The sequence below is a fragment of the Microplitis mediator genome, chromosome 1 (assembly GCF_029852145.1).
Source record: "Microplitis mediator isolate UGA2020A chromosome 1, iyMicMedi2.1, whole genome shotgun sequence".
Classification (NCBI taxonomy): domain Eukaryota; kingdom Metazoa; phylum Arthropoda; class Insecta; order Hymenoptera; family Braconidae; genus Microplitis; species Microplitis mediator.
The window spans coordinates 28,409,787-28,676,215 of NC_079969.1; the positions used below are offsets into that span (position 1 = coordinate 28,409,787).

The 266,429-nt window shown below is 33.1% G+C and overlaps 7 protein-coding genes and 1 long non-coding RNA gene across 10 annotated transcripts; 4 read left to right on the plus strand and 4 right to left on the minus strand.

Annotated features, from left to right (window-relative positions):
• Window positions 1-551: 551 nt before the first annotated feature.
• LOC130669853 (probable G-protein coupled receptor 158) lies at window positions 552-88,413 on the minus strand. The gene is made up of 12 exons (XM_057472984.1): window positions 86,264-88,413; window positions 51,592-51,775; window positions 39,146-39,269; window positions 37,391-37,534; window positions 29,327-29,527; window positions 18,191-18,259; window positions 16,730-16,839; window positions 10,811-11,025; window positions 8,925-9,063; window positions 7,298-7,403; window positions 6,954-7,121; window positions 552-4,738 (listed from the first exon to the last, which is right to left on the minus strand). The coding sequence occupies exons 1-12, from the start codon at window positions 87,801-87,803 to the stop codon at window positions 4,103-4,105; spliced, it is 3,636 nt and encodes a 1,211-aa protein (XP_057328967.1). The 5' UTR covers window positions 87,804-88,413; the 3' UTR covers window positions 552-4,102.
• Window positions 88,414-94,280: 5,867 nt separating this feature from the next.
• LOC130669901 (unconventional prefoldin RPB5 interactor-like protein) lies at window positions 94,281-99,065 on the minus strand. The gene is made up of 6 exons (XM_057473054.1): window positions 98,732-99,065; window positions 97,365-97,614; window positions 97,140-97,289; window positions 96,345-96,489; window positions 95,464-96,250; window positions 94,281-95,390 (listed from the first exon to the last, which is right to left on the minus strand). Exons 1-6 carry the CDS (start codon window positions 98,789-98,791, stop codon window positions 95,253-95,255), a joined length of 1,530 nt encoding a protein of 509 aa, XP_057329037.1. The 5' UTR covers window positions 98,792-99,065; the 3' UTR covers window positions 94,281-95,252.
• Window positions 99,066-101,192: 2,127 nt separating this feature from the next.
• Window positions 101,193-106,609, minus strand: LOC130669919 (uncharacterized). 3 transcript variants are annotated; one of them, XR_008990287.1, is made up of 4 exons: window positions 105,971-106,609; window positions 102,321-102,668; window positions 102,015-102,230; window positions 101,193-101,348 (listed from the first exon to the last, which is right to left on the minus strand). It is a non-coding gene; the product is annotated as an uncharacterized LOC130669919 (long non-coding RNA). The 3 variants fall into 3 exon arrangements; XR_008990289.1 differs by having other exon boundaries at window positions 101,194-101,348; window positions 102,321-102,494; window positions 105,971-105,985; XR_008990286.1 differs by lacking the exon at window positions 105,971-106,609 and having other exon boundaries at window positions 101,196-101,348; window positions 102,321-103,465.
• A 948-nt stretch (window positions 106,610-107,557) lies between these two features.
• On the plus strand, window positions 107,558-116,010 carry LOC130669910 (chondroadherin-like protein). The gene is made up of 8 exons (XM_057473062.1): window positions 107,558-108,232; window positions 109,642-109,810; window positions 110,345-110,478; window positions 111,758-112,019; window positions 112,254-112,526; window positions 112,590-112,835; window positions 113,127-113,328; window positions 114,247-116,010. Exons 1-8 carry the CDS (start codon window positions 107,730-107,732, stop codon window positions 114,474-114,476), a joined length of 2,019 nt encoding a protein of 672 aa, XP_057329045.1. The 5' UTR covers window positions 107,558-107,729; the 3' UTR covers window positions 114,477-116,010.
• Window positions 116,011-118,509: 2,499 nt separating this feature from the next.
• On the minus strand, window positions 118,510-120,537 carry LOC130666882 (uncharacterized). Its single transcript, XM_057468207.1, has 4 exons — window positions 120,256-120,537; window positions 119,970-120,191; window positions 118,869-119,078; window positions 118,510-118,782 (listed from the first exon to the last, which is right to left on the minus strand). The coding sequence occupies exons 1-4, from the start codon at window positions 120,407-120,409 to the stop codon at window positions 118,640-118,642; spliced, it is 729 nt and encodes a 242-aa protein (XP_057324190.1). The 5' UTR covers window positions 120,410-120,537; the 3' UTR covers window positions 118,510-118,639.
• Window positions 120,538-121,909: 1,372 nt separating this feature from the next.
• LOC130665203 (uncharacterized) lies at window positions 121,910-124,099 on the plus strand. The gene is made up of 4 exons (XM_057465511.1): window positions 121,910-122,065; window positions 122,160-122,213; window positions 122,296-122,382; window positions 123,742-124,099. Exons 1-4 carry the CDS (start codon window positions 122,012-122,014, stop codon window positions 123,946-123,948), a joined length of 402 nt encoding a protein of 133 aa, XP_057321494.1. The 5' UTR covers window positions 121,910-122,011; the 3' UTR covers window positions 123,949-124,099.
• Window positions 124,100-134,047: 9,948 nt separating this feature from the next.
• Window positions 134,048-141,956, plus strand: LOC130666970 (large proline-rich protein BAG6). Its single transcript, XM_057468321.1, has 10 exons — window positions 134,048-134,534; window positions 134,661-134,778; window positions 136,174-136,386; window positions 136,461-138,171; window positions 138,258-138,390; window positions 138,455-138,755; window positions 139,789-139,910; window positions 140,879-141,079; window positions 141,152-141,253; window positions 141,332-141,956. Exons 1-10 carry the CDS (start codon window positions 134,472-134,474, stop codon window positions 141,752-141,754), a joined length of 3,387 nt encoding a protein of 1,128 aa, XP_057324304.1. The 5' UTR covers window positions 134,048-134,471; the 3' UTR covers window positions 141,755-141,956.
• An 8,444-nt stretch (window positions 141,957-150,400) lies between these two features.
• Window positions 150,401-177,336, plus strand: LOC130676382 (protein groucho-like). Its single transcript, XM_057482537.1, has 11 exons — window positions 150,401-150,836; window positions 159,989-160,086; window positions 161,781-161,844; window positions 163,191-163,235; window positions 165,626-165,763; window positions 170,500-170,779; window positions 172,120-172,145; window positions 173,820-173,960; window positions 174,054-174,592; window positions 174,782-175,664; window positions 177,126-177,336. Exons 1-11 carry the CDS (start codon window positions 150,774-150,776, stop codon window positions 177,231-177,233), a joined length of 2,385 nt encoding a protein of 794 aa, XP_057338520.1. The 5' UTR covers window positions 150,401-150,773; the 3' UTR covers window positions 177,234-177,336.
• Window positions 177,337-266,429: the final 89,093 nt, after the last annotated feature.

The window sequence follows — 266,429 nt, forward strand, 5'->3', positions numbered from 1 at the left end:
GTAGGAAATTTAATTTTACAAAAAAAATGTATCTTATGATTTTTTTATACAATCAATATTTTCACCGTAATTCAAAAATTAAGATTTATAGTGAATGATTCAAATTTTTGATAACTATGAAAATCTTAATTTTGAAATTACGGTGAAGATATTGGTCGTATAAAAAAATCATAAGATACCTTTTTTCTAGAAAATTGAATCTCCTACAACTTTTGTTTGAAAAATTTTTTTATAAGACCAATATTTTCACCGCAGTTCCAAAATTAAGATTCATAATGAATTATTCAAATTTTTGATAATTATAAAAATCTTAATTTTGATATTACGGGGAAAATATCGGTCTTATAAAAAAAGTTTTCAAACAAAAGTTGTAGGAAATTGAATTTTACAAAAAAAATGTATCCTATGATTTTTTTATACAATCAATATTTTCGCCGTAATTCCAAAATTAAGATTCATAATGAATGATTCAAATTTTTGATAACTATAAAAATCTTAATTTTGAAATTACGGCTTTTTTATTAGTCCTAAGAAAAAATTATAAGAGACATTTTTTTTAGAAAATTATATTTCCTACAAATTTTGTTTGAAAACTTTTTTCATAAGACCAATATTTTCCCCGTAATATAAAAAATTTCACACCACTAATTATTAATTATTTTTGAATTAACGCAAAAATCCGGGCCCTATATATAATTATAACTATTTATATTAATTACATATTAAATAATAAACGTCGAGTGAGCACGACCAAACTAGACAGTGAAATTTTATTCTCAACGTGTTGCCACATATACGAAACCGAAATATAGAAAGCTAGTATGGCTGTCATAAATTGTCTATAGATTTGGCAACACTGTAAGAAAATTAACATGACGGCGATTTTTCGCGACGCGACCAACGAAGGGTTAATTGCTTATTAAAATTAATAATTATTAAATGTAAGCATAAAAAAATTATCAGAGGAAGCAATTAATTAATTTAAAAATATGAAACTATTTACAAATGAAATAAAAACTTAATTGTTTACAAAAAATAATCATGAAAATTTTTGGGGCTCAGTTTATTTTTCATGATTATTTTAAAAATTTATTTTGAATTCGAGGGCTGGAGGCGGGAAAACTTTGGCACAGCCGTTTTTTTTTACATTATCTCAATTCTCTAGTCATTGTTTTGTCAATACAGAATAACGGCTTATATATTTTTTTATCACAAAAAAAAAAGAATCAATCTTGAGGTTTTTTTAATCCCGAATTTTTTTCATAAATTTTCAAACAACGAGAATAATAATGTGGCAAGAAATTTTCTTCGGTAATAAATATATACTTGATCTAAAGTGAAAAATAAATTTTTATGAAGATTACAAGCCCTGTATATATTTTACATAAATTTATTTTTTTATAAATTCACCGTAAAGAAGAACGAGCTAAAAATAAAATTACTATTTTTTCATACTTTTTTTTTTAAATATTCAGAGCCTTGATTCCGTGCTTTCCTTCATTTAAAAAAAAAATCTACCAAAGTTACTTATTACCAAAATTTACAGTTTACCATTAAATTTTTTTTTTCTTTATTAGAATATTTATCGCAGTCAATTTAAAAAAATTAAATTTTTTGTCCTGATCTTGCCCGCCCTTTACCCAACAGATCGAAATAAAAAAAAATTTCATCTAAATTAATTATTAATTTGAAGCCTCTATAGTTTTATTGATAAGCGATGACATGTAATTGTCTAGTTGGCCAAATACGAAGAAGAACAAAGTTGCACTAGGTCAGACACTGTAACATACTTTTTCTCTATCTGTCTCTTTCTCTTTCTCTTTCTCTCTTTCTATATATATCTATATGTATATATAGAACTTATATACAAGCTTACACTCTGTTAGAAAACAATGTCATCATTTCATTTAGAGTTTTGGTAAATAAACAAACTCCAAACAACCCTTGTGTCTGACTGACCAAATAAACTTTACTCTACTCTTCATATTTTTTATTTTAACCCTCATATTTATTTTAGTCTCATTTTTATTTTCCAACTACATTTTTATTTATTTTAAGCACAGACTTTAATACAACTTGAAATATTATATAAATATGTATGTATGTATGTATGTACATAATATACAATAAATTCCACTTAATGCTGATACATTCGCGAGCAACTAAATTTGTTTATTTTAAATTATCGAGCTGTTGCTGATATTTTTTTACAAAATTTCTCGTAAATATTTACATAAAATATCATTTTTAACTCATATATATTTATGTACATTTTGTTTTTAATAATCAAGTGAGCAGATTGCGATTTCCTTTAATAATAATAACGTTAATATATTATCGGTAATAAATTATTTAATTAAATTATGCCAACGTGTTAATTAAAATTTATTAATGATTTAAAACGATATTTTGATCCCGCATAAATTAATTTATTAATGATATTTACGTTTCGTGACAATAACTAGTGAATTATTAATTAAATTGTCCTGATCACGTGAAACATTTGTTAATTAATTAGAGTATAGATTATTTTAATTGATAAGCCAAACATAATTAATTACGTCGGATTTGTTATTACGATTTTTTTTATTTTATTTCAAATTTAAATTGGCAACAGTACCGACTAGTGACCACGTGCATCTAATTTTATTTGATCATAAAATTGATATTTGTAATTTAAATCAGAGAGGCGACATGTCGGGTTGCATACTAATATGATAATGTAATTGCGTACGTGAGATTTTTATGAGCAGAAAAAATATATTTTTTTTTTTTATATAAAATTGTTGAGTTTTAAGGTTGCGGTCATTTGGTGGTTGATCTATAAATTTTATTACAAGACATCGACAATCGGGACACAATGGGCTGGACAAAATTTTTATAAACTAATATCGATAAATTTTTTTTATCGCGACTGACTACCGATTTTACTTATAATTGAATAGATTTTTTTGATTTAGAGATTCTTTTAAAAAAATATTTAATACAAAAAAACTGAGTCTCACTTTTGGAATGTCTGTGAAATTTTGAATAAAATGTAAAGTTACGTGCGTTAATATCCCCCGACAAAATATCCCAGGACCAATATATCTCTGTAACGAAATATAAAAAAAAAATATTTTTATTATTAGATTCGGTCCATTGTCTTTTAGGTCCAAGATAGGAAATTTCAGGAATGGCCTACAAGGTCTATTGCTTTCTGTTTGCCTATTAAAGCATATAAATAAAAAATTTTCAATTAATTAAAAAACATTAGTAGAGAACATTAATTAGCTTATTATCGTGCTGTGCCCTTTTTTCACGGATTTTGTGAGTGTTAATTCTAAAATAGGCCAACACATAAGCTTGTTATGACAAATTCTAACAATAATATATTTACATTGAAACTTATTTATTAACATGACCCGGGTCAAAAATAAAACTTGATTCAGGCTCGCTTCGCCTTATTTTCTTTGAAGTTATCGATTTGCCGACGATTTTTTGATAAGATCTCGACTTTTTTGACTTAAATTAAATTTTTTTAAACTTTTTGAACTTTTTTCATCTTAGTTTCAACTTATTCGTCTTTACTTTGAGCACGATAGTCATTCACATTACTTTTGACTTGCTAAACCAAGTCGAAAAAAAGTCATTTATTCGCCTTACTTTCGCCTTAATATATAAAAATTATTTCACCTTAGTTCTGACTTTTTCGACTTATAATTTAAGTCGAATAAGTCTAAACCAAGTCAATTTCGACTTGATTTCAACTTTTTCGTCTTAAATCGTGACTAAGTAAGCCAGTTAAGTCTAAACCAAGGCGAAAACTTAATATATTTCATAGCTCCGTAAAAAAAGTCGAGTTTGTCTTGTGAAAAACGGCTCCAAATTTCGACTTGGTCAACCAAGTCTAAATCAACTTTTATTTTTGACCCGGGGATTTTTAATAGAAATTTTGAACTATTCCGACATTTTCTCGGGGGATATTTTGTCCGGGATACTAACGCGTGTCACCAAAATATAAAACCTGAGAAAAAAAAATTTACCATAAGTAATTTTACAGTAAAAAATATATCAAGACCCACTTGTAGACCATTAGCAAAATTTATAGTTAATTAATAATTTACACAGTAACTTCATCAGAACATCTGCTCTTATCATCCAAATTAATGACAATCGCGTGAGTGCGGGCATGACCAGATTTATTTTTATTTCTGTCTCTATCTTTAGCTTTACTTTCATTAGCTTCACTATTATCTGTAACCGAGTTTGAACTCATGACATTATCGTCCTCATCATCATCATCATTATCACCAGCCCCACCCCCATTTTCGTCACAAATATTTACACAGTTTTCAGGCATTTTACCATTTTTAAAATACCCCGAAGTCGAAGGATTCTCGTTACCCAGTTCCTCTTCCTTATCAGCTCGTGAATTTGCCAACTCGCCATTATCGTCCGACGACTTTTTACTTTTTGTCTTTGCGTTATCACTGGCGCTGTCCTGATAAACATCCGCGTTTAATTTACTTACATTGGTTTCTTCGACTGTCGTCGAGGTCGTTGTTGACGTGGTCGTTATGTTCAAATTGCTTAATTTAAGCGTCGCCGAGATCCCTTGAACACTCGGCACTGGTGTTATCGAACGATTTGACGCCTCCTGCATCGCAAGTATTTTAGCCGCCAAATGACGGTTACCCAAACGCATATTTTTTTCTCTCAGCATCTCGAGCTGGGTATAGAGACGTCGGAATTCTTCCTAAAATTTATATTAAAAAATTTTTATTAACTACGGCAAGTAATGAGTAAATTTTTTTAATTTACGTTCATAAATTTTTTGAGCGATAATACCCAAGAATACTTGAGAAAATTATTTAAATTCCAAAAATATAAACTTGTGAATAAGTATTTTGATAATTCGTTCGGTATCTTTGTAATTTAAAATTATGAGAACGCAGAGTAAAATTTATTTAAGGATCAAAACTCAGGTAATTAAATATTTATCCTGTTCAGTATCTCAACTTATTATTCATTAGTAATTAAAATAAATATCACTTGATTTTACTGCGTGGAAATGTTACGATTGCGTAAATATTCGCGGTTAAATATTTAATAACCCGTTCGGTCTGGAGATAAATGATAAGAGCGTCAAGCAAAACTTATTTTAACTATTGCGGTGAATCAATTGGAAATTTATTTTAAAGGAATATTTCCATGGTTGGTAAGCAGAAATAATTCACTACCTCGCTTTGTAGACTTGAAGTAAATTTAGTTGCTATTTTCATTCAAAATTATGGAATGCGGGTTGATTTTATTTAAATGCGAGAAGTTAATTATTTGATAAGTTATTTTTCTTGGAAGTTTGTACTTCAAGTACTGATCATTAGTGAAGAAAAATATTACATTACTATTGTACGGAAGCACAATAACTTTATAAATATTAATAGCAGTACGTTGGTGAATAAATATCTAGTAATTTGCGAGGCATTGTTATGAATTTAATTAGCATTTAAAATTATTACAGTATGAACCAAATTTATTATATTTTGTTCCTCGTCAAGTAAACAAAAAAATAATTTTTTTTTGTAAAAAATTATAAAAACTGCATGAAAATTTTTTAAATTTTATTAAAAGAAGAGGACAGAGAAATTGGAAAATTTATTTCAGTAATGATTTTTTTTTCAAATTGAGCCCGGGAATTTTTCTATTTCAAAATTTCGTCTTAGAAATTATTGACAGATAAATTTTATTAAATTTATTTACACATAAAAAATTAATTTATAAATTTTGACAAACGTATGAAATAATTTTCCTCAGACTCAAAATTTTGAGTGTGAATGTAGCAGACATCAGACAAATTTAAAACTATAAACAAACAGTTTGTTTAATGAAACCAGGTCTTTTTAGTGAGCAGCTTATATTAAGACAGAACATTGCATCGCGTCGTGACTATGATCAGACTGATACATTACAAGTGCCATTTGCGTACACAACGACGTATCAAAAATCATTCATAGTAACGGGATGCAGTTTTTGGAATTCATTACCTTTTGAAATTACATCTTCAGAGACATTAGATGAATTTAGAAATCATGCATACGTTTACTTATTAGAGATTGAGGAACATGAACGGCTATGAGATTGCGCTACTTATTAATGCTTATTAATACTTATAAATTTTTGTAGTTTATGAAAGAGTCTGTATGAGAGAGTGTTCGTATGTTCATGTGTAATTTTATTTATACATGTATGGACGTCGGTTAAGAGATTATATATAATTTATATACGTATGTAATCACAGTGAGCGACTGCTCCATGATTAATAAAAACAAAAAAAAACAGAGTAAAGAATTAAAAAAAAATATTTATAAAAAATGCACTTATTAATTTCAAAATTTTTTAAATGCGCATTTTTTTTATTAATTATTTACTCGACTTATTAATAATTTCACCTTTGTCTGATGTCTGCTACATTCATACTCATCAAATTTTGTCTGTAAATAAAAATTTTTTTAAAGATGATGTAGACATTTAAAATTTTTTTGTTAAAAAAAAGTCATTATTTAACTTTCCCTTGAATGAAAAATTAACTATTCAGCAAAAACTTTGGTTCAGTAAAAACAAAAGGCGGTTATGGTAAATCATTTACAGTGACACCATTGTTTGGTATCAAGTAATTGATGATTAAGTTAAATAAAATAAAATAGAGTAACAGTACAAAAACATTTAGAAAATTAGTATGTGGCAGTACGCCAAGCATTTGTATGATAATTAATCATCGAGTCAACGAGGCGTGGTTCGTTACCTCTTGCTTGTGGTTTACAAATACATTGTATTCCAACAACTACTGTGTCATGTCATGTTATATATATACATATACCTCTACCAAATTGCTGAAAGTTTTAAGTACACATATATATGCATCGTAACAAAAAGAGTGAGAGAATGAACAAGTAGCGTTAAAGGTTTCTTACCATAACTCCGTCACCTTCCTCAGTAAAATTGGCCTGTTGCAGCGAAATAGAGTTGGTCTGGTTGCTGGATGCTTGTGCACGACACGTCTTTCCAATAAATTTACCCGTTGCACCAGGAAGCTTTCCAATTGCGTCTTCTTTGCCGCCGCCACGAAATACGACGTACGCCTTTCAGACAAATGCCAACAAATATATAAATTTGCTTAATCAGCACACCAGCAAATAAAATATAAACAAACTACACAGTAGTAGTAGTAGAAGGTTATTTACTCAATAAATTATCATCATTTTTTAACGCAAAAAGAAAGTAACTTTGATCTAAAAGTCAACATTTTTTGCTGTACCTTGCTCCCGAAAATAAGGCCCAGAAGTGGCGTCACGGTGAGTTGAGTGTGACAGAAGAAAATTATGTACATCAAGTCGGGATTCGCTGGTGACTGGAGGAATAACCTGTTGTTTTAAATTAATTATAGCTGGCTATTAATATCTCGTGGACAAGATCGCTGCCCGAGTCAAAAAACAAATTCGGATTTAAGTCTCAAAGTTCTCAATGAGGTTTTTGAGGATTGATTTAGAATTTTAAGATTGACAACAGTACCCTCATTAAAAGAAGCGATTTAAAACGATTAGAAAAAAAAATTTTAATACTTTTTAATGCTTTTGAATACTTTGAGTACTTTTGAATCGCTCTTCTTATGAGGATTTAACATTGCAAACCGCTTCTTATGATAAGGGTATAGAAAGTTATCGTAGTTAAGTCTTCAAAGTAGTAGTTACGACCAATTTTACCACTTTGAGGACTACTGGAAGAACATAATCTGGATTAGAGCCTCAAAATACTCAAAACGTACAGGAATAATTTAATCCGCATTTGAACCTCGGTCTCATTCGACGAATTCTCTCCCCTCCTTTTTTTATCTAAAATTTTTCAAAGTCCGAAGTATAACTTTTCATTCAAGGATTTTGAGGTCTGTTATAATTTAAAATCGGTAAATTATTCGCATTTAGACCTCATAGTTCTCATTAAGGATTTTGAGTACTAGATATACTTTTTGGGCGGCAAATAAAACATCAAAAGAATTGAGGCTTTTGAGCGCTAAACTAAAATTGGAGCTAAATACCGTTCGGTCTACGGTATAGAGACACGGCAGGCTCGCGCCATGACACTTCACATATATACATGTGTTTAAACGTGTACAGTCGACTCTGTCTAAAGGTTCCACGTCGGGACAGGACCATTGCCTAAAGGTTCCCTCCCCACCATCAGCACTTACCCTACAATATTTTCCCCTCGAGCGCCGAGGCGCACGCTAAAACGAACACATTGCGCAGTAAACATAACCTCAAAAAAACGTGCATTTAAAGTTAGCGCTCGAAAACTGAATTTTGATTCGTCACTCGAGAAAGCGGGTGGGGGAACATCCGGGAACCTTTAAGCAATGTGTCCTGGAACCTATAGACAGCGGGAACCTTTAGGCAGAGAACCTTTAGACAGAGTCGACTGTACTTGGCGCGAGACACTACCGTGTCTCCTGATTTGTTTTTTGACACGGGCATGTCCATTTTGAATTTTTATTTTATCGAGTATACATATAGTTGTGATGGTTCAAATTTTATATATAAACATATGTGTATAGATCGGTGATTCAATTAACTCCCAATGGTGATATATAATGGGCAATGAACCCATGACATTTGGCATCGAGGAACATAAAATTTAATTGCTAGTAATTTTGTTAATTAAATTGAGTCAATTTGTATTTTAAAATAACTTTAATTGGTCAATGAGAATTAATTGCTTGCAAGTATAGTCGTCACTAAAATTACACTTTTATTTCGAGGTAATTTCATTGCCACTTGTTAGTTAATACTATCACTTATTTTCAATGAAGAATATTTCCGTTTCTTTTTTTTATAAATTTTACATTCCTCATTATTATTGTTATTAATTAAAAATAACAAATTACTTACATCGAAACGTTCAAAAATACTGATAACAAAAATTCATTATAAATAGCCATCGAAATAAATCTGCTCTCATTGAATTCAGACGGGGCTTTTCGTACGACGATACACAGCCTTATTCCCCATACTAGAAACATAACTTCCACTGTAGAAAAAAGGAAAAAAAAAAAATTAATAAAACCTGAAGTAGTAAAAGCAATTAATCGAAAATATGGTTAAAAGTTGACACAATAAATAACTTTTAAAAGTTTTAATATTACAAATTAAATCATAATCAAGGAGCAAGTAACGGCTTTTCGAACCGGGTATGAGATGGAAGCTTATGAAAAACTTACAACTACTGGTTTTTAAAAACTCCTCGAAAAGTTACTTAATCTGATAATATCCCAAAGAATTAAATATATAACAAAACTTTGGCTCTCGGGAATAAACCGCCGTAAAAGTTTATCAATGATAAGTATTTAGAAAAATTTCAGTCCCGCTAACGACCTCGAATTTATGTTAGGGTAATTTCAGAAAATACAGATTTTAATAAAACAGTTGATTGCGACAAAGTTAAATTTTTTATTCGTAAAAAGTATCAACAGTTTCCGCTTAGAAAATTGCAGTTAATATTCATGTAAGAAATAATAATTTATACTGCAATTCTAACAATAGACAGTAAAAAATATTGTGTATCTGTGATAAAAACGGTCCGTGTTAAATTTTTTGTGTTGATTATTTTCTGTCAAATCAACAAAATTCTTTGTGTTACTTTAACATTTTCAATCGATCTTCTATTCAACACTTTAAAAGTGTTACCTAGTACAAAAATCGATATTATCAACATTTATTAAGTGTTACTTTACAATCAACACAAAAAAAGTGTTGAAACGACAGTTGAATTGTGTTAAAAAAAATGTCTTCCTTCTATTCACGCATGAAAAAATTCAGTTGACAAAGTTCATGATTCGTATAGTTAAAAAAAAAAAAAATATTTAAAAAATTGCATCTGTAGCTTTTTTATTTTTCTACATGCGCATATTTTTATTTTTTTTTCGTAATTGATTTGTTGATAAAAAAATTCAAAAATTGTTAACTGTCTGCTAACTTTAGGATCATGTTTACTATCACAAAATATTTCAATGTTAAATAATAATTGTTGACACTTTTGATAACCTAAAAATAATCCATGGTACAAATATAAAAGTTAACATTTTTTTTGTGTCACCATTTAAAAAGTGTTGAAGTTACTTCTTATATTCCTCGAATTTTGTGTTGAAATTTTAACACAATATTTTTTACTGTGTATTGATTTAAATTTATGGAGTTATAATATACTCTTTCATAGAAAAGTAATGGCAGGCAATGGTCAAAGACTTTCGACTATTACCCAGAGAATAAAATAAATATAAACTTAAATTTAAGAGCAGAAATTAAAAATAAATGTTGCCATAAAAATAATAGCACTTTAAAGTAATGACTATTATTAAACTGCAATGCTTTTTTTTTTACAGTCTCTTGTTACACGATGAAATCAGCAAACGATTTTATGGCCGGCACTTGTTGCACGACACAGTTTAGTGAGTATCCATTTTATTACGGACTTTGTTGCAGATTAATTATTTCATTTTACTCGATATTTCATAAATTCTGATGTATATTAAATAGTGACTTTTTTTTTTTACTCTAAAAAATTATCAGAGTAAACGCGGATTAAATCCGGCATAGAGCGAAGCGGATTATTATTTTTCATTTACTTAATCCCCTCAAAGTGAAATTAACTCCAGGAGAGTGTATTTTAACATCAAAACCCGGATCTGAGCGGCTACGGTTTGAAATGATATCCATATTTGCTCCTGATTTTCGGCAGTGAATAAACAAAAGGTTTCATTATCTAATAAATTACTTACGGGTTGTGAAACTATGGTCCCACCAGTCCGTTTTGCATAAATAAGCCTTGAGATCGTCGGCTGTTCTCCCAACGATAACCACTGGCGGTGCAACAATTGTACGAATTCCAAGAAATACCGTGAAAATCGTCACTATTATTCCCAGACGCTTCAACAAATTCATGTCCGTTATTTTTACTGCTTTTGCTGACTTAACCCGGAATATTACGGATATTCTGCAATCAAATTTTGTGAGAAAATATTATTTTTAGTCGTTGTTACGATGTCCGACTTTAAAATCAGATAGAAGTTTGATCAATTTTTTTGAATATTTAACGGACTGAAAAATTTTTTATATTTTTCGACGTCATTAATTACACCGGTTCACAAAAAAAGAAGTGGTCTGTACTTTTGACCGGACCTACCTATCTATGTATTTTGATGCGCTGAATTCAAATATGAAGTCAGTTTTGCCCGTACAACCTCCATATTTTGAGTAAATTGCAAAAAACCATAAAAATCGCCAAAAATTAGCAGTATTGGTAAGAAAAAAATTTATGGAACTATAAACCAAGTATGATTTTTATGTATTTTGATCCGCTAAATCCAAATCTGAAGTTTATTCAACCATAAGCCTTTTGAAATTTAAGTAAATTGCAAAATTGCAAAATAATAATTATTAAAAAAATTCATTAATGCTTGAAGTTTTTTTTTCTAATGCCGCGATTTTAAAAAATGTTACAGCAGTATTCAATTTTTTTTCCGACTCCCCTATTGTTGAAAAAAAAAAAAATGATTGAATTTAAATTTCCATATAGTTTTCATAAAATGAATTTTTTCGCTAACTAAAAAATTTGTGCAGTAAAAAAAACAATTGAAACTGAATACAGGCAAGATTCAATATTTTCAATCGATTGTATTGGAAATTTAATAACACATTTATTATAAAAAGTAAAAATTTTTAATTAACGCAGGTATTTTTAGAATGAGTGGCAACATATATTTTAAAATAAACGAAATTCCTTCATTAAAATATTAAACTTCATTGTTTTTAATGAACAAAATCAATGTCGGAATATTGCATTTCGTGCAGGAAATGCATCAGTGATGATTTCGGTATAATTAATATACATTTTTACCTCATAAACAGTAAACAATGAAATGAGTATTTGAACGGGAATAAGATAAATATGAACGTGAAAATATTTCAGCATTTATCTGTCATTAAACGGAGTTGCGGTAAATCCCTCAGGCTATTATAAAACAAGATAATATTTTGTATTCATTTATTATTTACCTTTCAGAAGCGAGGATAAAAATAAACACTGGGTAGCTTCACTTTTTTTTATCATTAAAAGTTGATAAATAATATAATTGTTGGAGTTTGACGGCAAATTTTTAATTAAAAAATAAATAAACAATTTTTTTTTATGGCAGAGGACAAGGGCGGGGGCGATGTTGAAAGATGTTAAATCGGGATAAATATGTAGGGTAGAGAATGAAATGAAAATTAGTTAAGTCTACGACACGAGAAGTATAACCAGCGATACGTGTGACGCGATTATCACCAGTAATGTAGTTACTGTCAGTTAATTGATTACCAGTGCCGGCGGGTAAAATGGCTTTAAGGATATGACCCCTCTAACTTTCACTGAAATTCGATTTACTTTAGTAATAAATTAACGTCAGTACTACCCACTAACTTCATAAATCATCAACTATTAATTTTTCATCTTACTTATATTCAATTTTACTAAATTCATTATTTTTTAGTAATTACAAAACACTTTCAGCCAATTAACAAGACTGCTACCTTTTATCATTATCAGTTAATCATTTTTTACACGGAGAAAAAAGTATAGTAAAAATTACAATACTATAGTAAAATTTACTAGCAGATATGAAAAAATACATTCTGTATATAATTATTACTAAACGTTTAGTAAAATTTACTAGTTAGTAATAATTACATAATAAAATATTAAAAATTACTATACGTAATGGATTTTTTGCTAAGACGATTATATTTTTTTACTATCTGTATAGTAAATTCTACTATGTATAGACAAAATTAAAAGTTGGTGGGGATAGCATATACAAAGATGTATTACAAGTTCTGAAGCTTTTGTTCGAAGGACACATCGGGTCGTCAGACATTGGAAAGGACTCGCGCGCGGGAGATCAGGGTTCGAATCTCGGTTGAGTCAAGTGATTTTTTAAAAAACAAAAATCCACACCAACACCAATACAGATGACAGAAATAATAATAATAATAATCAATAATAATAAAAAGTTGAAAAACTATTAAAAATTTAATGGTCACAGAAATTAAGGGATAGAAAAAAAATCCGAAATTTTTAGGTGATTTTCAACATGCTGTAACTCGGTGAAAAATGGTCGTATAAAAAAACTAAAAAAAGCAAATTGTAGCCTCAAGTTTCTAGTTTTCAGATCTGGACCTCAAAATTTTTTATCATGTACGATTCCGGAGTAATCATAAGAAAACCAACGAAAAAAAATTTTTCAAAATTTCTGCTGGTCTTTCAATACCTCTATGGGCGACAATAAATTTTTTTTAATAATCCGACTGTCTGACTAATTGGGATAGTAAAATTTACTAAACGACTTGTAAAATATGTTTATATGTTTATGAATTTTTCATATAAATCATAAGCGTTTCAAGATTACTATCCAAATTTAGTAATTATTCTCATGTTTTTTAGTAAAATTTACTATATTTTTTTCTCCGTGTACTTTTTTTTTATTACCCTAGTAAATTTTATCCTAATATTTGAATGTTAATTAAATATTTTTTTTAAACAAAATATTTTTTTCGCGAAAATCCGCTTAGAAATAAATTTCTTTAAAAAAAAAAATTTCAATTCAATTTTCCTGACTCGATAGTCAGCAGATCCAGTGAAAAATAAAAAATAGACCGTCGAACCTGCTGTCAATCGATCTTCGTCGGCAGATAACTATCATACTGATTTTAATTTTTATCTCCGTCACTCCCCGAGAGTTATTATCGTGACGGGAGTGCTGATACGCACTAGATACATCGAAAACCTTAAAGACATCAGCCATCAAATCTAGCCTATTTTCCCCTTTGCTACGCTGTCTTCCGTTTTACCCAAAAAATTCCAATAAAATATCCAATGAATGTTTTTTTTTTCTTTTGACAAACCCACATATAAATGTTATTACAGCAGTAATTTATATTCACATCTATCGCTCACTGCAATCAGAACCTCCCATGAATTTAAATGTCCTCATAAAATTATCGAGTTTAGTTTTTTCCTTTTAATTTTAATTTTAATTCAAACAGACTTTAAATGCAAAAATTACAATTCCCCTCTACTCATTTGGTAGCATTGTGACGCATCGACTTTGTCAAGTAATTTAAATTACTACGGTAATTTAATATTAAATAAAAAGGTATTTACAGTTTTATTTGAACACGAAAAAAATAATAATTAAATTTTTTTTTACTTTTACATTTAAATTGAAATTTAAAAAAAAATTATTCGACATTAAATCGTTGTCTGACGTAATAAAAAAAATTTAACTCCATTTCCTAGCAGTCAAAACGTTAAAAATAATTTATCTTTATGCTTCTGATGTGACTTTTATATTTTTCGGTAACGTTTTTCTTATCAGATTTACCATAAAACTCAATAATTTATATTTATCCTCATTTCAATGTTTTATAGCCAAGCAAATAAAAACCAGAGCATTGAAATATAAATTTAAAGTGGATAAAAAATTATAAATTAAATAACTTTTTTCAATAGACAAAAAAATATGAGGATGAAAAAAAATTTGAATAGATAAATTTTATCTAAAAAAATAATTTAAAATAATTATTTTTAAATGAAAATTTAATGATACTGTATAATAAAGTAAATTAAATATGCGACAAGCTGCATAGAGAATTATGAATTTTCTTTAGACCCCGAGTGAATATATCTTGACTATGTGGCAAGACTCAAAGAGAAGTTAATGAATAATTATAAAGTTGCCGTGTGCTTTTGGGAAAATGTCTTGGTTTCTTTGCTATTTTTGTTATTATTATTATTATTATTATTATTTTATTTTATTTAACCTGGGTTTCAGCTTACACTTGACTCGGAATAAGATAGTTTGCTAACTAGCTCGCAAAGGAAACTCGGTTCAAAATGTGCCAGTTCACTTAAATTCAACTGTTTTGATACCTATTGCACTCTGCATACATCTTCTCATAATATATAAGGTTACATTGCTTTAGTGTGACGAACTTCGCTTTAGTGCGACTTGAATTTACAAGCTCGTTCTTTATCTACGAGTTTCTGCACTATTGCGTCCATTTCTTCACCGAGAAATTCGTTACTCTTGCCTAATTTAAAATCTTTATTTATTTTCAACTCACTCACCTTTCAACCCGATTAAATGTAGTCTTCGTTTAAGAAATTATATCATTAGTTCGCCCGAAAAATCGGTAATTGTGTGAATTAGTCAAGTATTCAGAAATAGGAAGCTTTAGAAATTAGTGTATTTGTAATCCGGAATTTGAATGTCAAGATAGGGAATTTTAACATTACCCAGGTTAAAATATTTGGCCGAAAATAGTCCGACACAGCTTAATTTGGCCGAGATCACGCCGAAACTGTAAAATTTTATTGAAAGAGGCCGAAAAATTTTTATTCTTCTTAAAGAAGCCGAAAATCGGCCGATATTTAGCAGACATACCCGTGTAAAAAAAAATGTTTGAAAAAAGGTTAAGAAACTGTTGACTATTCTAAACTTCAAAACGTGACACAACGACGAACTTTTTTTAATTGATTTTTAAACTTCTGAAAAAACAGAAAAAAAGGGTTGACTTATTACTACGAATTAACATTTTTCAGTGCAAAATACGTTCAGAAAAAACTGATTTTAGGATATTTATTGATTTTTCTCCTGAATTTTTAAAAGTTTAAAAAACGTTGAAAAAAAGTTCATCGTGTCACGTTTGGAAGTTTAGAATAGTCGACACTTTTTCAACAATTTTTTTTTTTCACGGACATGAATCGGCCTTTTTTCGGCTAGAATATTTTTATTTTTTCAATAAAATTATCGCGAGTAAAAAACTTTGGCCAAAAAATTTTTATTCTTCTTAAATAGGCCAAAATTTGGCCGACAGTTGAATACAAACAAGAAATTCTATAATACGCGTGATAAATTTTTTGAGTTTAAGTTACGATTTTTGAAGTTCGAATATTAATTTTTCCCGCATGAACAATAAATTTTAATATTTATCCCATAATTTTTTACATTTTAATTATAAATGAAAGAATTACTGATTAGAATGATAGCATTTGCAGATCACTTTATCATTGTGTTACATGTCTTTTCTCAATTTACATAGTTCATTTTTTGCCGTGATATGGCTCCATACTTTTTTTTCTAACAAACATTTAATTTCAGTAGAAAAGATTCGCATTTAAATTTTTAATAAAAATACTCAATGCATTAGTTTTTCATTTAAAATATTCCAGCTCTGATAATTTATGAATTGAAAACCTTCCATGTACCATAAATTAACATTCCGCTGTGGCGATTTACATTTTCCACCCTTGCGACTGAAAAACCGATTGAAAAACAAAATCCTCTGTATTTTTATACACCAAACCCAGAGCGGTATCTCTGCATAATTTCCGCTATTCTCATTACAAGCTCCTCTTATTTTATATAAATTATTCAGATTATTGTTTTCAAATATAATTTTCCCTCTGCTCGTATCATGTATGCCGCAGTTTTATATTTTTTATCCAGCAGCTTCTACGCAAAAAAATAACGATGGACAAAAGCTCACGTGATTGTGTTTACTCGGGCGAAATATTAAAAAGTATCTTTTTAGATTTTTTATTTCTACAATAAAAAATTTAAATTCAAATGTATATTTGTATATTAATGCATATATACCTCCATGTTTTCAGCATCAAAGCTCCATACGTAAGAGAAAATCCGATTTCCCGTAGCCAAACTCGTACAGTACAAGTCACTACATTAGGACGTGGATACATAACGATGGTCTGAAAATTTATATTAATTATGTATAAACAACTTCATATATATTAATTGCAGCAGTTTTGTTTTGTATATGAAAATTTAATTAAACATCATACGGAATTTATTAATGAACTCTATTATCTAAACTCATTCCATCTTTTCCGTTCTGATAAATAAATTTACTAGTCAATTTACTTCTATATGATTTAAAAAAAATATTCTCATTTTATGCTGATATTTGATCTCGGTTATTGAAATCTAATATACATATTTTTTAATTTCATACTCCGTGATTGTCAACAAAGACCTCGGGGCTTAAATTTTAAAGCCGAAGGTTCATCGAATATTATTACTGGAGCTTGTAAATGGGAGTATTTCAAATATTTTAAATTAAATCATCCATCAGCTCGGTAATTTTCAAGGGTATTTACAGAGATTTTAAATTACATTTTTATATATAAATATTAGGGTGGCGCAAAAAAACCGACTATTTTTTTTTTTTGATCTCTTATCAAAATTTGTAGGTTTACGATGTTTTGAGAAGCCTCTCCAAAAATCAGCTCGATAAAAAATTTTCAAGAGGTCGCTCACGAATTTTGAAAATATCAAAAATAATGGAAATTCGGATTTTTATTTCTAAATTGTTTTCTTTCTCGTGGCAGCAATAGTTTATATGTGTAAAATCATGACTATGCTGAAAATTTAAGCCCAAAATTTAAATATTTAAACGGCGCTCAAGAATTTTGAATATTAACTGATAATATGTAAATAATAGTTTGAATTAGTTTTTATATTTTTTTATAACTCAATTATTGTCATTTCACTTAAATATAACTTTTGCATAACCAAAAATATACAGGACAGTCTTAAATAAAATTTGGTAAGTTTTGAATAAGCGAAAAAACCTACAAATTGAATTAAAAATAAAAAAGTATGTAAAAAACTTATTATTTCTATTTCTCGGGTTATATTTTCATTCATTGTCATGTAAATTGATGGTGAAAAAATCGAGAAGCTTTATTATTAATATTTAAGGGTCGCTCAAAAACGTCCAAAAGACAGCACTCGGAAACATTCAAAATTCTTGAGCGAGGTTTGAATATTTGAATTTCGGGCTGAAATTCTCAGCGTAGTCATGATTTCACAAATGTAAACTACTCCTGCCACGAGAAAGAAAAAAATTTGAAAATAAAAATCCGAATTTCGATTATTTTTTATATTTTCAAAATTCGTGAGCGACCTCTTGAAAATTTTTAATTTTCGTAAACCAACAAATTTTCATAAGAGATCGAAAAAAAAAAAATAGTCGGTTTTTTTGCGCCACCCTAATACATATATATTTAACTTACTAAATAAATTACAATGCATACTTACAGTGCAATAAATGAATAGCGCGCCAAGAACAATAACGCGGAGTAAAACCGGACTCGCGGCTTTCACGACCTGCAATCACAATAAAGTTTGTAAAGACAATAGAAAACTTTGGCTGTACAATAATATATCAGCAATAATAATTAATAAAAACAACAATGATGACAATAACACACTTTACTTAAGTGTCCGATGAAATTTATGGGAAAAGATCATCGGTTTGTTTTACAAAGTAAGTTTTCTAAAAGATAAATTGCTCGGTCTGTTGATTTATTTATTAGTCGGGTATTTCAATAGTTTTTTCTTAAAATTACCGACGGTCAAATGTTGATGCAGACGTGTATGTATACGTATATATATGACGGGAATCGATTCGGTCGACGGTATGGTAAATAATTGAGGGGAACTGACTAGTACGGCGGTGTGGTCAACAAGTAGAGCTTGCAGAGTATATACTATTCCGAGTTACCTGACAGAGTTTGCTGTCGTCGTTCGATACTACTGTGTATATACGGTATAGAATGACGTCTCCGGTTCGTTCTGTTGACCCTTATAACAAAACCCTACTACTAATTTAAAATTTTTTATAAATTATTTCACCAAAATTTGCAAACGAAATTCAAATTTGGATAACTTGTGAAATACTGAATCTACAAAAAATTTTACTGATTTCTTTTTTGTAGAAAATTTTATCCTCTACAAGTTTATTTCCATACAATTTTATCGTATCTCTGATAAATGAGTCACAATTTTAATTTAAACGATCGAATTTTTTGAACAATCAAAAATTTGATTCCATTAGTACCCTGGTGTCTTTGCACTCAAATTCTGACTAAAATATTGAAAATATGACAAATATATATCAATACAATTTTTTAGGAAATTTAATTTCCTACAAAAAAGTATTCAACAACTTTTCCCGTAAATGCGATAGTTTGAACACAATTTCGATTCAAAGTCGAGTATAATTTTTTTTTAGTAAAAACTTTACTTGACGTAAATTGAATTATTACAATTGTTGGAGTAAAAATAAAAAACGACATAAGTCTGAAAAATGAATAAATTTAAAACTTGTTATTCAGTACATTGCACAAAACATAACGCCTGAGAAATTGTTACAACCATAATCTGGACGAAAGTAACAAATAGTACAACAGGATGTACGGAGGTTTGAATTTATGCTCTGGGGATTTGTGATAACTTACACGTGCAAACGTGGATTTAACGTCAAATAAATTTAAAAAAGAACAAAGATTTAAATGCATTCCATTAAATAACACATTTTTGACCAAGAATAGTGCTGGCCAGCGAGGTTGTAACTGGCCACGAGTAATTGGGCGATAAATTTTGCCGCAGTAACTCATAGATGAGTAGGCCATGTAATATTTTGATAATTAATACTAGATAATGCATAGTTTATAATAACAATGTATTAATAAACGCTGCGAGATTGCTAACATATGACGTCTGTTGTCATGCATTATACTAAGCGGCGGTAAATTCACTGAAAATCGTGATTGATAGCAAAATAATCTACCCCAGAGTATAGCTGACAAGTGAGTGTACTCGACAGTAGTCAAACAATAATTTTGTCAATGCCAAGCAGACGTGCGTCAAATTCATATTAACTTGACTAATGTTCATTACACTACAAACATTGTCGAAGTTTAATTTATTTTAACCGTCATATACTTTTACATACGCGGGAGTTTCGTTTCAAAATTACCGCCATCAATTTAAGGGAGCGGAGGGCAAAGTCGAAGACTAAGAAAAAAATTCACTTTTTTTCTGAGCATGGGAAATTTTTTACTTTTCACTGATCCCGAGTCGAAAAGTTTCAGCATTAATTCAGACTCAATAAACTGCTAACAGTAGAAAAAAATAAAAAGTGGCTGTTTGAAATACACTGGTCACAGAAATTAAGGGATAGAAAAAAAATCCGAAATTTTTAGGTGATTTTCAACATGCTGTAACTCGGTGAAAAATGGTCGTATAAAAAAACTAAAAAAAGCAAATTGTAGCCTCAAGTTTCTAGTTTTCAGATCTGGACCTCAAAATTTTTTATCATGTACGGTTCCGGAGTAATCATAAGAAAACCAACGAAAAAAAATTTTCAAAATTTTTGCTGGTCTTTCAATACCTCTATGGGCGACAATAAATTTTTTTGAATAATAGGTATTGAAAGACCAGCAAAAATTTTGAAAATTTTTTTTCGTTGGTTTTCTTATGATTACTCCGGAACCGTACATGATAAAAAATTTTGAGGTCCAGATCTGAAAACTAGAAACTTGAGGCTACAATTTGCTTTTTTTAGTTTTTTTATACGACCATTTTTCACCGAGTTACAGCATGTTGAAAATCACCTAAAAATTTCGGATTTTTTTTCTATCCCTTAATTTCTGTGACCAGTATACATTAAAAAATGAGTTTGAACTCAGACTGAAAGCTCGTCATATTTCACTTTTCAGGACCATCAGGCTGAAATTAAGCTTGAAAATAAAATCAATTAGTCAGGCTATTCAGTTTGACAAAAGCGTCAAATCAGGCTCTTCAGGTTAAAAATATGTTTAATTGTAGCAGTGTGATCAGCTTCAAATAAGTGCAGAATTGAGGTTCTTCAGGTCGAAATTTTGCTCTATAATGACAGTGTGGCAGTTTCAATTCAAGTCTAAATTTTGTTAAATAGCAGTTTATTCAGTTCGAAAATAAGCTCAAAAGTTAAGCTAGTTTTACCGACAGGTTATTCAGCTTGAATTCAGTGTCTTTTCAATTATATAGTAGGCTGTTCAGTTTTAAAACAGCCTGAAAATTTCACGTCAGTTTGATGCTTAAGCTTATTCAGGTTGAATCCAGGTTTAACTTAATTCCACTAGCAGGCTGATCAGTTTGAAATAATTTTAACTGAAAGGCTGAACAGTTTAATTTAAGGCTCAATTAAGCGTAGTCAGTTTCAAGTAAGGTTCAGTTCAGTGCAGTCAGCTTCATTTAAGGTTTAGTTAAGCCTAATCAGTTTGAAATAATGCTGAAACTTTTCGACTCGGGATGTTTCAAAAAAATATTAAAGAAAAAAATTAAATTCAAATGACAAATACCGCGAAATTCAGGTGATTATTTGAAATTTTTTTCTCATAAAAAAAAATGTTTCATATAAAATTTAATCCACTGTTAAATTTACTATTATTATTTTCCGAGCTTAAATTTATCGTGAATTCTAAAGCGTCTATGAAAGTAGAAGAGGTTCAATATTACATGATATGAAAAAAAAGTATATAGAAAATAAAAGTACAAGAGAATCTCATTGATGCACAGAGCAGCTATCACAGTTCAAAGATCACTCAGATGTTGCTGGAGCTCACTTATATCCCAAGTGAGTTTCTCGAAAGCCGCAATACGAAATAAAAGAGGAAAAAAAAGTTTAAAACCGAGCGAGGAGGAAAAAAAACGGTGCGGTTGTGTGTGAAAGAAAGTAAATATATGAGGGTTGGGGAGGGAAGTGAGAAAGTGAGGGTAAAAAGGAAGAGTACGGCAACCGGAAGCTATCCGAGACTGTGGAGCCAGTCGGGAGCAGGTGGCTTCCGACTGAACTTATTAGCTGGAGTAGAGTAGTGACGAACGATGAGAGTCCTCTTTACACAATGGGATGCCATCAGCGATGTAAAACGATTTTCCTGCAAGTTCATTGTCCAACTCGCGATGAATTTTACCCACAAGAGACTTAACATTTTTCACTTCTTATTCATTTTTTTAAATTTCACTTTATTTTCTCGTTTTATTGTTTTTTTTATCCATCGAGAAGATTTGCTATTACGTTGCTTAAAAAACTCACTACAGCCCGCCGTCTCTTAATGCCTTCAACTTTAAACCAGTATTTTTTTTTCGTGTAACAATAACTTGTTTATAAGTATGAATTATTATAATCCTTGACATTTAACTAGATTTCCCTAGAGACTATACACCACATTATCTTTTATTATACTCTATGTGTCATTTATTTTTATTACTTATTGTTTTTATAATATCACGACGCATAGGCGCGATTAAAATCTTTCTTAATAGCCCACGACTAAATGAGACAACATTTTTCGAGGGAAACTTATTTTTTTTGCGATTAAATATTTATATAACACTTGGAATAATACAGTGGGGCAAAATTACCAACTTGAAGATTTTATTAAAAAAAAAAATTTCACGTGTAATTTTTGATGCTGAGGACTTATTTTTAGAGAAAAAACCCATTCTGCTTGACGTATTTACCCACATGAAAATATCATACATGGTAAATATATACTAAAAAATATATGTTACAGATATAAATATATATGTGACAATACATAAAAGCATATAGAACTATATATAGATTTTGGCCGATTTTATTATATTTCTATATATGTTTTCTCTTATATGATTTCATATATTTCCGTATAACTTCAATATATTATTTATATATGGAAACAAATAAGAATACATATATAATTCATCATTATATGGCGCGATATATGTACCATGTATTTAACTTTATAAATTTTTGTATATTTTTCGATATATAGAACCATATATGTCTCCCCATATATGTAAGAATATATAAAATCTATTCTTTTCTGTCTTCCTCTCTCTGTTATAAAATTCAAACATTGTGTTCAAAATATATAAATATAAGTGTGCTAGCTTACAAATTTACATATATAATTATTAATATATGTAATACATATATGTGCTAACATAAGTTTACATATATGATTATAAATATATATAATACATATATTAACTTATAAACTACGTATATAATTAATTATATTAAAACTTATTTATTTATTTATTTATTAAAATTTTTAGGCCCTGAAGCCTTAGCTCCCTAAGGGCCTTACAATAAATACAAAATGATAAATATATATATATATATAGAGAGGTGCAAAAATAAATTTCATAATAATAATAATAATAATAATAATAATAATAATAATAATAATAATAATAATAATAATAATAATAATAATAATAATAATAATAATAATAATAATAATAATAATAATAATAATAATATTGCCAAAACTTACTATATTATATATAAGAAAATATATATCGTTTTTGGCCACTTATATAGTCCCATATTGATTATATATTTTTCCATATATATTTATCATATATGGTATTTTCATGCGGGATAAGCCGACTGTCCCTAATTTTTCTAAAAATTTAAATAACAAATAAATAAATTGTAAAATAAAAACATGACCTGAGTTTAATAAAATATCTGATTTAGCCCGCGGGCAACTCTTAATAACTTAATATTCCATCGAAAAAGTTAAGGCCGCAGATTCAATTTTTAAAAATAATTTAAAGTTATATTAAAAATATTTAACTATAAATAAAGTATTTTAAATTTAAATAACTTTGTATCGATTATTTGCACGATTACATTTTTTTTTTTATATAAAAAGAAGGCAAGAAACTGAGAAAGAATTAGGGCAAGAAACTTGGACAGTTTTTTTCCTTTTTTTTAAACAACAAATAATACGAGATTAACAACAAATTCAATAAAGAAAGGATAATTAGAAACGTGATTAATTGTCGACGGAAACTTTTTAATTTCCAGAGGTAACCTTTTCTTTCCAACTGTTTCTTTCATTAAATTCTCCGCTATCTAAATATATTCTTAAATAATAGATTAAAAAAAATATTTAAACTGTTTACAGTTCAACAAAGACTCGATTCGATTGAGAGACTGAGAAAGTGAGACAGATATACGAGTTTGTATTTTTATTAAATGCAATTAAAACGTCAACGACATGCGGATGCATGTGGAGATTAAATGTCGGTTGTTTCTCGACTTACAGTCTAACTAAACCGAGTACACAGTTCTGTGTTTTATGGTATGGAGACAAACCTTTCGTGTCGGCTTTTGAATTTCAAGAAGCGCGAGCCGGCATTAATTGTCCCGACACCATGCTTGTAAAATAAACTTTTACATAACGCCGGCTATGTATACACAACATGTCTCAAACTTTACGTATGATTTGTTGTCTCGATGCTAATTTATGTTTCCCAACAAACTTAATTAAACTTAGTATACATTCTTTAGCTTCCGCTCTGTCCAAATTGAAACACTCGTAAGATAATTTCAAATATTCTACCAAATTAAAATATTTAAATTTGACATTTAAATAAAATATGACAGTTGGAAAATCCCCGGGATCAAAATTTTTATAAAGGAAAAAATTTTAACGTGAAAATTGAGAAGGCGGCTCAGTTTTAACGATGAAAATAATTAATGGTTCAGTTTACTAGATGATTTAGGGAAAGGGGGGCAAAAGGGGGTAGGGTAGGCAAAACGGGGTACCCCCAAAATTTGATAAAAAAAAATTTAATATTTTAAATGGTTTTTAAACATTCCAAAATCACTTCTGTAAATATAATTAAGCGTTACTTTGAATTTTTTTTGATAAACTTTTTCAAAAATCAATTGTTAGTTGAAAAATATTAATGACGTTTGTTTTATCATAAAAACTATTAAAAATTTTTTTTCTTCTTTTGTATCCGATTAAATATGTAAAATATAATTTTTCTTCATGTAAATTACTAAAAAAAAAAATTCAACTTAATCAAATTCGTTTAAAATCCAGAAATTTTTTTTTTTTACCTTTTTTAGGGGGTACCCCACTTTGCCCGCAGAAATGAAAAATTTTTTTTTTCAACGGTAACTGAAAATTTCTTCTATTTACTTTGAATATCATTAAAAAAAAAAAAATTTAGCGTATTTGAGTCCTCGAAAACTTGGTATTTCCTTCAGTACCCCCTTTTGCCCCTCCCTCCCCTAAATTTGGCATTTAAATAAAATATGACAGTTGGAAAATCCCCGGGATCAAAATTTTTATAAAGGAAAAAATTTTAACGGGAAAATTGAGAAGGCGGCTCAGTTTTAACGATGACAATAATTAATGGTTCAGTTTACTACATGATTTAATTGGACGGTTTTTGATGTCCATTGTCATTTGACGTCATATTTTTGGCTGTAAAAAATTTTTTCGTTGCTTTGAAAAGTTTATAATTCCATGGATTATGAATCAAAAAAAAATATTCAGTTTCTCACATATTGTGGGAGTATGAAAAAAGTATAACAATAGATATTTACTTATTTTGGCTAGTGAAAATATATATATTTTTTTTTTTTTGCTTAGACGGGTTTATCTTTTAATCACCGATTTGAATATTTTTTTTGCTTCATTAATCCGCAGAGTAAAAGTAACGTTGAAAAAAAAATTGAGCTCTCAAAGCTACGAGGAATTTTCCTATCTGTCAAATATTTCTGGTTTAGGTTGAAAAAAAATTGAAAATAATAATAATAAATTCTAGTTTTTGAACGACGATGTATTATTTCATTTATTATTTATGACAATATTGACGGATGTGATCGTTACTCGTTACTTTGAAACAGCGACGCGGAAAAATTTGAATTTTTGAATTTACATAAGACTTTTTATATTTTTAAACTTGTTTATAATTTTGCTAGAAACGAATATTTACACTGTGCGCATGAGTAAATATAACATTTGTTGGCTCATAATTTTAAAAAACTTTTCCATGCAGTGTTCAGTTGCATCATTTTTTAAAGCTTAACGAATAATTAGTATATTTCTATGACGTAGGATTTGTAAAAATTGAACTAATATTGATATTAATAAATAATCTAACAACTTTATGAAACCACGAAATATTCGAGGGATGAAATGATTTATTTTCGAAGCGACTGAGGGTTTAGAAATTCGAAATCCTTAAAAAAGTTTATATTGAGAATCATGATTAAGAAAATGAGTTTTTTAATTTATCGTTACATCTCGCAGAGTTAGTCATCACATTAATTTAACATTTTTTATTTTACTAGTCGCGTTTTCCGTTGCAGAGTGAGGGTGGTGGCAATTATTCGAAGTCAGTCAGTAAACCCAGAGTGTAAAGTGTGACAAAAGAAAATATAATAACTAAGAAAACCCCTCTATTGTTTTTCATTGGCTTTACACTTGACATCCGCCTAGTCTATTTTTCAATGCCGTCAAAGTTCCGCGTTATTGTTACGACTCATCTACTTTTTTATTTATTTTTTATATACCGTAATTAAGAAAAGTAGCACAGAATTACTGTTTTTAATTTACTGAAACATCCTTCATAAAAACAAATCCCGGGCATCTAGATGTCATATCAATGTCCATCTCCATCATGTGTCAATCGCATATATTATTTGTTTTCCTTCTGGTTCCCGAGTCCAAATATTAGACGTAAGTTGAACGTTCTTAACGTTTTAAACGTGAATTGAACGTTTTGAAAGTAAATTGATCGATTTTTTTGCATTTTGGTTCGTAAAAAATTGTTAATTTCATGAGTTATGATTTTGGTTTAATGATAACATTAATTAATTTATTTCAATATTTGTAATCACAATTTTCATAACCTTGATATAATAATATATGAAAAGATATAATAGTGTTAGATAAAAGTATGAACTGAAAAATTTTTTTTTTTTTTCAAAATACGAATTTTTTATTTAAGAGCCAGAAAGGCGGACGACAAAATTTTAGAGAATTGACGTGATTATAATCCAGGAGTACAAAATTCTTGAAAAAAATTTTTTGGTATGCTTATGTTTTCTTACTGTAAGTCTAAATAGGTTTTAGTTACGTTTTCGATTTATGATACTCCAATACACGTTTTGAATAAGTTAAAAGCTGTCAAATTGAGTTTTTTATGTCCAAAACGTTTAATTTACGTTCAAAATGTTCAATTTACGTTCAAAACGTTTAATTTACGTTCAAAACGTTTAATTTACGTTCAAAACCTTTAATTTACGTTCAAAATGTTCAATTTACGTTCAAAACCTTCAATTTACGTTCAAAACGTTTAATTTACGTTCAAAATGTTCAATTTACGTTCAAAACCTTCAATTTACGTTCAAAACGTTTAATTTACGTTCAAAACGTTTATTTTACGTTCAAAACGTTTAATTTACGTTCAAAACCTTCATTTACGTTCAAAACGTTTAATTTACGTTCAATTTACGTTCAAAACCTTCAATTTACGTTCTAAACGTTTAATTTACGTTCAAAATGTTCAATTTACGTTCAAAACCTTCAATTTACGTTCAAAACGTTTAATTTACGTTCAAAACCTTCATTTACGTTTAAAACGTTGAAAACGTCCAATTTACGTTTAATATTTCGACTCGGGTTATCATACTATAAAATTTTTCACGTTACGAATAGTTTAGCGTCATATATTTCTCATGTCTTCAACATTATAGAAAATGAGATTGTTTAGGTGGGTAACGGAAAAAAATCAAAAGGAATTTCATTCATTTTTGTAAAGCTAAATTCTGAAAGAGAAAAAAAACAGTCACCGAGCTACAGTAAGCCAGCGTTAAAAACACTCTGGAATAATTTTCCTCATGTATATTTCAAATAAATTATTCAACCCACTGAGCACGAAAAAATACCCCAATAAGACAATGTACTTGTCCAGTGGACTGTTACTGTTTATAAACCAGCGGTATCCTTAAATTCGTAGTTTCTTTCTTTCAATCCAACCTAGTCACATAATTCTCGAGAAAGCATCCAACCCAACTGTATTTATTTTTCAACACTAGCAACAAGAGCTTCTTTTCTGTTTCTGACATACGAGAAGGTCGCTTCAGTGTGTCGCAGAGTGTGAATTACCGGAATTAATTTAACAAATCCACATACATATAGACGAGAGGCGAGTACCTGCTGCGACTCACACTCACATGTCGGCTTCTATTTTACAATTCCCATTGTAACAAATATATCTCGGACTCGACGTGAATGCATACTAGAATTTACTCTAATGTGCCATTCATTTTAATAGTAACCATTGCTACGCCCAAAAAAAATCTGAATAAAAAAACTTAAAAATTCCATTAAATCTCACGTTTCCATTATCCTATTTCACGTGACTTTGATTCCGCTGGATTTTTCCTCGTGAATAAAAAAAATTACAAAAAGACGTATGCTAATTGGAGAATTTATTTAATAGGCGGAAATTGCCAGTTTAAAACAAATAAAAGAGCCAAATTAAATGATTAATTTGTAATGAAAAATATAAAGTTTAGGCAAGCACTTTCAGAACAATCGCGTGGTATCGGGGTCGCGAATCTAAACTCGGCAAGGTTAACAAGCTAACCTTGACTCGCTTAATAATCAAATAAAATTCATCGGCCCATCAGCTCCTAACTCTACATGCATTAGATTACATTTAATTATTGATGTACATTCCAGTAGGGGTGACTCTGCCAAGGGGGCGCTTCGCTACATGAAAAATTAATTTTTTTTCTAAACCACCCTCGAAAATTTCCAAGTGTCCCATTTTGCTCACCTACACAGAAAAGAAGGATTTCTTAGGGCAAGAAAAATTTTGCATTATCAAATGAAAACGAAAATTTTCTTGGGGCTAAAAATATTTTCTTGCCCTAAAAGTTTTTTTCTTGACTCAAGGAAATTTTTTCTCGCCCCAAGAAAATTTTCGTTTTCAATTCATAATGCGAAAAATTTCTTAGGACAAGTAAAAATTTTCTTGACGTGAGTAAAAGTTTTTTGCGCCAAGAAATCCTTTTTTTCTGTGTAGTTATTAAATATTTAAAAAAATAACGCACTAGAGATCATCAATTTCATCGAGTGCCTGTAAAAATATGTATTTTTTTTTTATGAAATATGTCGAGTTCAAAATTTGATTAAAAAAAAATTTTCAGCTGCAATGGGTGAAATTTTTTTTTCTGCACATCTGTAGATATTTTGGCGGGTAACCGTGAGTCGAATTAAATAAAAAGAAAAGGGGCATGTAGGAATTTTAAAAATATATATTTTATACTGAGTTCGGTCATTAAATCATAAAGTTGATAGCATATGCATGCATATTTGGCATTTGTCAACAAAGTAGGTCTAATTAAGCAACCGGACACTGGGTAAATGTATACTAAAATAATAATAATAATAATAATAATAATAATAATAATAATAATAATAATAATAGTAAAGAGCTGCGAGAGTGAGTATTTGATAAGAGGAAACATCGTAGTTAGCGAGGATTAAAAATAAGATATATATGTATATGTATATATATGCAAGTAGTGAACATACTGACCTTAACATTTCCATATTTCCACGTGAAAAGGATAACAACTGGGAGGCACGCTATGACACAGCATACCAGAATAAGCAGCGCCGTCCTCATAAGCCAATTTAGTGATACGACACACGGAGACCCGTTTTCGCAGTACTCACAGCCCTCGGCGCACGGAAGACACTCGAAAACTCCGTCCATCGCGTACTGGCTGTGCTCGCCCTGTTGGAAACAATTTTAATAATTAATTATTTGTCAAATAACGTTTGTTCAAAGTCTTTGCTTCTTTTACCCCCGTTTACGGATAGGATTGAATTTAATTTATTCCAGGATAAGATGAATATGTTTGAGTAAATTACCGTGACTTGCATGAGTGAGAACGGATAAGACCCGAGTAATAAATATTTTTGAATATTAAACCACCGCTTGAGATTTATAAATTATAACTCAATTGACCTGTGCCCCTTTAGTACTACGTCCGCTAGGATACCCACGTACGTAACCCTCTTAATACCCAACTACAACAACTACTACGCAGTGCCGGATACTGTAATTATTTTACCTCAAGTACTATTTTTTTTTTACACTAAATATCTTTGACTATGGTCTGGTGATTTATTACTATTCAAATAACTTGTAAAGTGTTGAGTTTACAGAAAAATTCATAGAATCCTTTTTTGTAGCAAATTTCATTCTCTACAAATTTGTTTATATACAATTTTGTCGTATCTTCTACGTACAACTCGTAATTTTAATTTAAAGTACTCGGTTTATTGATGAGCTGAAAATTTTACTCCATTGGTATCCTGGGATCTTTAAACTCGAATTCTGACTAAACTATTGAAAATATGAAAAATATATATGAATACAATTTTGTAGCAAATTTCATTCTCTACAAATTTGTTCATATACAATTTTGTCGTATCTTTTCTGTACAACTCATAACTTCAATTTAAAGTACTCAGTTTATTGGTAAGCTGAAAATTTAACTCCATTGGTATCCTAGGGTCTTTGAACTCGAATTCTGACCAAAATATTGAAAATATGAAAAATATATATGAATACAATTTTGTAGCAAATTTCATTCTCTACAAATTTGTTCATATACAATTTTGTCGTATCTTCTACGTACAACTCGTAATTTTAATTTAAAGTACTCGGTTTATTGATGAGCTGAAAATTTTACTCCATTGGTATCCTGGGATCTTTAAACTCGAATTCTGACTAAACTATTGAAAATATAAAAAATATATATGAATACAATTTTGTAGCAAATTTCGTTCTCTACAAATTTGTTTATATACAATTTTGTCGTATCTTTTATGTACAACTCATAACTTCAATTTAAAGTACTCGGTTTATTGATGAGTTGAAAATTTTACTCCATTGGTATCCTGGGATCTTTAAACTCGAATTCTGAGTAAACTATTGAAAATATGACAAATATATATGAATATAATTTTATAGGAAATTTAATTTTCTACAAAAAAGTATTCAGTAATTTTTACCGTAAATGCGATAGTTTGGGTACAAAAATGAATAAATAAATAATTAAAATTTATTGAATTTCTTCGTCAATTAAATATTCGATTTTTTATATCAGTCGTTATATCAAACTCATACATTTATATTTGATTATTAATTGAATAAATATTAAGTAAGATAAATTTTTATAAAAATATAAAAAGTCATTAAGCCCGAAGATTATCTAGCTAAAATCGCATCCCTGAATATCTGAGCAGTCTCTATATATATTCAGACCGAGAAAAAGTTTTATTTTATTTCGAACAAGTTTCGTGAATATCAGAAAAGTAATATAGAAAAAAAGTAATAATAAGTAACGTTAATAATAAATAATATATAAAATCTTGTATAAGTTTTATGTGAGTAATCCACGGGAGATTTCTTCAGCCAATGAAATCGCAAAAGTTTACTCCGTATCTGTCCGGATATATGTTCCAATGAAGTAGAAAGTTGAGAGTGTAACACACTTGAGGTCGGGATTCCAACCGGACTAAGGGATTAGTCTTTATTGCTTTGGGAATTTCATAATCACTGAGTACTCTCTCACATCTTAGTGTCTCTATATTTGAATTCACTCGACGCTCTATACGTATGTCTTTCAACTCTGAACTTTCAACTCTGGACTTTGGCTCTCAATTTAATTTTCGACGAGTCAATTCGTGATGTACAGAAATTACGACAAATTTTTTGACACGACCGTCAATTTACACAGGGAATAAATTATTTAAAATTAATTGTAAAATTTTGAATCGATTAAAAAAAAAAAAAGTTTTTTTAATTCGCTATTTCCCGCGGCTCTTTTCTGCTTCGATTGACCTGAAAAGTACTATATTACTTCGATTTTCATTGACAAGTTGAAATATCGTTTTAAATGTCACCGTATAATTTGAAAATGTATGACCGTCTGGTGGCGATGAAATAAATGTCAAAAATAAACGTGGACAGCACAAGAATATCATGTCAATTTTATTATTCTTTTTTACTTTGAGGGTATAGAGAGCAAAAGAGATTTAAATTCCCTTAGGGCCTTTTTTGAAATGTAAAAAATTACTTGAGGCGACTTGGCAGATTTATATTATACGACTCAGCAATCTTACCGGCTAAGAATGAACTTTCTGACGTCTGACAGCTGTTTTATATGTACTACTTCCTCTGACTCGTACTCTTATTATTATCATTATTATTATTATTATTATTATTATTATTATTATTATTATTATTATTATTATTATTATTATTATTATTATTATTATTATTATTATTATTATTATTATTATTATTATTATTATTATTATTATTATTATTATTATTATTATTATTATTATTATTATTATTATTATTATTATTATTATTATTATTATTATTATTATTATTATTATTATTATTATTATTATTAGTATTATGATTGTTATTATTATTATTATTATAATTGTTGTTATTATTAATATTATTAATATAAGTAAAGTTAATCTTTTATGTAGGCTTCGATTTACTGTGAGTAATTATATTAAAAGTTTTATTTATAAAACTATAGTTCTTCCTCATATAAACTACTGTAATACCTTAATGTTGAACTATACTGATAAAAAATTATGTACACTACAAAAAATACAGAATAACGCAATGCGAGCAATACTAGGAGTAAATAAGTACACTAGCATTGTAATAATGTTAGAGACATTGAGTTGGCTATCGATCCGACAAATGATATTTTACAATACTTGTATATTCGTTTTTAAAATGAAATATAGACTCCTACCTGATTATCTAAATGAAAGAGTTATATATAATAATAATATTTATAATACCAGAAACCAAAATTTGTTAAAAATTGCGCATACTAGAACTTACACCGCAGAAAAATCATTAGATTATAGAGGATTTCAATGTTATAATTCTCTACCGGACGAATTATTAAAAGAAAATCGGTTAAAAATATTTGAAATGAAATTAAAACTATATATTAAGGATAAAATTGATTATTTATATAAATTATAATTTTATACCAAAATATGACATGTATATTTGTGAAATTGCTGTAAATAGCTGATGCTAAATAATAAATCATTCATTCATTCATTAATATCATTATTATTATTATTATTATTATTATTATTATTATTATTATTATTATTATTATTATTATTATTATCATTATTATTATTATTATTATTATTATTATTATTATTATTATTATTATTATTAGTATTATTAGTATTATTATTGTTATTATTATTATTATTATAATTGTTGTTATTATTAATATTATTAATATCATTATTATTATTATTATTATTATTATTATTATTATTATTATTATTATTATTATTATTATTATTATTGTTATTATCACGAGTATTATATATTTTTTAACCGAGGTTAAAATTTATTGATAGCAATATTTGTTGTTCGGTTTCAAAGGAGCATAAAATAAAATATTAAAAATAGATTTTTCGAAAATCGAAAAGTTAAATTTGAATTTCAATACTTGGCGTGAATTATTTTTTTTATTTAACTTTAGTCGAGTTGAGAAAATCGGAAACAGACGACGTAGACGGAGTAAAAATAAGAATAATGATAAGTTTGGCAAGCTGAAGCGGAAGTTAAGTGAGAATCGAGAACATTGCATGCGGCGTTGAAATATTATATACATATATATATATATCAGCTCGTAAACTTTCTGTCACCGTGAATACGCGAATGCGAGACTAGTTGACAGCAGTTGAGTGTAACAACTAAAGTACTTAAACAATTATCATGGTAATTATTATTATAAATTATTTATTAGAGATTTTAATCGGCTCTATTAATATTTATGTCTATTAAATTCATTGTGAAATTTAAATGTATGAGTTTAATTTAACGATTCGAAATTTCGAGCGGTAGTTTTGGTATAAAAAGAAATTAAATATCCGCTGATGGATAAAGTAGGTCAAGTTAGTCAAAATCAAGTCAAAAATGGATGAAAATCACATTTTATTTTGACTAACCTGATCTACTTGGTATCCATTTAGGAGAAGTGGGGGCAAATCGGGTCACTTAAGAAAATATTAAGGTTTCGAAGACTCAAATACGCGAAATCTTTTTTTTTTTAATGATATTTAAAGTAAATAAACAAAAATTTCAGTTGCCGTTGAAACAAAAAAATTTTTACTTTTGCGGGCAAAATGGGGCACCCCCTAAAAATGGTGAAAAAAAAAAAATTTCTGCATATTAAATAAAATTGATTACTTTCTAAACATGAATAAGTGACAATAAGTGAATATCCACTAATTCCAAGTGCAAACCGAACCACTAATTTCAAAAAGTGGTTCGGTTGGCACTCAGAATTAGTGAATATTCACTTATTTCACTTAGTCATGTTTAGAGAGTAAATTAAATTTTTTTGTGAGTAATTTACATGAAGAAAAATTACATTTCACACAATTATTGGATGCAAAAGAAAAAAAAAATTTTATTGGTTTTTATCATAAAACAAGAGCCATTAACATTTTTCGACTGACACTCGATTTTTGAAAAAGTTTAACAAAAAATATTCAAAATAATGCTCAATTATATTTACAAAAGTGATTTTGAAATGTTTAAAAAACATTTAAAAATAAAATTTTGCTGGTACCCCCTTTTGCCCCCCTTCCCCTAAGTCAAAAAAGTCAAACTTTAGTCATTTTTGGGACCAGGAAATTTAATTATTTATTTATATGTTCTGTCTAAAGTAATTGGATATCCTGATATAATTCTTGAATATGTAATACTTGTTAGTCTATATTTTGATGTTTATTAACTTTGTTGGGGCAACAGAAATTGATATGACGGGATGAATAATATATTAGGAAAGTTATTTTGTTATAAATAACAAATAATATGCGGTCTGTTGTCGGAGTTAATTTAACTAAATACTATTTCTACTGAGTATGTAACGAATATTCAAATAAAACGAAATGGAATATTAAATTAGCATCTCATTAATTGAATAAATATCAACATACATCTCTTTGAGAACACAGCATGTATTTATTTATCATCTCACAATTATGTGACTCCATTTGTGTGTTACTAATATTTGTATAATTAAATATAAATTAATTAATTACTTTGTCATGATTTATAATACATGTCATACCGACAAAATTATTAATATTCATGTGAATTTAATTAAATAAATGAACAAGTGCTCAACATATGTTTCATTTGTTCAAAATTGTTCAATTAATATAAGAATGTCCCAATGAATTTTAAAAAATGCATAATTATTTTTACCAAATAATATTTATAGCTCTCGCTCATAAAAATTTACGATTCAAAAATTTAAAAAAAGTAAAAAATTTGCCCCAAAGAATTTTTAGTTTCGGTTCAAAATACAAAAAATTTCTTGCGCCAACTTTTCCATTTTCAAATTCTTCACAATTTATGTCAGTTTAATTAAACAATCACACGAGTGTTCTACACATGTTATATAATTGAATATAATCTATATAATTTATCAAAATTACTCTACATCAGAGTAAAATAAAATAAAATATTTGATTATTGACAATATGATCAAACAAGTATTAATTATACATATCCCTGAGTTCTGCGTATAATGTTATATTTTAACAAATTGAGTACTTGGATTTACTCATCAAATACTGTCAGATAATTTAAATGATTAAATATGAATGATACTCGTTAATTATCAGAACTCCATTTGCATTCATATTAATAAATCAAAAATTTTCCCTATACGCAATCTAAATATTATCTGATAAAACATCATTTATTTTCCAATAGTATCAATATTAATATTGAAATGTCAACACATTGATCATTAAATTATTATTACGCACATCATTGAATTGAATGCATATAAAATTTATTAAAAAAATTTTTTAATTACGATAAAGTTAAAAGTGAATATATACACTGTAAAAAATTCGCGGAGTGAATGCGGATTAAATCCGGAGTGAATGCGGAGTGAATGAATTTTTAATTATTCACTCCCCTCGGAGTGAAATTCACTCCGCAGGGGAGTTTTCGCGGAGTAGATAATTTTTTATTAATTTAATCCCTCCGGAGTGAAATTCACTCCGGAGCGGAGTTTTGTAAATATTATTAATAAAAAATAACTCCACTCAATAAAATAGTAGTAAAAACTCGCGTATTACATAATTGATCAGTTGATACGCACACACATATTTAGACACACACGCGCACTCGCACACACACACATTTGCACACATTTGCACACACGCACACATTTGCACACACACACACACACACACATTTGCACACACGCACACATTTGCACACACACACACACATTTGCACACACGCATACATTCGCACGCATGCACACATTTGCATACTCGCGGACACACGCAGGGATTTGCACACATTTGCATACATGCGGACACACGCAGAGATTTGCACACATCCGATCACACACAAGCACACATTCTCACACACGCACACAAACACTTGCACACACCCAAACACACACACACGCACATTGTTTAGCAATTCAATATAAATTTATTTAAGTATTAAAACTCCGGACCGGAGTGAATTGGGAGTGAAATAAAATCCGCGTCACTCCGCAATCACTCCGCTAAAAAAAACTCCCACTTCACTCCGCATGCGGAGTGATTTTTTTTAAAACTCCGTAACTCCGAGTGGCGGAGTGAATGCGGAGTGAATTCGGATTTAATTTCACTCCGAATTCACTCCGGATTTTTTACAGTGTATGTATAGGAGGGGGCATAATGGGTACCTTTGCATTTAATCAAATTTATTTAACTTCCAGAAATTTTCTTTGCCCCTTTTTAGGGGTCCCTATTTTTCCCGCAAAAACTGAAAATTTTTTCTATTCACTTTGAATATTAAAAAAAAAATATTTAATGTATTTGAGTTCCTGAAATCTTAATATTTCCTTAGTATCCTACCCCCTAATCCTCCATAAAATTTATCGATTACATTTTACATTAAAAGTTAAGTTTTATACATAACGAGTTATAAGTTTATCGACCTTATAAACTTTTTATTTCTTGCTACCATTTAAACTCGAGATTTTAAATCCAGGCTATTATATAATCACTAAATTATTTTAAAATTATATAACACAATACAAACTGAGTAAGAATAAAAAGTCTTTACCGGAAAGTAGAGCCCTGTATAAACGAAAAAAAAAGAATTTTTTTAAAGTGAAGGAAAATTAAGCAAGAAATTTTATGGAAAGTTGGTTGAAATAAAAGCAAGCGAATAACATCAGTAGCTCGAACCTTTACTTGGATACATAAAAATAAAAGGCTATAGACTGATATAATTTATTCAGCCGTTAATTGCAACCAAGGAATTGAATTAACGTCAGTATAATTAAAACTTTTTGATTTTGCGTCATTGGGTAAATTAATTAGACTAACGACGTCCGGCATCTTTTTTATTACAACTTAGTTATTTTTCGTTATTAAATTGAGCTTAAACTGTACTCGAGAAATAAAATGTTTCGTTGTTTTCGAGCACTCAGTATATTTGATGTTGACTTAAGCTTCTTATAATATTTCTGAAATGCATAAGTATACTTACCAGCATAAGCTTTTCAAATTCCTCTTCAACAACGGTACCATTATAATAACGTTCTGTAGACTTTATATCTGGATAATAAAAACCGCGTTTACAAACACAACGATAACTTCCGCGGCGAAATCCCAGCCCTGGTATTGCAACGCACTGTTCAGAACAAACAAATTGTCAAATATTAGCCATTTTCATTAATTTTATCTCGATCTAATTTTGAGTTTTTCATTTCAACTCAAAGAATTTTGTGGTAAATATGCACAATATATCAGGGGTAATCAGACTATTTTTTTTACACAGTAAAAAGTATTGTGTATCTGTGTTAAAAACGGTCCGTGTTAAATTTTTTGTGTTGATTATTTTGTGTCAAATCAACACAATTCTTTGTGTTACTTTAAAATTTTCAATCGATCTCCTATTTAACACTTTAAAAGTGTTACCTAGTACAAAAATCGATATTATCAACATTTATTAAGTGTTACTTTAAAATCAACACAAAAAAAGTGTTGAAACGACAGTTGAATTGTGTTAAAAAAAATGTCTTCCTTCTATTCACGCGGGAAGCGCCATTAAGCATCAGTTTTGCTTGGTTAGATTATTTTTGGGACATTTATTTTCAATTGGACATGAAAAAATTAAGTTGACAAAGTTCATGATTCGTATAGTTTAAAAAAAAAACTACATAAAAAATTGCATCTGTAGCATTTTTATTTTTCTACATGCGCATATTTTTATTTTTTTTTCGTAATTGATTTGTTGATTTAAAATTTCAAAAATTGTTGACTGTCTGCTAACTCTAGGATCATGTTTACTATCACAAAATAGTTGAATGTTAAATAATAATTGTTAACACTTTTGATAACCTAAAAATAATCCATGGTACAAATATAAAAGTTAACATTTTTTTTGTATCACCATTAACATTTAAAAAGTGTTGAAGTTACTTCTTATATTACTCGAATTTTGTGTTTAAATTTTAACACAAATTTTGTGTTTAAATTCAACACAAATAGTCTGTGTTGAAAAATAACACAAATATTGTGTGGACCGTTTCTAACACACAAATTGTGTTGATTTTAACACAATATTTTTTACTGTGTACCCATAATTTACTACTTTTACAATTATTTCTGAGTAGTGTCGGATGCCTGGAACATACTTCTGATTTTTTTTTTTTTTAACTAGCGCCCGTCAAAAATTAGTCTTATTTTCATGATCTTGAAGTTAGCAGACATTTAAAATTTTTTGAATTTTTGTTTCTCAACAAATCAAGTGCAAAAAAAATAAAATAAAAATATGCACATGTAGAAAATTTATAAACTACAGGTGCAATTTTTTCAAATATTTTTTTTTTTATAGTTTATCCTCTAAAAAAAAATCCAAAAATTATTAGACGTCTGCTAACTTCAGGATCATTTATTTTCTCTGAGTAAAACAGTTGAGTTGATGCATATTTATCAGTACTTTTTTTTTATTTTAAAAAACTAAAAATTACCCTCTTTTTTGCTCTCGCGTCTTCAAACCTCAAGGAATAAAACCAATGATAAAATATTATGATAGATGTATGATATTCATGTTATCTAAAATTTTACTCATTCATTTAAATTTATGCTACAATTAATGCAAAACTAACAAATTTATTATGCAGAAATTCAGTTATAAATGACTTAATAATTTAGATAAAATATTTCGAGAAAGTTGTATAACTATCAGTCTAATAAAAAATTTGAATTAATTCAACCGACAAAAAAATCAAAAACTTACCTCAGTCGTTCGCTTTTTGCATTTATCACTGGCTGCAAAAATGTTTAGCTGAAGAGAACCAGGGGGCAACGGACACTGATCGATGTCCACTCTCCTAAGGTCAATATCGATTCCGCTGGTGCCTCTGCAACGTCATACATTACAAAAAAGTGTTAATTACTTGCTCATTACGTCATCTCTACTCTATAAAATATATAAATCTTTTTTGTGTTCTAACATGAACTCATTGGGTTATCAATTATATATTTTTTCCAATTAAAAATCTATACAATGCACAAAGTTGTCTTATGGAACCCATATTTTTTATATTGAAAAAAAAATTCAAAATATTTATAACTACTCTGCATCTCCATGTATACATATATATATATATATTTTTTATTAATATAAATAAATTTGTAAAGAGTTTTTTTCTGTATTGTTGCAATGGCCTTTGAATATAAATTCAATTTCAAATATTTTTATAAAAAAAAAAGTAAAATATATTTTTTTACTGCTAACAGAGGCCATAGAAATGCGTCAGTATTTTAATAACAATAAACACGTAACTAAATATATTTTAATTTAATTAAAAACCGCGCGGTATTCAAATAAAAGAGATCTATAGACAATACTCGAATTTCAGGCAATAGTCTACTGGATATTTTTCGCTAAAAATAATTTTCGCATACCAGTCTATTGGAATGTAATTTATTTGAGAGTAATAACAGTACAGTTCAGTATAAATATATATTGTTAAATATGGTAATACCGAACTTCATTTTTATTTCGCATTGGAAAATTTCAATAGTTAATTCTGAAGTTATTTTTTTATTCAAAAATTTTTTCCATTTTATTGATACATATGATCAAAGTGAAACTGAATAACATGGGGATAAATTGGGGCGTCTTCATTATTTTCATAGTTAATAATTAATAATTAAAACCCGTGCAAAAAAAAATTTGCTTCATTATGAATTTCATTATGAATTTGATTATCAAATTCAGATTTTGAAACAAATCTGAATTTGATAATGAATTAGCTATAAAAATCCTCTAATTTTCTACTACAGTTGAACCTAACAGGTAACCAACAGCTGAAATCTAATAACTTAATCGGTAATTTTTAAAAACTTACCTTTCGCTTTAAACAAGTGATAAGTACTTTATAAAAATGGTATATTCCTAGCTTTGAAGAAGATTCAAAATTTTTTAATCGAAAGAAAATAAGTCAACGAAGAGGAGTTATTCATAATGAATTTGATAATAATTATTATCAATTCAATACGGGATTCATATTAAATTAATTACAAGAAAAATGTGTTTTATTTCATAATTGTATTTTTTGTTCTTACACCCGAAATTTAAAAAAAAAATAAAGAACTATTTTATTTAACTTAGATGACATTTATTACTAATTTGATTAAATTTAACAGTATAAAATTAATACTTGATTCATAATAAGTTGATTATAAAAGTGTTACACAGTAAAAAATATTGTGTTAAAATCAACACAATTTGTGTGTTAGAAACGGTCCACACAATATTTGTGTTATTTTTCAACACAGACTATTTGTGTTGAATTTCAACACAAAATTCGAGTAATATAAGAAGTAACTTCAACACTTTTTAAATGTTAATGGTGATACAAAAAAAATGTTAACTTTTATATTTGTACCATGGATTATTTTTAGGTTATCAAAAGTGTTAACAATTATTATTTAACATTCAACTATTTTGTGATAGTAAACATGATTCTAGAGTTAGCAGACAGTCAACAATTTTTGAAATTTTAAATCAACAAATCAATTACGAAAAAAAAATAAAAATATGCGCATGTAGAAAAATAAAAAAGCTACAGATGCAATTTTTTATGTATTTTTTTTTTAAACTATACGAATCATAAACTTTGTCAACTTAATTTTTTCATGTCCAATTGAAAATAAATAAAATCAATGTCCCAAAAATAATCTAACCAAGCAAAACTGATGCTTAATGGCGCTTCCCGCGTGAATAGAAGGAAGACATTTTTTTTTAACACAATTCAACTGTCGTTTCAACACTTTTTTTGTGTTGATTTTAAAGTAACACTTAATAAATGTTGATAATATCGATTTTTGTACTAGGTAACACTTTTAAAGTGTTGAATAGGAGATCGATTGAAAATTTCAAAGTAACACAAAGAATTGTGTTGATTTGACACAAAATAATCAACACAAAAAATTTAACACGGACCGTTTTTAACACAGATACACAATATTTTTTACTGTGTACAAAGTTGATATTAATTTGATCGTATGTTACATATGATAATGAACAAATTTTATATAACAATAACTGTCAAGTTATAGTTTCTAACAAATATAGCTATAAAATTAGAAAAATATATTATAAATGTAGATTAGTTTAATAAAATCAATTTAATAATGCAGAGTAAAATATATTTTTTGGTTTATTTATTTTTCAACCCATTCAATAAACAAAATTTTTTTTTGTAATAGCACAAACAATAGCTCGTTAACGATAGCTAATTCATTATCAAAGTCAGATTTGTTTCAAAATCTGAATTTGATTATCAAATTCATAATGAAATTCATAATGAAGCAAATTTTTTTTTGCGTGGGAATGAATAACTCTAAATTTTTGTTATTTTATTCTTTAGTCTCATATTAATTATAAAGAACTTTCTCTCTTTTAATACCAAAGCTTCTCTTCATTATCCCGCTCATCCCATTGGAGGATGCTCAAACAAACTTTCTCACCAGTCCCTGTTCTAGGCAATATATTACATTGGTTTATATATTACTCAAGCCTCTTGCCCATCTCTAATTCCCGAAAAAACGAAAATGTACAAGCAGACTATTTTTTAAAAACATTTATACCTCTCGTATTTACTCCTCATTTACTAGTCTGTTATAAATAATTTTCGTGTTCCGAGCTGAAGAATACTCTGGCATTGTAAATATTTAATTACACTTAAAATAAAAAAAACAAAAAACAGAAAAGAAAGCATGCATTAAAAATTACATCATCGGTATTTAAAAAAAAATGAAAAATGTTATTTAAATTTCGCGGTGGAAAATAAGGAGTAGAAAGTTTCATAAACTAGAGAAAAAAGTAATCTTTGATGCTGTACGGTTAAGAAAATAATAACGAGGGTAAAAAATTTCAAACATTAATTACCTTGTAAATCTTTAAAAAGATTAAAATAAAAATTAATAAAGTTTTATAATATTTAACATCCCGAGTTTATCTCATTACTCATGTAAGTTTTTTTAATAAAAATTACACTCACTTAAATATTTTTATTATGTTTACATTAATTGCCCCAGTTTACTTAGAAAAATAAATTGTTCGCTATTAAAATATTCATAATTTTAAATTCATGTTACATTGATCACTAGGACGAGCGAAATCTCTGATGGTCAAAAGGAAATATACAAAGAGAAAAGTTAATGATGTCGAAGATTTTTTTTTTAGTATTAAAAAGCAAACTTCGCGGTGAATTTGTAAAAGCAGCTTTGGTAGTTCAAAGCTAATTCTCGTTGGGAATAAGTATAGGTCTGATCAAAAGATTTTACAAAACAGAATATGGAATACAGGACCTATTGAGTATATTAATTCCGTCCATGGAATTTTAATAATAATAATGTCTATTCATGACTAAGCATTAAAAGCTCGGTAAATATCAGCCGACCCAAAGTGTCATCGTATTAATTTTTCATTCATTCATTTTTAATAATAATAATTTTTTTATCGGATTATTAAAAAATATATTTAATTTTTATGAAAAATGACCCGAGTCGAAATATTGAACTTACATTTAACTTATAGAACTTACATAAGCTTAATGAACTTACATCTAACTTAAATAACTTATTGGGCTTAATTACACTGTAAAAAATCACCGGGGTAAGTCCAAGCGGTGTAGGTGTTAAAATTATCGGTGTTAAATTTACCCCCGAAAGCGGTGTGAAAATAATGCCTCCACCGGTGTAAATATTCTGTACCGGTGTTAAAATAACGCCGCCACCGGTGTAAATATTCTGTACCGGTGTTAAAATATTTTACATTGTGAATATTTTTATCTACTCGATCACTATACTTGTTAATAAATGATATATTTTATTAATTTTCATAAAGAACTGACATTTTTTGTGTTTTATAATCTTCAAAGTTAATACTGCAAGCGGACGCAATTTACCCCGATTTTACACTGGTTACCCCGCTTTAACACCATTATTTTTAACACCGGTGTATTACTCCTCCTACACCGGTGTAATTTCATTTTTACACCGGGCGGAGTTAAAACGAGTCCATTTTTAACACCGCTCTTTTTACAGTGTATAACTTGAATCGACTTATATAAAAATACTGACTTAATTATAACTTACCTGGAATAAAATTAACCCAAAGTGAACTTGAATGTACTCCCAAGTCGAAATTTGAATCGTAAGTTGGAAGTATTGAACGTTGAAATCGTCATCTACATATTCAATGTTAAAAAAGATGGACAAAATCAATTCCCTTGAGCCGTTCCGTGAGGGATTTCGTCAGTTGAACAATAAAAATACTCCCGTTTTTGAATTATTTGACTTATAGGCATGAACTTTGGCACAAATATTCCCAACAATCTCGCAAATCCCCCACCATCGAAGTTTTCGAAAAAAATACCGATCGCTTTGGGTTAATTTTATTCCCGGTAAGTTATAATTAAGTCAGTATTTTTATTTAAGTCGATTCAAGTTATAATCAAGCCTAATAAGTTATTTAAGTTAGATGTAAGTTCTATAAGTTAACATAAGTTAAATGTAAGTTCAATATTTCGACTCGGGTCGAAACACTAAAGAATTAAACTATTACTGATAAATAAATAAGACAAAATTTTTTGGTAAAAAAAAAAATTTTATACTACGCAATGAAAATAAATGTCACAAATAATCTTTACAGCGAAAATGTGGACATCTGGTGAGAAAACTATTTTTCACTTTCCGACTTGTCGCAATAACTTTTCTTTTCCTGGTTATCTCAAATTTACAACCTTAGAAATTGAAAACCTTTTTTATTAGCTCTCTGCCCAAGTCCAAGGATATTTTCTTCCACATACTTATGTGTATATATATTTCTATATTCTTTCTCTGTCAATCGATTAAACTCTTATCAAACTCTAATAACTTATTAGAGGTGACAGTAGAAAAGTAATTAAAGAATATACCGAATAAATCGCTAATTTAACCTGAGGTCCTTAGAAAATTGTGACAATCGAAGGACGTGTGAAAATAGAGTAATGAAATTGATGCTCAAAATCTTAAGCATGGATTTAATTACTTCAGACAAGTTATAATTTTGACGGGTGGTTTAGTGGAAGTGAATTTTCATCTAAAACTTAATTGCTCATACTAAAATTATACTGTTATATTTTAGGGCACTTCGGGACATTCATCCCTCTTATAATTTACTGTCCAAGTACCACCCGACCAATCAGAGTCTAGTTGATGCTCCGACTAAGTGACATTAAGATTTATCCAGAACTATCAGAACAGCTTAACAAGAAACTAAATCTAACTCGAGCAATCAGTAGGTAAGCCAACGCAGATTAACATGTACATTTCATAGCTTACTAATGTCTTTTCAGAGACAGCTAAAAATTCTGTAAATATTTTCTCTTATTGAATTCCCAAAAATTACTTTCCAAAATTTATTTCCATAAACTTTTCCTTTGTCTTTAAAAGGATTTTTTTTGTTCTTGAAATAAAAAATAGGTTCGTTTTTTCTTGTAAAATGAACGTGAGAAAGAGCAGATAAGAGATCAAGTGTCTTGAAATTCACACAAATGCTTTATTTCGGCTCCCTTTTTTACCCGAGCCTCCTCTGTAGTCTTAAAAAATGGCCACTTTGGTCCCCGGAAGGTTAAGTCCAAAGTAGGCCAGGAATCCGTTGATTAAAAAATTAGCAAGTGGGAACTTAATGTGATACTTTTTCTTTGTTTGCAAGGGAAAAATTTAACAAACAGGAAATTAAATAATAATAATAATAATGAGCATTTCAAGCCGGATAACGATTGAAGGACATTGTAATTAATTACACGTCAAACACACTTATATACAATGTTCACTCTCAAGTCGTAGCTACAAATGAGGTCCTTTGAATCTGTCGGGCGTCTATGTCTACCGAGTGGAAAAGAAGTTTTAAAATAAGCTAAGAGCGAAAAGTAACAGAAGCTCGTTAATCCAATGTTAAACCAAGCCAATCAGAGCGTGACTTTAAAGGATAAAAAATACTTTCAGTGTCTCGTCTTGTAGATATCATACATATATATAAAAGTATACTCTAGACACTAACTGTAAAAGAATAGCTTGCGATTTTATCTCGATAAGCTGGCATGTATGAGATTGACATTTGAATATAGATTGAGGTCATCAGACGTAACCAGTGACCTGGTAGATTTAAATAAATTGAATGTATTTTAAATGTCGATTTAATACTCCCTAAAATCTTTAAATCAATCTGTCTCGTATCGGCTCTAATAAATTACAAATCTTCGGTATACATCCTATGCAAATCCCCTAAGCATCTTATCGCAGGCTTGTTTCAAAATAAAACTAACCGATCTATCGCTCCCCTATACCCGTACCTATTGTATGTGTATTAGGGTGTTTCAGAAAAAACTAATTTTTTTTTGGTATGCTAAAATTGAAAGTATACCTGAGAATAAAAATTTTGGTGCCAATCCGAGCTCTTAATAAAAATATTAAGGTTTGCCTCAATCCATTTTTCTATTTTCCGTTTAAATAACATAGGAAAAATTTTTTTTTTTTTTTAGAATTTTCTAGCTTACAGACCACTCAACGGATTTTTATGCGAGATGAAACTTTGTGTAGGAAATTGAACGCTCTACAAAAAAAGTCTCTTATCATTTTTCGATAAATCCCACTGTTCAAAAGTTATTTAAGCTTCAAGTCAAATTTATAGTAAATTTTGAGATCTTTTTACTTTTCCGGCGAAACTATCAGTCTTATTACAAAATGTCATGGAAACTTTTTTGTAGGTAATTTTATTCCTTACAAATTATTACCAATAAAATTTTTCGAAATTCCGCATTCTTTTCAATTTATTTTCATTTCAATATCAAGTTCTCAAAATTAATCAGAAATCTATTTTTTTAAGAGCCTGACATTGAAATGGAAATAACTTGAAAATAACACAGAATTTCGAAAAATTTTATTCGTAAGAATTTGTAAAGAATAAAATTATCTACAAAAAAGTTCCTATGATATTTTTTGATAAGACTGATAGTTTCGCCGGAAAAGTAAAAAAATCTCAAAATTTACCATAAATTTGACTTGAAGCTTAAATAACTTTTGAACAGTGGGATTTATCAAAAAATGATAAGAGACTTTTTTTATAGAGCGTTCAATTTCCTACAAAAACATTTGTTGTGCATAAAAATCCGTTGATTGGTTCCGTGTTATTTAAATGGAAAATAAAAAAATGGATTGAGGCAAACCTCAATATCATTATTAAGAGCTCGGAATGGTACCAAAATTTTTATTTTTAGTTATACTTTCAATTTTTGGATACCATAAAAAAAAAAATGTTTTTTTTTTTTGAAACACCCTAATGTGTATACATAGCAACAGCCATTGTTATTATAAATATGTAAGCAAAAGCTAGTAGTTTATAATAAAATTTATCAGACCCGGATTTGTTAACACGAGCAGCAGATCCGCCTCTGCTGTGTCAGCGTCTCAGCCAATCTCACATTAATTACAGTTGAATTAAAACTGACACCAACAGATCTTTTTATTCTTTAGTTAATTAACTTAAATTTTAAAAAATTCCAAACTGACAGAATAATTATAAATTTATTTTTTTCACTAAAATTACAATTCCGGCTTGGAAAAAATTAATTTCATTTTTACGACAGGTTCAATGCCCCCTGAAGATTTATAAAAATATATAATACTTACTCATAATATAAAGCGGACAGTGATTATTTATGTACATATTTTTCTTTAACCGACTGAAGCAGACAGATTAATTAAAATTCTGTCGATATCAGATATTGTGTAGGAAATATCGATTTTTTTTATTCAATACGTTCCATAATTTTTAATGCATTCATGGATATTGATCCGAGTGCTTTAAATATTAAGTTCCAGTCTGTCGATAAAGTTATCCCATTAAATGTCTATTAATAATTTACTATTAAACTAACATCAACTTCTACGGGGAGCTAGGTCTGTTGGATCTTGATGTCTATTATACATATATATAAATATATATACACTAGTTCAAAATTGTCAAATGTAACAAAGGAAGCAGCACGAAGACAAACATCTCAGTTGTTGAATTATTACGCTCTAATACTGCTTTGAGAATCTTAGTGTATATATTTATATACATATATATAGAGAGCACAATAACAATAGACCAACACACGTCTCTATTAATTTGGCTTTGGGTAAATAAACTTCATGCTGTTACATTGTAGTCTGTCTTAAAACTAAAGCTTAATTCAAACCCGTAAGTTAATTCTTTATAATTATTTTAAAATTACGTCACGGAATTTCTCAACTGTCTCGTCTCTTAATCCTATCAGGCGGTAACGAATTTCATTAATCCATTAAGTGAATCAAAAATATTTCAACTGAAAAAATATCCGTGTTGTCTTATCCGATTTTTGATTACAACTTTTCCGTAGTTTACTTATCATCTGTTTGCTCCTGTACTTGTAGTGGGCATTTTAATTAAAAACTACGAGAGTTACGATTGTAAATATTTTTTTTCAATGAGAACTGACAGGCGAAGTGCTGCTTTATATAATTTTTTAGCGAAACACTAGTGTAATATTTAACTTAGCCTGGGAAAATATTTAGTTTCAGTGAAGGCGAGTACTGTTATCAGCATCGCGAGATAATGAACACGTTAATTAACGCATTGAAGTTATTTTTTTATACGCAACCACCTGTGGGTTTTAATATTTTTCACCTTCAGTTAAAAATTTTATTTTGTTGGGCTTTAATTACGAAATCGAGAGATTTATTACTTCAACAGTTAAAATGAAAGTCATTTTTCGGTCATTAGCAATTGGCACGTGGTCGAGTTGCCAGAGGAAAAACTAATTTCGATTGAACGGCCATTAATTTTATTAAAAAAAATGCTTCCAGTGTCCGAATTAATTTTATTTCTTCTACTGACTCACTTGTCAATGACATGAAAATTCCCTGATTAAACAACTGAATTCGAGCGAATTAAAAATTTTAATTCTGTTATATTCTGTCGAAATCCGAAAAACAGAATTCAACTGAATTGAAAATTTGAATTTGAATTAAACAGAATAAAACCGATTTAAAAATTTCAAATTCGTTTTGATTCAGTTCAATTCGGATTCAGAACCAGAAATTGGAGAATTATTTTCGAATTAATCAGAATTAAACTAAATATAATTATTGGAATTCGTATTAATTTGGAGAAATTCTGTTTTTCCTGCCGAATTAGACAGAATTCATTTCTAAGTTAGGTACCGAATTAACAGAATTCATCTGAATTAAATAGAATTAAAAATTTTAATTCTATTATATTCTGTCGAATTCCGCAAAACAGAATTCAACTGAATTAAAATTTGAATTTGAATTAAACAGAATAAAACCGATTTAAAAATTTAAAATTCGTTTTAATTCAGTTCAATTCGGATTCAGAACCAGAAATTGGAGAATTATTTTTGAATTAAACCGAATAGAATTATTTAAATTCGTTTTAATATTGACAAATTCTGGTTTTCCTGCCGAATTAGACAGAATTAATTTTTAAGTTAGGTACCGAATTAACAGAATTGATCTGAATTAAATAGAATTAAAAATTTTAATTCGGTTATATTCTGTCGAATTCCGCAAAACAGAATTCAACTGAATTGAAAAATTGAATTTGAATTAAACAGAATAAAACCGATTTAAAAATTTCAAATTCGTTTTAATTCAGTTCAATTCGGATTCAGAACCAGAAATTGGAGAATTATTTTTGAATTAATCAGAATTAAACCGAATAGAATTATTTAAATTCGTTTTAATTTGGAGAAATTCTGGTTTACCTGCCGAATTAGACAGAATTCATTTTTAAGTTAGGCACCGAATTAACAGAATTCATTTGAATTAAAGAGAATTAAAAATTTTAATTCTATTAGATTCTGTCGAATTCCACAAAACAGAATTCAACTGAATTGAAAATTTGAATTTGAATTAAACAGAATAAAACCGATTTAAAAATTTCAAATTCGTTTTAATTCAGTTCATTTCGGATTCAGAACCAGAGATTGGAGAATTATTTTCGAATTAATCAAAATTAAACCGAATAGAATTATTTAAATTCGTTTTAATTTTGACAAATTCTGGTTTTTCTGCCGAATTAGACAGAATTCATTTTTAAGTTACGTACCGAATTAACAGAATTTATCGGAATTAAATAGAATTAAAAATTTAATTCTGTTTGATTCGATCGAATTCAGTTGTTTAATCAGGGAATGTAATTGAAAAATAATGTTAGCGATTGTAATAAACAGATAAAATTAAAAAGATAGACAACAGTAACCGAAGTGTTTTTGCTCGTAAGTGGGAACAATTCCTCATACTCATCAGCTGTGAATTTAATTGAAAAATCTACTTAGCATTAAAGTTAGTCTCGTCGTGTTTCCCAGCTAAAACTCCTGAGTGGATAATGCAATAAAGACTTGAGCTGATCTCGTTTTCTATTCATCAGCTCTAAAACTTTTACACCAAAATAATATCAATTTTTTTTTCTTCATCATTCATTATTATTATTATTATTATTTTTTAATTATCCACTCGTAAATAATATTTTTAATATTTTATCCCGGCTAATCGCAGCCGTTAATAATCTCAGAGACTTTGCGGAAAAAAATTATACCAATAAACCCAGAGATTAACTTTATCAGACGAGAGTACAAACCCGGTATGAGAAATAATCTTCGTTTTTTTATGTTACTCATAGACTTGTCTCAAATAAATTAATTGCCTGCGTTTAATTATTTTGAGTATTATGACGAGACTTTAAAGTTCATTATTTATTTCCGAAAGTTGGCTTACACTTGAAAATTTACTTTTTATTATACTGTCTTATACTGATTTAACAAACTTTTAACCAAGGGATGATGTTCAATTTAATAAGCTCTAAATTATTGAGATTAATAAACGACGACTTGATTCTGGTCTATTGAACTTTTCTCGAGAGTGATTAAAACTCTTTAAAATTATAAGTACCGCCAGCAAAGTTTGTTTATACTCAAAAAACAACTTCAACACTTCCATAGTTGGATTTAAAATAAAATTATTTTGTTGTGCAACCCATAAAAAAAGAATCGGCCCATTACTTGGTCCTGAATGGCTGCCAATTTTCAAGCATCGGCCGAAGATCGGCTAAATATCGGATGATAACGGTATGCCAAGCATGGCAATCAATCATCGGCCAAAGCACTCGATCAAACCGTTGGCCAACGAACGGCAGTCAATTGTGCGCCGATTTTATAAGAAAAAGGCTGCCAATGATTCACCATGCACGGGCCAGTATAGTTAGCCATTTATTGGCCAATCATTGCAAACCAGGCATCGGCCGATCGATGGAAAAATTTCGAAGCTCGGCGACTTTGTATGGGAACCGCTCAAAAATATTTACGCATGTAAAAATAATTGTTTTATCACTTTGCCCCACATTTTTGCACATCAATGAGTGTTCTGCTAACGCTTACTCGGTCCCAGCTGATTCACTCGCGTAAAAATCATATTTACATTTATTTAAAATTTAAATATTATAAACTAGAACAGTACTCGTACCATTTCAAACTTTTTTTTGATATACTTTCAACAGCGCGGTAGTGGTTAATCAAATAAACCAAAACTTTTTGATGTCAATTTATAATTTAACCCATTTTCGACTCATTAAATTTTTTTCAAGCACTACTAAATTAATTAACACACTTGTAAATTACATTTGCTGCGGGCACAGTTGATTTTTGAGTACAAAAAATTCAACACACGCGTTCACGGAGAGAAATGTCAAGTAAATATGCCTATGCAGCATAGTAATAATTACATTACTCTATAGTTTGTGTCACGTCGCTCTTATGTGACTGCTTATACAAACTATAGAGTAATGTAATTATTACCATGCTGCATAGGCATATTTACTTGACATTTCTCTCCGTGTAGTTTAACTCAATGTATTAATTTTTTATGCAACTGATGAAAAATTTTTTTCTGAGTTATGTAAATTTCAACTCATCTAATTAAAAAAAAAATTACTCAAAGTGTTCTTCTCTTAACAAACATTAAATGCAAAATTAACTTTACTTACTCGGTAAACATTTGATTTTTTAATGAGCATAATTTAATAAAACTTCGTTTCTAGAGAAGTTAAATTTCAAAACGTTTAGTCAAGAAATTAAAACAACTTACTTGAAAAAATATGTATTATTAGCATAGCCGAAGAACGGGACCGTGTAAGTGAGCATCCAGATGTTGCCGCCACCGCAATCATAATAAGGTTTTGACCAACGACCGTCCTCATATCTTACTGTTAGAATTTCGTCTTCAATGCGATCTGTGTGGGTGCTCTCATTTAATGTGTAACTGTGGTAGCCTGTAAAATAAAATTTAAAAAATTTTAATTAAAAAATACCCAGGAATAATTAAATTCGAAAAATAAATTCTCTATGTTCTTAAAAACAAACAAGTGTTTTTTTTTAATTTTATTCACTTCTAGACAAGTGTAGTGCGCTCTTTACGCTGCGACACACTTTTTATGACATGTACCTTTAATGAACTGCTTTTGTTGTCCCTCCGAATGCCAGAGGTTTTTTCTTTTCAAAGGGCTGACGAAAAATAAAATATAAAATAAGTCGAATAAAAAATTCCTTTCTCATTTCAAAGTCAACTGTGTGACTAAAAATAAATATAAATAGAATCAAACAATACAAGTGTTACAGCAATACAGGGGTATCGAAATTTGAATTCTCTTAATATCGCGGGAAATTGTCCTTCGCATGAGCAACACTTGAGGAAAATAAATAAACAAAATGGAAGTAGGAATAAAAAAATAGCTGAGATAATGTCACACAGCCGTGAAATGAAACTTTTAATGGTTTTGCAAGAAGTTTCTCTAAGTAAATATAAACAACTCGATATGAGAATTTTTCACAAATACAAGCTAGAAAACAAGCTTTAATCTCATTTTACTTTTTCTTTTTTTTCAACATTATTATATTTTTTCCAGCCATTTTCTCTTAATCGTCTCAAACATTTATTTCAATCTCTGTAAGTTTCAGTCATAAATACAGAGATTCCTCTTTACTTCTTATTAAGTATAATAAAAAAATATTTATATCTTGAACACCCGGAAAAAATAACAAAAGTAAATATAGAAGTAACAGGAATAAATGATATCTGATGATTTACCAGGTGAACAAATTTCGAGCCAAAAATAATGAAATTTTTTCTCCGCCGAAATTTGACCTAAAAATAAAATAGATAATTTTTAAAATTGCTTCCGATCCTGACAATTTTTAACTCCAAACCATACTCTGCTCTCTAAACATGAATTAGTGGAAATTTCATTAATTACGTTAGTGAAGCACTATTCACTTCATAATCAGTGTATTTAAATAACAAATTAGTGAATTCTCACTAATAAATTTAGTACTATAATTTTCACTAGCAAATTAGTGATTTTCACTACTGAACTACCGATATTTTCATAATTTCTACAAGTCAAACTGTTATTCACTTCTTAATTTATCAATTTCACAATTTCACTAGTAACTTTAACTAGCAAATAATTAAATATTTTACTAGATATAAATATAATTAATAATTATGGTACTATTTTTTAAAATTTTAATAGAAAACTTTCAAAATAAAAAAAAATAGAAGTACAGAACAATAATATATTTATATGAAGAGTACGTCAATCATAACATCACAGATTTTTTATTTCTTTATCAGTTATTGTTTGGTATCATAACGAATATACTATTTACACTCACGCGATCACATGCGTAGGCCAGCGCAGTGGATAGCATCAAAGACTATGAATCGGAAGGATGCAGGTTCGAGCCCAGCAGTCGCCGGGATTTTTTCATCAATCAAAATCATGTATACTTCCTCTAAGTAATGATTCTAATACATTAATCACATTTCGGATCTAATTACAAGTGTCTTATATTTTTTTTCGCAATATAATATTTTTTTTCACTGATGAAATCAGTGGATTCTCATATTCACTTTTCAATTTAGTGGATTCTCATATTCACTTATTAAATCAGTGAATTCCAATATTCACATATTCATTTAGTGAATATTCACTAATTCTGCGTGGTACGATTGTAGCATTGACAATTAGTGAATATTCACTTGAAATTTGTGAAAAATCACTAATTTATAATTAGAGAGTGAGGACTTAAGATCGTAAATAAGTTGATATTTAATTACTATTTAGCGCATATGTTTTGAAAGATAAAATGGCTGATTGTTGATACTCTCTAAAAATGAATTAGTGAAATTCTCGCGAATCAGTGGATAGTCACTATTTCTACAGCTATAAGTATGCCACTAATTCAACCAGTGGTATACTGATAGCTGGTTCCCAGTGAATATTCACTAATTTAAAGTGAATTTCACTGATTCATTTTTAGAGAATACTGATCTGGCAGGTAGCTGTTGTTTTTTGGAGCTAGTTTAATAATTCAAGAATTTTCATATATTTTGACTAAATCAGTAGACTAGTATGGGAACAACAAAGCAAACACTATATTTTGAAATGGTCGATACGTTTTATATCTATAGTATGTGTTATTGAACTGTTAAAATCAAACGTATTGTTTTCTTTACTTTCATTTGTATTGTTTCCACAGACGCCTGACGAAGGAATAATAAATTCCGAAACGTTGCGCTAAATAGTAATTAAATATCAACTTATTTATGATCCTATGTCCTCAGAGCATGGTTTGGAGTTAAAAATAGATAATAATAATTATGACCGACTCAGGTGCACTTTTGAATCTTCCGCTTTCTTAAAAATGTTAATTAGTGGCATCGAAACCCTAATGGTAGCATTAATTAACCAAATTCTCAACAAAAGCTTACTGAGAGTTAGTTCGATTAACTCGCAGTGGCATATCACATTTGCGGGCTGTGTTCACAACTAAACGGACGGATTTGCATCTACATGATTCTGGTTTATTGTAAACCGATCACAATACTCGGGACATAATCTCTTTGGTTTACTATTTTTTGCTTCTCTGTATAGAACTACTGCATATTTTATCCAGATTACAAATTATTTATGCTCCGATGATGAGCGAATTCGTTAGTACATACATTACTATAATCTTCAAAGGGTAACATGTTCATCATATTCTGCAAAGCATAAGTTGATATAAAATTTATGTTTGCTTAATTTATAACAATGCTTATTAATTGAATACCTGGTTTATAAGCGCAGCTTAAATACTTATTAAGTTGTAACAATTTTAATCACGGCGGGTTTCAAATTAATCATTTAATCCAATTAAAAAAGGGCAGAGCACCGATAAGGTAAAATTTAATACCATTACAATTCTGTGCGATTTCCATGTCAGCAAATTATTTAAAAAAAATTTTCCGCTTTCTTCTCTTCAATTGGAAAAAAAATTGTGGTTTTTTTTTATTCATTTTTTTGGTAAAATAAACCCCAATTTGCCCTAGAGAAAAAAAATGATTAAATACCGTGTAGTTGAGAGGAAGAAATAAAATAACGAGAACAAATTATTTTAAATTGCAATTGAACTTTTCAATATCGAAGTTGGATGGAAATAAAAATATATGAGAACTGATGTTAGATGAAAATTTACAAGACAATAACAATGACAGCAATGCAACAGTGTCCTATAAATAAAATCCCGGTGAACATAAATTTATACCTTTTATTTTCGTCCGTTAATCTTTTTTCGCTGATAATATATACCCGTTTATATATCTATATATACACTTCTTCGCGTCGATAAAATTAGAGTAAAGCTATATCAGTAGACTATAAAGCGGTCAGGAAGCGCTAAAAATCAATCGGAGCCCGGGAATAAAACACAAAAACTCAATTGGTATGACGACTATTACAATAAAAGTCGAATCGATAGTAAAGACTGCGAGGATACTGAAAAAAAATAAAATACGTGACGCGAGAACTAGAAATCAATTTCAGTGTGAAAATAAACTAAAAAGGTATTTGAGTCGTGGCTATTGTTTTACTTTAATTAATGGCCACCGTAATTGGATCGAAATATCGATAAAAAAAATTAACAAATTTATTTTTTCGCTCCGGCGAACAAACATTTTTAAATTCATCGCTCATGCAATGAGTACTCTATCGCATTTGCACTTGGCGGTGAATCTATATGTAATCTGTACACACACATACATATAAATACTGTACCTAAAGCGGAAATAGTACACAAGAGAAAATAACAAGCTTTAAAAGGTATTTATATAATATATACCGAGATATCTCGTTGAATAGTACATGAATGGGAAAATGGTTTTTCTATATCTTTTATTGAATTGCGGCAAGTATCTGCCCGAAATCTAAAAGTGACGTTTTCAGGGGCTTTCGTTATCATCCCAGTGATCGTTGTACCATAGAAATCTTTTTATCTTTGTCAATCTTACCTTACTCGAGTAGGAAACCGAATACATATCTATGAATCCGTTCATATATATGTATATATTTTTTTTTTACTTTTCTTGTGCTTCTCAGTATTCAGATTTATCATCATATTACATATTATAGTTTTCTTTATACTTGTATTTTATTTATATAAGCCGACTGCTCCATGAAAATGATAAAAATGTCATAATAAATGATAACGTGATATTTATTGATCGACGTATTCGATAGTATCGGGAGAAAAATATAATTTATGTGTATTCTCTTTCACGTAAGTTTATAAGTTCAAATTATTATATATAAGTATCAATTTTACACGGAAAGAAAATTATGGCAGCGGTTCCCATAATTTTGTGAAATTTTTTCCTATACCATAATAGGAATTACGACCATAAATTATGGAAGCGGTTCCTATAATTATAGGAATGTTTCCCATAATTATAGGAATAGTTCCTATAATTATGGGAATGATACCCATAACACTATAGGAATAGTTCCTATAATTATAGGAATGGTTCCTATAATTTATAGGAATACTTTCTATAATATTATGGGAACCATTTCCATAATATTATGGGAATGGTTCCTATAATAGTATGGGAACTATTCCCATAATATTATGGGAATGATTCCCATAATGCAATTGGAATGGTTCCTATACCATTATGGGAATGATTCCCATAATGCAATTGGAATGGTTCCTATACCATTATGGGAATCATTCCCATAATATTATGGGAATAGTTCCCATACTATTATAGGAACCATTCTTATAATATTATGGGAATGGTTCCCATATTATCATGAAAAAATTAATTTAAAGAAGTGTGGTAATCACTTTTACAATACACAGAAATATTATTAAACATAAAAACAAAAATTCAAACATTGAAAAAAAAAATCGTATTTGGCAAAAAAACAATAAAATTTTTAACAAGAATTTTTTGTCAGCACAAAACATTCAAGAAAATTCAAATTTTGGGAAATTTCTACACTATTGTGCAAAAAAAAAAATTTAGTGATATTATAGGGATGGTTCCCATAACATTATGGGAATAGTTCCCATAATATTATAGGAATAGTTCCTATACCACTATGGGAACCATTCCCATAATAGTATGGGAATGATTCCTATACCATTATGGGAATGGTTCCCATAATGTTATGGAAACTATTCTCATACTATTATGGGGATGGTTCCCATAATATATGGGAACCATCCCTATAGTAGTATAGGTACTATTCCCATACCATTATGGGAACCATTCCCATAATGCATAGCAAAACTTCCCATAATTTTCTTTCCGTGTACTTGTATTTTATTTATATAAGCCGACTGCTCCATGAAAATGATAAAAATGTCATAATAAATGATAACGTGATATTTATTGATCGACGTATTCGATAGTATCTGGAGTAAAATATAATTTATGTGTATTCTCTTTCACGTGAGTTTATAAGTTCAAATTATTATATATTAGTATCAATTTTAGTATTTATACGACGGGAAGAAGAAAAGTGGACTAAGAAAATGGAGAAAAGTTTTTGGGCACCGGAAAAGTGAAATAATAAATCTTAAAAAATAATAATAGTATTCATAAGTCTTTGAATTGAGAGTATTTAGTGTGTTTTTTTTGTCTGATACATAAATCTTTCGGCGTAGGAATGAGTTAACGAATGAACGGTCGAGCAGACAGATAAAAATTCGATTTATCAATAGCTCAGAACTATAAACATTTAAATCCGTCTGGATCGTATTAAATAATACTTTTTCTCTTAGCGTGACAATGCGTCAATCGCGCTTCCACTTGATAAAAAACTCTAAATATATTCACCAATAGCGTATTATCTGGCAATAAATTACTCGATAAAAAATTCACGATATTATTCACGAGCTCCACAAACCTCTTATCGACTTTCAATTGTTTCAGACATTACCTTAACTGATTTCACCATCAAGCTCTTTGCTATCTGATAGGTTCTGATAAACATTAGGGGCGCGCTCTTCTGAAATCGATTATCTCAAGTGATTTTTCAGTTTTTCTTTTCATCATAAATTTTAAGCACTTGCGGAAAAAATATAACAATTTTCGGAAGTGCCCGAGTCAAAATATTAGACGTAAGTTTAACGTTCTTAACGTTTTAAACGTGAATTGAACGTTTTTAACGTTTTGAAAGTAAATTGAAGGATTTTTTTGTATTTTGGTTCGTAAAAAATTGGTAATTTCATGAGTTATGATTTTAGTTTAATGATAACATTAATTGATTTATTTCAATATTTGTAATCACAATTTTCATAACCTTGATATCATAATATGGTGTCACTACCAAATATTTGACCCTAAATATCTAACGTCAAAATATCTAAGAAATTAGATATGATCCAAAAATATCTTGTACCATAATAGAAGTAAAACCTGATCTAAAACCAAAAACGATGATCGTTGATTAATAGTAGTTTATCTATCGAGTGCGAGCGTCTTAGACTCGATTGTACTAGATAAATACATTAGTTTTTGTGACAGATATTTGAAATTTACTACATTTAGTGCCTATAAATGGCAGGTTATAAATCCGCGTTTATTTATTTGGTAAGATTGTTTTGAGTATTTGTTGAAAATTAGAGAGAAGTTGGTAAGTGGACGAATCAAAATGATGATAAATTTTGTCACAAGATGGCTCGTTAAGTTACTTCGATATTTTTTGGTCGTTTGCTATCGCACATGTGACTAAAAAATATTTTTTGATCCGATGATGATGTCACTATTAGAACGATTAGGTATCTTTTTTGCCAGCTGTATCTTATCTAATATTTTTAGCTGCCGGCTATAGGCGCTAAATGTCGTAGATTTCAAGTGTCTGTCACAAAAAATATTTTGTCATTAGATCTTTTGTCGTCAGATATTTTGAATTAGTTATTTAGTCATGTAACCCATAATATATGAAAAGAAGGATATAATAGTGTTAGATAGAAGTATGAACTGAAAAAATTTTTTTTTCAAAATACGAATTTTTTATTTAAGAGCCAGAAAGGCGGACGACAAAATTTTAGGGAATTGACGTGATTATAATCCAGGAGTACAAAATCGATGAAAAAAAATTTTTGGAATGCTTGTTTTCTTATTGTAAGTCTAAAAAGGTTTTAGTTACGTTTTCGATTTATGATACTCCAATACACGTTTTGAATAAGTTAAAAGCTGTCAATTTACGTTCAAAACGTTCAACTTACGTTTAAAACGTTAATAACGTTCAATTTACGTCTAATATTTCGACTCGGGTGAAGACTAATTTTTCAACAGCGACTGTAATATTTCCTTAAGTTAAATAGAAGATTTAAGTCTTCAGAGTAAATTTTGTTTTCCGATCCTAAAATTCGAGTTCTAAATAAAAAAACTTTACGAGATAACTTCTTAGCCAAAGGCACTATGCTGACACGACTTCAATAACACGATATTTGCATCGAAAACAGAAAGCTATAAACAAGTTTATTGCAAACCACCCTGTCATAAAATAATTTCCGTGAACATAAACAATGGTTCATACTCGGCCTGATTTCGAGCTCTCAAGAACAATATCCTCTGTGCATGACATCATAAAATCATCATCATAACAGCAAACTCATAAATGCGGATATAACTTTGAGATCTTAAATCTGTATCTTACATTTTCTAATAATTCGCACATTCCTTCCTTCGCAAAACCGCGTATTTACTTATCGTGAAAATAAAATAAATAAATATGCATGAGTCATGTACACACATATACTTCACCCACATTCTGACTTAAATGACCGCACAGTATATTTACTGCCCAAGTACTTTTTATCTCTATTTCCATAGTTCCGAGGCATGGGTAAATAAAAATCTATACGGGTAAGAGATAAATTATGTCAAAGGTCACATCGCTAAAATATTGAATGAAAAATGATGTATGAAAATTCAAGATTGATGGCCGTGCTTAAAAAATTTTATGGGCTGCTATGTATATCTACATACATAAAATATATGTACATATTTAGGACATTATTGGTATGTGTTTTAAGTGTGATTTATTAAACATATGGCTGTCCAAGCTGTTACTTTAGAGGATAATAAACATTTTCTGCTGATTTAAACCCTTTTCATTACTTTTTTTTTTTTTAATTACATTTCCAAAAAAAAAAAACTGAGCGATTAATCTAGTAGTTGGGCGTTACAATAACTAAGGCAATTTATATAGCAATTGAGGAATAGATATTGAAATAATAATCGATAATTATGATTATTAAGTGGAATGATTATCACTCGAGTAATTTTAATGAACATGTGTAATTTACTAATAACAATAACTGTAATGACAGGTTAATAATAATGTAGGTAAAGTATACGCATAATGAAAGGCGTATTATTACAACCGAAAATCCATCTAACTACCATTAAGTGCTACAGTGTAGGGCCATTATCGCGTGCGGGTACAATACACTGTTGGTTATCCCAACACGAGAGTACATTGTAACTACAATCTGCAGTAACTTTAATAGGTTTCAGCGTACATCCCCCGCTAAGAGAAACAATGCGCTGAAATTTGAATTTTGGTCTGTGAGAAATTACATTGAACATACGGACGCTACCAATGGATGCGGAAAATGAAATAAAAAATTTCAATGGAGTCTAAATTTTTTTGTGTGAAAATAAACATACGCGAAAAACCTCTTTACGCTTTGAATTCAAGCTGGCGAAATGTTCAACAAGCGAACATCAAATGAAACTTTTTATTGCTTAAGTGTTTATGTAAATTGAGGAAAAATGTTTTCAAGTTTTTACAAAATATTAATGAAACAAAGGCATAGTTTAAACAGATACTTATCGTTCGTAAAGTGACTTTTAATATATATAGAGAGCAAAATACCAGCTGCCTGCAAAACTTGTTTGAAAAAAAAAAAAAAAAAGTGTATAAATATACATTTCCTCTTATTTTAGTATCATTGAAGTTTATTCTCATGCCCTCTTGATTTTCCACTGAGATAATTACTCATTTTTCAAGTGAAAAAAGAATTTTTTAACTGTTTTTTAGTTTAAAAATCTATATAATTGATTCAAAAACTGCTAGTTTACTTATTCATAAGTGTTTCATTTTTACGCTGAATAAAGAAAATTACTAAGATCGAGATCAAGTATCTGAAACCATATCAATTTTTTTTTTAACGTCAAAACTAGTGAAAATTTATGTATAATGACCAAAAATAAATTTTTGAGACTCATCATAATTCCGCATGTCGAATATTCGTTCAAATAAAAAATATTTATACAAGTTGGTCTTTACAGACAACAAATTTCAGTTTGTCGATAAAAATTAGCATTTTGCTTAACTTCTTATAAGTTTGAAACTTGTGAAGAGATATGAAAAATTCGTAAAAGTAAAATACACGAAACGTGAATAATAATGACCAAAACAACATTCATCAAGTAAAGTTATGTTTATTGGAGTGTATGAATATTTATGCAAGACAAAGTGTGGTTTTGACGAACAACAAGTCTTAGTTGGTTGATGAACATTACCATCGGATGTTAGAGGTCAGAAGATCATTGACTTAATTAATTCAAGAAGGAACGGGTCGAACGAGTTGATCAGAATAGACATGTACATGTTGAGTAAGAACAAGAACGTCTAAGTGACTTGCTCTCAAGAGAAACTTTGTCGACGTCTTTGAGTATTGAACCTGTCATTCAATAGCTTTATCCCCTGATCTTTCTCTTCATCATCTATACTTTAACTTTATATACATTCTCGTTTGAATCAAACGCTTTTATAAAATTCTCCCTTTCACAAAATTCCAATTCCATTCAAGATCAACAATTATTTAATTTATATAGTTTTAAACTTTCAAATTTATTTTACTTTTGTACTTAACTTTTTTAATCTTTTCAAATTTTTTAGTCCCGTTATTGTCCGAACTCTAACTTGATTTCAATTTGATTTCTCTGAATTAAACTAAATTAGATTAAAATACTCACGAGCTTACGCTGACCGTTAACAATAATAACAAACTGCAACCAAACTCGAGCATATAGTTCACGTGAATGAACACAAACAAAGTGTTTTTGAATAATTCGTTGGGTTACACAAACAGTTTTTTGTCAATAAAATCCATTGTCGATATCTCTGTAGTAAAATGCGGATTTAAATAATTTCTACTTTTTAATAAACTTCACAAACGCTTAAAATATTATATAAAATGCCTTTCAACAAGAAATAAGTCTCTTGCAAGTTTGCTTTGATCTAAGTGACAAGACATGAACAATATAATATCGCAGTTGTCATATCCATCTGACTTTGAAATGCATTTCATTTTTCTTTGTCCAAATGGCTTGACAATTTACACCTCGCTGACTTTCATACTTTTTTTCTTATATTAAAAGACTTTTGATAAAATAAAAATTTATTAAAACTATGATTGAATTCTATTTGTAAGAGGAAATGTTGCTCACGGAATATTTTTATCGATTTCATTTTTACTTCTACGACAAAAAAATTCAGTTTTCAAAGGCACAAAAAATTTTCATTATTTTCATTAAAAAATGATAAAAGTTCTGGTTGGTTGCAAAATTTGGGGGTTCAAAGTAAAACTTTTAATTATTGGACAAAGAACGAATAAAGGAATTTCAAAATTAGTAGTCGCTTTATAAAACATATATTTGAAACTGCTTTCGAAATAAAATCCGGAACAGAGCTATCGAATGGATCAAAAGAAACAACATTCGATTTTAAAAAGTCAATGGAAGCTTGTTTGTGAGTATAAATAAATTTGTGTCGCAAATGAGGATCGAAATTAAATCAATTATCAAAACTTTCGTAAACATAGAATTTAATCATAGGTCAAGTATTGTTTGTACAATGTTTGATAGCATTATATCGTACAGATAATCTGGGATTTTGCTTGTTCGAGTTCCTCGTATATATTCAATAGAACAGAGTCTAGTTGTCATTGCTGGCACATCGCCAACTTCCTTCGTTGCATCTATTTGTTTTCAGTTTACTCAATATCTTGCGATTAATAACAATAAATTTAACACAAATTAACTTTGTTTCGTTTCGATTCCGAGTTTCTTATCTCGCTTATCCGGATCTCAACTTTTAATCGTTTTTGCATTAATTTATATCCGTTTATCGTAATGCAAATCAGCAAGAAACTACACCGTAAAAAATTTGAGAAGTGAATGCGAAGTCGATGAGTTCTTACGGATTCACTTTGAAGGAGAGTTTTGGGAAAGTAATTACAAAAAACTTTGCAGAATGAAGTCGTAGAAAGAATTTGCAGAGTACATTACCAATACTGAAATAAAATCTTCTTCACTCCGAAATTACTATGCTCAAAAAAAAATCACAACTTTACTCTGAATACTCTCTAAACATGAATTAGTGGAAATTTCATTAATCCCGTTAGTGAAGCAATATTCACTTCATAATCAGTGTATTTAAATAACAAATTAGTGAATTCTCACTAATAAATTTAGTTCTATAATTTTCACTAGCAAATTAGTGATTTTCACTAGTGAACTAGCGATGTTTTCATAATTTCTACAAGTCAAACTGTTATTCACTTCTTAATTTATGAATTTCACAATTTCACTAGTAACTTTAACTAGCAAATAATTAAACATTTTACTAGATATAAATATAATTAATAATTATGGTACTATTTTTTAAAATTTTAATAAAAAACTTTCAAAATAAAAAAAAATAGAAGTACAGAACAATAATATATTTATATGAAGAGTACGTCAATCATAACATCACGGATTTTTTATTTCTTCATCAGTTATTGTTTGGTATCATAACGAATATACTATTTACACTCTCGCGATCACATGCGTAGGTCAGCGCAGTGGATAGCATTAAAGACTTTGAATCGGAAGGATGCAGGTTCGAGCCCAGCAGTCGCCGGGATTTTTTCATCAATCAAAATCATGTATACTTCCTCTAAGTAATGATTCTAATACATTAATCACATTTCGGATCTAATTACAAGTGTCTTATATTTTTTTTCGCAATATAATATTTTTTTTCACTGATGAAATCAGTGGATTCTCATATTCACTTTTCAATTTAGTGGATTCTCATATTCACTTATCAAATAAGTGAATTCCAATATTCACATATTTATTTAGTGAATATTCACTAATTCTGCGTGGTACGATTGTAGCATTGACAATTAGTGAATATTTACTTAAAATTAGTGAAAAATCACTAATTCATATTTAGAGTACGGAGTGATTTTTTTTTAAACTGTGAAACTCCAAGTGAATTAGGATTTAAATAAAATACGTATTCACTCTGGATTCGCTCCCAATTTTTTATAAAGTATTATTTCAATTAAATATTAACTTTGCTAATTATTGGAATGCAAGCATTAATTTTAATTATTGGTTCAATTTTACTCAATCACTAGCTTTGTGTAATTTATTAACAGCAGTGACTATTATAATTATTATCGAGTGTACTCATTAATGTTGTTTTATTTTAACGGACGACGAATTACTTTTGGAATTCAAATAAAATATATCAGTAATATAATTAATGAGTAAAGTATGACTGTAATTTATGTCGGTCAAATATTAGAAATCCTGATAAATTGTCATTTGGCGAATGACAGCTCTGATCACTTGATTAAAAAAAATATTTAAAAATTACTCGAAGGTTAAATTTTGTAAAGCCGAGTAGTTTATTAGGTAAAAAATAAGAAATAAAACAAACGATTTAACTTATTTATTTTATCTGCGTGTGAAAATACTTTAAATGGAAATATCATAGAAAACCCTCGGAATCCGTAACAAATTTATGGGACCGGGGTTCCGGTGATTTATCTCCGGATATAAGACAATCAACTTTCAACAAAGAAAAGTCTAAAGGAGAAACAAAAAAATAACAGAGGAAAAGGATAAAATGCAAGACCCTTTCAAAAAGATATCAGCGCAGATGGCGCAGATTTGAATCACTCGGTTTTATAGACTGCTTTATTGAAACTCATCTACATTATTTAATTATCACTATTCTTTATTCCTTCACTCCTTTCACTTGACTCATATATATTTAAATACAAATAATAATAACAATATACCCAAAGATTTCATAATTTGTATAAATCAACTCTTTTTCCAGAGTGGAATAAAGTTTGAGCCAAGAGAAAATTTTACAATTCATCAATTACATGATAAATTTCAGCGGATTAGGAAAAATGAATTTATTTTAATTAAAATTTTCTGATGCCCCATTTTACTCAACTCCTTTATTGGTAAATTTTTGGAAACTATATATAGTTATCATAAAGTCAACGTTAAATTGAAAATAAAATTCTAATTTGCTGTAAAAAAAATTGAATAAAATTTTTTTTATTTATTTATAGTGGAATGAATTTTTTTTGTTCTTGATAAAGTAAAATAAAATTTCTCTACGCAGCAGTAATGTCGAATATATATATATTTTTTCATCCTGAATCAAGTTGAATGGATCTCTTTTGTAGAGAAATTCAAATAGAATATCGATTTTACATTGTAAAGGCATTAAATATTTTATTTGAATTGTAAGTTCAGTAACATCGAAATTTATAGTAAGAACGTAAATAATTTTTTGAAATTAAATAAAATAATAAATTATTCTATATATATTTGTATGAATAATTGCCTCGAAAATTTATGAGTGTCAAGTGTGACGGCAAGTTTTATTTTGTGTATATTTATGTACAGTAAGATTATTTACTTAAAACTTAGCGGGAAAATCCTCTGGGAGGAATAGAAATCTTATCTGTAACTTGTGTGGAGAAGGTTTTATTTGCGAATTGACTTTCCGTTCTATTGGATGAGGGCACATGCCACTGTGATAATGATAGCGAACACGCGCAGCTGAGGCTTATGTACTTTGGTCAGCAACTTTTTTACGATAATGTACTCGAGGGAATTCTTTTCTAGGGCTTTAGTCTTTGGACCATTTTTGTTTTTACTTTTTTTTGGGGGTTTAGCTGGACGGATTATCATCCATTATCCATCCATTAGTGGATATTTCATGCTACTTAATTTTATAAAATAATTAATGGACGTATACTGATTTTTGTCAGTGGCGTGTGTTTATAATTTTCAAATATTTTTTTTGGTACATTTCAAATAATTACAGTTCAAATCTTGTGCAATTTATTTGGACGTCAATTAATAAACTGCATTCTAATATAATTCATGCCCGTAATCTATATTTTGGATTTTGTAAAAACGAAAAGTCTATTCGAAGAACTCTTATACAAAGAAGTGAAGGAAAAACATTTTTTTTCCCAGCTCTGAGGGCAGATTTCTATGTCTACTCAGAACCTAACTACCTCATACCAACTTTATTCAAAAATCGTTAGCCCTCACGGAAAAAAGAGCAGTTGAAAAATTACAGTTTCGTATAGTTGTAAAGCGCTCCGAGTCTGAAACTGTAAAAATCACATTTTTGATCAGTAAATTTTACAGAAATAACAAATATTACAGTTTCAAACTCAATATTGTCGATTTAAACTGTAAAATTTGCTGCTTAAAATTATATTAATTTTATTACTATAACAAATTTCTAAAATTACAGTTTAAGCTTTAATATTTAAAGATTTTTACCCCGAAAACCTTTTTTACTGTAGAAACTGTAATTTTTCAACTGCTCTTTTTTCCGTGCTAATAGCTCAGCTCAAAAATTTCTTGATTCTAAGATTTCTTTACTCCTTTACAGCATTATTCCAAGACAACTCTACCCAAATTTCTGAGAAAAAGTAAACAACTTAGTAAGCAGGAAAATGCTTTCTTTTTCTCAGAAATTTGGGTAGAGTTGTCTTGAAATAATGTTGTAAAGGAGTAAAGAAATCTTAGAATCAAGAAATTTATGAGCTGAGCTATTAGCACGGAAAAAAGAGCAGTTGAAAAATTACAGTTTCTACAGTAAAAAAGGCTTTCGGGGCAAAAATCTTTAAATATTAAAGTTTAAACTGTAATTTTAGAAATTTGTTATAGTAATAAAATTAATACACTTTTAAGCAGCAAATTTTACAGTTTAAATCGACAATATCGAGTTTGAAACTGTAATATTTGTTATTTCTGTAAAATTTACTGATAAAAAATGTGATTTTTATAGTTTCAGACTCGGAGCGCTTTACTACTATACGAAACTGTAATTTTTCAACTGCTCTTTTTTCCGTGAGGGCTAACGATTTTTGAATAAAGTTGGTACGAGGTAATTAGGTTTTGAGTATACGGCAATCTGCCGCACGGAGCCTCTGGTCTAGATTTTCTATGAGATTTCTCTAAGATTTTTACTTCGTTTTTTTTTCTCTATCCAGATATTTTTTTGTGGAAATGTAATTTATGAAAATTATAGAAAAATTTTCTTCATCAGTAAAGACCAAACAAGTAATCAATATCATAAAGTGAATCAAAAATAAGAAAACGCTCATGTGATACATGGAGTGATGGTGAGTGATAACAATCAGAGATTGGACTCTAGTATAATTGTATAATTGAACGTGACACATAGAGATCAATTGGCGTGAGGCGTTAAATTAGCAGTGTGTTTGTGTGTACTTTGTGTCCATGTCGATGTACAGCCATAGATAAAATAGGTGGCGAAATGTCGCGCACAGCTAATAAGCGTAACTACATACGCTCAGTCCATTCCCAGCCCCTGCTCTGCACCCACACACAATAGAGTATCGTGATTGTGTGCACACGCTTACGTTCGGAAATGTACCATGTGTTGAAAATTATTTATTTAAGCCCGTAGGATTGAGGCCGCCGCGATTAGACTGACAATCCACGGCATTTAAACAGAGATAAATGCGGAACAGCCAATCGATAAGACTTGATTTGAAAAACACAAAGGAGTCGGCAAAATTATTTGTTGGACTGCTGATAAATATCGAGCCTCAAATAACACATGGTGGTTATTATTGTCATTATTATTATTATGATATATTATATGTGATGACTAGGGTGATTCAAAAAACAAACAAATTTGTTTTTTTTCTTCCAAACAGGTTCAAAAGTTTCGTTAAGATAAAAAAAGACACCTGTGAAAATTAGAGCTCTTAATATTAATATTAACATTGTCCGCATTGCACTTTTCTATTTCCCATAAGAATAACATGGGAAAAATTTTTTTTATGTCTTCTGATTTTTATAAGTAGCTAACGATGCGTCATAGGAATAATTGGCAGGCATGTTTTTGTAGGGAATTGAATGCTCTACAAAAAAAGATTCTTATCATTTTTTGCGGAATCTATTTGTTCAAAAGTTATTTGAGGTTGAAGTCGAATTCATATTAAATTTTGAGTTTTTCTTACTTTTCCGGCGAAACTATCAGACCTATTACAAAATACCATGGGACCTTTTTTGTAGACAATTTTATTCCCTAGAAGTTGTACTGAATACAATTTTTTCGAATTCCGCATTATTTTCTAGTTATTTTAATTTTAATGTCATGCTCATAAAAAAAATAGTCTTCTGATCGATTTTAAGAGCTTGACATTAAAATTAAAATAACTAGAAAGCAATGCGGAATTCGAAAAAACTTTATTCGGTATAACTTCTAGGGAATAAAATTGTCTACAAAAAAGGTTCAATGATATTTTGTAGTTGATCTGATAGTTTCGCCGGAAAAGTAAGAAAAACTCAAAATTTAATATGAATTCGACTTCAACCTCAAATAACTTTTGAACAAATAGATTCCGCAAAAAATGATAAGAATCTTTTTTTGTAGAGCATTCAATTCCCTACAAAAACATGCCTGCCAATTATTCCTATGACGCATCGTTAGCTACTTATAAAAATCAGAAGACAAAAAAAATTTTTCCCATGTTATTCTTATGGGAAATAGAAAAGTGCAATGCGGACAATGTTAATATTAATATTAAGAGCTCTAATTTTCACAGGCGTCTTTTTTTATCTAAACGAAACTTTTGAACCTGTTTGGAAGAAAAAAAAAAATTTGTTTGTTTTTTGAATCACCCTAGTGATGACTAAGATCCCCACTCAAAGTTATTATTTTTTTACGAGAAAGTTGTTGTGATACTTGATGCACGGAATCGGATAAAAAGGTATCAAGCTCTACTGGAGCCAGATATAAATTTCGGCGTATAGAAATCCGGCTTATCTGTGTACATACACTCGTTGACCCAAATGTGCAATAGAAAAAGTCCTGTTGAATCTTTTTATAAGTCCACTCGCGAGCATAGTATTGCATTTGTGCATAAAATTCTCTAGCTTCGAACTACAATGGTAAGCCGATGTTCCGTAAGATTGGAATCGGGTATAGCAAAAATAAGAAACTTTATTACTTATATTCTCTTCTCAATGACTTTTCTGTCGATACATTTTTTTCATATCATCCGGGCAAAGTCGATTCTAATATACTGCAGACTACTTTTTCATATTTTTTATTTAAATGTCAACATGTCTGCATGTGGATGACTATTAATAACGCATCGGTTAATGCAACCTTTTTCTTTTTATTTATTTTGTTAAAAATTTATTATTTGAAATTTTTATATATTTTATACATTGAAAAAAAATTTATATTGAAGCTTTGGAATCTCCAGCTTCGAAAAAATTTATCATATTTAAATACCAATGTAATACGGCGATAACTTTTTGCTAAAAAAGTTCTCCTGAACGAGACTAAAAATTGAAATTAAAAAAAAATCCATTGTTTGATTTTAATTTCCGAATATTAAATAAAAAATAAAAGTACGCGACAACTTTAATTTAAAGTTCATTTGGCTTTCAAGTTAATTTTTTTGCAACTCCCTCAATATTAAAAGTTAGTTTTGTTGGAAACAAAAATATATGCCGCTAATTAAATTAAAAATGAATTTAATTCCTCGCGGAATGTAAATTTGTTTCCAGTACAAAGTACGAAAATAATTATACGGCTCAATAGCGAGTCAAAATCTCGCGTTTTAATATACCAGAGTAATTTTTTTCATTAGTTTAAAATTTTTATCCATGCCTCTGTTCTTTGACATTTTGATCTGATGGTTGTCAAAAACATTTTAACCCTCCACAAAAAAATAAAATAAGATAATTTTCAGTAACAAATCTTTTGAATCAAATGTATACTTTCCCATTGTACATGACTTTAAAGTATTTTTATGCTACACAAGATTCTTTTCTATAGTACCCAAGATCTAACGGCTCTGAGTATTTTTCTTGAGTGAACAAAACCCCCACGATTTCAAAAGTAAATGAATTATAAAAAAAAGAAACGTAAATAAATAAGAAACCGGAAAGTAGAGGCAAAAAAAGAATAAAAAACTGAGACAAAGTAGAATACGAAGAAGATAAATACTGAAAACCCGCCAATCTTTTCATGCTAGGGCGGGAAATCCTTGGGGTATGCTTGGTGTTGGCTGCGTTTGCCAACTCTACACTCCATTTCTTAAGTTAGCCATCTCTTCTAACAATTTACCATCATTTTCTTCACTATTTTAATTCCCATTCCCTCCCTCAATTTTTCTGCTATCACACTGAATAGATCCGGGATTTTAAATACCGAGACCAACACCAACACGCATTTAATTCAACTCTTTTTCTTGCACTTACCCCAAACTTAAGCTTTAATAACTCAGAGGTTTTATTTTTTCAATTCTTAAACTGCCACTCCACTTGATTTTCACCTCAAGTATTAGCGCCGCGAGTAAAACGACTCGAATTATGAAAAAAAAAAATTTTCCAAAGCTCAATTCAGGTGAAAGTTAAATCTTTTAATTTATTTATACGCTGTAAAAAATCACCGGGGTAAGTCTAAGTGGTGTAGGTGTTAAAATTATCGGTGTTAAATTTACCCTCGAAAGCGGTGTGAAAATAACGCCGCCACCGGTGTAAATATTCTGTACCGGTGTTAAAATAACGCCGCCACCGGTGTAAATATTCTGTACCGGTGTTAAAATAACGCCGCTACCGGTGTAAATATTCTAGGCGGGTGTTAAAATAACGCCGCTACCAGTGTTAATATTCTAGACGGGTGTTAAAATAACGCCGCCACCGGTGTAAATATTCTGTACCGGTGTTAAAATAACGCCGCTACCGGTGTAAATATTCTAGACGGGTGTTAAAATAACGCCGCTACCGGTGTAAATATTCTAGACGGGTGTTAAAATAACGCCGCCACCGGTGTAAATATTCTGTACCGGTGTTAAAATAACGCCGCTACCGGTGTAAATATTCTAGACGGGTGTTAAAATAACGCCGCTACCGGTGTAAATATTCTAGACGGGTGTTAAAATAACGCCGCCACCGGTGTAAATATTCTGTACCGGTGTTAAAATAACGCCGCTACCGGTGTAAACATTCTTTACCGGTGTTAAAATATTCTATACACCGATTTTACTCCGCTTTTACACCGGTATTTTTAACACCGGTGTATTACTCCTCCTACACCGGTGTAATTTCATTTTTACAACGGACGGAGTTAAGACGAGTCCATTTTTAACACCGCTCTTTTTACAGTGTATAAAATGGTCACTTAACTTCTTACAGTGAACGTATTTTTTTAATTATCCCAGTGGATCAAATTTTATTTTTGGTTCCGAGCAAAAAAGTTACATAAATTGGACAATAAGTACAAGCAAGAATAAACAGTATTTTACTTTATTTTATTTTATCATCTTTTTTTCCTTCTTTTTTCGGCATTTCGAGCGAAATGAAGCGAAGTAAAATATAAATTGGCTTGCCCGATGAGATCGTTTATTGTTCACGTGGAAAGTACTGAGACTATTGGAGAAAATTTTCACTACCCTCTGCTCTCTGCTGTATTTGAAACTCGAGAGAAATGATATTGGGACATTTGCTGCTTTACTTGTACTCTCCATATATATATGAGGCTGTTTGTTCGAATGAAAGTATTCGTGGATATGGGAGTAGAAAGAAGAGCTCCAGAGATAACAAATATCACCGGATATCCCCCGGTGGCTTGCCAACTAAACTTTACTTTTTTTACGTTAAAAAAGACATTTGGTCATTAGCATACACATGCTTGACATTTTTAATTACCTTTTAAAATCCTCATTTCGATGAACTAATTAATAAAGTTGTTGATTTTTTTTTTCACCAAAAAATAGTTTATAAATTTTCTACATCAACATTTGAAATTTCCCGGGTCTCTAGTTCTCTACTCGGTTGTTAATTAGATAAGTCAGTGATAATTAATTATAAGCTTTAATTCGATACTTACAAATGTAAAAATTTAGTAAAAGAAAAAAAAAAATTTTTTCCAAAAATTTGCATTTCCGGGTTTGGAAAAATGTGAGTTCCATTATGGACACACTTGAGATTACTTGCATTTGCATAATGATACACTGTAAAAAATCACCGGGATAAGTCCAAGCGGTGTAGGTGTTAAAATCGGCGGTGTTAAATTTCAACACCGAAAGTGGTGTGAAAATAACACCACCGCCAGTGTAAATATTCTGTACCGATGTTAAATAAAACTCTCCGGTGTTAAAATAGCACCGCTGCCGGTGTAAATATTCTAGACTGGTGTTAAAATAACGCCGCCGCCGGTGTAGATATTCTTTACCGGTGTTAAAATATTTAACTTTGTGAATATTTTTACTTACTCGATCACTATACTTGTTAATAAATGATATTTTTTATTAATTTTCATAAAGAACTAACATATTTTCTGTTTTATAATCTTCAAAGTTAATAATCCAAGTGGACGCAGTTTACTCTGCTTTTACACCGGTTACCTCGCTTTTACACCGATTTTACTCCGATTTTACACTGGTTACCCCGCTTTTACGCCGGTTACCTCGCTTTTACACCGATTTTACACCGGTTACCCCGCTTTTACACCAGTTACCTCGCTTTTACACCGGTTACCTCGATTTTACACCGATTTTACTCCGATTTTACACTGGTTACCCCGTTTTTACACCGATTTTACTCCGATTTAACACCGGTTACCCCGCTTTTACACCAGTTACCTCGCTTTTACACCTATTACCTCGCTTTTACACCTATTACCTCGCTTTTACACCGATTTTACACCGGTTACCCCGCTTTTACACCAGTTACCTCGCTTTTACACCGGTTACCTCGATTTTACACCGATATTACTCCGTTTTTACACCGGTTACCCCGCTTTTACACCGATTTTACTCCGATTTTACACCGGTTACCCCGATTTAACACCGGTATTTTTAACACCGGTGAATTACTCCTCCTACACCGGTGTAATTTTATTTTAACACAGGGCGGAGTTAAAATGAGTCCATTTTTAACACCGATTTTTTTACAGTGTATGAAAAAAAACGGACTTTTCATATTTATTTAATCAAACAAATGAAATTTGAAAACATTTGATGTTTAAATAGAGCTTAACATTCTCTAAATAACTTTGTAAAAAGTTTTTATAAATAAAAAATCAATAGAAGATACCTTTGAAATAGTCGAATTACAAGTAAATCTATTTTACTATAAGCAAATATATTTGAATAAATAGAATAAAATATCAACTGAAAATCGGGGCTCCGCAGAGTGTTTGCATTTATTGACACGAATAACCTATCGCTTTCAATCCTACCTTGTATGCATAACCTATTTGAAAACAAGTTATAAAAAATACCGGAACTACCCGAAATAAAAAACATTCTAACACACAAATTACTAAGGTATAAAAATATTCGATATAAAAAAGCATGGAAATTTGAATTTAAATGAAATTTATTTGTTTTGTCGGAAATTTTAAATTGATTTACAACTTTAATTAACTCCCATTGTTCATGTTGTCCTCAGGTCTATTCACATACAAATTATATCTAATTGGCATGAAGGTTCTGATTTATTTCGATTAAAATTGTAATTATTATTATAATTACAAACACAAATTAATGGTTTATTTTTGGACTTAAGAATCAATTTTAATGTAAGGAGCCCGGTATGGAAAAAGTATGAGGAGTAAAATCTACTCAACGAATGACCCCGTTAAGACTTTCCCTTTTCAGGGGCAAGTGTATAAGGTATCCTACGGGGCACCGTACGAATGCATTGTATGCATACAATAGATCTATATACATATGTATGATATGTATATAGGTACATAATATATACTCTACGGCGTCTTTAGATGATAAATATATATGAAGTATGTCTGACATACTATATATATATTTATCATCGATTCTACATCAAATTTCCTTTAATTTAATATAATTTTTTTTTTTTTTATAAACTTTATAATATTTTTACAAGCGAATGGGTAATTAAATATTTTTGGAAAATTTTTGTTCACTATATTTCTTACAACACCGAAAGCTGGGTCTATATTTTCTATGGGATGTCTCGGGGATTTCCAGACAATTTAACTGGCGAAAATTCTTTTTTTTTTACCGGAGGAATAAAAATATTAGAGGGGTTGGACTCTTTGGGTCCATCCGATATTTTTTTTCTCATATTTCCTTCTGGTTGTTATTTGACACGATTTCTGAGGCCCTTTCAATCGAAAATAATAGAAAATGCCGGAGGAATAAAAATATTAGACTCCTAGACTCTCGACAGAACCATGTCGAGGGGTATGTAGAGGGGTTGGACTCTTTGGGTCCATCCGAAATTTTTTTTTTTTCATATTTCTTGATCCACTAATTTTGATGAAAATATTCTACTGATAAATTTTCGCGTAATAACGCTCGAGTACCAGTAAATTGTGCATTTAAAAAAAGTGAATAAGAATAATTGTTTAATAAATATTCATTGTAATTTGCAAAAGTCCTGCGCCTTTAAAAAATGATAGGAGATATAAATATAACTAGATGATTATACGTGTGGGTTTGAAAATTAATATCGAACGAGAGCGCTGGAGATTACTTGGAAATTACGAGAGCAGCAATTTCCATTGAATTTTCCAACCGGTACTGACAGCATTTCCAGATAAATTAATATTATATTTTTGCATATTGTTTCAATAAGCATCATAAATTTTATTCGCTTATGCTCTATTCGAATTTAAAGTTATTAAATATACATGCGTTGTTGATAAATTTTTTCCAAATATGTCAATTTGTAATCATGGAAGTAAATTTAGTACATAAAAGAAGTACTTTACCTAATGTACTGAAAGTTCACCTGTGTTACTCCCTATTTCAAGTGCTTACCATTTTTTAAAGACGTTGCACTGCACGTGAGTTGAATGAAAATCTCCTTTTCACTATTTTTTTAATTTAGTTTTCAAAAAATTTATTTCTCTGCGTTGGAAAGAATGAACCGTAAAAATTTAAAATCCCGCCGACGCCTGCGAAAACAGCTGGTCCATTTTAGAACTCACACAGAAAAAATTTTTTATGCCCAGAAATTTTCTTTAGTTCTGAGAAAAAATTTCTTAGGGCCAAAATTAGGAGTAAAATTTTTTTGCGCCAAAAAATCTTTTTTTTCGGGCAGTAACACCGAAATTTGTTCTTTTTTTTGATGAAATAAATGAATAGGTTTTGAAAAAAAGTGTTTCAATTTTTTTTACATTCGTTTCATTGATAGGAAAGTTTGAATTCGATGCATCTATTGGTCGTGATTATTTGAGCCAAATATGTGTAACTCCCTATTTTAAGTGCTTGCCATTTTTTAAAGACTTTGCACTGCACGTGAGTTGAATGAAGATCTCTTTTCACTATTTTTTAAATTTAGTTTTCAAAAAATTTATTTCTACGCGTGGGAAAGAATGAACCGTAAAAATTTTAAATCCCGCCGACGCCTGCGAAAACAACTGATCCATTTTAAAACTCACACAGAAAAAATTTTTTATGCCCAGAAATTTTTTTTAGTTCTGAGAAAAAATTTCTTCGGGCCAAAATTAGGAGTAAAATTTTTTTGCGCGAAAAAATCTTTTTTTCTGGGCAGTAACACCGAAATTTGTTCTTTTTTTTGTTGAAATAAATGAATAGGTTTTGAAAAAAAGTGTTGCAATTTTTTTTACATCCGTTTCATTGATAGGAGACTTTGAATTCGATGGATCTATTGGTCGTGATTATTTGGGCCAAATAAAAAAGTAATCGTATTTACGAGTGGCTGGAAACTAAATCCAATTAATAGTTAAAAATTATCGATACACGTCAATTTTAATTAATGGTTTTATTTGTCAACTACACATATATTGGTGAACCGTCGTGCAAATTTGACACACAAAGACCGACAAAAGCGCCAGCGGTATGACTAAAATCGAATTCAACGATCGTCAGATTAGAATAGGTAGTAATGGTTCGGTGGAGCCCGACCACATCCGATGTGCATATGTCCGAATGCCTTAACCACATTTATCAAGTACCAGCTTTTACGTTGTTTCGTAATAAACGTTACACAATATTTATTTTATTATTCATTCATACTAAACAAATATAAACCAAGTCAATAAATATTCAACTGAAAATTTGTTTCATGTGAAATTTCTACACCAAATATTACAACAAACTAAAAAAATTTGAATATTTACATAAAAAACGAGCAAATATGAAATAATGTATAAAAAAACATGTCACACATAAATAAAAATGATTAAAATAAATACGGAAAATTTTTTTTTTTAATTCCTCATGACAAATGTTTATTTGCTTATTTATTTTTAACTGTTTTTATGTCACAGATATGTTTTTATATCATTTATTTACATATTTATGTCCTCGGTAAATAAATAAAAAAAAGTAAATTTTATAATTTTCATACTCGCCCATTTTAATTAAAAATATTTTATTCACTCGACTAAATTACACGATACAACTCACTCAAGATAAATTACTGTCTTATTTATAATCTCGACAATCTAATTTATCATATTTTAATACCATATTATTCATTTTGCTAATGCATTGTGTTAATTATTTTTCCATTTCTCGACATTTTTACAAATTAAACATAAATATTTTCCTCCATAATCTTAATTAATTTCACTCATATTTACCACCGAGACATAAAACCCCAGGTTTTATGCGTATTGCTAAATATTCTTATTCTTATTCAACGCGAGTCGATATTCTCGGTCGAAAAAAATGTCCTTGTATCACGAATTCCCACAATATAACCATTAAACAAAGCAAGACAAGAAAAACATCGCAAACGAGCAGTAATTACTTGTCAGATGGAAAAAAAAAACCAACTATTGATGTAACTTAATGACGTGGTCATCGATTCGTGAATTATCGACATTCTTCTCTGAGCTTTACAATTTTTCCATTTCCCGGGACCAGGTGGAGACAAAAAAAAACTAGCACATGCCTGATCGATCTCAAATTCACCGTAATAAATACTTTATGCCGTGGGGAAATTACTTTGTTCCTTTCTCCCCCGCGGTTTATTATATATTTTACTAAGATTTTGTTAATCTTTTTTTTTTTTAGAAAATAATATATAAATTTTTAAATCTACTGTAAAAATCGGGAGTGAATTTGGAGTGATTACAGGTTTTTTAAAAATCCGAATTAACTCCACTACTCGGAATTTCGGAATTTCAGAAAAAATCACTCCGCATATGGAGTAAAGGGGGAGTTTGTTTTTTCAGCGGAGTGATTTCGAAGTGATCTGAATTTTCTTTAAATTCGCATTTAAGGTAAAAGACCCTATACCCGCTCAGTACTATTAGTCGCTCACTTTAACTGTTTAAGGCGTTTTTTTATAATTTTTCTAGAAAAAAATTACAACCAAAAATATTATTATTGATAAATAATTATTTGTGAATCTAAATATATTAAAATATGATGCATCAAATTATTTTATAATAGATTATAAATTTAAATTAAATGACTGTTTTCAAAATCGCGCTCAGCCGGACATTTTTTACTTTAACGTTCATTCGTCAGATTAAATTTAGGTTACGTCAAATTTTTTAAAAATTTTTATAACTATATCTTATTAAATACATTTTTAAAATTCATGAAATTTTATATTATGAAAGAATAAAGTTGTATAATTTATAAATTATTTGTCCAAATCAATAAACTTGTCATAGTTTAATTGATACTGTCTTTGAGCGACTATAGGGCCATGTGTTGATCGAGTAATGGTACATCAAAACTTTTAGTGAGCGACTATGGGTACACTCAAGGACCTTATTTTAAAAATTAATAATAATTAATTATTAACATTATTCTTCAAACTTAAATTTTATTCTAATACTCGAAACTTCAAAAATAACTATAAAAAAAAATTATGGTTTTTCATTTTATTTATTAATTTATATTGAGTGATTTAATCTCACATCAATGAAAAGTGAGCGAGTATAGGGGATTTTACCTTACTCCGATTGTGTTTTGATATTAAAATAAAATCCCCTTCGGAGTGTTTTTTACTTGAAGGAGATAAATCACTACACAGTCATCCGCTCCTCATTACTCCGGATTCAATCTGCGTCCACTCCGAATTTTTTTACAGTATAAGATAAGGCAAAATTCTGTTAAAATTTAACCACAGAGACCAATAGACGAGTTAGATTTCTCGAAATTCTACTAAAAAAACCACAGTCGTACCATAAAACTTTTAATTCCAGGCCGCCAGCGGTTGGCTGTCGTTGATATTAACGGATTGCATAACGCTACATATTCGCAATTGTATCCCAGTTACCTCATGCTTCGCATATTTACAGTCGCTCATTCACTCTGTGGGGTAATATTACGAACAATAAATTCCCTCGAATGCACCAAGTGGCTTTATGTTGCTCTAGCTGGTTCGCTGACTAGCTCCCCATCCCTCATACACGTCCATGTACGGTTTACGCCAAGTAAACATAATAATTTTCTCGGATTATCAAAGTTAGAGTATTAATTAAAATATTTAAAGTCAGCAGTGAGAGCTGATTAGGATTTAAAAGTAATTCGGAAATCGATGCATTAATTGGCGGGGAATTCCTCGACCGAGTGATGGATTAATGGAACAAATACGATATGGAAAAAGCTCTGGATTAAATGTAATATTAAGTTCGCGAGCTGTACGACAAGCCGATTCATATTTTCCGATAATCTCTTGGCTCATATTCATCCGGGCGTTGATTGTTTTTCACCGAAAGCCCGCAGAGACTGCTAGCATTCAAGGTATCACTATTTTTCCCGATATTAATATCGAAATATAATTATTGTATATTTTACATTTCACACGTTACTCCAGTTATAACCTATAAACTCTTCACCTTTCGACCTCTCGCAACTTCGACACAATACTCATGAGGATTAATTTCAACTGACGTCAATAATATTTAACCCCATCGACTGTTTTTCACCTATTTCATTGCGTTATATTTTGTTGGTTTTATTTTTTCCCGCCATCGAGAACAATAAACTTAAATTTTATTTTCAAGACGTATCGATTACTGATAAATTATTTTTAACACGACTTCCTGCTTGTTATTGGTTAGCAACTAAAAATCCAATGTTTATTTTTATTGTTACTGTTACTGCTATTATTATCAATATTTAATTAATTGTTTCTACTCAATCGAAAAAAACCCTGACCTGGTATCGAAATTACTTTGAAATTTAATTATTATTAGCTTCTAAAAAAAATCAATAAATAATTATCAAAAAATCAATTACAAATTTTAAAATTTAAACGTTATCCTGATTAAACAACTGAATTCGACCGAATTGAAAATTTTAATTCTGTTATCCCTGATTAAACAACTGAATTCGATCGAATTAAACAGAATTGAATTTTTAATTCTATTTAATTCAGATAAATTCTAGTAATTCGGTACCTAACTTAAAAATGAATTCTGTCTAATTCGGCAGGAAAACCAGAATTTGTCCAAATTAAAATGAATTTAAATAATTCTATTCGGTTTAATTCTGATTAATTCGGAAATAATTCTCGAATTTTTGGTTCTGAATCCGAATCAAACTGAATTAAAACAAATTTGAAATTTTTAAATCGGCTTTATTCTGTTTAATTTAAATTCAAATTTTCAATTCAGTTAAATTTTGTTTTGCGGAATTCGACAGAATATAACAGAATTGAATTTTCAATTCTATATGATTCAGATAAATTCTGTTAATTCGGTGCCTAACTTAAAAATGAATTCTGTCTAATTCGGCAGGAAAACCAGAATTTGTCAAAATTGAAACGAATTTAAATAATTCTATTTCGTTTAATTCTGATTAATTCGAAAATAATTCTCGAATTTTTGGTTCTGAATCCGAATTAAACTGAATTAAAACAAATTTGAAATTTTTAAATCGATTTTATTCTATTTAATTCAAATTCAAATTTTCAATTCAGTTGAATTCTGTTTTGCAGAATTCAACAGAATATCCCTGATTAAACAACTGAATTTGACCGAATTAAAAATTTTAATTCTGTTATATTTTGTTGAATTCGGCAAAACAGAATTCAACTGAATTGAAAATTTGAATTTGAATTAAATAGAATAAAATCGATTTAAAAATTTCAAATTTGTTTTAATTCAGTTTAATTCGGATTCAGAACCAAAAATTCGAGAATTATTTTCGAATTAATCAGAATTAAACCGAATAGAATTATTTAAATTCGTTTTAATTTGGACAAATTCTGGTTTTCCTGCCGAATTAGACAGAATTCATTTTTAAGTTAGGCACCGAATTAACAGAATTTATCTGAATTAAAAATTTAATTCTGTTTAATTCGATCGAATCCAATTGTTTAATCAGGGTAATTCACAGAAAAAAAAAATGACCAAAGATATATTTTTTATCTGGATATTAATAAAATGATTATTAAAAACCCATGAATTGTCTGGGCGTCAATTGTAATCGTCAGAAATAACTTTGCGTCATAAATTTTATCGTCTGTAAAATTAAATTTGAATAATTAGTTATTAAGCATATATGAGGTACCCGTTGCAGCTCGAGATAAAACTTTTAAAACAGTTATAATTATATCCATATCCTGAAGTCATGCTGAGTATTAAATACGTTTCAGCGAACCTTTTGTTAATTAATAACGGATTTCGAAAATACCTCTGCACTCTGGCTGCTGTCACGAGAGACGAAATATACGAGCATTAAGCGCTTTACCACAAATCGATGACGTCGCGTAAATATAGACTTCCGCTGATATTTTGTGTTTGCTAAAATTAGTTGAGATATGTCGCTCTATTAAATACACCGTTACCAAAAAGATTATTTCATGTACGTTTATTTATTTGCTTAATCATACAACTGAGCTGCTTTTGATCATCGTCATCATCATCATCATCAGTGGTCTTAATGTCCCAATAATTGACGAATAAATCAACAGTCTATTTAATGTGGATACCATTGAGTTATTTGAATCCAATTGCGCGGCTATTAAACGAAAACTCTTAATCCTAGACCGGTTAATTTTTTGAGAATTAAATTCGAACAGAGTCAAGTGCCTTTTTAATTACATGTTCATAAAAGTTTATGTCTACTACGTGTTATAGCAGCGATAATGTTAGCAACTGTACAATTAAAACAGCTTTTAATACTTTTTATTAAATTATTCGCGTATGTGGATGTTGGATTAATTAATTTATTTTTACTTCTCGAAGTAACGTTGTTATGTTTTATTTAACAATGCAATCTACGTAATTTTAACTTCTCGTTTTACTAATTAGCTAACAAGCTTTAAGCTTTTTACTTTAATTCATTTACACGACAATTTTGCTTTTATTTTATTTTATTTTATTTTTTTTTTTTTAATAAGGGTCAAAAGAAGTAACCGTAAATTTTAATTAAAATAATTATTTAATAGTAATAAATTTATTTACGAGCGAGTTTATGTGCCCGGGAAAATCTTATTTTGAAATTGTGTTTAAGTTGATATTTTTTACTTGAAAAAACACGTCGTCATATGTGGGCAATAATTATAAATTTTTTGCGACCAGTCCGCTTTAGCCGGAAAAGGAAAAAAAAAAATTGAAAACTTATCTTATCTTCTTTGGATTTGAAGGGAAGTAAAAAATTCAGCGGACTCAGGATAAAAAGTAAATTTTTTCCTCAGAATCCCCGTTTTTTGCTTGACCCTTTTCTCTGGCCCGGACATTTTTAAATTCATACTTAAACAGTTTTATTATTTATTTTCATTTAATTTCATTAATAAATAATCTTTTTGGGTTTCCTCGGAAAAAGTAGAGCAGTCAGAGTTACATCGGACATATTGAAAGTGTGGATGGACAAAAAGTAAGACCGAAATTAAAAGATAATAAATCTTAGTTCCTACGGACATGAAGAAAAAAATTTTCTTTGTGGCAAAATTGAGGTATTGGAAAAAGCTAAAGAAATATTTTTTTTATCAGCTTGAAATTGAAGATATTTATTTTTTTTTTTGTGTCAATATTCTATTTTTGATAAATAAAATATTTTTATTGGCAAAATAATAAAATCATTGAATATCTGCTGGGAATATTGAAAATTAAAAGATCTCGGAAAACAGACTGGAAAAAAAATTATAAAATTGGAATGTATGGGCTTGTTGAATCACTTGAAATATTTTTTATCTTGACCTGGATTAAGGAAAAAATAATTCATAATTCCTGGGGTTTAAAAAAATTTATAATCCAAGACGTAATGGCACTTTGAGTAAATTGAAAAAATAATAAATATGTTTTTCTGGTATTTCTCAACAATTAAGGTCAATTTAAATAAATTTACCTCAAGTTTGCTCATTGACAATTTAAATAAAATGAAATTTTTTAAAAATTTTAACTCAGCTTTCCCTGCATTTTATTTTACTCTCTTCGCAATTGCATAAGACATTAACTCACGATTCATCTGATAAAAGCAATAATCATAATTACAATATAAATAACACTGGTAGCCTAATAAGAATGTTATTATGCAAATGAGAAAATGTATTAAGTGTAAGATTGCATGAAATGAGAATAAGAACTTTACACTAGATGCGAAACTTAAGTAATCAACATCCAAAACCAGATAGCAATAGAGAAGGAGATTAGTATTAGTGTTAGTAGAAACTACTGCTAAATTGCACTGCGGAATTGCGCAAACAAATATTTCACTTATTTTCAAAATCATTCCTTATATTTTTACCATAATTTACTTATTTTATTTATACTTCAAAAATATATGATCTACTTATGAAAAAAAATGTTTTCCGTTAAAAATGGTGTCTCATTTTGCCCCAGGCTCTCCTATATTTATTTTTTTTCTCACATTATTATCATCCTACACTGAGAAAATTATACAACGGGAATTACTAATGTACCTGAAGATCGGAACGTTTTTCGTGGATCGAAAACAAGAAAAAAGAAATGAAAAGTAAAAAATCTACTGGATCTAGATTTCGGAAATGGTTCGCATGTCACCCGAAAATGACAGGTCACTTCCAACTACCCCTAAATTCGCCTTTAGACACAAATTTTTTACCATCAATCCGATAGTAGTGAATACTATCCAGATGATTATATAAATCATCTAGATTTTAACAATTATTATAAATATGGTGAATATTTATCTTATTAATCTTGAGAAGAACTCATTAGTTTGATTGAATTCGTATTTTGTACTTGAACTTATTATTTTTTTTCTTTTTATATACAGCCTCATTTTTATTTTTATATTTCCTCAAGAAATAATGTAACGGGAGACCGAATATTTGAATATTTGAACAACTTATGTAATTATACGCTGTTATCATAATGTACATTTTGTATTTAGTATTTTATACTTATACTTCCTTATGATCATTAGAGGACTTTGTCCTATGACCAGTTAAATAAATAAATAAATCTAAATAGTATTCACTACTCAGAAAAAAAAAAATTCTCGATTGAAGGTAAATATTCTTGATTCAAGAAAATTTTTTTGGAGACCTAAATTTTCTCAGATAAAGTAGAAATCTTCTCCAACCAAGACGAATTCTCTTGGCTCAAGAAAATCTTGACTTGGTTCCCGAAAACGTTTGTCTTCAAAAATATTTTCTTGACTCAAGATATCTGTTTTTTCTGTGTACACGGAAAGAAATTTTCATTAAAAATTACCGTTAAATTCACTGTAATCATGGGACGAATGACATGACCTAATCATTTGTCGATAAGTGAGACAATTTTTAACTTTTTTTCAACAAATTTTACTGTAGTCTACTGTAAATTTCATTCGGTTTTCGGTAAATTTTATGAATTCTAACCTCAAAATAAATAAATTTTTCCGTAATTTTTAATTTGAAAATGGTAATAAATAAAAGCGCCGCATTATGTCCCACGATTACCGTGAATTTAACGGTAATTTTTAACGAAAATTTCTTTCCGTGTACTATCGGATTGATGGCAGAAAATTTTACCATAACTAGATAGTAATTCCTATTATATTTAATTTCCTCAGTGTACATGATTTCTATTATTCTATTGAACTCGAACCGATGTCTGTATTATAATTATCAATACAATATCATTATCGATGATATTAATTTCTCCTTTGGACCTCAATGTTATTATTAACATTATTGTGTTCTTATTTTTATCGGTCTATTGTAAGAAAATTTAATATCGATGCCATCATATAACGCAAATATTGATATCCATATGCTGAAATATTTTTGTGTCTATCTGTCTATGTATAAATTTAATAATAAATCGAATGTCTTTCATAGTTTGGTACACAATGAAAATCTACGTACCTACGAATTCAATATCCCGATTCAATAAAGTTATTGCCCAGAACTCTGATAAAAGAAATAATAATTATTATTATTATGGAATATATGAAGTTTATCATTTGTCGTTTCATTTCATTGAATTCAATAACTTTACACAGTAGACTACTTTGGATTATATTATCTATTATTCGCGGACTTAGCGTATATATATATTCACAATTACCATTATCATTCCAGTATACAACTATTCTCGGAATTACATATACTGCATATCTGATTGTGCTTACGGCCTTGATAACATTGATTAACCACGTGAAAAAGCACAGGTCACTAAAGGCTTAATTATCTTTTTCCAATACTCCCTTTGGCATATATACATGACTGTGTTACTTTGTATCATTTTTTTGTTCACTATTCGAAATTTGGTTGTTCGAAATTTGGTTATTCGAAATTTGGTTATTCGAAATTTGGTTGACGTTATTCGAAATTTGGTTGTTCGAAATTTGGTTATTCGAAATTTGGTTATTCGAAATTTGGTTGACGTTATTCGAAATTTGGTTGTTCGAAATTTGGTTATTCGAAATTTGGTTATTCGAAATTTGGTTGACGTTATTCGAAATTTGGTTATTCGAAATTTGGTTATTCGAAATTTGGTTGACGTTATTCGAAATTTGGTTGTTCGAAATTTGGTTATTCGAAATTTGGTTGACGTTATTCGAAATTTGGTTGTTCGAAATTTGGTTATTCGAAATTTGGTTGACGTTATTCGAAATTTGGTTATTCGAAATTTGGTTGACGTTATTCGAAATTTGGTTGTTCGAAATTTGGTTATTCGAAATTTGGTTGAAGTTATTCGAAATTTGGTTGTTCGAAATTTGGTTATTCGAAATTTGGTTGACGTTAAAGTCCGCAAAGTATCGAGCCCTTATTCATAATTTCGAAGGATTGAAGAAATTTCAGTATGACGAAATTTTTAATAAAAACATGGAAATGAATACGTCCGCGGGTGAAATTTAAACCTCATAAAAAATTCAAAAGACAATTTCCTAGCAAATTTGACGGGTTTTACAAAAGGTCAGAGGCAAGAAATCGATAAATCCAAAACTTTGTTTCACACTTTAGAGGCAAATATTTAAAATCAACGAGCTCTAAAGTCCCGATTAAGGGATGTAACGAGGAAAGTTTTTATAAATGCTAAATAACCTTTAGAAAGTAGCATAAGAAAATGTTTCGGTTAAATGACGTGTTAATAAATTTTCAATTTAATAGCAATAAGGCCCTTAATAACAAACGATAAAATCGCTGAAAAGCTTATAAAATTTTGAAAACACGATAAATTTAAAAGATCATCTCGTTTGTTCTGTAAGAAAAGTTTACAGTGAAAGAATCTTCTAAAGCTATTTTATCTTCACGGAACTTCGAACATTCATTTTAACTGTCAACCCATCAAAGTTACAATTAGTTGACGTGGACTTTTTTTCTCCAGAGGAAAATTCTATTTTTTACTTCCAGCTCTTAAATTTTGCTTTAAAAATGCATTTTTTTTTTTCACCTCAGAATGGCTGAATTTTATTGATCATAAAAAATAGTAGGCAGAGATATGTAAAAATTTATCGATTAAACATAACAATTTTAATTGACCCCTGAACAGAAAAAAAAATTTTATAGTTGGTATCACGGTGCTTGCAATAAAGCCCATCCAGTTATAGATTCTCTTTTTTCGTATGAAAGCTATGAAAGCTTATCCATAATTTTCAAAATACATCGACGGATCAAACAAAAGCAGGCATTGAAGGGATCGGCATTTTAAAAATCCTCCGCCAATTATCGCACGGGCATTCATTAAAAAAAATAAAAATAAACTCACCATGGCTAAATTGGTTGTTGCTGGCAATAACTCTCTCGGCATTCTTCCTGGCGATGAAAAACCACTCACTGCTATTGCTCAAATACTTGTACTCAATAGCCAAATCCTTAACAAGAACGCCGTCGTGATCGGGCAATCGATGCGCGAAAGGACAATAGAGCCAATGATCCTTGTACTGCATTTTGTCGTAGCAATTGCCAGCCGCAAAAATGTCCTCGTCGAATTCCACCATTGACAGGACGCTTGCATGCAACAAATACTCAGAAGACAGCATAACTTCTGGGGCATATTTCCACAACCGCGTCAGCATATTCGCTCGATTAACTGCAAAATTGGCTTCCAATCTGAATCTCTCTTGCGCGTACTGATCTACGACACCCTCGCCCAAATTTAGATCCGTTCCCGCAGTGCAGTTTTCACCCAACAAGTGTTGGTTTTCAATTATTCGCAAAAATCGCGTGACAATGTCATCTTGCACACTGGGCTTATCGACTTTCCTCTTGACATCGTCGACGCCTACGTCGAAAACTTTTCTCTCTGAATCGGCATCAGTTAAATTTTTACTAAACTCCTCGTAAGCGTAATCCATCTCGGCATTTCGCTCGACAAACTCGTCAAAAGTCTTTATTTCCGTCGGATGATGAACCAAGACACCGTAAACATCGTGCTTTCGCGTGCTGCTCTCAAAAGTTATATTTCTACTGGCTATTTCAACGAATTTAGGTTTCGCATCTCTGTCGGATAGTTTATCAATTTTTTTAAACAAGTCACTTCGACGCACTTCACGTTCCTTATCCCCGTTTCCAAACTTTTTAAGAATATTTTGTGACTTTGAAATTAGATCGCGCGTTGTTGTATTTCCGTAAACCGAGTCCTTAAAATCCAGGTCAATATCCACGTAGAGGGTGTCGTTTGGTCCAACCAATTTCGAGTAGATCGGATCGACACTCTGGTCTATTTCGTAGCTCTCACTGTCAATAAAATCCTCCTCGAGATTAAGGTACGTCTTGAATTTATCTTGAGGCGAAAAGGTTGTCTTGATTTCAGGTACTTGTTCGATTTTCTTGGACCTGCCATAGTGCCCGCGTGACCTTCCATGTCTTATCTGAAGCTTCTCGACATTCGTTTCCGGTTTAGGAAAGTGTCCTCCATCACTCGGGGTTTCCACCTTGACCACTTTACTACTAACCGACTCCACATACAGCTTTTGTTTCTGTCTAAACTCTTCCTCTGGCCGGGGCGGTTTTGTTTTATCTCTCCCTCGTAGATTACCGAAGTCGGGCTGATCCAGTGTTTCGGACACTCGGTTGTTTAAATCCCCAGTGAACCAGGACCCGGGTATCTTGATGTCGTGAATCAGACGGCGATCAATGAACAGCGGACGGTGTGTCTGCTGATGACGAAGTATCTCTCGAGGCTTCTCAATCGGTGGATGAGACTCTTCGGTTCCGACCAACGACAGTGTGAGGATACTTGATAGCAACGTCGTGGTCGTAAGAAGTATTACAACACCCGAGTACCGAAACCCACAGACACTCATTGTTTGTTGTTATTATTATTATTATAATTAATATTATTATTATTATTATTATTATTATAAAATGACATTTAATGATTTTTCATTATTAATATTCAAGGTCAATTGTGACCTTGAATAATTTATAAACGTACCATGTGGTAGATTCATTTCATTCCTTCGCCACTTATCTGCTCAATATATATTATATATACAGAAATAAACTATTTGTACACTTGTGTCAAATGAAATTCCGTACTTCCTAGCGATCACAAATCACCGTGACTAATGTTACACTTTTAATTTATTTACCCACACTCATTTTACTATTCAATAATCATAATAATAATAATAACAATAATAACAATAATAATAATAACAACAATAATAGACTATTATTTTATACTTTTACTTAAAATAAATTTTTTGACCATAATTACATTACTCCATTACTAAAAGTCGACTTGACTATTTCGATCATTGTCTAGTAGCGAATTAAAAAAATTAACCCATAAAAAATCGGTGAGATAAACAAACGGTTTGGCGAATAAATCGAGCGATTTCGGGAGACAGAGCAACGGAGTCCGAGCTCGTACGAGGTTCGCACGCGGCGCCAGACTGAGAAGGGATGAATATAACCACCCTCGGTGGCGAATACTACGCAAAGACATACAGTAGATAAAGCGCAGGTCTTCATAGCATTATCCGGTATATTTTATTAGGACAAACAGCTGCCAGTTTTTACGTGCAATGCAAACACATTATTCTATCGAGTGTGTGTACACATACTTTTATTCTTATTATCACTATTACTGTTATGTTTTCGCCGTAAACATCTGTACTTGATAGACATCGAGCACAACTCGTACATGTGATGAAGAAACTTTGGGAATCTTTCCGTTCGAAAATAGTCGTCAAGTATACGATTCCGTCTTCATATTTATAAATTACTTCTCTGCTATTCTTATCAAAATTTTGACACTCGTAAAAAATAAAAATTAATGTAACGGGACCGAAGTCCACCTTCGTTTGACGGGAGGCCGACACTTCGCCTTTTTGAGCATACTCGCGTTGCGTAGCATCCCCATCTTCCACCCAGACGAAACTCTTAGTCAAAAAATATAATCAAGTGACGACCCGAGTCGAAAAGTTTCAGCATTAATTCAGACTGAATAAACTGATAACCAACAGTAGAAAAAAATAAAAAGTGGCTATTTAAAATACATTAAAAAATGAGTCTGAACTCAGACTGAAAGGTCGTCATATTTCACTTTTCAGGACCATCAGGCTAAAATTAAGCTTGAAAATAAAATCAATTAGTCAGGCTATTCAGTTTGACAAAAGCGTCAAATCAGGCTCTTCAGGTTAAAAATATGTTTAATTGTGGCAGTGTGATCAGCTTCAAATCAGTGCAGAATTAAGGTTCTTCAGGTCGAAATTGTGTTTTATAATGACAGTGTGGCAGTTTCAATTCAAGTCTAAATTTTGTTAAATAGCAGTTTATTTAGTTCAAAAATAAGCTCAAAAGTTAAGCTAGTTTTACCGACAGGTTATTCAGCTTGAATTCAGTGTCTTTTCAATTATATAGTAGGCTGTTCAGTTTTAAAACAGCCTGAAAATTTTACGTCAGTTTGAAGCTTAAGCTTATTCAGGTTGAATCCAGCTTTAACTTAATTCCACCAGCAGGCTGATCAGTTTGAAATAAATTTAACTGAAAGGCTAAACAGTTTAATTTAAGGCTCAATTAAGCGTAGTCAGTTTCAAGTAAGGTTCAGTTCAGCGCAGTCAGCTTCATTTAAGGTTTAGTTAAGCCTAATCAGTTTGAAATAATGCTGAAACTTTTCGACTCGGGGACTAAGGTAGACATTAACCGGAGGTATAATCAAAAATTCTCATTGCGCGTGGTATCTAACCACAGCCATCACGAGCCCTACCTCTCTAGGACCAAACACTACTCCCATCTCAGGAAATAAAGAGACTTTGGTCGCAGTGGGCTTGGAAAGGCCCCCGTGGTATCAGACTCCCAGCTCTGGTTAAGCCATTATCCGCTTGTTCATCCCCTGACAGATTTTCTACTTTCCCGAGCCGAGAGATACTCTAATTATTCAAGCCAAATCAAAGATGGGAGACAGCTCGGGGAACACTTTCGTAAAAATGAAAACAAAATTACGTTTCGTTAGGAGTGGTACAATGGTTGGATAAATTACTGATGCCATCAAAAGATTATTCCAAAAGTTCGCCAAAGCAGACTCGTACTACTCAGAGCCTCATGCATTATATAGATTTTTAAATCCTCTTAACATTAGAGTTACAATAATTATCAGTTAGTATAACAAGCTAATATTGTTATCACTTTTAGTTTTGACTTTCATGGTTTCCTATTGGTGGTAAAATATATGTAGCGGTCAATATTTGATGCACAAGCCGGATAAAGGGAGTAATTAATAATTATGAAATTTCTAATGGAGCCCAAAGCTTTATGGTTTCTTTCAATTATTAACTCATTAGGATTATTTATGAAATATAGAAGGACTTGCGTTTCAAAGTTATCCATTATCTCTATCATCTTCTTTACTTTAAGATTTTTTTGTACTAGCATCCAAGCTTTTGGTATCAGCGCGAGAGTGCTATCAGCTGTTTTAGTATCAATCTCTTTGCTATTGATCGTTTCTTCATTATCACAGTTCGTAGTTTTTTACAAATAACTAAATTTCGTTTGCTTTGGATTCACCACCGGGTTTCCGTTTTCTTGCTTGAGTTTATATATTTTAGCCTTGTTGAGATTTTACTTAGTGATAAACCAGCGCGATTTACTATCAGTAACATCGCGAACTGAAATGTGAAATTTACTCGGACGTAAAAATTTCGTTTGTTATTTTAAAAGTAAAAAAAATTTATTTATTTTCCGAGAGCGTAATTTAATTTAAAAATGATTTAAATTTTGTTTAAAACTTTTGAATAAATTAAAGTAAAAAAATAAAAGTGAATTAAATAAGTTTTAATGAAGATATTGAGTACAAAGTTAACTTTCCTGTAACAAACTTTAATATAATACGATAATTGAAATATTTGTTCCAACGAAATATATAGAACATTAAATAAATAAATGAGAAACAATGGAATTTAATACATTTCTGTATTACGGCAGTAAAATATGCACTTTTATTCCCCATGGTTGCGCGCGGTTTTGTAAAACTCAGGAACTCGCCGGTAGGCGATAAGTCCGTAGGTTTGTCACCCGCTCATGGAGAATATAGGAAGTGCATATGTTCTAGCCATTGGCCCTCGATAAATTTCCACTGATTACTCGGCGTCCACCCACGACAAATATCATAAATAATAGTCCATGTCTGGATCTTGATTGGTTATCTCCGCTCAAAAGAAGATTATACTTCTTGGGTTGTTTATATTACGGTATCCTGTTGTTAAATAAAAACCAGATGCTAAAATAATTTATAAGATTAAACCATAATATAGCAAGGATCGAAACAAAAATAGAACTGAAGCCCCAATTGCGCCTATTCTACGTATCAATGTATCACGAGTCTTTCCAAATATTAGGCACTAACTTTTTGAATTCACTGCCACCAGCAATTTCAACGGCTACTTCTTTGGATGGTTTTAAAAAATTATGCTATAATAACCTCATACAAATTACACTGTAATCCACATGGAACAAGCAGCTATTGCAGCAGACTATGTTTCATACTGTCTATATCTAAATTTTGCACATTAAAATAAACTAACTTTGTGTTTAATTTGACAGCGTGCAAGCGAAGTTATTAACAAATTTAAGCAATTGTATTGATTTTGATTAAAACCAAATCTGAGATTTAAAATTCATACACTTTTGCATCTGATTTTATTTGTTCGGATGAAATTCTATGCTTATAATTATATTTACAAGAACAATCCGTATATTTTTTTGTATTATAGCCATCAGAGAACATAAGTCTTATGGCCAAATAAAATTAATAAAGGAAAATAAATATCTGTATACAGATATCTTGATATCTATCGCATACCTAAGTAAGTAAAAAAAATACCCAGGCTAAATGAAACTTTACCGTTAATGATGAAATTCGCACACACATAGATAGCGAATGTTTGAAGGAAACAACAAATCAAAAAATGTTTTTTCAGTTTAAATAGTATATTCAACATCGAATAGTACATTGTAGGTTCTTACAATTTACAACAGTAATATAACAATTGGGTTCCCGTTTATCGAAAACATTACCCAGTATAAGGTCTTTTTACAATTTATATAATAGTATGACTAGATAAATGATGTCGAATTTTCAGGGAAAAAATTTTTAACAAAAACCCTATGCAATACATAATACTTAAGACTACAAAAATTTACATTAAGCTATACATAATTGTTGTGGGAGATTATATTTAAGGGAAGGATGGGATTTCCTTATTTTACATACATTGTTTAAAATATTATGAGTATTAAGTTTAAAGTCATAAAATTGTATAGCTATTTGTTTGACATGTTCTGTTAGCAGAGTCATATTGCACACATTATGTGCATCAGTAACTATAGAATTAAATGATAAAAAAATGTCCATTTGAATGGCTGTTAAAAGGTTGATGACATCTGTCTAAAGAGGAAAAGTCTGTGCGCTCATACGCCGCTTAGCGGTGACTCCTGAAACTATGCCCTTCTCTCAACGCCCCTTGAGCCAACCTCAATGGAGTTTTATTTCAGAAATAAATTTAAACGCAATAATTGTGTAATTCAATACCGGCCGGTAATATTTCGATCTGTACGAGGTCATGTTACATTTGAATAATAGATTGATGGCGTTTTAATGAAAAACGAAACTCGCAGTAAAAAGAGTTTTTTCTGTCTAGTTGGAAACGAGTAAAGTCAAGCAAAAGCTTCCTACAATTTCCTTAGTTTTTTAAAAAAAAGAGCCAAAAGTATTAAATTTGTCGGTACTTATTTTCTGTATAAAATATGCAACAAACATGTTGTCTATTCGTGCGGGTACCGTCATCTCTGGTTTCGCTGGTCAAATATTATAGCTGCGTTTATCTTCTGGCCACAGGGAACATTCCTGGATAGCTCGTGTGGATGTGGAGCACTGATATGTATCTTTGTCAAAGGTTTTAATATCAAAGAGCACTTTCAGAAAGCGAACTTCAAAGTCCAGAGCTCGTATTTTTGTTCGAAATTTAGTGTTTACTTTGACGCATTGCTCAACCGGTTCGGGAATTTTTCAATATTAATATATAATGTTACGGTTCCTAGTTTAAGAATTTCATTCAGATTGTAATTTAATGGGTCAAAGTTTCATTTTAGACTTTCGTATTAAATTTATTTATGAAATTGTTATCCGAGTATGGAGTTAAGCTTTTGAATCTGTCACTCGATTCTATTTTAAATACGATGTCAACGTCTGTATTAGCAATAAATCATATACATTGACATATCTATAATAATCTTAATTGACATATTCGAACACGAAAATCTCATTACTCTGACTGTATATTAATAGATTGATTTTAAATTATTTTAGCGGATGTATTTCTGCACTGAAAAATCGAGGGAGAGAACGCGGATTAAATCCGGAGTGAATGTCGAGTAGATGAGTGTGTATTTATTTAATTCCTTTGGAGTTAAATTCACTCCGGGGAGTTTTTAACCCTTTCCAGTCGACCTTGAATCCCTACTTTTCATTTGAATCGTACGTCTTATTTTTAAAATTAGAGAGCTATAGTCTGTTTTCTAGAGGGGGTCGGAAAAATGGTAGGGGGCGCTTGTCTACACTACCACAATTAAACATTCACTCATACAGCCTTACAACGGACTTTAATTGGCTCTATCCCCACATGACTCACATCTAGACTCACCGATACTCCGAGCCGGGAAAGGGTTAATATTAAAACTCTGGATCGGAGTGAATGCGGATTTAAATAAAATCCAGATCACTCCGAAATTACTCCTGGAAAAACAAACTCTCTATTGACTCCGTATACGAAGTAATTTTTTTTTACTCCAGAAATCCGAGTGACGAAGGAAATCCTCCCAATTTTTTGTATTGTAAATAAAAATAAAATGGCAGTAAATAATTTTTATTTAAAAATTAAATCTAAGTCGCAAAAAAAAATAAATTATAAATTTTATTTGATAAAAATTATATCTAAAAAAATATGAATGATTTATTTTCCACAAAACCTCAAGATGAAATTTTTTTTTTATCTGAGTTAACGCTAATAAATTAAAAAAAAAAAGTCCTTGGTTTGGTTGGAGCCAAAAAATAAGTTGATGTAACTCTGGGGAGTCCTTAAACTTTTTGAAGAGACTTAAATAAAAGTTAGAATGAGTGATACGGAAGTTGAAAGGAAAGTAAGTTGCAGTAATGCCGCTTAGTTAAAACACTAAAGTTGTACTTATGTTTTAACTATCAACCTTTTTCTTTGACCGGCCACTTAAATTATTCATTTCCTACGGAGGTAAAATAAAAAAATACCTTCGACTCAATATTTTTTATCAACATTTTATTTTATATTTAAAAGTTGCTGTAATAAAAATATAATTATCTTAAATAATAAAGAAGAAAAAAAATAAAATATACAATCTCATAAATGTAGTCAATAAATTCAATTTATTTATATAATGAGGAGTTTCGAATCTGTCAGAAGCGATTTTACTGAAAATCTCTATCAATAACAAGGCAGTGTTGGATTAATAAACTTTAAACGTTTTCTTTTGCGGTACAATCGTATTCCAACTATTGAGTTTTGAAAATCCCAGTTAATTCACTACGCTAACTTGGTAATCTCCTCAAATACTGGGCTTCAAACAACGCCAGTTAACAAAATAAATGAGTATTCAAGTAAAGAGCCAATATTTAACAAGTGGGCTAAGCAAATACTTTAGTATGCCCAAGAAAAATTTAATTACTCTGATAAAAAAAAATTTCTTTAGCTTATTAATTAATATATGTAACAGTCAGCATAATTATTCATTTAAATTCGGACTTATAAATATTTTTTTCCGTCTTTATAATTTAATCACTGGTCAAAAATTTTTCTATATCGCTTAATTTTTGAAAAAAATTCGATTTTTTATCAAAAAAATTTCATAGATTTTGACACCTTTAATTTTTTTAATATTTTTATTCAGAAAGTCGATTCAAAGAGGAAAATTTTGAAAAAAAAAAACGTCTGAATTAGTCAATTTTTGAAGAAGTTACAGCTATTTGAAAAAAAGTCATTTCGTCGAGTTCGACAAGAATTCGCAATCATTTAGCGGCGCCAAGGAAACTGTAGACTTCCCTGCAAACTCTGATTGCACTCAGAAATAGAAAATTTGATTTACCACAAATGTGATGGCATTCAGACAAAAAAAAAATTAATTTTTAAAAAATTCTGAAACAGTCGGGAAAAAAAGTCTGTTTATTTTCAGTAAAATCGATAGAGAAACAGATCCAATACCCGTAATTAAAATGATGATCATTATTTCCTGAGTCCAGCTCTTTCCAATTTGAATTTGCTAACTGGTTTTGTCTGCCTTGGCTCTTCAACAGGTTTAACAGCGACCTCCTCAACTTTAACTACTTCATCTGGCACATGTTCTTTAATCTCTTTAACAACCTGCAACCACACAAGACATTAACATACAAAGCAATTAAACTGATTATTTAATTAATTAATTTAAAAAAATTACATTATTATAAACGGAGCCGTGCTCGAGGTCTTCGTCGCTCTCCCCAAGATCATTTGTCAGCCGAGTTTGCTTATCATTAATACTATTCTTATCACAACTATTCTTATTAAAATCAGGCGTCTTTTTCAGAATAGATTTAGGCCCAGGAATCGTCTTGTAAATATCTCGGGGAGTCACGATTTCGTCCCCTTCGGACACTGGTATACTGGGCAGACTATCAGAGTGTTTGAAATAAATTCTGATGGTATCGTCTTCATCGCTCTCGTCCTCGGAGTCATCGTCCTCTTTAGAGTATTCGTACAGTCTTTGTTCGATAACCGAAATCCGTCTCTTGTCCGTGCTCACCTCCATCTCTTCTTCGTTGCTGAAATATTTAACCTGGGGCTCCGCGAACGCGACTTTCTTCTCCTTAACCTTGACCTTGTCTGGCTTTTTAGCATCTTCAGCATCTACGCTTTTTGATTCCGCTAATAAATTTAAATCTTTACTTGTACTACTTATTTCCTGAGCATCAGTCGCCATGTGATTTTCTTCCGAGCGAGCATCTGACCGACAGTCGTTACTGCGGCTCTCCTGTTCTTTGTCCTCAGTACCATAAGTATTTAATTTACCCGTATTTACATTATTTAATACTTGCAACCGATAATTTACTTTAGATGATTTTTTTTCGTGGATTTCATTTGTCGCTTCCTCTGAATAATCTGAAGAATAAGATTCTGAATCAACTTCTGATTCATCGTAATACTCATCGTCTTCTAATGCGTTACCGTCATCTTCTTCTTCTAATCTAATAAATAAATACATTTTTTTTTAATTAATAAAAAATTCATGTTCAATCCCTAGACCAGTCATTAAAAAAAAAATCTAAGGAAAATGAATACCTATTCAGTTCATCTTCTAGTTCTTCCTGAAGTTCTAAGGCATCAAGTCTCTTGAATAAGTCATCCTCTGTTTTTATTTCAACTTTATCTTTCTTCGACTCGCGTAATTTTTGTCTGAAGTCTTTCTCACGTTGTCTGTGTTCGCCTAAAAAAATTAAAAAATTAAACCACTGAGCTCTAGATGGAGGAAAACGGACTTAAATAATCAACGAATTTTTACTGTACTGTCAAATAAACTTTAAACAAGAAATCGACCCGCCAAAAAAATATTATGCTGGACTACTAAAATATTCCTGATAGCACGAGTTGCTCGTAAAAAAATTGGTATTCATTATTTTACGACCAACTTGACGTCAACTTTAGCTTCTGCAACTTTTGGCTACAAGTTACCGCCAACTTTTTGAGAAAGTTGACATCAGGGAAGAGTCGCAATTCGAAAGCAGGTTTCTGAGAAAATTCAAGGCAACTTTTGCCATCAACTTTCGAAGAAAGTGTCTTTTGTGACCAACTTGGCATCTAGTTGCGGCTGTTAGTTTGATGCCAGTTTCTCGCCAACTATCAGAGATTTAACACTCAAAGCTTATTGATAAATTGTAATAAAAATTATGTGTGAAAAACAAAAAATACAGTAGAAAATATATAAGTTTTAGAAGCTCAGAATAATAATTATAGTACAGTATAATAATTTTTTGATGACACTTCCTGTTTAAAGTTTCGACCGCAAAATTAAAATTCGTACATTTTTAATCCCCATTTTTCTCCGAGTAGAATAATTTTAAAAAATCACAAACTTACGCCTCCACTCGTCAAGTTTCTTATCGTCCCAATGCTCATTAAACTCTCGCTTATCGTCATTATTAAATATATCAAAGCAATCGGGAATCATTTTACGCATTTCATACAAATTACGCTCTTTGTTCAAATTCTCCAGCATTTCATCGGCTTCTGTATCAACAAAAGTAAAAAATTTCAAATTATAAATTAATTTCATGAAAAAATAAATGATAAAATAATAATTACTTTTAATTCTACGATTGCACAGAGCGATTGCTTGAGCGGAAGTGTACTTGGCGAAGTAACCATCGCCAAGACAAACCATTATTTCATTGGTGTGAGTTAATTTTCCCTGCATCAGTGCCCGTTTCCCGATTGGTACCATACAATTCGGTGATAATTCTCCGGGTAAAATTTCCAATCCTTCGATTACTTTTTCGTGACGTTTCTTGTAATCGTTCCATGTTTTTATTTGCTCGTTATTTATTTTCAATCTCTGTTAATAATAAAAAAAATTATGACCCTGAAGTTTACAGACAATTAAAAATTTTCGTATTTTTTTTTTAACAAATCATTTACAAAAAAACAAAAACCAAAAATATGCACATGTAGAAAATTTAAAAAACTACAGGTGGAATTTTTTCAAATATTAATTTTTTTACAATTTATTATTTAAAAAAAAATCCAAAAATTATTATACGTCGGCTAACTTCAGTATCATAAAAAATTACGATCCTGAAGTTAGCAGACAATTAAAAATTTTTGGATTTTTTTTTTGACAGTGACATTTGAAGAAAAAAAAAAAACTAAAAATATACACATGTAGAAAATTTAAAAAACTACAAGTGCAATTTTTTAAAATATTTTTTTTTTTATAATTTATCATTTTTAAAAAAATCCAAAAATTATTAGACGTCGGCTAATTTCAGTATCATAAAAAATTAATGAGTGGGAATGATCCAGAAGTTAACAGACAATCGGAAATTTTCGGATTTTTTTTTTTTTACCAATTAGAAAAAAAAAAAACTAAAAAACGCACATGTAGCAAATTTAAAAAACTATAGATGCAATTTAAAAAAATTTTTTTTTTTTACAGTTTACTGTCTAAATCATGGTACTGAAGTTAGCAGACGTCTAATAATTTTTGGATTTTTTTTTTAGACGAGAGAAGATAAAAAAAAAAATATTTGAAAAAATTGCACCCGTAGTTTTTGAAATTTTCTACATGTGTATATTTTTATTTTTTTTTTTACAATTGATTTTTTGAAATACGAAAATCCAAAAATTTTTGAATGTCTGCTAACTTCAGGATCATCTAAAATAAAATCCAAAAATTATTAGACGTCTGCTAACTTCAGTATCATTGAGTGGGAATGTAGCAGACATGAGACAATTTATAAATTTGAATTAAATAATCAATTAATTCAAAATGAAATTTTTTAAAAATGCGCATATGGATTTTCAATTTATCAAAATATGAATTTTTTTATTTTTACTCCTTAAATTTGATTAATTTATTTTAAAATTTGAAAAATTGACGTCTGCTCCATTCACCCTCATAAAAATAAAACAATTGAATAAATTAATAATTGAATGACCATAAGAATAATTACCTCTGAAAGAACTTTATTGAACAATTGTTGGGGACTGAATTCTGACAGTACATTTTCCATAATTATTTAAAAATTTAAATAACAAATTTGTTTATTATTTTAATTACAAAACTACAAAATCGAATTTTAAAAAATATTATTTACCGGCTAACCCTCAGCTCAACACTTTATTTATTTTTTTATAAAACATTATTTAGTTAATTTCTATAGTTTATATATTTATTATTATTGTAAGAAAATATTTTATTTATAATTTACAAGGTACGTATTTATTTTATTTATTTATTGTAATTATTTTTGGGAGGTAATTTAGATTTTTAGGTTACATATAAAAAATAACTGTTTCATTTTTAATATACTATATATTTATATATACTATATATATTGGTATATGTCGTTTATTGATAAAATAGATGTCACTGTTACCAGTGCCCGGTAATTTCTAGAAATTATTTCAATTATAAATTTCATAGCTCAAATAAATCAAAATATTTTTCAAATTTTCTGACAGCTGTCACTTTCAATTTGAATTATCAAAATTTTACATATTTTAGTAATTTGAATAATGACATAGCAGTTAATTAATTATTCTTGTTGATTCCTCTCAAAATAAAAAAAAATTAATTGTTTATTTTTGAAATTAATGAGTGTGAATGTAGCAGACGTCAGACAAATTCAAAATTATTAATAAATAAAGTAAATAATGAATAAAATAAAATTTTTAAAAAATGCACATATTAATTTCAAAATTTTTTAACTGCGCATTTATTAAAAATTTTATTTTAATAATTATCTACTCTATTTATTAATAATTTTAAATTTATCTGATGTCTGCTACATTCACAATCATTGAGTCAAATTTAAAATTATAAATAAATAGAGTAAATAATTAAAAAAATAAAATTTAAAAAAAATGCACATTAATTTAAAAATTTTTCAAATGCGCATTTTTTTTGAAATTTTATTTATTGAATTATTTACTCTAATTATTAATAATTTTGAATTTGTCTGATGTCTGCTACATTCACCTCCATTCAAATTACCGCAATTTTTTGAATTTTCAATTGCTCTCTTACAAGATAATCTGGATACTGTGTAAACTTTTACAAATTTGGTTCATAAAAATAATTATTCCATTTCCTCAATATCTCTCCTCAGCTTTTTATTTTTATTTTCATTAAATCAATGCACATTTTTACTACGTAATTAGAAAAACAATTTTTTCTATAAGGAAACCCCAAAAATTACGTATAAGATCTAGGATCTACGTGAAATAAATTATATTAAAGTAAACTATTTATTAATTTACCTACACATGGCTCCATATCTTTGCCGAAAAGTTTTTTCGGCAAAGAGCATTCGTCACAAACGCGACTCATCAGCCCAAAAATACTTGGATGCATCGGTTGTTTACAATCACGTGTACCGTGATGATGAAAACATGTTAATTATTTGCTCGCCGTATTGCCAAAAAATAAATATCAATGACATTAAAGTTATCAATAAAAACAAACAAAAAGTCGAATTTTGAACTTCATGTCAATACTTCAGTCCATAAAGTAAAAGTCTAAATAAATAATTAATGTATATAAAATTCAAATCTCTTATAGATATTTATTTTAATAAAAATAACGACTGCAAAATTTTTTTTGAATCCCTGGTGGAAATTTTTCGAATTTTTCTCTGCAAAACTCAATTCTAAAGTTCTAAAGAGTTTTTCAGAGAAAAATCCGAAAAATTTCCACCAGGGATGATTTTGAATTAGAAAATAACGGTTTTAATTCTAAGAAATACATGAAAAATAATTTGAATACTTAAAATATCTATAGTATTAAGTAATTATTATATATATAAGCCATTAAATAATTCCCGCCCGAAATTTCTCCCCTCTATTTTTCTAATTCTGCATTTAAGATAAGACTCAAATCACTTGGGTCAAGGTCAAGGTCAATGTAATTCCTCTTCTTGTATGTACTCATTCCTACTTTATCGTTATAATTTTAAATAATAAAATCAGTTGCGGCAAAATTTCTACTCCTGTAAGTTTTCAAAATTTATCCATATATTTATATATTTATTAATAATTATAAAATAATTTATAATACAATCAAATATCCATAGTTTGTTAAAAATATAAAAAAAAAAAACAAATTTACAGGTTAGGATTCAAAAATAAGCATATATTTTATTTTAGACTTAACATGGGGATCAAATTTTCAAAAGTCATTAAAATTGTTGTTGCTGCGAAAATAGGAATCATTTGTGGGCTCGGATTGTTTAAATTGCAGCGAACAAATAACGAAATGAGCAATGATGTAAATCCTAGGAAATCTTATTAGTTCAATTGGCCATGGAAAATTATGGCGGGAATTTTAAACAGTTTAATTTGTATTTAATAATTAAAGTAAATTTGTAATAAAATAAAAAACAATGTTGATTTTTAAATAAAATATTGAGTGATATATTTATTTATAATTTTTATAAAAAATAATAAGAGTATTATTCGTAACCTTGTAATCGTTTACTCATTATTTTGAAAGCGCTTATCTCGGTTTTAGTGTGTGAGGTCAATGTTTCTAGACAGTCTCGAAAATATTCTGTTGTAAAACAATCGTTTCTGTAATAGAACAAACAAACAATTAGTGAGTTACTATTTTCATACAAAAAAAAGTTACTTCCAAAATATTTTTCATAATGAATTTAAAAATTTGAGAAAAGTCGAACTATAAATTGAAATTTTCAAAAATTTTAGGAACGAATAAAAACCAAAATTTTGTGTTACCCGGGTGAAAATATTCTAAAAGAAATTTTTATTCTCGGCCGAAAATTGGCCGATTCAACTGTCGGCCAAATATCGGCCAAATTTCGGCCTGTTTTCGGCCAAAGATTCTTACTTGCGATAATTTTATTGAAAAACAAATATATTCTGGCCGAAAAAATGCCGATACATTTGTCGGCCAAATATCGGCCGATTTTCGGCCTCTTTATAAAGAATAAAAATTTTTCGGCCGATTTAATAACATGAAAAATTTTTCGGCCAAATTTCGGCCTTTTGCAATAAAATTTTATAGTTTCGGCCAAATTTCGGCCAAATTAAGCTGTTTCGGCCTATTTTCGGCCAAATATTTTCACCCGGGTAGAGTCAAAATATCAGAATATTTTGTTAGAAATTTTAAAAAAACTCGAAATTCTTTAAAATGTCAAAGTCTACGTCAACGAACGCTTCTAGGACATTTTGAAAAATTGTTTTTGTACACGTGGAATAATATCGATAAATATTTACCTGCACGTATTATAAACGATTGATTCCTGATATAAACTATGACACTCTTGACAAACGTTGTCTAGACTCTCAAACATTTTCTTATCATAAAATCCCTTGCAGCCGATTTCTTCGAATGACCACTGCGACAGTTTGTCATTCTCGATTGCTTCGAAAGGTGATACTGCGATCCACATTATCATCAATAATTTAATCATCTCAATAATAAATATATTTCTTTGAGAAAAAAAAAAAAAAAACCAAATTAGCCACTTGAAATCTTGTTTTTTGTTAAAAAAAAGTCTAAATAAGTGGATGAATACTCACGTCTGTCTGATCAGGTTTAAAGATTTTCGAGACTGTAGAGACAAAATGTTACTGTTCAGAACAACTCCCTCCAAGTGAAACTCGTTTCAATATTATTATTATTATCATGATCGTTAAAACGACTTTTAAATAATTTATAACATTTTAAATTTTAAAATAAAACTCGACAAAAATCTATAAGGAAACTTGTAAAAAAAAAACATCGAAATAACTGACGAGGACTAAAAACGAGTCCTTTAACGATAGTTGTTAAAAAAACAGGTATTGCAAATGAAAAAAATGCGGTAATCCATAAACTCAAGGCCCACTAATTGTTTCTTGAGGATCCGACTGCTCCCTAATTGCCGGCTGAGGAATTTAAAAAAAAAAAGTAAAAAATACTCTAGCCTTGTAAAAAAATAAATCATTATAATTATCCTAGTCCAGTAATGCCCAACACAAAAATAACTAGTGTTTATTTTTAGTCACGGTCCATTTAAAAAAACCCAACCAATCGTTATCTCGATCTTGAGTTATTGACTGAACTTTTGTCGAAAAGGGAAGAATTTGTTTGTCAACCGAAAAAAACCAAGAAAATATATATAAGTCATCATCTCCGAGAGATATTTACTGACAAGATATAGATATAGAATGCGACTTGTCGGCGCCAATAGCTTGTATCGCTAGATTTAATTGAACTGCTCTTGTTTTACGTCCATTGTCTATTTCCTGGGCTCTGGGTTACGGGGAGAACTCAATATAGAGATCGGTTGTTTTCATTATTAATTTTATTTTAAAATCAGTGGTCAATTGTGTCGTCATCAGGTACCGAGCCAAGTAAAAGTTTACTTAGGCCTTGTAAAAAGTGTTAATACGCGTATCGCGTTTTGTATGCAGGAAGTATCGCGTCTCCTGTAGATCGGCGCCTGACGCCTCGATGCAGATTCAATATTTATTACCGAGACAAAAACCTAACTTTCAATCTTATATATTTTTTTTTCTACCTGCCCGGGTCAAAAATAAAACTTGATTTAGACTTTGTTTAACAAGTCGAAATTTGGAGCCGTTTTTCACAAGACAAACTCGACTTTTTTTACGGAGGTATGAAATATATTAAGTTTTCGCCTTGGTTTAGACTTAAATGGCTTACTTAGTCACGATTTAAGACGAAAAAGTTTAAATCAAGTCGAAATTGACTTGGTTTAAATTTATTCGACTTAAATTTTAAGACGAAAAAGTCAAGATCAAATCGAAATTGACTTGATTTAGACTTATTCGACTTAAAATGTAATGCGAAAAAGTCTAAATCAAGTCGAAACTGACTTGATGTAGACTTATTCGACTTAAATTATAAGTCGAAAAGTCAGAACTAAGGTGAAATAATTTTTATATATTAAGGCGAAATTAAGGCGAATAAATGATTTTTTTTCGACTTGGTTTAGCAAGTAAAAAGTAATGTGAATGACTATAGTGCTCAAAGTAAAGACGAATAAGTTAAAACTAAGATGAAAAAAGTTCAAAAAGTTTAAAAAAATTAAATTCAAGTCGAAAAAGTCGAGATTTTATCAAAAAATCGTCGGCAAATCGATAACTTCAAAAGAAAATAAGCCGAAGCGGGCCTGAATCAAGTTTTATTTTTGACCCGGGTGCATAATGTCTCTAAGGTACAGACTATCGTTTTTTTTCAAAATTTTGGGTATTGCTACAAAGCAGAAGTCAAAATTATTAACAGATCAAAAAATTGTTTTTTTTTTAAATATTTTGGGAAAGAAGTCATTTAGTTGTTGTCACAAACACAAATTTTCTGAACATAAATAGATAAATTTGGTATCTAAAAAATTTGGGCGCCATGGTCAGGCCGTAGGTTTACATAATTCGCGGTAACTTTTTGAGATTTCAAAGAAATTACATGAGAAATTTTATCGGAACCAGTAAATTAAAATAATTCAAAGGTAACGTAATGATAAGAAATAGATTGGTGTTTCTCAAAAGGAATTCATGGAATGTATAATATTCTGTCGTAATAAAACATAAAATAAAAAAACAACAAAACAAGCTACCGATACAGTAGCAGAAAAAACCGGCATCGAGGCGCCAGGGATAAGAAATTGTAATAAAAAGGCGTATAAACGAATAACGATAATATCAGTAAAAAATAATAAAAATAAAAATAAATTTGCCGGGAGTTACGTCTCATATATATTTGTCTCGATTAATAAAGAGCATTTTAGAGATTAAGTTTTTCTCATATGTACCACCACAGCCCGACAATCCGAGTCTGTCTGAACTGTAATAAATATAAAAATACAAATAGTTGGCTCGAAACTTGGGTTCGTGGGCAGTGCCAGTGCCAGTGAGTGGTGAGGGTTGGGTTGATATATTTATATATGTATTATTAATCGTAATATAAGTGTGTAAAGTAGTAAAACCGTAATGTAAGTTGCTCAGTATCGGAGTGTAGTCGCCGATGGACTTATACTTTTAATTTATTTTATAAACCCGTTATTTATCACAACTTTTTGCTGCGTAACTCCGAGTAGCGGTTAAGTGAAGAGGGTGGGCGCGTGTCATGACGGTCTACGTTCGTTACGCGCGATCGTCCGCGAGGCGCCCAGTTTACATGATAGTGTGCGTTGGCGCCAGGCTGCATTCTCCCATTTGTCCTCTTAAACATCAGCTCACAAACTCTTTATTCTTACTCTCACTCTTGTACTGCTACTTAAATTATCAATGCAGAATTCAATTCGCCACTGACACTCATCCCATTATTTATCGCCATTCATTTTTAATTCAAATTATTCTTACCGTCATCGCTACACAGTAAAAAATATTGTGTTAAAATCAACACAATTTGTGTGTTAGAAACGGTCCACACAATATTTGTGTTATTTTTCAACACAGACTATTTGTGTTTAATTTAAACACAAAATTTGTGTTAAAATTTAAACACAAAATTCGAGTAATATAAGAAGTAACTTCAACACTTTTTAAATGTTAATGGTGACACAAAAAAAATGTTAACTTTTATATTTGTACCATGGATTATTTTTTTAGGTTATCAAAAGTGTTAACAATTATTATTTAACATTAAACTATTTTGTGATAGTAAACATGATCCTAGAGTTAGCAGATAGTCAACAATTTTTGAAATTTTAAATCAACAAATCAATTACGAAAAAAAAATAAAAATATGCGCATGTAGAAAAATAAAAAAGCTACAGATGCAATTTTTTATGTATTTTTTTTTTTAAACTATACGAATCATGAACTTTGTCAACTTAATTTTTTCATGTCCAATTGAAAATAAATGTCCCAAAAATAATCTAACCAAGCAAAACTGATGCTTAATGGCGCTTCCCGCGTGAATAGAAGGAAGACATTTTTTTTAACACAATTCAACTGTCGTTTCAACACTTTTTTTGTGTTGATTTTAAAGTAACACTTAATAAATGTTGATAATATCGATTTTTGTACTAGGTAACACTTTTAAAGTGTTGAATAGGAGATCGATTGAAAATTTTTAAGTAACACAAAGAATTGTGTTGATTTGACACAAAATAATCAACACAAAAAATTTAACACGGACCGTTTTTAACACAGATACACAATATTTTTTACTGTGTATTATTTATAAAAAATCTGTCAATTGTAATTATAATTACAATGAGTACCTTCCTCGTTGAGGTAGACGAACCATCGGGCGTCCCTGGAATGCAGCATCCACTCTCTGTACCAAGGAATGCAGCACTCTCAAACATTTGTCTTATTTTATTTTTATTTTTATTTTTATTTATTTTTCACTTGTCCCCTAATTCTTATTTATCTTCAGACATTTGTTTTGTTTTTACGCACGTGGTTTAAATCAAACTGAACCATCCCCGATCTCTCAAGTAAAATTTAGAAATCTAAAATACATTTTTTTATTTTTTTATCCCGCTAAAAATTTTCTAAATACCTCAACAGTCTGACGATTCGCTCGGGACCGTTCTCTCAGGAATTTTTTCTAAAAGTGAAAAGCTCAAGAAAACAGAGTAAGGTATAAAATAAAAAATATATATAAAAAAAATAAGTCAACTGAATTTAATTGAACTAAATTAAATTAAATTTAATTACTTTTTGTTATTTGTCAGAGGTGGACGACACGACAAACGTCCCTGGAATGTTGCTTCGACGGCTCTGTGACGCCGTCGTGATCTTGCACATCGACTCTTATAAGTCTATATACATATATATTTATTGTTGAATAAATAAACAAACAATATATCCGTGGACTCGATAATTAATTTTTAACTGTCCGTCAATAATTTGCATTTAAATTTGAAAAAAAAAAAAAATACAAATCGGATTACCATTAGATAAATCAGATAAACTCAATTATAGAAGCCTTGCATTACTCGTCACTGCGACTTAAATTACTCGTCACTTAATGTAATGAGATTACTCGATTTAAATTTATTTACTCGTACTAGTACTCGTAATTAATTTAGTTATCTTAGTTGATTGTGGTGGTTAATTTATAAACTAATTAATAACGATCGTTATGAATATGATGATTTATTATCGTCGATGTGAAAGAAACTCATAGAGTCCGTGTAGGGGGAACATGCGTTACGTTCCGAGTATAAAATCACGCGTAAGAGTCTTCGGGAATTAATAAACCCGTGAGTTCCGTTACGTTAAGATTAACTTTTGGTGACAGTAAATTCAAAAATTCAAATTTTAATCATTAGATAAAAATTTATGCAAAATTACATGCAGTAAAAAATAAAAAAGTTGACATATATTTAAAGCAAGCCAATGAAATGTAACTTAAAGTGACAGTTGATGCGTAATCTGAGTACGGAGATTTAAAATCTCATTTAAATCCACGTGCAGAGTGTCAGTTTTAATAAATTTATAATTATTATTATTATTTGAATATTGTTAAATAAAAGTATTGTGAGATTAGGATTTGTATTGGGTCTTTTAAAATAGTGTGGAGTATAGCGGGGGAGGGGCGATTGATTATGACAGTCGGAGTTGAGGGGGGAGTACGAAGGACGTTTTCCGTCGTTGTTACAAGACGACACAAGTTAAGTTAATATAATAAGTTGATAGCAGTAGAGTCGGTATAGTACGAGTGTTGTCGCTGTTGCACATTGTTGTCGGGAGGGGGGGAGGAGTAAATGAATATAAGCATAAGCACAAGTACGCAAGTGGACGTATAAGTATAAGAAGTAAAGAAGTAAAAGAAGTGGAAGTAGAAGTAGAAGTGTAAGAAGAAGAATAAGAAAAAGATAAGTGAGAATAAGAAGGCGAAGAGGAGAATAAGAGTAAGAGTAAGAGTAAGAGTACGCGCATGGTCTGTCCCGGATCGGATTGCCGAGTGGGGTATTTGGATGGTGATTAGAAGAGTCGGCGCGTTCCTGGTTGCTGGTCAATCGCAACACAATGTCGGGACTACTATACACACTGCTCGGTCTTGCAGCGAGCGCGAGTCTTCATTGTGCGGTCAGGCGCGAAATAAGTCCGTGCACTTGTAGACAGGAAAAGTATTCACCGCCAGCGGGTGTTGTCACTTCGTCGTCCAGTGTATCGGAATCCCCGACGATTATTCCTGGAGGTGTTGCCATATTAACTAGTCTTCCCACTCGTACTGCGGGAGATGGGGGAGGTGGAGGTGGGGGTGGTGGAGGTGGTGTTATTGGTGATTCTGGTATTGGTGGTAGTGGTGGTATTACAAAACCTCCCAAGTATGGGGAAAAAATATCGGTTATGTGTGAAAAAATGGAGTCTTTCGGACAGGTCGCAGATGCACTACGCGGTAAATTTACTCCTGGACAGCAGATTATCCTCAAGATATCCCACTCCCAGCTCAAGGATATCTCGAGGCACGACTTCAAGGAGCTGCAGATGTCCATTTCCAGGCTCGAGCTCAACCACGATCACTTGAGGTAACAATCGTCCGCCGACCAGACACCCTAAGACCTAAACTTTTTCACTCCCAAAGACCACTAAGGTTTTACTCAATAATCAAACTTTACTATCGTCTAAGACTTAATAATAATAATAATAACAACTGGACATAAATACTGATCCGGTCGTTGCTTTCAGTATTATCGTGTTATAAAAAATTCCACGACCCAGGTCAACAGTTCCTCGACGAATGTACTCGCTCGCACATACATGCTCACTGGCATTTAAAACGTCTACGCGATTACTAAATAATAGATATACATTTATGTATATTTATATCCATACACACTTACATCCCTGTATATAAATATATAAATATATACATTCATATATATTGAATAGTAATTAATATAATGCGTGATTTATGGTGAGCACGTGGTTTAGTTATTGTCTGACTAAATCACTGCGTAACTACTTGTCACGCGATCCGATAACTTATTTTATTAAATTTCATTTATTTATAATTTTTTTTTTTTTTGTAACTCATGTTTCTACGCTGTGAGAAAACAAGACGCACAAATAACAATAAAAAAAAAAAAAAAACGATGAAATGCACATGGCGGGTGACCCGTGATAGCTTTTAATGCCACACCAGAGTAAGAGATTGATCGATAATTTCTTACATTATATACATATCAACAGTGTGTACAAGTGGGAATTCATGAGGGAGATAACAACAAAGGCGCCAGAAATGTCGAAACCTTGTTGATTTTTACCATAACTATTTTTTTAAAAATATTTTATTGTTAATAAATATCAATTTTTTTTTAAATTATTCACTTATTGTCTGTTAATTATTAATTATTGCAAATGGAGGCGGGTAAATAAAATGATCGGGCGTTTGTCGTAATAATAAATTAATAAATAAATAAATAAATAAATAATGATAAGGATGATAGTTGTATTGACCTCTTTGACAGAGCAATGTGAAATATTTAATCGTCTTGTGTGCTCGTGTGCGCTACACATTTATCACTGTAAGAGTAATTAAATAATAAGTCACAACGACCTGGTATTATTAACTTAATAATTAATAATCATTTGATAATTAAAGCTAAAAAAAACGTCAATTATATTTTTTTTATATTTTTTTTCCTCATTAAATTATTAATTATCTCATAAATTAAATCCATTTTAAAATATCTTTTATAAATATGATTCAAATAATCAGGAATTTATATTTTTGTCTAAATTTAAATTTGTGCGGTGATAGAGAATAGAATCAGTATTTTTATAACTTGAATTAAAAATAGAAAATATCGTCACGTTTTTATAGATCGGAAGGTCGTACGGTTTTAAATATAAGGAATTGATTCATCGGGTGGATAAATTTAAAAAAAATAAAATAAAAAAAAAAAAGATATATAATTAAAATTTTAAATTTCAGTACCGTAGATGGGGAAGTATTTGCTGGACTGAGTAGAACGATGTATTTAAATTTAGCGGACAATGAAATACCCTCGATACCGCGACATATTTTGTCACATTTACCCCTGCTGATAACACTAGAGCTCAGTAGAAATCGGATAACTCGGATCGATGTCAATGACTTCAAGGTATATATATATATATATATTATTATATCATATCGCTTACAAATATTTAACAATACCTATAGGCTGTAGCTAAATAAATAAGAGCAGCTTGACTTTATTTTTTTTCGATACGAGCAATCGGAGCTGAGGAAAATGATAAACATATTTTTCTTGGTTTAAAGAATAATAATAATAACGAGTTACTCATGTTATTATTATTGAAATTAATTACTCTTTGAATCTATTACATTATGCATAAACAATACACCGAGTGTGTCAATGAGTAATTATTTTAATTAAAGCTAATGATGAATGTAGTTGTTTGTAATAATATTTCCACGTGACCAAACATCATCACGCGTTAACCATGTGCTCAATAGTATTATCTTATATTTGTTATTTTTATTAACTTTATCGGTAGATTTTTTATTTTTATTATTATTATTTATGCTGCATTTATTTGTTTAGTTATTTTATTAACTTTTTTTTTGTTTGCTGAAGCTTTAGATATTAGTATATTATAATAAATAAATAAATAAATATATAAATTTACAGTATAATCCATCATTGCAACAATTATTGTTAGCTGGTAATCCAATAACTGAAATGATACCCGGATCATTGCCGCCGAGAATAAATAAATTACATGTTGGTAGAAATCACTTGCGTACATTAAACCGCACACTTTGGTAAGTTATCATTATTATTATGATACTGAAGTTAGCAGACGTCTAATAATTTTTGGATCTTTTTTTAGATGATAAATCAGAAGAAAAAAAATATTTGAAAAAATTGCACCTGTAGTTTTTTAAATTTTCTACATGTGCATATTTTTAGTTTTTTTTTTTTCCAAATTTAATTGTTCAAAAAAAAAATCAAAAATTTTGAATTGTCTGCTAACTTCAGGATCATTTATTATTATTGTTTTTTTAAATTTCCCGCGAAAATTATTATTGTGATTTTAATCAAATTTAACACCGAGTTTTGAATTTCGAATTCTTTTTTATGATCATATTTTTGTTTTTCAGTATTTGATAATTTTTTGAAATGCTACTGACTTTAACATGACTGTGAGTGTAGCAGACATCAGACAAATTTAAAATTATAAATAAATAGAGTAAATAATTAAAAAAATAAAATTTAAAAAAAATGCACTTATTAATTTTTCAATTTTTCAAATGTGCATTTTTTTGAATTTTTTTTAAAATTATTTACTCTATTTATTTATAATTTTAAATTTGTCTGGTCTGCTACATTCACACTCACAAGTTATGATCCTGAAGTTAGCCGACGTCTAATAATTTTTGGATTTTATTTTAGACAGTAAATTATAAAAAAAAAAAATTTGAAAAAATTGCACCTGTAGTTTTTTGAATTTTCTACATGTGCATTTTTTGATTTTTTTCTTTTTTGAAATTTAAATGTTCAAAATAAAATCCAAAAATTTTTTTAATTGTCTGCTAACTTCAGGATCGTTCACAAGTTAGCTGACGTCTAAAAATCTTTGGATTTTTTAAAAAACGATAAATTATAAAAAAAAAATATTTGAAAAAATTGCACCTCTAGCTTTTTTAATTTTCTACACATGCATTTTTTATTTTATTTTTTTTTGCCATTGATTCGTAAAAAAATAAATCCGAAAATTGTTAATTGTCTAATTTTAGTGATATTTTTGAAACCACTTTTTCAAAATTACTCTTGCAATTATTTTTGAAAAAAAAAAATCTGACCTTGTAAAATAATGAATAAACCGGAAGTAATATTAATTTGGCCATAAGCTTAATAATATAATTGTTAAGTAACGTAATTAAATAAGTGACAATTAATCATTTGTCTCAATTTGATCTCGTACACAACAAAATTGAATTAACGTCATCGTATTTTGTATAAAAAAAATATAAAAAAAAATGATTAATAAATTTAGATTAGTGAATTAAGTTAAATATAAACTAAAGGTTATTTTTCTAGTGACTTGAATCAATTGGAATGGCTGTTTATAAATTCCAACGAACTAACGTCTCTCGACGGGGAATTACCCACGTCAGGTCATAATTTACGAATGTTACACGCTATGGACAATAAATTAACTCATCTACCGCCCGAATTTCGTCAACTACATCGGCTAGAAATGTTATTTCTCCAGCACAACAAAATACGTAGTCTCGACGGTACCCTACAAAAAGCCTCAAATCTTAAATACTTGGAATTGTCTTACAACGAACTGCAAGAAGTGAGTTATTAAAATATTTACTTATAACTCATTACAAATTAGGATGCCATTAATTTGTTGAATAAACGTTTACTTGTTAAATAAATTATTTAAATTTTAAATATTCATTTAGACCAATCTACTGACATTATTCTGACAATTTGTTTCCGGTTTCTAAATTATAAATTATACTTTTAATACTCATACTTAAACCGAGTGACTGACAAAAGCTGACTACGTTTCTTTTTTTTCCAGCTGACGGCCGAGGATTTCGTGGAGGCCGAGCTGCTGGAAGACCTCGAGCTGGGCCACAACTCGCTCAAGTCATTGGGAGGTGACACCAACGGCAACGGGGACGGAAACGGCAGCAAAAGCGCTCTATGGCCGCTGAGATCCCTAAAGTGTCTCAATTTAACGCACAATGAATTGAGCGAATTTTCATTCGTGTCTTTACGCGGACTTAAGGAATTGCGTCTCATTGATTTGTCAAGCAATCAAATCGCTCGCGTTTTTCGAGGCCCTATTGAAGTATGTCCGGAAAAAAATTACTGATACATTTATTGTTATATTTAATATTGATTTTTTTTTTAGAATCTTGTTGATGAAGACGGCGAAGAAATACCTGGTGCGAGTATACAAGAATTACGATTACAAAATAATAAATTACAGACACTCGAAGATTCACTATTTGTGGGTATGCGCGAATTGCAAAGATTAAATCTGAGCCACAACGCACTTGGTCCCACAATAGGCTCGCAGAAATTTCGTGGTCTTGAAAACTTACGTAATCTAGATTTGTCACACAATAAATTGACAACTCTTGAAGATATTTCAGAAGTGAGTTTCCCGTTATTATCAATTAAATTTATAGTAAAATTTTAAATGATCATGAAGTTAGCTGACAGTTAAAAATTTTCGGAGTTTATTTTCAACAAATAAATGACAAAAATGGAAAATATAAAAAAATACACATGTAGGAAATTAAAAAAACTATAGGTGCAATTTTTAAAAATATTATTTTTTTTATAGTTTATCATTTTAAAGAAAATCCAAAGACTTTTAGCCGTCGGTTAACTTCAGTATCATAAATTTTCATCGGAATTATAATGATATTTTGTAATTTATCAGGCAAGATTACCAGCACTTGAAGAATTGATAGCCTCCCACAATAGATTAGTGACATTATCAGACCGTGATTTTCGTGGTTTTCCAATTTTATGTTCTGCTGATTTAACGATGAACGAAATACGTTCACTTACTGCTGAATTAGTTGCCAATACGCGTTGTACAGTTCACGGTGTTCCTGATATATTACGAATATATTTACAAGGTAACATTTTATATTTTTTTTATTTAATTCCACACCTCGGACGCAAAAGTAATTACTAGGGACAAGATTTTTGCCTTATTTTTGAAATGAATAGTTTAAATTTTTGATATTACGGGGAAAATATTGGTCTTATAAAAAAACTTTTCAAACAAAAGTTGTAGAAAATTTAATTTTCGAACAAAAATGTCTCTTAAGATTTTTTTATACGACCAATATTTTCACCGTAATTCTAAAAGTGAGGTTCATAATGAACTATTCAAATTTTTGTTAATTATGAAAATCTTAATTTTGAAATTACGGTGAAAATATTGGTCGTATAAAAAAATCATGAGAGACATTTTCTCTAGAAAATAAAATTTCCTACAACTTTTATTTGAAAAATTTTTTTATACGGCCAATATTTCCACTGTAATTCCAAAATTTGGCACATTAATTATTAATGGTTATTTTTAAATAAACAAAAATCCTGGTCCTAGTAATAAATATTTGATAATCTGATTAATAGTCCAAGTGGTTGACCAAATTACACTGCTTACTATTTTTTAAATTTCATCTGCTGCACTAGTAACCTTATTAAGTGAAGCTTCCAAGTTTATTATTATTATTACTGATAAAATAATATTTATTTATCTATCTAGTAAAATTATGCATAGTAAATAAACATCGAGATAAAAATAAAAAAACTGAATATTATAAAATGATAAAATAGAAGTTGATAAATTACATTATAATCTGTTTATTAACTTGAAACATTGTTTGTGTGAAAGAGATATCTTGGCGCCCGTCGATTCATTAGTTTAATTCGTCTACATGTTTTTTTTATTTTTGTTTAGTCTATCATTAAATATTCGTCTGTCGAAACTGTATCGTAATTTAAATAACATGAAGCTTAATTTATTTATTTGTTTGTTCAAACAGATAATCCTGTGTTGTGCGACGCAGCGCTGGTAGATCTAACAGTCGCATTAGAAGTCAACCACGCAAAGGTTTATGGTACTGCCAAACAATGTCCTGCAGTGGAAAGTCCCGCTACCGAGGCGACATCTTTTGTACCGATTCAGCCCTCCTCGGATTTGTTCTACGCGCCGGCGGTCGCCGCTGCCGATACCTCTGCTAATATATCATTCGCTGCGACACTCGAGCAATAATTTCATTGTTGTTAATTATAGTTATAAATATAAACAATTTATAAATATATATATACTTATATATATATAACAATAATTGATTAACTATTACGTTAACAGATGATAAGTGTCCCGTGATAAAAAATAGATTAGAGGTATAAAATTATATAAAAAATTTTTTTTAATTCTCAGTAAAATGAAATCCGTCGGTTGCTTTCATGACAATTAATGCCGGTTAGAATTATAATTTTAAATTCAATTTTATTTTATATTACTTGCATTGAAGCTCGTGTTTTAGTGCAGGTAATTGGGGTAAGTAAATTGTGCGGCGGAACAGAAAACGGTTTCATAGTTCGTGCGGTGGCAGCGCTTGCCTTCGGCTCGAGTCAACCTCGTCCTCGTCTGAAATCGTCTTGTTTTATCTCCCGCCGTAAAATTTAATATTTTAAATTCAATTTTATTTTATATTACTTGCATTGAAACTCGTGTTTTAGTGCAGGTAATTGGGGTAAGTAAATTTCGCGGTGAATCAGAAAATGGTTTCATAGTTCGTGCGGTGGCAGCGCTTGCCTTCGGCTCGAGTCAACCTCGCTCTGTCTAAAATCGTCTTGTTTTATCACCCGCCGTAAAATTTAATATTTTAAATTCAATTTTATTCTATATTACTTGCATTGAAACTCGTGTTTTAGTGCAGGTAATTGGGGTAAGTAAATTGTGCGGCGGAACAGAAAACGGTTTCATAGTTCGTGCGGTGGCAGCGCTTGCCTTCGGCTCGATTCAACCTCGTCCTCGTCTGAAATCGTCTTTTTTTATCTCCCGCCATAAAATTTAATATTTTAAATTCAATTTTATTTTATATTACTTGCATTGAAACTCGTGTTTTAGTGCAGGTAATTGCGGTAAGTAAAGTGTGCGGCGGTACAGAAAACGGTTTCATAGTTCGTGCGGTGGCAGCGCTTGCCTTCGGCTCGAGAAAACCTCGCCCTGTCTGAAATCGTCTTGTTTTATCTCCCGCGGTAAAATTAAATATTTAAAATTCGAATGAACTAAAAGTAAATAAATATTTTGTCCGAAACAATTGCCTATAAATTCGTATTACTAATATTTAGAGGTTATTAATATTTAATAAACTAATTTTGCTTTAGTTACTGAGTAAAATAATAACAATTTACATTATTATGACTATTGAGATTAATAGTTGATCATGAATAGTAATATATAATTGTTAAAAAATATAAAAAATAAAGAACACACACACGTAATGTCTTAAGACTTTAGATTATAACTAATAAATAAATTATTATCATTAATTATTATTATCATTAATTATTGTCATTAATTATTATAATTATCATCATTTAATTGTAGGCATTGTATGCATTGTAAATAGTTTTCATTAATAATTTTTCGTTAACTACGAGACCAAACATTTTAAATTAGCTGCCATTTTAATAACTAAAGAATTTTAAAACAACAATTACCCGCATTAATTAAAATTAGTTATTATAAACGGTTAATTAATTTAGTTTGTTATCAATCAGTATGTTATTTTGTCAATGATTATAATTATAATTGTAATGAAATTTAAATAAATGTAATATTTTTTGACTTACAAATTGTTATAATAAAATGAAATTTAATAAATAAATTTATTATTATTATCATTTAATTATTTTATAATTTCAACGGAAGTTATTGCGGAGACTAATAATTGAATAACCAAATGATGGTATTGGTAAAAAATTTTCAGTTAATTGAGTCTTTAAGTAGACTCATAAATATATATTATTAAATCTAACCGATGATTGTTATTATTATTATGTGGAGGGGTCAATAAAGCGAATAAAATTTGTTAAATTGTACTGCTCACTTATGGCATTTACAAATGACTAATTCAATGTGGGCGACTGATTGACCCATCATTTGACTTTTGCCAATCGACAATTGTTATTGACGCATATATTAACATTTATATCTATATATATGTAGACATACATCATTATTTATCTTGGAAAGATCAGGGTAGAATATTCAAGTGGAAAATTAACCAAAGTCCCGATTCAAATTTATTTTTTACTTCCCACTACGAAAATTTTCAAAAATGGAAAGACTTAGAACTGATTAGATTTTTTTTTTTAACAACAGAGAGCCAAGTCCTGATTCAAATTTATTTTCCTGATACCAGCATCGAAACTACGCCTGAGGCTCGGGCAGCCAACTTCACCCTAGTCTGAAATCGTCTTATTTCATTCCTTGTCACACAATACCCTGGAAGAAATTTTTCGGACTTTTCTCTTAAAAAGTCTTTAGAATTTTAGAACTGAGTTTTTCAGAGAAAATTCCGAAAAATTTCCACCAGGGTATACTATTTTTATATCATTTTTTACTTCCCACTATGAAAATTTTCAAAAATGGAAAGACTTAGAACTGATAATATTTTTTTTTTGAACAGAGAGTCAAGTCCTGATTCAAATTTATTTTCATGATACCGGCATCGAAACTACGCCTGTGGCTCGGGCAGCCAACTTCACCCTAGTCTGAAATCGTCTTATTTCATCCCTTGTCACACAATATACTATTTTTACTTCCCACTATGAAAAGTTTTAAAAAAGGAAAGACTTGGAACTGATTACATTTTTTTTTTTTTTTGAACAACAAAATATAAAATCATCAATGGATTGATTAATTCACCTGATACTAGGAAGCTTTGGTATAGTCTGTAATAAACCATGTCTCAGAAGCAATCGAATAATTAACACGCTAAGATCTAACAAAAACTACGTAATTAACCCTATCCAAAAATTCCCATAGAATCATGTACCTGAAGATCGAAACGTTTCTCGCGATACTGAAATAAAAAAACACAATGATAATTAAAAAATCTACTGGATCTAGATTTCTGAAATGTTTCGCACAGGCGCTAGTATGTCAGCCGAAAATTTGAGACATCCCTAATTACCTCTGAAGCAGTCAAATCACAAGTTTTTTTCATTTCGTTGCGCGAAAAACGTTCCGATCTTCAGGTAAATATAGAATCCACTCAACTGCGACAAAAACCGCATAGAATCCTATTGACCGTATTGGTTTCTATGCGGTTTTTGTCGCAGTTGAGTGGATTCTATGATCTTTCCCAGACAGCATTCAAGTCAGAATGACTGCTTTACGACGTATTTTTGAAGGAGTCTTCAAGAAGTCTTATAATGACTTCTCAAAGGCGTCATTTTTAAGAACTCTTAATTAAGAGTTCTTGAAGACTCCATAAATAAGACGTCAGTTTTGTGACGTCTTAATGTATTCTTTTTTTAACTTTTTTGAAGTCAAAATGAAGTCAAAATTAGGAACTCCTTAAGACGTCATAGTAAGTTCATTCTGAAGTCTTATTTGCGGAGTCAAAAAAAAAAGAACTCTTTGAGAACTCTTTTTAAAGACGTCTTACTGAGTTCGTTAGGTGGCGCATTCGACATCTTGAGAACTTCTTAAAGACTTCTTTAACACGTTTTTAAGACGTCCAAATCATAAATAGGAACTCATTCAGAACTCATCAAGACGTCATTTTGCTATCTGGGTTATCAGTTTTTCACTCAAATATTAAAAATCTCTTAAATAACTAGTCAAGTTTTTTCTTTCCTCAGTCAAAAAGTCAAAATTGAATTATAATTGAATTTGTTTTGCCTTTTAAATCATAGATTTCCTTATATTTATTACTGTATATTTTGTAACTCGTTGTATATAGCCGATTGGCGTTTGATAATAATAAAAAAATAAATAAACAAAATAACTGTTTTTCGATCACGAAGAGCTAAAAAATTTACAAATAGTAACGATTTCAAGTTTTCTGAGCTCGAAAACAGCGAGAAGTTTTAGGGTTGGGCCCAGAGGGCCAATTTTTTTTTTTTTAACTATAGATCGAATAAAAATTTCGACTTGAACTAAAGACTGATCATTCGATTGAAAACAAAAAGTGATATTTTAAAAATAAACTGATTATTTGACATCTAATTGGAAGTGGATTTGAATTGGACGTAAAGGTTCATCTTGCAAATAAACACGTCTCTTATATGAAAAATTTTTAATTAGAAAAAATAATTTTTTAATAATAACAGCCGTTAATTATGAAAATATACTCAATTACTTACAATAAGCGTAGATCTTGTATAATACATGTTTTTTATTAAATATAATAATTAAGGACTGAAAAACTGATGGATAAACATAGCTCGTATTTTAGGAATGAAGTTTATAATATCCTGGATAGTGTAGTCTTTAGATAGATCAATGTTTAAACTTTTTAATTGATCGCTGTCTAATTCTGGCACTATTAATTCAACTGAAGGAAAAACATAATTAATAATTAATAAAAATGGAAATAAAGCAAAGTAAGTAAATAAATAAATGAACAAGTTATATAACTACCTTTCCAAACAGCATTATTATAATTTGAAAGATGCACATAATAATATTCTTTGCTTGGATTTTGATCGAAGAAAAACGTTATTTTTATACGATCATAATCCTCTAGTACTTTAAGATCTAAATGAATATTTAATTTTTCTTTGTATACTGTCGCCGCTTTTTTCAATGCATTCCATTCTTTTATTTTTTGTTCTTTTGCTTTTTCGTGACCTTAATTAAAAAAAAAATAAAACTATTTAATACACGAAACTAAAGTTAACCGACGTCTAATAATTTTTTGATTTTTTTTTCAAACAATAAATTATAAAAAAAAAATTATTTGAAAAAATTGCAGCTGTAGTTTTTAAAATTTTCTACATGCGCATGTATTTATTTTTTATTTTTTTAATAATTAATTTGTTGAAATAAAAATCTGAAAATTTTTAATTGTCTGCTAACTTCAGGATCATTTTAATACGTAAATAATAATAATACTAAATTTTAATCAATAGAAACTTATACGATAATATTAAATAACAACACGATTGGAGATAAGTAGAATTAATTTTAAGCCTGAATTTGAACTAAAACTCAGGGGATTAATTAATTTACATTATACGATTTTCAAGCAGTAGCCACAAGTGGTATTCCTACTGTATATCGACGTTCTAATTCGAAAATTGTCTAACTTAATTTTTTTTAGCAGTTGTTTCCGTGCAATCCTCAGATAGTAATAGTCCAAAAAAATTATTCGAGTAACCCAGACAAAAATATTATACATATACTAGATATGGAATTAATTTTTATATGAAAAAAAAATTTTCTTACATGAATGGAGGATTTTCTGAAATGGATTTAGACAATTTGCTAATTAGAACGCCGATATGCAGTTTTGCACTGAAAATATTCGATGGATTCATCGTAACATTTCTGTTGATAAAATTTACTATCGCAGATGTGATACGTGATCACCAAAAAAAATTAATAACGTCTCTAATTATTAATGATGATCATAACTATTTTTTAATTAATTAATCATAACAACTATGAGAATTTATGAGAATCTATCGGATTTTATGAGACTTTTTATGCAGTGAAAATTAATAAAACGATTGAAATTACCAGCTTCCAAATCAACCATTTCAAGAGTCAATTCTTCCTTTTTATTTTTTTCGTGCTCAATTTCTTCTCGCAATTGTTCGATTTGTTGTTTATTATTTTGGATTTTTTTACTGACAACTTTTTGAGAGAGAATAATATTTTGTATTTGATGATCTAATTCTTTATTTGCATTGTGTAATTGGCTTATGGTGTCTTTGTTAACTTTTATTTTATTCTGTACCTCTGAAAAAAAAATAATTAATAAATAATTCAAAAAATGACATTAAATAATTTATTGTCAATTTACCGGTTTGTTTAGCAGTAAAAGTATCAATTAAATTCGAAGCTTTAGTTTTAGTCTCAACAACGAACGCAGATAACCTCTGAAAAAAGGCTTCTTCATTTTCACGATTCATTAAAATGTCTTCGATATTCTTGACCTCTAAGTCGCTGGGATCCATTTTTTATTTATTTTAAAATTAATAATTAAATAAAAAATGTTTATTTTAAATTAGTTGTAATGTAATTTACAGAACACCGATACTACATCTCTTGAAAAGAGTAAACAATAAAACAATAACGGATTTATTTGAATTCCATCGAAGCTGAGCCTTCGGAAATTAAAATTTTCCTAGATTATAAGTCTAGATATATTTTGAATTTCACTATAGGGAACAGAAAGTGACCGCAGCGCTACGAAGCGACAGCGGGTTTTTTAAAATTGTTTCAATAATTTGCCGCTACGATTTTAAAATTTTTTCATTTATAAAAGAATACTCCTGATTAAAAAATCTAACCCAAGCGGCACAAAAAAAAATGTTGACTGTATGTTAAATTTAAAACGACAATTTGTTATCATGAATTTAAGTTAACCAATTGTTAACTTAAATTCAACAAAAACTCAACAATTTTTTTTGGTTCCATGCGTTTTGAGCATTTTTGGCTTTTTTCATTATTTTTGCTTTCTTTTCATGGGGATATTTATGGGGACAAAATATCCCCCATAATATTATTATGAAATAATTGCCACTTTCACTATTTTTGCTTTCTTTTCATGGGGATATTTATGGGGACAAAATATCCCCCATAATATTATTATGAAATAGTTGCCACTTTCACTATTTTTGCTTTCTTTTCATGGGGATATTTATGGGGACAAAATATCCCCCATAATATTATTATGAAATAGTTGCCACTTTCACTATTTTTGCTTTCTTGTCATGGGGATATTTTGTCAGGTGCTCAAAACGCCTGATACCTTTTTTTTTTGTGCCGCTTGGGAATTTGAAATAATTTGAAAAATCTCAATTATCTCATACTGTATCATACCATTAAATTATAGTTTGAAGTAATTCAAATTAATTAACAATTCTCAACTTTGAATTATTTTAAATTATACCAGAAATTGCAATATTATTTTCTCATTCAAATTAATTAAAAATGATTCGAAAGTTCAAGTCATTTCAAATTATTTTAAATTTGCCAACGAACCAGAAATTCCAAATTATTTTATCACTTAGATCAGTTCAAAATAATTCGACAATTTAAATAATTTCAGATAAAAAATAATATTTCGTTACTTTTTAATTCAATATGACTTAAAATGATTCGTTTCAAAATTTATGCTCGAAAGCAAAATAATTCAGAGAATTTGGAACTATTCAAAATTATTCAGAGTTACGTCATCTCAAATCATTCGAAATTAAATTTCTTGATCAGGGACGAAAATGAATTTATAAAAAATTTTCCATTTGTTGATACATAAATTAATATGTAAATTGACATTTTAACTGTCAACAAGATGACGTTCCGCACAATAATATGCAAACAATAAAAATGTCATTTATAAACATGCGCCGCGAACAAAAGATCGCAAGAAAATGAAAAATGGGTTTGACGCGAGCGCGTAAACAAGTGCGTCCTGAATTCGCTAATGTTTGCACTAGACTAGAATTTATAGAACCTGATACGTATATAAGCTGGCGCGAAACTTGCAATTCAGTACAAGTGTCCAGTTTCTCTATACTTTACTTTTTCAATAATAATCGGCTGTAAATAATAAGATGGCTTTCCAAATAATTTGTCTCTTCGTACTTTTGACCACCGGGTTATCTCAGGTGACGACAATTTCATTAGTCAAAACTAATTTTTGATAGTAATTCGAAAAAAAAAATTACGATTGTGGTAATAAAATTTTTCAAATTTTTATAGGGACAATTCTTCCCTGATTTTGATCAATTTAATCCGATGGGGGAAAATTCCGAGGTAAAGGAATATTTTATTTTTAATTTTTACAGGAATAATTTTTGAGTTTATTCTTAATAATTATTTATAACATTATCAATAGATACCAAATTCAGAAACTGAAACAACCACTGCTGTTAATGAAAACGAGAATACTACAGAAGGTTCAGGAAATGTCGACAATCAACAGGTAAATGTAAATTTATTTTATTAATTACATAGAGAAGAAAAAGATAAAATGGACATACTATAGAGAAAATTAATTTTTAAACCTTTTATTCATTGTTCTAATAAATTCCAATAAGTATAACGATTTAAAGATAACTTTCAATTATAAATATTGTTTTCACCATACCTGCGCCGAAATATTACATTTCTGCCCTGATTAGAGGGGAGAAAGTAGCCCTGATTAAAAAAGTGAATTGAAAAGTATTGAAAAAGATGAGAAATGAATCCTTTCGAATACTTTCTATACCCCAAGGTTTTCATTTTGACATAAAATGAATACTTTTCAATCCCAAAATAATAAAAGAATTTCTGAACTTCCGAGGAATTGAAAAAGATTCAAATGAATTGATATTTTTAATCTTTCTGAATCCTTCTCAATACCTAAATAATCTGACATTTCGGATCGAGTGTGGGATTGAAAAAGATTGAAATGAATTGAAATTTTTGAATCTTTCCGAATCCTTCTCAATACCTAAATAATCCGACATTTCGAATCAAGTGTGGGATTGAAAAAGATTGAAATGAATTGAAATTTTTGAATCTTTCCGAATCCTTCTCAATACCTAAATAATCCGACATTTCGGATCAAATGTGGGATTGAAAAAGATTGAAATGAATTGAAATTTTTGAATCTTTCTGAATCCTTCTCAATACCAAAATAATTCCATATTGGAAGGTATTGAAATGATGAAAGATTGAATTCTTTTCAATACTTTCGAATTCCACTTTGGAATTGGAAAGTATTTAAACGATTGAAATTTCAATTCCATTCAATACTTTCCAAAACCGCCGAGGGATTGAAAAGAATTGAAATAATTTTCAATTCACTTTTTTAATCAGGGAGTTCCCTTCTTTTATGAGAAAACAAATGATAAAAATTAGCGCATGTGCCATTCTTCCCTCGAATAGAGGCCAAAATTAAAACGTTCAGGTGCAGATCTAGTGAAAAATCGTATACACGCCATGGAGGAAGCCTTCGACTCGAGTAGGCAATTTTACACGCGGGTTGGAATGTCCTTTTCCTTCCTTCGTGTGTAAGATACTATGGTTAAAAAATTTCAGAGAAAAAACTGTTTTTTAGAATAAGTTCCAGGTCCCAGGCATCACGAATTGCTGAATAATCGATTACAGAAGCTATTTTAAAAAAAAATGTTTTGATATCTCGTTTTGCCGGTGCGACTTTTATGTACATTTCATTAAAATGTAAATTTTCATTAAATTCTGTGAAGTTTTTCTAAGTTAAAACTTTGGACAAAGTTTAATTAAGCTCGGCCGGCAACGTATAACTGAAAACCGCTTTTAAAAATAATTTTGTTGTCAGGATGGAGATAATCCAGCAAATATGATCACTAAAGCAATCGATGCAGCAAAAGAAACAATTGAAGAAAATAATGACGCAAAAAAGGATGTTGTACAATCATTGGCGGACGTCGGTAAAGCTCATCTTGATAACGCTAAGACTGTGGCTCAATCAGGAATAACAATTGGTACTTCATTACCGCGTTTTGGTGCCAAACTTATGGGATAAAATAATAATAAACCTTTAAAAAAAGGATCTAATCTGGGTGGATTTTCCTTTTTTAGATAATAAACAAATATATTATATGTTTATTTTAACTATATGATGACTAATGTACTTCTTAAAGTAATAAAATGATATTAAACATGATTAAAAATAATTTTTAATTACTCATTATAAATTAAAATTTCTTATTGTTAATAATTATTAACATCCGTTAATTGTTTTTCTTGATTAAAAAATACATTTATTTTTAAATTTATGTCGATTGGACTATGGACTATTGCTCAACCACGCGGTCAATAAAAAAACTTGAAAAACAGTTTATAAATATCTCGAAGCATCAATTAAAAGTCGATCAAATTTTTAGTGGTTTTTTTCATAAAATTCTATTTAAAAATTTAATTACAAGTGCTTTCGATCACTAAACATTAATGATAACTTATGAACTCATTGACCGACGAAAAAGTTATTAATAAACAAAAAAATAAAATTTCCTAGGAAACATTAACAATTTAAGTGTCTAACAGTAGTATAAAAAGACTGGGACTCAATAATTGGTTACAGTAGAAGTTTTTCAGAAAACTTGAAACTTCAACTAGAGCAGCTATGGCTACTACTCGTGTTCTTGCCATTTTATTGGCAATAACAACTTATGAGGTAAGCTTGTTTCAGTTTTTATTTAAGTTTTTATCAACTCAGGCAATAACATTGATTTTGATATTATAATCCATGAACAAGGACCATATGCGATCATCCAGAAAATGGTCATACTTAACGCCACAATTTGTAAACAATCAAAAACTAGAATTATAAATAGAATGTAAATTGCATTTAATAGCTTAGAAAGGGGTCGGAATCTATCGCGAACGGGTGTAAACTAGTAGATTTCAAAAAGAAGGTAATTTTCTTAACAATGTATTTATTATATGTGTAGGTGCAGTCAACTGGCTTCGGGTTGAACCTATTTCCTAGCGGTGGTATTAGTTTGAAAAAAGGAGGGGGAATAGGATTTAAGATTGAGACTCCCGGATTATTTGGCACGAAAAAAAAAAGTTTCGAATTTGGTGTCAAAGGAAATGTTCAAGGATCAATAGGAAGTAAAAGTGGACATACGGAATATGAAAATGGAGCTGTTTCAGGGCAAGGACAAAATTATTTGGAACATAATTCAGGAGATGAAACCAATGTTAATAGTTACAAGAACAACAATGAATATGAAAGGCGATACACTGGTGCTGGTGTCGATTTCCAAAAACATGGAGAACTAACTGCGACTTCAGGCGGTTTTGGATTGGGTGTAACGGGTGAGAAACATTTTTCGGTTAGTGGCGGTACGGGAACTTATAGAACATCAGAAACAGTCGTCGGACAGACCCAGGGTTCAGTCGAAGCTACTAAACAACATACTCCGGGAAATGGACATGGCATTGATAGTCAACATACAAAGAGATACGAAGTACATTACAATAGCCAGGATAACATCGGGCCTCAAACGGAACGCGATGTGGTTATGATCAATGGAAACGGTCCAACAATCTCAGTAAGCGATGGTGCTGGTGTGACTGTGCATAAAGAAGGAATCCTAGAAGGGGGTTTAGGCGGTTTTAAAGTCAGTGGAAAGGGTGAGAAACATTTTTCGATTGGCGGCGGTTCGTGGACTCATGGAACATCAGGAACAGTCGTCGGACAGACCCAGGGTTCAGTCGAAGCTACTAAACAACATACTCTAGGAAATGGTCATGGCATTGATAGTCAACAAACAACGAGATACGAAGTACATTACAATGGCCAGGAAAACAACGGGCCTCAAACGGAACGCGATCTGGTTATGATCAATGGAAACGGTCCAACAAGCTCAGTAAGCGATGGTGCTGGTGTGACTGTGCATAAAGAAGGAATCCTAGAAGGAGATTTAGGTGGTTTTAAAGTCAGTGGAATGGGTGAGAAACATTTTTCGATTGGCGGCGGTTCGTGGACTCATGGAACATCAGGAACAGTCGTCGGACAGACCCAGGGTTCAGTTGAAGCTACTAAACAACATACTCCGGGAAATGGACATGGCATTGATAGTCAACATTCAACGAGATACGAAGTACATTATAATGGCCAGGAAAACAATGGGCCTCAAACAGAACGCGATGTGGGTATGATCAATGGAAACGGTCCAACAATCTCAGTAAGCGATGGTGCTGGTGTGACTGTGCATAAAGAAGGAATCCTAGAAGGGGGTTTAGGCGGTTTTAAAGTCAGTGGAAAGGGTGAGAAACATTTTTCGATTGGCGGCGGTTCGTGGACTCATGGAACATCAGGAACAGTCGTCGGACAGACCCAGGGTTCAGTTGAAACTACTAAACAACATACTCCGGGAAATGGACATGGCATTGATAGTCAACATTCAACGAGATACGAAGTACATTATAATGGCCAGGAAAACAATGGGCCTCAAACGGAACGCGATGTGGGTATGATCAATGGAAACGGTCCAACAATCTCAGTAAGCGATGGTGCTGGTCTGACTGTGCATAAAGAAGGAATCCTAGAAGGGGGTTTAGGCGGTTTTAAAGTCAGTGGAAAGGGTGAGAAACATTTTTCGATTGGCGGCGGTTCGTGGACTCATGGAACATCAGGAACAGTCGTCGGACAGACCCAGGGTTCAGTTGAAACTACTAAACAACATACTCCGGGAAATGGACATGGCATTGATAGTCAACATTCAACGAGATACGAAGTACATTATAATGGCCAGGAAAACAATGGGCCTCAAACGGAACGCGATGTGGGTATGATCAATGGAAACGGTCCAACAATCTCAGTAAGCGATGGTGCTGGTCTGACTGTGCATAAAGAAGGAATCCTAGAAGGGGGTTTAGGCGGTTTTAAAGTCAGTGGAAAGGGTGAGAAACATTTTTCGATTGGCGGCGGTTCGTGGACTCATGGAACATCAGGAACAGTCGTCGGACAGACCCAGGGTTCAGTTGAAACTACTAAACAACATACTCCGGGAAATGGACATGGCATTGATAGTCAACATTCAACGAGATACGAAGTACATTATAATGGCCAGGAAAACAATGGGCCTCAAACGGAACGCGATGTGGGTATGATCAATGGAAACGGTCCAACAATCTCAGTAAGCGATGGTGCTGGTCTGACTGTGCATAAAGAAGGAATCCTAGAAGGGGGTTTAGGCGGTTTTAAAGTCAGTGGAAAGGGTGAGAAACATTTTTCGATTGGCGGCGGTTCGTGGACTCATGGAACATCAGGAACAGTCGTCGGACAGACCCAGGGTTCAGTTGAAACTACTAAACAACATACTCCGGGAAATGGACATGGCATTGATAGTCAACATTCAACGAGATACGAAGTACATTATAATGGCCAGGAAAACAATGGGCCTCAAACGGAACGCGATGTGGGTATGATCAATGGAAACGGTCCAACAATCTCAGTAAGCGATGGTGCTGGTGTGACTCTGCATAAAGAAGGAATCCTAGAAGGGGGTTTAGGCGGTTTTAAAGTCAGTGGAAAGGGTGAGAAACATTTTTCGATTGGCGGCGGTTCGTGGACTCATGGAACATCAGGAACAGTCGTCGGACAGACCCAAGGTTCAGTCGAAGCTACTAAACAACATACTCCGGGAAATGGACATGGCATTGATAGTCAACATTCAACGAGATACGAAGTAAATTACAATGGCCAGGAAAACATCGGGCCTCAAACGGAACGCGATCTGGTTATGATCAATGGAAACGGTCCAACAATCTCAGTAAGCGATGGTGCTGGTGTGACTGTGCATAAAGAAGGAATCCTAGAAGGGGGTTTAGGCGGTTTTAAAGTCAGTGGAAAGGGTGAGAAACATTTTTCGATTGGCGGCGGTTCGTGGACTCATGGAACATCAGGAACAGTCGTCGGACAGACCCAGGGTTCAGTTGAAGCTACTAAACAACATACTCCGGGAAATGGACATGGCATTGATAGTCAACATACAAAGAGATACGAAGTACATTACAATAGCCAGGATAACATCGGGCCTCAAACGGAACGCGATGTGGGTATGATCAATGGAAACGGTCCAACAATCTCAGTAAGCGATGGTGCTGGTCTGACTGTGCATAAAGAAGGAATCCGAGAAGGGGGTTTAGGCGGTTTTAAAGTCAGTGGAAAGGGTGAGAAAAATTTTTCGATTGGCGGCGGTTCGTGGGCTCATGGAACATCAGGAACAGTCGTCGGACAGACCCAGGGTTCAGTTGAAGCTACTAAACAACATACTCTAGGAAATGGTCATGGCATTGATAGTCAACAAACAACGAGATACGAAGTACATTACAATGGCCAGGAAAACAACGGGCCTCAAACGGAACGCGATCTGGTTATGATCAATGGAAACGGTCCAACAAGCTCAGTAAGCGATGGTGCTGGTGTGACTGTGCATAAAGAAGGAATCCTAGAAGGAGATTTAGGTGGTTTTAAAGTCAGTGGAATGGGTGAGAAACATTTTTCGATTGGCGGCGGTTCGTGGACTCATGGAACATCAGGAACAGTCGTCGGACAGACCCAGGGTTCAGTTGAAGCTACTAAACAACATACTCCGGGAAATGGACATGGCATTGATAGTCAACATTCAACGAGATACGAAGTACATTATAATGGCCAGGAAAACAATGGGCCTCAAACAGAACGCGATGTGGGTATGATCAATGGAAACGGTCCAACAATCTCAGTAAGCGATGGTGCTGGTGTGACTGTGCATAAAGAAGGAATCCTAGAAGGGGGTTTAGGCGGTTTTAAAGTCAGTGGAAAGGGTGAGAAACATTTTTCGATTGGCGGCGGTTCGTGGACTCATGGAACATCAGGAACAGTCGTCGGACAGACCCAGGGTTCAGTTGAAACTACTAAACAACATACTCCGGGAAATGGACATGGCATTGATAGTCAACATTCAACGAGATACGAAGTACATTATAATGGCCAGGAAAACAATGGGCCTCAAACGGAACGCGATGTGGGTATGATCAATGGAAACGGTCCAACAATCTCAGTAAGCGATGGTGCTGGTCTGACTGTGCATAAAGAAGGAATCCTAGAAAGGGGTTTAGGCGGTTTTAAAGTCAGTGGAAAGGGTGAGAAACATTTTTCGATTGGCGGCGGTTCGTGGACTCATGGAACATCAGGAACAGTCGTCGGACAGACCCAGGGTTCAGTTGAAACTACTAAACAACATACTCCGGGAAATGGACATGGCATTGATAGTCAACATTCAACGAGATACGAAGTACATTATAATGGCCAGGAAAACAATGGGCCTCAAACGGAACGCGATGTGGGTATGATCAATGGAAACGGTCCAACAATCTCAGTAAGCGATGGTGCTGGTCTGACTGTGCATAAAGAAGGAATCCTAGAAGGGGGTTTAGGCGGTTTTAAAGTCAGTGGAAAGGGTGAGAAACATTTTTCGATTGGCGGCGGTTCGTGGACTCATGGAACATCAGGAACAGTCGTCGGACAGACCCAGGGTTCAGTTGAAACTACTAAACAACATACTCCGGGAAATGGACATGGCATTGATAGTCAACATTCAACGAGATACGAAGTACATTATAATGGCCAGGAAAACAATGGGCCTCAAACGGAACGCGATGTGGGTATGATCAATGGAAACGGTCCAACAATCTCAGTAAGCGATGGTGCTGGTGTGACTCTGCATAAAGAAGGAATCCTAGAAGGGGGTTTAGGCGGTTTTAAAGTCAGTGGAAAGGGTGAGAAACATTTTTCGATTGGCGGCGGTTCGTGGACTCATGGAACATCAGGAACAGTCGTCGGACAGACCCAAGGTTCAGTCGAAGCTACTAAACAACATACTCCGGGAAATGGACATGGCATTGATAGTCAACATTCAACGAGATACGAAGTAAATTACAATGGCCAGGAAAACATCGGGCCTCAAACGGAACGCGATCTGGTTATGATCAATGGAAACGGTCCAACAATCTCAGTAAGCGATGGTGCTGGTGTGACTGTGCATAAAGAAGGAATCCTAGAAGGGGGTTTAGGCGGTTTTAAAGTCAGTGGAAAGGGTGAGAAACATTTTTCGATTGGCGGCGGTTCGTGGACTCATGGAACATCAGGAACAGTCGTCGGACAGACCCAGGGTTCAGTCGAAGCTACTAAACAACATACTCCGGGAAATGGACATGGCATTGATAGTCAACATTCAACGAGATACGAAGTACATTATAATGGCCAGGAAAACAATGGGCCTCAAACAGAACGCGATGTGGGTATGATCGATGGAAACGGTCCAACAATCTCAGTAAGCGATGGTGCTGGTGTGACTGTGCATAAAGAAGGAATCCTAGAAGGGGGTTTAGGCGGTTTTAAAGTCAGTGGAAAGGGTGAGAAACATTTTTCGATTGGCGGCGGTTCGTGGACTCATGGAACATCAGGAACAGTCGTCGGACAGACCCAAGGTTCAGTCGAAGCTACTAAACAACATACTCCGGGAAATGGACATGGCATTGATAGTCAACATACAACGAGATACGAAGTACATTACAATGGCCAGGAAAACATCGGGCCTCAAACGGAACGCGATCTGGTTATGATCAATGGAAACGGTCCAACAATCTCAGTAAGCGATGGTGCTGGTGTGACTGTGCATAAAGAAGGAATCCTAGAAGGGGGTTTAGGCGGTTTTAAAGTCAGTGGAAAGGGTGAGAAACATTTTTCGATTGGCGGCGGTTCGTGGACTCATGGAACATCAGGAACAGTCGTCGGACAGACCCAGGGTTCAGTCGAAGCTACTAAACAACATACTCCGGGAAATGGACATGGCATTGATAGTCAACATTCAACGAGATACGAAGTACATTATAATGGCCAGGAAAACAATGGGCCTCAAACAGAACGCGATGTGGGTATGATCGATGGAAACGGTCCAACAATCTCAGTAAGCGATGGTGCTGGTGTGACTGTGCATAAAGAAGGAATCCTAGAAGGGGGTTTAGGCGGTTTTAAAGTCAGTGGAAAGGGTGAGAAACATTTTTCGATTGGCGGCGGTTCGTGGACTCATGGAACATCAGGAACAGTCGTCGGACAGACCCAAGGTTCAGTCGAAGCTACTAAACAACATACTCCGGGAAATGGACATGGCATTGATAGTCAACATACAACGAGATACGAAGTACATTACAATGGCCAGGAAAACATCGGGCCTCAAACGGAACGCGATCTGGTTATGATCAATGGAAACGGTCCAACAATCTCAGTAAGCGATGGTGCTGGTGTGACTGTGCATAAAGAAGGAATCCTAGAAGGGGGTTTAGGCGGTTTTAAAGTCAGTGGAAAGGGTGAGAAACATTTTTCGATTGGCGGCGGTTCGTGGACTCATGGAACATCAGGAACAGTCGTCGGACAGACCCAGGGTTCAGTCGAAGCTACTAAACAACATACTCCGGGAAATGGACATGGCATTGATAGTCAACATTCAACGAGATACGAAGTACATTATAATGGCCAGGAAAACAATGGGCCTCAAACAGAACGCGATGTGGGTATGATCGATGGAAACGGTCCAACAATCTCAGTAAGCGATGGTGCTGGTGTGACTGTGCATAAAGAAGGAATCCTAGAAGGGGGTTTAGGCGGTTTTAAAGTCAGTGGAAAGGGTGAGAAACATTTTTCGATTGGCGGCGGTTCGTGGACTCATGGAACATCAGGAACAGTCGTCGGACAGACCCAGGGTTCAGTCGAAGCTACTAAACAACATACTCCGGGAAATGGACATGGCATTGATAGTCAACATACAACGAGATACGAAGTACATTACAATGGCCAGGAAAACATCGGGCCTCAAACGGAACGCGATCTGGTTATGATCAATGGAAACGGTCCAACAATCTCAGTAAGCGATGGTGCTGGTGTGACTGTGCATAAAGAAGGAATCCTAGAAGGGGGTTTAGGCGGTTTTAAAGTCAGTGGAAAGGGTGAGAAACATTTTTCGATTGGTGGCAGTACGTGGACTCATGGATCGTCAGGAATACGCGTTGGGCAAATTCAGGGTTCTGGGGAAGCTCTTGTAAGACAGAATCTTGAATATGGTCAGGATCGCATTGTTAACGGAAATAAAAATAAATTTGAACTAGGATATTCTCGCTTTGGAAATTTTCCCACTCAAACAGAACATAATATGGGTGGTCCCATCATAAAGGGTTTGACAAGCTCAGGTGGCAGTGGTGCTGGAACGAGTTTAGCTAATGATGATAAAGTAATTTGGGGCATTGGCGACCATGGTATAAATATTAATGATAAAATACTAGTATCTTCTACCGAAAACAAAAACGATCAAATATCAGGAGTGGAAGTACAGCATAGCGGTTTTGGACAAATTCAAAAACATGACCACGGTCGTATTGAAGTTGGTACAGGAGGTGATATTGAACGAAGTTTTGAAGCAACAATCTATAGAAATGAAAATGGACACACTGGTTGTGTAAATGGCCATCACCAAGGCCAAATTCAAGATCATTCTCGATATCATGGAAATATTGGATACGGAATCGGTAGTCAAACAACCAACAATGGGTACAGACAAATTCTGAATCAAGGAAAAATCAATAGTGAACAAGAGCATGGATATACTAAGCATATTACCTTATCCTCTGGAGATCAAAATAAAAATCAAAGAGTCAGACCAGGCCAAGATGCCGCACATCATGGTTCTAGTTTTGAATTTCATTCTGAAAAGCCGGGAGGAGTAGGATTTCACCAAGGAGAACATAAACAAGGTTATTCTGTTGTTTACGTAGAACACAAAGGTCAAGATGGGTCAGGAGCACGTGTATGGAGAGAAGGTGATAGGACAACTGGATCTAATGTTGAGATAGAAGGCAAATATATTGGGCATCTAGAGACACAGAACCATGGAGAATCTCATCCCGGACACAACCTATTGAATTTTCTCAACAAACCAGGTGTAGTAGTTTATGAACAAAGTACCAACACAGATAACTTAATCTCTGGACAAGGATTATTTAACGGTAGACCGTCTTTGAGTGGAACCGATAGCACACAGGGTTCTTTGAACTGGGGAATAGAACCCAGTAAATTGATTAACCACGGCTCAAATGGTGAATTACACCATTTTTCCGAACATAGATACGGATACCACCGCGGCAACAAGAACGAGCACCAATCTAAATCCGAAGTCAAGCATTTTTCTAGCTCCGCAACGGGTTCTGGTCGCGGAGGATTCTCCTTAGAACCTTCTGTGAGCCACACAACATCTACTGACGACAGGAGTGCTTTGCAACCCCAATCTTATCCTTCCGGAAATTCTCTTCATGGACAAAGCAGCGTCGAGACAAGCGGAGCCGGTTTATTGGACATCAGAATGAAAGTTTAAAATTCCGTTGACATTAAAACTGGACGCAGTACTTAATTTAATGACCCAAGGTTAGAAATATTTAAAATCAGCGACCCACAAATTTTTTATAAATACCAACAATTTTAAAACTCATTTTATCTTTTTCAGGCGGAAAAATGTTGGCAGTTTCAACGAGAGAGAAATCCATTAAAATTATTATTAATCAAGACTTTTATCAAAATTTATCGATTATATGTCAATATATTGAATAAATATTACACATGAGCAATATAAATACTTCTTTTCATTTAAAATCCCACAAAACATTTTTATGATCCTGAAGTTAGCAGACATTTAAAAATTTTTGAATTTTTGTTTTTCAATAAATCAATTGCAAAAAAATAATATAAAAATATGCGCATGTAGAAAATTTAAAAAACTACAGGTGCAATTTTTTCAAATATTTTTGTTTTAATGTTTTATCGTATAAAAAAAAATCCAAAAATTATTAGACATCTGCTAACTTCAGTATCTTACATTTTTCCTAAAAATTCCCATTCAAAAATTTAAATTTTAAATTTAAAACCCGCCAAAAAATGGATTCGCTCTTTTTTACCGACCGTCACCTCGTCAGGCAAAAAAGTAATTTTCTGTACCATACAACTCACTTGTCCTCTCAAAACAAAAAAACTAGTCGTCTAGTGACTTTTCCCGGGTCAGTTGGTCAGAACGTCGACGCCATTATAGAATATTTTCTCTTACAAAAAAAAAAATGAATTCTGGGTAACAAAAAACTGTGTGTCGTTAATTTGTGGTGATTAATTTGTCCATTTATAATACATACGTGAGCAATCAGTTATCAGCAACACTATTTACGTGCACTTAATACCGTAACCAATAAAACCCTTAGTATTCGTTTAATATATTATTATTTAAGTTACTAAATCTTCGTCACTTAATTTACGTTACAATATCGATTTCTCGAGTTATAAAAAACTAAAACTACATATATATATGTACCCACATATATGTGTAACGATACCAATATCAATATATTTATATATATTTAAGTAGTCTCGTACAACGTAGTTTAATCTAGAGCCAGACATAGTAAATAATTATAAATTAATTAATTAATTGTTTTGCACACTACTGTGTAATTACCGACATGATTGACCTAACAGTCAAGACTTTAGATTCACAGAATCACACATTTTCAGTTAATGATGATGTAAGTTCATTTAATTTAATTAACTACTAATTAATTATTTATATTTTATAAATTTACAGTGCGCGGGTATTTTTGAATATATTTTTTAAAATAATAATTGCTAATTATTTATTTTTAAATCTACAGATAACAGTGAGGCAGTTCAAGGAACATATTGCTGAGACTGTAAACATTCCTGATAATTTACAAAGACTTATTTACTGCGGGCGAGTTCTTCAGGATGAAAAATTGCTCACAGAATACGGTAATTCAAATTTTAAATAAACTGTATGAGTGTGAATCTAGATGATAGTAAAGTTAGCAGACATTTGAAATTAATAAAAATTTTTTTTAACAGATAAATAATGAAAAAAAAATTTTTCGAAAAAAATGCACATGTCGGAAATTTCATAAACTATACGCGCAATTTTCCAAAATATTTTTTTTAATGTTTATTTTTTTGTTGAAAAAAAATCAAAAAATTTTTAAATGTCTGCCAACTTTATTATCATTGAATCTAGCAGACATCAGAAAAATTTAAAATTATAAATAAATAGAGTAAACAATTTAAAAAATTATATTTATAAAAAATGCACTTATTAATTTTTATATTTTTTAAATGCGCATTTTTTTAAAATTTTATTTTATTAATTATTTACTCTATTTATTTATAATTTTAAATTTTACTGATGTCTGCTACATTCACACTCATAGAAACTGTCAGGTTGATGATTCAGAAGTTAGCCGACATCTAATAATTTTTGGAATTTTTCAAAACCATAAATTATAAAAAAAAAAGTATTTAAAAAAATTGCACTTATGGTTTTTTAAATTTTCTACAAGTGCAAATTTTTAATTTTTTTAATTTTTGTAATTAACTAGTTGAAAATAGCATCAAAAAATTTTTAATTGTCTGTTAAATTCAGGATCATATGTAGCAGACATAAGACAATTCTTTAATTAGATATAAAAAAATTAAATAATTAAAACAATAAAATTAAAAAAAATCCATGTACTGAATTTTGAATTTTCTAGACATGCATTTTTTACGATCCTGAAGTTAGCAGACAATCAAAAATTTTTAGATTTTTTTTTTTAACAATTAAATTTGAAAAAAAAAAAATAAACTAAAAAAATGCACATGTAGAAAATTTAAAAAACTATAAGTGCAATTTTTCAAAATATTTTTTTTTTTATAATTTATTGCTTTAAAAAAAATTCAAAAACTATTGGACGTCGGTTAACTTCAATATCATGCATTTTTTTATTTTTATTTTAATTTATTATTTCAAAGTTTTAAAAATTGTCAGATGTCCGCTAACTTTATGATACTGAAGATAACCAACGTCTCATAATTTTTTGATGTTTTTTAAACGATCAATTATAAAAAAAAAAAACAATTCAAAAAATTGCACCTGTAGTTTTTTAAATTCTCTACCGGTGCATATTTTTATTTTTTATTTTTTCGTAATTGATTCGTTAGAGAAAAATCCGAAAATTGTTAATTGTCTGTTAATTTCAGGATCCTGCTAATTTTACTATCATGTCAGGATGAGTGTAAATGTAGCAGACATAAGACAATTTTTTAGTTACATAAAAAAGGTCAAGTTATATTTAAGATTTTTGTTTAGAAGCTAATTAATAATAATTTGAAACTTAGATGTCAATGGAAAAGTCATCCACTTGGTGCAACGAGCACCGCCGTCACTTACCCAGCGCAGTAGCAACAGTAACCAAAACCAGACCCAGAATTCATCGTCGAATGGTGACTGGACATCGATGCCCCGGATACATTACCGGCAGACTGAATTCCGTGGGAATCCGATGTACGTTGGCTCGGTTTCATTTCCCGCAGACGTTCTCGAAGGATACGGTAAGTTATTGGACACCGAGTCGGAAAAATATAATAAATTTAAATTTAAATAAAATAATTAATTTTATTTGTAGAACTACCGATTCCACAATTGAATAATTCACTGACCAACGGACATGTGTCAGTGATACGTCGAATGCTGGACCAAGCGAACCGCATAATAGATCGTCTGGACAATCCAGGAACGACAGACTCAACTAGCTCTGAAAGCGCTTCGTCAACATCACAAACTCCCACGCAAACTCAGTCGGAGCCGGCGACAGAGACTGAAGCATCTTCATCAGAGTCAGCTCCCGCTTCTCAATCAAAGCCCTCGACACCAACTCCGAGTGCATCGACATCGACTCCAGCATCGACAGATTCAAATTCAGCTGAGAGCAGTCAGTCTGAAGCTCTAGTTCCTCGTGAGTTGGCTGAGTTACTTGACAAGCTGCTGACAACTCAGGACCGTCTGCGTCCTTACATTCGTGATCGTCTTCTCCATACCCCTGAAGCCGGCGCATCTCCAACTCCATCGACTCCCGAAGAGAACCAGCGCATCCTAGACAGCGTGACCGAGTGTTTCCACTTTTTATCCCACGCTCAGCATGCCCTCAGTAACCTGAATGTCAACATGCAGCAGCCTTCGCCGCGTGTACTGCGCTGCAGACCGATAACTATTCAGCCGTCTGCGATCCTGCAAGCTGGGTTACCGATCCAGGTCGAGGCCCACATAAATCTCCACGGCCAGGATGCAAATTCTGACAGCGACACCGCCAGCACCACCAGTACCACCAACGTCACCGCAACTACCAACTCATCAACAAATTCTGGTAATCGTCGAGAGCCGACCGCCACCACCGAAACATCAACGCCTCCACCATCGGCTGATCGCTCCACTGAAAATAATCCCGCCGCAGCAGTCGCAGCTGCAGCTGCTGACTCTCTGAGCTCCATGTTCAACTTTTCGAATAACGTCGAAGTTGTGATGGAAATGGGGCCGCAGGCGCCGCGGGTCTGGACATTTTCAACTGGAGATCAAAACCAAAACAGCAGCAACAATAATAATAATAACAACAACAACAACACCAATGCCAACAACAACAACACAAACAACAACACCAATAGCACCAACAACATGACCAATGGAAGCAACACAACTGGAGGCACTCCTGGCAATGGAACCGGTCCTGGAGCATTCCCATGGGGAAATACCAACCCACCTTTGCCTGACATAATTCGCAACGTGATGCAAGCGGTTGCAGGCTACATGACACAGACCAACGTCTCTCCCTCCTCGATTCCTGTCACCCAATCGATGGGCAATCAATCAACGCCAACAACGACAGCTACTCCCGGCACTGGAACTCCAGGCTGCACTCGTCACCGATCAGCAGCCGTAACTGTCGGAGAAAATGCTCCGACAACTGGTCAGAGCTCCCAGACACGTGGAAGCACAGAAACGCATCCTACAACTTCAACCCAAACTCGCACAACTCCCCGTACTCACGTGATCCATCAGCACGCTCAGGCCCTCGGTCTAGGTGTCGGGTTGGCTTCCAGCATCGACTTTGATCCTTTCCTGCCCTGCAAGTCTTATCACTTAAGACGCGCCCAGGCCTCGACCACCAGCACTGCGGCTTCTACCCAAACCGGACAAGGAATGACTGACAGCAATCAGCCGTCAAATCAATCTCCTGCTGGTTCATCCGCGCGCTCCAGATTGACAACTATCGCAGGAGTTCTCAATGCTGATAATATTTTCAATAACACTCCCTTGAGTGATAGTCTCAATAATGCCGCCAGGTAATTGATTTATCATTAATTAATTAATTAATTAATTTATTTATTTATTATTCGATTACTAATTTTATTTATTTTTATTACTGCAGAGTCAGTTGTGACAGTCGGCCGTTGTCATTCAACTCAGTGTTGCTGAATCGTGGCATCAATATCATGCCTGAGAATATGTCATCAACTGCCCGAAGATCTCAAAGAATATTTTACATTATTTATAGTGTCTTGGTAATTATTATTATTATTTTATTGGTAATAGTGACCATTGAATATTAATTTAAATAATTAACAGGGAAAAATACCCATGCACTCGTGGATAAACATCGTCAACGGTGACACTAGTCCACTGAGAAGTGTCATGCAAGAACTGCGAGAGAAACTACGCAGCCGTTACCAGAACCTCGAGGAATCTGAAATACCTGAGGCAGTCGTCGACGACGTCTTCGCTGAAATCAGCACTATTCTCGACGACGTTTTTCGCCAGCCCCGTGTCAACGATCACAACAATGGCAGAGTTATCGAGCTCCGTCAGACTGTCGACAATTTGATCCGCAGACACGTGAAAGCTCTGATTCAAACAATTTTCAGTGACGGTAATTATTGAATTTTTAATTCGGGTGTTTCGAAGTGGGGTCAACCACATTTTTGGCCATAAAAAATCGAAAAATCAATATTTTCGAGTCGGTTTTTTTTTTTAATTGTTCTATTTCACGGCTGATTTATGAAAAAAAATATGTCGATTTTAAAAAATGAAAATAAAAATATTTTTTATACAATTAAAAGTTCAAAAAAATCGCGTGCCAAATGCCAAAAGGGCGTATAAAAGTTATACGCCCTTTTGGCTTTGAAGAACCAAAAGGGCGTATAATTTTTTTGTTTTTGGTGCCAATCGTTTTGTAAACATGTTCTAAGCCTCAAAATAAAAAAAAAATTTCCAAAGCCAAAAGGGCGTATATCTTCAAATACGCCCTTTTGGCGTTAGTACGTCAAAAATTTTTTTTCTGCAGATCTTTACGTTTCGAGCGATTCTAAAAAGAATGGCAAAAAAAAAATTTTTTATACGCCCTTTTGGTTCTTCAAAGCCAAAAGGGCGTATAATTTTTTTTTTTGGTTCCAATCGTTTTGTAAACATGTTCTAAGCCTCAAAATAAAAAAAAAATTTCCAAAGCCAAAAGGGCGTATATCTTCAGATACGCCCTTTTGGCGTTAGTACTTCAAAAATTTTTTTTCTGCAGATCTTTACGTTTCGAGCGATTCTAAAAAAAATGGCAAAAAAAAAATTTTTTATACGCCCTTTTGGCATTTGGCACGCGAAATGTTATATCACTAGTTTTTCATTGAAATTTAATTAATATTTATGTTTTCGAAGAATGCAGTAATTTTTTTCAAAAAGTACATAAAAAAAAGGCCATTTGGCAGCCGAAATGGAAGGTAGATTTTCCAATTAATCTATATATAAAAAGTTTCATACATACATATCTTGTGATACATGTTAGTGTATAGTCATGATATGAAATTAGGCTTGTTTTCTAAGAGTGAGAGTAAAAAAAGACAACGACTATTTTACCTTAATTCGCTTATTCAAATTTATAATTAATTAATCCATTGATTTTCGTTTACTTTTAGCTGACGACAAAGTTGATCAAGTCCTCTCGCAATTAAACAATTTCTGTAGTGATTTAGGCTCCGTATTATGTTACTCATTACGTAATGATATCGATTTAATGAGAGTTAAAGCTCGTTTCTCTGTAAGTATTCTCTTATATATAAATAGTTATCATAATTTGGGGGACCCGCCGTAGCTGCAAGTGCTCAAGTCCTTGGAGACTTGAGGCACGTGCGCAGAGAGCGGGTTGGGAAGTAGATGAGGAGAAATTTTCGAACAGAAGAGACGGGAAAATTGGCGAATGGGAAAAGGGAGGACGGGGAGAGGATTTTAAAAACTTGAGGTAAAAGGCGTACCGCTATACCCAGGGGAAAAAATGATAACTACGTAATCATTAGAGTGTCTCAAAAAATCGACTATTTTTTTTTTTCTTGAAGAACATTGAAAAATCGACAGAGTATCTCTAGACAAAGACCCTGTTAAAATATGAGACCTTAATATTAATATTTAAAGGTGGCGATTCACGATTTAAAATCGATCAGAACACTACTTTTTTAGGAGCTTGGCATTAAAATGGAAACAACTAGAAAACAATGCAGAATTTGAAAAAAATTTATCAATGATAATTTGTAGGAAATGAAATTGTCTACAAAAAAGATCTCATGACATTTTATGATAAAGCCGATAGTTTCGCCGGAAAAGTAAAAAGATCTCGAAATTTACTCTAACTTGACTTCGAGCTCCAATAACTTTTGAACAGATGGATTTATCAAAAAATGATAAGAGACTTTTTTTGTAGAGCGTTCAATTCCCTACAAAAATATATCCTGAACTTATCTGTTCAATAAACCATCGCCGAGGTATAAAATTCAAAAATTAAAATTTTTTTTTCCCATGTTATTTAAATGGAAAATAGAAAATCGTGAATCGCCACCTTTAAATATTAATATTAAGGTCTCATATTTTAACGGGGTCTTTGTCTAGAGATACTCTGTCAATTTTTCAATGTTCTTCAAGAAAAAAAAAAAAGTCGATTTTTTGAGACACTCTAGTAATCATAATTATTGAGAAATTGTATATTTGTTACCTAATAACATATTATTTTTTTAGAGTATGATAACATTAAGTTTTCCACGATTGTTGCGTGAATTTGTTTATCAAACAATAGATAATTTATTTACGAAATATTCACGTCAGTCAGCGCTGCCGTCGCAATCAGATATTATTTCAATGATTGTTTACAAAGATACCGCTAATTTAAGTGCAGCAACGTCATCTACACTTAATAATGAAGTACAGTCATCATCGGAGGTACGTTAATACAATTATAATTATTTTATAAATTTAATCAGTAGTTAATTAATTTATTAATTAATTTTACAGCCGATGGATATCGATGTTTCCTCAAACGATCAATCTTCAGATGCTCTTCTAGACAACGAAGAAGTTCCTTCAACATTCCCGGGTCATACTAATCTATTACCTGTAAGCAATCGTCTAATTCAATGATTAACGGATAGTAATTATCGATTTATTAATTTTTCATAAATAAATTATTTGCAGGATTGGGTACCGATAATTGCACGCGATGGCGTCAGACAACGCAGACAATTGGCGTTGGGTTTATCTGATAGCAACGTAACGACGTTAAGTGACGCGTATCTGGCGACGATGCCAAGCAAACGCCGGAAAATTGTTGAGCAGCAGAAACCCTCGCTGCTGGTCAGCCCATCGGCCAACAGCAATTCCGTGGTAGCGGCATCGATGGAGCGATTAGTCAGAGAGAGTATCGGCCGCGCTGGCTCCGAAGAAGTTGACGGCGCAATCACGGCACTTGTTGGTGAACCGACAGTCAGACGCGCGTTTGGTCAGGCCATTCGCGAAAGTTTGAATCCCTGCAGATACGAGACGCCCGATTTTCCAGACCCTCTGCGTTTCCCCAATGCCACTAAATTTTTCACTGATCCAAATATACCACCGAAGTAATTGAATTTATTTAAATGATTGTCTCTAATATTAATTGATAAGGATACATAACTTGCTTGTAACATGGTTATGGATTGATTTATATAATTATTTACTTTTTGTTAATTAATTAATTGATTAATAAACTTTACACGTTTGTACACGTGTTTATTACATTAAATGTATGTTGCTAAAATTTAATAAAAATCTCTAGTAAATTAAATTTTTACTTTATTTTAACAAAATATTTCTAGTACTGATAGCAAAACTTTCTGGTCAGATAGTTGGTGTCAATTAGTTGCGATCAAGTTGACGACAACTTCCGTTTTTGTAACTGTTGACTACAATTTGTTACCAACTTTCTCCGTAAGTTGACGACAATTAACTGCCGCAACCTGTCGTCAACTTTCTGAGGAAATTGAAGACAATTTTCCGTCAACTAATGGAATGCTAACTTTTGCCACCAACTTTCTCAGCAAGTTGGCGTCAACTTGGCTATCAGGAACAGCAAAATTTTGATCAATTCTAGGGCAAGTCGACAACTTACTACATAGATATCTTATGATAAAAAGGAAATATATGGGACCATTGTTCCGAACATCTAATTGGCTAAAGACCGCAACCAAGCATACAATTCACACAAAAAATGTATGAAAAGTAACTCGTGCGCGAAATACGAATCCTGGTGCTAATAAAATTTCTGTAATTTAAAAAATTTAGGACGGAAAAAATAATTCAAGATAATGCAGATAAACTCAGTCGGTAGCTCTGCGGGAATTCTAAGAATTCTGATGTCAACTGCAGTGTGTTCTCATAGAACGATAAATTAAACTTAAAAATTTCCACTTGACAACTGCGAGTACTAATACTTTTATCTTCGAGTACTTGACCAAATAATTTAAAAATAACTAAATAAATAACCGGCGTATATTATCTTCACATTATTTGTCATTAGTAATTGTCTTAACCGGTAAAAATTAATGCGTAATTAATTTAATAGAATTTGTTTATCACTTTGACAAAATGGCATTTTTAATGATGATGACGACAATAATAATAATGAAAAATAAAATTTTTAAAATAACAACGTTATATATAAAGTTTTTTTTTTTTTTTTTTATTATATATTTAAATTACAATCTGTTATATGATAACAATAAATAATTTTTGTGATTCTATGTACATAACGGGTATTTAGGACAATGTCCACTATTATTGAAAACGATTTTTTAGATCAATTGTTTTGAACCGTTTTAGTCTTCTAGTTGTCTCTTTGTTTAGTAGTTCTGATGCCATGGGATTTGGATGGTTTTCTAGTCTGCCTTCGTATTTCACGCTCAGTCTCATAATTTCTTCCTTGATAGTCGGAATGCTCAGGTCTCTACTTATTATTGCGTTGGATACATACCAGGGGGCATTAACAATGTTTCTAATTGTTTTGTTTTGAAATCTTTGTAATATTTCTAGATTTGAGTTGCTGGCCGTTCCCCATAGTTGTATGCCGTACGTCCAGATGGGTTTTAGGATAATTTTATAGATGTTTAATTTGTTATTCAGCGAGAGCTTGGATTTTTTTACCAAGTAGCCAGTATAGTCGTCTTGTTTTTAGTTCCATTTCCTTCCTCTTGGTTTTTATGTGCTTAGCCCAGGTTAATATATAAAGTAATTTACAAAAATACTTTTCGGCACTTTGCCTAAATATTTTGTTAACCGGAAGTAACATATGGAGACTATTAGCAGAAGAATATTAATGTGTCAACTCAAATATACCAAGACACACTTTGTGTAAAGTAGTATGCGATGTAAAAAGTAAATAAAAATAAATAAAATAAAATAAAAAGAGGCGTTAAATGAATTTCCGAGAAGATTCACGACATATTATAGTCGAGCGTTGTCAAGCATACGATAATTGCCACCTGACGTTGAACTCAGTCTTTCTCAAAGAGAATATAAAGCCCAACAACCGCAGCTTTATATTACATTACAGTATACATATAGAAGCTAATGTAAGAAACATTCAACTACACCATTTACTCGCCAAGCCTTCATACGTTTTTTTTTTTTCGTCAGGCTTCATGTGCTGTCACTACCCGGTGAGTCATCAACATTTTAATTATCCGTTGTAAGCTCTCCCATGTCTTGGCCTGTCTAGGAGACGGCAGAGTGCCTGTCTTATTATTACTGGCCAAGCGGGAGGTAAAACGAACCCATATAGATTAGGAATTATAATTATAAATAGAAGTATATAGATCTCAAGATAAAAAATGGATTTTTCCGTCTAATGAGAAGCAAAAAGAATTCAAGACTTGAGATTAAAGACTCGAGATATGAGACTCTAGATTAAACATCGAGTTTACACATGTGATTTCGATTTAAATCTTAAATGGACATTTAAAAAGCATTAACAGTTTAACTCTTCAAAGGGAATATTAGTCAAGGAAATGGCGCCACGAGTGAGCAAAATGGCAACCTTATCGATGGCATTAATTGCCCGGATGTCGGCTCAGAATGCCCAACTACTGTCCCTACTGTCTGCTACGCTGTCGCCATCGGACCCTAGTCTATCGTCTAGCACGCTCTTGATAGTGTAGCGTTACCACCTTGATGTCATATCTATATATGTACATCTACACAAACACAAAGTCTAGCTCGTAGTCGTTGGTTGGTCCGTTTTAAGTTGGTGCCACGGAAACGTTTGGTTTTATTTTATTCACATACACGTTTATACGCGCACAAAGTACCTAGAATCCAAACTAAACTCATACCAGTACCAGAGAGTGTGTAGAGACCATAGCAAAGTGAAGCAGAGGCTACAATAATGTCCTTCTCTTTTTATAAAATTTTTTTCATTCTCTTTTTATATATACCTATTTCCAGGACACTCGGCACTGACTCTCTGTGGGGTTGTACGTCGCCAGTATATCCGTATATAAAGTATAATAATAAAGGTTGCGCAGTGTGTCGGGGTCTGTGTAAAAGTCCGCGCGGACTCGAGCTCCAGACCTCAATAGATCCCATGTACATATATCAAAAGTATGTATGTGTCAGTGGGTAAATTTATAAAATAAAAGCTTAAAGTCGCGCTGCTATTGGCGTTGGATTGTTGTTACCAAGAATTGGATTCGAGTTTTTTTAATACTTGATACGCCTCTTTATTCCGTCTGGGCGTGGGTTTTATTTTTCTCGGTCCCTTGTTGGCTGGGAACCCGCTTTGGACGTTCTTATAGGCTGAAAAACGTTCGGTAGGTTAGCGGTGCCGACAGTCCGCGCGGACTTTTTATACAGTATGTACTCAACAGTCCTGGTTGTAGTTTGAGTCGAGGTTAAGATACCTTGGCAATCAAGTAGAACCTTCAGGCAAGCAGGGGCGGTTATGGGTGGTTACCAGCAGGGTTCTAACGGTTCTCAAATACTATTGAGCTTCTCGCTATGTACTCACTCTCTCACTTCCTCACTCACTACACTCTATTACAACTCGTCCTCACTCTATCTCGGTCTGCTCGAGCCAGAGGGGCCGAGGGTTTTGTTGTGGAGACCTGAAGAAGAGTAAACTTTTACGGGGATGAGGTGATGTTTTTGATGGCGAAGCAAGGGGAAGATAGATCGAGACGATGAAAAAAAATTTAAAAAAAAAACCGGTCATATTAAGAGAGAAGGAAATCAGTATAAGGTCGACGAGCATTTCAAGACCTTTCTTTACATTTTTTTATCTTTTATCTTACTTGCGCTTCTCTACCACCCATTCCAGACTATCATCCTCGTCTTTTACCTTATCTTACTCTGCTTTCTTCAAGATTATACTTTACTTAACTTATTTTTATTCTTTTATTCTTTTTCAGCTACACAGTATAAAGTATACATTATTCTATATATTGTGCTTTTTAAAATACATTGTACTGAGAACTCAAATCTTTTGCTTATTAAATTGTTATCGATTTATTGATTATTTTGTTTTTTCGTAATATTATCATTATTATTATTTTTTTTTTTAAGACCGTTTAAATTATTCAATTTTTACTCCAACATTTATTTATTTTTCGTTGTTATTTTTCTTTACGTGTTGTGTTTGAAAAATGAAATAAATATTACGGTAAAAAAAAATAAATACACGTGTATATTATCATTAGTTTGATATATATGTACATCTTTATATATATATATATTTTTTATGTACATACATATAAGTATAAGGTACTTTTGACATACTACGAATGTTGGCTCGTCGAGAAGCTTTTTAAGCTCGCTTTTTGACGTCATCTCGTACGTTCGCGTGAAGCATCACTACTGTTGTCGTTTTACTATTATTATATATACATATATATATATAAAAGATGGTTGAGTGGTTTTTGCTGCATTTTGCTTCTGCGGTGAAACGTAACGACATTTCTCAACGTCACTAGATAATCGTTGAAATGCTCCAGCTCTTATTTTTTACACACTTCATTTTTACAACTTTTTACCCAACATAATTTTTTTTTTTTTTTATATCAAATTTACGAAATCCTGAATTTTATTGAAACTGATAAAGAAAAAATAAAATATTCGATTTCTTGAGCTAAATTTAAATTTAAAATACACAACTAGATAATTTTTTCTACTTATCAAATTATTCTATCGCGTTGTCGAGCTGATAAACTACTTAATGAAGTTTAAAAATTATTCGGTTTCGTAATTGTGAGAGTTGGTTTCAGTAAGAGGTTTTATATAGGCTCAGAAGATAACATAATTAATTATGTTTTTTATAGATTTCCATTTATTTTCGATATTAAATTTTTTTGGTACATATAATTTTTTTACATCCTCTGAAATAGTGATAATAGCCAATATCGTTGGACGTGACAGATGGAACAGCGATAAACGAGGGCAAAGTGGTTTACACAATTGAACGCAAGCATGAGGGGAATTATCAAAAGTGTAGTCGTACATTCGTACATAGTTTTAGCTGTGGTAGTAGGGTAAGAGGAAAAGTGTGAAGAGAGTGGAGAGATTTTTATATTTTTTTTTTTCCTAGTGATTGGAGTTGAAAGATTATTTTGGCAACGCGGGTACAATTGTACGCAGTATTGACTTCCGTTGATGTGACCGATAAAATCGATTGTCATGTCATTCGTTTTGGTTTAGACCCATCCACACATACTTTTGCAAAAATGTATATATAGACATGTATGTATGCGTGAAAAATGTATTGATGAAAAACGATTTACACTGAAAAATATCCACGTCAGCGAATGTCGATTGAGTGGAGAGACTAGTCCGATTGATGACCCTGCCAATTTGCAACCATGTTTGGCAAGAATTATGCAATTAACAAATAAATGCCATTTTGCAACCAGTTAAATACATTTACTAAAATAATAATAACAATAATATTTACAATCGATGCTCTTTTCCATTTGCTCTATTATACTATATTTTAGCTAACATATAAATTTATAAATATACAACACCAATACATACATACATAGATATATAAACAATCGGTGTCGATATATAACGTATTTATGTTTTAATTTACATGAATGGTATATGTATTTATATTACAACGCGTTTAAGTGCATGTGTCCATTTAATGTGTGTTAACTGTTTTAGTAAACATATATGTTTATATTAAATGTGATACAAGAATTTATATTTTAATCATTCATACTATCTACAGTCCTTTGTTTCTTTTAATTCATTACTTTTATTTAGTACACATATGTCAATTTTTTTTCTTTTCTTTCATGATTTAATTTATTTAATGATAATAATCAATAGGCATTAATATCAGAGTTCAAATTCAATGATTTTTATGAAAAGAAAGAGATTAATTTAAATTTTTAATTATTTTATTCATTGTAACTATAATTAATTTATCAATAAAATTTTAAATGTCGCGATCTTATTCATTTTCTGACAGTTACAACAATGATAATAATGCGCTCAGTAAAAAAGGATTCGTTGAAGTGTAAAAAAAATTTGGAAAATCCAAAAGTGCACGCCTCGAACGCTCATGTTATGTTTTTTTTTGAAAGTTAAATTTCGAATAAAATTGAATATCCCGCTCTTTTCCCATAGAAATTTCCATGGTAAATATACGGTAATAAAAGTAAAAAAAAATAAATAAGGAGAACATTCCTAATGAAAAAGGGCGGCAGTGTGTGTTTGTTTACATGTAAGATTGCCGGTTTTAACCGTAATGATTTATTTTTAAAAAAACGAGAAGGCCTACAGTAGTGATTTTCGAAAGGAACCTTTTTTGCTTATTTCTGAAAATTTTGAAAAAAAAATTAAGTAGTTTCGTCAAGTCGTTCTCGAGATATCCGTACCACTAGGGATGGGCGATATCTATCGATATTTCAACTATCGATGTTTTTTTTCCAAAGTATCGATGTTTTCTATCGATATTTTTTGGAGACGATATACCGATACTCGATAATAGAAAACTAAAACTATCGATGTTACGATATCGATATTTTTTTTTAATTAGGAATGGGCGATATCTGTCGATATTTCAACTATCGATGTTTTTTTTCTAAAGTATCGATGTTTTCTATTGATATTTTTTGGACAAGATATATCGATACTCGATAATAAAAAACTAAAACTATCGATGTTACGATATCGATGTTTTTTTTTCAATATCGCCCATCCCTACGTACCACGCCGTTTTTTTGAACCACAGACTAATGGACGTCCACGATAAATTTTTTTTAATGAACTTTTTTTTATATTAATACATATTAGACAAATTAAAAAAAGTATCAGGATTATTTATTAGTGTTTCAGCTTTATATTGATGTGTTTTCCATAATGTGTAAGAGTAATAGAAAAAAAATATATGCACTTTAATGAGTGGAAATCGTGTGACCTCGACAGGTTGGTTATAAAGCACAACCTCTCCGCTTCGCTTCCGAGGCGTGCAAAAGCGAGTGTTAAAAATTAGTGTTGAATTTTTAACACTTTCAAGTGTTAATTCAACACACTGTTATTATCTTGCTCGACCAGCTTTGATCGATTGATTTTTTGAATACAGATATGAAAAAAAAAAAAAATATACGTATAATGTGTAGATATATATCTATTAATATATGATTTGTATGTTATAAAGCTCGTCAAGTTAATGGGTTCTCTCGACTTTTCACCAGCTCAATTATGGCCGGCCGCGTTTCTAATCCACGGCTATTTGCGAGTGTTTTCATTGGCCTGCCAACACACGGTTACTGCTCACCATTATCAGAGTTGTAGTGAGTTGTGAGTTGCGAGTGCCGAGTGTGAGGGTACAGAGAGTAAACGCGAGATGCGAGTACAGTCTATATGTACACACAGTAGAGCACCGAACGTGATTAAATGCTATAAAGTTACGTACGTTTGCCGCGCGCGTATACCGCGAGCGGCTAGCCAGCAACTGCGACCGCGACTATTACTGCAATCGACGTACCGTGAACCTTCACGCCCTACACCGCTCGGTCAGGCTTCAGCGCACATTATTAGAATCCACTTTATTTCATCTCCATGTTTATTATTATTATGTTATTTATTTTTTTAACAATTAAAATTATAAAAGAAGAAAAAAATTATTTATTTTAGTCAGTCATTTAAATGGTTTGTTTAAAACGAGCATGCGAACTAGAAAAAAAATACCATCGCCGATAATAATCAACAATTTATATTGCTTTACTATGTTCCTATAATTTCTTATCGAACCGTGTCGTGATTACTATCATCAATCTCAAGTAACAAAGGTATCATTAAAAAAAATTTTTTAATCCCAGTCAACAACGAAATTATTAACGCCGTCCATCATCATTAGTTAATTATTTTTTCATTTCTTTTTTTTTTTATCTCAAAATAATTACAAATAACTTAAGTTTTATTTTATTTTACCAACGTCTTCTCGTGTAATGGCCATTATATATAATTACGTACGATAGTACAAAAAAATAAAATATCACTTATAAAATGTTTAATTTTTAATTTTATGTCGTAAAAAAAATTCCTGAGGAGTCAATTACACGAAAAATATTTTTTAGTTCATTGTCATTAGTCAGGAATCGGGAGTCAGCACTAGTGTAAGGTCAGATATGTCCACGTTACATGTACACACATATATTTATTTGTAAAAAGAGAAAAAATAAACAGAAAAGCATTACATGTTGGGCACGTAAGTGTGAGATAGAGTCTAAGTACCGAGTGAAAGAAAAAGAACCGGCGACCGGCATCCCGGTATACATACATATACATATATATGTATATATACACACTACTGTTATATTACTTGGTACTCTGTACTTCACTTTACTCGGACTTTCTGAGTGTGAGGAACGCAAAGTATGTGAGTAGAGAAGTAAAGAGTCAAAGTAAAAGAAGATTGTATATGAAAGGGGGAATGGAATGGAATGAAAGAGTTCCGTTGAATTTTAGTCACTAGAGAACTCGGAGTATCCAAACCAAGACGAGTATATATGTATACGTAGATATATATGTGTATATGATATACAGTATGTGTATATATTTGTAGACTGTAGATGTTTTATGAGTAAACTGTGAAGAAGTAAATAAAGAAGGAGATAATTATTCTTCCGACTCGGCGAACAGAGACAAGACTACAGACCACGTGGTCTTGCAGAGGTCGCTGGTGTTGCGCGAATAGTGGGGGAGCCAACGTTCCCCTGACCACCCGCCATTTGAATTAGTTTACATTGAACCGCCGTGTGAGCGACATCGTGTCGAGTTCACCCGGGTTAAATTATTACGATCCACGGAAGCGGTTAATTTAACAACAAGTACGAGTTACTTTAAGTGATGTTTTGATAAATAATTATTTATTTTAATCAGTGAAGTGAAATGAATAAAGTGGTAATGAAATGTGGGAAAAGTGATGAGTGATTTTAGTGGATTATTTATTTTAAAATAAATACATATTTAGGAAGACCGAGAAACGGAAGAGAGGAAGTATTGGGTATAGTGCAAAGTGTGTGCTGACGTGTCTTGAGAAAGTAAGAGTAAGAAGACCTTGGCGGTAATTTAAAGTGATAAAAGAGAAGGTGGAAGGTGGAGGATGTACCCTAGTGCTGGTATTAATGCGGCAGCTGTGGCTGCGGCAGCTGCTGCACGTCACCCGGTATGTACTATCATTTTTTCTTTTATTTTTTCTCTTTATTTTTTTAATTTTTAAAAGTACAGAGCCGGCACTTAGCTCTTATCTACCTTTCAATTCAATTTAATTTAAATTTTTATCGGCCTATTTAAAAATGGCGCCAAGTTTGAAAATTTGAATTTTTATTGCTCACTTACCATTTTACGTATCTGTGTTAATTAATCAATTAATTCAGCTGGTTAAAGATAGCTATCTATTTAATTAACAAGTGGCGCGAAATTAAAAAAATTCAAATTTTCAATTTTTCAAAAATAATCAATTTTAATGCGATGCGATAAATATTTATAATTAATGAATAAAATAATAAAATGAGTAATTACTTCTGAAAATATATATATATATATATATTTATTATTATTATAATGATAAATCATTTAAGTACAAATAAAATATATCAAATAAAATTCATATCTCTGAAGATAAAAACGAAGTTATGTGTATTCTTAATACATACTTATATTTATTATTACAAAATGATAATAAAGTGTGTGTATATACACACATCAACATTTATGTACAAGTATAATATATACAAATATCCACATAAAATTATTTATATTTGATGTTGATGCCCACTTGGCATGATTGTAGATTTTTATCTCGGAACTAGATTAACAGTAAAAATTCATGATTGTTTTCTATAATTTTTTTTTTCTGACAAATACTCCCTACTATTAAATGCCTGGTAAAGATCATCAGTTTAGCGCAATAAAATACTGATTAAAATATCTTTAAATATTTTTATTGATCAATATTTTGTTGCTCAAATGTTTCAAGCAATTATGCCTCAAAGTATATAAAATAATGAAATAAAAATATATGTAATAAATTTAAATATTATCACTGAGTGATAAAACGGACACATCCACGAAAACAATTTTATTATTTATTTTTTAACGTTTGCATCGTTTGTAGATAAAGATAAAGAAAAAATATGTTCAAATATTAATTTTACGATTATATTCTAGCAATTAAAATTAATGACTCACCTTTTTTTTCTACGCTTCAACTTGTAACATTTTATTTGTTTTTTTAATAATTGACTATCTATACCTAGGTCGTTTTATCAGCCATGTAATTGTCAGCAATTTGAAACAAAAGTTAAATTAATATTTAAACAAAATTCCAGGTAACATTACTCTGACATAAATCAAAACCATGAGTAAACATAATTTATTAAGTCTCCATCTCCATGTTTGAAATGAGCTTAAAGATTTTTATTATGACCGAGGGTCTTAAGACCCAGGGGACCGATTTAAATTCTTCACACCAGCCGAACAAACGGCTACAGACGTTGAGTATCTTTTTGGTTGGTGTAAGTCTGAATAAAAGTACCAGAGATTGGCTTGGGGATCTCGTGACTAGACTTGTAAGTTAAACTTTAACGTATAATATATGAGCTCACCCAGCAGACTATGAAGGGAGTAAGTGAGTGAGGGGATGAAGACAGTAAGACTGATGTAAGAACCACCGGGATATTGCCGATGGGTAAACACAGGTGCAACAGAAGACCTTAAAAATATATTTTACCTGCGATTCCAAGGGGCAAACTTACCGGAAAGAATCTCCATGTCTGCATTGTACTCACTTGTATTCACCCTCAAATCGGTCTTTCCCCTGTGGACTATGGGCCATTCTCACCTTAATTTGCTTATGAATTTTGTCCCGCATTTTAACAAGCCATTTACATTCAGCCTTACACACTTCTATTCTTACATATTTTACTGCCGTATAAATTTAAATGAAATATTAAATATGCAGCTGTCATTAAAAATATATATTTATTCGCAAAAGACACATTATATTTATGAGTAAAGATAAAGTTACCTGGAATGTAGTTTTATTTTAATGTACGTTTAAGATATTCAAATATTAATTTATTTGTTGCATACATATATGTGTATAAAATATAGATTGAGTAAATTCAACGTTAAGTTTACAGAACTTGATAATTTAGTCACGTACTTACCTCTATTTCAATTATTGCAATGTAATCTCTACTCAAAGCAACCCATGGTTATATTACTTTATATATGTATGTATATACAAGAGTTTAATCTCTATATTTAGTCACAGGAGCGTCGAATTTGCGTTTAAACTAGCAAATTATGTCTTACAATTAATAGTACCAAAGTTTCTCAATTTAATAATATAATAACTTATCCATTAATTAATTGCTCAATACCAATTAAATAATTCATTACTTATGCATTCATTGAGAAATTTTATAACTCATTATTTTTTATAAAATCCATCAAATTTTTTTTCCAACAAAAAGTTGCATTAATTCGAAATTTATTCATTTTAAATACAGAATTTATACAGTAGCCAAATTATAAACCAGTTATATTCATTATTCATTTTTTTCAGTAGATTTAGTTTAATGTAGAGTATAGATAAATAAATGTATATATAATACATATAGATGTATGTGAAGTGCGTGATGTTTACATACAAGCTGATCAAATATTTGTTTAGTTACGCGACTAAATAGATATACAGATCTTGATGGATCTTATGATATATATACATAATAATAATAAATATGTGTACTAACATACGTCAAAGAGATAGGATGACTAAATACATATTCAATTCAGGTCATAGAGTTATTTTTTTATAAATAAAATACAAACATTTGATATTAATAAATATATTTAATACATATGATTATATTTGACGGTTTAATTACCAAACAAATTGTTCAAATACAGCCTAGACTATCGGACTCATGTTTTTCTTAGTGGAGATTCATATTTGTCAGCGCTGCCAACATTGTTTCGGGCGTCAGCGTTGATCATTCCCGACTCGGCGCCTCAAAAAGTGTTGGCAGCGCTGACTCCTGTTGGTTGCGCTCTAAACTTAGAGACAGTTATACCTTTTGAATTAACTGTCATATAAATAAAATGGGCGCATAAATTCATCAGTTATATTTTAATCTAATAGACATTAATTTATTAAATTATAATACGTAAATATATGTTTACAAGATTATAATCTTGTTTTAACGCCAACGATGTTATATATTTACGTAATAGAATTTAAAATATAATGTATATAAATTGTATGACAATTTGGCAGGCTTATGTGCTTAAAAATTTTAATTACTCGACAATTGTTTATGTTAAATGTTATAAATATTAGTCACAATTTGTATGTAAAGCATTAAATAATAATAGCTGGTTGTACGAGAAAGTAATAGTTGGCAAGTGCATTTGGCAATTGAGACTCATTACACGTTTATTATTATTTATTGTTATCATTATTATAAAGCGTCGAAAATAAATGTATATTTGTCTGAGTTGGTAAATTTAGCAAAGCGTGAAAGTTTTACGTTGTCTGGTTAAAATTGTTCGGGTAATTTGTTTTCTCATCTTATTATACACTTAAATTATCATTATATATTAATGTACGGACGTATGAATCGTAAGAAATAACAACTTTTGTACACATACACCTTTCTAATCTTTCCTACTTTAATTCCCTCTTATTATTATAATAACTACAAGTGTATTATACACATTAGTGATTAAAAAAAGAGGACGTTTTTTTTTTCTTTCTTCCATTCTTATACCTTTTAACGGTCTCACAATGGCCCTTGTTGCTTAAGTCTTTAAGTGTGTCCGATTATTTCGTAGGAATGAGTATGTAGTAGAACCTCATATGTAACGTGTGGGGAAAAAAAAGAATAATAATAATAATAATAATGATAATAATGCTAATAATAACAATAGTAATAAAAGAAAAAGATATGTTGGATTATTGTTGGGGAGAATAAAGAAAAATAGAAACAGATGCTTTTGTTGCCTTTGGGTTTCGCTTTCGTAGAATATATATATATGTATAAGAACACAGTGAGTTGTTTTTTTTCTTTTTGCTTTGGTAACAATCAAGTGTAAGAGAGAGAAATGTGTGTAAGAATGAAACAAACTTTAAGGAATTTGTTCTCAGACTTTTTTCCTTTTGCACAATTAAATTAACTGGCCATTTCACGCTACTTTAACGATAAAGAGTTTGTGATAAGTTTGTTTTACTTTTATACATATAAAATTTGTTATTGATTTTTTGTATGTAATTATTTCAACATTTATCATCAATTTAAAATATGTAATGCATTCATTTTAATTTAAAATAAATTAAATATTTACTGTAGATCAAAAATTCAATTAAAATTGTGCCGAATAATTTTTTATATTTTATATTACAAAATCGATAAAATTAATTAACATCTCTTATACAATTTTCAATAACGCTTGTATAATAAATTATATATTAACCAATTACATGTTTAAATAACTCTTTTAACAGAATATTTAATTTTGATTATATTTATATATGTACGCTAACAATGGCACATTTAAAGGTTATAATATACGTTATTTTGAAATCATTACTTTTTATTACTATCTTACAATACTTACACATGATATTAATTTAACGTCCTTGTGACTAATCGACGAGAAACGTTTAGGATCAAAGGTGAAAGTTACACAGGAAGTGATGAATGAGGTTCGGTCACCCGGAATCAAGTGCGATGGGGTGGAAATATGTAGGAACGAGGGTAAAGCGTAAAGGTGTTGACTACTACCCCCTATTGGATACATAGAGGGTTTGATATTTATATATATGCAGTATCCACTGGACTTTGAACAATCTCTATAAACTTTCCAATAAAACTTTTATGTATTTACAGTACGAAAAATGTTTAAATGTGTAATTAAATAAACTACACATAAATCTGTAAAAATGTACAATTCAAATTGTTTATCTATTTCGTTAGTGTATAGATGTATGAAATTAAACAGAGTAAAACATAAACCTTTAGTATCTATATTTATTTCTCTCCCATACATATATACATCCATAAATATATATGTATTTAAAGTATTATAAACGTCGACATGGCTCTCGAGTGTTCACAATGACGAGTAGTTTATACATCTCCAACATCCTGATGGCGTTCTTCAAACAAAGAGAGCAAGGATAAACAAACTGAACGTACGTAGATACATACAGACGTATGAGCGTACAGAACGCTGGAGTATACAGACGGTCGAGCAAATACGGCTTACCGCGAATTGCCGGAGCTCGGCACCCCCTTCAAAGTTTGCCTTTACCCTTGTATTGCCTCTGTACAATAAACAATAAATGTCTAGATTCTATATCTAGCTGATGCTTCCATCTGCACATTCGGCCATTCCATGGCATGCCAAAAAGAATTTAAAAACAACTCAAAGTTAAATTATTAGCAATCGGCAATTTGTTGGATTTAAACGGTTGTCAAAGAATATGCCGTTGAAATATATGAGTTTGTTACGAAGAAAAACTTTAAAATAACTGATTTATAGTATCGTTAAAAAATGAAGAATAGTTTAGACTGGCTGTTGGAAGTTGGAGAAGGAACCGCAGAAACTAATAAAAAATAATAAATATTTTGAGGTTACAAGTGGAAGAAGGATGAAACAATTTGGGTGTATAAAGAGCAAACCAGAGAGAAGCTGAGAGGAGAGATCGCGGGACATCGAAAGTGGCCACGGGATGAGGGAAGTCGCGGTTTTGTGGTGACCGTGGTTGCGGCAGCAAATTGAGATAGTTCGCAAACCGCCGACGGCCGCGCTGACCGAACCTCCTGCTCGCTCGTGGCTTCGGCTACTATGCTACTGCCTATATTATATATCTATATATTTAACTACATGTATACATATAGATGTAATACTATTCTATGTACCAAATAAACTAGTATAGCGTTTCATGTTTATTTTTATCTAACCTGAAAATATTCGAGATGAAATTCCTGACTGTGATCTCGTATATCATCGCGGATAGAATTTTTATAAAGCATACCACTGAATATTTGAAAATTGTCAACTTTTTACAAATTTTAATTTATAAATATTTTAGTAAATTTTTAAGAATTTATTAGAGGATTATTTTGATTAATAAATAACTTTCAAATTCCCGCGGTTTTTATACAGAGCACTCTGTTGTTAATTTAATAAATGATTGAGAGAGCACGGATAACGATCTTACCGCATAATATGACCGCAATTTTTTTTTTTTTTTTTTACAAGCTCAATAACTAAATTTATTAAAATAAAAAAAAACGCCAATAACTTTTATAATTTACTAAATTTTTTCCGCCAGCAAATGCGGCTTTTAATTTATAAATTTCCGAGCGTTATAAAGAAATAAAATTTTCAACGTTGAATTCCTGTTTGAAACCGACTAGTAACAAATCCGATTAGCGCTCAAGCAACCAAGCATTTAGCACGTAGATGCGAACTCAGATCGAATGCGGCTTCTAGTGTTACTCGTTTCTCTCCGAGTATCTCGAATCTTGGTTGTAATATTTTAAAACCAGCCTTTATTCCACATCATTTTTACCCTTCTCCGTTACCTTTTTTTTGCTCCTCCAGTATTATTTTACTCCTTTTACGAGCCACGCTACCTAAAAAATGAAGCAAAAACGCTTAGTACTAAAATTTCAATTGTTTTTTTATTTTATTTAAACCCAAGTTAATATACAGTAGCCAGTAGCCAGCCTTTGAAGCAGGAATCGATTACAATTAACTGCCTAGAGAGAATTATAGCCGTTTTAACGAACAAAGAAAATTGGCCTCCTAGAACCGCTTAAAAAATAAAAAATAATAAATATGTAGTTACTGAAATCCTAGTAATAAAGATAATAGACAAGAACTACAAAGACTAAATATCCTACAATAGATTTCTCTATGAAATAAAACACAAGTAATGAATCAACTAAGGGTTAGGGTTGCTATGAATTCCTACTGGCTTCAAGATAATCGCAGTTCGTTAAAACAAGTACACACTCCATAGATAACCTCAGCAATAATAATGATATCAAAATAAAAGGTCTTTTTAAGATCGTTGACAATATGACCTGATTGTCATCGGGGTCACGAGCATCTCGCTGTGTCACTCTTTTAGACAAGACTTATTCTCCTTATTACTAGGCAACCACTCGCCTCACCCTATTTCATCGTCATCCAACCACCAATCTCAAGTAATTATTCAACCCCGTAAGGTGATTTTACCCTTCGATACACTTTAATTAGTCTGGCAAGTCTATTTACTGTGCATACCAGATAGTCCACGTCACCCTTGACTTTTAGAGCAATTGAGTAATCCATCTGCAGTATTCGTAATTGTCCACACGCCAATCGCGTATTTCTCGCAATAATTATTGCGTTCGCAGCATTGACATTTTCCCCGTTAACGCTACTAAAATTTATTATTCCCGTTTTATAGTGAACTCTACTTTACGAGCATATCAAAGTGCGATTCAAAAGCTGAATAAAATTCAAGGATAAAATTTTTTAAATTGATTACCATAAACGATCAACGAAGTTTAACAAAACAGCTCGTCCTTGATTTTTTTGCCTATGTTCTAATTGAATCATTTTATTAGCGTAGAATTCATCAAAAAACAAGAGATCAAGTTTATAATGGGAGTAATTATTTAGATTAATGTCAGTTGGTGGTAATGATGATGAGTTAGCTCATTCGTCGTAAACTCACGTCTAATCTTGACTGATCAGACAACACAATACACATAACACAGAGTGAGTAGACAATGTAGATGCCGTCACCGTGTAACCGAGAGAGAGCTAACGGAGTTTATAGGCACCTGTGGTGTAAACTGAATGCGCCGTGTCAGTGCATCGAGTTTAGTAGTATAGAGTAGAGTAGTGGCGAGCCCATAGTTTCGGTTGTAGCGTGTAATCCTCGCGGACACCGCAAACATGTAATTAACACTTGCTGCGGGCATCTCTGTCCGTTGAATTGGTCTCACTTGAATCATGTACACGCTGCATACCACTGGAATACACCTTTGTATATATATATACATATATATGTGTCAGTACGGTTAAAACAGAGTGTAGCCATCCGTTGCGTGGTGGTTTAATGTGCGGAGCGTCAGTCACTCGAGATCATGTTTTGTTGGCTACACTGCTCGAGCGTAAGTCGTGTTGCCCCTATAATATTATACACACGCGTGTGTGGCATGCAAAGAACCCGTGTCTACCTGAGTCGAATACATCTGCGAATTAAGGTGGGGAAGCATACCGGTTTCCACCGAGTATCGTTTCTCTTTCTTCTTCCTCTGGTTTTTCGTACGAACGTTGGGCTTCGGTCTTCAGTCTTTGCTCTTTAGTCTTGTTTTTTTTATTTCCACCAGACTCTTGTATGTATGTACGTATGTATGTACGTATGGCCGTATGTATCGTGTAGATGTATGTATTTTCCTCGGATTCTTTTTTTAATCTTTATTTGCTTTCCTACTGGGCTGCAGCTGCGTCAAGTTAATCATTCGACACATGTACATTCACCGGTTGTATGATGTACGAGCTGCACTTACGTGACTTCTGTAAATATTACTAGACTTGTCTGAGTTATCAAGCAACTACACTAAGAGTAGTTTTATTTCAAATATCGATATATTTTATTAAAACGCGAAAGCAAATTATTTTTTATTGCGCCTATTTATCACTCTTTTAATTGTAAGCGATAAAAGTTATTCTGATACCTTATTTACTGGTGGATAAATAAATCATTACATCTATGGAACAAGATATATTTTTTCAAAGTATGAGATCGTTTATTGCCACATGATCCGAGCAAAAATTCCGATTGAGTTGAGTATCATCATCACCATCACCAACAACAACATTAATAATAACAATAAAAGAGGCGCCATCTGGATTACAAATGTCCAAAAATTCAAGAACCCGTAAAACCATTTCCGTTTCTCCCCTTCTCAGCTCAACTTGTTTCGGTCCCTCGTAACCGTCTTGGTTTTATTTTATTACTCCCTTTTTTTTTCCTCTTTATGTTTTTTTCAACATCTTTCGTACTTATTTCTCTGTCTAGCCCAAAACATCGTTCCAACCATATTTTATTTAGTTATTTTGTTGTTTCGAGCCTTTCTCGCTGACCGGCCTTCATTCGCGGATAATTTATCGCATCCGGTCTCTCTTTCGTCGGGCAAACCGCGTCCCGCCTTGCGGCCGTGTTTATATATACATCTCACTGGACATTTTATTCTTTTAAACTTTTTGCCTCAGCATTTATTTTACTTTTTATTGTCGTTTCAGGGCCCACCGCAGCCCGGCCAGCCGTTCAAGTTTACGGTGGGCGACTCCTGCGACAGGATTAAGGAGGAGTTTAATTTTCTTCAAGCACAGTACCACAAGTAAGTCTTCCTTTTTTATTTATTATTATTACCATTATTATTATGTACTCTTATCCGACACTGCCTTTTTATAATCCTTTTATTTTATTATCTCGTATAAGCAACAGCTAAAAAACAACGAGTTAAAACATGCTTGTAAAACATTAATTAAATGATTCATAAGATACTTTAACATGATATCTATTTTTTTCTTTTTTTATATATATATATATATTTATAACATCATACACTTTTCACTTTTTCTATCCCACTAATTAGTTAATTGAATAATTATTTAAACTCTCCCGCAAAGAGAATTCTTAAATTACTGATGAATAATAAATATCTAAAGTGCTGTTATCGATTGTATGAAGTTTGTGAGAACTACAAAAGAATACATCATATGTTACAAATGTTATTGTAGTTTGTATCATTGATTATTCATCACGAGCTCCTACTTGTACTTGCACTTGCATTTGTACTCCTGCTCGTACTGTTATAGAAACGCAAGCTCGAGAGTTTCCTTTGTCTATTCGTCTATTCGCAGAACAAGATATATATCACGTTAATAATTCTATAGACGATTTGTTTCTTGTCTTCTCTACAGTACTGTCTACACTCCTTTATTCCCTTATTTTATACCTGTATCTATGTACATTTATATCTACATACAGTTGTTATTATTATTTTATCGATGTCTTTGTGCTTTTGCAACAAAAACCAGGAAAACAGACTGAAAAAATACATATGTATAGTATTCAAATGAATTACTAAAATTATCTTGTTATATTTTTCTAGTAAATGTTACTTCTTTTTTTCATGATAAAAATAGCGAAAAAAACTGTAGCCAGTTGTCTATCATTTATATTTCTTTGTTCGATATATATATATATTTTTTATCTTTTCTACTCGTACTTCCGGACATTATCCCGCAATTTTACATATAGACTGATATTCCTAGATTATAAAAAGGTCGATGTCACCAGAACTATTATAAAAAATCGGTCTATCCGTTGACCCTGCGGGTTAGCCCCAAAACTTCCCGCTGTTTTCGAGCTCAAGAACCTTGAATCATTATTGTGAATACATTTTCGAGCTCTTAGAGCTCGGCTTATAAAGCTTTAGAGTCCAGTCCGTTTTGGAATCAATCCATCGAGCACATTAAAAGTTATCCAAAAAAAACATTTTTGAAAAAATTTTATTTTTGGAATATCTCTGAACGAGCACTACCGATCAAGCTCAATTTCTCACGGCTTCAAGATATTGACAATCCGCGTCGAATGACAACTTAAAGTTCAAAATCGGTTCATCCGTTCAAAAGATACAGGTATTTAGATACGTACGTACATACATACACTCGGACATCATCTTGAAATTAGTCAGAATAATTTCCTAGGACCTCAAAACGTCGACATCTGATGGAAATTCGATTTTCGTAAATCGGACCGAAACCAATAACTTCCCGAATTTTTGAAAATTTTCAATTTCCTTAGCGGGAAGTTAAAAATAATTATTGAATATAATGTTAGATCACTGTACATATATTGCCATTATTTGTTTTTAATTGTATAATTTTTATTTAGTTTTGCTGATCAAGTCAAAATATAATTGACGAAACGTTCAAATAATTAATGATTTAATTATTTTATTCAACCTCGTCCAAATTTCTGAGATTAAAAATAATTTATAATAAAAAATGTTGTCATATTTTTCAGCATGAAGTTGGAGTGCGAAAAATTAGCTACCGAGAAAATAGAAATCCAACGGCACTACGTTATGGTAAGTTGATAAATGATAATAACAATTTTAATTCCACATTAGTATGAATAATTAACTTTGAAAAAAATAAAAAATCCATAATTTAAAAATCATCTGTACATACAAAACAAATTTCGAAATAAAGTTTAATATTCAAATGAAGGAGTATATTTTTTTGATACGCACTTTTATTGGTAATAAATTACAATTAATTAGATAAATTACACATTTATAAACGGAAACTTACAGACACATAATTGATATGTCTGATATGCCTTGTGTACTATATAAATGTATAATGATGTATTTAAATAACTTTGTTTTTTTTTTAACTTTGGATTTACGTCTTGTGTACTTGTGTAACACTTTTTAAGTATACAGTAGATATCTAGCAGTTGCTTAAGTAGATTGCTGGCTGGCAATAGATACAGCAATAATGTATGTAATGTATTTAATGTACGTCGTGCATGTGTGCTACAAGTGTGTACACCTAGAGACTGTTTGCTCGGCACGTCTCACGTCTCAGCTTCTTTGCTCGGCGTATATAGACTTAATTGGCGCGGAGGCGACTAGTTTAAGCACTATTAATCAACTTTGCCAACTGAAGGAAGTCGTTGGTGTGATTTATCAAGACGTGACTGTTAATTTAAAATTTTTTATCACAATGTAACTCTACTTAGTCAGTTTAAATTTAAAAATGTTAAAAAACCTATTAAATTCTCACGTAATTCCGCAGTCGAAAAACACCACGCAGACATCTTTAGCTTGAATTCATCTAAAGACTCATAAACTAATAATTTAAAAGTTATGCTCAACTTATAAAAAGATTAAACCCTTCAGCAGACTATTTTCTTAACTTGAAATTTTTTATTCCTTTTATTCGCTTCCGAGTTTCTCGCTTACCAGCCAGCTAGTACCGAGTAACTCACTTACGGTGCAATTAATTCCCCGGGTAATTACTAGGCTAATGGTCCGTAAAATTAAGAACCTGTAAGCTGTAGTTTGGTCTTGTATATACGCTCTCGGAATATCGATGCTCCTTCACTTCCTTCTTCAGCTCTTCTCCTCGTCCTCTTTCTCTCTAGAGCTAAACTCTACAGCATCCACTCTACTCGCAAACTGTCTTACCCAACTCACTAAATACATATCTACACAGATAGTTCCTCAACAATTTTCCATTTATCTCTTCCACCAGTTTAGTCTTTACTCTACTACATGCTTCTTTTCATCTCCTCTCAGTTAAACTTTTCCATTTCAATTAAATCCGACTTTTAATTATAATTATATTGTACTTAGTACCCATTCAATTTACGCGCTAAATTATTTACGATTAATTATTAATCATTTCTTTATTTTTTATTTTGCAGTATTACGAAATGTCATATGGTCTGAATGTCGAAATGCACAAGCAGGTAAGAATCTTTGTTTATATAATTAAATATATTTTTGATAGATCGTAAAATTGATAAACAGAAACTAATTACGATTAAAAGACAAAATGGAAAAAAATAAAAAAAAATGTTAAATGGGCATATTCTTTCCCTCGGTAGTAACATAGATATATTCTGGCTCATTGTTCGGTGGCTCACAGTTAATACTCCCCAGTGATTCTCTTGCGGCAAACGATAACGGGGTAATTACTTTTACGAGGTGCGGCTCGGCAAGCGCTTTCCTCAATTAATAACAATGGCCCCGCTTACACCTGTGAATTAACGCTCGCAGTTTATACTAGGCTCGAACAGGTGTGTGCTAATGCCGTCAGAATACCTCCGTCATCATCCCTTATACATTTGTATGAATATTTTAGAATTAACATTTAAATCCAATACCCAGATCGGATACGACTTTTTTACGCCGAGTGTCACCAATTCCAGTCGGTATCTAATTGGCGCCCAATATATAGATAGATAGATAGATAGTAAATTTTATTCGACCATGAGATCTTGATCACCTGTGGCCGTTCAAAAAACAATATTTACATTAGTTTTGCTATAATTACAATAAAAACAATAAAAATAAGAATAAGAATAAGAATAAGTTCCACTGTCAACTCGTGTTTTCTGTCTCAAAAAAATAATTATATACAGCACTGCGAAATTCTATGAACGTAGGGAGAGATGTAATTCTCGGAGGAAGTGTATTCCAAACGCGAATCGCAGATACAATGAATGATTTATCATAAAATGCAAGATGACTGGTAGGTAGACGTAAATAGTCCTGCCTTACATCTCCCCTACGCAGCATCGGCTGTAGAAAAACTAATTCATTGTCGAATAATTGACCCTGATTAATATAAATTGCTTTATATAATAAGCAAGATAAAAAGAAATTTCTCCTAGTTTTCAGCGTTATCCAACCTAGTCTGCGATAATATGGTGTAATGTGCTCAAATCTACTAACTTTAAAAATGAAACGAATATATATGTAAATCTTCCATCAAACTGACTAAATAGAAGATAATCCCGGCAAATATTTTTGTTCCGCAACGACAAATAATATAATTTATAACTCAGCGTTACTTATTTGCATAAAATATTTATTATAATTGAAAAACGATAAATTTAGTTGGATTTATCTTGCTGTCAAATTGTATAATATTGAATTAAACAATACATAATTTAAGTGTGGCAATTTTATTCAATAGATTGAAAACTACATGACATTTGTGAGGTTAAAGATCCATATGCTGTTTTATTAATTTATTAATTTATATTATATATATATCGTTATATTTAATGAGGTTTAATGGTAACAAGTTTGTTGAATAGATCTCTGCTAAATGAGGTGAAAATTAATAATACGTAGTACTAATTCATTTAGCATTATGTATAATGAGTACATACGTGTATATGTATACTCATCTGCCGTGTAATTAAAATAGCAGATGGATTAGAGGTATTAAAGCGTGTAAATGTTTGGCTTGCCGTGTGATAACCCGCGAGACCTTGCAGCAACTTTAAATATCATAAAACTTTATCTATAACTAAAGTTTGCCTACAGATATTGTACATACATATATAATAAATGATGTACATAGAGTTTAGTACTTAATGTATACGTGTTGAAACAGAAACTAAATGAAAGTGAATGATATGTGATGTAAGATCGATGGCTTGTTTCTCTATGTCATGTTTGTTTTTACTCATATGTACATATCTATAAACATTATAATTTTTTGTTGTTGACGTTTTTTTTTAGTTTAAATATAGACTAGGATAGAATACATAAATATAAGCTTATGTGATTATTTTACGAGAGGTTTTAAACACCTCACGCGTCGCTACATCTCCTGCTGAGCATAAAAATCGTAATATATGTATATGTATATATATTTATGCTGGTTTAGTAACAAGAGAAAATAATGTAAGAGAGACAAGTGACAAGAGTCTTTTAAAAAACATAAGGCGTTAGTTTAGTGACGGAGTTGGGATAGAAAAAAAAAAATAAGAAAAAGTAAAACCCCAAATAAAAAATAAACGGCTGAAAAAATATTACGCTTTCAGAAGTAACGTGTGAGAATGAAGAAGGATGGCAAGACCGCCGGTATATAGTCGGCGGGTGTAAATAAATGTTGAGATATAAATAATTCTCGTTTACCGCTGGAGAGTTTTAGCCCACGCGAGAGACTCGTGTTTACAAGCTAAATGAGCCGCGATTACCGATTGACCTTCCCGTGCCCCTCCCTCCTTTATTCTTATTTCTCCATTCATCGCTGGTATATTATTTTTTATTTTTTTTTTTCCATTTTTACACGATAAATTTTACGAGCTGTATAATTTAAAGGTCTTTTTGTTTTTTACAGACGGAAATATCTAAGAGACTGAATGCAATAATTGCTCAAATCCTGCCATTTCTATCTCAGGAACACCAACAGCAGGTACTGACGGCTGTAGATAGAGCTAAACAAGTCACGATGTCTGAACTTAATTCCATTGTTGGGGTAAAGTATCTATTTTTTTTGTCGCCAATAAATTTTATATAGAAGTATGTTTAGTTTATGCTTGAATTATAGTTACAAAGCGTCAAAGAGCGTAATTGAACGGGTTTAATTGTGTTTCTCGACACGCATCCGCCACATCCGCGGACAGTAATAATTGTTAATCGATTCACGAACCGGCAAAAGAGAAAGATAGATAGTTATAATAATGATAATAATGGTAATAATAATACATGGTCGAGCGAGAAAGAGAAAGTAGGTGGGGTAGGGGTTGATGTTGTTTCCAACGTAGAGATAGAATAATATCTGCATATAAAGTGGGAGCAAGTGAGAAAGACTGAGGGAGAGGAGAGAGGACATGGATGATGTGCTATCGGGCATGCATTGAAATTCAGTAGCGCACGTTATTCGACACCCAACGCGGCCAGACTTATTTCGTAGTGTGTATTACACCGATAAGCGTTGAAATTGGCATTCAACCGTGGTCCCGTATAATTGAGTTCCGAGTTGCTACTCGGTACTGTCGCTACTGCTGTAGTTGGATGGCTGTGTTGCTCGACGTGAATAATTTTCCTAGTTTCCATTCCCTCTGTCTTTCTCTTTATCGTCATTCGCTTTCCCTCCTTCGCTCAGTAACAGTTCTGCTGTACCGAGTCATCTGTATCTAGCACTACACTGGTAACATTACTCGTCCTCGTTTTATCTGTCCCTTATACTCTGTTCAGACCATGTATAGCTATCAGTTGACAATTCTGTTAAATGATGCCTTAACGTTGGTAGCTTTGAGTGCCAGGCATTGGATGACGGCTCTTGGGACTTCCATCACTGTCAGCCGAGTCTAAGCAGTCGACAACTTTTCGATAGCACGCCATTTTATCTCTACACTGAAGTAACATTAAGAGACACACTGTAAAAACATACTTAACAACAATTATCTATAAAACCGTTCAAAAACATTCTGATCCAAGGGTTATTTACATTCTGAGGAATCTAATCACCGAAAGAATTAACGAAAGTCTAAATGGAATGCGGATAAAAAATTTGAATGGATGCATAAAGAGTTTGTTGATGGATTATAAATGGAAATTTAAAAAAGTGGCTAGAACAAAGAAGTAAAATTTACGCAATATCCGTTGAAAATTGGCTCTCTCAACCGCACTACTCTCGCCCACCGAACTAAACATAACCGCCCACACCACAGGTAGAACAGAACGTTGTTATATGTACGGTACAGAACACCCAACAACGGAGGACGAATAACAACAACCATTCGGAATCCAATTCGTGTTTTCGCTCTCGTCGCTTGGGAAATTTAAACTTGTGCCGCTGCATCGTCATCTCTTTTTTCTCCCACACTCTCGCCTCAGCAAAACAAATACCAGCCGCTTACAACATACAATCCGTGATGGAGATTCAAGTAAATCACTTGGGAACAAATATATATTAGCCGTCTCTCGACAACTTTAACATTGTGCTTTAATAGTGCTAATAATTACCATAAAATACTTAAATTATTAACCATAGTCGTGTAAATGTGGTAGAAACTGGGGCAATTTCTGTGAATTGGTATTTATTCATTTCTATGCCTGGCAACTGATCCATTTTTAAACATTCCAATAACCTTAGCAGAATTATTCAAGTCAACGATCCATATTCTGGTGGATCCAGCACACAGGGACAGAATCACTTGACAGACATAGACTTGGTGCAGTGATACACATATCCAGATGAATAATCAGAGCCCATGCGCGAACTAAAACTGGTCTAATTGCAGGAGTGGATGTGCCAAGCGACTATACGCACTAGTGGCAACAGTGACACGTCTGTACACGTGTAGAATTGCCACGAGGCGTTGCTCGGTTGCACGAAAAGCCGGGACAGAGGCTCACTCTGTTCATCGTCGAGAGTTTAAAGGGGGTGCCGGGTGAGAGAAGGGTGTGCGATGGCTGTGTATGCCCTAAGGGGTAAACGGCATTTGTACACGAGAGCGAGCGAGAGCACAAGTAGTTGACGGGGTTGATGGCGAAGTAGAGTAGGGTGAAGCAAACAGACCGAAGCGCCAACTCCATGAATATGTATTACTCAGTAAACAGGGGTTGAATCAATATTTCGTTTAATAACACTGCACATCAGCCGGCTCTGAAGGGTGTGGGTATACACAGAGGGTTGGTTGAGTTTAGTTGAGTTGAGTTTAGTTGCCTAACCCCTACCTCGGTTGAAACTCTCTAACTAACAATCTTCTCTATCGTGTCATATTCTCAACCCTGCAAAACACACGGTACACTAGTCATCAGCAGAAAGGGGAGTTCTCAGAAGGGGGACCACTTTTATTGTCATCGGGGGCTTCACAGGTTGGATAACTTTGTACCCTTCAACAGAAATTTAGGCAGTTGGCTGTATCTATCTATCGCTGTTGTGTATTATATCTATATGTATTTATATTTATATATATGCTTACCCCTGGCACGCTTTCACCACCGATGCGCCAGATTATTCACGGCGCGTTAAACCTCGTTTGGGACTATTACGTTCCGTTTCGTGCGCACGATGCAATCCCTATCAACCCCAGCCCCATATATATGTATGGAGTTGCCACTGAGTGGAAGAGACACGTTTTTGGGGGATTAATTTTTGCTGATTGTGACATCGCTATGAGGGAAAAGCTTTTATATTTATAAGTATTATATTATATACACAGTGGCTAGGTTTTTGATAAAAACTTTTCGAGGGATGGGAAAAAGTATACAAAGTGTATACACTTTCAGTCTGGGTGATTTATTTAGTATGGGGGCATTGAGATAACTCAACAGCTGGTATGATTCTTGGATTTATTTGGGTTATGGTAAGTTTGAGATATGGGCTTTGGGTGATAGGGTGATTTAGTATGTTTTGAGTGTTTTGGATTTATGAAAAATTAATTTTGTTATTGTATATTTTTAGTATATACATTCATTATCGCGGATTTAGATTTATACAGAGATAAATAACAATATTCATGGACTCAAATATTTATCATCATTATCCAGTTTATCACAACTTTTCAGCTTCCTGTTCATGCTTTTTATTTCACTCTGTTAGAATTATATCAAAATTTAAAGCAAAAGCCGTTGAAAGTTTTAACAATAATAATTGTTAATTAAAAATAAAGGAAATGAATAAATTCGTAACTCAATATGTGCACAACTCATCAGCAGACAAACAAATCCCTTATCCGTTTGTACTTCAGTGTGTATTAGTTCTCGAAAACAAAGAAAACAGTGCACACGCCTCTAACCGGATACAATACCCCGAAATTAATTTGTTCGCAGAGTAGCGTCAGTGCATTCTGCAGAGCAATAGGCTTAATGGACTCGGAATCCTCGCCAGAAGTTAATGCCAGAACGAATTACTGAATTCGCCTCAGGGTTCATTATACACTTTCTCTCTATAGATATATATGTATCAGCGTACTTTCTCCCCTCGGCGAACATTATTGTCCTGGCGAGAGAAACATCTCCCGTGGAGATCAACGAGGGTTGAGCCCGGCTTCCGGTGTGGCCACCAACCCTTGGCTCTATCACGAAAATAACTATCACAATCGCCACACATATATGTATACATTATACACACATAGCAACCTAAGGGATAAAATTTAGGGAGGTTTAGGGATTTGTTTTCACCCTCACGAGTAGTCCATTGACTACCACCGGCGGCTTACAGTATAATATATAAGAACGAAAACTACTCGACCCCCTCATAACCATTCTCCCTTTGCAGAACTTATTCAGTCGTTGGATGCCAGAGAATAGGGGATCAGCAGAAGAGCGACCCCACTATTTTCTTGCCCGCCAGCAGAATCTGAAACAGAAGCGAAGGGAGATCACACACTAAATGCCTAAGTGAAATCCACGATAAGCAGGATTCGCGCCCGTAACGAGTTTATCGGGTTTCCTAAGGCCTTGGGTAAAACTGCTATTCCCTGTTACTTTAGTGTTTCTGGCTAACGACGACTCAGTGGTGGGTCTCAACAGCCTAATATCTATATACTCGACCCCCATTCATGTCCTTTGTTGAATGGTAAATGCGAATGATGGGGGACTATGGGAATATGGGCGCTAAATCTAGGGTGGCTTCACCAGGGTCCAGGGTATTAGAGAACCAACTCTCTCCACGACGTGTCCTCATGTATGTTTGTCAAGCGCAAGATTCTATAGCCGAGGGAGAGTTAGTCGGCTCAAACATCACGTTAGGTTATCTACGACACTGCGGTTGCCACTATCCGAGTGCAAATTGTCCCTCGGTGTGCACGTGCTAGACATCGATGAAACACGCTGTTGCGTTTAATCGGGACGCCCCCTCGAGAAGGACCAACCGGCAAATGTCTGATCCTTATTAGTCGATCCCCATTTGATATTCTGTTACTGTAGGGACGAATCTCAACCAGTGAATGTTACTGATGGGAGTACACCCTGTAGAGGATATTTAGGGCTTTTTTCTCCTGATTAGGATGACTAATGCTAATCGGATTCAACTTTATTGGATATCTTATTTTAATGATTATTCAACTATATTTATATTGAGTGTTTTTGTATCAAAACTGCGTCCATCTAGACTCGTCCGTTGGGTGATTTATGCGTAGAGAAAACAGTAAATCTTGTTAAAACAACAAGTTGGTTGGAAGCTATTGGTTGAAGCTAATTGAGGGAGCCAACGCTTATAATTATAAATATAATATTTTTGTTTGTTATTTGGGGTTACAGCAACAACGACCAGACATACCCAGGCTGTTACAGCAGATGCACGCCCAGCAAATGCCGCCTGGAGCGGCTATTGGGCCACATCCCGGTCTACCTGGATTACCTGGTCTAGGTCCAGCCGGTGGACTTCAGGTTCCTACATCCGCTTCCGCAGCACTTCTTGGCCTTGGACTTACGCCGGGTGTTGCTACGACTGCCGGTAGTAATTCAGCTCATCCACTTGCCATACTTGGAAAACCGGAACACCATCGGGGCCAACCAGATGATCTTAAAAGCAACGGAGGTATTATATAAACTTATTCATTATGTTATTATTATTATTATTATTATTAGTGTTTTTTTTTGTTTTACATTAATCACGCTCTTCTATCTGATCGTTGGCTCAATTTAAAATTAACATTTACAAAGGTAGCATTTATTTATAAGGTTATTAAGAGCTGTAAAGAAAAAAACTAATGGCAGAATGAATATTTCATGACTAAAAAAAAAAAAAGTTAAATAATGTGCGCGATTAAAATCAAATCACACACGAGAGATTGCTATACGGTCATTTAGTACAGTGGAGATTTTTTGTCGCCGGGCTTTGTCATTTTTATTTTTAATTTTTAACCGAGCCTCTCCCGCGTCCCTTTTTCTATTAAAATTCCACCCCTTATATAACTGAGTTGAGCCAAAAGCCCTTTTCTATCTCGAATGGCCGGGCAAGAGAGCGCCGCCAATTAATCGTAGCCAGGTGCACCATCGCCAGAGCAACCGGAGAGCCGTGCAAAAAATAATCTTTTTTTTTTCCGCCATTCCCCGTTGGCTTTTTTACATTTTTTTGCCCATTCACTCGCCCTTTTCCATCCTCTCTCTCCTCCATCTCGTCGACGAGTCTCATCCTGTTTGATCTCACAAACGAGTGGTGGAAAGTGCCCGGGAGCAAAGGAATAGAGTGCTCGGATCGATCAGAACCCACCGCTCGCTGCTGGGGATTCAATGAATAAAAAAAATTTATATACGTACGTATACATATAAAGGGGTTGGGAAAGGGTGAGTGAGAAAAAAAAGCGCGAGCGAGAGCAGAGAACGGGGAAAAAGTAAAAAGCACGTTCAGGTGGAAATTTTCAAAGCGATATCCGCTTTCGAAGCGTGTTTGCCGCCGCGCTGTGTTAGCGAACACCCTTGTGTGATTTATACATACATATATACATATATACATATATGAATGTAACAATTTATGCGTGTATGTATGGATGTATGGATGTACGTATGTATTGTTTGAGGGTAAAGGGAGTAGGGATTATAACGTACGGATGGTTTTGTGAAAATCGCTGGCATAAATATGCATGAAGATCATTTATACAGGCACTGACGGGCGCGTACACCGTCGTTATTGGTATTCTCGCCGTTACTGACGCATCCATGCGTCCTGGACGCCATATTGCCATCGTTGTTCACCAGGGAATAATAAATACAACAAAAACCTCGACTAAAATACTGATTCCGATTTGTACACGGGCTAGAGTCACTACGACAAAGATAATAGTTTTTTTTTCTATTTAATAAAATCAATGATTTATTTTTTTTGTTCAATGAATTACTGAAAATAAACTAACGTAAACCTCTGTGTTTTTGTTGCAGGGCTCAGCTCGACAGAGGAACGACACGTGAGTAGCCTTTTGATTTAAACTTATTAAATATTATTATTTAAAATATTGCTGGGGTATAAGTGTGCGATATTTCGAGTTGGAATAAGTGAGCCTGTAAAAGAAAAATAAATAAACATAAAAAATTTGACGTACGATTGCATACAAACGTCACGTGCCAGAGCTCAGGAACTCGCGCTCGCGATTTACGTTTTCGCGGTTGTGAGACCGAGCACAAGATACGAGGGGAATATCGCTGGAGAATATAAATGGCGTAGGAAGCGTTTGAGAAGGCTAAAAGAATAATGTATAAAAAAGAAATAAAGCTAAATAAAATGGCAGGGTTGTAAGAATAGGGAGAGGAAGAATGAGCGAAGTAGGTGCAGCAGCGGCAGCACTGTCGGGGGGTGAGAGAATACCCGAGAGCGACACACGAGCAAGTGAAGGCGAGGATGAGTATTATAGGTTTGCCAACTCTGTAATCATCGTAGAACCGCGTAACCGCCCATCGACGCCCTCTCATTCTTTTCCCATTCTGTTTTATCCTCTTGCACGGTCTCTTGCTCCCAACCTCTTACACTTATTTCCTCTCGCTCCCTCTCTTAATACACCTCCCTACTTTGCCGACGCAATTCCCTCTTGTATCTCGACACCCTTTTGTCTTCTTTTTCCGCCCTGGCATTCTCATCGCGTGCTCTTTTATTCCCCTTGCACTCCTTACTATTTTTATCCAACAGCCAACGTCGCCGTCATGCTCAACTCGTACTTGCACTCCCAGAGTTCTCTACACACTCAACTCTGTAATCACCATCATCCCTTTCTGTCTTTACCTGCCGTCCCTTTTTACTTTCTCATTACGAGACTCAGCGCAGTCCGCACTTTTATCATCAGCCTCTCAAATATTCCCGCATGTGCAGTCACATTTTATCCTTCCGCAGCTGAATTATACCTCGGCAGTAAATAATTCATAATTACACAACTAATTGATTAATATCCAATTCAATATTAATAACAATAATTAAATTTATTTTCAAGCGTTTCTAATAGACTTACTGTGTAGGGCATTATCAATTTAGTTCCACAGTATATCAATTAAATATCCTCATTAATATTCCATATCTCACTTTCTCTGCAACAAATACTCTTTGCTAAATACCGCGATACATAAATGTAACATCCGCGTATAGAAGCGCGGCACTGCCACGTAAATTTCAATCGGCAATCAACGCAATTATGACTAAACTCGACTCTACGTATAATTGAGATATAAATATATATATATATATATATATATATATATATATATATATATGTATATATACTCTCGTCCACACACAGCTCGTACGCACACAGTTGAAAAGAAAATCAATTTTAGTAATTAGTACATCAAAGCGATTATTAATTACATAATTAAAATGGAGTATTGAGTTAATATATATGATGAAACTATGATTCAAAATTAATAAGTGATATTTTAAATATTAATAATTAGTTTCTTTGTATTCATAATACGCGTACGATAATGGATGGCATTTTAATTACTTTTAACGTGACTGTTTTTTTAATTGATCTGGACTTTTTTTATTTTCATCGGCTTTGATTGGATCATTTAATATTCACAGTCATGTATATATTATTTTAATTAATCTTTTAATAAATAATTTATGGTGGAATTTTTGTATTTTTTTTTTGCAGCGAAGTTCGATATCGCCAGGCGATAAATACAGTAGACCGAGAACACCACAAGATTCACATCACGGACATTCACAGAACCATCATGACCATCCAATGCATATTAAAAAAATGAAGAAGGAGCAGGACAAAGACATAGGACATGTTAGTTGTTATTTATTGTATTCATTTATTAATTAATTTGATTATGAATATGGATGTTGTAATAAATGAGATTTTTTATGGTGATAATTGCAGAGTGACGGTGAAAAAAGTGACCAGGATTTGGTGGTAGACGACGCAAGCGAAGAGCCAACGAGTCCTGTTGTTAACGGAACATCATCTCCGCGCGAAAACGGACTTGAAAAAGGCTCCTCGTTAAATTCAAATGCCCAGACTAATAAAAAAGATATACCGCCACACTCGCCGCGAAGTGGAACGAGCAGTAATGCAAGCACGCCGTCGGCGAAGAAGATGGAGGAACGTGAGAAACCAATGACGCCGATATCAAAGCCAATGACACCGACCTCGGCCTCGGGCTGTGTCAAGGCTACCAGTTCGAGCAAACTTCTGCAGGGACCACCGCCCCAGGGAGTTGCTGGAGGTTATCCTTCACATTACCCTCAGGGACCACCACCGCATCATCTCCCGCCGGCTGGGTTACATCCTCACGTAGACATGATGGGTTACAACGGATACGCTGCGCCACGGGGACCACCCTCGCTTCAGCAGCTCTATGATCCCCATAATGCCATAAGAGCACCCGCAGGTGCCGTTGGAGTACATGGTGGCAAACCGTAAGTGCACTTATTCAATTAACTTTTAATATATTTCTTTTTTATACATTATACGGAATGAATTTTATTTTCAAGCAAAAGAGATTTATGTTATTTAAGTAGAGAGTTTGCTACCGGGTTATTTATTGGCGATTAAAAATATTTGCCAGGCTATAAGTGCTAATGGGAATGTGTGTTTGTTTAATGTAGAGCTTACAGCTTCCACGTGCCAAGGGAGGGTCAAATGCAGCCCGTGCCATTTCCACCTGATGCGCTTTCCGGACCGGGAATCCCACGGCACGCGCGCCAGATAAACACTCTCACTCATGGCGAGGTTGTGTGTGCGGTGACAATCTCCAACCCCACTAAGTACGTTTACACTGGGGGCAAGGGCTGTGTCAAAGTCTGGGACATTGGCCAGGGCGGCCGCAGTACCGGTCATGGTCCAGTTTCCCAACTCGATTGCCTCCAACGCGACAACTACATCAGATCAGTAAAACTGCTGCCTGACGGCCGAACGCTTATCGTCGGTGGCGAAGCTAGCCAACTCAGTATCTGGGACCTGGCGAGTCCGACACCTAGAATAAAGGCCGAGTTGACGTCCGCAGCACCTGCTTGCTACGCTCTCGCAATATCCCCCGACTCAAAGGTCTGCTTCAGCTGCTGCAGCGACGGCCACATCGCCGTCTGGGATCTACACAACCAGTCTCTCGTCAGACAGTTCCAAGGACACACGGACGGTGCCTCCTGCATAGACATCTCCGCAGACGGGTCCAAACTCTGGACCGGTGGTCTCGACAACACCGTAAGGTCTTGGGACCTCAGAGAGGGCAGGCAGCTCCAGCAGCACGACTTTACCTCCCAGATATTCTCCCTGGGCTACTGTCCCACCGGCGAGTGGCTCGCCGTCGGCATGGAAAACTCAAACGTTGAGGTCCTCCACTCAATAAAACCCGACAAGTACCAATTACACTTACACGAGTCTTGTGTCCTGTCGCTTAAATTCGCCTCCTGCGGCAAGTGGTTCGTCTCCACCGGCAAAGACAATCTACTGAACGCGTGGCGTACGCCATATGGTGCCTCCATATTCCAGGTCAGTTTTCATCGTCATTTACACCAACTAATTACACAACTTAATGCATAATTCACTTGTTTAATTCCATTCAATTATAAATCAGCTGAAATACATATTCAAAAGTTTATCGTCTATATATACATATTTATATATAACTTGATACATATTGTATTGGGAATGAAATTTTGGTCAAGAGGGCAGAGTACTAAGCGTCCTCGTTCCTCATACAATGACGTCCTTGAGTGAATGTTGTTCATGTTTACATGCATGTTCCTCGACCCCCGTTATGTTACGAGTACTTTGTACATATATCATAAACTCTATTTATAATATACACAAACATATACATAAATATTAAAACGTTAAAACGATTAAATATTTATATTAATAGTATCAGCTCTTTGATTTCCCATTTGGTACCACATTAATATCAATAAAATGCAAATATTTATGTTTATATATTACAAAAATTAAATTTATCCATTAGCCTTTGATATTCCAGCTTATATTTGTTTAATATAAAATCACAAAAACATTTTACATTAAATTTTCCGCTTACACTGTAAAAAATTCGCGGAGTGAATGCGGAGTGAATGAATTTTTAATTATTCACTCCCCTTGGAGTGAAATTCACTCCGAAGGGGAGTTTTCGCGGAGTGGATAATTTTTTATTAATTTAATTCCTCCGGAGTAAAATTCACTCCGGAGCGGAGTTTAGTAAATGTTATAAATAAAAAATAACTCCCACTAAATAAAATCGAAGTAAAAACTCGCGTATTACATCATTGATCAGCTGATACGCGCGCACACACACACACACACACACACACACACACACACACACACACACACACACACACACACACACACACATACACACACACACATACACATCCACACACACATACACACACACATACACACACACACACATATATATACACACACACACATACACACACACACATACACACCCACACGCACACATACACACACACACACATACACACACACACACATACACACCCACACGCACACACACACACACACACACACACACACACACACACACACACACACACACACACACACACACACACACACACACACACACACATACATACACACACACACACACACACACACACACACACACACACACACACATACACACGCACATATACACACACACATACACACCCACACACACACATACACACACACACACACACACTTTAATATTAATTAATTTAAATGTTAAAACTCCGGACAGGAGTGAATTGGGAGAGAAATAAAATCCGCGTCACTCCGAGATCACTCTGCTAAAAAAAAACTCCCAATTCACTTCGCACGCGGAGTGATTTTTTTTTAAAACTCCGGAACTCCGAGTGAATTAAATCCAGATTCACTCCCGATTTTTTACAGTGTATCCTCTTTTGGTACTCAATTAATATAAATTTTTTTTTTTTGTGATTACAGTCAAAGGAATCATCGTCGGTATTGAGCTGTGACATTTCTGCTGATGACAAATACATTGTCACTGGTTCTGGTGACAAGAAAGCTACTGTATATGAAGTCATATATTAATAAAATATAGGAGATAAATAAATAAATAAAAAGATTTATAATTTAAATGAATTTTAATTGACGAGACATTTTCGCGTGCGTTAATTGTCGTTGTAAATATTTTATTAATTTTAAATATTATTATTATTATTGAAGTTTGTTATTGTTATCGACGGAATGTCAGTCAGTCATTCTGTGAAAGCGTTTTAGTATTAAAACAATTATTATTTTAATTAAAATTTTAAAAAGTTAACGGCAATTTGTATTAATAGCAACGAAATATTTAATGCTTGTAAGATTTAATTTACTTTGAATTGCACATTTAAATTCGAATTTAAATTTAAATTTAAATTATAACTAAAACTAAAGGAGAAAATGTTATTTATATTGAGCAATTATTTAGTTGATACGAATTATGGAGATGAATTTGAAATTTATTAATATAGAGTAAAGTTAATAATTAAATAGTAATAATTATAAATAAATGATATAACGATAACGTTGTTACTTAGATGTACACATTGTATATATATATAAACGTTACACATACTGTCATATTTTTATACGTTATAAGGTGGATAAATAAATAAAATACCAATCTCTTTTTTCTTATTTCATTATTGTAAATATTATAAATTTGTTTCACGTGTACTGTTTACTGTAAGATATCGAGTAAACGAGAGATTTTAAACAAAAATAAACAATGAATTTTAACACTAAAACCTTTTTTTTTTTTTGGAAATCCTAAACCAATATTTGTTATTATTAAGCTGAGTGTTTCACTTGATAGACTAATTTCGGAAATATATATAACATATTTCCTGTACAAATATATGAAGGGGAGAATGGGGAAAATGAGACACCATTTTTTGACAAAAAAAAGTTAAATAAATTTTTGTCAATGTTTATGTATAAAAATCTTTAGCAAAAGTCGGGGTTAGTTGGTCAGTTGGTAGTGCGACCATTCCAAGCTTTTGGCTGGAATAATTTACATATTTGTCGAAATTTAAAGGGTATGACAGCGATACTCGTATAAAAATTTGAAAAACACTTGACCCGTGGACCAACTTCAAAACTTCCTGCTGTTTTCGAGCTCAGAAATCTCGAAGTCAAAAAATGGTTATTTTGTTGTTTAATCAAAAAAAAATTAATTTTCGACGCCCTAGCGGATCTGAATTACGGTAATTACCGTAATTTACCGCAAAATACGGTATTTTACCGTAGAATAGGCAAAAGGCGGTAATTTGCGGCAATTCGGGTAAAATAGCGCATTTGGCGGCGAATTTACGGTAAAATTGCGGCAATCCACCGCTCTCTAAAACCAAATTAGTGAAAATCACGTGACATTCACTATTTGACAGTGAAAAGTCACTTATTGCTAGTGAAAAGTATACCACTGTTTGAATTAATGGCATACTTTTCACTAGTAAACAGTGAAAAGTCACTACCCTAGCGGATCCGAATTACGGTAAATACAGTGATTTACCGTAATTTACGGTGCCTAGCAGAATTACCGTAAATTACGGTAAATACAGTGATTTACCGTAATTTACGGTGCCTAGCAGAATTACCGTAAATTACGGTAATCTACGGCAAATTGCCTTAATTTACGGTAGTTCTGTTAGGCGCCGCAAAATTACGGCAATCTACCGTAATTTGACGTAGATTACCGTAATTTACCGTAGATTACCGTAATTTACGGTAATTCTGCTAGGCACCGTAAATTACGGTAAATCACTGTATTTACCGTAATTCGGATCCGCTAGGGTATTTTCACTGTTTCAAATTTAAGAGAGCGTAAATTTACGGGAATACTGCGGTAGATTACGGTAGAAGTGCAGTATTTTACCGTGAATTTGCTGTAATATTGTGGTATTTTACCGTGAATTTGTTGTAACATTGTGGTATTTTACCGTACAATACCGCACTCTACTCTAAAATACCGTATTTTGAGGTAATTTACGGCTATTCCACTGAATACCGCAAATTACGGTATTTTTGCCATGTTGGCAGTAACTTACCATCATTTGCCGCAAATTACCGCAAAGAGCGGCAAATTTGCAGTAAATTGCGGTAATTTACCGTAATTCGGATCTACTAGGGCGTACAATACGAGTCAACTTTCAATTTTGACAACGGGAAGTTAAAAAACTTAAATCCTGGATTAATATATTGTTTGGTCATATCAACTTATCATAATAATTCAATAGTACGCCATTATAAATTCCAAAAATTCCGTAAATAGATCTGGATAATACGGTCGCTTTCAGTTATAAAATTAATGATATTCAACAAAATATAAAATAATCAGCAGCCACATTGATATAAATAAATTTATATTTAAATATCATAGCTATTTAAATTTAAATATTTTCCGAGCATTAAATTCATATTTATCAACTAAAAATATTATGAAAATAAAGTCCAACAGATATACTAATGAAATTCAATATAGATTAATTTGGAGCGATAAATTGGCTCTCTACATGCACATATATATATATATATGTGGTCGAACTGGTGTGATTTGCTCATCTAGTAGATAATTAGCAGCGATGGGATTCATATGTGTTCGACGCATATCACGATTGGCTGTAGCGCACACATCGAATAGTGGAAATAGCTCGGCGGTTTATTGATAAAATGTTATTATAATACCTCGTATACATTTTGAATATGCAAGTAAACCGAGTAGTTGGATTTACTCTGGTGTGCTCTGCTCAGTTCTGCTCTGGTCTGGGCTTTACTACCCAGCATTCAGCGTATTTGTATGGTAATGTCATATGCGAAAATAGCGCACGGAAGTGGTTTCGAACCACAGGGGAAAAGAGACAGACCATTTCGTCGGATGTATAAACTTGGGTGTATAAAAAGAGCGCACATGTAAAACACGCATGTGTGATGGGAGATGCGAGTGAGCGCAAAAGAGTTAACGATGAGACGGGTATATATTTAAATCTATGACGGTATTTATTCAGCGTTTAAAGTTAGACACAAAATATTACACGCCTCAATTACCATTGCGCATTTATGTTATAACTCCAATACTAGCTCCCAGTCACCAGACTGTGTGTCGTAATTTATATAGTCGCTGATAGTCGTGTAAAACGATCGGGAAACGCGTATACATCCCAGCAGATGATTGTGTTGACTTATGGATCAGTGATATTATTTCTCTAGCATTAATTTCACATTCAAATATATTCAGCTCAAACAATAATCTCTCTGATAAATTTTTTAAATAATTTAATTGTTTATATTCATAACTATCAATTTTGAGCATTGATCAATATAATGCATATAGGGGAGAGTGGGGCAGAGCGGCCCCCCTGAAATTTTGATCAAAAAACAAATTTTTTTTTTTCGACTAATTACTATAAATCCGATATATTTGCGCATTTTTAGCCCTACGCATGACACCTAAGGCAAAATGGACAACCCAAAAATTTTGAAGAAGTGATTTTTTCATATTTTTATTTATTTATTTATTTATTTATTTATTGAACAATAAACCCAACAGCCATAGCCAATTACAGGGTTACTTTACATAAAGATACAAAAGAAAAACAAAAATATATTTGTAAGCAGAAGATGAGCCTCTGAATAACTAAATACATAATTTTAGTATTGCAATATTATATAGTAGAATAAGTAATAACAAAATAAGTGATAACAAAATAAAATAAAAATGATCATTTTTATTGTAAAATTAAAAAAAAATTATTACAATTCCACATTTCTAGCCCTACGCATAACACCTGGGGCAAAATGGACCAGCCGAAACTTCCGAAAAAATTATTTTTTCATATTTTTCGGCCGTTTCTCTATGAAAGAGGCAAATTTGGTCACAAAAATTTATAAAAATAAAATTTTTTTTTTTAGTTGATAAATTTTTGAAATAAAGTAAAACTATAGAATTGTTTTTTTTTTATTATTAAATAACAATTAGTAATTAAGGTAATCGAGGGTGAACGATTTATTACACCTTAAAAAATTTTTTTCGAGTAATATAAAACCAAAAATAGTTGTCAAGAGAAAGAAATACATTCTTAATGATGAAAACAATTTAAAAAACAAAAAAAAACGAAAAAAAAAAATTTTTTATCATTTTTTGGAGGGGGGCCGCTCTGCCCCACAAAAAAAATTTTTTTTTTCAGAATTTTGGCAAAATGTCCATAAATTTGTTCGAAATAGGACAAAAGTAAAGTGATCTTATGGTTGAAAGCCACAAAAAGTAATAATTGGCTTAGGGGGGCCGCTCTGCCCCACTCTTCCCTATGTGATGGTGGTATTATTTAAATAAACAATTAATTAAGATCAATATCGAATTATCAAGAGCGTAAAGAGCACAACCGTAATAAAAGAACGGCATTAAGAGTGGATTAATTTTTGAAATTAAAAACAATTTCCAGAGTAATATGATAGATAGCCTCAACTCCCAGTCATTATACATGTGTTCGTTTAAAAATACACACCGCCGCTTAATAATTTAGTTCGAGATATATATGTTTGCCGCGTGCATCTGACTAGAGAATAACGAACCGAGTATTAAAATTGCACGTCTAATAGCGGCTTTGTATCGTAATAATTAGTACCTTCATGCCTCGTGGCTACATACTATTATTCTGTCTATCCTCTCTCTCTTTTATATATATGTATATGTATATATACACTTGTATTTTTATTTATTTATTGTTATTATTATTCGTGAGATAGTCATGAGTCACGATTATAACGAGTCAATTCAACCATCTATTCAACTTTACCCACGAGACTTCGTGACGGACTTTTCTATCTTCGCGTCGTGTCTAATCTTCCCTCGACAGACTCGTCATTATCTTCAACCCACATATATATATATATATATATAAAAGTAATCATTTTAAATCGAAACATCCGCTCAAGTTGAAATTATTATTATGAGTGAGATGGGAAAAAATATTTATCCATATGAAATTGATAAAACATAATAATAACTACTATTATAACTGGTAATTTGTTTAAATAAAGTATGAAAAAAAAGCATTTTGAACATAGCAATTATTATTTCACATGCGCAGTGTTTATTTAACAAATTACAATTACATACATTAATGTGGAAGTATTTCTTTAACGGTAAAAAAAAAAAAACTATCCAGTCGAAGTCTAAGGCATACTTTGAACCTAAATGAGCACTGAAAACCTATATTAGACTTTTTAGGACATAATCATTGTAAAAGCATGAAACGAACCAACTTTGACCTACAAAGACATATATCGTGAAACGAACGAACTCAAAACTCTGTTTCTAGGCCCTATTCAACTCCTAGGTGTCATCAATCCACTGATAAAATCGCTGGACCACTTGCAGTAATTTTTGACTATTGTTGGAATATCAGAAAAAATCGTGAGCTACCCTAGTGAAAATTTTTCGGATTTTGTCCGAAAAAGTCTTTAGAACTCTGAAAAAGTCTTTAGAACTCTAAAACTGAGTTTTTCAGACAGAAGTCCGAAAAATTTTCACCAGAATATGCAAAAGGAATTAAAAGGTTTTATTAATTCACTGTGTTACTTTATTAAAAGATAATAAACCATCACACGAGAAATGTTTAAATGTATAACTATAAATGTTTAAATGAATCTAGAATATTTGTAAATAGTAAAGTATGAATAAATTTAATGTGACGTATTGAATCCCGAGTCGAAATTTAGAGCCTATATAGCTCCCTAAAGCCCTAAATAGATCCGATCTAGAGCCCTGTAGTCCTGTAGCTCCGACTTTGAACCCGGAGGTCCTAACATTCACTGAGAGGTCCGATTTTGAGCCTTAAAGTCCGACAATATTAGTCCCGTAATAATAATAGGCCCTAAATCGGACCTAATTTTAATTTTCATCAGGTCCTAGATTGAGCCCGCAAGTACCGAAAACGGAAATTTGTAGCACCTCGGGGACCAAAATCGGATCTAATTTAACATAGAAACAGACTCTATTTAGAGCCTCTAAGTCTGAAATAGGTCCGACTTTAGAAGGCTCTAAATGGGCTCTAAATTTCGACTCGGGAATGGTCGAGATCTTCCTTCAGACTGATTTGAGTGATGGTCATCGGGTAATCGAAAAAGATCGCAGGTAAAATAATACCCTTACCCTCTCTGTGCGTTACCAGTCATTTTTCGTTGCTTATTTCAACAACTATATTTATAAATAACAGCCTTCATAATGTTATTTTTTGAAATTAAAAGCAAGCGTTAATTATTGGAATATCGTGTGCGAACTCAGGAGGATATCACAGTCAGAAGCAATCTCCTGTTTCTCACTCTCTTACATCATAGCCTGATTTGCAGTAAGTTAAGTTAAGCATACAAAGCAGGTATATCTACGGTGGGTTTGGCTTTGCACAATGTATGTACTGAAAATATATAGTATAAACATGAAACCAGAAGCGATTTGCCCTCCTGCTAGGGTAAACTCCGTTCTTCGCGTTATGCGCGACGAGATCACGCGAACAATTTACATGCATGCTAGCGTCTGGAACTAACAGAGCTGCTGGTTTTGCTACCGCTAGTGCGAGAGTTGCTGGAGCGACTGTGAAAATCGTTAGGAAACAAGCCAACGCGCCCGAGAAACGTATATATATATATATATACATATATATTCAAAGCGTATGCTAAATGCAAATGCAAATACTAAAACCTAAACGTCAAAGCTGTTGAATTAGTATAAAGGTTTGCTGTGCAAGTATCACGTCATAGTTTTTCTTTACCGGCATATTTTCGCCGACAAACAAATTTAAATTTTATTCAAATTCTTCCACTTTATCCGCCTCGCCAAGCGATTGTTTTACTCTTGTCACGTTCGGGAAAAAAAATATTGGGGCTTAAATAAAATTCTGCATGCGAATCTTCGGAATATCTCTCTATTTATAGCGTAATATTATTGGAAAGCCTCGTACGTACAAGCAGTTACAGTCACTAGAGGAGCAGTACGCCGGAATTGTACATTGTATTGAGAGAGATAATATATACATACGTACATACCTATATATATATAGATAAATGGTATACAGGTGGAAGCTGAAGCTAAATAGACAGAGAGAACGATTTAGTACGTGCGAGAAAGATAAAATGTGCGCACTCTAGCGTCCCTCTGCGGTTCTCACGGCGGCATACTGCGGCAACGCTAGCAAATTAACAGGCACGCAAATGAGCGAGTTCACGCCGCGCGATCTATATACTAGGATAGCGTGTTCGTGTTGTTACTCGACTCTACCCTGTCTCTTCATACAATTGGACACTAATAAACGCCCGTTTGGAATTCACCACCGCTGGTACCCTTATAACCCTCGTTATACACACACCTCTGTCCCGCTTCTTCTCACTGTTATCGCGACTCCGCCGCTCTGCTACTATAGTACTCTGTCCTCGCACATGTAGGCTAGCACAGCTGTACAAACTGCGGGACAGAGACCCCTTTGGATAGTCCAGTAAAGCCAATCCCCCTTTTCAATAAGCAATAGCCTGCACCGATTCACGCCATCAAAATATACATACATGCATGCGCACACACACATACATCTTTAAATATCTGACCATAGAAATCTAGCAGTCCCCCATGCATGTGTACGTTGTTCTGTGGTTGTTTGATTTAACAACGACAATTATAGTATATTTTGTATGCGTGAATAACAGAAGAGCTGTTACCTAATACACTGATAGATTTACGCTAATAATGTAGTATTTGGATATACATATATATGCATGTGTGTTTTTAGAATAATGTATATCTATAGCTATATACGGAGCAGCGCAATTGTTTGTAATCAGTTTGCCTTTGTGCTCTCCACTCTATCTGGACTATAATAAATACCCTTTCTATTAACAACAAATTTGTATCACTGCTGATGAACAACATATCAAACTCATAATGACCATCGAACACGTAGCACCTGACGACTGATTGGCTGCCACATCATGCAAAATTAATGGAACGTCGAACGTGTCGGTATTTTTAAACCGATCGCCAATCAGCAGCAGTAGTCTCCGGGGGGGCGATCCGCCCGCAGAACCAGAGACCCAACCTCAGTTTTAAAAATAGACCACTCATCGTATTAAAAATAAAGATGCTTATGACTTATAAGAGTTTACATTAATAAAGACCCACATACTGATTAGATTAAATACTTACTTCCAAGTGCTTCAATAGATTTAGTGTTATACCAACATGACGAGCGTTGAAACATATTAAGAGGCTTATTCGAGTTCGAGTTCGAGGTAGAAGGGTGTTGGAGGAATTAGTATGATAAAAGCGTGTCATACATTATATATATATCTATATATATAGAGGTGGATATAGATATGTGTAGTTAGTTAGTTGCCGGACACAGATTGCAAGTGGGTTTTGCGAGTAAAAGCATGTCGATGATGCAACCCGGAGTCTACGAAATGCGGATTCTCTCGGTAGTGGGCGTGAGTCGTTGGGGTTGGAGACCCTGTTTTAGTTCCTGGTGGGCATTGCCAGTAGCTGCACCCGACAAGACTGCCACGTTGATCGTGGTAGTAGATAGTAGTGGTGGTTATCCAGATAGCAGATAGCTAGGACGGTGGTCTCGTTTGCGGTTTGACCACCCTTGTGGTGCTGGTGCTCTAACCACCTTAACCACTATACCGCACCATCCGCAGCTCTACTATTACTACTACTACTACTACTACTGCTTCTACCATCCCTGTAACTACATACTAGTCGAGCTAGTGAAACTACTGGTGTAGTGTGCAATGAGCGAAAATGTCGCCTCTTGCTGTTGGCTTCCTATATCGCTCCCTAACCTCACCAAACCCCTTTATATATGTGCGCTCTGTTCTGAATAGCTTTTGCTAACATTGCCCGGCCACTTTTAGTTTAAATTTTATGCAGCATTGCTACACACCAATGAACAGATTATATTTACAATTTTCCTGTTAAGTACTTTATTTTAATTTTAATTATTTATCATACACTTATTGCACATACTCTACTCTCATGAGATGCAATATTTTTAAGAACCGTTATTAACAGATCTACAAGCAGTTACAGTAATTAATTCTCATTTTAAAGCTTCTCATCATCATCATCATCATCATCATCATCATTATTATCATGATTTTTTTGCCGAGAGAGCAATCTCCGACTATATCTGCCGGCGGGATTCCGTTCGGATCGCGTGTAAATCGGCAGTCGATCGGCTCGTTCATTAAGTCTTGGAGGATTCCGGTAATGAGACGATTATACAACGAGGGATCTGCGAGAAGATTGAGTGCCGAAGTGAGAGGATAAATAAAAAAGATTGTCGAGAGAGAGTGAGTTTAGCTCTGGCGGTATCCAGAAGGAGGAAAGCAATAGAGCTGAGCATAAAACAAGAACGTATCAGCAGAAAACAAAGATGAAGTGGCAAAGTGATCGACTCGATCGTTGAAGCGTGAAAGCAGCTACGGAGAAGACACTCCCTATTTTATTCAACTCCTCTACCTCTACTTCACACTATATATATATATTAGAGTGTCTCAAAAAATCGACTTTTTTTTTTTTACTTGAAGAACATTGAAAAATCGACAGAGTATCTCTAGACAAAGACCCTGTTAAAATATGAGGCCTTAATATTAATATTTAAAGGTGGCGATTCACGATTTTCTATTTTCCATTTAAATAACATGGGAAAAAAAATATTTTAATTTTGGAATTTTATACCTCGGCGATGGCTTATTGAACATATATGTTCAGGATATATTTTTGTAGGGAATTGAACGCTCTACAAAAAAAGTCTCTTATCATTTTTGGATAAATCCATCTGTTCAAAAGTTATTGGAGCTCGAAGTCAAGTTAGAGTAAATTTCGAGATCTTTTTACTTTTCCGGCGAAACTATCGGACTTATCATAAAATTTCATGAGATCTTTTTTGTAGACAATTTCATTTCCTACAAATTATCATTAATAAATTTTTTTCAAATTTTGCATTGTTTTCTAGTTGTTTCCATTTTAATGCCAAGCTCTTAAAATCGATCAGAACACTACTTTTTTAGGAGCTTGGCATTGAAATGGAAATAACTAGAAAAAAATGCAAAATTTGAAAAAAATTTATCAATGATAATTTGTAGGAAATAAAATTGTCTACAAAAATGATTTAATGAAATTTTATAATAAGCATGATAGTTTTGCCGGAAAAGTAAAAAGATCTCGAAATTTACTCTAACTTGACTTCGAGCTCCAATAACTTTTGAACAGATGGATTTATCAAAAAATGACAAGAGACTTTTTTTGTAGAGCGTTCAATTCCCTACAAAATTATATCCTTAACTTATCTGTTCAATAAGCCATCGCCGAGGTATAAAATTCCAAAATTAAAATATTTTTTTTCCCATGTTATTTAAATGGAAAATAGAAAATCGTGAATCGCCACCTTTAAATATTAATATTAAGGTCTCATATTTTAACAGGATCTTTGTCTAGAGATACTCTGTCGATTTTTCAATGTTCTTCAAAAAAAAAAAAAAAAGTCAATTTTTTGAGACACTCTAATATATATTACACTGAAGAATATTATGAAATTTTTATTGTGTGCGTTAGAGGAATGGCTGTGTGTTGGATACAAAATGACGAGCGTGTGCAGCCGGTGCGCACACTTATAACACTTATGGCCCCGGAGGATAACCGGGTGCTGTGCATTGGGTGTACAAGCATACTTGACATGAGTACCGGAGTATGTTCGACCGCATATGTGATACATGCTCATGATGATGTACCTAACGAACCAAAATGATAGCAATTCTTGGGCTAAGGATGTATTTCGTGCTGGCGAGCTGATAATATCTGGAAAGTGATAAATAAAAGTAAAAAAGTTTTGAGGAGAAAAGGATTATGTATGTATGTATATATTGCAGATAAGAGGAATAAATAAAATCCAGCTACAACAACACGTAATTAATGCTAATTGACTAATATTTTTTATTTTTACCACCTCGAGTCAGTGTATAATAAAGAAAACTTGTACACTGTTAGTGGTGTCAAGAATACCTCTCTTCTTGCCATCTTGCATGGTGGGCGACAGCATGTGTACACAAATGGATACATACATTATCCTCTGGCAGACTTTCTGAGGGTAAGGCCTTCTCCATCTTCAACTTATTCTTCTTCTTCTTCTACTTCTGAGTTGTCTGGTAACAGTGAGTGTGTGTGTGTATGTGTAGTGATGCCGAGAAGTGTACTTTAATACAAAGAAAAGTACGTCATCGAAGAAGAAAGAGGACATTAAAGGTCTGGGTAACATGTTTGAGTAGGATAGAGTTCTGAAGCGGTGAGAAGTGCTGAGGATGGGAATAAGATGAACATAAGAGAGTGAGAGAGAAAGCGGGTAAGAATGATGACGACGAGACTCGAGGACACGGAAAGGTTTGATTGTGAGCCAAGTCTGAACAACTTTTGCGAAGGTGCAGAATAAGAAGATGGTGGTAAAAGAGGGTACATATATATTATTTACCGTGTGTGTGTGTATGTGTGTATGTAAGGCATAACAGCAAAGAACAGGGATGGAAAATAAGAGTGCGGCTGAAGAGGCTGAACGAGCGAGCGAGCATAGCAAGCCGACGACGACGACGACGACGACGACAACGACGAGTGTGGAATGAGAAGTGCTGGGTGAGATAGTAACGCGGCCGACTACACATACGGTAGTCGCAGATCGGCGAGGCAGACAAGGGCCCGAGCAAGCAAAATGGAGGGCAGGCAAGCGTGGAATATAAAAGGAAGAGAATTCATATCTCGTCGGGGGATCTTGCTGCTTTGCCGCTGAGAGACTGTTTTCGAGGGGCGAGAGGGCACGAGACGAGTGGAGTGAGCTGGAAGAATTATAGTTTGTCCACGCGCAAACGAGATGGCGCGGCAAGTTAAATGTGTTGGCGAAACGAGGATGACACTAGTGCAGAGTTTGTACCAGTCCGTGCGGACTCGATTTCGGCCAATGAGAAGAGGCCTCTGGCCAATAGGCGCCGAGTGCCAACAGTGCCCCGACATATTTGGAGGGGGCAGCTACTCTCAGTCGAGGCTCTCCATAAGACTCTTTCAACTGACGAGCCACCCAAGGAGCGAGATCTTTTGTTTCTCGCAGCCGTCAATGCATGCTGCGTACGCACAATGCGGGTCAGGGTGTACCTACCTTCAAGAGACACACTAGCACTAGATGTAGAGTGTGTACGCTTAAGCCTACTGCGTATTTATATACCTGGAGCAAGGTGTGCCGTCCGTTGGATGGTTCGTTGGGGCTTTGCTGGTCTTAGTGACAGGTGAAGCGGCAGCAAGAAACGACAGAAGGTGGATTACAGGTAAAAAGAAGAGAGACTAACAAGTATTAAGTATAAACTGAGCAAGAAAACGTGGGGTTATTGTAGGCGCGTGACTACACAACAGTCCAAGTAGCTGAGTGAGGTTATATATATATATATATACATATATATATATATAAATAATATTAGCGATGTCTTGGATACAAGACACCGATCAAAGCTGACGTTTTTGGCTCAGGTGAAACAGCTGATCAATCAAAACGGATATGTCAAGCTTTCACGCCTTGGCATTTCATAGTGGATTTGTGTGAATGTGTGTAGTAATAGGATACATGGTGATGGTTATGATTATGATGATGATGATGAAGATGATGATGGAAAGATACAATTATCAAGTGATACGTGAGTCATTTGGTTAAATTCAAAGTTCTATAATTAGATATCTTGGATCTGAGTGTTTTAAAGTTTGCAATGAGCTCGAGGAGTTTATATATGTGAATTTATAGCTACACATATCTGACGTATGTCTACTCAAAGCATACAGTGTGTGTTAACCGTAATGCTCAACTCGTTGTACAAGTCGTGATACTCGACGACAAGTGCGTGGAAAGGTGCCAAAAGAGGGTGGAACGATCGAGTACGTAACACTACTTGTCTGACCTGTCTTCCAGATACAGCACTTGATTCCTTTTTCCACTCTTGGAATCTATCTGTATGATATATTTATATACATATACATAATATATAGAAGAGGATACTTAGCTGGCAGCACTAAGCCACATACACCCACCAGTGACAGATGCGCCTGGACAAAACGGGCAAAAAGATTTTGGCAGACTCAATCCACTACTGCTGAGAGAGAGAGAGAGAGAAAGCAAGAAGGTTGAAATAAGAAGACCATGTGTCAGATACGTCAGCACGATTGCACCACTGGACAAATTATTAATCCTTACATAACAGTTCTTGAGTCCGAGTATCAAGGCTCTTAATTCCAGCAAAAAGAGAGATATCGCTCGGGGTAAAAAATAACAAATAAGAGAACTCAAAATAGAAGACTGCACTTCTGCCACCGGGATACTTTTCTTTCCGCCACATTGTTTTGTTCGCCTCTTGTTTACTTGCGCTCCCATCAATTTTATTCTTTTACTCTATTTACTTTTTATTGCTTTTGTTTTTTTATTTCACTGTGCACCAGCATCTTTCACGGGCGACTGTACAAACAGACCGCACTTTGTTTCGTTTAATCACTTTTGTCAAATCGTAAAACCTATCGTTTATCTACTGCTTATTTCTTTTTTTCTACTACTCCTTCTACGTCTATTTCAACTTCTACTTATTGCTATCACTATTTTAGTTTTTTAAAACTTTTATCGAGTCAACTCTGACAGATAAACGTTAGGGTAAATAGTATGGAAAAAATTACTAGCGCTGAATAAATACGATGTAGACTAGAAAGATTGATGTAATAAAATTCTATTATTATTTATTATTATAACAAAAAGTATGTAGTATATAAATATATATCTATTACTGTACATTATAGTTATATGCAATAAAATGGTTTATTATGAGCAAATAGCTTATTCATGCCTCTAAACTTGCACAATGAACGGACAATGTGTGTATATGTGAACAAGATTAACTGACTGCGTATGCCAAACCAGCACGATTATTATTAATCTCTGATAATCAATCTTAACGTTTGATTGTGTGATTAGTAATAATACATTCGACAGTTATAATAAAAAAAAAAAAAAAAAAAAACCGAGTAATTACAAAATCCAACTGCGAAGTCGTATTTATATAATTCCACACAATACACTAATCAATATTTATTGCCCAACAGAAAACAAAACAATGAAGCGAAAAAATAAAATCGTTAATTTGACCGAGCAAAGAGACATTAAAAATACCACTATCTCATCGCCATTTTGCTAAAAATTACTTCCAGGATAATAATAAAAAAAAATAAATAAGTAACTAAAGCCGACAGTTATCAGGCAGTGAAAAACAAAAGTTTCAAGAGTCCATGATAATTTGAATTGTGCATGCGAATGTCGCATTAAGTATTTTTATAAAACTCTGGCAAGATAGTCGGCATAATCTCGTGTAATATTTTAAGTTTTAAAAAAATAAAAACACAAATAATGTGGCACAAAACCCAGGCATTGATATGATTACAACTGGCAATGCAAAAAGTGTCACGAGATACCGGAGAACTTTGAACAGTCGACAGTGGGTAATAATATCCGTCGACATGGGCTTGAGTACAGAGTGTACTGAATGAGAGAGCATTAAAATGTAATGAGCCGAAGAGAGAGAGAGAGATTATGTCGAAGAGCACGCATGCTAACCGCCGGGTTACGGAATAACTTTTGCGGGGTGAGTGGAGCCATAACAAAACAACGTCGGTAGGTTACCGAGGGAGCTAAAGAGGTTAAACGCGACAAGCGATTTTAATATCAGAGAGCCACTAATGCGGTCGATACGATAAGCTTCCTCTTTGTCTTTCCTCTTTAGCTTTCGGTTTTGTGTGCAGTGTGTGCATGGATACAGAGAGACCACATCCTAGCCTTGGCTACTTAACGCCAACTGAAACGCTAATCCCGCGGCGACTCTCACACGCAGCTCGTGCAAGTGTGTATCCCCCAACAACTTGAATCCCTTCGAGCTTGGTGGTAACCACGTACGACATGCATGCAATGCCTATGCACATGACTACGTATGAATTTGTGGCCAGTTAACACGAGCCAACTTGTACATCAGAGCCCCGAGATAGAGAGCAGGAGGTACGAACGTGCGTGGTGGCTATTACGGGCAATAAGTGGACCCTAGCCAAGCAATAGAGGGTCTTGAGTGCAGCACAGGATTCCGTTTAATTTCAATGCATACATCTATAAATGTGTGTATGTACGTACGATCGTGTGGCTATTGAATGTTGGCCATTTCAAGTTTAACTGCTCAGTGCTTTCTGCATCTGGTTTCACTTCTGCAATTGCTATTGTAGAGGAATAGCGTCAGTTACTGTACAAGCAGCAGAGTCCAGTTGACTGTGTGACGATGATGGTGTTTGTGATGACGGTGATCGTGGTTCTGGATGTTCGGTACTATTTCAAATGACAACTGGAGCCATGATGCCTCATAACCTCGCACAAAGCAGCCAGTTGGTCTACCAACTTCGCTGACGTTCATAAACGTTCGCGGTCAACTGCTGCGGGTACGCTTTGGACACTGATCCGTCATCGTTTTGATGATGAGAATTATCTGGTGATACGTCGCTTAAATAATATATAATGTTTGATTTACTATACTCAGTTTTGAGAGTTTATATGCATGCGTAGTCTATTGAGTATACAAAAAGAGCGAAAATATGCGGTGTTGAAAGAATGCTTGTTAAACAGTTGTCGACATTGAAAAAGTGTAGGAATCTTCTAGGTGGTTCTAAATTTTTGTTGATTTTGATTATTATGACAAATAAAGATGCATGTGTTGGAAAAGATGCCAAGACATTTGAATTCATCGAATCATAAATTCAACTTGAGAGCACCAGCGCTGCAGTTGTATTACTGACTCATAAATTTACTTTCTTCTCACATTTCAGGGCTCGTTGATCCAAGGAAATATAGTATTACATGCCGTAAAAAAAGAAGAGTAGAACAAAAGAGTACGAAGAGGAAGTAGTAAAATACACAAACGACTTTTGAAATAATTTTTTTGCTCCCAACTAAATGTACAAGTCCATGCTCTTGATTATTTGACTGCGTGGCGAATTGTCTCCCAGCTGGATCTATTATCCGGACGTTTTCTCGAGTAATTGCTTTAAGCGACAGACATTGAGTTCGGGTTGTCAAGAAAGCGGCAATAATTTAAAACGTAAGGCAGGAGGAGGACTACCGTCAAACAGAATTTAAGTTTTAGTTGAAAAGCTATGAACTTGGACGTCGTCTCCACCTACTTTTTTCTTCGGCCTTCGCTCTTACCTCCTTTTCCATTTTCTTCATCATCATCATTATCATCATCATCATCTTATACTTTGGGTTTCGTCTCTCCACTACTTTTCCTCGTTATTTACGAGGGTCCTTGTGACTCACGAACAGAAAGTAGAGTCAGTAGAGTTGAGTAGAAACTAGCTGAAGAGTAAAGAGCATAAAGTAGAAGGAGGGAAAGGTACTCCGGAGACTCGTTCGAATTAATATTCTCCGGGTGAAGCTCAAGGACCGAAAAAATCTTCTTTTTTCTTCGGCTTCTTCTTCTTCTTCTCTTCTTGAGCCAACTTGTGCCATTGTCGGTTCCACCGCGACAGGAATCTAAGGCTCCTAAATGGTCTTTTGAGAACTACACTGGACTGCTACCAGCACACTAGTTACCAGTTACCGGTTTACTTACTTACCATAACTATAGATATATACATACACATGGTTTCGTTCCTAGCTATCTAAAACTCAGCTATCATCTCATGAATGCCCGAGTTCTAAAGTTATTCTGCCCAGTGTTTACTTAGTACTTAAGCTTTTGAAACATTTGAATTCTTGATAATCACCATGGTAATAAAAACAAACCCAACAATGGGAATCTAAAAAAATTTTTACGTGGAAGTGAATGGAAATAAAAGAACAATAATCTGCCTAAGTAAGTATAAACCTTTTACAACACGAAAGAATCCCGTGAAGAATCCATACAACACATAATCCGTGTTTTTCCAATTGAGAAACCAGTTTTTCTCATTCATTTGTCATTGATGGCCTTATAGTTAAACTCTAATCTAAAGAAGCCATACAAGATTACTAAAAGCATAAACTCATACCACTGTCAGTAACAACACATCTGAGGATTGTGTATGTGTATTTATATGTATGTCTGTGTACACAGACACCAAAATGGGAAGGAGCAACATCAGCATCAGCGACCGCATCGGCATCAGAAGACGATGTTCTACGGCCATAAGCCATTACCAGAGGACTCGTAGCGTACAGAGAGCTGCTGGAGATCCCACTCCTCCTGCTCCTCCTCTTCAGAGCTCTAACTTGTCTGGCGGGGTGGCAGATAACATTGCTGCATGACACCGGAGTTCTTGGTGTTGCTAGAGTGCCGAGAGAGCCTCTATGTTTTCAGCCAGAAACAGAGATAGAGACAGAAACGGAGACTGAGACTGGGAATGACAGAGAAGATCCAAACATCTACCATCAACCAGAGTCTGTATAACAGCAATACAGTCACAGAGGTTGCTTTGGTGTCTCAAGTAAATACAAGCTACCAGTTCCATCTCAGTCGCACTTGGATACATATACCAAGAAAGAGAGAGGCTGTGGAATCATGTCCATAACTACGACTCCCAGTGCATTAGGACTGGGTTTACGACAGTAAATTTTCACTACTGTGCGGATGTTCTAATAGCCGAGAATGCACTCGGTTTCAGTGGCCACAGAGCATGGCGTTTGTCTGTGTGTATGTTGACTTGTGTTATCTCGCTCTCTATATGGCTCTCACTGGTTCTCTCTTCATCTTTTACCATTTCCGCTGGTCCTTGTTCTGAGAACACTACCACCAGCAGCAGCAGCAGCAATAGCAGCAGTCTCTTACACTTCTATCCAACTGAGTAAGTTGTTGGTAGTGTTTAGCTGGTAGAAATTCTCCTAGCTGAAGCCACGACGTCGAGCTAGCTCCTTTTAATATCGTCCAACTGTTTGGTCTCCTTCTCAGCAATTGTCGGCTCTCGTCGCTCTTATAATACTCTCTATTCTCTGGGAACTACAATCTAGCTCTGGTGTTCTGTGCAGCTGTATAAGAGCTTGGCTATGCTCAATCTTGTGCATGTCTTGCTGCTGCAGTGATACTCTGTACGAGTGTGTGAATAGTAGTAGTAGTAGTAGTACATATTAGAGAGAGCGAATTTGCTCGGGTTGGCCCCTGTAGACCTACGACTCATTCGTGATTGCTCACCCGTACAAATGCGGTGGGCGAGTGCACGGGGATTCCAGCTATAAGCACTAGGGCGTACTCACCGCGACGAGATGAGAAGTAGCGCGAGTAGGAGCAACAAAGCCGTGTTTCTCAATCGTCTAAATCGAATTCCCTCGCCCGCTCGTTCACTCCCTGGAATCTCACGGATGAGAGTCAAGATGAAGATCTGACAGTACTTGCTCTCATTCCAGATTATTCGTTTCCATCTACTGCGAATTATATTTGTATCCCACTCGCTTCTGTTTTGTCTCTTCGTCTTGGGCTCTTATCTACTGACTCGCTGAAAGCATCCTAACAGCAAGATTCGATTCCTCTTGGGGTTCCCTCGTTTTCGACGGAAATTAGATCCGCTTGGAATTTCGACCGCAAGTAATATACATTTTCTTATTTGATAATTAAGACATCTCTATAATCTAGGCGTGGAACGTTAAATAACCGTAATTCGTTATATTTAAATTAATTATGAAAAGACTTACTCCCTAAGTAGGAATTCAGGAATTTTCTTGTCTATATCGCGTGCTTATCTGTACACATAAATTTAGTTCAACCACAATACAAGCTACAGCTATTGGTTTAAACATTTGTCAGCTACTCTCATTCGTAAAAATAAAATAGATAAAAATTTATGAGGAAATAAAAATAAATAGGCTTACTGGCAGTCTTCTGAGTACGTGTTGAAGAGGCGGAAGAAAGTCGGGCATCACTGGAAAATTGTGTAGACAAAGTTGACGGGGTGGAATCAGGGGGAGCATCCTATGAGAGAAAGAGAATAAAAAGAAATGAAAGGATAGAAGACAATAACATCGAGTAGAGGCTTCTCAGCTAGCTCTATTTTATTTTGCCCTGTCTTCTTACTCTTTTTATATATGTACATGTATATATATATATATATATATACTTGTTTGAGTCCCTATCCTTTTGCCGCAGTATATTGACGTACGATCCGATATACACGAAACACCGGACTTTGTTATACCGTAATAGCTTGGGTGCTCGAACGATACGAAAAAAGCTCAGCGAGAGCCTGATGAGTGCCCGGAACCCAGGGCCGGGCTCTTAAGCTTTGTTTTTCTCCTTCGTAGTCAGAGGGGCCACCGACATTAAAGGGGGTACCAGGCAAGGGATGGCAAGGAGTCGCCCGAGGGGTCGACGGGGCGGGTGTGGGTGGCCAATAGTTTTGCCCCCGAAGCGGCGGTGTTATCCCTCTTCTTCCTCTGCGTCTCTTACCGCCATAACACAGACGAGAGTCCGTGCGGACTTGAGACCTCGTGTCACTTTCAGCCACAGTGGCTCTGCTAGCAGGCGATTGGTTGCATCAAAGAGTGGATTGGTTGGTTTTAAAAGCGAGCGTCAACAGAGGGAAAAGAGGCGGGTTTGTTTAAGAATCAGCCGGCGTCATTTGTTAAGGCGTAAATTTCTCGAGCGCGATTGGGCGTTAGGTCCGCGCGGACTTTTGTCTATTCGCGGCAACTAAGAGGGCTATATTTACCCTACGGTAAGGTCGTCGTCGGGGTGGAAAACGCTCAAATGGGGTGGTTTAACGCGAACCTCGGTGCCAGAAGGACTCACGAGCTTCGTTCCGTCGGCAAGCTTAAGAGCCGGGGGTGAGGGATAAATTTCTGTCTTACTCTAACCCTCTATCCACATTTCTCTGTTGGCAATTTGTGTCCTTGTCTTTTCTCACTCTCAGGCAACCAAATTCCCGACTCTAAACTCTCTCGCTCCCGCCACCTGATGGTTTTCTACGGCGTCGCCACCGCGCCACCGTCACCACTGCCGCCCTCACCTCTCCAGCTTCCCCGAAACAACGTAACGACGAGCGAAATTAGGTAATTCGGGCTCGTAATAATACGAACTCCGCCCGGTAATGAATCGGGCCGTGCAACGTGGAAATTAGGGGCTGCTGACCTTCCACCACATTCTCTCTAGTTATTCTTCGTTGTAGTTCCACTTGTACGCTCCATAATACTATATTTCTCACTCGGTTCTGCTACTCTCGATCTTGTTCACTCCTTTTCCGCTCGTACTTCGCACTTGCGATCTGTTATATACTCCGAACCCTCTCCCCGGACCTCTTTACTCGTTCTGTACTCTATACCATTCCTGATGATGGCTCATCTACTATCGCGTTCTACTCCAGAGGTTTCTAACCGACAAAAGCCACATTTTTTTACTCCCTATCGTTTTTTTTTTCTTTTTCTTTATCCCGCTAAAACTCGGTGGAAATTTATTTTTCGAGATTTATCTCCGAGATATTCGCAGATCTTGGAAAGACAATCCGTTAGCTTTTCTATTCAATCTTGTGTTTTTTTATTAAAGTTTCTTTATTTGCTGTCTATATCTCGCTTCTAGACCATTTATCGACTCTTGCCAGAGGCTCTGATGTTACTGATGTCTGTTGTTGGATAAAAATAATAAAAGAAAAAATACCCCGTGACGGAGGATGCTATGCGACAGGAATGAGAATTTCTTGTTCACATTGGACAATAGAGAATCCTTATATTATATAGTTAAGTATATAACTTTGCTTGTTAGTGTCTTTTGATAACAGTAAAAAAAATATATGAATAAAATAACACAACCAAGTTATACACTTGTTAAAAAAATTCGATATTCTTTATTATTATTATTATTATTATTATTATTATTATTATCATAATGAAAATTGCATTTGATACTATTTACATAATTACAGTCAATTAAAATCAACAAGACAAAAATAAAATATCACAATCTCACAGACGATAGTTGGTTTAAATATTCTTCACTTAAAACTTTATAAAACTCGCTAGGGTAAAGATAAAAATAAAAAGAGGTTACAACCCATTTTCCAATATCATCCAGAAATGAAGACTTTTATCGTTCTGGTATAATTTTTCTCCAGATAGCTAGACGTTATTTTATCAACTATATAGATATACATAACTGTAGTAAAAAAAGTTATAGGTAGTAAAGGGTGGCGGTGGAGGGCGTTATTAAATTGAAATTGATCGAAAACGACGCGGGAGAGGAAGGATAACGAGCATCGCGGAGAGGAGGGTAAAGGGCACAGAGCTTGTGGAAGAGGGCGTAGAACGAATCGTCGTCGAGGGCGAGAGTGCCATGAGGAAAAAAGCAATTTCCCCGTTGAACTGAAAAAAGAGCACACCCAGCGGGAGAGTGGGGCTAAAAAAAAGAGTGTGCTGAAAAAAAACGAGTTAAAATAGGACGAGGAGCATTTGAGCACCCCTGTCTATGTATGTGTGTGTCTGTAAATGTGTACATAGTCCACAGACTCCAGGGGAGTGTCTCGTCGCCCGTCCCTCTTTCGCCGTCTGCTCGCGGTGGTCTCACCGCCCTCTTTTTTGTCCTCTCACCCTTTCCATAAACTTTTTTTCCCTTTCTCGTAGCTGCTTTTTTACACATTCTCATGCCTACACACAAATACCTCTCTTCCAGCGTGTAGGTATTTCTGTGTGTGTGTGTGTGTGTGTCTACGTAAAGAGCTCTACTAGCAGTCCCTCAACGAAAACTCTCGAGTCTGCAGGTTGGATCATAGTGCACGAGTGCAGCGGCCTCTACGACCGCGAGCAAGCGTTTTTTTCTAGCTCCGCGCCCTCTACAACTATGCTTTTATACGTCATAGTCACTGGCTGTTATGCTCGTCGTTGGTTCCATTTTCCTCCCTTCAACAACCCTCAATCTCTCTCATACCACCACGCCACCACCTCTGTGTACCTATTCCTGACAGACTCTTCCTCTGCAAATATATATATATATATATATATATATAGCGAGCTGTCTTTCCCTTTTCCCTTCCGCTTCCTCTGGCTCTTTTCTCTTTTCTCTACTACTTCCCCATTCTCCCGCGTCGCCGAAAAAAGTTTATCGCAAAATGGCTGCCCGTATTTACGCGATTCGGGGCGGAGGCTTTTTCCACCGCTGCCGTGCTCCCTCTGAGGGAGAAGTGGCGGTGGAGCGAGGACGAAGTAGAGAATGAGGTGGAGAGGTTGAGGAGCTAGTGGTAGGTTGTAGTGGTACAGAGCTACACAGAACGATCCAACAGCCGCGAGAGCTTTTGCATAATAAAACAGCCAACTGGCTCTGCACTTCCCCTTTTCTCTTCTCCAGCTCTTTGTCCCTTTCCGCTAGATCTATCAGTACACCACTCTCTTGGGTACATCTCTTGATTTCTCTTTACTCTTTTCCATTCTTGCTCTTTCAAAGCAGTTATCTGTCTCTCCACTCGTTTTTTTTTCTTTTGCCATCCGCTTTTTATCGCATTGTGTGCAAATGAGACTCTCTTACATACGTTACCCAAAGTGTGCTAACGATCTGGCACTAGCTCTGGAATTCACTTCGGTACTGCCAACTTGTGACGACAAATTTCCTCTGATTATTCTTTCCCGAGGCTGACCGTGCTACGGCTACTAAATATACGTATACATATATATATGTACTTAAATAAAAAAAAAAATTGAAAAAGCTCACGCTAAAATCGCCAATCGTTTGGTCTCGTGAACAGCTCGTTGAAATTGCCCTTTCCGTACATAACGACTCTACTCAATCTATATTGCGGATATTACTCTCCCTGTGTACGTATATTATATTATATTATATATATATATATATATCTATATCTACTTGTACCTCCACCTATACCTTTACGCCGGTACTTCGAACTATAGAACACTACATCACTAGTACGCGAGCAGAGTGTACTTGTACCAGCTCTGTAATAAAGATGTACTTTCTCAAGTTGTAAAGTTCCCTCGTGATTTAATTTTTCCGCCTTGTTGAATTTTCCTCACGTACTGAAATAAACCTCTATATACATTTATGCAATAAAAAATCATTGAAACAAAATAACTTTTATATTAACCACTTTTTTTTTAACCAAATTACACAGTCTGATGAGATAATACAGACGTTTTATACATCACACAGAATATCAGAGCCGACAAAAAATTTCATTGTTTAAATATTTTTAGCAAAAACGCTGTTCGGAAATCATACGCCAATTAGCTATCGAACATTGTTCATAACCTATAAATAGCTGTATGATATTCTTGGAAATATATATGTACGTAACTTTTCCGCAAACTTTTTATGTGCAGTGATATATATATAATAACACACAACATCGATCAATTTTTTTATCGACTCTCGTTTTACACCATTACCACAACTTACAGTCACGCCTTATTTACTGCCTTATTTCTTCTCTCTCTTTATCTTTTTGTCTCAGCACTTGTTCTCGCTGCAATAGCACATACTTTTTTGTTCATTTTACAAAATATATATTTTTTGTCGCTGTTTATCCAGCTGTAGAATCAAATCGAATCAATTTTCTTCGCCGTTTCCTCAGAAGGAGCTCACGTACCTCAATATCTCCACAAAATGAAACCAATCAACAAACTAGTTATCAGTACCGCCGCCAGGAGGCGAATAAAAAAAATTCTTTCCGTACGTGAAATACCTTCGAGACTGTAAAAATAGGTTGTATATCTACAAGGAGTTTTTTTGAGTTACCAAGTAGATTAATTACACGGTTGAGTAAATTCAAAAGTAAACATGGCACAGCAGGTAAAACTGAATACTCTGGTAGTCTGGTTCCACAAAGTAGGTATAAATAAATCAGTTTTATCGTCACACAAACTTGACAAGTTCCTCGTTCTTGAACAGCTTTAACACACTTTAGACTCTTATTGCGCTTTCCAGTTAACAGCACGCGAGTTTACACCCATTTAATATATTTATATATGACGTCAACATGAAAAGAGACGAAAAGTATAAACACAAAGTGCTTTGCTGCATGATATATTGTTTCTTCCTTTCATTTTTTTATTTTTCTGCTGTATTTTCTAGTAAGTAAACTTGGCGAGGGTCAGAAAGTCGATTCCTCCAACAGCAATAATTTATATAAAACTGATATTGCAAGCCACTATTCAAAATCTCTGGGTTTCCTGCATCCGACAACAGCCGCTTTAAATTTATTCCCGATCCAATATCGCAAGAGTCGTGTTTCGTAATATATATCAACACACATACACACTTACACACTTTGACAATGTCCTCGAATTTTTCAGTCCAACTACGGCCAAGGGTACCAGCAAACTTATACATCCATTGTACCAAAAAAATAAAATAAAACACATAGACAAATAAAAATAAATCTATAACATGTTGCATTGGGTGTTTTTTTGTTCTTGGCCTCTTTTTTCTAAAGTAAATGCCTCAGTACGACTTCCTACCGCAGCTCGACTCCTGCCAGCGACAGTTGCCCGTTCGCTAAATTTATTCCCAACCGATATTGCGAAATGGATCCTATACATCCTTTTTATCCAGCTATTTTGCTACGTATCCTACATAGATCATTATACCTACCTACCTATATATATATACATACATACATACATACATACATTTATACATATATGGACGTAGATAACCAACGAAATATCCTTCCAGTTCCATAGATAGCAACTACACACATATTTGCATGTTTATTCAAATTGATTTGCTTCCAATGATTGTATCGGGACTGTTGATTTAATTCTCCTGACAATAACTGCAAGGGCATTTGAGTATGTTATCTATTTAGCTTATGTATTATTCCCTCTAACATATTTCCGTCTAGCTCCTAGATATTCTCTCCTATATGGGTAAATAAAGATACGCATTCAACGTCCATTCGCATATAGATATATAAATATATGTAGACTCTAAAACAAGTAACGACCGGATAAAGATCTAGCATAAATGCCATCACGCTCCGTCGGTATGATGACTAGAGCGACGCTAACTCACGTCGTTATCGACGAAACGCTTGCCCACTATAATATATTTTACTCTCGCTAAATTACTTCATATATAGATATACATTTACATACATCAACACCGGCCAGATGATGTCATGCGAGCGTTTCGTGCTCATAACCTCACTCCTTGGCTCCCTCGGGCGTTCGTAATAAACTCTACGTGTGGTTAAAGCTCTTGATATTTACCCTCCATTTGTGTTTAAGTGTCAGGTTAATTCCCAGTCTCATTTCATTATTAATTCGTTTCCTAGACTGTCTTGTAGATGGCGCTGCTGGCTAATGCCTTCCGCAAGCATGATTCTCCTCAGTGGGTGAATAAAATAGTAACCGTAGATAGGCATCTAATATAATAAATATGAATGAAGTGAAATTTTCAACGCGAACAAATAATAAAAACACAATTAAAAGTTTAATCCACATGGACACGATCACGTTTATCAGTATAACCAAGTCGTGCACGATAAATCGAGAAAGTTGCGTGCTGTGCAGCACGTAGTGTGATGTCGACACTGATATATATGTGTATGTATGTATGTATGTACGGATATTTATATAGGTGCGGACGTAAAAGGTATAGACAGGTAGACGTGTATGGATGTATATACCAAGACTGTTGAATATTAAAAACCATTCTAATGAGCATATATGTACACTTAGCAGTACAATGTACTTAAATTAGTGTGGGTTATGTGTATAAATGTATGCATAATAGAGTCCCGCACAAGTAAGTACCCGCGAACGGGTGCGCTTCTGTGAAACCGGCAAGCAGAACACCGCAGTAAATTTATAGCCCGGAACTAATTAAGTCCCCTTAAAACGCAAATGGCCCGCGTGAGAAGTGCTTTACGAAAACAAAATTTTCTACCTGTTTGAATATATATAGACATATATATGCTTAAGAAATTGTGGTAGTCTCAACTCTATTTCATTATGTTCATACAACCAGACATTCAAACAACTAGTCTTTGGTCGTATCACATAACTCTTTGTAGAACATAATCCTTTTCTTCCTTATTTTTATTCTTTATCGCAATCTCGTTTTATTTTTTTCGTTATTATTATTATTTATAATTCAAGCAACTATTTTTTAATAACACGAATAACGGGTGAGCTGGGGGACAATGTAATATATAAGAGGGATTGACTACAAAAGGCTGATAAATCATTTCCGGATACAGATTGGAGAGTAATTGGGTCGTTGTATATATACGATAATAGAATTCCCGAAGAATTGGTTATGCGTCATCAGCGAGGGACTCGTTCAATCTCTCCCCTATTTTTCCACTTGAATATTCTCAGTCTTACGAATATTTTTTTTTCTTTTTTTTTTTCCACTTCTTAACCTCGCGCACCCTTTATCCATTTCTTCCTCGGAAGTCTTCTCGGGAACGTGCTCAAGAGAATTCGATTATTCACCAACCCCTGGACAAAAAGTTACGCTCGAAAATTCGTAGAAAATTAAAAGTATAATTTTCTCGTTGAGACTTTTAGACTCTTTCTTTCTCCCAAGCAAAGTCGCCGGGGCTTTGCTGAATAATTTATGTGCCCATGAGAAGAAAGGAAGCTCAAAAAAATAGTGTTATTTTTCTGTTAAGCTTTTAAATATTTATCTTGTTCGCTGTAAAGACAAACAATGGACAGCACATGCTCGTAATTTAACAACCCAGGGAATTAGTTTTTAAAAAATGAATAAAGATAAAGGCATTAATTAGGGCCGGTTGTCCAAGCAAATCACCACTTGCAGACCGTCATATCCTTTATCCCCTCGTTTTATTTTGTTGTCTCAACGGCCTTCTTTCTCCCCATCTTGTATTCCTTATGCCTTCCACCTTCTCTGCTATTCCATTATACACGAGTTTCGATCGCTGAATAATAAGAAATCGAGGCGAGACCGCGCGCAAAGTTAATTAGAGATCTACCCGCCGTGAGGCGCTCACAAGAGTCCTTACATAATTCATGACGCATGCGGAGGCCTCTTTGCATAACGCGTAACTATATCCCCCTTGGGGATAACACGAAGATATCAGTGGGGAACAAAATAAACCAAGAGAAAAAAAATAAAAAGAAGAAAAAGAAAAAGAAAGAAAGATGAACACTGATGATGCTCTAAAGCCTCAAACCCTAAAGAAATGAGAATATGTTAAGACTACAGATTATTTCTTATGCACGAGCTGCTAGACACGCTACACTGATCACGCTATTTCTTATGCTTAAACTTTTTACCTTTCCATGGTTATTATTATCATTATTATTATCTTGATTACTTACATTTTTTTTCTACTCGAAACATTCTTGAGCTATCGCCGTACACTAATTGCGTGTGAACATAGTCAAAATTAATTCCACAATGGGTTTTAGTTTTTTTTTTTCAACCATTAAATACTTTTTCATCGTTCAGCATTCCCAAGACTCGGTAGCAATAATAGAAACTCTATACTTGGCTATTATTTTTTAACAATTCAAAGACATAATGGGTTACCCGAACCAGTTTCCGTAGGACATTAATCCAGATATTCAGGTCTTGGTTGCTAAAGTACCGCCTAAAATAGTCCAACTAAAAAACCAGTTGTTAGCGTAAATAAAGCAAAAGCAAGAAAACTTGTTAAACAAGTAAATAAGTCTATTAGCTTAAAACAATTTCAGCAAGCAAAAACACCAGGCATTAACCTCCGAGTAAGTTTATTGATTAGTTAATTAGCCGGCACGTAATCCAGTTCTCAGATTGTATATAAACCCCGAGTTTAGTCTCGAGCAAGTAGCAAGTAGCCAGAGAGTATAATTATCTTAGTTAAAACTCGATAAAATGTTTTAATTAAACTTTTATCGACGGTCTTTTTTACAGAAGCTCTTTATTCCCAGGTCTTTATTCCCGGCTGCAAATATATTAATCACTGATACTAATAATCAGTTAATATGATGATCAATGGGCGTCACGGACCGAGTGTATCAATTTACATCATCGACATGTCTACTCAATACGCATATATCTCTATATGTATCTATGACGTGTGAAGTGGATTCAAGAGAGAGGGGAATATTCTAGACAGCATTGTCACCATTGAAGCTCGAGATAATCGATGAATGATTATCCAATCGCGGCTAATGCGGAAACTATCCGTTTAATTAGGTTCGGCGCCTACAAGCCGCCACGAATCGGCGGCTTAAGCTCAACACGATTGCTGTCACTCTGATGCTGCTGCTCTTGCTTGTGATTCTGTTTATGCTGCTCCACTATAGCTATAGCGGGAGTCGGGTCCAGTGTTGTGGATGCTGCTACACCAGAAACTATAATACACAGAGCTAGATGTTAGTTAGCCAAAGTTAACTACACAGCCAACAATTACTGTTGGACGTAGAGGCTCTGTGTACCGAAGTGGTTTCAGTCGGCGAGGATCTGAGCCAGATGACCGAGGATAAGGACGAGGATGAGAATGAGGAGTCAGTTGGGGGCATCGTAGGAGCATGACAGAAGCCAGCTGCAATAGCTGACGGGAGGAGTTTGCCAGTGGCTTTGCAACCCACTCTGAGAGGTTTGAGGAGCTACTGGACAACCGCTCCACTCTCTGATGGCCTCATACCCGGAATTTAACTGCTACCACCTAACTGACGTAATCAAGTGGTCACCCCACACTCTCGGTGTATATACACCCGACACAACTCACACCCAGAAAGCACTCCAACGGTCACTTGTATTATTTCCTCTGTGTATCCGGTTCAATTCGCGAGCTTCCTACCCCTCTCCCTTCAGTTCCCTCCGTCGAACACTCGAGAAACTTGCTACGAACCCGATTACACTCGGGCTTTCGCTCTATTATTCTATTGATTGAGTTTATCGACTGGATGTTTATGTATAACGTTTATTTGTTGTCCAACTGTGAGATTGTCATTCTTCGTTCTGGCCATTGAACTTAACAAATACCATTCGAATAGCCCCCAGCACAACGAATAATATTTTATAAACATAATATTTAGGGGAGGGAGGGGCAAAACGGGGTACTTAAGGAAATACCAAGTTTTCGAGGACTCAAATACGCTATTTTTTTTTTTTTTTAATGATATTCAAAGTAAATAGAAGAAATTTTCAGTTACCGTTGAAAAAAAAAATTTTTCATTTCTGCGGGCAAAGTGGGGTACCCCCTAAAAAAGGTAAAAAAAAAAATTTCTGGATTTTAAACGAATTTGATTAAGTTGAATTTTTTTTTAAGTAAATTATATGAAGAAAAATTATATTTTACATATATGTTGGATACAAAAGAAGAAAAAAAATTTTCAATAGTTTTTATCATAAAACAAACGTCATTAATATTTTTCAACTGACAATTGATTTTTGGAAAAGTTTACCAAAAAAAAAGTCAAAGTAACGCTTAATTAGGGGAAGGGGGGCAAAACGGGATAGGCCGGCGAAATGGGATACCCTCAAAATTTCGTCAAAATTTTTTTTTCTCGAAAAACTTTCGAAAGTGGTCAAAAATGACATCTAGTATCATTTTACACTATTAAAAGCTAAAAAAAAATATTTTTATATTTTTTGCGAAAAGTATAATATTGGCGCCAATTTCAAATTTTGAAAAGAAATAACAAGGAAAAACTTCTTTAAAAATATGTTGAGATTAAATTTTATTACTTACATCAATTTAGAAAGACATTACATCAATTTTATTCACTTGAAAAAAAAAAAAAAAAAATTTACTTTTTTTTGGGGTATCCCATTTTGCCCGCAGAAAATAAAAATTTTTTTTCTGATGGCAGTCTAAAATTCGTTATATTTATTTCAAATAGAATCAAAATGAAGCCAATTTACGATATTTATGTCCCTAAAAACTAAATTTTTCCTCAAGTATCCCGTTTTGCCCCCCCTTCCCCTATATTTACAGAAGTGATTTTGGAATGTTTAAAAACCATTTAAAATATAAAATTTTTTTTTATCTAATTTTGGGGGTACCCCGTTTCGCCTACCCTACCCCATTTTGCTCCCCCCCCCCTTCCCCTATATCATTAAGATTTAGTTTTTTTTTTATATTATGAAAGAAAAAGTTTAATGTCTTTTCATGGGGCATTGCGGACAGGCTAATTTAATTAGTTGCTAAAAAAATGGTGTGTTATTGAGTGACTAATGTACAATCTAATAAATCAGGAGAGTCGTTTAATTCACCGTATAAAACACGCGATAATTTCTGAACCAGTGGGTATAAGTAGTTTATCAGTACATATATATATATAAATGTACATGTATATATATATATATATAAATGTACATGTACGTTACATTGAACAAATGTCGTGATACGCTCCAATGAAACGTAAAAATTGTGTACGAGTGCACAAAGGAAACTGGCTATAATTCAGTCAGTGAAATCGCTTGGCAAGTATAAAGTTGATTCGCTTACTCGTATCATTTTTTTTTTATTCGCTTCTAATACTTTTTACGGTACACTTACCATCTCCACTCTCTCATAGAGCAATATATTAGCCACAGTACACATAAGACGCGTTTATCAACCGTACAAACTATTTTTACATACATATATATATGTATATTATTCATTTATACCAATAAATTATATTATCTCCCAGCGATTTCACAATCTCCGCAAATATCGCTCGTTATAATCTCCTGTCTTGTAGAATTTAAATTTCTGTTCTGTTAAAAAAAAAATAAGTAACCGTATAAATTTAAAACCGACGTCTTCGGAGTTATATTTACGAGTGAAAGCTCGTCGCCGATATAAATCAATAAATATCATATTGATATACATAAGAAGGAAAGCAAGTGTGAGAACGATGCCGCGGTGATATTAATAATGAATCTGGCAGTAATTGCCGTGTCGAGTAGGGACCGAGCGTAGATTAACAGTCGATTCACGGAGTAATACCCGGTGTGAGAGGGGGAAGAAGGGGGCTTTAAGTACCACGAGTATTCGGTCCGCAACGCGTGTAGATTAACAGTTATTAATTAAGCTTTATTGTTTCTGTTGGATAGACGTTAAACGGGTTTACAAGTGGTGTGCATTGAGCTGGAGAAGCACACGTTACTCTCGTCATTATCGGATACTGAACACATGTGCACATTAATTTATCTCCACTACAAATTAATACGTATGTTTATAACCTTCGTATTTAATATCAAATATAATAATATTACATATCTACTAGCAACTTTCCCCCCACGTGGGTCTGATATCTATACATAGGGGAGGGTGGGGCAGAGCGGCCCCACTGAAATTTTGATCAAAAAAAAAATTTTTTTTTTTCGACTAATTACTATAAATCCGATATGTTTGCGCATTTTTACCCCTACGCATGACATTTGGGGCAAAATGGACAAGCCCAAAATTTTGAAAAAGTGATTTTTTCATATTTTTATCGTCAAATAAAAAAAAAATTATCATAATTCCACATTTCTAGCCCTACGCATAACATCTGGGGCAAAATGGACCAGCCGAAACTTCCGAAAAAATTATTTTTTCATATTTTTCGGCCGTTTCTCTATGTAAGAGGCAAATTTGGTCACTAAAAATTTATAAAAATTAAATTTTTTTTTTTAGTTGATAAATTTTTGAAATAAAGTAAAATTATAGAATTGATTTTTTTTTTTATTAAATAACAATTAGTAATTAAGGTAATCGAGAGTGAACGATTTTTTACGCTTTAAAAAATTTTTTTCGAGTAATATAAAACCAAAAATAGTTGTCAAGAGAAAGAAATACATTCTTAATGATGAAAACAATTTAAAAAAAAAAAAAACGAAAAAAAAAATTTTTTTTATCACTTTTTGAAGGGGGGCCGCTCTGCCCCACAAAAAACAAAAATTTTTTCAGAATTTTGGCAAAATGTCCATAAATTTGTTCGAAACAGGACAAAAGTAAAGTGATCTTATGGTTGAAAGCCACAAAAAATAATAATTGGCTTAGGGGGGCCGCTCTGCCCCACCCTCCCCTATGTTTATAACCTTCGTATTTAATATCAAATATAATAATATTACATATCTACTAGCAACTTTCACCCCACGTGGGTCTGATATCTATACATATATCTGCGCAAATAAATATATATAAATAGAAATCCAAGTGACGCTAATTCGCAAATGTCCACGCGCCATTTCCCATCCCTTATATTATTCTATATCATTCTCATTCACCAACTTGTGTGAGGGATGGGTGTGTGTGTGTGTGTGTGTTGGGTGTGTGGGTGTACGTGTTTATAGCCATTCGTTTCTATTCGCATTTACCGCTCGTTTGACAATCGTGACTGTTGCGTGTTTATTTTGGCTTGCGTATGCTCGTTATTTGCTGGCGATCGCGCGATGGTCATGCTGGATGATGATGCACTAACAAATAGGGTAACTGGGGACTGGGTAACGGAAAATAACTGTCTGATGGTCATGTATATATATAATATATATACAGAGTACGATGATACGACGCGGACTTGATGAAATATACGTTGTAACAAAATGCAATATGAATGTTGGATGAGTTTGTTTGAACATGAAACATTTGTATATTTATAGATAAATAAATAAATACTCTCATACATATTATTGATTTTCTTTCATTTAATATAACATAATAATAACCCATTTTAAATATACATATATTATTCTCTTTGTTTATCGTTATGAAAATATACATAAATTTGTATTTTTAAAAAACGTATTCAGCTGCAAAAATATCGAGTACTTCTGTGTGGAGAAAAAAAAATTTCTAAAAAAACGTCATCTTATGTCGAAATAATTTCAGACTAGTCGAGATGGAACCCAGTTGGTAACGAGTGTAATCCATGTGTAAGCCTTGGAGTATAGAACTGCAACATAGACACGTAGACACACACACACTTACACGTAAACACATAAACCCTGTCATGACAGGCTCGATCGGTCACGAGGATTGAAATAAACAAACAAGCATTGGGAGCAATATCCCGCTCCGTAAATATTTGCCCGACGTTTAGTCGACTCAACTCAAACTCCTCTTTCTCTCCACACACCTCCACTTCTTTTATATCTATATCTATATCTATATCTATATCTATATCTATATCTACATCTATATATCCATACATTTATACCCATACACTTGCTCATATCCCTCGTATCCGGCAGCTCAACTCATCGAGCCTCGTCTTTTCCAAGCAGAGATGCCTAGAGGGGCACCACTTCCCCATCCAAGGGGAAAAGTAAACGCCAGTGGAAACGCCGTGTTTACATTAACGTGTTTGCCCAAGCAACTCAAATATTTCGTGGTGCTGGGCGATCACGAGGCCTCGAGCTTCGTCAAGCCTCTCTACCACTTTATCTCTACATACATTCACATAACACTAGAGCCAATGGATACGAGTGTAAAGTCTGTGTACCCACTGTACCGTCTGGATAACGTGTGCAAGCATCGAGACTGGAGATTAGTCTTGCCAATACTACCAACTCCAACTATATATATTATTATTATTATTATTATTAATAGAAACCCTATTCGTGTACATCCTCTACTTTGCTGTGATGTTCACATGCATACGAAACACATATGTATAATACGTAAGGTCTCATCACATCCTCCAAACATTGAACATCACAGTAGATCCACCCTCGTTCCTTTATTGCACTGCACTGACGAATTGTTGCTCTGTTTACTTAACAACCAACCTGCGACGCTGCGTTCTCAACTCTGCACGCAATGTTTGAACAAGTAAACCTCTTTCTGATGTACATTCTATTCTACTGCTTTTCATGCTTCATAAACTATACATCGGCTTGTTTCCTTCCTTCTTTATACCTTTACCTTTAACTTAAACCTCTTGCCATTCATCTCATACTACCTCTACTCGTACACTGTAAAAAATCACCGGGGTAAGTCCAAGCGGTGTAGGTGTTAAAATTGGCGGTGTTAAATTTCAACATCGAAAGTAGTGTGAAAATAACACCGCCGCCGGTGTAGATATTCTGTACCGGTGTTAAAAAAAATTCTTCGGTGTTAAAATAACACCGCTGCCGGTGTAAATATCCTAGACCGGTGTTAAAATATTTTACTTTGTGAATATTTTTACTTACTCGATCACTATACTTGTTAATAAATGATATTGTGTATTAATTTTCGTAAAGAACTGACTTTTTTTGTGTTTTATAATCTTCAAAGTTACCCGAGTCGAAATTTAGAGCCCATTTAGAGCCTTTTAAAGTCGGACCTATTTCGGACTTGGAGGCTCTAAATAGAGTCTGTTTCTATGTTAAATTAGGTCCGATTTTGGTCCCTGAGGTGCTACAAATTTCCGTTTTCGGCACTTGCGGGCTCAATCTAGGACCTGATGAAAATTAAAATTAGGTCCGATTTAGGGCCTATTATTATTACGGGACTAATATTGTCGGACTTTAAGGCTCAAAATCGGACCTCTCAGTGAATGTTAGGACCTCCGGGTTCAAAGTCGGAGCTACAGGACTACAGGGCTCTAAATCGGATCTATTTAGGGCTGTAGGGACCTATATAGGCTCTAAATTTCGACTCGGGTAATACTCCAAGCGGACGCAGTTTACCCTGTTTTTACACCGGTATTACTCCGCTTTTACACCGGTTACCCTGATTTAACACCGGTGTAATTTTATTTTAACACCAAGCGGAGTTAAAATGACTCCATTTTTAACACCGCTCTTTTTACAGTGTAGCTATTCTACATAGAAATATATTTCTTTCGCTTATCGCAACTTTTTTCTGCATCTGAGCTGCACCCGAAACATCTGGAACCGGGAGGGCATTTTTTATTAATCGACTGAAAAGCTTTTAGACGGATTAAAAATTAATCACCCGAGTCGTCGATTGTAATTTTAAACCTCTATTGATCTGGAGCTGGTAATTATTTGATAAGATGACATTTTTCCAATATGTCATACACTTTATTGCAGCGCTAAAGCGGTTTATACCCTCAGCGAGTTTAATGCTCGAAAATAAAGTATACTATTAAATAATTAAATCGGTGTTATTTAATATTTATGCTTACCAAAGACTGGGGCTGGATATTAATGGAAGAAATATTGAAATAGACATTGATTCACGTATTATTCAAGCCGTTATAGACGTCACTGTAACTTTTGCTGTCGGAGGTCACTCACCCGGTTCAATGTTCGTTATAAGCGATATCAAATGAATATCAATTGTTACTTTTCATAAGTCATATAGACGAATTAACAAATTAAGCTGTCGTCGATAATTATTTTTTACGTCAGCTCATGAATTTATTATTTATTACGATAACGGTAACTCGGGTTATAGTTTGGTAAAGTAGTTTATTAAAAGTAAATGTTAAATAATTTAATTACAGGGAGTGGGAATATTTAAAAGGGTGATTTCCATTAGTTCTGAGCTAAATCCCTGTACATTTATTATGTATCTTTGTATTTAAATATATTTTTATTTGTAGTTTATTTAAAAGAATGGAGGAGGGCGAATAAGGGGCTAGGCGAGCTGGGGATGTAGATCATCAGGGAAGAAAAGTAAAGAGGGAATGCTGAGCATAATGCCTTCATGGAAAATTCAGGGTTTTTCATTAACACCCTCGCCCCCGTGTCTCGGTGATGCACAGCGAAAGCCGGGTGGAAGTCTCTGCATAAAGTCAGTATAAGGGTATGGAGATCAAGTGAAATACTAGCGAAAAAAGAATAAATAGAAGCTCGAGCAGAAAAAAGTACAGATAGAAAAAAAAAATGTAAAATAAAATAAAATAAAATGAGGATGGAAGCTGGAATAAAAAAGCAGGAAGAATAAACTCGAAGCTCGGAGTTTACAGGGAAAAACTTTTATAAGAGAAAATTTTGTTGAATAACCGCGGTGCATATTTCATATATTATTTACAACAGCGAGGTTATTCGCCTGCTTTTTCTTCTGTTTAATATTTTTTACTCAGCTTTTCTATGCGTCCTTACTTCTTTTTTCTCACTCGGGTCTGCTCGCACTTGGGAGCTATGGAACCTACACCTACTCGGCTCGGCTCGGCTCTGCACAGACATAAACTTTTAGTGTTGGAGCCAGCTATCAACTACGTGTACATGTACAAGCTTTACAGCGGGTGGTTTTAAAGGGTGGTAAAGAGTACTCGCGTACCCTCCATCCTCGTGGAACAAAGAGCCCTCCATGCAAGCGCCTTGGGCGTTAATATTTTAAGCACACTTTTCTATCCAACGTTTCAACGTCGACCGACTTCCTCCGATCCCCCTTTCCCCAACCCCTGCTCGTGTAGTTTCTGTTTCCACCCTTTCTGCCTCGCGCCATCTACCGATTCCCGTCTTCCCCACTCGTCCCCATCCCCCATGTATATTTTATCCTTTTGCAAACGTACCGAACCCAACACACTCTCACCCTGTCGTCCTCACCTCAAAGCGCCCCCGTCAGAGCAACTACACTTTGCAAGGCAAATTAAGTGTGCGGTTTTACGACTACAGCTCGAGGTTTATGCCCAAGAAAGTTTAAACGACTTGGTGGTGCTGATGCTGGCTCGTTAAGTCTACTGCCGGCACATCCCGGACTAAAAAGACGACAGTCTGTTCAAACAACCCCGCTCCCATTTCGCCCTTTCGATTACTACCAAATGGACACGCTCTCATATATATATATATATTAGGGTGGGCCAAAAAAAGTGACTATTTTTTTTTTCTCTGGTTACAGTGAAAATATTGTTTGAGATGATGAAAAAAAATTCTATCAAAATTTGAGCTCTTAATATTAATATTAAGAGGTGCCTATTTGCAATTCTCCATTTCCCATTTAAATAACATGGGAAAAAAAAATTTTTTATTTTTTTATTTTTCTAGCTCGGAATTCGCACGTCATATAAATGAGTCCACAGCATATTCTTGTAGAGAATTTAACGCTCTACAAAAAAGGTCTCTTATCATTTTTTGATAAATCCATCCATTCGAAAGTTATCGGATCTGGAAGTCAAATCTATAATAAATTTCCAGATCTTTTTACTTTTCCAGCAAAACTATCAGACTTATCAAAAAATGTCATGGATTCTTTTTTATAGACAATTTTATTCCCTACAAATTATTTTCAATGAAATTCTTTGAAATACCGCATTGTTTTCTAGTTATTTTCATTTTAATGCCAAGCTCGTAAAAATAATAGTCTTCTACTCTATTCTGAGAACTTAAGATTAAAATGAAAATAACTAGAAAACAATGCGGAATTTGAATGAACTTTATTTCAACTAATTTGTAGGAAATAAAATTGTCTATAAAAAAGATCCTATGACATTTTTTGATAAGTCTGATAGTTTTGCTGGAAAAGTAAAAAGATCTGGAAATTTATTATAGATTTGACTTCCAGCTCCGATAACTTTCGAATGGATGGATTTATCAAAAAATGATAAGAGACCTTTTTTGTAGAGCGTTAAATTCTCTACAAGAACATGCTATGGACTAATTTATATGACGTGCGAATGCCGAGCTAGAAAATTAAAAAAATAAAAAATTTTTTTTCCCATGTTATTTAAATGGGAAATGGAGAATCGCAAATAGGCACCTCTTAATATTAATATTAAGAGCTCAAATTTTAATAGAATTTTTTTTTCATCATCTCAAACAATATTTTCACTGTAACTAAAGAAAAAAAAAATAGTCACTTTTTTTGGCCCACCCTAATATATATACATCTTTTTTAATTTTTTTTTCATTACTCCGTATCTTGACGACCCTCGAGACTCTTGAAACTACAGTCTAACCCACTAGTATTTTTTTCCTCCCTTCACTTTTCACCCCAACGATTTTTTTCGCGAACGCAAGATTTATGTTCTGCTCTATTAAAGTGATAATTATTTTTATTGTTATTATTTTTTGTATTTAAAATACTGGAAAAGTGTTGAAGGAATTTATGGACGATGGTCGGAATTCCAGAACTTAATTATCAATTTATAGTTTGCCGTAAAGTGAGATACAGCGCAGCATGATCGGAGATAAAGTGGAGATAATGGGACAATCAGCAAACAACCGAGGATAATCGGGCGATCCCAGACCGCGGATTAACTTTTGAAATAATGAGCTTTATATGGATACAGATAAAGACTTTAATATGTTAGCATCTTCCTTGGCATTTAAATTATACAGCCGGTTATTTACCTTTTTATTGATATTTTTTTGCATCATGACTGAGATTCCTGTTTCTCTCACTCTGTTTCCAGCTCGTCTACACATATAACTATAAATATATAAATGTAGTACGTGCTCAAGTGATTGCAACGACTTTTCGAAAAGACTTGATGCAGCAAACGCAGAATTGGCAGCCAGCATTCGGAAATTTTGATTGCAAAATTTTTTTTGAATTTAAAATTTTTCGAAATTCGATTTAATTTTTATTATTTGAATGTGCAGATGTAACAAGAGTAAACAAAATTTTTAATTTGCGAAAAAAAAGCAGCGAGTAAAAAATTGTGTGAGCAAATGGAAAGAATAAAACAAACACAAAACCAATCAACTTGTGGGTTTTTTGTGTACAGATTTTTTTTCTGAGCTAAATAAATTGCAAGTTTATTGCAATGTAGTTTTCTGTGTAAATCAAACGGTTTGTTGATAAAAACTCGCATTCATATTTTTATAAAGCAAAAAAATAAAACTGCTGGACTTTTTGCTTGAATTTTTTTAATCAATAAATTGATAAGTTTTTTAGTTAATTTCGTAAAACGGAATTATTTATTGTAATTAAAAAAAAAATAAAGATAATTGTCGGATATAATTAAAGGTATTAAATTTTGAAATTTTAATTAAAGAAAAAAAATGTATGTAAATATATACATAAATATATTTATATATGAGATTTATTATGAGCGATTATATTGCAGAATTTGCATGAGAAAATACTAAAATTCCATTGGCGAGTTAATTGCAAGGTTTAAAATAAAAATAAAAAAATCTCAATGGAACTGATCGCGTTGATGTTGCGCCTCGTATAATGCACCGTCATTACAAAATAATTGCATCGTAATTGCTTGGAGCCTGTGCTCGGTATACTCCCCTCGTCATCATCTCTATACATATATATCCATATATATATAATACATAATTCCGCGCAGCATAACAACAAACACAACATCAACATCAACATCACTGGCGGTTTCGGACGAGTGTATAAGTGCGCAAAAGACCAAACAGCTTTACACTCGGTCGCCCACAATACATAATTCTCCCTACTATATACAAAATTTTTTTATCAAACCACTTTTTACTTTTTAATATCACAACAACGGGCAAAAATCTGCTGCACCGCGTTAACATACTAAATCATTCATAGTCGGGTGAGTCGGAATGAACAAAGCCAGAAGAATAATACAAAGTTAACTTAAATATGTATATAAAAATAAAAATAAAAAGTTAAGTAAAGTAAAATTGTATAATAAGACTTAAATAAAGACGAAGAGAATAAAAAATTCACGCTCAAGAATATTATACAATAAAAAAAAATGTTGCTTGGTTCGTTAACTTTTGGCAATTTTACACTCCGCTACTTGCTATCTCTACCACCCGGTCTTATTTAACGATTCTCGTTTCACATTTTTATTCATTATACAAAAACCCTCGTTCTTAACACCCTCAAGACTTTTTATTCTTCGGTACTGAGCTAACATTTTTTTTTTAAATTTTATTCCACTCAAATATTGTTATAGCCGTTAACTACTTTTCGAAATTATTAATCTCGCGATGCTAAAATAATTTTAGCCCTTAATTACAGCGAAAATCTAAAAAACATCAAGATATGCAAGCGGGAATTTATTTCAGAGCCATACAATGGTAAAAAAAACTAGTTTTCCTCGTAGGTCGTGCACCGAGTACCAGACACCGCCTGAGGGTTTATGAAAGTGCGACTACTGGAAATGAAAGCGTAGCAATGATGACATGACATATATATGTATATAGGTTTTCAATAGTGTCGTCGAGAGAACGAAGGAAATAGCGGAGACTAGAAGTTTCTCTGGAACGAATGGAAGACACGAAATGGAGGCTCTTCCCTGGTGTATAATGGCGGCCTCGACGTTTACGTGTTCCGGCGTCTTTCTGGGTCGCCCCGCGCCCTCTATCTTCTCTTCGACTTTGTAAATCCCATATCCAACTATCCTACTTTCATCTCTACTTCCTACTCACCCTTCGCCCCGTTCCTCTTCTCTTATATATGTAGGGGATCTGCTCGAAAAGCTTCACTTCTAAAGCGAAATTCCCGCCTGTGCATTTACGCTTGCCTGCACGTGTTTCGTATAAAACCACTGCACTATTCAGTGACGCTTGCGTGTCTACCCTTTGATCTCTGACTCGTCTCAGTGTATAACCTCACTTTATACATATACATATGTACATACGTTGTCAAGCTGTTGTATGTCACTATATATACAACACAAATAAATAGACATACAGACGTACGTGTAGGTAAGGAGTGTGTGGGTGTTTGTGTGTAGAAGGAGAGAAAAATAAAGATGAAGGATAATGTGAATTTGTAGGTATAGAAGTAGAAGATGTTAGTGACTTTGAGCAAGGGCGTGGAAGCATGAACCAAGTGTCTGATGTGACGTTAAAGCTTCACGGATTTGTAGACTACAGAGTACGGAAAAGCACACGGGATGTTAGCGAGACAAGAAATATAAAGAGATAAAAGAACTCGAATAAAATAAAAGCAAAAAATATACGCTTTTTTGCTACAGTGATAATAATGATACATATATGGAGGTGTCGAGCCGTGTGTGGGTTCTATGATGCTCTTCTTTTACTTCACTTTTGTGATATAAAAAAAAAGGAAGTCAAGTTGTAGAGATGAAAAGATGTGGATAAAAAATATATAATAATTATTCGCAGGGAGTGAATGCGTGTCAAATTAAAAATAAAATAAAATGTGTAGACACGAAGAGGACGTTTTTTAGTGGAGGTATTTTTGTTATGGAAAAATTTAAATTGTTAATGAGGAACGGAGGAAAGTAATCGGAGATTTAAATTTAATTAAGAGATTTAAATATCTAATATTTATTAAAAATATCCCGAGTACTAAGATGGAGTGTTTTATGCTGGAAATTCGATTCTGAAATTGAGTCGTGGAAAAATGGTATTATGGTGAATCCGACAAATTACATTAGGCCTGTGTGTGCGTGAGTTTTGAATCAGAGAGTCTATACAAGAGAGCCAATGTCACGTGTGTTGTAGTGTGAGTTTGTGTGAAGGGGCTGCAAAACGTTTTCTGGCACGTTTCGCATATCCCCTGGCTGTCATTTTGTTCAATAGTAAAAGCACCTCTGGGGTTTTGCCCTTACGACCCTTGTTTACGTTTATGGCTTTTGGGCTTGACGATCACCCCGAAGTTGTTGCATGTTACTCCCCGTTCGCCTGACCCACTATACTGTCTCGTACATGTAAGCCTAGAACTACTCTGAGCTCAACACACGTATGCGGGGACATTCATACACACGTGATCCTTAAAGCAATATATACATTTATACATATATATACATTTATACATATGTAGATAACCTTAAATTAAATACAATGGAACATGAAAAGGAACAATTGCCTGCAGACGTCGTCATATCGAGGGACAGCGGATATACGACACCAAAGTCGTAAAGTTTAGGGTTATATACATATATACATATATATGAGGACGTAGTATCGGAGGGGAGCACAAAGGCGGGATGAGTGTATGGTAGTAATAGGGTAGTTCACGCGAGGGTTTAAAACCGGTAGATAGCAATCTGGTAGCCACAGGGGTTGAAATCGGTCGCGATAACCTAACCCTATAAAATCCAGACCTCTTCCTACTCTGTAGTTTGATGTGATCAGCTACCCCGATGATACTAAAAATCCCCTGGCCTCGCGGCTCTTCACCGGGATCCCGCAAAACTTGATTCGACTGGGGCAGATTGAGTAAGGGTCGTAATAATGTTGAAGGGTTGAAAATGAAGGGTGTGATGGTTAAAGGGAATGGAATTGACAGCAGAAGGACATACGCAAACTGTACCGGCATTTATGGCCATTTCAACGGCAATGACCATCACCCATTTATTGGTAATTTACTAAATGAATCCTGACCCCTGCTAGTGCATCACTTTGATTATTAACGATCTGACCGCTGATTCCCTGATCCATTAATGCATTTTTACTCTCATTTTGTGAAATTGTCGGTTCTCTTTTGATATCGTCATCAACTGACTGATAAAATTTTTCATTTGCAGACTCAATTATTTTAAAATAAATTAATTATAATCACGTAAGGGTGATTTCGATTGGTTCACACGTGCGGTTGATGAAAAAAATTTGACGAAATTTTTCGGACAATTATTCAAAGAGTTATGAGTCTCGGAAAACGTCAGGTGGGGATGACGCCATACTTGCTTGTGTTAATAGTAACTCTGGAAGTTTTTGAGCATTATTTTCTTTGGTTATATTAAAAAGCGCGGCTCACTTGTAATTTTAAATAAACGACCGGCAGAAAAGGGTATTTTAATTATTTCTCTCAAGAGCGGAATAAAGTTTAAGACTTTTTTTAAAAATGAAAGGCAGGGACGAAAAGTCAAGGAGGGTAGCAGCTAAATGAAAAGTTGAGAAGAAAAAGCTTCCGAGTGAGTTTAACTCTGTACTCTTGCTTTCCCGATTCTGCTGGATGAAAAGATTAGGTCAGGTTAGGCTAACGTTTTACTTACATTCATATATACGTATATATATATAGATATAAATTTACACAGTTTGAATTCACAGACACCCAAGTAGATGTGGTAGAGGTGTAAGAGAATGAGAAATAATAAAAAGATTTATTCTTCTCTTATCCGAGAGTTATTCAGTTCTTTTATATTTTTCCTTCTTCTCCGTACGCTATAGTGTTTTCCCCTTTTTAAAAGTCTACGCTTGCGTGCGATGGCTTAGCGGAATAAGAAATAAAAGGGCGAGTAGATGGGAATTGGAAGATGTTGAAAAAAAATATAATAATAAAGAATATAAAAAAAAAAAAAAAAAAACAAAGAAAGAAAAGAAGGAAGAAAGGATGACGATGGAACACAAGGTCTGATTGAAATATACGAGCGAAATCTCGAGGATTTTACTTTTATACTGGGGTGTTTTGTGGATAAGTATTCAGGGAATTCCTTCTGAGATGAGGATTGAGAACGAGACGATTTACGAATGGGCAATAAGTTTAACATTTTGTGATAGACTTTATATATATTTTTTATTTTTCTCTACTCTAGTACCTATTTTTTTATCGTCAGTGCTGATGTTTTTATCACAAAAACTTTTGTTTCCTCAAAATAATTTTTTACTCCTCATTCAACGAAACTTCACATAAAAAATTATATTGTCAAAGAATAAAATCAAAAATATTTGTGACTAGTTTATGATTGATTATTAATTAAACGACTATATTATAGATTAAACGGATAATGAGATAGACGTTATATTTTATGATCGAGTTAGTGTGTAATATAATATCAAATAGAAGCGATTGGTGTGGGGTGTAGGTGAGTATGACGTAAATAATTGACGAGTGAGCGGGTCGTAAACCACATCGTCAGCTTCGATTCCATTTAGCATCGCCTCTAGCGATCTCGCGATAGATGAATATGCCATGGGATTGATATCCCGTCTATCACTATTCAAAAACATCATACTCACCGGCAAACACCGTCACCCTGTCAAAAAAATATATTGATTTTTTCGGTGAAAACACTCGAGCGAATTTCAACACTAGCAAGAAAAACGTTTCCATTGACGGACATCGGGTGCAAAAATAAAATAAAAAATAACCGAAAATAACAAACGAGTTGGTAAAGATCAAAGAGCAAATAAAGTGCGGAGGTAAATTGAAAAGGCACTGGTGTAGTTATAACCTCTACTCGTTTAATTTGCTTAAAGTGCCTGCGTTAATACATGGGGTAGGTGTTAATAGCGACACCGACCTCCCGTTCCACCTCGTCGGCTATGTACCGTGCATGTACACCATGTATTATATATTAAAGGCCCCTTCTGCCCACCCCCCAAGTGATGCATTAGTAACACACGTGCACACACCTCTGCACACACACTGAATAATCTGGGTGTATATTTGCGCCTCAAATAACTAACTGCTACGATCTGATTTATACAGCAGCAAGTGTTGATGTGAAATGTGCGCACATCATTGGACAAATTTCGACTCACGTACTGCAACATATGTGTGTGCCCTGAGCTTTTTCAATGCCTTCAATGTCTCATTTAAAAGTTACAAGTGCTTGCATTAACGCAAAGTTTGTTGCAGTTGTTACTGCCGTCAGACAAAAATAAATAATAATATATTTTTAAAATTAAAAAAAGCCGTGACATGTGAGTGTAATCCGTGAGTTTTACACTAATTACAAGTGTGAGGATGTCAGGATGCAAAAAAGGCAAGATTATGAATACCATAAAAAAAATAAGTACGAGTAAAGTTGAAGGGAAACTACCCCGTGGGGTCTTGTTTCTCTTTTGGCTCTCAGCTCTTTCACTGTATCCCTTATCCAGAGCTGGTTCACTCGACTCAACTCGACTATATAGAGTGTAGAGAGTAGAGAGTAGAGTGTAGAGGGTAGAGTGTAGAGTGCAGTGTGCTTGAGCTCTTCTAGCTTGCCACTACTCGAGTGATCTGGGGCTGGATGTTGGGTGTTGCTGCTGCTGCTGCTGCTAGCGTCGAGGCGCGCTCGAGCGACTCCGTTAATTGGACTAATTACTGAAAGTTTCAGCGGGCGGAGATACGCTCGTGTTATGTGTGTACTGGCGAGAGTATACTAGCGGGTGGCAGCGATGGTGATGCTGCTGGCGGTGGTGGTGGTGGTGGTGGTGGGTTTAGGTGAGAGTTGTGTATAGTTGTAGGGTAGGGTAGAGTGGAAACGAGTCGAGGGAAAGTGGCGAAATAACAGGGGAGTATGTACTCAGGCATTAGTGCTGAATGTATATAGAGAGGGCACTTGCGGTTGGTTACGCGTGTTTTCGTATTTAAACCCCTAGATTTGCTTTTGCCTTCACTGCTAAATTTATCTAACTCTAATCCTCAATATAAATTCATGGCTTGCATTGATTGGTTTCGTTTTAATCAACCACTCATGACTTTTCAATGTCTCCCAATTATTATCCATTTAAATAAATACACTTTTTCCATCAGTAAAAATTTTAATTATTTTTTAAAGGACTCGTCATCTAGTAAAGTAAACTCCTAAATTTTTAAATCACTTGTTTCACGGCATACTATTTCATTTTTACACTTTAAGATAACCTACAAATGCTTCACAACCTTCTTATCTCCTAATTTCACCTCTCCAGTTAGTTCCTTGTCTTCCCACCGAATTTTTTATACAAAATCCGAGCCAGCCCTAAAATTTCCCGCCGTTTCCGAGCTCCGTGAGCTCATACAAATATTTTTCCCGAACCTCAAAACGTCAAAATCAGTTTTCGAAATTTTGACTGAAACCAATAACTTCCCATTTTATGAAAAATTATCAATTTTCTTAGCGGGAAGTTCAAATTTTTTTAATCTCAGTCTATGTTTCCGCTCTACTCAATTGCCAAAATTCTTAGTTATACAATGTATGAGTATTTACTGATATTTATTATTACATACATTGTTATTAAGTTCATGATGGCGTTAATAATATTTGATTATAGTGCAGATGTATACCTAAACTTTGTGTATAATTTGAAACACGAGGGTGTAATGTACTAAATACATAGTAATGGGTAATAGTATTAACGATTATCAGCAAACAGGAAAATAGGATAAACTATTTTGTATATATATATATATATATATTGAATAGAATATATATGTGTATAAATTTATATAGAAGGGTGAAATGACGAGGAGTTGATCATTATTAGGATTCCCGGTGATTCGCAGTTAACGTATCGAAAATTTTGGGGGATGTTTCCACGGCTATTGTATATCGGATTGTGGCAATCTAAATGTACATGTTCAAATTCAATATATATATATATATATAGTTTATGTATTGAATTATTAACCGTCCTGTTGGGTACTCTGCGGTTGTTATTGAATACAATCATACAATTGTATACCTAATAAATTCATTACGTTTGAAAATCAATAGTCAACTTTATCCATTTATAAAAAAAAAAATATATATATATATATACATAGAAAAATCGTTAAAAATTATCTGATGCAGAACATTATTTTTGGCCCCTCTTATATATTTTGTTAACGTGATATTAAATGTACTGTAAGTTAATATTGATATTTAAAATTCATACGTCTTTATTCAGAGATAGTTAATTTGGTTTTAAATATATTAATTATTTAAATGTAAAGTAAATTAAAGATTTATTTAATTTCGAGTTATTTCGAAAGCTCGAGTGCTCGAGCGATTTTATTATTTATGTTTTATTCTCGTCTCGACATTACATTTAGGTAATAAAAGCTTATTCTACTTATTAATTAATCATTATCTATTTAAGCAGACGAAAATGCTTTTACGTCATACTCTAGACATTTACTTAATTTAATAATAATAATTATCATCGTCCTGTTTAAATTATTTGAAATTTCATTTAAATGTTTCGGATTTAAAATATAAATTAATTATTAATTAAATAAGTCATTTGCATGACAAATTAAACCGTTAAAAATTGTAAGTTAGAAATAAAAAATACAGACGGTAATTTTCCCGGGAGATTGGATCTCTCCTCAGCGACAAAGACACGGAATTTTATGTATCATATAGGGGAAGGGGGGGGGGGGGGGGGGGGCAAAACGGGATACTTAACGAAAAATTTAGTTTTTAGGAACACAAATATCGTAAATTGGCTTCATTTTGATTCTATTTGAAATAAATATAACGAATTTTAGACTGCCATCAGAAAAAAAATTTTTATTTTCTGCGGGCAAAATGGGATACCCCAAAAAAAAGTAAATTTTTTTTTTTTTTTTTTTCAAGTGAATAAAATTGATGTAATAATGTCTTTCTAAATTGATGTAAGTAATAAAATTTACTCTCAACATATTTTTAAAGAAGTTTTTCCTTGTTATTTCTTTTCAAAATTTGAAATTGCCGCCAATATTATACTTTTTGCAAAAAATATAAAAATGTTTTTTTTTAGCTTTTTATAGTGTAAAATGATACTAGATGTCATTTTTGACCACTTTTGAAAGTTTTTCGAGAAAAAAAAATTTTGACGAAATTTTGAGGGTATCCAATTTTGCCGGCCTATCCCGTTTTGCCCTCCCCCCCTTTCCCTATATATTGTTATTATGTAGTATATAGAGTAGTCCCCCATGATGATCGGATGTGAAATCGATCTGGCAACGACATCTGGACTATCTGGGAAATCGAGAAGACTTGAGAGTGTGGAGATACATAGCCCTCGAAGGGTGAGATACATAACGAGATGAGCATCGTCGTTATGTGCGATACAGGGGTGAGTTTATCCCCAGACTTAGTGTCGCTGGGGTGAAGATGAAAAAAGAAAAAGCTCCTGCCGATATATCGCTATAGTCTAGTTTTATACATATTCATCTTGATGGGTATATATATATATATATATATATATTGTAGACAAGATACATATATACAGTGTAATAAGAGGGGTGAATGTGGATGAGTTTGAAAGTGCTTGCAAAAAGGGGATAAAAGAAATGAAAGAAAAAAGGGAATCTATATATGTATATATATATATATATATATATATAGCGGAATGAGGGAGCTGAGAGATGTTGAGTATAAAGGGAAAGCGAGAAGAACGTGAGTGAAAACTTCTCGCAATCTCATAATATCCCCGGAGGAAAGTGCGATATTTCCCTCTTACTACTGTGAAATCCCTTGAGATTTTAGGGAAATAAGAGTTGTATATATTTGTATATGTATGTGGGAATATATATATATATATGTCTGTAGGTATGTAATAGTATTGAAAAAAGGGTGAGATTGAAGATTTTTTTTTTACTGGGATAGAAATGACTGGAAAAGATGACTGTATACTTGGAGAATTTAAAACACACGTTGAAGGAAAAGGAATAAAAATAAAAATAAAAAAAAGAGTAAGGAAAAAATGAGACGAGATGAAATCGGAGTAAAATGAAAAGGAGGAATGAGTCGGGAAGAAGTGGTTGGTGGATAAAAAATAAATGAGAACAAGAGGGTTTTTGGGTGGTCGTGGTGGCAGTGGTGGTGATGGTGGTTGTGGTTTTAAAGGTGTGTTGGTCTGTAGGTGTATATATTTAAGCGAGACTGTGTGAGAAAGACCACGAGAAATTGGAAAATGTTGAGAGTACTATGGAAATAACTATGGCAGACGTGCTGCGAATAATACCGGCGGAATTACACGGGAAATGACAACGGGGAATATAACGGCGGTAGTTAGTCGAGTGGCTGCCTGTGGGGACAACCAGAAAATCGAGGAAAATTATTTAATAGAGCCCTACGCTAATTAACTTTTAAATATATTTTCAGCATTATTTTTTTTTTTATCATCAACGGTTTTAAGTTTCTTATTGCAATTACGTTAATTGCAAACTTGCTTACTTTGCTCACTATAATTGCTTCTTATTCAAACTTTTAAACTTTTATTATTTTATTTTAAAACTTTTTCCTCTACTCCTCCAGAATCTTTACTAAAATTTCGTTTATAAAAAATTATTTACGACCTTATGCTTTAAAATTAATTTAAATTACTGCACACCTCCGCTCTCTCTTAAAACTTTCTCACTGATTACACTCACATTAATCTCACCTGCCATTTATCCGCCACACTAACACTCTATATCACCGGTTCTTTTTCAAAAAAGACACCCTACTAAAGAAGCCTCGACAATTTCAAGCCAATCTGTCTAGATATTTATCACCAAAATCAAATTCAATTTTACGATCCTGAAGTTAGCAGACAATTAGTAATTTTCAGATTTTGTTTTCCACAAATTAATTACAAGAAAACCGAAAACTAAAAATATGCACATGTAGAAAATTTAAAAAACTACAGGTGCAATTTTTTCAAATATTTTTTTTTTATACTTCACCGTTTAAAAAAAAATCAAAAAATTATTAGACATCGGCTAACTTCAGTATCATTCAATTTTTATTTCCATCGTCCCCAATTAATCGATTTGCTTTAAATTATCATAATTTAAAATTTCATTAACTCTATTACAAAACGAGCTTCCGAGGTGTGCACTCAAGTCCGTAAAAACATTATTATTATTTTTTTTTTTTATTAAAATATTTAATCTGGTGTTTACTCCATATCAGCTCACGTTTGTTTTATTAAACTAGTTTTTTTATTTTGCACAACTATTTAATGTCATTAATGCATGTTTTATATTTTTAACGACACATATTGCATGCGCATAATACAACTCGCACGTGCGTGACTACAGGCACTTTCTGACAACCTTTGATATATATCAAACATCTCTACACTTCTATACATACATGCATACATCTATGTATGTATATGTATATATATATATAAATAATATGTTTTTAAAAAAAACATATATTACGTGTCGTATTTAAATGCATGCATATATATATTCAATAACATAATGAGTGATCATATGCCTGATACTCGTTAACACGAACACTCAGACTCAGTTAGTACTCGGGCAGTACCACGAAAGTTATCGTACTCGTTGTTAAATTAAGTACACAGTAAATTTATCATCTTGATTATTTTAATTTGCATTAAAAAAAAATATCTACTGGGATTATTTGAAAAATTCAAAAGCGCGGGGCGGGAAAAATTTAAATTTGAATTTAAATAAAGAATAATGAAAATCCTGTTAATTAGTATTTATATTAATGCATCGACACTTTGTGGGAAATAATGTATGAAATGAATATATTATAAGTATATATATAGTATATACACATATATAACAAGAGAATTATATCAATTTACTAATAATTGTTGCAGTTATGTTAATTCACAATCAGCGGAGCCGTTGGGTGACTCGCGCGTGTTCCCGTGCGTGTCATGCAAATTTATATACGTGTGGGCAAGAGCGAGGGAGATAAATTTTGAATCAGATACCACTGTAAAGAGATAGATAGATGAAGAGAGAGAGAGCGAGGATATTTGACGCCCGAGGGTTGGGCAATGTGTACAATGATTAAAGCAAACCCACTGATGGTGATTACGGTCGTTCGTTGGTCATGGATTGATTTATCGTACCGCTTTTCTATCTCCAGCTCTTTGTTCTTTATACATCCATATATATATAGAGTGTATTTAATAATATATAACATAGGTTCTCGTGTTATAATAAAATCTTTATAAATATCTCAATATCCCGTTGGAAATGTCTGCGTTTTATTGCTTTTAATTTAATTAATTTTTTATAAATTATCGCTCCAGGTTTTATTTTTACAACTGACAGCTCTGGTTTTATTGATCGCCCGGGTTATAGTATATTATATTTAACTTAAGTATTAAGATATTTAAATAAGTAGTTATCGTTAATTTAATTTCCTGTGCATGCTCATGCAATCATATGATATTTTCTCGAGTAGATTTAATATATTCCTCTAATATGAATATTTAAAAATAAATTATTTTATTCGGATCGATAAAGTGGACTTTAATAGACGGTGATATGCAAAAAATTAATTAAAGCAATTAAAATACTTGAGTCATATATATAAATTAGTTTGATAATTATTAACCGCATACACGTTGTTAAATTTAACGCTACTGTGAACTTTACTCGACACATTCTATTCAAGCCATTTGTATGTCGGGTACATTTATGTAGATATGGATAATGTAGATGTGGATGTGGATGTCGATGTCGATGTGCAAGTGGATGAGGGGATCTAGCTGCACACATTGAAAGGATGAGCACGAGGATAAGCCTGATGAGGCTGTTGATACAATCACGAGGGTGCAGAGCACAGTTAAACATGGCGAAACGAGGGTAGTAGCTTGTGAGACATCAAATATACATGTATATATAGATATACATATAATATATATACTGCTATAAACAGGGTTAGAAATACATAACAAGAGACGGAGATGTTATGGAGGCAGAGAGATGATAAGAGGAAGATTTTCTGTAAATATATATAATAATTTAGTCAAGAGTCGATTAAATAATTTTAATAAAGACTTCAAAATTTAGGGGAGGGTGGGGCAAAGCGGCCCCCTGAAATTTTGATCAAAAAAAAATTTTTTTTTGACTAATTACTATAAATCCGGTGTTTGCGCATTTTTACCCCTACGCATGACATTTGGGGCAAAATGGACAAGCCCAAAATTTTGAAAATGTGATTTTTTCATATTTTTATCGTCAAATTAAAAAAAAATTATTATAATTCTACATTTCTAGCCCTACGCATAACACCTGGGGCAAAATGGACCAGCCGAAACTTCCGAAAAAATTATTTTTTCATATTTTTCGGCCGCTTCTCTATTTCAGAGGCAAATTTGGTCACTAAAAATTTATAAAAATTAAATTTTTTTTTTAGTTGATAAATTTTTGAAATAAAGTAAAACTATAGAATTGTTTTTTTTTTTATTAAATAACAATCAGTAATTAAGGTAATCGAGGGGGAACGATTTATTACACCTTAAAAAATTTTTTTCGATTAATAAAAAACCAAAAATAGTTGTCAAGAGAAAGAAATACATTCTTAATAATGAAAACAATTTAAAAAACAAAAAAAAAACGAAAAAAAATTTTTTTTATCATTTTTTGGAGGGGAGCCACTCAGCTCCACAAAAAAAAATTTTTTTTTTTTCAGAATTTTGGCAAAATGTCCATAAATTTGTTCGAAATAGGACAAGAGTAAAGTGATCTTATGGTTGAAAGCCACAAAAAGTAATAATTGGCTTAGGGGGGCCGCTCTGCCCCACCCTCCCCTAATAATTTAGTCAAGAGTCGATTAAATAATTTTAATGAAGACTTCAAAATTTATGTTATTTTTTTAAACAAACTGACAAATTTTTTTTCGACAATTTTGAAATTTAAAAAATATAAACTTAAGATAAAGATATTTTATAAATCTTCTGAAATCTAAAATCTCGAAGCTGAATGTTTGACTCCTGTATTCTACAGCAAACTTATAAATCGACCGTAAAACTAACAATAGACCAGCTGACGTTTGTCAATAAATTTAATTCTACTCGACTTTTGTCGGAAAAAAAACCTCGCTCGATTAATTGACAACTCGAAAGCCTCGAGGATAAAGTACAAGAATAAAAATATGTATACAAAAAAAAAAAAATACAAATACAATAGACTGCTACAATGGAGATCTAAAACTGTTTTCGGTGGTAATATCATCGAGGGTAGAGAATAGAGAGCTGGATTATTATTGAGTTAGGGGACTTGGGGTAGTTTAATACACAATACTCAGTAACACGAGCTTATAAAAGTAATAACAATGACGATGACACATAGTTTTATCAAACTACCGTGAAATGTGCAGCGAGACGAATTAGCTTTTTTTACTTTAAATAATTTATATTTTACGTGATGGGCAATTAAAGTTACTTTAAAAGGACAAGTGGGTCGAAAGACTTGTTGATGCCGGTTTAATACCATCAGACATTCGCGACACACACATGTTAAGTATTTTAATGGAAGTAAAAAAATACTTAAAATTACAGCCAATGATAATTGTCTTCCCGGAATTTGTATCTCTTTCTTTAATGTCCTCGATCTCTCGTCTCACCTTGACGTATAATTTTATTTCTTTCTCCCGCTTGATGTTTTGTGCTGCCTCGTGAGAATATTCGCCAATTTAATGCACCATAATGTCCGGATAGGAGATCGATGGGCTTATGAGTAATTGTCATGATCCTTTTTCATTTTTTTTTTTTTTATGATGTCGGCTTATTGTTTTTTTTTACCGCTAATTCAACGTAATTGTGAACGTGACGTGAGTGAATAAGTGATTAATGTAATAACTGACAATCATAATAACCCACATAAACATTAATCATTTTAGATTTTTTAAATAATTTATTTTTAATTTTCGCGCGCAATTTTTTTTATCCTGAATAAAAATAAATTATTATTTTTATTTTTTTACTGAGCTATTGTTACAAGCGTGCACGATAGTTGTAGACAACTGTTAAGGTTCAGGAAAACAAAAAAAAATAAATAACTGAGGGAAGTAATATAAGAGAGAGTGTATCGAGAGGGTTCTCATGTTTGCGGACACATTGAGGGTGGACGGGTTTTTTTACACGAGGGTTTCAACCCACAATACACATTTTTATTCGTGTACACGTACATGCTCTGTATACCCTAGACGTTTCAACGTCTATTTACCCAAGAAAAGGATATGTAGTTTAGTATTGTAGCTTGTGGAAATACTATACTTTAACAGCTCGCCCTCTACTCAGTCCTACGTACAATACAAAATCCCCTTTTTATATTTTTCTCGTTATTGCACACGCGGTATCAATCATCCTTACAATCTTATACTTTTTTACAGCTTGTTATATTTTATTTTTACCAGAAAATATAAACTACTACACGGAGAGAAAATTATGGCAGCGGTTCCCATAATTTTGTGAAATTTTTTCCTATACCATCATAGGAATTACGACCATAAATTATGGGAGCGGTTCCTATAATTATAGGAATGTTTCCCATAATTATAGGAATAGTTCCTATAATTATGGGAATGATACCCATAACACTATAGGAATGGTTCCTATAATTTATAGGAATACTTTCTATAATATTATGGGAACCATTCCCCCAATATTATGGGAATAGTTCCCATACTATTATAGGAACCATTCCTATAATATTATGGGAATGGTTCCCATATTATCATGAAAAAATTAATTTAAAAAAGTGTGGTAATCACTTCTACAATACACAGAAATATTATTAAACATAAAAACAAAAATTCAAACATTGAAAAAAAAAAATCGTATTTGGCAAAAAAACATTAAAATTTTTAACAAGAATTTTTTGTCAGCACAAAACATTCAAGGAAATTCAAATTTTGGGAAATTTCTACACTATTGTGCAAAAAAAAAATTTTATGATATTATAGGGATGGTTCCTATAACATTATGGGAATAGTTCCCATAATATTATAGAAATAGTTCCTATACCAATATGGGAACCATTCCCATAATGGTATGGGAACTATTCTCATACTATTATGGGGATGGTTCCCATAATATATAGGAACCATCCCTATAGTAGTATAGGTACTATTCCCATACCATTATGGGAACCATTCCCATAATGCATAGCAAAACTTCCTATAATTTTCTTTCTGTGTATAAATCAGGTTTTGAATTTCCCGCCAATAATTTAAATTTCGAAACCGTTCGTTTTTAATTGGATGTACGAATGTACGGGTCGTCGATATCTTGAGAATTAATAAATTGGTTTTTTTTTTTTTTAATATTACAAAATATTAATTTTTATCATTGATCAAATATATATAACATATGTTCGATATGTTTTAATAATATATTTTATCAGATAATAATAATTTTATCTATTAACTAATCATCGTTTACATAAATAATACTTGAACAAATAAAAAAAAGTGACTCAAGTGGTAGGCCTAGTACATTGAACATGTGTACTTGAAGATTACTTAGTATGTAAGTAAATAAAAAAATTACAGAGGCGATAAACGTGAAATATGATTTAGATAATTAAATTTTTTGCTCTATTTATTCAGTACCGGATGTTTAAAATAAATATTTTTTCGTCGGATTTCGGGGTCTTTGTGATAAAAAATAAGATTCTTTGACCTTTTTATTGACGGAAAAAATCAAAGCGTTTGTGATGGTGTCGATAAGTACGTTACTCGATAAAGCCAAAGCCGAATGGAAACGGGCAGGGGCAGGGACGAGGGCCGAGGGAAAAGTAGAGAGTAGAGTTATATTATATTCTATTGAGATAGGAGGGGTCGGAAGATCGACGAGACCCTCGTAACAATAAACTCTCACCACCGGCGGCAATACCACCCTTATATTATATTGATTGGCTGTGAAAAGAGAGTTTTGCTGTACGATTTGTGGCGGTCGTAAAAAATGAGAGGACAATTTAACGTGTAACATATTTATTTATCATTGTGTTGTTAATACGTGAATTGTGGGCTTTATTTTCTCTGCCTCTTTTTTAATATCCTACAAATTCAAATTATTTGTCCCTCTATTTTTAATTTCCTGCGGGGAAAATTGGGAATTAAGAAAAAAAACCTGATACACGGAAAGAAAATTATGGGAAGTTTTCCTATGCATTATGGGAATGGTTCCCATAATGGTATGGGAATAGTACCTATACTACTATAGGAATGGTTCCCATATATTATGGGAACCATCCCCATACTAGTATGAGAATAGTTCCCATACCATTATGGGAATGGTTCCCATAATGATATGGGAATGGTTCCCATAATGATATGGGAATGGTTCCCATAATATTATGGAAACCATTCCCATATCATTATGGGAACCATTCCCATAATGGTATAGGAATCATTCCCATACTATTATGGGAATGGTTCCTATATTGGTATAGGAACTATTCCTATAATATTATGGAAACTATTCCCATAATGTTATGGGAACCATCCCTATAATATCATAAAATTTTTTTTTTGCACAATAGTGTAGAAATTTCCTAAAATTTGAATTTTCTTGAATGTTTTGTGCTGACAAAAAATTCTTGTTAAAAATTTTAATGTTTTTTTGCCAAATACGATTTTTTTTTTCAATGTTTGAATTTTTGTTTTTATGTTTAATAATATTTCTGTGTATTGTAGAAGTGATTACCACACTTCTTTAAATTAATTTTTTCATGATAATATGGGAACCATTCCCATAATATTATGGGAATGGTTCCTATTATAGTATGGGAACTATTCCCATAATATTATGGGAATGATTCCCATAATGGTATAGGAACCATTCCAATTGCATTATGGGAATCATTCCCATAATATTATGGGAATAGTTCCCATACTATTATAGGAACCATTCCCATAATATTATGGGAATGGTTCCTATAATTTATGGGAATGGTTCCGATACTATTATAGGAACCATTCCCATAATATTATGGGAATGGTTCCTATAATTTATGGGAATGGTTCCTATAAATTATAGGAACCATTCCCATAAATTATAGGAATGATTCCCATAATATTATAGAAAGTATCCCTATAAATTATAGGAACCATTCCTATAATTATAGGAACCATTCCTATAGTGTTATGGGTATCATTCCCATAATTATAGGAACTATTCCTATAATTATGGGAAACATTCCTATAATTATAGGAACCGCTCCCATAATTTATGGTCGTAATTCCTATGATGGTATAGTAAAAAATTTCACAGAATTATGGGAACCGCTGCCATAATTTTCTTTCCGTGTAGGTTATTTCAGTCCGATTTTGAAAATTGAGTTTTCAATATAAATTATCAGATTTAATTTCGCGGTGGGTCAAGATATCAAATTGAATTTAAGGAAATTCTATTGGAAAAAGTATTGAGAGAAAAATTTTATTTGCTTCAACGCATTCTACATTTCAGTCACGAAAAATTTTTCTCCGAACAGGGGACTTGAAATGTAAGTACATACTCTGGAAAATATTATAGTATAAAGTTATCAGACGATAAGTATTATCATAAAGAAAAACAATTCACGAAAGACTTGATTACTAATTCATTTGAGTATAAGTATAGATAGCAGAAATTGTAACCCTATATACAGAAACTATTCGTCGAATGGCTGGCTATAACCTCACTACGACTCTGATTGCGTAATCCGCCAGTAGATAACGTCTTCTCATTCTTATTCTCTCCATACCCTAAAAGTCCTTCCCTCTCCCTCTTCTCCCCCTGAGTCTTCATCTCAGCAATCTCCGCGGTTTAATGACTCATCTCGAATCTTTTAACGAGCAAATCAACTCGTGAATTTTTATCGCGTCATTATCGTCCTCTACTTTAGCTCAGTGACATCACGTGCCCTATTAACGATTAATGATCCACTGAAAACCCAGCCAATAAAATAAAATTAAATTAAACAGATTACACTTTGTAAAAATCAATATTCAAATCCATCCATACTCTGTTTTTCCTTGAACTTTTATCATTTATTCCATTACTTTTAAGTTTACTCGCATTATCCGCAAGTTGGAATAATTGATCCGCTATAAGCTAGAAAGTATGACGAATTAAAAATAAATGTATCGTGCATAAAATATTATTTTGCCAACTCATGTATATATCGACTAACGACAATCCAAATAAAAGCTATTGTTACTTTTTATACTTGACTTACTTTATTTTATTTACGGCACATTAACTTTAGATTCTTCAGTCGCGGATTGTTGAAGAATAATTCAATAAAATGAAATAATTAAAAAATAATGAGATGAAAAATAAAGCAAAGAGTTTGTATATTTATATACAATATATATGGATATAGATATAGATAAAGATGGAGGTAGTAAGCCAAGAAACTTGGCTCTCAACTCGATGAGATTAATGTAAATTAAATAGAGACCGTGCGATGAGGTGAAGCCCAAGTATTCCCTTGCGTCCTTCCGAGCGCTCACCCCATCAGTCTTGCTCATCGTTCCCCCGAGTAGTCTACCGACTATACAGTTTTACTAGAGTAAGAGTACGAGTTTCCACCTTTGGTTTAAGACAGTCAAGTGTTAAGGGGCTGATGTGGGTATACAGATGGCGTTGGGAGCAGTCGCGAGGGAATTTATCCGATGAATCCGGCAACTGCTACCCCTTTGGCACCCTCTCTTACAGAGAAGCACAAGAGCCCGAGTCTTACTCACCCTGAGGTAATGAAGTGGCAACACGGCGCTCGAGAAATGGATGACGGGGGTGCTGTGAGATTGATACCCCGGAGTCACGTCGACTGCGCAAGGTGTTGAGAAACTAGATCGGTAGAGTCAACTAGCCAGGGGGATGAAGTGTTAGTGGAATGGAGCAGTAGTGGTAGTAAAGTATGAAGTAGTAGTGGTAGGAATGAAAGACGATAGTAAAGCGAAAAGTACCAGCGAGGAAAGACGCGAAGGGGTTGAAAACGGTTTTCACGCGGTTACTACCCTCATACTCTCCTTCCCTTCATAACCTCCTTCATACTTCTTACCTCCTCCCCGATTGCTCTAGCTCCAGCTCCAGCTTATACACCCCTTTCAGCTCTTTATGCTCGTTCACTTTTACTACCCTAACCTCTCCAGGCATCCACGTCTCGGTATTACTCCCTCATAAAAGTAACGACTATCAAACCAATTTATGGCTTCTTTCCGATCCGAGTAAATAGATACCGATTTGATACCCCTAAATTTTTTTTCTACATAGGGGAAGGTGGGGCAGAGCGGCCCCCCTGAAATTTTGACCAAAAAAAAATTTTTTTTTTTTTTCGACTAATTACTATAAATCCGATATGTTTGCGCATTTTTACCCCTACGCATGACATTTGGGGCAAAATGGACAAGCCCAAAATTTTGAAAAAGTGATTTTTTCGTATTTTTATCGTCAAATTAAAAAAAAATTATTATAATTCCACATTTCTAGCCCTACGCATAACACCTGGGGCAAAATGGACCAGCCGAAACTTCCGAAAAAATTATTTTTTCATATTTTTCGGCCGTTTCTCTATGTAAGAGGCAAATTTGGTCACTAAAAATTTATGAAAATTAAATTTTTTTTTTTAGTTGATAAATTTTTGAAATAAAGTAAAATTATAGAATTTATTTTTTTTTTTATTAAATAACAATTAGTAATTAAGGTAATCGAGAGTGAACGATTTTTTACGCTTTAAAAAATTTTTTTCGAGTAATATAAAACCAAAAATAGTTGTCAAGAGAAAGAAATACATTCTTAATGATGAAAACAATTTAAAAAAAAAAAAAACGAAAAAAAAAATTTTTTTTATCACTTTTTGAAGGGGGGCCGCTCTACCCCACAAAAAAAAAAAATTTTTTCAGAATTTTGGCAAAATGTCCATAAATTTGTTCGAAATAGGACAAAAGTAAAGTGATCATATGGTTGAAAGCCACAAAAAATAATAATTGGCTTAGGGGGGCTGCTCTGCCCCACCCTCCCCTATATTTAATCCTTAGTATTTTTATTTGTCAATCTTAAACTTTGAACTATAACCGATGTTGGATGCCATGTTCTCTGTCTCAGGAGTTTGATGTTAGGTGTACAGTGAGTAAGTTGAGTGATGTATGGATCATAGATAGCTAAATTACCTTGTCCAAGTATAATCTAGCTTGTTGAACGACCACACTGACTACACTAGTTAAATGCCGGGTGTGTGGGTGTGCATGTACAGCATGTATAGTGCCGAGCAACATCAGTATAAAGACGCCCCTGACTACGACCTCTATCTATGCCAACTAAATTCTAATTAAGCAACCCAGCCAACTCGAGACATTAACTCCCTCAAGGTGATTACCTTCCCATCACACCTTTAAGCTCCAACTAAATTTATCCAAACTTACAACTTTTAACTTCCAACTTACAACCTTATCAACTTTTTTTATCTTTTTTTTAATTAAAAATAGGAAGACGTCTACTGAAGACTTGGATAGTTTCAATGCAATCATCGGAGAGAGGCACTAGAATATATAATATATGTATGTAGATATATATATATGAGTGGAACTCTTGTAATCATGACAATGGAAGTCTGGAGATCCTCCAACGGCAATCATACATGTACATTGATGTGAAGTACTTGTACGAGAGTATGAGAAGGGTGTACATTTCACCGTCCACTTATGTCTACGAGTTACACGCGTCTAATCGACTACTCGTGCTCATACGTATATTATTACATCTCTATACTCAATTCTCTACTCTCTGTACTGTACTCTCTACTCTCAGCAGACAAATAAACTCGAGTGTTTAACTTTTAACATTGCACACTACGCAGATTCAAAATCAATAAATTACCGCCGGTAAAAATATTACTTAAAAATTATTCCTGTCAACAGCTGTAGAGACGACATATTTATTTACGTGTGACGTTTTGTTGGTGATGAAAAAAATTAAAGACTAAAATTAACTGGGAAATGTTGGAAATAAAATGTTAATAATTTTTATTGAGAAGGAGATAAATATGTCTATGAAAAAATTCAAGTCTTTAGCTAAAGCTCTGAAGCAGGAGAATGAAAATCCGAAGCTCGCATTCATATCCCGCAGGCTCCTTTTTTCCGTTGGGGAAAATCCATTCGCGGCTTTTCACGAATATTTTTCCATCCATTCCGTACTCTGTACCGTAGAATCTATATAAATGGATATATATGTATATGTATATATATTTTCAGATAGAGGTACACACACACGAACACACCCTGGAGTAATCGGAAATGCATGAGCCAAAGCGCCGATATGAGACTGATACACATCCACGTCACTGCTGATCGAAGAGGTATAATATTTATTTATACATCTATATGTATATATAGATATTGTTACATTCATATACTAGAGATCTGTATCCGCACATGTACTAGCAGAAAATATAAAATATATATGAGAATAAAAAAATGAAAAAATAAAATAAAGTTCGAGTGGAGTGAAGAGATGAAAGTGGAGCGGGAATGGGAAGCAGACACGAAAGGATCTTTAAAATTCAACGTTGAAATCGATTTGACGGTAAACTATTGGTATTGGCGGCGTCGAGTTCGTGACAGTAGTGGTGCCGTAGTACAGCGACGCTCCCGGCAGGTGGCGGTGGGACGTAGGAGAATGATCGCGTGGCGGTTGACGGCTTTGGAGGTTCACTGAATTTCTCATGGAATTGAAATATTCATACGCCGAAGCCGGAGAAAGAGAGCACAACTTAGGACAGTGCACATATGTTATGTACGGCTCTAGATATGTATCTATAGGACAGGTATATATAGAGGTATATTTATTGTATGTATGAATAGTCAGCGCATGCAGATGTCGCGAGTGAGATGGAGATAAACCATAACCACAGGTGTATACTGGCTAAAGTTCGGCATGCACTCTCATCAATGTGTGTGTCTATGTGTGCGTGTGTGTCTATAAGCGGGATAGAGATATGTAGATATGATAAGCAAAAAGGAATATAGCCACGAATATATAGTAATTCGTAGCATACACATCATATACACGTACGCTCACTGGATTTGCATGTTATTTCAAAGTTGGAGCTTCGAGGATCCCCAGACTTTGGCTCTGGAATTTATACATCCATATATACATATATATGGGGATGTAAATGTGGATATGAGGACGAGTATGAGAATGAGTATGGGGCCAAGTGGAGATGGAAGAACAATTTTCACAGAGATCTAGGGGATATGAGAGGACAGAGAGTGCGGGGTCATGGTCTGCCGCTTTCCTCACCCTTCCGAATATATGTAACTCCTATATCCAACTCTCATATGTGATGGCACGTGTATTATGCATGAGGTGCATATAATGTCTGAGGACGATGCAGCTGGTTTCTCTGTCGGCCGTTCGTTTAGTTGTCGTGTGCCAGAATAACCGTGTCTCTGGTGTTACACGGAAATATATACACTTTGGAATTCACGTGGGACAGATTGCAACACTGCACTAACTCCGGTTACACATACGCAACTCTATTTCCATACCCATATTCCGTGCTATTGGAACTGAACTGCACCCGGCTCCCGACGCCTGGAAAATCATAATTTTCGAGTGCTCACACACTGAAAAAAAAGTTTAAGTCCTATTGGTATATTCTTTTTTAATGAATTGGTATTGCGGATATAATATAAAAAGTTTAAGTATTATCGCAATACTCTGTTTAAGTGAGTGACTTATATTTTCCGTACGATACTATAGCAAGTCCAGAAAGTATAGTAAGAAAAGTAAGACTCAGCGCGTATGTCGCATCTTTTTTCCCCGTGTTTATATTATACCTTTAACCTGCTTTAACCTATACATCGTTCTTAAGAGCATTCAAAAGATTAATTACATAATTGGAATTAAAAATAATCATTTATGGATTTCTTTCTGATTCTGATTCTGATAAATCATTTATAATTGTACGATCTAACCATTATTAAAATTATTATTTCATCTTTAAATATTTTAAAAACTAATTATATGAGTATTAATATACCTTGTCACATCTAGGGTTAATACTCTGTGACTTATATTACAATTATAATTATTATTAATTATTTATTAATTTTTAAATAAATTTCATTTTTAAATAAATACAGCAATATTTATTTCCATAACCTTTCTTTTCTAATTCTGTCAATTTATGAATGTAAGGATTTGAGTGTAGTGCTTATATGAGTTTTGGGGTGGCGCTAAAATTCGGTTTAAGCGTATGACTTAAACTCGTTTAAGTCATACGCTTAAAAATATTGCGTTGAGACTTATATTTGGTATAAGTATATTCGCAATACCAAGTATTGCAATATCACTTAAATTTATAAGCGCGGGACTTATACTTTTTTTTCAGTGCATATTTATGGTGCGACCTCGTTAGAAATATTTATCCGCCGATTGTTTTTCTCCCAGATCTTGGATAGATTTCGCAGACACATGCCCGAAATTATAAGTGACGCGTGCGGAGCAACGATCCCGTTAATTGAGTAATTGATGGTGTGAGTGTGTAATATGTTGGCAGATACATGCTTAGTATTTAAATCGATTGTCAATTGATGAAATTAATGCTCGGTTGACACTAGTCAGTTATAGTTTGTCAGAGCAGTCATTCATTCATTCATTCATTGAGTCATTCGTTCATTCATTATGGATCAGTGACACTGGATATAATTCAACTGTTTCGGGATTTATAAACCGTTTGTTTGAACGGTTTGAGTGTGATTAATGATCAAGGGTTGTTTTCTCTTCTGTTTCCTCTACAGACTCTCTTCCCAATTTAGTGCCCATTTCGCTATTCATTCAAACAGCCATTTTTTAAAATTCATTTTATTTTAATAACATTGGAGTTTTAATCGCACTATAAAACGGTAAATTTTTCGTTTCAAACAATAATAAAAAATAAAATATATATATAAAGGCTCAGTGCGGTGTGGTGATAATCCAAGTTACAAATGACACCTAGCGGATTTTAATAGCGCGGTAAACCTCGAGAATACTTAAACAACAGACACAACGGTAGTAATAACTCGTTAAATAACGTTGAGAAGAATGTCATTATGTGAAGTTTTAAATGAAAATAATTTTTTTTTAGCTTTAAAAATTTATTACAAGGTTTATTGCGTCTTTTGTCTCATCAGGAAAATTACTGTACATGTACGCGAATATAACAAAGTAATAATAATAGTAGTAACGATGTAAATACTTATAGAAATATAGTTGTCATTGTCTTTAGTCTATTTGAATACTTATTAATGCTAATGACAGTTGATTACATTTAGAAACAATCGCTGGCTTGTACATGGATAAATTTATTATGGATCCACAGTTAATGAGAGAATGGAGTAAATGCAACAAACCGATGAGATGAGACGAGATGGGACTGCTCTTCGTGCCTTCACGTCTACATTCACATTGACATTTACGTACATGTATGTATGTGGATGTATATTTGTGAGTATATTAAATATGAGAACGGATAATGGTCTCTCATTTAGTTTATTGGAATAAAGCGAAGCTAAAGCCTGGAGCAGCAGATGGAGTTGAGGCGAGACTTTGATTAACGGATTAATAATGACTCGTCTATGGCTTTTATTTATTTTTATAATATATGTTTTTTTATCTTTCATATCATCTCTGAGAAACTATTGGTCGGGCAAGTTTCAGATAAATAAATTCTTTTGAATCTTTGAATTCTCTGTTATATAAATATATATAGTACGAAGAATTATGTATCGTAGCATAGACATTTAGAACTTTATCGTTATTGATATAAATGTTGGTTTGATATCTTATACCCGGATGATGAGGCTAAAGAGTTAATGGAGAATTTTTTTTTATTAAGTTCAGAGTACATCCATCCGAGGCTTCAATTTTGAATCCACATTTAATAATTAATAAAAATTTTTTAATTAGTTTTATACGACCACGAGATAAACGAAATTTTATAATGAGAACTTTATTCCGATTATTTCTTGCTAAAATATATAGATATATGAATAATGAAATTTAACCGCAGTGTGTAGAGAATGAGCCAATGCAACGGGATATTAAACAACCAACTTCCACACAATACACGTATACATAAATATATTATATATACATACATATATATAAAATAATAATCTGTAGAGAAGTTTTAGTACGCTTTTGTTTGTTCCTTAGCCCGTCTCCATTCCATTAGACTCGACTTTCCCTAGAACGACGAAGAGAATAGACAGTGAATAAAGGGGAGGCTAAATCTCAGCCGTGATTTTAATTAAACAAACCCTTGTACTCTATATCACACCAGGGTTTTGATGTGTGGAAACACCTGCTGAACAATGCGATTCCTTTCCTTTTATCACTTATTTACTTAACGCTTAATCAATTTGATCTCTATATTCATAAGTATAATAATAATAATAAGAATAATAATCACTATAAGCGGATTGGAGTCCTTACGTTTATTAATTTGCCGAACTTCATTCAATCCGTGATTATTAAATTGATCCAAACATCATAAAAAGATTAGCTGGTAGATGACGTATGCGGATCGAACCCCGCTCATGGCCAATTAGTAATTTTTTCTAATAGTATAACACAAACCAGTGAGTCCCAATTTTCTATAAAAAATCAGTACACTGTAAAAAAAATTGTTTGAATTTTCAAAGATTGTATATAACGCAATAAACACATACATTTGTGCTTGAAATTTCATTACTAATTTCATATAGAATTTAAAATACACGTTTTTGAATTTTCAAATTAACACTTTGGATTTTCAAATACTTTTTTTTGAATTTTCAAACAAGTATTATGAAATTTCAAATAGAATTTTCAATACTTGCTTTGAAAATTCAAAAATCAAGTATAAATTTTAAGTACGTTTATTAAAATTCATATTTTTTTTCTTAATTTTACATGAACATATATCGAACTTTAGGAGACAATTAGGCTGGCTATCCATTGAAAATAGGAGGTTATATCTACTTGGTACCTTAATTTATAAGTATCTATATCTAGGCAACATAGGGCTTTTTGCGGATAAATTAATATTGAAACATGATATGTATTTATTGAGAGTAGATCCAAATAAAACTAATACATTATGGGTACCACCATGTCATAGTAATCACTATCAGAAATCATTTCTAATAACTGGTATTAAATTTTGGAATTCGCTGCCTAAAAATATAACATCAGCTGATAGTTTGAGTATTTTTAAGAAATTATGCTATAGGCATTTAATGGTATTAGAGAAAAATAGTTAAAATTATTAAATTATATATGAAATGAATATGTTATGATGTATCTTTCTTTTATTAAATGGCTCTGAAAGGTATTTTCCTAGAGTCATTATTATTTATGCTTATTTACATAATAAGTTGATAAATAAATAAATAAATAAATAATTTTGAATACCGGCTTGATTATTAAATTACGTATATTAAATTTAAAGCTTTTTTCATTGAAAATACAATTCAAATATCTAGTCATGAAAATTCAATTCCTTTTGTATTGTAATTTTCAAATTATTTTTAACAGTGTATTTGCTCAATAGAATTTCTTTGGACATCAGACAAGTTGTTTGGAAGAACACTGCCTCATAAAAGTATGAAAGAAAAATTACTTTATGTCATAACAGCCAGTCTCGATTTTCTATCGAATTTCTATAGATTTTTTTAGACGACGATCCTGGCTAAAATTACGGCCTCAGTTGTATTTTTTGGATCTTTGTAGACATGCGCAAACCGTTTGGAAGAATGCAGGCTCATAAAAGTATAGAAAAGCAGAATTTGAAAATAGCGTGAAGTTTCGGGGCTGGTCTGATGGTTTCCCATGTTTTTTTTACCTGGAAAACGAGGTTTTATTTGACACATTAAAATTTATGAGAAGTTTTTTCCATTTTCTGTTAGTGAAGAAAAATTCATTTGAGGGCATGTAAATTTGAGGTTTAAATCCAAGCCTATCGTCCAAGTATCATCGTACATACTTGAGAATAATGAGGGCACATTTTTCAGAGCTCAGTGCATTTGAGTTTCTGGGTATATTATGAACATATATATGTATGAATAAAAAGAGCCAGAGACACCTGCCCGCTCTAACCTTTACAGCCCGAGTTTGTAAGGCATAAGAAATTTCTCGGTAAGTTTTTAAGTTTCTTCCGGGTATAGTATTGGTCGCCATGAGTACTCTCCATATACTCTACCTACATATATAGACATGTAATCCTTTATTAAATATATACAGGTATAAAAAAACTCAGCAGAGTTTATTCAACGAATTAAATTGCTGAGAATTTTTTCAACGCGCAGGTGTTGGGTTTTTTTTTAAAGAATGTAATTGACTAAATTTTACCAGTCATAATTAACAACTCTGTTTATTTATTTATTTTTTTGTTAACGAAAAAAACGGAATGAGAAAGAGGAAAAAATCTGTTACAGTTGAAGAACTAAAAACGATCGGTAAAGTGGTTAGACGAGGTTTTATAGTCGGTCGTTATATCGTGTCTAGTCTAGTCGTACAAGTGTTTTTGTTAACTTTTATTCAGCCTTGGCACTGATCCGGATATTTACGATTTATCCTATATCATTTCCATTCCAATACCACCATATATATATACACACATTTATATAATATAATGCTATCTCATTAACTATTGTATTTAATTTCCTAGCATTAACATTCTTGTACATCCGTTTTAATTCTTTATAGAGAATTCTTCTTACTTAAAGTACGATTTAAATATATTAATAATAAATATAAATATTTATGGAAAAAATTCTTGACCACAGAATTCAATGGAAAAAAAAAATTTCAACCCAAAAATATTCAACTCAGCGGGTGGCCAACTTGCCCCATGTTCCCCAAGACCGGATAAAAAAAATTTTTGATAAAAAAAACAACTGATTTGAAAAAACGTTTGCTTTACTCCAATGAAATTAAACTTGTATTAAAAAATCTTTTATTCAAAGTTTTATTTATATTTAAATTTTATTTAAAATTCTTATTCCAATTTGCTGAGTGGAAAAAAATTTAAATCAATAGACTGAACTTTTTTTCATTGTATTAACGGGACTGTTAAGTCTGGGGTTTTTGTTTTTCTCTTTAATTTTACCGTGTCAATTCGGTATTTATTTCTCCTCTTAACGCCCCGATCGCAGAGTTTCTCACCCTCGGTGTGGATCGAATCGCGAGGGTGGCTGCTGTTACTTGTACCTTTGTACTTCTTGCTTTGTTTCTCTTACTCACTTACTTTCAGTCTTATACTCAACTCTCTGGTAGTTGGATGAGATTTACAAGCTCATTTGCCGGAAGAATTTAAAACCCTCGTAAACGTGCGAGTCTGGAAATAACACAATAAGCCATTAGTTGAATTACAAATTCCTTTCAAATCGACAAATGTATAACTCTTAATAAAACCATTTAATCATGAGATTTTCAATTTTCTAAATTAAATTTTCAACGCCGTCCCATTTATACTTCCGACAGCAGCAACCCATTACTACTACAGCTACCGTTATACTAACAGCTATTACGACTTTTCAATCACTCTTAAATTATTTCAATCCTTACTTTTTTTTTCTTTACAATATTTTCTCTAATATTGTTAATTTACCTCAAAACTTTTTTTTTTTTCCATCGCTAACTTTTCGTCAATTTCACAAGTACTCAGAATTTCGGACAATACAAAGTACCGGGGTAAAACGTGATACTTTAAAAATTTTTTCGTAGTATTGAAAACTAAAGGCAACAAAAAAAAATCGGTCTGTCAGTTGACCCTGCGGGCCAGCCCCAAAACATCCCGCTGTTTTCGAGCTCAAAAACCTCGAAAACATTATTGCGAATACATTTTCGAGCTCGAAGAAATTTTAGAAAAAATTTTATTTTCGGAATATCTCTGAACGAGCCCTACTGATCAAGCTCAATTTCTTACAGCTTCAAGATATTGACAAGCCGCGTCGAATGACACCTTAAAGTTCAAAATTGGTTCATCCGTTCAAAAGATACAGGTATTTACCTACGTACGTACATACATACATACACAGAAAAAAAGGATTTCTTGGCGCAAAAAATTTTTTCTTGTTCTAAGAAAATTTTTACTTGAACCAAGAAATTTTTTGTATTATAAAGTGAAAACAAAACTTTTCTTGGGGTAAGATAAAATTTTCTTGAAACAAGAAAAAATTTTTTAGGCGAGAAAAAAATTCTTGAGCCAAGAAAAATTTTTGTCTTCAATTCATAATACAAAATATTTCTTGCGCCAAGAAATTCTTTTTTTCTGTGTACATACACTCAGACATCATCTCGAAATTAGTCAGAATAGCTTCCTAGGACTTCAAAACGTCGACACCTGATGAAAATTTGATTTTCGTAAATCGGACCGAAACCAATAACTTACCGAATTTTTGAAAATTTACAATTTTCTTAGCGGGAAGTTAAAAAAGTATAATTTTTTAGTATAAATATTTATAGAAGATAATTTTGAAGTACCTCGGGATAATAAACCTAGTATTATAATAATAAAATATAATTTCCCACGAGGGTAAAATTAAAAATAGTTGAAAACGAATATAGCGTCGCAGTAGATTGCCAAGTGAAATGGTCCATGACAAAACTCACCACCAGGACAACCCAATGCAAGAGCATTATGCCCCAGCATGTATACACATATAATAATAGCAACAGTAGGAGCAATAACACACCAGTATATGGACATCCCCTTACTCGGGTACGCTATCACCGTAGTAGCTCACTCACTCTTACTATCTCTATTTCCTTGTTCCCCTCTCTGTCGGACCTATTCCCAGCGTTATTGCATTATTATTGCACCAGAGGGTTCCCTCGCGGGCCAACAAACCACGAGATTATGGCGGTGATTGCGTGCCGCGCCCACGATTATCCCCCTTTCCACGCTCTATCGGGTTTGTACTCAAGCGAGTCGTCTCGCGATACGCCTGCTGATATATCCAACACAGAGTTACACCAAAAACAAAACAATAATGTAATTTCTCTGTACCTTTTTCACCATTCCCATTACATCCATATTTTCGTTCCCTTTTTCCTTTCTTCCCCACATCGGCTGTCCAGCCATATCAACTTTTCAAGCCCTCCATTCATCCCCTTCATGTCCACATCATGTCCGAATCCCTAATGTCCTAATTGGTAGTCAGAAAAACTCCAAAATTATTTATCCGAGAAATTAAATGAATTGTAAGTCCGACGTAATCTCGTCGGGAGGTTTATTGAGTTGTGGGTTTAGCATGGGTAGTTCTAACAGAATTCCTTCGAGAATACCAACGAGTTATGAATAGAAACAGACAACTGAGCTGATATCCGCGATATCGGTATTGAGTATTGAGGATCGAGTATTCAGTACCGAGAATTGAGGATTGAGAATTGAGTACCCAGAGAGCCGAGTTAGGTTAAGTTATCGTAGAGATCACAAATACAAACTGATCCCAGATCCCAGATCCCAGATCTCGAGTTGCGATTCATAATCCCCTAGGGCCAGGGGTCACGCTTCGTCCGGCCTCCACGCTCGGTGGCATAATAAATCGTTTCGTGGAACAGAATCGTCCGGAACACAACTTTTGTGCGCGTGTATATATATGGATGTGTATATATGTACATATATAAATATTGTAGGGGTATAGAGGAAGCATAGATGTGCTGCTCGAAAGAGAATGCGATCGATGATCGAAACGACTGCGATGTCGTCGTATACATGTTGTGTAGCCAAAGTGAGCTTCTATTGCCCGGGTTTTCAGCCGTTTCGCGGCCTAGCTTTCATGTATACTTTTTTATTAAATATATTGTGTACACCGACATTGTCGTCGGCATTTTCCTCTTTATATTATTTATTTTTCCGATAGCATTGTTCTGCTAGCTTTTAAAATATTATAATGTCATACGGTTATTGTTTTTCCCAATATAACCCAATGATCAATACTAGCCTGGATTTTTTATTGCATTCAAAGCATGTGCAGACATAGAAATTCTTTCGCCGTATCTATAAAAAATCGTTCAGTCTAAAGATTTTTAAGTTTTCAAGCTCGGCTGTAAATTAGCGATCAAGATTTTTGGTCTGAAAAAACCGTCGGCCGGTCACATTGCAGTCACGGTCATAAACAATAATCTGAAATAAAAGCAAGGCACATCCGAATCCGTTCTCCGAAGCGCCTGGAGAAGAAAAGTATTTTTTGATTAGCCTAAGCGGGCCACATATCATACTTACCTTTCGCCTCGGGCCTAAAAAATAATCCGAGTCATAAAAATAAAAGGCCCGTGCTCCGAGAGAACGGCCAAGTAAAACCGATTGAAATGAATCAGAAACAAAACAAAAAAACAAAGCTGCAAAAAAAAAGAGCCTTAACGATGAATGATACGTACGTTACAAATCACTAAAGTTATTTATCGCGTGGAATTAGGCCCGTGTAATTAGTAATAGCCCTCAGGGCAATTATAATCTCTCTTTGATGCTCACGTGGATCCTTCAAAGGAATCGAGCATGTGTGTTATCCCGCGGTGTTTAAATCGGGCTCTGAAATCTACGAAATAACCGTGACTAGCGTTCACTTTATACTCATATACAGCCATTTGGTCTCTCTTCCTCTTTCTGTGCCTCTTTCTCGGTCGTTCTCCACACATTCAGATCCCTCGGCGTCTTATCTCCCGAGAAGAGCACAGCCGATCGCACACACGACTAAAGACCCAACGAGTTTATGGATCCCAGCTCCAGCTCCAGCTCCAGCCCGACATCAGCCATCAACCGTACAAGATCCTACGTACATTGTGTCTATATCTCACTCCATACAAAGTTAACTTTGATTCCTCTTTGTCTTTGGCATCGTCACCCTGAAGAGCTTACAAACTCCTCCTCTTACCAGCGCACATACACCCTATATTCACTTGATCTAACATACGTTGCTTCAGACCCGTACCAACTTCTCATAGTTTGCTGTATGTATGTACACGTGTACGTAATCGGCTGATGTAGTCCGCGCATTCACGCGCTCAGGCGTCTAGACCCAACTACAACTGCCGTTCTCATGCCAGCGCATTACTGAATTTCTTCAATTTTAAGTACGCTTCGGTTATTTCATCATTAATTGTTTAAAGTATTTTTATTATTATGATAATAATAATAAAGAGGAGTAAATGCACATCTTGTACACACAAAAAGATTTCGAGCAACACAAGTAAAGCTGTCGCGGGGTGATTAAAATCATCTGGCATATGTGGCCGCAGGCCAAACGTCTCGAGGGTTAATTAAAACCTATCTAATTATTTATAAACAGTCATCTTCTTCGCCAGGCGATAATAAATGTATTAACGGGGTATATTACCAAGCGAGCAGACGATTGGTCGACTTGAGCGAGCAAAAGGCTGCCATTGGACGGCAGCTTGAATTTCGAGCCCGTGAGTCCGCGTGGACTCGCGTATACTTGGTATGATCGCGAGCGCCATCTTTCTCACTCAGCGGGCGACGCCCAAGTCGTTCTCTCGGTTCACTCTTTGTATTTGGTATCTCGGGTTCTCGTCCCCTTTTATATCCTTACTTTAGTTCTACTAGCATCTACTAGCATCTACTACCACTGGTACAACACAGAGAGAGAAAGAGAACGGGAATGAAAAAGAGATATAGCCGAGTGTACTCGGTGCTTGACGATCCACAGCGTCGTATCCTTAAAATAGCGTCCCTCACACCCGGACGCCAGTCCTCGTCCTTTCCACATCGGCGAGCTCAATCCCGCCGCACGTAATCTGTAAATCCTCGAGCGTGGAGAACGTACAAGTCCAGTAAGTTGGTTGAACGGAATCCTCACTCCTTATATATCCCCTTGGACGATTTTCTCTTTCTAGTTTTCGGTCTTTATTCATCCAACGTCTTCCGGAACTTGGTATCGCTACAGATATACAAGCTGCTGGGATTCCGAGTAACAGAAAAGGTTTAATGGTTTCAGCGATGGCCGCGTGGCGTCGCTACTTGTGTATTCCCAGCGTCTGGCGTCCTGTGTATATAAGGAGATACTTTATGTGTATTTTGTCTTTTGTGTACGTTGTCTTACTTGCTTAATGTTTATGTTCACTTTTGTACTCTTCATTCTTATATATTATTCCTATTCTTATTCTTATTCTTATTCTTCCTTGTGCTCTTGTTCTTGTTCCTTTTAGTTTTATGCTTCTCTGAGCAGAGCAAAGGCACACAGTCTTATCCTTGTCTGGTTGAATCCACTACTCGGCGGGCTGTCAAGTGGAACGAGAGATTTCTTTCAACGCCGATAAAAGCCTCGCCTCGGTGCCCAATATTGATTCGGCTCTAATCCGAAGAGACCCTCGTCATCGGTAAAATAAACCGACGAGTAATAACTTAAGATACAGCACAGAGCCTTCGTAGACGCCGGGTTCATGTTGGACCATGTGTATTGCCAGTTCGATCATTCATCTTATGTATATATGCAACTGAAGGAAAAAGTTATAAGTGGAAGATGGGGCCAGAAAAAGGTGAGTAGCAGAAAGAAGAGGGTTGGGTGAATCACATTCAAGAGGCTTCTGGAGAATATAAACGCCGTGAAAGAGATCCTTATACACACGAACACGAAATTTAAGCGGCGTTAGAGACGCCAATTTCGGCAACCTCGCTGATGGTACCCAAGTTGGTGTGAGGTGTTGGCCCAAGTTTAACTGCCGCCAACACTTGCCCGTCAGTGTAAATCTACAGTTTTGTTTTATTTTTTTTGCTAGTTCTTCAGTATTTCTGTTTTGGTCAGGGTTCTTTTGTTGGTCTAAGTCTTTTTACGCTCGAGGTTTTTTGGTCAGCTAATTTTGTTTTTGTTTTGTTGGTCGGGTGGTTCGGTTGGTTGGGAGTCGCGAGTCGGTTGTTTTGCTTTCACGGAATTTAATGTCTCGTTCTTTGAGGGAAGGGCAGTTTTTGTGAAGTATCGGTGAATGTACAGTGGTTGGCTGAGCTTCTGGCTCTACGGATGGGTATTATGTGTACGTTTGAGGCAACAGTGTACACTGGTTCGAGGTTCTTGGGCGAATTTAGTTTAGTTTGAGAGTTTGGCGCTGGATGTGTATTTGCAGAGTAGAGTAGAGTAGAGTAGAGTAGAGTAGACGAAAGGAATGAGTGGAGTAGAGCTTGTGGATTGTATGTGTGCAAGAAATACCTCACGTCCGGTACAAACTCGATGTCGATGCACGCCTTCTCTCTATATCTCGGTACCCACTCTAACAGTGGAACGTAATTCGCAACGACGTTTCGCATTGCATGAGCCACAGTATTTCGTTCCGGTCGTGCTTGCTCCAGAAAAAGATCACTTTGCTTTACGATTCTACGAACCCAGATCTATATAAATTGAGTTAACATTTCCTAGGTTTATTTATAAAAACCTTTTATATATTCTTATAAAATTTATTTATTTGTCTTCTCATAATTTATTGCCGACAGAATTGATAAAATCTGTACTGCAGAAGAATAGTTTCTGCGCTTTTTTTGGTGGCTATAATAAACACCCGTTTACCAAACGCGAGAGTCACGGTTCGAATCCCGGCGACTGCGTTTTATTAGTTTTTTTAAAATTAAATTGCTGAGGTGAAGAAAAGGAAAAATAAAAATCCAGTGATAAATGGAATGAAAAATAAATTATGTACTGCATTGATAAAATTTTATATTTGTTGATAAATAAAAAAATAAAACATTATACAAAGTGGATTCACAGCATAATTTTCTCACTCTTTCTCTACAGAGGATTCTGGGTGCAATGTTTTAAAAATAATTTGTCGTCGCGTTGGTGTTTTCACGTCCGCTAATAAATTCGCGAGGAAGATACTACCGGCAGCGTGGGCCAGAGCACAGTAACAATACAATAGTAATAAGAGGTAAAAAATAAAATGAGTAAAAAATATCCACGTGAATATAAACCGTAGTGTGGAGGTGAAATAGCCAGAGAAAGGCGCGCAAAACTACTAAACTCCTCTGAATAAATAAAAAATCCAGCTGAATAATAGCGAAATATGGTGTCCCTTCGTAATACAAAGAATAAATAAAAATATGTAAATTTTTTACTCAGGTTTATTTTTTTTTACTGTCGCTCGTAGTTATATCCCGCGATGGCTGGAGGTTCGTGCACTCCACTAACAAGACAGAGACACTTTAATCTACGTTTTAAGTCACGTAACGTTTCGCGCAGCTTACCAGTAGCAGGAGGTGCCAAATGAAAAATTCATTCTCGGTACACTACTGTGCATGTACAATACTCTCAGTATACTCAGGGATTTAGTTCCTTTGTACTCGCTGCTAAAATACGAGCAAACTAAAACGAAATGAAAAAAAAATAATTTAAATAAACAATACTTGCAAATAACCCGAGTTGAAAAACAAACAAATGATTTCAAAAATAACTTGTGTTAAAAAAAATTCAGCTATTTATTTGCTATAAAAACAAGCATACATGGATAATAATGAAAAAAAAAACGCATCGGCTTGAACGTGTGTGTGAAAACAGTAATTTCACTCACGTTACAAATTGAATTATTTATATAGAGGTATATATGTATATATATGAATGTGTGCGAGTCATATCCGTTTACTCTCGTCGGAAAAATGTATAAAAATATTGAGTATATAATATTATATATTTTAACTGATGTTGATATACATTTATATAGAGAAAAAAAAATATGAAATTTTATCTGTGAATTTTTATTACGTCAGTATTTTTACTACTGTATGACCGTCGAAATGCTTTTGGTATTCACCAAAACAAATATGTACCGCGAATAATTCTGCATGTTTAAAACGCACATATATATGGTGACAAAAATTTTTTTTTACTATTTACAATACGTGATGCTCTCAATACTTGTACATTTTACACGATTACTCGATTTGTATAAACAATTTTTAAGCCAGAGTAGAATCCACCAAACGCTTCGCGCTTGAGGTGTTCAATATATATATATATTCAATACACATTACATATATATTTTACCCGGTAAAAAATACTTTATCAGCGGGCAGTTTGTTTAAAATGTAAACGACGTTCGACAATTTAAAATATTTATTAAAACACATCCAGTGGAAAAATTTTTCGTTTTTTATGTTTCATAATTTACGCAGCATTTATTAACCTGTTATCTCCTTTGAATACCCGATATAAATATATTTAAATAAATCCCTGGTATATGACAACGCAATTAATCACGTTTATTGAATTATTTTACTTTTAATATTAATATAAAAATTATTTAAATACCAATTGGATAATAACTGGAGGCTTTTAATTACTACTGTTTAAAATGACATTACGTAATTTTGAGCTGCAGAAAATAAGTAAACTGTATATTAAAACTTTTTTATAAATAAAATAAAACGTCAATAAATCATTTTACAAACCACATATTATTAACATCATAAATATTATGTCGCTAAGAAAATATAATTATTTAAATTAAAAGCTAATCAATATTATGTTAATTAAATAGAAATCGGAGCGGTATAATTTCTTGTTTGCATTTAAATACATACATATATATATATATATATCTATAAGTGAATTTTGTTATTTTAAAACGGCAACTCTCACTTACTCGTTAATTTAACGAAATAATATATTCGCTGGCAAAGTAACGATGGATTACGCAAATTACCGAGATTGGTACTGCTATAGCACACAGCAATAACCTGATCGATAGTGTAAACTGCTCGGTAGTAATGGATTCACATCGAGTTGCACATACATATAATAATAACTACACAACTTGGTACTTATATATATATATATAGACAGTCACTACCACCGGTATTATATCGGCATCAGCAGAGTTAATGCCCAGTAAAGCTATATAAAGCGTAAGAAATGTTAACAAGCGTGTGAGAAACGCGCAATAATTACTTTCCTTATCCTTTATTTTTTATCTCTCCTTTACTCACTCCGACATCTATACTCATACTTGTTTTCTCGTTTAATATTTATTATTATTATCATTATTTTTATTTATATATTTATTGTTTTTTATATTACTTTATTTTTCTCATTATTTTCTGCTGGTGCTCCTTCATTGGCTTAACTCTAGAACGGAGAATAAAGAGAAACCGGCTTGGCTGTAACGGCGTGTGTTACGAGCAACTATAAAAGATACTCTGCTTCTTATTCTGGTGCATAAGTATGTGTATATATACAGGCATTAAAGGTGTACACATACATGTACACCTGTAAAGCGCGAACCGTTTTAATTTAATGACCATGAGCATAAACAACCCACTGTGACCAACTCCTCGATAAACACACTCGCCAATCCGTCGTTAAACTTTATTTTAATTTTATATATTTATTTATTTTTATAAATATATATATTATCCATATCAATGGCTCTATATGTGTTAATAAGCTGTGACATTTATGGATTAAATACTGAGGAAATAATAATTATTTATAACACGGTATATTTTATTTAGATTTTTATTTTACATATCCAGGCTTTAATTAAACAGATTAATTTTATTTTATGGCATTTGCTAATTTTTTTAAATCGCATGTGAATTAAGTATTAATTGGCATTGAAAAAAAATTCTGAAAACTGCTCCGAGCGGGATTCGATCCGCAGACCTCTGGGTTTGAGTTTGACGTCGCCCGTTTGCTGCTTAATCACTGGAATTTATTAACTTTTAATTATTGGCTGAGAAATGTCAGCAGAAAATACTTGTAATTAATTATAAAATATGTGTACTATTGATAAATATTTTTAAAAAATCGCATGGAAGTGGAACTGCGAGTCATCGGATTTAAATCTGAGCTGGTTTGCTACTTAATCGCGATGTAATTTATTTAAAATTTATTATAAATATTTAAGCTGAAACATAATATTTTTAAAGGTCAAAAAAAGGTTTTCAATTTATATATAACGACCAGAGCTAGAGTATTTACGAAAGAGAAATATAACACGATAATAAATAAAAAAAAGTGTATATGTTGAATCGTTAAAGTCGAGCAAGCATAAAATAACGCAAGAAGTTAACTTCTTTTTTGTTTTTTGTCATTGTTATTATTATTATAAATTTTATATATGGAGACGTATTATTATTTTTATTTAGTTATTTCACTCTCGCTCTCTATAATTCTTATTTCTCAGTCCGTTTATCTCCCTCGGTGCGCTCGGTGTCCTCTGGAAGCACACTGTCGGCATTGTGCAGTGGCTCGTGGAGACGACCACCGTCGAAGAAAGAAACTAAAAGGAAGAACCAGAGTAGCAAAAAGCCATAATAAAAAAAAAATACGAAAACGAGTGTACCAAGGGGTAAAAATAGGAGTAAAAAGTCGAGAGCCGTTTCAGCTGGACGACCACGAAGCCAATACTCGGCTGGAGAACGGGCAATAAACTTAAACTGCCTGGGTCTCACCAGTCCTCTTCCTCGGTTTTATTCTCTAATCCACATTCGTCTTTATCTTAGTATTTTCTACACACATGCACACTAAAATAAAGTACACGGTCCACAGGATACACTATCTCTTCCAAAAGGTTTGCCATTAGCAAACTGATCGAATGGATGAAGAAGATGGACTACTTGAACCTTCACACAAACGTGTTATGTTGCAACCGTCGCTCCCTCTATTGAATTTCAATTCCACTTGGATGCCTTCCATGCTCACATAACCTACAAAAACATATCCTATTTCTAACCTAACCCATGTCCCTGAAAATTATCATTTGCATATACACTGAAAAAAAAGTTTAAGTCCTATTGGTATACTCTTTTTTAATGAATTGGTATTGCGGATATAATATAAAAAGTTTAAGTATAATCGCAATACTCTGTTTAAGTGAGTGACTTATATTTTCCGTACGATACTATAGCAAGTCCAGAGAGTATAGTAAGAAAACTAAGACTCAGCGCGTATGTCGCATCTTTTTTCCCCGTGTTTATATTATACCTTTAACCTGCTTTAACCTATACATCGTTCTTAAGAGCATTCAAAAGATTAATTACATAATTGGAATTAAAAATAATCATTTATGGATTCCTTTCTGATTCTGATTCTGATAAATCATTTATAATTGTACGATCTAACCATTATTAAAATTATTATTTCATCTTTAAATATTTTAAAAATTAATTATATGAGTATTAATATACCTTGTCACATCTAGGGTTAATACTCTGTGACTTATATTACAATTATAATTATTATTAATTATTTATTATTTTTTAAATAAATTTCATTTTTAAATAAATATAGCAATATTTATTTCCATAACCTTTCTTTTCTAATTCTGTCAATTTATGAGTGTAAGGATTTGAGTGTAGTGCTTATATGAGTTTTGGGGTGGCGCTAAAATTCGGTTTAAGCGTATGACTTAAACTCGTTTAAGTCATACGCTTAAAAATATTGCGTTGAGACTTATATTTGGTATAAGTATATTCGCAATACTAAGTATTGCGATATCACTTAAATTTATAAGCGTGGGACTTATACTTTTTTTTCAGTGTATTTTTAATACCAAGTAATTTTCAGTCGAAACTTAAGTGTCGATTAAAAAATAAATCATCGGATAAAACCAATTGGTTATTTTTCAAACGATAAATCATCTTACTAAAATTTTAAAAGCTATTTATTTTTAATCTCTTCTTAATATAACAGCCGGTAGCAACTAAAAAGTCTTTTGTAGAGTTCGACAGACGAGTGTACATGGAATGAGGGATAAAGACCCGGCAATAATAAAAAACTAAACACGTGAGAGAAATATCGTATGGATGATGTTACTCCATCACCGCAGGATCCCAATACCCCAAAAGTATTTTTTATATTATTATATTATATAAATGTATGTATGTATGTATGTATGCATAAATATATACAACACATGTATGGAAATGTACGAGGGGAGTTTGTAATATAAAAGGGGGCAAGAGCGTGTTCAAATGATGATTGTAAGAGAGTGTTCGACAGGGGCCTGAAAGCTGCTAAAAATATTTATATTGCTAGAGGAGCTTATATATATTAGCGTCTAAAAATAATGACAATTGACATGGATATTTATATGCAATCTGCTAACGGCTGAGGCAGCTTCAACAATGAGCCGAAATATGTAAATGTTATAATTAAAATATTTCCAGCGCCTCATTATTTATTATTTTTCTAGCGATGCTCGTTATCAACCTCCTTCATTCCGTCTTGCTTTAATTAAATATCTCTGTACTGAAATAACTCCGATGATTGCGGATAGTTATGTTGTATGCTTTATTCATAAGAGTAACAACATGACTTTAGCTTTATATACTTTATATACTGATGCACAATAGTCAATTGTATTCATCACCCTCAAAGCCGTCCATTGTCCGGTAGAATTATTGATAGATGTCACTTGTCATTATATTTTATTTTTTTCCCCCTATTTACTTCAAAAAAATATCATTTATAAATATATCTGATATATATTTACTGTATGAAGTGCTCTTAACCTAATTTACCATGAATTAAAGCGAACTGGCTCAGGCGGTGCCGCAGCGGAAGGTTCCCGGTTCGAATCCCGTCCACTGTCTTTTACATTTTTTTTTTTTTTTTTTTTTTTTTTTCTTTAAATAAATAAGTTTGATAAATATTTAAAAGGCTAAGAAACAGAGTTGAGTTAAAAGGAAGTGAGTTAATGAAGCAAATCGAAAAAAGGGGTGTCGGTTAAAAAAACCAAGTATTTGTATAATATAAATTGGGAGATGGTAAGAGCGAGATCTCGAGCATTTAAGTGCGGTTTATCGTTGAGTGTGGGTCACGCATTAACGATCCACCGAATCGACTTGCCCGATCGCGTTACCTAATGAATTTATTTCGATTATCACGTTGAGCGTGCGGTGGTAAGGGCCGAGGGTGTTACGGCGCAAAGGGAAGTTTAAAGTATAGGTATGGATGCACACCAGCGAGTAAGACAAAGACAAAGGTACTGGTGAAGAGTGAGAGATCAGGGATAGCCGAGTAAAACGGATATCTCGCCCGCAGCCGAGACACGCCCGGTAACTCGTTAGTAATATGGTATGAATAATAATGATAATGTTGATAATCGGTGCTCGTTCACTCGCCCGGATGCTTTGCTAACGCGTATACATTGTGCATCAAAGTTATATCTGTACCTGTCTATATATATTCCTATCTGCATATATGTAGAGAGAGAGATAATAATAAATGTATTGTATAGATGTAATATATATAGGCATATATGTTTATATATATGTCGACATACGTGCTAACCACCGAGCCGCATCGTTTCCTATACAGCTATACACGCGAATCCGATTACATCCGTTCGATAGGTACCACCGCGCGAATAAACGCTAATACCTATTCGATTGCTCTCGAAATGTGCTTTGTCGAGGGTCGTTTATATCTATATAAATATATTAGGGTAAAAAATTTTTAATTTAATAATCCGCCGAGGATAAATGTCTAATTGACTGAATTTACTTTTCGGATTACGCGGTATTAAAAAACAATTTTTCAGTCGATCATTAATACAAAGTAACTGCGGGCTCGAAAATTATCCTGCAGCTGATAAAAATAAATATTTAATATCAAACATTAAGCACTAAGTATTGAGTATTATTAAGCAATTTGAGCAACAATTTTGCTGGGAAAATATTTGCTGGATAAGTATTTGTATCACGAAAGGGTGGTTATTCTCGGAATAATCATGTATTCACGTATTAATTTGTATAGGTACTACAGTGGATGGAGTATTTTAAACCTGAATGTGTACTCATTTCAGTGACGTTTCAAAATGGTTAAAGACGGTTTAACTAATAATGTAATGTAAGATCGCGTGAGCGAAGCCCTCGGGTTCCCACTGCACAATACGCCGGATATCGAGGCTTAATAGTAGTGTACACGTGTACACATAAATGTATTTATGTATTCTGTGTGTAAATGTATGTGTGTGTGTGTGTATTAATACAATATATACCCATCAGAGATACGAGTATACAAGGTTGGTAAAGGTTGTATTTACCGCAGAGCGCTATATGTAATTAGTAGTCCAGGGCAAGCCCGCAAGGAATTGAATTTCAAATCGCAGTAATTCGCTGTTTCGACTTGCTGCGGTTGCAGACGAGGTAAACCCAAGAGAAGAAGTTAAGAGAAGATCGTACAGGCATTATGGCTTTGCGAATAAACCACCGGTGAATGTATATATGTGTATTGAGTAAAAGGTAAAAGGGAATAAGAGATGAGACGAGCGGAGAAAAAAAGAGATAGAGGAAATAAATAAATGACCGAGTGAAATTGTGGGGCTTTGGCTACTTATAAGGCGGCCTTTGATGACCACGGCGAGAACAAAACTGCAGAGGGCGCAATAACGGTTGCGAGCTCCATTTTCAGCGAGAGTTTAAGATGGAGGAAAGAGAGTCGTCTAATTAAATGCCGACGTATATAACCTTAACGACACGATGATGCGAGATAGGATGGGGCTCAGACAACGTTCGAGACACGTAAGACCCAGTATTGCCGAGAACAGCCCAAGAATTCCGATTATATCGTACGTGCTGATCGGATATATCGTTATCGACTCACTTATTTCTCGTTAAACTACCTACATATCTCGCAAAAACGTCAGACTCACGTGAATCTCGAAATCTTAATGCCCTATCGCGATACTTTATCTTGAAAGCTCGACCAGGAAGATGTGGTTTTTTTTTTTTTCCTCTCCATTTATTTATTTTCGTGTGGTTTTTGTTCATCGGAGCACGGGAGGGAAAAATGACAGATAAAAGATAAAAATTTTTTAATTTTATTACAGCTGACATTTTATCGTATTTTTAGTTTTTTACAAGTGCTGAAAGCGATTCCAAAGTGAAAATTGATATGGAATGATGATACAATAAAAGTTAACAAAATGAATGCTCCTCTGCTGTAAATGCCTAGGCTTTAAGTGTTTTAGTATCGGAGGATCAAGATGTGTTATAAAACAGAGATTTCATGTATATAACACATGTTTAAGTGTTTCAAAAATTTTTTAGTGCCTGACTAGGTTTTTTTTATACCGAACACATTACCAAGCACTTGAATTTCGAGATAAAAAAATGTTGAGGACCATCTGTTATCTTGAAAAATAAAAAAAAATGTGTATACATAAAGCTTAACGGTTTCTTTAATGACATTTGAGTGGGGGATCTTATAAATGTTTGATTATGAATGGAAGAATAAATAGTAAAATGAGCGAACTAACTGCGTTGTTTAAATTGTTTTTACAAAACAATTTATTAAGTCTCCTTGAAAATGGCTGCTGGTAAAGTGGCATATAAACTAGAGAGCCGAGAGTCAAAAGGTTGCAAAAAGGATATGCCCGCCCGAAAATTACAATGTTGTATACAACAGCGAGATGAGGGACTGAGAAAATAAGGAAAGGGAGCAGAACAGAATGCAAAGCAAAAACAATATAACCAAGAGAGTTAGCTAGACTGTTAAATATGAGAGGGTCACAAAGAGCGAGCTTTTGTGCAAATAGAGACAAAGAATGAGAGCAAAAGGACTGTTCAGCACACAAACACACAAACACACACTAGGCGAAATACATAATAAAAATGTGAGCGAAGCTGGAACAGCTGACCTGACTTTAGTAGCGCGAAAGTTTACCCCGATTAAAAAGGGTGTAGTATTTCGACTTTTGCCGGCTATTTCCGTCTTCTATCCCCGGGGTCTGCGAACGCGAATACTATATCCAGCTCAGATATTATGTATAAGGGAACTCGTCACACATTACGAGTGCTCACACGTGTCCGCTGGGAGATAAAACTTAATATACACTACACATGGGAAGCATAAGAGAGTAAAAAGCACCCGGGCTGAATAAAGAAAGAGGATAAAGCAAGAAAAAAAAATATTGTCGTTGGTATAGTGCCTAATCTGGCGTGCAGGGATCCTTTGGATTTATACTTTCGCCGGCATTGCGATTTATTTATTTAAGGGCGTGCATTCATAATACAACACAATGCTGAGACTTGTATCTGATCTTAGATGCTCCTTAGAGATTCCGGAGGCCAGTTTCTGTGCTACGTTCTGGAATTCTGTAAGTCAGTAGTTTACAATTTACTGGTCCACCAGTTCAGTGGTTACTTAAATTTACGACCTGGTTCGATAAGTTATTTTAGTTATTTTGTATTTTCGATGGAAAAAGACGGCCTGAAGACAAGAGGGGTTCTCTGAGTCGACATCTGCGGACAGCTTGGACCCCCGGCGTGACGAAACGTCCAAAGAGTGGAGTAGACACGTGAGGGTGGTAATGGTAACTAACTGAACGACTGGTTCATGAAGAGAACAGGGACCGTAAACCGGTATAATTTAAGTTAGAACGAGAAAAGAGAGAGGGAGAGCAGGCAAGGGAAATCGAGCGTTAAAAAGTGCTGTAGGGGTGAGTAATTCCATTAGCGTTTCACGGTAGTCCCCAGGAGTCCTGGCAGCATGACGCCTCCAGCTCGACAGCTCGACCCGAAATCCACCCAATCTTCTTCCCTTGACCCTCGACTATACTATTCACCAATACATATGCGTCTATACACACTCTACACCCTTACCCTTACCCTTACCCTAATACACAGTGTCACTCGTATATTTTGTGCCGAGGGTCGCATAGCACCAACGACCTGAATTGACGATTCGGATCATCTCAATTTGTCACCCTGTTTTCCAAGAGATGTTGTCGTTCTTGCTAGTGCTGAGTACGAGGAAAAAGGCCCATATAGCCTATGGGTTTTACACTACGGTCAATTGTGTGTTTATATTTATTTAGTCAACGACCAAATTTATTTAAATAAAATTAAGTTTATCAGACAGCGGGAGAATTTGTCTGAAATTTATGTGTCATACAGACAGGCAGTAATTGATTTCAACAGATTACTGAGCAGCAGAAGCCTATAGATAATTAAGAAAATATATATATGAAAAAAAAAGAAGGTTATTTACGTGAAGAATCGATGAAAAAGTAGATAAACGAGTTGTTGAACAGCTTATTAACTTCCCAAGGCAGATAGCCCATCAGGTGTACGCTGTATATGTATTTACGTGTGTGTATATAGGCCGGACTAATTTCCAATCTAGATTAACAAGCAACGAGTTTGTACACATGATTGAATAATGATCAACATTCTGCTGGGCTGGGTAGTTTTTTTAAAATCTGATTTCTCTTTAAGACACTTTTTATGTACGTGAGCATCGAGATTATTTATAGTGAACGGAACAGCCTCATTAATTAATCCGTTCATGAATAATAAAACGAGTGGTTATATGCTGGTGGTGGCGTTGTTGTCTGCATGTGAAGAGTGCAAGTAAAAAGGGAATGGAGGAGTCGATGGTGAGTCGAAAAGAGAAAACAGTCTTGTCTTGTTTTGGTTGGAAAGAACCCCCGGGTATAGATATGTACATGTAGACATTCACGTCTTATTGGCACACTACATATAACAGCAGTGGATGAACTGAACCGAGGGATCCATAAATCGTACAGCGTGTTAATTCTGTGAACGAGCAACGCCGAGAGGCGGCACCTGCACTACCGGTATTAACCCTGGCAAGAAGACGACACGCCGCGCTACTTCACTCCCTCTCGCGATCTCTCACTTCCTCTTGCTCTTTTGCTCTCTACCCGTGTGTCGGCTTGTTACTTGAAAAGGAGCTCTATATATATATAGATAGATAATTTCTCAGCTCTGGTTCGTGTATGTTAAAGGTGAAGAGCAAAAGAGACAGGTTATGTCAGGTTAAAGACTAACAGAGATAACTTTTGTTAATACAAGACACCAGAGAAAGTTTAACCGACGATGACTACGACTTTGCTCTGAGGATTTCGATATTCTGAACGTGACAACGATCCCCGGATCCGGGGACAATTTGTCCTGACGCCGAACCTGAATTACGATGAGCTGATATAATTTGTGGCCTCATACTTTTCGTTTTACCAACCCGCAAATAAAATAACCGAGTTAATTTATCAAAATTTACACGTCTATTTACACGTTACATAAATTGTTTATCTTAAACTAAATTTTACAGGCAGTTTCTATATTTATGAGCTGGCGAACCGAAAAAAACTAAACGAAAACCGATAAAACTTTAAACGTCAATACCAGTCATTTTATACACCGCACGGAGAAAAATAAATGATTGGAGTTATCATACTAAATTTGTAGCTGCAATCATCTAGGATGATTAAAAAATTTTTCAGTGTAAAGATGGTTAGTGCTACAATTTGTTATAATTGCAGTTACCATTTTTTATAGTAACAGTTACCATCAGGATGATAACAGTAACCATTAAGATGATTACAGCTACTATCAGGATGGTAATATTTACCATCAGGATAATAATGTTTCCTATCAAGGATAGTGATAATTTATCACTGATAAAAACACTGATAAAGAAAAAAAAAAATTATTAAATGCTATAAAAAAAATTGATCAAAAATTCAATAATTTTCAAGTACTGGTGCAAAATTATAAATTTTTGATTACAAATATGATGACAAACATACTTAAATTTTATTTATAAAATTTTTACAAAAAAATGACAATTATTTATTTTTTACAATTATTTAAATCCATAATTTGATGTTTAAAGTCTACTTGTCTTAGATGGTAACTTTAATCATCTTTAATGGTAACTACTACAATTTCTGATGGTAACTGTAACCATCTAGATCGTAAATACAACTATTTAAAATGATAACTGTAACTATCTCTAATTAACATACATGATTGTAACAGTTACCATAAATATGATTTATACAATCATCCAGATAGTTGTCACTACCATCGGGTTGATGGTAAAAAATTTTACCATAAATAGATAGTAACTGCAATCATTTAATTTTCTGAGTGCGATATATTCAGAAGGTTATTTTCAGCTCTCGAAAAGTTTAAATTATAAGGCTTCCGCAACCATCACCTTCGGGTTTTTATTATATTTATTCAGTTACTCTATCCACCTTACAAAGTAGACGCACACAACACGCGATAGGTATAAAGTTATTTATAAAACTTTTTTCCTTTTTTTCATTCCCTTCATTATGTATTTTTCAGCGTTTTGAAAAACATATTCTCGTTCTGGGGCGTGAGTCTCAGGTTATATTATTTATATACAGATATACTGTATACTAAACCGAGCGACCCTCTGTCGAAGCGTTGAAGGAAAAAAATGAAAGGTAACTTGTTGGTTTTCAGATTGTATTAGACGCATTGGGTGTGAGTGTAACGAGAAATAGGATATTTGCTGGGCGGATGAGGGGCTCGACAATGGAACAATGTCTCAAGTGTCGAGAAATGACGAAACTAGACAATCGATTCGTTAAATCTCCGTTACATTGTATCATACAACAGCATACAGTATAGCATTGCAACCAATAGGAGGTTTGTGTGGATGTGGGTCCGTACGTAGGTGAATATTGTAGGTGAGAGTTGATAGCATAGAGTCGGTATTAGCATTAGAGCATGTCTAGTTAATGAATACATGCTTGTCAACTGTATTATGTATCATACGCTCTAAACAAGCTCCATTGCCACTAAGGAATATTTGCCTCTGGGCATGGATGCGACAAAGTCGTCAATCTCACTGGGACTCTATGTATCATCTCTATATATATATCTACATAAATGTATATACATATTACAGCAAGACATGTATATGCATGATGTACATTTACCTACATATTTTATATATATATCTATATATACATGGGAGTATTATTATTTATACATGCTATCCCACAACTCGCGCTCACTGAACATGCCTTATGTCTACATGTAAACATTAATTCGCCAAACGGATCAAAGTTCGTCAGCCGTTATTCGCTGAAATTATGATAAGCTACGTTGCGGATTTACTGCTTGAGATTTCGACCTGTTCCTGCTTATTTTACGTCGCTGTATATATCTATTCATTGACAATGTATATGTCTGTGTACACAAATAGTGTAAATACTGTTCTAATTTAGTGAGCGTAATGAAAAAAAAATAAATAAACAAATAGTTTAAATAACTTGGTAATATTTGCACGGAGAATAAATAGGAGCTAATCCCACATGTTAAGCTTATCTGGGTTTACATGGTGGAAGAATAAAAAAAAAATTTTTAATCAAAGCCGCAACCATTTGAGGTCTGCGAATTCAAAGAAACCCCAAAAAAAGAAATAGACGCACATAACAATAACAATAATAATAATAATAAAAAGGTTGGAATAAAAATAAGAAAGCAAGAAAAAATAAATAATAAAAGAATGGCTCGTCGCTTTGTACTTTGCCCGGAAGTAGCCGAGGGGCTCTCGTGAATTCCCGTGTGGTCGGTGATGTAGTCGCCGTGGGTTGAGAGCATCGGTGCGGTTACCCGCACGAACCACACTGACTGGTTCACTGATTCTCCGTCTCGTTCGGCCCTTTCAAAACGTTCACAGCTTTTCTCCCTCGCTCTCACCCCTTCGCTCTCTCTCAGTTCATCCCTTTCACCCTCGGCTCTCCTGGCAGCTCTTTACCACCTCTTCTGCCGTAAGCTTACCGTCTCGCTCGATCCTACACCAAACTCACCCTCTCTCCATGATACTCTTTTCTTACTCGACAGCTTTTAAGCTTGCGCGCGCCATCACTTGCTCCCCATTTTCTTCCTTGCGCCCCTGTCCTTCGGTCCTTTTCGCCACTTGTATCTGTCTCTGCTCTTGCACTAGTGTAGTGCTACTACCCTCTTGTAGACCCAACACACTACACTCAACTCGGTCAGTGAGCATCCAACAGCCAGTGCAGAGTCTACTAGGACACGTATATACTCACCGAACGAACACGCAAACCGGCTGCGGCGACGATGGCGGCAGCTCCGCATAACCACAGCCGACCAACCGAAACCGACAGCTTCGCTAACACTCTTCTCACTTAATCCTTTTACTTGTCTATATTACTGTCCTTTAGTTTCCACCAGACATTATCTACTATTTTCATAGCCTTGTACAGTACCTACATGTAAATCCACCTCTACATGTCCATGTGCTTAAAACATTAATACATCCATACATACACTTACTACTCGTAGATTAGGATATTATACGGTATACTCTACTTACTGCCATCTCAATTTAGTTTCTTGGGTGTACAAATACACTGTTAGCCCGCATTCGCCAGCTATCTAATTCTACAGCACCCGCAGCGGCTTCATCCCTACTTCCCTACTTCCCTACCCAGCCGTGCTGCAAATAATGGAAGAAATACTCTGCATAGCAGAATATACGTAGGAGTAGAGTATGCACTAACACTGAGGAACTGAGAAAAGTAAAGAAGAATATTGTAGAGCCGAGCATACCTTATACTACTCGACTCACTCATTTACTGTGCGGAGCGTCTACTCGACGGCGATGATGATAAAAGGACCGGAAAAAGAGCACGCTTCGTAATAAACCTCGCGGACGGACGGGCAAAAAGAATGAAACATAATGTCTGAGTAAAAATAAAGGAAAAAAAGGTAAAATAAAATAACAAGTATTATGATAATGATAATGGTAACAAAAAGGAATGATAAAAGGAAAGAGAGGAAGAAAAACAAGGTGGGTAAATAATAAAAAGGAAGCCAAGTGGAAAGAGTAGATTTGCACTCGCGCGTCCAATCGTTTTGGAATCTCAACAACCCGACGTGGGAGTAAATATGTGTCTCTTTCAGTTGGTAATCGCAGTCAGATATCTCTTCCCTCGCGCTCCTCCATCACCCGGCGAATGCTATACATAAAGTACATTTATATCTATATATATATATATATGTGGTACAATCTACTGTGGGGTATCCTTCATCCTGTCTCGCTTGTTCCGCTGTCGTGTGCACGTGAAGACGGCGCTTCGTTTCCGCGAACCATGACAATGGGGTTTTCTAATCCTCCTTGGATTAAGGGTTGAAAGGAGTTTTGAATTGCGACTGAGGGAGATAAAGTTCAACAAACCTGAGCGAGTCGGATAGAGAAGAATCAAGTCTATGTACAAAACAAACGAGATACTCTTCATATATATCTATAAGAAAAGAGAAGAGAAACAAGTACAAGAAGTAAAAGTACAAGTGGAAGACGAAGAAGAATAAGAGGTACTGGGTAATGGGATCGACGTTTCGTTATGTTACTTTTCTATTCTCATCATTCGCCCTCCCCGCGACTC

What these genes read in the sequence shown, in the direction of transcription:
- LOC130669853 (XM_057472984.1), bottom strand. Translation starts at nt 87,803, where the DNA reads ATGAGTGTCTGTGGGTTTCGGTACTCGGGTGTTGTAATACTTCTTACG. An exon ending in CGCTATTCATTTATTGCACT is followed by an intron (nt 16,840 to 18,190) that starts GTAAGTATGCAT and finishes ATAAATTTTCAG; the next exon opens with ACCATCGTTATGTATCCACG. An exon ending in AGGAAGGTGACGGAGTTATG is followed by an intron (nt 4,739 to 6,953) that starts GTAAGAAACCTT and finishes TATAAATTTTAG; the next exon opens with GAAGAATTCCGACGTCTCTA.
- LOC130669901 (XM_057473054.1), bottom strand. Translation starts at nt 98,791, where the DNA reads ATGGAAAATGTACTGTCAGAATTCAGTCCCCAACAATTGTTCAATAAA. An exon ending in TCAATAAAGTTCTTTCAGAG is followed by an intron (nt 97,615 to 98,731) that starts GTAATTATTCTT and finishes TATTATTAACAG; the next exon opens with AGATTGAAAATAAATAACGA. An exon ending in GTGCAATCGTAGAATTAAAA is followed by an intron (nt 97,290 to 97,364) that starts GTAATTATTATT and finishes TTGTTGATACAG; the next exon opens with AAGCCGATGAAATGCTGGAG.
- LOC130669910 (XM_057473062.1), top strand. Translation starts at nt 107,730, where the DNA reads ATGTCGGGACTACTATACACACTGCTCGGTCTTGCAGCGAGCGCGAGT. An exon ending in ACATTAAACCGCACACTTTG is followed by an intron (nt 110,479 to 111,757) that starts GTAAGTTATCAT and finishes TTATTTTTCTAG; the next exon opens with TGACTTGAATCAATTGGAAT. An exon ending in CTTACAACGAACTGCAAGAA is followed by an intron (nt 112,020 to 112,253) that starts GTGAGTTATTAA and finishes TTTTTTTTCCAG; the next exon opens with CTGACGGCCGAGGATTTCGT.
- LOC130666882 (XM_057468207.1), bottom strand. Translation starts at nt 120,409, where the DNA reads ATGGATCCCAGCGACTTAGAGGTCAAGAATATCGAAGACATTTTAATG. An exon ending in TTTTACTGCTAAACAAACCG is followed by an intron (nt 120,192 to 120,255) that starts GTAAATTGACAA and finishes TTTTTTTTTCAG; the next exon opens with AGGTACAGAATAAAATAAAA. An exon ending in AATGGTTGATTTGGAAGCTG is followed by an intron (nt 119,079 to 119,969) that starts GTAATTTCAATC and finishes TTTTTAATTAAG; the next exon opens with GTCACGAAAAAGCAAAAGAA.
- LOC130665203 (XM_057465511.1), top strand. Translation starts at nt 122,012, where the DNA reads ATGGCTTTCCAAATAATTTGTCTCTTCGTACTTTTGACCACCGGGTTA. An exon ending in TGACCACCGGGTTATCTCAG is followed by an intron (nt 122,066 to 122,159) that starts GTGACGACAATT and finishes AAATTTTTATAG; the next exon opens with GGACAATTCTTCCCTGATTT. An exon ending in GAAATGTCGACAATCAACAG is followed by an intron (nt 122,383 to 123,741) that starts GTAAATGTAAAT and finishes TTTTGTTGTCAG; the next exon opens with GATGGAGATAATCCAGCAAA.
- LOC130666970 (XM_057468321.1), top strand. Translation starts at nt 134,472, where the DNA reads ATGATTGACCTAACAGTCAAGACTTTAGATTCACAGAATCACACATTT. An exon ending in AAGTACAGTCATCATCGGAG is followed by an intron (nt 141,080 to 141,151) that starts GTACGTTAATAC and finishes TTAATTTTACAG; the next exon opens with CCGATGGATATCGATGTTTC. An exon ending in GTCATACTAATCTATTACCT is followed by an intron (nt 141,254 to 141,331) that starts GTAAGCAATCGT and finishes AATTATTTGCAG; the next exon opens with GATTGGGTACCGATAATTGC.
- LOC130676382 (XM_057482537.1), top strand. Translation starts at nt 150,774, where the DNA reads ATGTACCCTAGTGCTGGTATTAATGCGGCAGCTGTGGCTGCGGCAGCT. An exon ending in TCCAACGGCACTACGTTATG is followed by an intron (nt 161,845 to 163,190) that starts GTAAGTTGATAA and finishes TTTATTTTGCAG; the next exon opens with TATTACGAAATGTCATATGG. An exon ending in GGAGTACATGGTGGCAAACC is followed by an intron (nt 174,593 to 174,781) that starts GTAAGTGCACTT and finishes TGTTTAATGTAG; the next exon opens with AGCTTACAGCTTCCACGTGC.